A 288,358-nucleotide genomic window follows, 5' to 3' on the forward strand; every position below is an offset into this window, starting at 1 on the left:
TTTTTCTTGCCGTAAATCAACTTCTTCATAGGTCCCTCCCATTCTTTCTGGTTTTATCACAGAAAATGTCTGTGGCCTGTGGAAGTATTAAGCCAACTTTGCATTATGTTTTCAAATACATGTTTAAAGATAGATTTATTTGCTTATTTATCTTATTTGTTCGTGGTGGCTAATATTTTCATGGCTCTTTGGATGTGGGCTTGTATTAATTTGAATGGGATGAATCTCTATGTGCTTAGCTTGATTTTTATATTGTTATCATTATTGTCATTACTATTATTGCTTGGTGTATTTCATTCCAGAACATTTTCATATGTATTTGTTGTATATTATTGTAATCAATATTCATACATTTTGTATCTTACTTTGTTCAGTTAATATTTTATCTGCGTTTTGAAAAGTGTTTAAAACCAATTTTTCCAGCTTTATTGAGATATAATTGACATATAACATTGTGTGAACATAAGGTGTACAAGGTGTTGTTTTGATACATTTATATATTGCAAAATGATGGCCACCATAGCATTAGCTAACACCTCCATTCTGTCACATAATTACCATTTCTTTTCTGTGGTGAAAACATTTAAGATCTACTCTCAGTAACTTTCAAGTACCTAATATAGATATTATAGCTAATATTGTTAGCTATAATCACCATGCTGTACATGAGATCCCCAGAAATTTTTCATCTTATAACTGTAAGTTTGTACCATTTTTACCAGTATCTCCCCATTTCTCCCACTCCTCAGCCCCTGGCAACCACCACCCCACTCTCTGTTTCTCTAAGTTTGGCTTTTTTAGATTCCACATATAAGTGATATCATAATAATGTTTGTCATTCTGTGTCTGACTTATTTCACTTAGTGTTCAAGTTGTTGCATTCATTCAAGTTGTCACAAATGACAGGATTTCCTTCTTTCTCATGGCTGACTAATATTCTATTGTTTATGTATACAACATCTTTATCCATTCATCCACTGATGGATGTTTCCATATCTTGGCTATTGTGAATAATGCTGCAATAACATGGATGTGCAGATATCTTTTTGAGATCCTGTAAAACCAAAGTTTTAAATGATTGCATAATATTTCATTGAATTGATATGAGTGTTTACTTCACCATTTCCCAGGGCTGAATAATTACGTTGCTTATTTCCATTTTATTTTCATCAGTATAAGTAATTCTGTGATTAACTTCTATTTGGATTTGTTTTTTTCCATATTTTAAACTCCTAGAGATATAATTACTGTCAAGGAAATCGTTTTTAAACAAGTTCTTGCTTTCCAAAGTTTCCCAAAGGCCTGAAATAGTATCCTATTTCAAGGATCCTACCACTTGTATAGAAGAATTACTGTTCTGTTGATCACTAGCTAGTAATGTGTAAAATCACTAAAGACACATATAATATGAAAGATGTTATCTTACTGTTGCTATAAGGAGTTAATTACTATATTGCTATAATTGGAGTCATATTACTAAATTTTTATATTTGGTTATTAGTTTCTTTTTCTTTTTTATGTGTTGTTTAATTTGTGTTCTATGCTTATTTAATCTATTACAATCTTAGTTGTTTCTTACTTTATAAGGCTTTTGCTTATAATAAAGTTATTTCCCTGAATATTTCCTGCAAATATTTCCTACAATTTTATTTTCCTTTTAATCTTTTTCAAATTTGCCATTGACATTAAAGAAATTTTAAATCTTCATGTCATCAAATCTGTAGGTCTTTCCTCCTGTGCTAGAAGTTAGAAAACTGGCGTGGATATCTCGACCTCCAGCTTTCTGATTTTGTGATTCTTTGTGTTTATGATTTTATCACAGAGAACCAGCTTATGCATTTTTTTTTCTTTCTGTTCTAAGATGGGGTGTCTTAGTGGACACTATCTTTTAGTCTGTATTTCAGAGCACCAGTTTCTTAGAAAATAAAATTTAAATTTTGTATTAAATTAAAATGCTAAGAAGTGTAATAAAACCCCCTAAACATTGGCAAAGATTCAATGTATAATTTAAAAGAATTTTATATCAAAGTAATTGAAAAGGTAGCTGTGGTTTGTAAGCTGCGTGGACATGTATTTTATTACTGTTCTTTACAACAGCTGAGGAAAAACAGCCAGGTTGTCTATCTGGTTCCAAAGCCTGCAAGCTTCCTCTGGACCTTTTGGCTTTAGTGATTAGAGAACTCTGTTTTAATATCATTGTTACAGTAACATGGATTCAATAACAATTAAAATTTATTTAAAGTCTGTGATGTGCTATGCATTCTTCTAAGTGCTAGTGGGACTGATAAATCCTCTTCTGGAGTTTATATTAGGAAGAATTGCATTATATAACAGGGAAGGATGTGGTAACTCATCTGAAATCCTTCCCCCGCCGCTTTATTTTTGGTGAGGAAGATCAGCCCTGAGCTAACATCTATTGCCAATGCTCCTCTTGTTGCTGAGGAAGACTGGCCCTGGACTAACATCCGTGCCCATCTTCCTCTACTTTATATGTGGGATGCCTCCCACAGCATGGCTTGACCAGCATGGCTTGACGATTGGTGTGCGTATGTCCACACCTGGGATCCCAACCTGCGAATTCCAGGCTGTGAAGCAGAGCACGTGAACTTAACCACTATGCCACCGGGCCAGGCCCCTCCCCCCACCCTTTTTTTAAACAAGGAAGCCCATAGAAAATATTGTAGCAGCGAGAAATTAAATTGGAATAAATATGACTGAAAAGAAATCCTTCAATATAGTAGTTAGAAAATCTTGATGCTGAGGGAAGAAACCCAAGAGATGAAAAATCCCTAAAAGATATGTCTTTGAACAGACAGAGAAAAATCCATGGACTCTTGAAATTCGTTCCTTCTTTGGGGGCCAGGAGATGGGTTGGCTGCGGCTTTCACTCTCCTTCTTGGAGGGATAAAGATCACAGCTAATATATTTTCTAATCCACCCTCCACATTCCAGTAAACTGAATTAAGTGCTAATGTAGCTTCTCACCTTCTTCTAACCTTCTATTAGTTGTTAATAAAAACTTGAATCCACAGGTCAGCTTCTAACTCATGTTCTACTTAAGATTTCTACATATCAGCAGGGGCTATGGTGGCTGGATCTGCTACACAACTTGGATTAACATTTTGCATATCAGTGCTGGGAAGAGTGAGGTAATGCTCTAGGGACGCAAAAGGAACTGTTTTGGGCCAACCAAAGTCACGGAGGAGCCTGTGTTCACTGGCTCCCTGCTTTCCAGTTTCTGCCTCTCTTTGTATACCTGTCCAGTTCCCATGCTTGTTTCTTTCCCCCCCAGCTTTACTGAGGTATAATTGACAAATAAAATTGTAATGTATTTCAAGTGTACAAGGTGATGATTTGGTATACACATACATTGTAAAAGGATGCCCCCATCAAGTTTCTGCACAGCAAGGTTCACATGAATTGAAATAAAGTTTCTAAACACACGTGTGCCTATGTACAGCAGTATAAATTCCACCCTCCCGAAGTCTTTTGACGGCAAATAGTAGCTGTATTAGGTAATCTTACATTGTGTTTTCTACATGCCAGCCCCTCTTCTAAGTGCTTTAGAAATTTTAGCTCTTTAAACCTCATAGACCTATGCTGGAGGTCCTATTATCTCCAAGTTAGAGTTGAGAGGTTATGTAACTTGTCCAAGGTCACACAGCTAGAAATATTACAGAATTGAGATTTGAACTCCAGCAGTCTGGCTCCAGAGTCTATAGTCTTAACCATCACTCTTTACTGCCTCTCGAATGCTGCTAAAGGAGGTAGTTTGACATTGCCGGGTGTATCTTGTTCCGTGGCTATACACTGAAGGGCAGGCTCTTCCCTCAGGTGCCAGTCCTGCATGCCTCGCTGTGGAACTTCACAAGACTGACATTTAACATCAATGCAAATCAACCTGTCACACGGTGACATTGTGTTTGAGGTGGGAGATAAAAAAATTGATTGTATGGCTTTGCTGATGATCAATCATCCTTTTATTTGCAACAAATTGTTGACTTAGGATTATTCAATATATATTCATAAAATATTGGTAAAGTAAATTAATAATAATAAATTACCGGCTGGGGACCATTTGCATTTCACTTAGCATGGAGGGTGAGGAGTAGTTTAGGATAAGTCCCTTATAATGTATCTTTTTGCTTTTCCTATGTAATTTCTATGTCATCCCGAATAAGTATGACTTCAGTCTAGAACTGAGGCTATATCAATGCCCAAGAGGCATCAAATCTACTGAATATTGTTATTTCTGAGTACATGCATGTATCTACCAACTCCAAAGAAATTTAGGAGGCAGTGTGACAGAGTCTAAAGTAGATGGACTTTAGATCCAGGCAGATATATATTTATTTATTTTTTTGGTAGGGAAGATTAGCCTTAAGCTAACATCTGTTGCCAATCCTCCTCTTTTTGCTGAGGAAGATTGGCCCTGGGCTAATATCCGTGCCCATCTTCTTCTACTTTATATGTGGGACGCCTGCCACAGCATGGCTTGATAAGCTGTGCGTAGGTCCACACCTGGGATCCGAAGCTGCGAACCCTGGGCTGCTGAAGTGGAGCTCGCAAACTTAATCACTACGCCATCAGGCTGGCTCCTTTCTCCTCTTATTTTTGATCACTAGAAAATTTGCTTAGAGCATCAAGGTTAAATATAGATCTTCTCTTTCTCCCATCTACTTTGATCCACATGTCCACACATATCTATGATTTTGGATTTATTCCATAGTAGGTGGGCCTGAGCCCAGCTGAGTCAGAATAATGTCAGAGCAGGAATGGGGAAAGCCTATTTAACATGAGACATAGGCCAATCTTTTTGAGGACATATCACAGAAATGGCCTGACACTGAGTCCGTACCATATATATTCTGCCTTCCTTATTTTTACCCGTGAAGAAGAGATTCAACATCTAGATCAACAGATCCTACACTTGTCCACCAGATTCCATCCTCTTTTGCTTGTTTGAGGTATAGAAAGCTCCATTCTCAAATAAAAATACCTATTACAATATAGACAAACTAAGTTTTATTGACTTACTGCAGCAAGGGAGAACACCATATACACAATTCTTTTTTTTTTTCTGGTGAGGGAGATTGGCCCTGAGCTAACACCTGTTGCCAATATTCCTCTTTTTGCTTGAGGAAGAATGGCCCTGAGCTAACATCTGTGCCCATCTTCCTCTATTTTGTACGTGGGTCACCGCCACAGCGTGGTTTGATGAGTGGTGCAGGTCCACGCTTGGGATCCGAACCCATGAACCCAGGCTGCTGTAGTAACCACTATGCCACCAGGCTGGCCCCACAATTTTCAATAACATCTTGTTAAGGGAAATGAATGCATGGTTTTTATTCCTTATAGGCTGGGATTGAAAATTCTTAGGCCGGGATATCAGAAGTGGGGGGCAAGTCTTTGGATTTGTTGAATTTTAAGGTAGAGTCAATCTAAGTGACATGAAGTTCTGAGTAAAGTATAGTTGAATAATTGATGGGGGTAGTTTTTCGGGATCTCAGTATCACATGACTGACGGGGTTTATTGTATAGGTTCTAGGACCTCTATCTTTTGGCCATCCTCTAGCTAGGCCAGAGGTTTCCCCACAAAATCAGTCTTATTCCAGATCTACACCACTGTCCTGGTCTCTAGCTGACATCTTTATCTCAGTCATAGCAATGCAGAGTCAAACCAGGGTCTGGCATTCTTGCTCCTTGTGGCAAATGAGTGGTAAGGTCATCTTACATGAGAGGGGCTGTGCAGCAGCCTATGAGACTCAGGAGAAGCCACACTTGACAACTGTAATACACATAAAGAATAAGAGCCTGATACTTTGAAGCTACGATCCCAAAATACCAATATCCACAAAGAAAAACAGGTCCCAGACTCCGCTTTGGTCTACCTTGAAGAAACAGGTGGCCATCACCTTCAGTTTAGAGATGAATTTTTCTGCCTGATCAATTGTATTTATCCAAATTCAACACGAAGTATTGGAAATGACACAGACGCCACCACGGTTAGCTAATAGAAAATGAAAGCTATTTAATTATTTATTTCTACTTGGGCTAAAGAGTGGGCCTGCCTTCTAAGGCTTGAGTACTGGGAGAGTATCATTTACGCCTTTCGGTAAGTTTAATGATAAATTTCTGACCACCTTTTCTAACTCCATAACCTTTATTGTAGAAATCATTGCCCAGATGGTGCATATAAAAAGTAAATCAGTGATTATTCTGAGTAGTTCTCCCAAGTAGCCTATAGTAGCTTCATTTTAAAATTTCTGAGAATGCACTTAAATGAGACCTGAAGCACAGAGGTATAGTGATCATGAACACTTGAAAGTCTCGACCAATTACCCAACATATACAAGTAAAATTTGTTTATAGTAAACAAGTGAGGGCTTGATGATCACATGAAAGACAGTACCCTATTGGAGCACAAATTTCGTTGTGGGAGTAATGTTTAACATAATAGGAGTATGCCAGTCATCTCCTTCTTTGGGAGGACAGGTTCTCTAGATGGATTGAATAACTCCTGTAAGGACGTTGCAGAATCTCTGAGGAGAACAGGTAGCCTACTACGAAAATATAGCCTCAATACTTGTTCCCATCCTTGCTGTGTTTCTGGCTTCTATCAAAAGCACCATAATCATTTTTATAGAACTTTTTTTGCTGTTATATAGTCAAGTCCAATTTTTACATGACTGAATGTTACAGTGGATACTGTGGTTATATTTTAGGTACTGGAAGGGTTCAGTGGAGTGACTCTGAATGTTTAGATGAATAGAGATTAGATTTTTCTCTGAAGTACTGGGTGGTATATGGCAAACCCAAGTCAGTAAGGTTTACGACTATAGTCAAAGTCTGTAAGAATCTTATGCTAGAGTTGTATAATTCTATCCAGAACAGAATGGTGTATGAATATGGTTAGAGGAAGTCTCTTCAACATGCCTATGGTGCAGAAGCTCTTTTATCAGCAATTTGTGACTGAAAATCAGCAAAGTGGTAGGAAATAGACATATATTAAAGTAAGAGTGCTAGACAAAGGGTAGTATGTTACTCTGTGCCTCTGGTTGGTCTAGTTCCAAAGATCATGGGTGGAAACTGTCTACATTATGCTGTTATTGGCTTGATCTAGATATCTTGGGTTAGTACTCTCCCGAAGACCATATGCTTCTGGAGAATTCTTAAGAATTCTTATCTTGAGGTCTCCAGTTGGGATGGTCTGTGTTTTGAGGAAAATTCGACTTTTTAATTGTGAGACGTGGATCCAAGGATCCACCCCTTGGAGTTTTACTGCTTTGCTAATTGTTAGCAGAACTTGATAATGTCCTTTCCACTGGGGTTGAAACGATGTCTTTCTGTAATATCTCTTTCGGAAGACCAATTTTTCAGGTTTTAGGTCATGCAAGGATTGCTGGATGGACTTTGAGGAGGGCTGACCATATCTGTTGATAAAACTGAGTGTATTGCATGAGTCCCTTGAAGTATTTTGGCCATATTTACTTTATAAGTACAGAGTCTAAGATTATAAGTTATATTTATAGATGCATGGTTGCCTTGTTATTAAATCACAAGAAAGGAGACTGATTACTTTCCAAAGGAATTGATGCTATTGTCTTTAGACTAAGGGCAGGACCTTGGCTAGCAAAATTCAAGTGTTTTTAAAGATTTGACTAATTTTATTTGTCCTTTTCTGTTGTTGTTGTTGTTGAGGAAGATTCGCCCTAAGCTGACATCCATTGCCAGTCCTCTCCTTTTTTTGCTTGAGGAAGATTAGCCCTGAGCTAATATCTGTGCCAATCTTCCTCTATTTTTTTTGTATTTGGGACACTGCCACAGCGTGGCTGGTGAGTGGAGTAGGTCTGCACCTGGGATCCGAACCTGCAAACCCAGGCCTCTGAAGTGGAGTGCATGGAACTTCAACCACTTGGCCACAGGGCGAGGCCCACATTTATCCTTTTTATTTTATCTGAAAAGTAAGGATGTCTCAAGTAAGTATAATGCCTTGCAGAGCTCTTTGATGACTATCCCAGTATGAGTATAGTTATTACTAGAAAGGTAGTTGAGATTCCCCAGGTAAGAAACAAAAAAATGAAATAGCTTTCTGATGCTGTCAACATGTTTCTCTTTGACAAGGAAAAGCTTTAAGGACCCTGAAAACAAGCATGCAACAACCAGAATAAAAGAGTAAGATTCTATCTTGAGAGTCATATAGACCCTAGTGTTTTGCACCATTCATGCCCCACCCTTACAGTTTTGCCAGGATTACGTTTTGGCAGGTAAAACATGCAATAGAGACATCCTCAGTGATTTTTCCAGAATTCCCCCAATGGTATTCATGCATAATGGTGACCAGGTTGCCCTTGCTGTGATGTGGATTTCTCAAAGGATCTCAGCAAGTTTCCACTTGAGGTCATCTGGTGCTTCCAGTCAAGTACCCTGGGAACGCCAGAGATTATCTCCATATAGCTTACATCAACATAGTTTCTGGTATTTGTTCTTTGATGTTGGGGCTGCAATTTGGCATTCTATAATGGCTTACTTGAACCCTTCCAAAATGTAAGTTTTTGGGGGGCATCAGAGGGGCAAGTACCTTTATAAGGACTAATTGTTTGATATAATGATGAGCAAGAATCTGTTAGTTTCTAAATCATCTGTTTTTTTTGTTTTTTTGCTGGGAAAGATTCACCCTGAGCTAACATCTGTTGCCAATCTTCCTCTATTTTTTTTCACCCCCAAAGCCCCAGTACATACTTGTATATTCTAGTTGTAGGTCCTTCTAGTTCTACGTGAGCCGCCACCACAGCATGGCTACTGACAGATGAGTGGTATGGTTCCACGCCCGGGAACCTAACCCGGGCCACCGAAGCAGAGCACGCTGAACTTTAACCACTAGGCCGTCAGCGCTGGCTCTAAATCACCTATTTTTAAGAGAATTTTTGCCTTTAGATTAGCTACTTCCTTTGTCAGCACTAGGGCATCTAGAAGTTCCTTGACTACTTAATTATTTTTGATAGGGAATCATCTTGTGTTTAGAAGGAATTACTCTTTTCAAAGCATCTCAAATCATAGATAATCCTAAAGATCTATCATGCTGTCTGTGTATGAACATTTTTGTTGTAGGAATCCAAGATGGCATGGGCCATTCAATTGTTTTATTTTGCAAACAAGTTAGCTTGTTTTTGGGCCTTACTCTGTTTTTGTCCTAAGACCCTCTCAATATGTTTGGGCAAATGCTAAAGGTCTGTTAGTAGAGCTATTTTCCATTCTGGTGTTTGTTTATATACCGAGTCCTGCATTTCCAGCTTAAGGCCATTCATAAAAAATGAGAATAGTGCAGCAGAAGCATCTGTCTGTGGATCTACTCCCGAATGTTGACTGAAATTATTGAAAAGATGATTTCTAAAACCTCCGATGGATTTTCCCCTTTCTTTGCTTGTAAGACTGCATTAATATCTTTGCTGGAAATATAACAAGTATAATCCTCTAAGGGTTGCCCTACATTTTGTGCTTTTTAAAATCCCTGTTCTGTTTGGTGGACCTCAAGAATAACTTCACCTTTTTTGAGTATTCTCAATAAGATTTTTGGTTGTGTGTTTTTCTTTTTGTTTGTGCCAGGCTTCAGCGCTGAATATCAAATGGACCTACTAACATAAGTATTAGTTATTATAAGTCAGGGAGATTGGGATACTAAGTTCCCAGTACTATTGAAGGTCTTCACCAAGTTTCTGCCTTTTCTTTCTGAGTTTGGGGAAATATGTGATAATTGTCTGTAAGTCAGACCAAGGCCAGATCTTAAAATCTATCTGCCGGATATATATTCTTGTTTTGTTGACCCTATTTTTAAAGGAAATTGTGACTTTTAGGATGAAATCAGAGGGAGGAAGGTGGTTCAACATGAGGAGAATTGGGGGAAAAGGAAAGAAGATCTAGGAGAAAAAGATAAAAGGGAACAATTAGGGGACTATCAGAAGAAAAAAAAAGTGTTGTGGGACAGGGACAATGAATAGAGGAACAAGATTTTGATAGATCCAAAAGTGAAATGTTTCTAAAATTTTCACATATTTCATTAACTTTGGGCAAAGAAGCATTTAATGAGTATATATATTCACTTAATATATATTTCAAAATAGTTTCATATACATATAAAATGTAATTTTGGATAATAATGAAGCTTTAATGAAGAATTTTTTTAAAACCAGACTCATAGAAAAAGAGATTAGATTTGTGGTACCAGAGGTGGAGGCAGGGAAGGGGGAATTTGAGGAAGGTTGGTCAAAAGGCACAAACTTCTAGTTATAAGATAAATAAGTACTAAGGATGTAATGTACAGCATGATGACTATAGTTAACACTGCTGTGTGGCATATTTGAAAGTTGTTAAGAGATTAGATCCTAAGCATTCTCATCACAAGGAAAAAAATACATGTATACTTGTATCTTTGTGAGATGATGGATGTTAACTAAACTTACTGTGGTAATGACTTCATAATACATGTAAGTCAAATCGTTACGCTGTAAACCTAAACTTATACAGTGGTGTATGTCAATTATATTTCATTAAAACTGGGAAAAAAGGAGTTTTTTTTAATTCCAACAGAAGAAGGAAGACCATTGATTATCAGGAATTTTGCTGCCCATTTGCTCTAAGATGGGGAATTTTGATTATATCCAAAGTTCCCCAAAGTGGGACTGTAATTCCAAATTATTTTTGTTGAGGTTGTGCTATTTCGTAAGACAGTCACAAGTGGATATCCAGACTGAAGGAAATACAAATTCGGAGATGATGGACTCAACATGCTCTAGGCACACGGGCATTTTTCTTATTTCTTGACTATCTTGCTTATTTTTATCTCAGGCCCATTGTATTTACCATTTCCTCTGCTGCAATTATGTCTTCATTTTACTCAGTTTCCTATTCACAGGATAACTTCACAGAGTTGTCTTCCCTGGTCATCTTATTTAAAATAGTCTTTGATCCTTTTCTCTATCTTTTGTAGCACTTATCAGGCCTGATATATACGCCCGTGTTTCTTGGCCTATTGTTAGCTCCATTAAGGTAGGGTTTTGTTTGGCTTATATGCAGCTCTATCTCTGCCATCTAGAATCGTTCCTGGCACATTTTATGTGATTAATAAACATTTATAGAACGAATTAAAATACAATCTTGCGTAGGCTGGAATCTGTCTAACTAAGGTAATATGGCCACTTAATAAATTATTTTTTCTCTTTTTTAACAACTTTAGTGAGATAGAATACACGTACCATACAATTCACCCATTTAAAGTGTGCAATTCAATGGTTATTAGTATATTCACAGATATGTGTAACCATCACCACAGTCAATTTTAGAATATTTTTATCACCCCAGGAAGAAATTCCATAACTTTTTTTCCCCAGTTTTATTGAGATATAATTGACATGCAGCAATATATACGTTTAAGGTATACAGCATAGTTAATGGCTTGACTTATGTATATTGTGAAATGATTACTACAATAAGTTTAGTTAACATCCGTTACATCACAAAGATACAAAAAAAAGAAAAAAAAATGTTTTTTCCCTTGTGATGAGAACTCTTAGGATCTACTCTCTTAACAACTTTCAAGTATACCATACCGTAGTGTTAGCTATAGTTATCATGTTGTATTACATCCTCAGTACTTATTTATGTTATAACTGAAAGTTTTTGCCTTTTGACCACCTTCCTCCTATTCCCCCACTCCCCACCCCCTGCTTATGGTAACTACAAGTCTGATCTCTTTTTCTATGAGTTGGACTTTTTTTTTTTTTTTTTTAGATTACGCTTATAAGTGAGATCATACAGTATTTGTCTTTCTCTATCTGACCTATTTCACTTAGCCTAATGCCCAACGAGGTCCTCGTAGTGTTGTCATGTCATTGCAAATGGCAAAATTTCTATTTTTTTATGGCTGAAAAATATTGCATTGTACATATGTATATATACCACAACTTCTTCGTCCATTCATCTGCCGATGGACACTTCAGTTGTTTTCATGACTTGGCTGTTGAAGATAATCCTGCTGTGAACACGGGGGTGCAGATATCTCTTTGACATAGTAGAAACTTTGAATCTTTTACCATCACCCCTTCATACCCTAGTTCCCCCCGACTCCATTTTTTTCCTTTCTTGACAAATGATCTGAAGGCTGAGTCACCACTGTTACACATTATATGTAACATCGGAAGAATCTTACATGGTACCTGATGCACAGTTGGTGGGCAGCATGTGTATACCACCCCTCTTTTATCTTTTCATACTCTTCTTTTTGGTGAGGAAGAGTGGCCCTGAGCTAACATCTGTGCCCATCTTCCTCTATTTTGTACGTGGATCACCGCCATAGCATGGCTTGATGAGTAGTGTGTAGGTCAGTGCCCGGGATCCGAACCCATGAACCCCAGACTGCTGAAGCGCAGCATGTGAATTTAACCACTATGCCACCAGGACAGCCCTGTCTTTTAATACTCTTAATAGCCACACAGCTGGAGATTTTATTACTAATTTTTTAGGTATGGAAATTGAAACCTAGGGAGTTAAGAAACTTGTTTGTCATAACATAGCTGGTCTCCAAAGCTCTTCTTCAAAGCTCTTCTCCTTTGGTGAGGATAACAGGGAGTGCACGTGAAAGTCATGACTAGCATTTCCTGTTGGTGGTCATGCAGCACTCAGAGTTTTGATGCCGACCAGTGGTGATCAAGAAGGAGGGTCTGATTTTATGCTAACGAAGGAATATGTGCTTACGCTTTTCATTTTTTTGCTGTTGATAATGACAGTTTGGACTTGAGTTATAGCAAGAACTGTTTAGAGACACATTTTTCCCCCTCAAAACAACCATACATCTCTTTCAAATTGAAATGATGATCACTTTCCCTTTTTTCATTCATTTATATATTCACCTATTCAGCAAATGTATTTTTGAAATCCTGTAATACTCTAGGTATCTACAGCCTTCCAGTTTGGGGATTCTTTTTCCCAAAGAAATTACCTGACATACAGAAAAAGCTTTATGCACAATGATGTTAATTATATTATTGTTTAACATAAAGAAAAATAGGAAACTACCAAAATATCCAATAATAGAAAATGGTTAATGGATGCGTTTCTATGTCTAAATATTATGTAAGCAGGTAAAACATATAACATTTAATTACTCAGGAAATGCTCAGCATATAGTGTTAGATGAACAAAGTAACATTGCAAATTCAGAAGTAGTATGACTCAACTATGTGTAAATAAGTGCATTGATAGCTAACTTGAGGAAGTGTTCTGTGATCCAACAGACAGGATTTGGTACCTCTGTTATAAACATCCAAACAGCTTGGCACTTTTCCTTTATTATACACATCACATTTGTAATTACTTAGGCGGTGTCTACCATTTCCACTAGAATACAGAATTTGTGATGGCAGAGACTGCACTTCCCTCTGTACCTCCAGCACCTGGTATAGTGCCTGGTACAAATGTGTAATAAAATATTACTGAAATGAGTTAATTAATTAAGAAAAGAGGGAAAATATGCAACTAGGTGAAGTGGTGGTGGCCTTGTGGTAGGTGATTACATGTGAGGGCTTTGGAGTCAGACATCTTAAGTGTGTCGTCGGCGCTACCCCTCGCTGGTATCTTTAGTTCTCTTTAAGCCTCTTTTCCTTTACTGTAAAATGAAGATGATTATAATACTTACCTCTTAGAGTTGTGAGGAAGATTATACGAAGTAATGTATGTAAAGCACAATAGTGGGCACGGAGAAAGTGTTCAGTAAATGACAGCAATTATGATTATTATTTTTTTGTCTTTTCCCCAAATTTCCACAAGTGAATCTATTCATTTTTGTTAAGAAAAATCAAATTAAAGAATAAAAAATAAACAAAATTGGTATATTGCTTGAGTCTTCCTCTTTACTTGTTCCAGCTAAGAATTTAAAATACATCAACTGGCTGTTCACTGAAATGTCTTCTACTCTTTGAAAATATTGTGAGACTCTTTTCTCCTCCGTGAATCCCCACTTTTTAATGTTTGGAAGCCAGCAAAAAGCCCGTGTTTACAAAAGCTGGAGACAATAAGTTTGTTCTCAAGTCCGAGGTTTTATGACATAGAAAAAAAGTTTCTTGAGTGTTCCTCACACATACTTATACAAAGATTTGTTGAAAATCCTTTAGTCAATATGTGTAAAATATAAAAAATGAGAATTCGGCACTTAGCACTCCTGAGGAATCTATATTGGGAGAACTTTTCTTTAAATTCAAGCACCTGGGAAAGTAATCTAAGGGATTCCAGTTAGGAAAATGGCAGAACACTCATCTCTAGGAAAGTTGTCACCCTAGTGGCTCGTTAACCGTGTGTGCACGGCAAGAGGCTCGTATTGGTTAGCATGCATAGTAAAAACAAATTCCATATTCTACTCTGTCATTGGCTTTAATGATAACATTTTGGCAAACTCCAACTCCTTCCTCAAGACTCAAGTTAAAAGTTATTTTCACTGAGAAGCTTTTCATGATCCACATGCCGAGTTAAGGTTACTTTGTTTTTAGGTTTACTATGTCTATTGTATTTATTTGTTTTCATTAAAAATGCCTCTAAGGAAAAGTACTTATCTTCCTGTTTTTTTTTACCATCTGTGCTTGGCAAAGTGCCTGATGCGGGACGTGGTCAGCAAATATTTATGAATGAATTAATGAGTGAATTAAAGAACCTTACAGAGACATCTTTTTAATCAAGCAGAATTCACAATCATAAAAAAAGAAACAGAGAAAACACATAAGTTTGTTTAAACTGCTATGACTCAGCACAGAAATTGCTTCTGATCACACTTTTATGCCTGAAGAGTGTTGATCAACACTAATGATTTTGTTTCTTACTTAGTTTATTAGACTCACCTTGCCAATTCCTTTAGGATAGGAATCATGTGTCAGTCGTCTTCGGCTCTCCGGTGTCTGGCACTGTGCTTAGATTATGAAAGGTTTTCGGTTCTGTAGGTGCAGTCTGTGAAAGTCCCCGTAGAAGATATTTTCCTGATAAAATGGCTCTTGGTGTTTAATTCTCAAACTTCGTCTCTCATTACAATGTAAACACCTCTCATTACAATGTTTACCTGTGATATTAATTTGAGAAAAACTATATTTACATCCTGCAAACTAAATACATTTTAAGCAAATTGACGTGAAGTAAGTCTTGAGTTACATTCCAGATACAGTTGGTAGATTGTCGGAATCACATGAAGTAGGCTTGCGCTGGGTGCCAGAGTCTCTTCCTTGGAAAATTTCTTAGTCTACTGGGAAAGACAGACAGATAAGACGGTGGTTGCAATGACCTGAGCCTCAAAGGATGCATCGGGAGTTGTGGGAAGCCCAAGGAGGACAGTGTATCTAGCTCAATCTAGGTGGGTGATGATTAGCTGAGCCTTTCTGAGGAAGGTGAACAGTTGAGCTGAAATTTTCTTATGGTGGGCAGAATCTAGCCAGGCAGAGAAGAAGGAGGAGTTTCTAAGAAGGGAAGAAATATATATGAAAACACAGAGGACTGAGTCGTTCCATGTGAAAGGACTATAGCCTGTGTTTGTGGGAATGGTAGAAATTAGGGCTTAGAGGCAGGTAGACACAGAGCATTTGGCCTTGTACAGCATAACACGGTGTTAAGACTTTTTGCTGAAGACTGTGAGGTATCATGGAAAGGTATTAGGGTGGCACTAGTTGGTGGAAGAAAATTTATACATTTGCAGTGGAGAAAAAGAGGAGTAGCCACTGTTAGAATAAGTATGATAGCAGTGGGATCTGTGACAGTGACAACTGAATAGCAGAGACTAGTCTAGGATTCAAGTTTTTGGCTTGAAAGATTGGATGATTGGTGATGCCACTCATTCATTCATTTTTTTTATATTCCATAAATATTGATATAGCACCTGCCTTTGACAAAGCACTGTTTCAAGCATTTGAATGAAAAGATGAATAGCTTATGGGCTTTCTAGAAGCTCACAGCCTAGCAGGGAAGACAGAAAACTAGACCAATAGTGGCAATACCGTGTCTTAACTGCAGTAATATTTTTTTAGTTATAAGTTAGGCTGGGGACTTAGAACAGGGTGTGACTGATTTTTCTTGGGGGTCATAAGGAAAGTGTGAGAGATGTGATGATTCTTGGGCCAGATCTTGTAATAGGAGTAGAATGCTCCAAGTGAACAGGGGAAACATTTATTCCAGGGAAGAGAACGTCATGAGCAAATGTGCAATGCTTCTAAGAAACCACAAATAGCTCAGTCTTACTTAGGCACAAGAATTGAGGGAGTTTGGAGATGCAGCTGGTATGTGCTGCTAAGCAGGAGCTAGTCATCATGACTCTACTGACTGTGCTAAGGACTTTGGACTTTACCAGGCGAATCAGTGGTTCTCCACTGGGGGCACAAATCTGACTCATCTGAAGACTTCAAATACATTTCTGATATCTGGGGTCACCCTAGGTCTCCTGAATTAGAAAGTCCAAAGGTGAGCCTCTAGTGTATGTCATTTTCAAATTCCATGGACCAATGTGACGCAAAGCCACTTTAGGGAATGGTGGAATCATTGAAAGTTTAAGCCTTTTTCATTGCCACAAAGTGTTCTCTCACATTTTTATTGTTGTGGTGAGACCTACACCTGTCTCGTAGAAAGCAAATGGGATCATAATGCTTACTTCCCAGCCTTATAATAATCAGTTGCCATTTTCCAATCAAATGCACAGAATGAAGGAAATCTGATGGCTATGGAATCAGCCTCCTTTGTGGATGTATCCTCGCCAGAAACTGCATAATGTGAAAATGACCATGAATGATTTTTTTCAAAACCACTTTAGTTATAAAAATCTTCCCAAAGTATATAATTGAATAATTCAATAGATTTTTATGACAGAGTTAGGTACTGAAGATTGGTACTTGTCTTTTTTTCTAAGACATGGAAGTCAATATTTATTTAGAGTGAGAAAAAGATTAACAGCAAATTGCAATTTTGAAAAAGCTGAGAAAAACTTCATCACAAAATCTAGACATAGGTAAATTTTTTTCTAATTACATAACATACGTAAATAAGAAGGAAATCTTGCCATATGAGACAAGATAGATGAAGCTGTTGTACGTTATACTAAGTGAAATAAGCCAGTCACAGAAGGATAAATACTGCATGATTTGACCTATATGAGTCAAACTCACAGATGCAGAAAGAGGAATGATGGTTGCCAGGGGCTGGAGGGAGGGAGAAATGGGGAGTTGCTGTTCAAAAGGTATAAACTCTCAGTTATGAAAGATGAATAATTTCTAGAGATCTGCTGTACAGCATTGTGCCCATAGTTAACAACACTGTATTGTCCACTTAAAAATTTGTTCAGCAGGTAGATCTCATGTTAAGTGTTCTTACCACAATAAAAAAATAAATAAAAAGAATATTCCTATATTTCAAGTTGCCTTCTTCCTTTCAATTTGCTCAGTAATTAGTGGGGGAAATGCCTCCTAATGTTTGGTAGATACAGCACAAAAAGGGATATCTGTATCTTTTGTTATCAAAATAGATAAACCATCCAGCCTGAAGACAAGAAATGAAATGATGATTTCAAGCAGAAAAATAGGTAATCTCCCTTCCCTGATGGAATGGTAATGAAAGCGTATGAACTACTTGGGAAATGGGCAGTTCATGCCATATTACAGCTTGAGGTTTCAGCATCAGTTGTAAAGAACTCGGTAGGAAAGGATTTCACTCCTCAATTTTGAGTGGCCTCAAAGCTGATGCAAATCAGCCTATTGAACAAGAGAGTAAAGAGATTGGGAAAGAGAAAAATCAGGTAGCTGAAGCAACAAGTTCTTTCTGTTTTAATTGCTTTAGGAACTGCTGGCATTATTCTGAGTAAGGGAAATAAAGAGTTACAGAATTACGTGGTTAGAGGAACTAAAAAATCATTCAGTTCAGTTTTCTACTTCACACTTAAATCTGCTTTCTTGAAACCATCTTGCTTTTCATTTAATCCTTAACTTATAAAATAATATGACTTCTACATAGTAGGCAATAAATAAATATGGGTTGAATGAAGAAGTACGTGGATCTTTTGGGTGAGATACTAGTCCAGTGATTACTTAGCCCTTTCTTTTACACCTCTAGTGATAGAGAGCCTACTGTATTTGAAAAGTTCTGTTTCAAAGCTTTTGTTCCTATTAAGCATATACCATTATGGTGGAAAATAGGCACCCTGGATTTCAGCAATCCTAGGTTAGTATTCACTGCCCATCAGTCACAAATTATTTAACTTCTCTAAGCCTCCGTTTCCTTACTCAACAGAATGAAACTACCCCTTGCAGTGTCAGGATTCAATGAGATGATTGACATCAAGTGCTTGTGCAGTGCCTGCTAGCTAATCACTGTTAGCTTGCTATTGTTGTTAATAGCGTCGTTGTCTTCCTAAACAGTCTGCTACTAGGCTTAGATCTTTTCTAGGGAGCCATGCAGAGCAAACCTAATTCATCTTTCACCACAAAGACTTTCCAATAGTTGAAGATGATTATCATGTTATCTAAGTAAGTGTAGGTAAAGAGGATATAGTAATTCAGTAAAAGAAAAGAACGTTATGCCATGGGATTTGATATTCTAACACCATATTTCCTTCTCTTGATATTCATTACAGTCACTGTAGTGTGCATACATTTACTGAAGTACCCTGAATATATGTTAATTTCTTTCTCTTTTGCATCGTGAAACAGTGATCTGATTCTCAAATAAGAGTAAAAATTGATAGTAAAATGTTCTAAGTGGATCGATTTGCCTGAAATTTGAATTAATCTTTTTCCAGTATTGTTAGGCCAATTCTTAATAATAGCAGTGGTCCATATTCATACTTCCCATCTGTGCTAGGTAATCCTTGTCCTTTGGACTGGAGAAACTCAGCCTTTTTTATAGTAAAATACAGCATTTTTCACTCTTATACAGGCTTTATAATCAGACAGGCTTATGGATCTGTTAGTACTGTATAACATACAACCTTGGGCAAGTTACTTACCTCTTTGGAGCTTCACTTTTCCCATTGAAAAAATGGAGAGAAGACCTGTCACATTGGGTTTGTGAGATATTATGAGATAATAATAACCATGACTAGCATTTATTAACCATCTATTATGTGCTAGTTATTATGCTACATACATTATATTGATCATCCTGAATTCTAATAGCTATTTTGCAAGGTAGAAACTATATTTTCCAAATATGTAATGAGTATAGTAGGCAAAAGTGTTATTTTCCATTGTCTTTCCTTGTTGCAAAGTTTCGCAAGAGGTTTTCAATTTCTGATGTAAAAACAGGCAGTATGATAGAGTGGTTATGGAGAGAAGCTCTGTTCCAGACAGTTTGGGTATACAGTCTAGCCCTACCATATCCTAGCTGTATGATCTTGGCCAAATTATTTAACCTTTGTAAGCCTCAACTTGCTTATTTGTAAGGTGAGGATGATAACATTGATACCTCATAGGATTTTGTGAGATTAAATGAGATAAGATATTATAGTGATTGGCACATCATAAGTTCCATGTAATAATAAAAGCTAACACTTTAATTACACTTACTATGTATCAGGTAGTATTTGAATCATTCTACATATATTAACTAATTTATTCTTTAAAACAACGTTATTAGGTAGTATCTTAGTCACAGTTCTCCAGAGAAACAGAATCAATAGAATATCTATATATATATATATATATAGATATATAGAAAGCTTTATTATGAGGGATTGGCTCACATAATTATGGAGGCTGAGAATTCCCATCATCTGTCATCCATAAACCTGGACTCCCAGGGAAGTCAGTGTATAATTCCAGTCCAAATCTGAAGGTCTGAGAACCAGGAGTACTGATGAGCGAGGGCAGGAGAAGATGGATGTGTTAGCTCAAGCAGTGAGCAAATTTGCCCTTCCTCTGCCTTTTTGTTCTATTCAGGCCCTCCATGGGTTGGATGATGCCCACCAATATTGGTGAGGGTGATCTTCTTTACTTAGTCTACTAATTCAAATGCTAATCTCTTCCAGAAACACCCTCACAGACACATCCAGAAATAATGTTTACTAACTTTCTGGGCATCTCTTAGCCTGGTCAAACTGATACATAAAATTAATCATCACAGGCAAGTATCATATTTTATAGATATGAAAAACTTATTTTATAGAATGAAAAACTAAGGTACAGATAGATTAAATTACTTACTCCAGACATAGGGAATAGACAACAAAAGGGTTGTATCAAGAATATGTGGTTTTATGTGTGTGTGTAGGCAGTCTTCTACAAATCAATAAGGAAAGCACAAAGAACTCAACAGAAAAAGTTGAATCAGGAAAATCACAATACCACGTATAAGAGAGGATGTGGACCCACAAGCTCTCTTAGCTGTTGCCTTTGGAAATGTAAATTGGGTCAACCACTTAGGAAAGCAGTTTGTTTTTATCTACTTGATTTGAATATTCACATACTTTATGATCCATCAAATCCACACTGACATGTAAATACTCAAGGGAAACTTTTGCATGTGTTCAACAGTAGCTCTGCAAGAATGTTCACAGCAGCTTTTTTTATAATAGGAAAAACAAAATGGCTCAAGTGATCAACAGGAAAGTAGAAGGATCTATGGTGGTATATTCACAGAATGGGCTATTATATGGCAGTCAAAGTGAATGCACTATGGTGACATGCAATAATATGGGTGAATATTAGCAAATATAATAAGTAAAAAAGAGTAAATCCCAAAATATTAATTATCACTTGATTATCTTCTTTAAAGTTGAAAACAATTACCTAGAATATTTTTAGGAATACATATAGGTGAAATAAACTATAAAAAAAAGAAAATCAAAAGAATATTGAGACACAATTCATTATGATAGTTATCTTGGGTGGGGGCAGGCAGGGAACGGGAATGGTGGTCATACAGTTAGATGTAGGTTATTGTCAAGATCCTAACTTTTGTTTTGCGTGGTGAGTTTATCTGTTTCTATTATATTATTAGTAAATAAGTGAATAAACAAGTAAGCTAAACATGGAGCAATGATAAGAAGTGTGTCATGAATGTAGGATTATGATTAACCCATTTTTGTTCATTCGAGGTCCAAAAAGAGAGAAAAAAATATCCCAGGCCATTTGGCTCCAGAGTCTATAATCTCAACAGAAGTGCTATGTTATTACTGTTATTATTGCTATTGTTGTTAGTATATTTTAAATTAAATAGGTTGCTATGGGTTGTTTAAATATAAGCTATGTACCAAATAGTGTTCTGAGTTCTGGGGATACAGAAGTGAACGAAACAACATTCATTTCCTCATTGAGGTTACATTTCTCAAATTGCATGTGACCCAATCCTGGCCACGTTGACAAAAGAGGAAGCCTAATGAGGGGTTTCTGGGAAAGATTATCTTCCTTTTAAAAAGAACACACAAGAGGGATGTTGTGTTTATTTGGGAAGCTGGAAAATTCAGCAAAACCTTTCATTCATAAAGGGAGCTTCCTTGATGATAAAGCTGACACGGTGAGGATGGAAAGAACCTGGGTTCTTAATAAAGTTGAGTAACTGAACTAACCAACTCTGGAGCCACCTTATTTAGGATTTACATTAATGGTTCCATGAGAAGATAAATTTTCCTTATTGCTTGTCATTTTGAGTTGGATTTTCTATTGGTTTCAAACCAAAGAACCCTAATCGTAAAAGATTTTGGTACTAGGAATGGGATATTGCAAGGAACAGACTAAAATTTGGAATTGTTAGAGATAGCTAGAGAATCATGACATTCTCAATATCTGTAAATATCTTCTTAAATGGATTGTGTAATTCTTCCTGAACAGTCGTATAAACTCTAAGTGTAAAAAGATGTGGTGTACATAAAATTAAGCTTATTGGATGCATAAAGGCCCTATTTTGCATGAATAATGTAACTGGCAACCAGAGACACCTGTTAGAAAAGCTGTGGTGAGATAAGCTCTAACTGCTCCTACCTTGTGCGGCCTCCCTTTAGTATCCTTTGCTAAATAAGGGCGTGTGTGTGTGTGTGTGTGTGTGTGAGTGTGTGTGTTCCTGTGTTCATTTTTTACCAATCACTAGCCCACCTTGTACTTAGTGCCATGAAAAATACAAAAATGAAAAGAGACATAGGGGACAGACATGACAAGGATCCACAAGTGAGTAATAAAAAGCTGTAATAGATTGAGTGTCCCATAACTGGTGCTCTCAAAATGCAACGGTGATTCCGAAGCATGAGAAATCCCATCTGGCTGGCAGGAAAGAAGAGGCTTAAGATTCCATAGCATTTTCTTCTCCTAACTAAACCTCTTGGACATGCTCCTCACACCTATTCAGTTCTTTCTTCAGAGACAATCCCTGGGAATGAAAAGATCATGAGTTTATAAGTCAAGATGGCTCAATTCTTAGTCATGCTTGATATTCATCATGATAGTTAAATGACCTTGGAAAATTCACTTTGCCTCTCTAAGCCCCAGTGTTCTCATGCAAAATGGGAATATTAAGTATATCTCAAGGGATGGATATAAAAATTAAATGCTTGGTACATAGTAGGTTAGGCCACACTCCCCCATCTTTACAATTTATTTTTCCTCCTTCCTTCTCTAGTTATACTTAGTTTCTTACACTTGCCTCGTCTTTTTTTGTCTGGCCTCTGAGGCATTCAAGGCTACACTTTTCATATTGCTACTAATTTTGCAATCAATTTGTCCTAACCTCCAATGTCTCCCACTTGGCTTTTTGTTATCTAATTGTAAGCACTTCTGATGCATCCATTCACATTCAACTTCTCCCTCTGGTGTTGACATTTCCCTGTTGACTGAGAACATCTTTGACGATGTTCCAACTCCACCAGTTATCTCCTCAAGTTTAATATGTAGACCGGGTTATCACCTCATTCACTGAATACTTTCTGCTTCTTATGGCTCCTTCCGTCTGTCTGTGTTGAGCTGGATTTAATGCAGGCTTTTGTTTGTTTTCTTTTCTTTCTTTCTTTTTTTTTTGCATGTTAACCAAAAATTCTGTTTGCTGGAAATAGATACTAGATCATTTGCTATTGTTACATACATATACACACATCATGTTTCTAACTCAGTATTATATGCATTAGAGAAATGGGTGGTATAATACCTATATTGAGCATTATGGGATGGTAGTTAAGGCAATGAATTCAATTCTGCCTCTAACACCTACTCACTGTGTGACCTTATACAAGCTATTTAGCTTCTCTGTAGAATGAGAATAATAATAGCATCTTCTTTTAAGGGGTTATTGAGATTTAACAAGTTAATTGAACAACCTGGCAGAGTAAGTGCTTAAAGAGTGTTAGCTATTATTATTCATCTCTGATGCACGGAGAATTCTACTAATGTTCAATTTTTAAAATTTATTATAAAAAGAGAAGTTACCGTTTATTCGATAACCACTGTGTGAAGATCCTAAATAATAACAGTAATAGCCACCATTGCTGATTTCCTACAATGTACCAGGGTCTGTGCTAGCTGCTTTACCTAAATGAACTCATGTGAACTGTTTAAAACTCTGCGCTAAGGTCACAGTTAGCTGGGTACAAATAGCTCAAGGTCTAAGGTCCTTTTAGATTTGGGGTTCACCATTTCCATTGTAGCTAACATTTCATTGCCTCCCACTTCATCCATACTTAGTGCATATTTGGTGTATTCAGCAAAAAGTCATCATCTGTCCACTCCTATGCTGTCTTTCCCCAACCCCAACTCACAGAGCTCGCCTCCCTCCCAAACTCCATATTCTCCCCATTAGGAACTCTTCTACCACTTTAACCATCCACAGAATGTTTCCTCCATCATTTGTTTTGAGTTAAACCTGATGTTCCCCCATAAAAATACTTTCCTTAGAATTTTCCTAGTGGATCTGCCCAGGGACTGACACCCCAAGGGATCTGGAGCTGATGCCAGCATCACCCAGCTTCACAGAGTTGTATCTGACTGTTATTCCTCTGCTCTTGCAAAAACTTGTCTCTGTTCTCGTGAGGTAGAGGTATAGAGAGAGTTGAGAGGAACAGAAGAAAGGGGTGATGTAGAGGGCGATAATCTTTGCTTGTGAAGTCAGATTTGGAAGGAAATCCTAGTCATATCTTCTACTAGCTCTGTGACCTCGGGCAAATTAATCTTTCTAAGCTTCAGATAAATCATCTGTAAAATTGGGTTAAAATTAATACCTACATCATAGGGTCATTGTAGGAGCAAATCGAGATAACCTACTTGCAATGCTAAGGGCTGCAATGGCATATAAGAAAATTTCTGTCAGTCGCCATTATTATTTTTATTACTGTTTTTACTACCAATACTATTATTTATTGAGCATCTGGCATAGATTAGACTTGGTGAAAGGTGCTTTACCTATGTTGGTTCATGTCTTCTCATTTATATGGGACAGATATCATTTTTAACTTTTTCGAGAAGTTTTGCTATGTAGGAAAATAGAATGGTAGTGAGAGAAGGATTTGGGAGCTAGAGAGGATTTTTTAAAATATGGGTCTATTATAACAGATTTAATGATGATGTAAAAATCTATTAGAGAAGGAAAGACAAAGATGAAAGGGAGGAAAGGATAACTGGGAAGGTGAGAGAGAATGAAATCTAAAGCATATATAAGGAGTAGAGGGACCTTGCAAGCAGAAGAAATGTTTCATGGCAGGGAGAAATGGATGCAGATTAGGTATCTTTGTAGATTTGAAGGTAAGGAGGTATGAGAGCTCCTGTCAGGTGGCTTCTTTTTTTTTCTTAATAAAATAAGATCAACTAGTATAAATATGGTTAAAGTATGGGATCTTTGAGGAAACTGAAGAATTTTGTGTAGAGTAGGAGACTGAGCTTGTTAAAAGAACGCAGTAACATTGCCAGGCAGTGTTGGGTTTGGGGTTGGTGATCATGAATATACGGTGAAAGCAATTTTTCCAGTTATGTGATATTCTTCAGTGAATTCAGCTGCACGAATAAAGCAATGAGAAGGCAGAAGGTTAGGTTCATTCAGGGTTGGGATGAGCACAATTGAGGGAGATAGAGACAGGGAGTTAGGGATACAAATACAAGCTTGATAATAACCATGGGGTATGGATCTGAGCTGAGATCTACGTGATAGAAGGCTGGTGGTTAGATGGAAAGTGGAGGGGTCAGCGGATTGGTGATCTTGAGGCTGAATAATAATGATATGGGGCTCCTAGAGCAAATGAGCTAGAAGAGTGGTAGGAGTTTGTGGTTGGTAGGAGGCTGAATTTATACTTTATAATTTTAGAGATGATATATTTTCTGGCAACGCCATGTAAGTGAGTGAGATATAAACCTTTGTTGTTGTGAAGCTCAGAGAGTTAGAGTTGTTTGTCACTGCAACAAAAGCTGTTTAATACAGGGGGTTATGCGAAGGACTTGGACTTCCCCTCTGAAGAAGCCCCCGGGGCTTCAAAGATCACTGTTTGACAACCACCGATCCAGGCAAAACTCCTCACTGTTTAAGGAAGTCTCAGTTTCAGGTATTTTCAGTTCTATCAGATATTGAAATTAAAATGCAAATAATGTCATCCAGGGAAGTCAGACCTTCTGTTTTGTTAACCTGTTCTCTTCCTTCTATGTCAACTCCCAGCACTTACAGAGGCAGACAGTGTGGCATGAGTTTTAAGTCACATAGACTTGAAATCAAATCCTACCACTTTTACTTACCAGCCGTGCAACACTGGGCCCTCTCCAAGCCTCAGCTTTTAATTCGTAATACAGGCTGTCATGAAGGCTAAACAACACAATTTATCCAAAGCACTGTGCACAACACATACAACAGAATGATTGTTTTAGGAGGCAGTCTATCATAGTTCTTAAGAGCAAAGTTTGCAGAGTCTTCTGCCTGAGTTCAATGTCAGTTTCACCTCTTCTCAGTAAGTAGGTGAGAAACAAGCTCTCTGAGTCTCAGTTTCTTCCTCTGTAAAATACAGCAATAATAGGGCTTGCCTCACTGGGCTGTAGTGAGGACTAAGTGAATTAATGTTTGTGAGGCAGTTACAGTCATAATCAGAACACAGTAAGTGCTATGTAAGCAGTGGGTCTTATTGTCAATTCCTTTCTCTGCTTCCTACCTGCAACCTTCAACTTTAGGGTACAGAAAGTTATACAAAGTGTTAGTAAAAAGTCTAACAACCTAGATCACTCTGTCACTGCAAAGCATTAACATGGATCAAATTGCTTTTCAGTGAAGAGCTCTCTGGGCCACTGGCGCCTCAGAGGAGGAGGGTGTTGTTTGCTGGGCTGAGCAGCTCCCCACGAGAAGGAAGCTACAGCCTGAATACGGTGCAGCGGGAATGAGAGGTGTCTTGTTTACTTCTTTGACCAGAAAACCTAGACCAAGATAGCAGCACAGATGAGAAATGGCTGGTGCTTTTGGTGGGGGATTACTGTCCCTTAAGAGGCTGGGGACAAGCCTCAGTGGAACCACAGAGTACTTTTCTTTTCCATTATGCTCACTCATCTCCTGCAGTTTTTGGACTAAGAGAAATAACTGAGTGTTTCTACCTTCCCCCTTCCCCTCTGAGCTCTTTCACTTCTTGATGCCTTTGCCCACGCTGTTCACCTTGCCTGGAATGCCCTTCCCTGTCTGAAACCTCTTATTTATCCTTCTGGATGTAGCTCCCATATCACCTCCTCTGTGGAGCCTTTCTTTCCAGGGCAACTATCTTGTGCATAGACAATATTTCTTCTTGTGCTCCCACTGCTTTCTGTAAACCCTTTTGACACCATTTACTGTCTTTAATTAATTAAAAGTCCATCTCTTCCAACAGACCCTGGTGTCCATTGAAGGCAGGGTCATATTTATTGACACTAGTATTGTCAACCCCTACCTCAGTGCCTGCATATGCTGGTTCTTAGCTTACTTTGACCCCAAAGATAATTTTCCCAAAGTAGCTGGAGGTTAGTGTCATGATGACTGACTTACACTAACCACATTCATATAAGATTGATGTATAAATCAGAATGCCCATTTGTTAATTTATAAGAAATATAGCTGATCAGCACCTTTTCCCACACAGGAAATGGTTTAGATGGGAAATGAAAATAGTATTCAGAAGACTGATTGATTTTTAACACAAAAAGTTATCAAGAGAACTGAGGGTAGAATTCAGCTACCCTGATCCCATTCCTTGTTGTATTAACTATTAAACTATTTATTCAACCTATTCTTTTCTCAAATGTTTGTTGAATGCTGGGTATGTTCAAATTGGAATTCAAAGATGAATAAGAATATTCATAAGAATAAGAATAAGTCTCTCTTTCCTTAAGAAACATATAGTCAAATGAAGAAAAGTAAAGAGAATTCTGAAAAGACAGATTGATATGGGATAGGTTTTATAATTTAACAATGTACAAAGAACAGTGGGTGCCCGAAGATGAGTGATAAACTTCTGCAGTAGTCATGGGAAGTTTCATGAAAGAACTACACTTAATCTGGGTTTTGAAGAATGATTAGGAATTTACTAGTTGGAGATTTGTGTGTATGTGTGTGTGTGTTGCAGTATGTGGAAAACCCATAGTTGTGCTGCAGAATGGGAAGTGGCAGCCTTTTGATACAGTTGGAGCTTAGGGTTTAAGAATGGAGGTAGAGAGAGTAGCAAAGGATAAGGAAGAAGTCAGAGGCCAGAACGTGAAGAGCCTTATGCACTCTGCTTAAGATTTGGATGTGATCAAGTGGGTGAGAGGTTTTAATCAGATAAGTGATATGTTCATATTTACATTTTGGAGACATCTTTGAAATCAGTGTAGAGTATGGATTGGAAGAGGGAAAGACAGGAAGCGGAGAAACCAGTTAGAAAGCTGTCAAGTATGAGAAATGTTGAGGCCCTTAGTTCAACATGGATGGACATTGAGGGTATAATGCAAAGTGAAATAAGTCAGAGGGAGAAGGTCAAATACCATATGATTTCCTTCATTAAGTAGTAGATAATAACAACAATAAACAAACACATAGGGACAGAGATTGGATTGGTGGTTACCAGAGGGGAAGGGGGGAGGGAGGAGGGTGAAAGGGATAATTCGGGACATGTGTGTGGTGATGGGTTGTAATTAGTATTTTGGTGATGAACATGATGTAATCTATGCAGAAATAGAAGTACAATGATGTACACCTGAAACTTTTACAATGTTATAAACCAATGTTACTGCAATAAACAAAAAATTTAAAAGAAAAAAAAAAAAGACAGTGTCAGTGGTCTGGAAATGAGAGCACAGCTAAGAGCAAGAACAGAACCGAACAGAGCGGCCTTTCTGCCACTGGAGCCCTTTCCAAAATGCTAGTGAATATCAGTCCTGTGGTGCCATGGGGCAGAGCTTTGGTGGGTCTGCAAAATTGTGATGAGACACAGATGGGTAGGGAATGAGAAATCCTATCTGCTTAGCAGTGAGGGAACACCAGTGTCAAAAAATGTCATGTAGGCTGTGAGCCTGAGTAGGGGATGTGAAATGAGAGACTCCTTGCTCATTCAGAGAGTTCACCCAATCCACTGAAAACTGCCTTAGTAGAGTAGAAAGAACAAGAACTTTGGAGTCCGAGAGACACGGATTAAATGTACTCAGTACTCAGTACTACGGCTGGTTTTCTGTGTGGCCTTGGGTTGATTAATAAATCCTGTTCAGCCTCAGTTTTCCTCACATAGGAAATAGGTACAAAAAATTCTTCCTGACATTATGCTAAGTGAAATGAGTCAGAGAGAAACACAAATACTATATGATCTCACTTATACATGGAATCTAAAAAAAAAAAAAAACCAAACTCATAGAAATAGAGAACAGATTGATGGTTGTCCAAGGTAGGGGGTAGGGAGTGAGGAAATGGGTGAAGGTGGTCAAAAGGTACGAACTTCCAGTTATAGGATAAATAAATTCTGTGATGTAACGTACACCATGGTGACTATAGCTAACAATACCGTATTATATATTTGAAAGTTGCTAAGAGAGTAGATTTTAAAAGTTCTCATCACAAGACAAAAAAATTTGTAACCATGTATGGTGATGGATGTTAACTTACTGTGGTGATCATTTCACAATATATACATATATCAAATCCTTATGTTGTACACCTAAAACTAATACAATGTTATGTGTCAACTAAAAAAAGTCTTCCTCACAGACTTATTGAGAGGATTAAATAATATTATGGTGTATATAAATTGCCTATCAGAGTGGTGGGCCTGTAGTGAGTTGTCTCAAAAACATTCATTTATTTCTTTCATTCTGTGATTCCCAGCAGTCAGGAAGGGAAAGAGTAGGGAAGGAAGTCAGGTGAGCATCTGAGAGACTTCCTGATTCCATCAGGCCATGGAATGCAGTGGGAAAAGCCCTGGACTGGAAGGGAGAAAGCCTGAGTGCCAGTCTTGCATGATCCCTAACTTCGCCTCCTCGCTTTCTGTTAATACATGGCGGCCACACTGATCTCGAATGTCTGAATGACAAGAGAGTCAGAATCTGGTCATTTTTCTGGCAAAGTTTAGGTAGCAGTGGCGGCGTTTCATTTTGTCCCTGGGGCCACTGGGCACCCCAAGGACACTTTGCTAGTCACAGAGAGCAGAGAGAGTACAGAAAGAAGGGGAGGGTTTTCCATGGGAAATTCAGCTCGATAGAGTACAGCTTAACTGAGCAACCGCGTGTGCGGTGCTGGGAACTTCACTAGGACAGCAACACATAGTCCTTGTCCGAGAGAGAAGTTTACAGTTCAGAGGAAGGTTCTTAGGCCTCAATACCTCAGGCCATTGATTCCACTTACCTCTTGCTTTTGTGTGAAAATGGGCTGCAGAGTTAGAGCACTGTGGCTGAAGGTGTTAAAGTCTCAGGCTATTGATCACATGTTATTATGACAAATGCAGAGAGAAAAGGAATTTTCTAGTACTGAATTTCTTAGACTGACACTGGATTTTCAATACACGTATCCTCCGACAATAGATGATGTGACTCTTGCTCATTCTGAGGGCCCTTTCCTGGACACTGGCGAGTCTCAGTTTAGGGCATCCCGCTCTTTTTTTTTCTTTCCGCTGTGAGCTTTACTTACTTATCTGATGATAAAAATGCCAGGACGGATACATTTCAAGGAAATGAACAGTTTAAAATGTTGCCTGTTTAAAAATTAAAATTAATTTGCCCTGTGAGTCCTGAGTCTCATTTTAATAGCGCCCTGAATAATTCAGGAGCTGTGGAGTGTGTTTGGAGTTTGTGCTGCGGCTTTTGGCTGTCTTGCTTGGGAAGCAGCCCATGCAGAAACGCTCAGCTTGTTCGGAATGAATTCTCCTGGGGTCTGCATAGCACAGAATCTTAGGGATATGGTTATGGAAGGTGCAGCTTAGAAGATTTTCAAGAACAGACTGGAAAGGGCATGCAGACTGATCCCAAATTGTAGGTTTATCTGAGAGAGACAAGCTGATCCAAGACGTGGATGAAGGAGGAGTCACTTATGAATCACCTGTCTCTGCTTAAACCTTCCAATTGTCCTTTGAGATCCACGGGATAATGTCTAAACTCCTTAGCACGAGACACAAGGCCCCTAGTTTTCTGGCTCCTTCCTATGTTTCGATCTTGAACTTACGTCCTGCTCTTTTGCAATGTGGACCCTGGGCTCTTCCCACGCTGAGCAACTTGCCGTCTAGAGGCATCCTGCTATTTTGAACTTGAAGCCTTTCACTTCCTGCTTCTTCTGTCTGGAAGACATTTCCATTCACCTTCTCCCTCCTATAAGACCTTCTTCCTTTGTCCTCCTTGCTTCAGCTTAATCGTCACGGCCTTTGGGAAGCCTTTCCTGAAACTCTAGGTTGTTTTAGGCGTTCTCTGTATTCCCCCCACGCCTTGTGCTTTCCTCTCCCAGCACTTCTTCTTCTGTATAGTCATTGTCTATTTTCAAGTCTAGTTCTGCTGCTGAAACAAAGGCTCCTTGAATCAGCAGCTCTTTTCTTCATCTGACCCATAGTAGACCCTCTTCACATGGCTGTTGAATTGATTGGGATCAGATAGACCTATAACCTCAGCCTGAAATCTCTCTATATCCCCAAAGGGCAGCACAGAATCTGAAATTCCATTATTAGAGAGTTGCTGCTTTTTGGTTAAGCATTGCCCTTGCATTTCAAATGCCCCTGGTAGGTGTGGAGCATACCACGGAATCTCAGATGTGAAAGGGCCCCTGAAGACTCTTCAGATTCTCTTTTTATTTTACAAGTGAGGATATTAAGGTTCAGAGACAAGAAATGACTCACTCAGAATCACACAGCTTATTAGTGATAAGTCCAGGATTAGAGCCTGGGATTGTGAGCAAATTTAAGATCTGCTCCTCACACGAAGGTCAAATTCTCCCTTGCCAGCAATTAAGAACTCTGGGAGTCTGTGGTAAGATGATGGTTGAGAAGAGGAAAATATTACAGAAAAGGAAAAGCAGAGAGATCTGAAGACAAACTGCACAGGTTTTTCATGGAAAGAGCCTTTGGGGCCAGACACACCTGCTGGCAAATATGCTGTATTATCATTTGTCAGTTTATATCACTCTCAAATTCGAGCTACAAGAGGTCAGGACGCTTGTCTTATTTTTCTTTGTATTCCCCATACTTAGCTATTTCCTGGCCATGAGTAGGTGCTCAATAAGTGTTTAATTCTTGAAAATTGGATCTGAGGAAAAAGGAGCAAAGGATTAGTCTAGTAAAAAAATATTTCTTATATTTATTTTAATTCTGAATATAAAGAGAAAAACTACTCTTTTGGTTCTAAGTCTTTTTTCTTAACTTAATAACCATATTCTTCCCCTGTTTATTCATACCCCTGCCTACCATTAAGGATTTGAAATTAATTCTCGTACACGATTTAGATGATTCCTTTGGCCTTGTCTTTACAGATCATGAGGCTAACATTCTGTGCAATACCAGTTCATAGTGTGTTTCTGCAGAAACCCCAGCTGGGGACAAAGAGCACCTCTTCCCTCTGTTACTAAGGAGATATCCTGAGAAGGAGCCACAGTCCATGTGGGTTAGATCTTTCTCATATATCAAAGCCTTTTAACAAACCTTGACAAAAATCTCAGAAAGCCTCAGTTCAGAAATATTAAACTAGCAATGCAGATCCATGGAGTGATTTATTCACTTATTTTTCTTTAAAAAATTGTGATCTCAATATAAGCATTTCTTCCTTGGGAAATATTTGCATTTTAATCAGCTTTCTTTCCCAGAAAACTTGCCCCTAAAAGTTGCATCCAATTTGTGATGCAGACAAAATGGGAACAAATGGGGAAGAAAAGAGCCACCCCACTGAGGATGGATTTCTTTTTCAGGTGGTTGCCGAGTTCCTCTTGAATCACTGTAGAGGAAACGTTTTAGCTGTCATCCCTATTTAGGAAACAGTGCTTTGATTCTGAAACTCTTTAACCCTACTCACAATCTGAAATATGAAGTCTTCTTTTGGGTTATCTCTTAAAGACTTTGGAAAATACCAGGATTGCATTTTTTGGTCCATTAAAAACATGTGTTTCTTAAATAAAACTTGCGTTAAGTGTCAGTAAATGGTGCATGGCTGCTAAAAACAAAACAAAATACCTATATCATCTTAGGCCACATTAATTTTCATTGTGTTCAAAGTAAAGGAGATGATGATGATTTTCAACTCATTTTAAACTGACTACAACTTGGATCATTGCATCCATCTCTGGGAGCTATGATTTTAAGAAGGATATAGCATTTTCTTGAAGGAGCGTGTTCAGAGGTAGATCAGGATAGTGGGAGTGCTCAGAAGGTAACCATCTGGAAACATTTGAAGAAACTAAACTTATATATTAAAAAAAATCTTATTCTCTTTTCTGCCTTTGAAAGAGGCTTTACGGAAGCATCAATTCACCAACATTCCACACTTGGAACTTGGAGATGAATGGGTTCCATTCATATCCATCCCAATCCCTTGTAACTCCCTACCTTCCTTATCTCAAAGACCTCCAAATTCTGCTGAATTCACCAACCCCTCTAGCGAGACAGCTTCTCTGTTGTCCTTTTACATCCAGCTTGCTCTTTCAACTTTGCTCAGATCAGCAAATGTTCATGGAACATTTTCTACAAGATTCTTTGTATAGATATCTCCAGATAGGCTGGGAGGTGGTGCAAGAGATGCGAGGCACAGGGTACAAAGAGGTTTGGATTCTAGTTCTGCTATTTGTTAGCTGTGTGAAATAATTTAATGGAGAAAATTTAATCTCTCTGAGTCCGTTTCCTTATCTGTAAAATAGACAAAATAATACATCCTCATTTATGTGGTAAAATAATACAACATATACAACATGTAAGAATGTGGTTGGTTTGACAAATGTCTTGTTTCCTTCTTTAAGTTGGGTTGTCTGCTATCTAACAACATTTATTGGATGAATGAAGAAAACTTTTCAATTTCTACCCACCTCTTTCTCTTAAAAATACTTCCTTTTTTTTAAAAAAAAACTCTCAGAAAAAAAAAAACAAAAAACATCATGACTCTGCTTCTCCATAATATAACTTTTTTTTTTTTTTGTGAGGAGATCAGCCCTGTGCTAACATCCGCCAATCCTCCTCCTTTTTTTTGCTGAGGAAGACGGCCCTGGGCTAACATTTGTGCCCATCTTCCTCCACTTTATATGGGACGCCGTCACAGCATGGCTTGCCAAGCAGTGCGTCGGTGCTCGCCCGGGATCTGAACCAGCGAACCCCAGGCCGCCGCATCGGAGTGCAGGCACTTAACCGCTTGCGCCACCGGGCCGGCCCTGCCATAATATAACTTTTTGATTACAGGGCCATGTGCTATAGTTGTTTGTAAACTAGTCTTATCTACCAACGCTAATAGCTACCATTTATTGGGATTTACCTACTTTGCTACTAATTCTCATAGCAACCGTGCAAGTTAGGTATAGTATGTTACTCTGACTGCTTTAAAAGGGAAGAAATGGGGGCTTGGAGAGTTTGAGTGATTTGCCTCAGGACCTTTACACCACTGCAAGGCAGAGCCAGGATTCAGAGCTAGGTCAGTGTGGCTGGAAAAGCCATGTCCTTTCTGCAGCAAGGTAGATTTCTGAGTCCTATGGGACAGAAACTCTATCTCAAGCCTTCTTCTAATCCCATTACCTAAGAGAGTGCCCTGCATGAAGTAGGTGTTCAATAACAGTTTATTTAATTGGATTGAAATAAACCAAATGATTAATTTATCACTATCTTTTGCTTTCCTGTTTATAATTTTAGTTGTTTATGTCTTGACTTCATTAATAACTACAAAGGTTCATTTCCTAGGACTTATCTGAAATCAGGTTATCTGTTAAATATCTGTTAAATCTGTTTAAAAAAATATCTGTTAAAAATATTTTTCTAACTTTCCAAAGTATTTTTGGAAGAATTTTATTAAAACTTTCAACTAAATTCATGAGTGTGTTAAATAGGACTTTCATGTTTTAAAGTTTAAAAGTAATTGAAGCAATATCAACAGTCATGCTGAGAAAATATTAATCAAGACATCTATCATAATAATGATGATGCTCTTTTCAAGTACCAAGAGGTTTGGAAATGGTTTCTTGGAGTTTATGGAATCCTATTTATTTTCAAGGAGATTGATATTTAGGGAAGATATATATCGAAAACCAATTTTAATATTTTCTTTCTATACTGACACATCTCCCATCACTCAATAGATGGTACCACCATACTTGCATTCCTTCTGTCTCCAAATTCGTAGGTCATCTTTGTGAGGCAGATTGGCCCAGAGGAAAATTCACTGACTTTTACATCAAATAGGACTGAATTTTAATTTTGACTCTACTTTTTGTGAACCTCTTAGTTGGACTTCATGCATCCGTCTCTACTTGTGTAATCCTTCCATACATTACCATGAAAGCGATGCTTTTGAACCTCAAATATAACAATCTCCCTCTCTGCTGCAAACTTTTTATTTCTCTCCATTTCTATAAAGTGAAGCTCAGAGTCCATAGACTGGTATCCAATATCTTCCACAATTGGAATTTAACCTTCAGTTTGGTATAGTGGTTAAAAAGGTGGCTTTGGCATCAGTCATTTATGAGTTTAGGCTGTTGACATTGGGCAACTTACTTAACCTCATTAAGCCTCAGCTTACTCATCTGTAAAATAGGGGTAGTAATAGTGTCCATCTCACAGACTTGTTGTAAAGAACAGACGAGATATCGCATGTGTTCTGGGGTCATGATTTTATTCTCACTATTACTCAGAGAATACGTGATTTTATTTTTTTTATAACCGATTTATTCATCCTCAAAACCCCCATGCTATTGGAAAGCTAAAAAGAAGGTCTGCAGCGGGGGGGACTCAAAATTTCCAATTACTGAAATTTCAGTCGTCTCCAGTTTAAATAACGACGTTTGGAAGATTCAGCCCCTTTGGATAACGCTCCTCTTTTAAATGCAGCCTCCTCTCTGTTCTTCTCCAAGATGGTCTCTAAGTGTGTGGGATTGGGGCTGATGCCACCCGTTGCAGCAGGTGGAGGGGGCTGAGCTCCCCACATACAGACTCTTTTACTGCGCTCTGGCTCTTCTCATCTCCATGGCGCATGGCAATGGTTTTGGTTTTTATTGTTTTGTTTTATTAGTTTTTCTTTTTTTGCTTGGCCGTTGGCCTAGAGGCCCAAGTTTATGACTGGTGAACTCATGGTCTATTCTCTGGCCTCCAACATGGTCTGGTGGTTCTCTTGCCCCTTTGCTAGCTCCACCTCTTTTCCCTGGTGCTGAGGATGCTCCTGGTTAACTCTGTTGAAGCAGCCTTTTCTGTCGCCTTCATCTGTAAGGTTGCTTTGCTCTGGCCACAGCATAGCCCATGGTCCAAGGGGGAAACTTCTGGATTCCTTACAACATTGGAGTTGAAAGAGCTTTGGAAATGCTGATTCAGGCTCTCCTCCACCTAAAATGATTATATGACTATTTTTACCCCGTGTTGCTAAGGGATTATCTTGTGTGTGGCCTCTCACTTCTGTCTTCAAGTTCCAAATGGAGAACAGAGCACAATCCATATCTCCTGCCCCTGAGATGTTGGCTTTTTGACACGTCATCTGTCTGCTTCCTCTTTTTAAATAGAAATTCCCCACTCCCCTCCTCTACTAGAAGGAGCAGGCTTTTCTTTCTGCTTTGGGCTTGAGGAAACAACTCTGAGGTTCTGGCTTCCTCTTTCCCCAGTTATTATAAGTGGAAGGAGTATTTTCTCTACATTATGGGAAAAAACTCTGCGATTTGAGTTGATTCAGCTTGGTTCTTGATATAGGGGATATGGGGCAACTAAGAACCAGGAATTACCTGTGTTTGGTGTACAATTCAAGGCATCATAAGTACTCAGAAAACTGGTTACTGTTAGCTTTTCATCACTCTTACCTTTCAATGAACTTCCCTCTCCTTCATTGCGCACTAAATAGAGTATCTTCTACATGAATCTGTATTCAATTTCATTTTATACTTTCAATAAAGATGGTTTATTAAATAGACCACAGAAAGAATTTAATCTTTATCGTCTTCTACATGTATGAAACAAATTTAAAACCAGGAAAAAGCAATTTTTCTAGACACTGATAATATTAAAAATATCTAACCTTTTCTTTTTTTTTAAAAGACTTTACATGTTCCAGAAGCTTTATATTTATTGTCCAATTTAAACTTTGCAGTGGCCCTCTGAGGCAGGAACTACTATCATTTCAATTTTGGATATAATTTAGAGATGTTAATTTACGTTCTCAGGGTCGCAAGAGTAGGAAATGGTAGAGCCAGAATTGGAACCCAGATATTCTGATGGCAAAGTTCATGCTCTTGACTATTATGCATCATCAGTTCCCGTGTGTCCTGACTTCGTTCGGAATACATGCTCACCCTGTAATCTATGTACTGTCTTGACTTTCTCCCACCTGTGGCTCTAGGCATAGATCACTACTACCTGTCCTTGAAAGCTCCTGATAGTCCTTCATCAATGTGGTTTTGTATAATTTGTAACTCTACTTGCAATGCCATCCTCCCTGTCCTCATCACTTCCCTACATCTAGCTCAATGCCACTTTCCTTTAGATTCCCACTTCCTCCCAAATTGCAATGAATATTTGCACTCATACCCTATGTGATGTTTGTACCTCTGTCAGGGCATATAACCTAGTCTGCCTTCTATAAAGGGTTATCTAAGTATGTGTCTGTCCCTCTAAATTGAATGAGAGTTTCTGGGTGCAAGGGTAGCTTCTTTCTTCATTGTTGAAATGAATAGAATCAAAGATAAGCCTTTTCTTGATGTGAATCACGTTAATACCTGGGAGAAAAGAGATATTAAGCCCCTGATGACTGTCTGTAGGGACATCTGCTCAAGCCAGCCATTTGGTCCAGTCACTGTGTGTGTGGAATCAGTTTAAAAAAAATAGCAAAGTGATGGCAAAAAGTCTCACTAAGTCTTGGTAAAGCCCAAACTCCTCAACTTGGTTTACAAGCCTTCTAAATCTCATCCCTGCCACCCTTTTCAGTCTCATCTATGCTGTTCTCCCTCTCATACTTTGTGCTCCATCTATGTTGGACTGTTTCTCACTTCTTTGAGACGTCTATGCTATGCTGTCTTCTGTAGACTTGGGTTTTTACATGCTATTCTATCTATCTGGAATGCTCTTCCCATTCCAAGCTTCACTTGCTGATTCCACCCATCCTTCAGGTTTCGACTTAAACATGACCACTTCTGCTTAATCTAGGAGGTTTTCTCTGACTCACTGGAAGAGGTCAGGTCCACCTGCTGAATACTCCAAGGTACCCTATAAACCCCCTGTGAAAACACTTCACACCTTTTAATGTTAATTGTTTGTTAGTGTTTGTCTTCCCATTATGTTTTAAGACACAAGACAAGCATGTCTGCCTCTGATTTGTGCCCAGGGACTGAGCACAACTCTTGAAAATAGAAAGTACTCAATTCATACATTGAACAAACAAACAAATAAATGAGTGAACTTCTCATTAAGCCAGTCCTATCAGGCACTCTCCCACGTGCCAGGATCAGACTTCCTTCCTGACTTAGGTTCAAATGTTAGTTCCCAAACACGGGACATGGAATACTATCCCAATAGGATGTGGAGACAGACTCAGGAAAGTCAAGTGATGTCTTCAAGGTTATGTGACTGGTAAAGACACACTGGGAAGCATAATCTGGGTAGGGAGGAGCTCTGAGAGCAAACTGCCTTCCACATTTGTGCATTCCATAAAGTGTTCTCCTCCTCCAACAGCAGGTGTGGTTCCCATTCCCCAGAACCTAGGACTGTTCTTTCCACCTGCAGGAGCTGCTCAAGAGGCCCTGGGGGTCAGAATACAGCTGCAGGAGGGCTACAACCTGTACTGCAGGGCAACTTCAGGAAAAGACTTCTGAAATGTTCTCTAATTTCTGACCCCATGTCTTTGCTCATGCTGTTCTTTCTCCCTGAAATATCTTGCCTCTCTTCTCACACTCTGCTTTTTTTTGTCCCCAGAGCATCCTGTCCTTACCCCCTCATCACACTGTCCTTGCCATGTGATATTGTATTTGTCAGTTTCAGGTTTTGCCCTCGCTGACAAAGCGGTTGACTAAAGGAAGGCACATCTTGACCTTAAGGATTCACAGTCAGCTCAAGCCTCTTTCAAAGTGAAACAGACATGCTAATAATCAGTTAAAGCACAATGTAATAAATGCTGCAGTGGAATTATAGCAATAGTGCAGTGGGGTATAATGGGTTTATGCACATGAGTTCTAGCGTCTGACTGCCTGGATTCCAATCCTGGTTTTACCACTAAGTGCCACTGTGATTTTAGGTAATTAAATAATGTTCCCAAGTTTTACTTTCCTCATCTATAGAATGAAAATAAAAATAATATATACTTCATAGTGATGTTGAGAAGATTAAATGAGATTAGCTTATGTAAGATGCTTATCACTGTAGCTGGAGCATGGTAAGCATTCTACAAATGTTAGCTATGGTGATAATAATGTAGAGAGTTGGCTCTAGAAGCCTGGAGTGGAGAAATGGTATGTTCAGGAAAAGCTTCACAAGGAAGCTGGTGCTTGAGTTAATTCTCTGAATGATTTGAAATTTTCCAAGCAAAGAAGGTATGTATGAAAGGGTGTAAGGAGTTCCAGGCAGAAGAAACAGGAAGTGCAAGGGCATAGAAATATGATAGAGCTTGGCAGTTTGGGAAGTTTTAAGGGATATTTTGATATGGCTGGAACAGAAGGTGCATATGGGGTAGAAGCAAGAGAAAAGGCTGAAGAGATAAAGGTGGGGGCAAACTCAAGGAGAGTCTTCAGTTTATGTACTAAGAGATTAATACTTGATTTGGTAAATAATAGAGAGTTATTAAAGAGTTTTTAGCTGGGGATTATCATGGTCAGATATTTGTTTTAGAAACAAATCATTCTGGTGTTGGGGCCATGAAGTGATGAAGGACTGAATTCAGGAATTGGCAATGCTGATGTGGAAGGACGGATGAAGCGAGATTGTCAAGGCTGCCGGACTGATGAGATACGGGGTCAAGGGAGAGAGGATGACACCCGGATTACTGATCTCAGTAACCTGGATTTCAAAGAGACAGCGTCTAACAGACCTCATGCATTTTGCAGAATCTTGGACATGGCTGTCAAGAGCATTTGCATTTGAGGATGAAATAGTATGTATAGAACTGAGTTTTGTATTGAACAATCCAGACAGCTTCAACTCAGAGTCTGTCAAAGTCCATTATTGTTTTTCTGCTGTGATTCTTGGTGGGGGAAATCACCCAGGAAGCACCACTGCAAACCAACCCACACCTCCAAGTACTTACCCCATCAAAGCTAAAGACTGACAAGAGAGAGCAGTCGCTGAAATGCTGTTTCATTCTGTATTTACACCCACACAACACTCATCTATGTAAACACACACATACATACACACACTTTAGCAAAGGCTCAGTACCTCAGCAGGGTCTATAGCTTCAGGAATGAATCCCTCATATCTATACAGTATTTTTTAGTTCTTATGGCACCTTTGCATCTTTTCCGTAATAATTCTCACATCTAGTGTGTATGAGAGAGACAGGCAGGTGTCCTATTTTGCAAATGAGGAGATCGACTCTGAGTGGTTAAATGATTTGTCCAATGTGGCAGAGCTGGTAAGTGATTGAGCTGGCTCTTGCACAAAGTTCTCTGTCCGTCTATGGAGCTGAAGCTGGAATCACGTCTTTGGAGGCCATGTCTAGCAATTTTAACTATAGCATAGTGTCAGCAGTTTCTCCGAGTCTGTTATTCACCATGTAGTTCAAACAAATGGTTCTTTTGTGTGTGTGTGTGTGTGAGGAAGATCGGCCCTGAGCTAACGCCTGTTGTCAATCTTCCCCTTTTTGCTTGAGGAAGATTGTCCCTGAGCTAACCTCTGTGCCAGTCTTCCTCTCTTTTTTGCATGTGGGTCACCACCACAGCACGGCTTGATGAGCAGTGTAGGTCTCTGCCCAGGATCCGAACCCACAAACCCCGGGCCGCCAAAGTGGAGCACAGTAGCTTAACCACTATGCCACCAGGCTGGCCCCAAACACATGGTTCTTTTTAAACATTTCTTTACATTGATTGGAATCTACTACTATACTGATATTATATGCATAGTTAAATGTATGGATATATCTATATATTCCTGAAAGTTATATAGTATAATATTTGTAAGAACTCTTTTGGTTTGAAGTGACAGGAACTGAATTTAAATTTGTTTAAAAAACAAGAGAATGCTGTGTTTCATGAAACTAGGAAGTATAAGTTGGTTAGTGCTCCCTTCAGTCTTGGCTAGATACAGGGGATTCTAATAATTCTCTTTCTCTCTCTTTCTCCCTTCCCTCCCTCTTGTCATCCTTTCATCCTTTCCTTCTTCCATCTCTCACTCCTTTATCTCTGTGCTCTTCTATGTTGTCTTCATTTCCAGGCAAACTCACTCTCTGTGATTGTAAAGATAGTTTTGGAAGCTTGAAATTTATATGGCTTAGTGCTTACAATCTCAGCAATAAAGAAACTGTCTCTCCTAGCAACCATATCAATATTCTCTAAAACACTGAGTGGTCTTTCTTGGTCATGTGCCCTCCTGTGAACAAATCTAGTCTGAATAGGGTACTCTAATTTGGCAGCTGGGTTTAGGAGCCCAAGGCTGTGGTGATCAATGTGCTTCCTCCACTGATTTCCCCATCTCACCAAAACTGTCTGGGATGGGAGAGTATTGTTCCTCAAAGAGAAATTAGGTGTTGTTATCGAGATATAGGAGACGAATAAAGAATTCTGCACAGGAAAAACCCAGAGATATTATGCTGTACCCAGGACTTTCCTAGATATGACAGTCTTCAAGAAGGATAAGACAATGGAGGGCTTCCCCTCCTACCTCTTCTACTCTGTATTGCGTGGCTTGGAGAAGTCACCTTTGTTAGACTCAGTTTTCTCAACTGTAAGATGAAGATAAAGCTCCTTGCCCAACTAACTGTATATGGCTACTATGGGGATCTAAGGGAGCCCCCAAGTGCTCTAACCACATACCATGTCCCCTCAGAGACTTTAGTTCCTCCAGCACAAGTATCATCTCTCTCTGCATCTTCCTGGGCACAACATATATATTTAGGCAATGTCTGCAGTGCAGCAGTGGCATTTCAATGGAGGCTCTCTGGAGAGGCAGTACTTATCCAAGACAGTATACTCCTAATTGTGGATTTATAAGCACCCCAGGGGGAAATATTTGGTGTCAAGGATGCCTTCAAGTACCCCTCATATGACACCACCTAGCCATTCCTCTGTGTTTCTCCAGAAAGCAGCCCCATGTGGAGATCAGAGAAGGGGATTTGGAGTCAGAGAATCAGGGTGTGTGTGCTGCACGGCCACTTACCAGCTACATGACCTTGGACTGGTTACTTAATCTGAGCATCAGTTCTTCTGTCTGTTAAATAATGACAGGAATACATGCTGTCCTGTCTTTTCCCAAAAGTGGCTGTCAAGAACAAACGGAATTGTGGTGAAAGGGCTTAGGAAGAAGACAGAGCTGGGTTTGACCCTCCTTTGTCTACTTATGTAGTGTATCCTGTTGGTGCCCTGCCCAGGCCCCCCCTTGGAGGAATCTTTTCCACCATTTCCATGCCCCTCTCCAGGCTTTGGTCTGCTTTTGCTGCTGAAGATCTGTACCTGTGACTCTTCTTCAGCACACTGTCAATTTGCCAAGTGCTGGAAGTTTACAACCCTCTGGAAGCCCTTTACCAATGACTGGTATGTCAGCCCTGGGTGGTATGACTCTGAGGTGAAATTGGCCCTGCAGAGCTCCCCTGCTGGATCAGGACTTTGCCTGAAATCCCACCCTTGCTTGTCCCCTTCCTCTTCCCACTCCTGTTTCCCCCACTCAATTACTGGTTTCTCTTGGGAGCTTCTCCTTCATAAGTTATTTGCACATAAATTCTCATCTCAGGATGAAGGGAGTTAGTTATCTAGGGTAACTTACTAATGTCTAACCTTAGGTAAAATGACTTACAAGGAACTTCATTTTCCTCATCTGGAAAAGGAAGATGGTAACATCTACTGCACAAGGTTATTGGATCATAGTAGTTACTCAATAAATGGTAACAGTTATTTCTAAGCAAATTGTGAGGCCTTCTGCAAGTGACAGGTACAGAGGTAACTTTTTATTTCATTTGAGGGTAGCCAAGATTGATCAGTTCAACCTGGTGGTTGGAGTCTAGCTTTCTATAAGGCTGAATATTTCCCTACTTTTAAATTCCAGCATCCGTCTCTTCTCATCTTTTATATGGTTCCTCGGCCTGCCCTTGCTCTGCCCCTGGGTTGTGCCTCTGGACTTTCTCTTGCAGGTCCTCTGCTTGAGTAAGATCCTCTATGAGCCATTTGTGGAAATAGCCTTTGCTTCAGTGAGCAGGGATCTCCCTTCCCTCATTCTCAGATTAAATGCCTGCTGCAGCTTCCCAAGTGAGCGCTGACCAGACACATTTATTGCTGTAGATAAACTGTGGCCGGCTGGCTGGGGATTGCCAGGCAGCCAAGGCTCCCAGGTGTACAAAGTGCTCAGACCCTTTGGCTCCAATTTGCTGCAGGCTCGTGGGGAAATTGTAACAAGCATCTGAATGACCCATTGAACACAGAGGGAGTTCCAGATTGAAGGGCTGAAGAAAGCTTTGTCAGATCAAACACTGTGTTGTTTTGTTGAAGGTGGGAAGGTTAGAGAATTTGCCCTGTTCGCTCAGCTCCACACCTTGGCTGCCAAACACTCATGCTTGCTTGGGGCTATGACAAGCCCTTTCTGTAGCTCTGTGTAGGAAGTGACAGCTGCCGAAAAATATCAGGTGAAAAGAAAAGAGCGGAGAATTTCTTTCAAGGAAGTGAGCAGGGTTTGAAAGCTGGGCACTTGGTATGATTCAAAAAGAAAGAAAACAAAAGAATAGAGAGCAGTAAGGCAGAAAGGAGTCTAAGAGATCACGCAATGTGATGCTGCACTTTACAGACAAGGAAACTGTTGCCCAGAGAGAGGAAAAGATTTTGCATCCAAGTCACACAGCTAGTTAGTGTCAGAGAAGAGTTTAGAACCAAATCTAGACAAATGGGCAAATAATGTTTCCATCATACCCTTCTACTTGGCTGCTTCTTTCATGTTAGTTCTCTTTCTGTGCAGTTATTTAAGAATAAGTCAAAGGGAGAAAGTCAAATACCATATGATCTCACTCACAAGTAGAAGATAACAACAGACAATCGCATAGAGACAGAGATTGGATTGGTGGTTACCAGAGAGGAAGGGGGGAGGGAGGAGGGCAAAAGGGACAATTAGGCACATGTGTGTGGTGATGGATTGTAATTAGTCTTTGGGTAGTGAAATGATGTAATCTATACAGAAATCGAAATATAATGATGTACACCTAGAATTTATATAATGTTATAAACCAATTACCACAAAAAAAAGAAATACTTTACTATTCAGTATATATCATTTGAGCCCCCACTATGTGCCAGCCTCACTTAGACATCTTCTGTAATTCTTATGACAATCTTATGAGTGGACACTGTTACCCTTGATGATATTGTGAGAGGTGACATAACTTGCCCAGGGTCACACAGCTAGTAAGTGGCCCAACCTCTGTCTCTCTGATTAGAGAATCCCTCACACTTTCCAAGATATGGTGCTACTTTTGTGGATTGGCTTCTGGGGACTACCAGGATTATGGATAAAAATTTGGGAGAAAGGAGAGGCACTAGATGGAGCTAAACAGAAGAAAGCTAGAATAAAGTTGAGAAAGTGTTGGCTGTAAGTGGCCCTTGGATCCTCTGTCAGCCAGAGCAACTATGTCAATGGGATTCTTTAGAATGACGACACGAACGTATGATCCATGGGCAACATCCTTTGTTTCAGGTTTAAAGTAAATTTATAAAACTTAAAAAAAATCTTTCCTATAGTTTCTTCAAGAGAAAAGACAAGCTGAGCGACACATGGGAAAACATATAATACATTGGCTTGTATTCTTATAGAGTGTGAGGCCATGGGAGTTTTGAGCTTTGGAATGAGAAAAGGAAATCAGTTTAATCTCTTCTAACTAAAAAGCTTGTTGTTTCATCTAAAGGAAAGTTGGCAAATCTTATATTTAGTACGTAATTTTATTTCCAAAATGGATTAAGTATGACAGCAGATAAAATGGTCACATGGTTCCTCCATGTGACCACTATTAAAAGCCCAGAATGCATAAACTGCCTGTACCTCCTGCAGTCCCCTGATGAGGTATGAAACAGGTGATGTGCAGAATGAAATGTTTGCAATTCTTGGGAAACATGGATCCTTGATACACCAAATTGCCCTGAGGATGAGGAGTAAAATGAATACAAGTAGTCAGAAGAAACATGAAAGTGGCTTCAACACATTTTTTATAGTCGTGATGAAAAGCCTGTTATTTACATTAGATTATATTTTTCATTTTGAAATATTAGAACCAAAACTTCGAAAAGAAGAGAAAACACCTCTAATGGGTGCACATTTTCACATCACTTTTAGCATTTTGGTTTGTGTGTTTCTAATCTTTTCTTCCATGTTTGTCCTCTTATATCATTGTAATCTTATGTGTAATATCATTCACTGAGTTTTCCAATGAAAATATCTTAAGCATTATCTAGGTTATTACCTTGTTTTCAGTAAGGTGTTATTAATGGTTCCCTATACTCATTGAGTGGATAGACTATAATTTATAACCTTTTTCCTACCTTCGAACATTTAGGTTGTTGCTGTGAATGGTACTAAATTTTACTAAAACTTCAGCATCTCTTGCACTGGCATATCTCTTTTAATCAGGTAATATAATTAATATAATTAATGAATTTCCCAATTTTAAACCATCCTTGCATTTCTGATGTAGATTCTACTTTCTTATGATGTATTCTGAATTCCATTTGCTACAATTTTATTTGGGATTTTTATATCCATATTCATAAATATGTTTGACTTAAGCAGACACACCACGGCAATCTGTTCTCCTTGAAAGCTCATGGCTCCCTTGTCAGATAGGTCTGAGTTGGATCAATCATTTCCTAATTTTATGAACTTGAACAAGTTACTTACCCTTTCTTTTTACTCTGTCCTTTTATTTTATTTTTTATTTTTATTTGGTTATCTATTTTGAAAATAGCACTCAAAGAGTATGACGCTTACCTGTGATTAAGCACTCAATTCTGCAAGGTAATTTGAATGTTATGGCATTATATAGGTCAAAGTTATTGTAAATTCAAATAGACCCACACCATATTTAAGATTGTGACAACATTTTTCTTTATTGCCCTATGTTTTAAATAACCAGTCTTTCAAAGTTGGCAGAATGAGACTTGTGTGGATTACTGCAAATGTGTCAGAAGGTATAGGCAAACTCTCACCAGTATGGTACAGTCTGGTAGATCCTAAAACCTGATCTGCTGACTGTTTGCTGGTTAATTAGGAAAGATTACCAGACCTACCCACCTGGACAAAACCCACACTCACAGGTGATTCTCATATGCATCTGAGATTAGGGAAGCACAATTGTAGTGGAAAGAGAATTATAGACTTTTTGGTCACACTGGATTTCAAAGCCCTGTTATTTGTTGATCTCAGGGAAATTCTCTAAACTTGCTCGACCTCAGTTTTATCATCTGTAATAAAGGTTTAATACTTCTATTACAGAGTTACAAAGTGTCTTTCATGCAGTTCAGTGCTCAATAAATGGCAGCGATTATTATTATGGTATTCCCTTGACAATGAAATACTTCCCCCTACACGTTAATGTTTCTATGATGGAGATGCATCTCACAATTAAGATAAATGATTGTCAGTTGCCAAACAGAAGAGTTAGTTACTGAACTGTTACATTGTCTGAGATATATGAACTTGTTCCTACATGGAGGTTGTTTAATTACTTGATTGTTAACTCAGTTGAATTATTTGTATCAATATAACTACAGGAGGCATTGCATTTTAGCTTAAATTTGGATTTCTGATTACTGATTTAAATGCCTTAAAAAATGCTGCATTATGATGCAGTGTTAAAATGAAAAAAATTTATTATGTTTCCAGAAGAATGACTGATACATGCCAGGCAATGCAATGAAAGAAAATAAAAACTGCCAAATTTCTCAGAATAGATCATAAAAATCTTAAAGTTGGAAGTTGAGGTGACCAATTTATGTGTTTAAAGTACTGTCATTTAGGTGCCAAACAGCTCTTTCTCTTAAAATCTGTTGGCTGACTTTCAAGAGAAGCTGGCTAACTTTCAGGAAACTTCCTTCAGTTAAGAAAGAGAATAAAGCTATGAGGGCTATGCAAATGAAATACCAATATTATTCTGTATGTCTGAAAATAACACTATTAGTCCTAAGGGTATGAAAAGATCACTGTCATGAGCATAGTTTATGCAAAATCCAAAATTTAGGCCCCAAACTTGATTAAGATGCTGAAAAAAAGAGTATGGATAAATATAGATTATTGTTAAATCTAAAAAAGTAAATATTTACATGGTTCGTCCCCTCACTCCAAAGCTGTAATAAAATGTTGTGGCTTACAATGGACAACATATTAGAACTTAGTATGGTGTGATAGTATTTGATATTGTGATTTATAATGAGAAATATATATTTGGTCTGCCTTCCAATTCTGGCACAGAGCCAAAAACCCTTGGACTTTCTTAAGTGATGAGAGTGATAAAGGTGTCTTTTGTTATGTTAATGAAGTGGCCTTTGAAATGCCCCTAGATCACCTAAGGATGGGGGCTGGTCACCAGAGGAACAAATCCTGTGATAAGAGGGATGGAACTTTCAGTCCCATCCCCCTGACCTCTGTGGAATCAATCGCCACTGGCCAATGATTTAATCAATCATGTCTATGTAATGAAGCCTCCATAAAAACACCAAAGGATGATTTGGAGAGCTTCTGGGTTGGTGAATATGTGGAGAGTTGGGGAGAGTGGAACTCTGAGAGAGTATGGAAGCTCTGTGCCCTTTCCCCATACCTTGCCCTATGCATCTCTTCCATCTGGCTGTTCCTGAGTTATATCCTTTTATAATAAACCAGTGACCTAGTGAGTAAACAAGTTTCCTGAGTTCTGTGAGCCACTCTACCAAATTAGTTGAACCCAAGGAGGGGGTTGTGGAACCTTTGATATATAGCCAGTTGGTCAGAAGTACAGGTAAAAACCTGAGCTTGTGATTGGCATCCTGAGTTGGAGGGGGTTGTTGGAATCTCCATTTTGCAGCCAGTAGGTCAGAAGCGCAAGTAACAACACAGAGCTTGTGACTGTGTCTGATGGGGGACACATCTTGTGGAACTCAGCCTTCAAGCTGTGGAATCTGATGCCATCTTGTTACTGAACCAGGTTCGTTTTTGCCCACCACCCAGAAAGCCAAACACCGAGATGATGAGATTGCAGCAGAGACAGGGTTTAATCACAAGGCAGCCAAGTGAGGAAAAAGAGAGAACGAGTCTCAAATCTGCTGCCCCGAAAATAGGGACTCAGGGATATTTATAGGGTAGGAGGCAAGGTGGTCTGAAATGTGGAGATAGATGATTGGAGGTGAGGAGAGGTGAGGTAATTGATGATCCGCACAAGTGCAGTCAGGCTTTATGCCTCTTCATAGGACGCATGTTCACAAAATGGCGGCATTGGCATGACCCGAGGGTGGAGTTTTTAGCCTCTTGATGTCAAAAGGTCACTTATCATACATCTGTGTGGGCCCAGTTGATGGGTTGGTAGTCTCAATTGGCCTGAAGTGGACAAGGGTCTCTAATTCCCGAAAAACAGCTCAAACATCCATTACCATGGTGACCATGGTGACCCATTACTAGGCTTTAAGGAGATATTATCTATAGGAACCTAGTGGGAGCCAGATAGCATATTTCCTAAACAGCACAGTTAACAATGGGTAGGGGAACAACTAAAAGCTACAATCAGTAATTGCAAAAAGGAAAAAAACTTTAGTTCCTAGCTACTTAATCATCAATGGCTAACTGTTTGCCAGTTTCAATCTCTGGGTAGATAGTGTCAGAATTGAGTTGAATTATAATAGGGCAACCAGCTGGTGTCCTGAGCGTTGCTTGTTGGTATGGGGATCCACCCCCCCATCCCTCTCCACTGTAATTGGTGATCAGAACACCTATTGACAGTGTAATTAGCTGATTATCTTAGCATCTGTGCCTGGACTCCTGTGACAGGCTAGACCAATTCTGCTGAGTAGCAATCTGCTCCTTAGTGCTTCATTTTAAGTCTGGGTTTTGTCCACATAGGAAGGCTTTGTATTTTTTTTTTACTGCTTTAAAGAGCTAACACTACAAATTCAAAATGAGCTTTTTTTTTTTCCTTGGTGAGGAAGATCAGCCCTGAGCTAACATCTGGTGCCAACCTTCCTCTTTTGCTTGAGGAAGATTGTCCCTGAGCTAACATCTGTGCCAGTCTTCCTCTATTTTGTATGTGTGATGCTGCCACAGCATGGCTTGATGAGTGGTGTGTAGGTCTGTGCCCGGGATCTGAACCTGCAAACATCGGGCTGCCAAAGCAGTGTGCGTGAACTTGACCACTACATCACTGGGCCAGCCCCCTCAAGTGAGCTTTTTGATCCTTTTGAGTTTTTGTAGAGTTGCAAAGATGTAAGTGATGTTAACATAAGGCTTAAATAGTAATAAATATTTGCATTGTTTAACGCCTTGCTTCTTCTGAAATGCTAGTCACACACACAATGCCTAGCAGAATCCTATTCAGAAACTGCAGGCATCTTAAAGAACTCTGGTTGTCAGTTCGAACTTCAAAAACCCCTGAGGAGGGTTTCTACCCGAACTTTAAGAAGTCTGAGGAATCTGGCATGAACAGCCACTCCTTATTGTATTCCACAGCACCTGTGGTCAGGGAAACATTAGACATTAAGAGTAAGAGCTGAGGGGCTGGCCCTGTGGTATAGCAGTTAAGTGCTCCCGCTCTGCTGGTGGCGGCCCCGGGTTCAGATCCTGGGTGCGTACCAATGCAACGCTTGTCAAGCCATGCTGTGGCGGTGTCCCATATAAAGTAGAGGAAGATGGGTATGGATGTTAGCCCAGGGCCAGTCTTCCTCAGCAAAAAGAGGAGGATTGGCATGGATGTTAGCTCAGAGCTGATCTTCCTCACACACACACACACACACACACACACACACACACACAAATAAATGAATAAATAAAATGGTTTAAAAAAAAGAGTAAGAGCTGATTTTGTTTGTTTGTTTGCTTATTTGTTTTAATCTTCTGATCTGGTCAATGCTCCAACCAGAGAGGGACTAGGTATAGATTTGGGTCCATTTCACTGAGGGATGTCTTCTTAATGACCTCTGTTGGAATCCTTTATTTTGGGACTTGCCACAAATAGCATAAGTATTTGCTAAGAAGAAGTTAACATATGCCGAAATGAATTGTACTCAGTATGTTTATAGCTTAAATAAGCATAATTGTATGTTCACAGTTCTCTATAAAACCGGAAATAACACAAAGGAATGTTCTTTTTCACTCTTCATTATGGTGTTTGGAAGGCCTTTAGGGCTGGGCTAATATTTTTTCCCTGGTATGCCACCTCTACCTTCATTATGTTGGTGCTACACTTTTAACTTATACATGTTGACTATGCATTTGCCCATACCAGGCCACTGTGGTCTGCTCAAACCTTATGCAGTGATACCAATAGAAGATGCTGTATCTCATTGAGAATCATGGAGTTTGGAGCAAAGAGTATCAGAGTTGTAGTCAGACAGACCTATATTTTAATCTCTCCTCTGTTATGTATCACCTGTGGGATACTAGACAAATTACTTAACCTTCAAGAGCCTTAGTTTCCTTACCTGTGAAATGGGATTTATAAAACCTGCTTTATGGATTTGCTGTGACTATTAAAATGAGTAATTTATTTAAAAGCATAGTGCCTGGCACATAGTGGGCCCCAAATCAACACCAACTCCCCTCCCATTACATCATTTCTTTCTTCTCAGCCTATAAGAGATCAAAGTTCATTCTCCAGAGCAAGAGTTCTCCAGGTGTGGTCCTGGACCGGCGGCATCAGCATCACCTGGGAGCTTGTTAAAAGTGCAAACTCTTGGCCCCATCACAGAGTCCTGTATCAGAAATTCTGAGAGTGGAATCAAGTAATCTGTGAACTTCTCCAGATGATTCTAGTACATGCCCTAAAGTATAGGTTTCTTGTTTAAACTAGATTCCAACAATTTGGTTTCTACTGTTCTTGTTATCTCTGAACAAATCTGAATATTGCACAGGTTACAGGGGTCCAGCTTTCCAGTATAATGCCCAAGAATGCCCTCTGTTCTTGCTACTGTCCTGGAGAGAGGCGCGATTGAGAGGGCAAGGAGCAATAACGCTTGTTGATTCCAAGATGGAAACCAGCACTGAATGAAAAGTCTCTCTGTTCTATTTCTTCAGCAACAGTTGGACCACCCTGGCTTTCTTGGCCTTGTCAGACTCTACAATTTCTGCCAGTCTGATGGATGTGAGATTGCATTTTTTCTGGGTTTAATTTACATTTTCCCGATTCTAATGTTTATTTCCTGTTCAGTTGTTGATTGGCCAGTTGTTTGTACTTCTATGAAATGCTGGCTATATCCGTTAGTCATTTTTCTATAAGGCCGCTTAGCTTTTTCTTTTTCTTTTTTTTCCAGCATTATTGAGATATAATTGACATATAACATTGTATAAGTTTAAGGTGCATGACGTGTTGATTTTATATACTTATATATTGTAAAGTGATTACCACCGTAGCATTAGCTAACACCTCCATCACATCACTTAATGACCATTTTGTTTTTGCGGTGAGAACATTTAAGATTTACTCTCTGAGCAACTTTCAAGTATATAATACAGGATTATTAAATATAATCATCATGCTGTAAATTAGATCCCCAGAACTTTTTCATCTTATAATGGGAAGTTTGCACCATCAACCAACATCTCCCCATTTCCAGCACCCGCCAACTCCTGGTAACCACTGGTCAACTCTCTGTTTCTATGAGTTTGGCCTTTTAAGATTCCACATATAAGTGATAACATACACTATTTGGCTTTCTCTGTTTGACTTATCTCACTTAGCATAATGGACTCAAGGCCCATCCATGTGGTCACAAATGGCAGGATTTCCTTTTTTTCTTATGGCTGAATAATATTCCATTATATATAGGTATCTCGCACACATACCTGAGTTGTCTTTCTGTGTTTTCTTGTAGCTCATTGAGTTTCCTCAAAACAGCTAATTTGAATTCTTTTTCAGGTAAATTGTAGGTCTTCTTGTCTTTGGGTTCGGTTACTGGAAGATTACTGTGATCCTTTGGTGGTGTCATGTTTCCTTGATTTTTCATGTTCCTTTTTTTTTGTTTTTTTAAGTTTTTCCCTTTTTTTCAGTTTTGCATTGCTGTATTCACAACTGAAGTTCCAGGCACCTCTTCCACTTTTTACTGACTTCCAGGGAGAAATACCCTCCATCAGCCCTGCTAGAGATTCTGAGGCTTTCTTAGACCTTCTGTGACTACACCTGCTCCAGGCTTCTTGCTCCCTCTTGTGACTGATTTTTTTAAGCCTGTATGCCTTTCGATCCTGCAACGCCCTAGGCAGAGTGCTGACAGCCCCTCTTTTGTTTTCCCAAAGGTGGCGCTACGGTTCAAGTTTGTGATCTCTCCCTGGCGCGAAGATTCGGCCCGCTTCCTGCGTGTGCTCGCTGGCCGTCTTCCAAAGCTCGCCCTCGCTGCCACTTTCGGGAGAGCGCACAGGCAGCCTGTGCAGGGTGGGTGTGTGGTTGAGGCACGCGGGGCGCTGGCAGTGTCCGTGGGTCAGTTGGGGGATCCGTAGGTGGGGCTCTCCCAGCAGTCGTGGGCGGGCTTCTTGATGGAGTCCAGCACACAGTAACATCTGCGTCCCTTTACTGTCTTCTGAGAGTCCTATGTGCTGTCCCAGACTTTCCCCGCCCCCCATTCATGGAGCTCCTGATTTAATATTCTTGATGGACGAAGAAAGATATGAGCCTGTTTGGCAGTGTCCGCACAGCTGGGGAAGCTGGGTGCTCACTCACAGGCTCTTCCTGTCCCCCTCAAGAGAAATCACGGGCGAGGAAGCTCGCTCTTGGCCCTAAGCAATGCTGCCTTGGCAGTGGGGTGACGCGGATAAAGTCAAACTATTCCTCTTACCCACTCCAGTGCATCCAAACGTATTTTTTTTTTTCTCCAGCTGAGTGCTAGTTCTTCTCCTCCGGAAACCTAGACTTCCACAGAGGCTCTCTCTGTGGGTGATTGTCTTAGTCAGTGTTCTCCACGGGTTCGTGGACCCCGATGGAGAGGGGCTAGAGCTGGTTCACAGGTCCCTGCAGTGGAACCAGCACTGTCTGCCTATTACCCGTGCACAGGTGGGTGAGGCTCCTCCGGGGTCCCTTGGCAATAGTGCTAGATCCCACACTTCCCACAAAGGCAATTCTGTTCATAGGTGGATGCTGAATATTTGTTGTTAGGAGCAGGGACAAAAATGAGGGATGCCTTATGCCACCATGATGCTCATGTCACTCTCTGCTTAGCTTTTTCTTAATAATTCATAGGAATTCTTTATATTAGAGTCAACCAAATGAATTGTCAAAGTTTGACCATTTTTTCACCTCTAAAAATGACAGTTTTTTATGGCTCAACCTAATACATTCTGGATAAATAATTCTTTTTTTTTAAATAAATATTTTGTTCCAGTTTATGGTTTATCTTTTCATTTTCTTCATGGCTTCTTTTGATACAAAGATGTTTTAAATTATAATGTAATCAAATTTATTAATACTGTTCTGTAAGATTTTGTAGCTCATGTGTCTTGTTTAAGAAATTCTTACCTAAGCTTTCCCCACTGATCTGTAATGTTAACTCTATTACATATGTTTTCATATAGTATACGTGGATAATTATTCTTAGCCTTTGTTCTTCCAAATATATTTTTAAAATTAACTTGTCAAGTTACATGAAAAGTTTGTTGAATTTGTTGACATTTTAATTTTGGAGAAAATTGACTTTACAATGTTGTGTCTCATTAAAAGAGTTTAGCCAAGTTTCATTTTTTTCTAGAATTAGTAGAATGTTTATTCTGCTAATCTCTCTGAAGATTCTTTTGGGTTTTCTAAGTAGATACTTAGATCAACTACACGGTATGGTAGTTTTGTTTCTTTCCTTTCAACGCAATGCTTACACATTTATTTTTTTCTTGTGTTATTATGCTGGATAATACCTCAAGTGCAATAATAAAGAGAAACAGTGATAAGGGGCATTTTTGTTATAGCCTTAATTTTAAAGGGAGATGCATTTAACATTTTACCTTTGAGATGTTTGTTGCAAGGTTTTTATTTGTTTGTTTTAGTTTTGGTAGATATCCTTTATAAGTTTAAGGAAATTTTCTTCAATTCTTAGTTTGCTGAGAGTTTTAATCAAAAAAGAATATTGAATTAATTAAATTCAATATTTAATTAACATTATGTTCTGCATCTATTTAAATGATCATATGATTTTTCTCATGGAATATTTTAATTGGTTAATTATATTAAGAGACTTTTGCATTCCTAGAACAAGGGAAACTTAGTCATGCTGTTTTTTTTAGACCTCTTTATAAATTGATGCATTCGGTTTGCGAATTTTGTTTGTTTTTTTATTTGCTATTCCGTGCTAATATTCTCTATCTTTTTATGAAAAAAATATTTTTTTATAATTGACATATAACATTATATTAGTTTCAGTTGTAAAACGTAATGATTCAATATTTTTGTGTATTATAAAATGATCACCACAATAAGTCTAGTTAATGTTCATCACCATAAATAGTTACAAATTATTTTTCTTGAGGGAACTTTTAAGATTTACTCTCTGAGCAACTTTCAAACATGCAGTATAGTATCATTAACTATAGTCATCCTGCTGTACATTGCATCTCCATGACTTATTTATTTTATAACTGGAAATTTGTACCTTTTGACCATCTTCAGCCGTTTTACCCACCTCTCAACCCCTGCCTCTGGCAACCACCAGTCTGTTCTTTGTATCTATGAGCTTGGTTTTTTTTTTTTTTTTTTTTTAAGATTCAAAATACAAGTGAGATCATATGATATTTGTTTTTCTTTGTCTGACTTATTTCACTTAGCATAATGCCCTCAAGTTCCATCCGTAGTGTTGCAAATGGCAAGATTTCATTCTTTTTTATAGTTGAATAATATTCCAGTGTGTGTGTTTGTGTGTGTGTGTATACACCACATTTTCTTTACCCATTCATCCATTTTTGGGCACTTAGGTTGTTTCCATGTTTTGGCTATTGTAAATATTGCTGCAATGAACATGCGGGTGCAAATATCTTTTCGAATTAGTGTTTTTGTTTTCTTTGGATATATACCCAGAAGTGGAATTGCTGGTCATATGAGACTTCTATTTTTAATGTTTTGAGGATCCTCCATACTGTTTTCCGTAATGGCTGCACCAATTTATATTCCTACCAACAGTGCACAAGGGCTCCCTTTTCTCCTCACCAATATCCTCACCAACACTTGTTATTTCTTGTCTTTTTGACAATAGCCATTCTAACAGGTGTGAGGTGATATCTCATTGTGGTTTTGATTTGCAACTAACATTCTCTTTTATTTAGTTTTACTTTCAATACATCGTTTTACATTTTGTACACAATAAATATGATTCTTTAGATATTTCTATGACAATTCCAATATCTAGAGTTGATTCTGAGATTTCTGTTGGACTCAGGTCTGCCTGACAGCCCAGTCCCAGCTCATAATTCTAGTGGTGGTTGTCACTTGGTGGTCTTCTATAGTCCACCGTCAATCAAAATCCTAGTCATTCATGCAAATCCATTTTGGTTTTTTCTCCTTTGTAAGGCCTTCCCAGATCCTTGTGATTAGAAGTAATTACTTTTTTTTTTTTGCTTCTACTACATTTTATAGGTATTTCTATTTGGCCCTTAATTATTTCTTCTTTGTTTACCTATTGTTTCCCACGTAGTTTGTGAGGCCATTGATAGTAGGGATGACATCTGACTCACTTTTGTACTCCCAGCACCAATCTGGTTCCTGTTATATATAGAAAGACAGAATTGAGTAATGAGGGAAAAAAACTATGGTCAGCCAGTGTTTGAAATTAGCTTTTATTGACTGCGTGACCTTGGCCTAAAGAATGAATTAATGTCCTTGAACTTAGGCTTCATCATCTCTAAAATAAGTATTATAATTGACCCATTTCTCATGAGCATTAAGACAAGATTAAATGAAGTAGTGTGTATAAAATGGCTGGCATGCAGTAGATATTCACTACATGTTTGATGCATACACATGAGTTGACCTAGTAGAGGGGTCTGCTTTTTAGCGATAATTCCAGTATATCATTTAGAAATTATATTAAAAGTTACACAAAGTTTTCTTTTAAAGCCACAAATAAAGAAAGCTGGTCCCAGCCTGCACTTGTCAAAGGAACATCAGCTTCAGGCTATTTGGAAAGGATTCTTTCTTTGGAAAGCACTATCTGAGGTGCTGTTGGAGTTAATAATTCTGTTGCTTCTCTCTGGATTACGATCTTCATCATATTAGTTTTACTGAGAGAGACAGAGGATGCCTGGTTGGTGATTCCGTATGCAGCTCATTTGTGCTGGGACATGGGGAACTTGTCATAAAGTGCCAGTTATGTCTAACCACATTCCCAGGGTCTCAGAGAAGGTCAAGGAGTTAGCACTTGTTCTATCCAGGAATCTGATTTTGACCAGGAATCCTAATATCATTGACTATTTGGCATGGAAACAGCATGCCAAACATTTATATAAGGCATGATTAATTAGACCAACACTTATGTTGTGAACAAGTGATTTAAAATTTGGAAGTATGGTTTGGGAGAAACAATACCAACACTTCCTTTCTTAGAACTTTTCAGTATCTCCCAATGGCCACCAAATAAAGTTGAAATTCTGATGACTCGTTTAAATTGCTACATGACTCATCACACCCTGCCTTACCAAACTCTTCTCTCACTATTTCTTCTCATATAATCTATGCTCCTACTTCTCCACATATTTTGCTGTCCCCCATAAATGCCCATCATTTTGCTGTGTCTGAGTCTTTACTCAAACAGAATTCCCTGCCTGGAATGTTCCAGTTCAAACCATTCTTCTATACCTAGCTCAAATGTTACCTTTTCCAGGTAGCCTTCCTTGATCCTACAACCAAAAATTAATATTTCATTTAGTTATTGATTAAATAAAATATTTTTAAGGTGCTACTATGTACCAGGCATTGAGCTGGGATCCAAATCTGATTACTTTCAATAAGCTCAGTCCTGTAGGAAGATAAGAAAGGTGGCGATAATAGTATGCTATCAACTTTTATAGTAGTTAGATAAAGTGCTATGAGAGTGTGAAGAACAGAAAACCAGTCTAGCTGATCTGTTGACCAGAACACCTACCTGTGACTTCTTCAATATGATCTTTCCCCATGGGCTAGTTTGGGATTATTCACAGCATAGTGTCTGAGTCCTAAAAGCAGTTGTCCTAAGCAAGCAAGGAGAAAGGTGATGGCATTTCTTTTGGGAAGAAGTCACATAGCATCATTTCCACCCTTCTCTGTTGTCAGACAGTCACAAAGATCTACTCAGGTTCAAGGAAGTGGACTCAGATCTTGTCACTAAGTGAAAAGAGTGCCCAAGTCACGTTTTAACATGAACATGTGGGCTGGGAGGTATTGCTGTGGCTGTCTTGGAAAATTAAAACTGCCGCTTTGCCCCATGTTATCTTCTGTTTACTTACTCATTGTACTCCATAAGGACATCCTTAAAACAGGGTGTGCGAATTTGTGTCAACATTTATAAGAATTGGGGTTGCTAGGGAGATTGTGTTCTATTTTGGAGATGGGCTTAGGGGAGAAGACTCCTGAGAGATGGGATGTGTGGTAGCAGCCTATGGGAAAGGAAGAAAGTGGTACTGAGGTCTGGGGCAGAGAGAAGGAAGGAGAACCCAGATCCAGCCCAGACCTGACTGGGGTTTTCTATCAAGGGTTAATATATTAAGCCTTGTTTATCTTAATTTAAATGTGAATAATTAATTGCATGGTGAAGAAATAATGAATTTTTGCTAAAGTTCTATTTGTTAAGCTTAAATAATCAATTTGAATAAATAAATAATTAAAACTTACACCTTATTGATTAAGCTTTATTTACACTTGAGTGTGAATGGGCTTCAGTCAGATTGCTTGTGATGGGATTTTAATAGTTTCTAGGGAGGACATAGTACTACAAAGGGGTGAAGGAAGCATCCAGGCTGGGGAGCTTCTTGGGGTTGGAGCTAGAGGCAAAGGATAATGCTTTGACTTCTGAGCCCGTTAGTCAATCTTTTAGTATTTCTATTGCTTAGTGATGCAGTATATAATACCGCTGAAGAGTCCACAATTTGTTCATGGAAACCTGAGTTTTAATTCTCTCTTCAATACTTAATAGCTGAGTGAATTCAGAAAAGTTATTGGCTTTGAAACCTCAGTTACCTTACCAACAAAATAGGAATAATAATAGGATCTCTCTCAAAGAGTTGTTATTGAGGATTAAATATGATCATATCATAAAGTTCCCACTTTGCACAATTTCTTGAGCATTTATTCTGCATTCAGCCTGGTGCGGTGTATCTCCTTTACAATTTTGTGGAAGGTGGTCCAGATTCTCTATCATCCTCCAGGTGGAACTCTTACCCTGGGAAATAGTTTTCATGCAGATTTAACAAAAGAAAAAAAAAAAGATATGTGAGCAGAAGCTTCTGTGAGAGGAATTGCTTTGGTCAATGAGTGGTTAGAAGAATCCTACTTCTAATTACCCAAATGCATACAAGGACCCTCCAGTGTTCTCAAGTGCTCCTTGGCGCCTCGCATAATTTGGAGTGCCAGACGGTTATGCTGCTTGCATTGTGTTGAGAATAGAGACAGTGGGTGTACTTGATAGTCTCTTTCTTTAGGTTTCTGCTCTCAGTTATCACTAGATGGAACTTTAAACCTCTAGACTTTCCTGTGGGCTCAGCACTTAATGCAAAGCAGTTCCAACTGGCACAAGTTTACCAGGGACAAGGAGCAAGGTGGGGTCTGGAAGGTGCAGGGACTTTTCCTTTTACCAGCTGTGGGGTCCTGAGCAAATGGCTTGACTTCTGTGAGTTTGTGTTCTCCTCTGTAAAATGAGCATAACAATGCCTTTCTCACAGGATTGCTGTAGGATTAAATAAGGAAAGGACTAGCACAGGGTTTGGGGCATGGTAGGGTTAAATCAATGTTACTTTTCCTTCATTTCCTAGTCTCTCTTGTAGGACGGTCATCCCAACAATTATGCATAAAATAGAAACTTCCTAACTATAGACACATCTGGAGCTGGAAGTTTTTCCGAATTACCTCCTCCTGCGAGTTTTAGACTGTCTTCTCACCTTCTGCTGGCTGTGGAGATGTATAAAATCTAACTCTTCCTGCATACTCAATGGACTAATTTGCAAAAGTTTGGAGGAAGAGCATAAATATTAAATGCAGGAGTAGCAGTAGTCTGAGAGAATCTTATCAAGTTTCTTGGGAGTTTGGTTTAGATAATGAATCTACTGCTAGTAGGAAAAGCAAAGCTTTGACTTGAAACCTTTTTTGGGGAGAGGGGAGAGGGCAAACGAAGCTCTTATTCCCACCTTGTGATGCTCTTTTAAAGTGTTGCATCTTTTTGACCTACCACTTTGGCAGCCTAGGAACCAAATTTTCCCTTAAATTACTCAAAGCCACTCATTGAATCCTCTCCTCTCTCCCTCTCTCCCTCCCTCTCTTCCTTCCTTCTTTTCTCCCATCCTTCCCTCCTTCCAGCTTTTACTAAGAGTCTGCTATGTTTGTTGGGGAAGAAGGAGAATCCTCCTCTGCCCTTTCCCTTAAGGTTCTTATGGCTGGCCAAATAATTAAAAGACAGGTTAGCAGGAGAAAATAATACCAAGTTTAATAACATGTATACATGGGAGAAACCAGGGAAACTGAGTTTCTCAACACAATAGTGGCTATTCTCATCTTAAATACCATCTTCAGCTAAAGACAAAGGAGGATTTTGGGAGTGGGGGGAGTCACTTATGGGAGATTAACAGAAAAGCACAGTAAACAAGAGTAAGGTTATTATGCAGATTTAAGGCCTCCCCTTCCACATTGATAAGTTTCTAGAGATGAGGTCATCCCCCCTCTTCCCAGTACAGAGAGGGAGATATCATTACAAATGGAGATTTCCCTTGTAAATGTAAATGTTTGTCTGGCAACTCTTTCCGGGGCCACCTAGAGAATGTGGCCTGGGAGAGAGAGAATTTTTGATAAGATGGGCTTGTTGGTGCCTTTCCTTTTTTTTTTTTTTTTTTTAATTTTTTGTTTATTGCAGTAACATTGGTTTATAACATTGTAAAAATTTCAGGTGTACATCATTGTACTTCTATTTCTGCATAGATTACATCATGTTCACCACCAAAATACTAATTACAACCCATCACCACACACATGTACCGAATTATCCCTTTCACCCTCCTCCCTCCCCCCTTCCCCCCTGGTAACCACCAATCCAATCTCTGTCCCTATGTGTTTGTTTATTGTTGTTATTATCTACTACTTAATGAAGGAAATCATATGGTATTTGACCTTCTCCCTCTGACTTATTTCACTTTGCATTATACCCTCAATGTCCATCCATGATGTCACAAATGGCTGGATTTCATCGTTTCTTATGGCTGAGTAGTATTCCATTGTGTATATATACCGCATCTTCTTTATCCATTCGTCCCTTGATGGGCACTTAGGTTGCTTCCAAGTCTTGGCTATTGTGAATAACGCTGCAATGAACACATGCGTGCATGTACCTTTACAAATTGGTGTTTTCAAGTTCTTTGGATAAATACCCAGCAGTGGGATAGCTGGATCATATGGTAGTTCTATCCTTGATTTTTTGAGGAATCTCCATACTGTTTTCCATAGTGACTGCACCAGTGTGCACTCCCACCAGCAGTGTATGAGAGTTCCCTTCTCTCCACATCCTCTCCAACACTTGTTGTTTCCTGTCTTGTTAATTATAGCCATTCTGACGGGCATCAGGTGATATCTCATTGTAGTTTTGATTTGCATTTCCTTGATAGTTAGTGATTTTGAACATCTTTTCATGTGTCTGTTGGCCATCTGTATATCTTCTTTGGAGAAATGTCTGTTCAGGTTTTTTGCCCATTTTTTAATTGGGTTGGTAGTTTTTTTGTTGGTAAGATGCATGAGTTCTTTATATATTTTGGAGATTAAGCCCTTATCAGATGTATGGTTTGCAAATATCTTCTCCCAATTGTTAGGTTGTCCTTTCGTTTTGTTGATGGTTTCCTTTGCTGTGCAGAAGCTTTTTAGTTTGATGTAGTCCCATTTGTTTATTTTTTCTATTGTTTCTCTTGCCCGGTCAGATGTGGTGTTTGAAAAGATGTTGCTAAGACTGATGTCGAAGAGCATACTGCCTATGTTTTCTTCTAGAAGTTTCACAGTTTCAGGTCTTACATTCAAGTCTTTAATCCATTTGGAGTTAATTTTTGCGTATGGTGTAAGGTAAGGGTCTACTTTCATTTTTTTGCATATGGCTATCCAGTTTTCCCAACAGCATTTGCTGAAGAGACTTTCTTTTCCCCATTGTATGTTCTTGGCTCCTTTGTCAAAGATTAGCTGTCCATAGATGTGTGGGTTTATTTCTGGGCTTTCGATTCTATTCCATTGATCTGTGTGTCTGTTTTTGTGCCAGTACCAGGCTGTTTTGGTTACTATAGCTTTGTAGTATATTTTGAAATCAGGGAGTGTGATACCTCCAGCTTTGTTCTTTTTTCTCAGGATTCTTTTAGCTATTCGGGGTCTTTTGTTGTTCCATATAAATTTTAGGATTCTTTGTTCTATTTCTGTGAAAAATGTTGTTGGAACTTTGATAGGGATTGCATTGAATCTATAGATGGCTTTAGGAAGTATGGACATCTTAACTATGTTAATTCTTCCAATCCAAGAGCACGGAATATCTTTCCATTTCTTTGTGTCTTCTTCAATTTCTTTCAGAAATGTTTTACAGTTTTCGGTGTACAGATCTTTCACCTCTTTGGTTAAGTTTATTCCTAGGTATTTTATTCTTTTTGTTGCAATTGTAAATGGGATTGTATTCTTAATTTCTCTTTCTGCTACTTCGTTGTTAGTGTACAGAAATGCAACTGATTTTTGTATGTTGATTTTGTATTCTGCAACATTACCATATTCGTTTATTACTTCTAAAAGTTTTCTGGTGGATTCTTTAGGGTTTTCTATATATAAAATCATGTCATCTGCAAATAGTGACAGTTTCACTTCTTCCTTTCCAATTTGGATCCCTTTTATTTCTTTCTCTTGCCTGATTGCTCTGGCTAGGACTTCCAGTACTATGTTAAATAGGAGTGGTGACAGTGGGCATCCTTGTCTGGTTCCTGTTCTTAGAGGGATGGCTTTCAGTTTTTCACCATTGAGGATGATATTAGCTCTGAGTTTGTCATATATGGTCTTTATTATGTTGAGGTACTTTCCTTCTATACCCATTTTATTCAGAGTTTTTATCATAAATGGATGCTGTATCTTGTCAAATGCTTTCTCTGCATCTGTTTAGATGATCATGTGATTTTTATTCTTCATTTTATTAATGTGGTGTATTACGTTGATTGCTTTGCGAATGTTAAACCATCCTTGCATCCCTGGAATAAATCCCACTCGATCATGGTGTATAATCTTTTTAACGTATTGTTGTATGCGATTTGCTAGTATTTTGTTGAGGATTTTTGCATCGAAGTTCATCAGTGATATTGGCCTGTAGTTTTCTTTTTTTTGTGTTGTCCTTGTCTGGTTTTGGTATCAGGGTAATATCAGCTTCATAGAATGAGTTAGGGAGCTTCTCCCCCTCCTCAATTTTTTGGAAGAGTTTGAGAAGGATAGGTATTAAGTCTTCTTTGAATGTTTGGTAGAATTCACCAGGGAAGCCGTCTGGTCCTGGACTTTTATTTTTGGGGAGGTTTGTGATTACTGTTTCGATCTCCTTACTGGTGATTGGTCTATTCAAATTCTCTACTTCTTCTTGATCCAGTTTTGGAAGGTTGTATGATTCTAAGAATTTATCCATTTCTTCCAGATTGTCGAATTGGTTGGCATATAGCTTTTCATAGTATTCTCTTATAATCTTTTGTATTTCTGAAGTGTCTGTTGTAACCTCTCCTCTTTCATTTCTGATTTTACTTATTTGTGCCTTCTCTCTTTTTTTCTTGGTGAGTCTAGCTAAAGGTTTGTCAATTTTGTTGATCTTTTCAAAGAACCAGCGCTTGGTTTTATTAATTTTTTCTATTGTTTTTTTGGTCTCTATTTCATTTATTTCTGCTCTGATTTTTATTATTTCCCTTCTTCTACTGATTTTGGGCTTTGTTTGTTCTTCTTTTTCCAGTTCCTTCAGGTACATTGTTAGATTGTTTATTTGAGATTTTTCTTGTTTGTTGAGATAGGCCTGTATCGCTATAAACTTCCCTCTTAGAACTGCTTTTGCTGTATCCCATAAATTCTGGCATGTCGTATTTTCATTTTCATTTGTCTCCAGGTATTTTTTGATTTCTTCTTTGATTTCTTCCTTGACCCAGTCGTTGTTCAGTAGCATTTTGTTTAATCTCCATGTATTTGTGGCTTTTCTGATTTTCTTCCTATAGTTGATTTCTAGTTTCATACCGTTGTGGTCAGAAAAGATGCTTGGTATTATTTCAATCTTCTTAAATTTATGGAGACTTGTTTTGTGGCCTAATATGTGATCAATCCTGGAGAATGTTCCATGTGCCTTTGAAAAGAACGTGTATTCTTCAGTTTTTGGATGGAATGCTCTGTATATATCTACTAGGTCCATCTGTTGTAGTGTGTCGTTTAAGGCCAAAGTTTCCTTATTGATCTTCTGTTTGGATGATCTATCTGTTGGTGTAAGTGGAGTGTTAAAGTCCCCTACTACTATTGTGTTACTGTCTATTTCTGTTTTTATGTCTGTTAATAATTGCTTTATATATTTAGGTGCACCTACATTGGGTGTGTAGATATTTACAAGTGTTATATCGCCTTGTTGGATTGTTCCCTTGATCATTATGTAATGCCCTTCTTTGTCTCTTTTTACAGTTTTTGTTGTAAAGTCTATTTGGTCTGATATGAGTACTGCTACCCCAGCTTTCTTTTCATTGCCATTTTCGTGGAGTATCTTTTTCCATCCCTTCACTTTCAGTTTGTGAGTGTCTTTAGGTCTGAAGTATGTCTCTTGTATGCAGCATATATATGGGTCTTGTTTTTTTATCCAATCAGCCACCCTATGCCTTTTAATTGGAGCATTTAGTCCATTGACGTTTAAAGTAGCTATTGATAAGTATGTACTTACTGCCATTTTTTAACTTTTTTTTTTCCTCAGTGTTTTAGTAGTCCTTCTCTGTTCCTTTCTTATTCTATACAGAATTGATGGTCACTTTAGTTTGACCTCTGTCTGAAAGCTGTACTCTTAACTCCCCTCCTCCCTCCTTTTATGTTTTTGATATCATATCTAACCTCTTTTTTGTGCATTTGTATCCATTTCCCTCTTATCATGGAAATAGATAATTTTTCCTATTTGTGGTCTTCTCTTTTCCCCTTAAATCAGTCCCTTTAACATTTCTTGTAGCACTGGTTTCTTGGTGACAAACTCCTTTAATTTTTGCTTATCTGGGAAAATTTTGATCTCTCCTTCCATTTTGAATGATAACCTTGCTGGGTAGAGTATTCTTGGCTGTAAGTTTTTTCCTTTTAGCACTTTAAATATATCGTACCATTCTCTTCTAGCCTGTAAGGTTTCTGCTGAGAAGTCAGCTGATAGCCTTATGGGGTTTCCTTTGTACGTAACTTGACATTCTCTTGCGGCTTTTAGGATTCTCTCTTTATCTTTAATTCTGGACATTTTGATCATGATGTGTCTTGGTGTGGGCCTCTTTGAGTTTATCTTGTTTGGGGCTCTCTGTGATTCCTGTACCTGGATGTCTGTTTCCTTCCTTAGGTTAGGGAAGTTTTCATCTATTATTTCTTGAAATAGATTCTCTGCCCCCTTGTCTCGCTCTTCTCCTTCCGGGACACCTATAACACGGATGTTAGTGCGCTTGATGTTGTCCCAGAGGTCCCTTAGACTGTCCTCAGTCTTTTTAATTCTTTTCTCTTTTACCTGTTCACCTTGGGTAATTTCTTCTAGTCTTTCGTCCAGCTCACAGATCCGTTCTTCTGTATCCTCTACTCTGCTTTTGAGTCCCTCTAATGAATTTTTCATTTCCAGTATTGTATTCTTCATTTCTGATTGGTTCTTTTTTATATCTTCCATTTCTTTGTTGACATTCTCACTGAGTTCATCTATTCTTCTCCCCAGATCAGTGAGCATTCTTAACACTCTTAGTTTGAACTCTCTGTCGGGTAGGTTGTTCATTTCTGTTTCACTTAGTTCCTTTTCTGGGGTTTTGTCCTGTTCCCTCACTTGGAGTGTATTCTTTTGCCTCTTCATTTTGCCTCTTTCCCTGTGCTTGTGTCTACGTATTAGGTAGGTCAGCTACATCTCCTGCTCTTGGATAGCTGACCTTATGTAAGTGATGCCTTAGGAGGCTTCCAGTGTGCTTCCCTCAGTTCTCAATGTTCCAGGGGTGACCCCTATGTGGGCTATGTGTATCCTTCTGCTGTGGCCTGTTTGCTCTCTCTGTAGGTGCCCAGGGAGGCTGAGTTATGCGCCTGGCCAGCTGTTGTAATGCTCAGCTGCTTGTAGTTGTTGTGGGCCCTTCAGTCTCTTTATCAGGTGTGGGGAGCCCCAGCACAGTTGGCTGCAAGTTCTAATATCACATTTGTGTTGCAGTATTTCTTTTAAGTGAGTAGGCCCCTAGCGTGGCAGGTTGTTAGGCTCAGGGCCTTACAATTGCTGTAAGTCTCTAGCCTATTAGGTCTCTTGTCAGCTCTCTGAGGATTGCAGCTGGGTGGGGCTGGCCTCAGGCACAGGAGCACCCAATTGTCTCAGGTTTTGGCAGGTGGAGCAAACCTCCTATGTGGGTCTTTGAGAAGCACAAGTCTTCTGTGGCTGAGAAGCCCTGCCGGCCACAGGTCCACACACACAGTCAACACAGTCCTGCCCCGTGTGAGCGCCCCGACCTCCCCAAGCGGACCCAGTCTCTCCACGGCGGGAGCCCCACACACTCTGCCACCGCCCCACACTCTCCACCCGTTCCTTGTGCACACCCTGCCCGGCTCAAGTCGGCTCAGTTGCCAGGCTGCAGAGAATCCAGTCACCAATCTATGCAGGCCCACAAGTTGCCTGAGGGCTTGTTGTTGGGTGGGGCCAGTCTCTAGGGTGGGCTGCCTGCCCTGGCTGAGCTGGATTAAATCGGTGCTCTAGCGGGTGGAGCAGACCCTGGGCTAGCAGGCCTCAGGGAGAACTCCAATGGTGTCTGTGTCAGCATGCCCACACCAGGCCACAACAATGGCCGCCGCCAATGTCCCAGTCCCCGGAGAGGTCTCACCCCTCACCGAGATGCACTCAGGGCCTATTAGGTGAGTCTCTTGTCACCAAAGCACTGTACACCTTTCTTTCTGGTGATTTTAGGATGCTTTCTGAAATGGGTGAGTTTGCGCGCGGGCCCTTTAAGAGCCAGTTTTAGTTTCTTTGTGAACCAGGTTTTCTGGGGGTACTCCCCAATGCTTTAGTAGCAGGCAAAGTCAGATATTATGCCACTGGTCTCGATTGTGCTGGGTCCACAAAATGCCCACAGCGGGGGCGCTCCCGGCTCAGGGCCCCGCGCCTCCAGGGAGGCTGCGTACCTGTGCGCTGCTCCCAGCGGCCGTGAAGCTGGAGGCTTGTGAAGGCGACGTTTTCTCTCCAGAAGGGAGTCTCTGCCTCTTCCACCTCAGTTAGGATTGTCCGTTGTTGCAGGAGTTCCTCTCATCCAGTTTTCAGTTCTGTCTCAGGGGTAATTTTTCCACAAGTAGTTGTAAATTGGCTGTGTCCACAGGAGGAGGTGAGTTCAGAGTCTGCTTATGCCGCCATCTTGACTCCCTAAACCGCCGTGCCTTTCCCATTGTAGCATGTATTTACATTATATTACAGCCATCATATGATAGTAACTCCTTCCTGGAACAGGTCTTCTATGTTAAATTTTTTAGGCAGTGTTGGGGAGGTCAAATGTCCATCAGAGAAAATAATCAAGGTAAAGAGACATATTTCAGGGTGGCCAATTTTGATCTCCCACAGTTTCAATCACTATGTTAGACTTGGGATACATTGTATAACCAAGGCAATGTGAGACCATGTAATTCATATTAGTTATTGTTTGGTTAATTGAAAAAATTGCATAAAGTACCATTAAAATGATATATACATACCTTAAACATTTACCTTGTAACAGTCAAGGACATATTTAATCATCAATCTGTTAATGCAGGGTCATGTTTTTTCTTTGATTGTAAGTCTGCTGATAGGAGGTCCTGGTCATTTTACTTGCATAAGTTCCACCCACGTTGCATTGCTTACAATTTCCAGATTTTATTTCTTTAAAGTGGAACTAAAACTTAGGTACTTGCCAAGCAAACCAAACACAAAATCTTTTAAAATTTTTATAGTTTTTCTTCCTAATTTTTTGAAACTTTTTCTCTCATTGTTAATTTAATAGCATTTAAAAAATGACTCACCTTCTTTGAGTCTTTTCAAAACATTCTACTTAGTTTTATTGGTATGACAGCTTTCTTTTTGCACCCATATTTAATAGGTATATGTCACAGTTAATTAAATGACATGATTACAATATTAACTACAATAAGCAAAAAATGATTTGAGAACGAACACCACTGGCTGATGGCACATTCACAAGCTAGCTGTTGGGAGTGAAAAATGTGTGACCACATTTCGAGCAGCCTACCAGTCCTAAGCAGTTAGCTTCAGTGGTCCTCAGTCAGCAGGCTGTAAAGGTGAGTGCTTAATCTAGAGAGTTGATTAAGTAGAGATTGGTTATAAGAGTGGGTGTTACATAAAGAGAGTGTCAGACAAGTAAATAGGCAGTTTCAATGCAATGTGTGTGATAAGCTTGTTCACATATATGCTGGTTTCTGTGGGACACAAGAAGGTCAACTGACCCAATCTGGGGTATCAGGGAAGGCTCCAGCACAGCGTTTTATGCTGAGAATGGGCACTCGTTTAATATCTGCCAAAGGAAATACTTGAAGATAAAGGCCTTGGGATTTGCGGTTTAGGCTGATTCAAAGAGAGGATCTCACTCACTCTCCCTAAGATTCACATAGAGTCCAAGACCTTTTCTTCTCATCTGTAAGTTAGGGGATAATATGACAATTAATAATCCCATTTGTTAAGATTGGGAAAGTGTAGCCCATACCATGTTGTGTTTGAAGTAGTTTCATGATTAGGAATGGGAGCTGCGTATAATAATATTAGAGAAGAAATGTCAGGTGATCTCTGCCTGGGAGAGGCTCTGTTTTTAGTTCACATGCTAATGAAAAAGTAGCTTCATTGCTCACTTCACCCTATCAGAACAAGAGCAGAAAGGAATTCAGTGCCATGGTACATAACTCAGAATGTTCAGAGAAGAAGATAATGTGAAAAAGTGGTAATAAAAATAACTACCACTTTTGAAGGGTTTATTATATGCCAAAAACTGTATTATATACTTTATATACATTATCTAATTTAATCTGTACTATACCCCTACTAGATAGCCACTACTATTATGCTTATTTTAGAGAAGAAGTAATTGAGACTTAAAGAAGTGACTAGGGACCCACTGGACACAAGTCCTTGACTGTATGTCTTCCAAGGCCCTATTCTTTCCAACCCATTACACAGCCTCCCAAAGCAGAGAAACTGGCAAAGACACAGCCCAGGGCATCTCTTCTTGAGGTAACAAGTTGGGATGAAAAACATAATTTTGCAGAGAGAACTGGGATGAGGGTGGGACAATTTTTCTTAGCAATGCTGAGGATGGAAATTTTAAGCAAACCTGGGGCAATTTTGGTATAGACCAGTCTTTAATAAGAGGAAGATCAGCAATGAATGAGCAGAGAGACAGTTTGGGCTGACCCACAAATAGACTCTTAATCATTTTGGTGATGCCAGAACCCACTACATAGTCTTTCTGATATATGCATGTATATATATATACGCACACATATATATGCTTACACATATATGATATATATGTATATACATGATAAATAACATATGTGTATATATACATGAATGAAAAGAAACTATACACTCTCATACCTTAGCTAATCCTCCCCTTTTCTTTCAAAATGTCATCAGCAACCCTTCATAAGAGATGTCTGAGCTGGGTAAACCCCACCCCATTTAATTCAACACGCTTTCATTCACTCTCTACTCTCTGCTAGGTACTGAGGCAATAGAGATGAAGGGCCCTCTCCTTCTAACTGAAGAGACAACACATTGAGTAGATCATTTCAATGTATTCTTCTAAGCAAAAGGATTTTGTTGCCTGGGGGATTATGAAGGTACCTACTAAGCTTCTTCACTCCTTTCATTCAACGAATTCGACATTACAAAAGCACCACACTGGGGGTGCTCAGATGTGGTCTGTCCAGCCGGTGTGAGACATGAAATTGTTGGACTGATTCTTGTGCAGGAATGACATCTGGGTAACTGCCCTCAGCAGCATTTCACAGGTGAGATTGTTCCTCCTCCTCTATACCACCCTTGAGTCCTCTGACCTCATGATCATGCATAAAACAATGTTACTTTGCTTTTCATGATTTAATAAGTCATGCAAATTGTCTTAAACTGCCATAAAGTGCAGTATCATGCTCCCAAACATTAAAAAAAGAAGCTCTTGCTTTGGCCAGAATCCACCCCCACCTCCCCCAACACACACACCTTTTTCTTGACAGAATAAAACAGAAATCCATCCAGATTATAAGCAAAGAAAGGTGGCTTTGTCAAATTGTTAGTCTTTAATTCTGCAAGGGAATGAGTTAAGGATGTGTAGCCAAGAAATAAAACAGTGGAATATCACGATGAGAGGTGTGAAATTCAGGCGTGAAATGTAATTGTTTTACCCATTTTCACAGGGCTTACCACCTGGCATTCACCAAAGCTATTTTGAGACTGTCCCTCATCATCCATAGATATTAAAACCAACAACAAGCAGTGGCTTTTTGTTAGTTTATGATCCATAAGTACCTATTAAATGGAGGAGCCACCAAATACAAGATCAAGAATCAGAGTAAGTCAGATATCACACTCTGCTTCTATTTCAGGGAGTATCTAGAAGATTTCCCAGTTATCCTGGGAATATTATGAGCATTCTATCCAAACTCTGAAAATGGATTTTATATTAACCCGATTGTATTTGCAAATAAATACAAAGTCTTCTATGATTCAAAAGCTCCCTGTTTCAAAGGACACGGTTTAGGTATGTTGTTTTGTTATTCTGATTACTCTGAAATTTCTGAAATGAGCAATCCTGTATAATAAGTACCATCTCTGGTGCAGTAATCAATTCTCTGTTTCATGTAACAAGCCTTTTCTGGAATGAAAATGCCCGAGGAGAGAGATGTTTTGGAGAGGAATCTGTTGTGCTGACTGCCTGCCAAGCCCACAGCCTGCTGCTTGGAAGCAGCCCTATGGGGTTCTCGTGCACAGGTAGAATTTTGATTCTGAGGTCCTGGCCATAATTGACTGGACAAGGGGTAGGTATCTGAAGTGAGGCTGGTAGGTATCTGAATTCTGGTTGCCTAGTATAAGAGCTATTCCCCACCTGGTGGATGGTGATTATCTTTGACAGTGATGAGCTGAACTATAAAGTTCTTCTCCACTGGGGAGTTTGAAATATGAGACGTGGAGTCAGCAGTTGTGAGTAGAGGTAGAGAACACAAAGAGGACATCATGAGACATGTAAATGGGCTTCCTGAAATGGAAGTCATGAGCATTAGGAGCCGTGAATAAGTAGAAGCTATGTGTAAGCAGAAACCTTGAGAAAGCCAGGAAGGGGACATAGTGTCAATTATAACAGCAGGAGCAGAGGAAGTGGATAAGGAGAGTGATGAGTCACTAAAGGCAGATTCCTGGAGTCAATGGAACTGGCTGCCAAGAGAGTGACAGGAAAACTGGTTGTTAGGGCTCAGTTGAATCTTGAATGATTTTCTAGGCTTTCAGCAATGTTCTCATCTAGGTGAGGTTTGGTTCTATTGTTGAAATTCTCATTTTCTTTCTTTTCATTTATATATAAGGTAATTGCAATGAATTAAAGGGACGTAGCTAACATGGCAGAAAGGCTGCTTGAATAATAGCTGAGTGATGATTCTTAGTTTTATTTTATTCCACCAAGTCGACATTACTCTTTTATTCTAATCCTGCTTATCTCATCCTGGAAAAATCTTCTATACTTCCAAATAATCTACTAAACTGATTAAAAATAACAGCCACAACAGTAATAATACCGATGTAATTTTTTAGTGAAGGTTGACACAAATGACTTTTTGTGTCCTGCTACTGTCTACTCTTTATGGGTGGCTAATAGCAAGCCAGGTGCTTTACATACCTTATTTCTAATCCCACGAGAACCTTCAAAGGTAGTTATTGCAAAACTTATATTCCCTGTTGAGGAAGCTGGGGCTTAGAGAGGACAAGTGAATTGCCTAAACACATCCCACTATTAGGAATCAGAGTGGGGATCTTTCTCCAAGGAGAAAGTGCCCTGCCTGGCCCCAAAGTGGATGCTCTTCTCACTGTGCTTCATTGCCTGACTGAGGACAGCCTCTCTGCAAAGTCTAGCATCTCCACAACATTCATACTCCAAAGGAAACACACGTACAGGACAGAGAGAAAAATAGACACTCCGAGGGCCATTGAAGTCAGCTCCGCGTTGGGAGCAGGCAGGCAGCAGGGCCTGCCATTTGTGATAGATGACTGCCACTCCATCTTGTGCAGACATGGTTATCCTGAACAGGCTGCATTTATTAAGTTGCACGACTCAGTCAGATATTTTATTACCGGTATCAATTTAATTTATATGTAAAAACACAATCAGTTTCCTTTGCCTTGTGAGCAATCTGACAGGAAAAAAGTGACAGATGGCAAGTAGAATGTTCCCCAATCGTGGTGTGGATCATGGAAAATTGGACAGTTGGTCTATATTGATATTTCTGGCAGAAATCATGGGAAAGCGGGAGCTATACACTGAAGCCTCATTCATCCTTTCTTCAGAATAGGCTCTCTCAGGCGGAGGGAGGCTGTTGGAGACTGACTGACGATGAAATATGTCAGCTCGTTAATCAGGGATTGACAAACTCAGGACGACAGAGGATGCACTTGGGTGGGTCTCTCGAATTGGTTGATGCTGCTAAGTTCCAGTTAGAGGTCATAAGCCTTTCTTTCTCCTGGTCAGAGGGTGCTGGAATTTGGTAATTTGGGGCTAGTCCTAATGAGGAGAAGATAATATTGAGCAGAGGAGGAGAACAAACATGTGTGGAGGACATCTCATGAGCAGGCTCTGTTCCAGGTGCTGGGGACAAACTGTTGCTGCTCTTAGGACGGACAGTTGGGACACTGAATGAAAGGGAAAGAACACTGTTAATGTGATCTTCACTCTCCAGGGGAAACCAGCCTTAACAAAATTCAATGGCCCGGATTTCAATTAAAAATGTGTATTCTCAAGCCCTTACCACTGCCCACCGCAGTTGGGCATAGAGACTTGACACTTATCATGGGCACCATGGCAGAAAGAAGAATGCAGTCTTTGCCCTGAAGGAATGCACAGTCTAGTTGGGTGACAGACAAGTGAGTATAATAGAGCATGATGAGTGTTAATGGAACTACTAAAGAGGTTTCCCTTGGGGCGTCCCTAACAGGCTACAATTGCTGTTGGTACCTTTGCTGTCCTCTCACCACCCCATCCTCTTTGTCCTACTCCAGGCTGGATAGCTACCTTGTCAGACCTGCACAGAAGCTTCTCTTTGCCCTGTCTCCTGTCCCAGATAATTGCATTAATAAGCCTATGTTATCTCTAGTATTCCTACCATGGGACTAGGTCCCACTGAAGTGACACTTAAAGTTTACTTTCTCTTTCAAAAATGAAGCTAAGGCAGGGCCGGCCCAGTGGCGCAAGCAGTTAAGCGAGCGCACTCCGCTGCAGCTGCCCGGGGTTCGCCGGTTCGGATCCCAGGCGCGCACTGACGCACTGCTTCACAAGCCATGCTGTGGTGGCGTCCCACATAAAGTGGAGGAAGATGGGCACAGATGTTAGCCCAGGGCCGGTCTTCCTCAGCAAAAAAAGAGGGGGAGTGGCAGATGTTAGCACAGGGCTGATCTTCCTCACAAAAAAAAAAAAAATGAAGCCAAAGCATTAATTGCCTCTGATATTGAAAGGATGGGGCCTGAAATCTCTCCTCTTGACCTTTTTGTTCCATGGATTTGGGAGGATACAAAATCAGCAGATTGTTTATGATATTTTTGTGAAAGCCTTTCTCTTTGAGTTAGGTTTGGACAGTGACTTTGACTAGCTCCTCTGGAGTCTGTGTGGGTGTGTGTGTTATAATTAATAAAATTAATAAAATCTTCTATAGTCTGCTTGCCTTATAGTAGGTTGTTGCAGGACCCCCACGTGCAGGGGCAGGATGGGTTCTGTTTGTGGTAACAGTTTCTTTAAGCATTGGAGATCCACTAAGTTTACAACCAAGGAGTGAGATGATTATACTTGTCTTTAAAACGGTCACTCAAGTAGTAGCATGGATGAAGATCTGAGATGGAAAAGACTGATTTGGAACTGAGAGAACGGGGCCATCAAAACAACTTCCCCTACTTCCAATTTGCCTGCACAAGTCCAGCTCAGATGTGCACTGGGAAAAAGGAAGAAAGAACAGAGAAAGTGGGTGAATCTTCGAGTTTCCCCTGAGATATGAATGGCTGCGTGCTATTTCTTAAATGCCATGGATTGAGCACTCTAGCTGAGACCAGAAAATACAACTTGCAGCCTATTTCCTTAAGAAAAAATAGGGGAAAAACAGAAAGAAAGCTTTTTAGCTGTTTAGTCTGTAAAATGCACTAATCCCCACAGGCCTTCCTGTCAGCGTTGACTGCCAGAACAGAGCTGTAGTACAGAAAAGACAGTAAGGACGAGGAAAAATATTAGAATTATCCCAACTGGTTCATTTCTCTCCTTCAGTTTTTAAAATAGAAATACCATATGGTTCCATATGATAGGACATCTTTAGCGTAGTGTTATATATAGTCTCTTTTTTTGATACAACTGAATTTTTTATTTGTTTGCACTTTCATCACCAAATATTTGATGATGTATAAATGTGAGGCCAGAGTGCTAATGCCAGCAGACAGAGGATTTAAGAAGAAGAGGCTGAAAGCACAAGTTTAAGTAATGGCAGCTTATTAGCATTTATTCCTCGATATTAAAATATATGTATACTTTCCTTTAAGGACAGGCCCAGCTACATAATTTGTGGGTCTCAAAGCAAAATAAAAATGTGAGGCCCTAGCAGGGCAGAGTAGTCAACCTCCTCTTTCCATGGGTCCCCTGCCCTAATTCTCCAAGGCAGAGAGCAACTCCCAAAGGTTTGCCACCTCCATGCAGACACATGTACCTGGTGTTGGGATTGGGGGTAGATGAGAGGCCTCCTGTTGTGCTGTTAGCCCGGGGCAGGGATGGGCTCTGACTTGCCCCACCCCCAGATCATCCCCTACTTCTACCCTCCCCTCCACTGCTCCCTGGCCCTCAGAAGGAGGTGGAGGGGAGGGGACAGAAAAACTGGACTTGAGACCTGGTGGCTGTCCCCTGGGTAGAGGTCTGCTCAGCCAGCCAGCTGGGGTGAGGAAGGAGGAAGCATGGCTAGGGAGTGGGGTGGGAGTGAGGGGACTGGGGAAGGAGGCCCAGAGCCTGTCGGGGAGGTGGGGAGGTGGCAAGAGGCAGGACCATGTATGAGGTGAAGCTCCAAGCCCTTCCCTTCCCCCAAGCTCCATCGTTCCCTCAGACATCACTTATAAAACACAAATTCAAAGACAAAATGACTAAGAATTTTAAGATGATGATTGCAGAGCATTAAACCCCAAGTGCAGGGGCCCTTGTGAACGTGGAGCCCTGCACAGGTTGTAAGCCCATGAATCTGGCCTTTTTTAAGGAGCTATCCTTCAGTGCTGAGGAAGGACCAGGCAGGGTAGTGTTCTTAGTGAAGAAGATGGAACCCAGTGAAACAGTTGCTGGGCTTGGGGAGGCACACGCAGTGTAGTTGGAGCTCTGGCTCCAGCAGCCCCTGGTAGCTAACCTCTGGCAAGTCATTTCCCTTCTCCCTGGAGCAGTTTATCTGCATCTCTAAAATGGGGACACCGAGAGGCAGAGAATTTAAATGTGTCTGTGTGCATGTTCAAGGTCATGCAGCTAAACAGTGGCAGAGGAGATTCACATTTAGCCTGTGTGAATCCCTGCTCTTTGCCTACATGATTATGGTTCTGAGGTAACAGTGTCGGTGGTTCTTAACCCTTTAGTGTATCGGAACTTTGATAATCTAGTGAAATCTATAAACCTGCCAATGAGAAATAAAAAATGCACATGAAAACTGTTTTGCATAAAATTTCAGGGAGTTCACAGAGCTTTCCCTCAGGGTTTGCTGAGTGTTTGTTGGCTGCGTTGCATAGCACTGCTTTCTCCTTCTTCCCTTACTGATTTCATAGGCTGTCTCTGCCAAAGCATTCTTTTCTGGCTTGTGTTTTTTTCTGCCCATATTTTTGTGGTAAAAACACGTCTTCACTGTACTTGTCCTCTGTGGGGAGATCTCCCCGCCTTATGGCCGCTCTGTTAGGAACAAGCCATCCTTTCTGAGGAAAACAAGAGCAGTCTTTTGAAGTGAATCTCTTTAAAGGACATCTGGTGTGACATTAAGCTTCATTCTCTTCAGGTCCAGAGAGCCGCATTCACACCAGGCCAGGCGTGTGCTGGGCCACTCACTGCGCATTGTTCCCCACTCCAGGCGCTGCTGCAGCCACTACAGGGCCCATAGATGGCGTCAGTAGCCCAGAGATGACGTTCCGAGGCAAAGGTCTGTGTGTTTTAGGCTTGGCCATGTATTATGTATGAGGGGAAAATAACTTTGAAATCTTCTTAGCTTGCCCCCAGCAATATACGCAGTAAACATGATTTTCTCAGTACAAGGTAACAAACAGTCTTTCTAACAAATTAGATGAATTCTGATGTCTGCTATCTGCTATTTTGGAGTTATGTGTGTTTGACTTCTTTTTATTATTATTAATACTCAAAATACCTCTGCTTTACAGACAAAGATGTTCAAGTGGTTCTGTGAGGTCTTGGGGGAAAAATAAAAAGTACAAATTCTGATGAAATGCAAAAGACTCTTAGTTTGGAAATCTTGTATTGTTGCTTAAAAGGTAATTCTCCACTGACTCCATGGTACGTTGTTGTGTTGGACTCAGATGTGTGTGACGGAAAAACCATTCTACTTTGGAGTCAGGCAGATCTGAATCTGAATTCTTTGCCATTTGGAAGTTGTGTGATTCTGGGTGAGTTAAATTTCCTGAACCTTATTTCTTCATCTGTAAAATAGGTTTATGATACCTATTTTATAGAGTTGTTTATACTACATGGGCCACGTAAAGTAGTTGATGCAAGGTGAATGTTCAATAAATTCTAGTCCCATTCCTCCTTTTAACATGTTGCTGAACTGAAGATATGGAAAATGACCTGCGTTTATCGTGTCTGTAAGAGAGTTTTCAAGTGAGAATTTGTCTGAAACAAATGTTTCAATATTACTCGAGAAAACAAGGATGAATAGAGAAGTAACTGTTTTTATAAAGCAATGAAAGTTTTATAAAATGGCAGGTGAGCATGGGAGATGAGTAACATATGAGTCATCCCGGCTCTGGACAATGCATCCAGTGGACATAATGTCCCAAATAAAACCAACAACTGGGAATGACTTCTGTTAGAATAACAGCTAAAGTTGCACCATGGTGGAGCAGTCACCTAGGATGGGGTCAGATCTCAGTTGCAATACTTTCTGACTCTGTGACCAGGCTGCAGATTGCATATAACCTCACTGAACCTCAGTTTCCTCGTGGGTAAAATGTAGACGATATCATTTACATACTCCATGAAAATAGGATTGTCTTGGGGGTTAAATGAGCTGGGACATGATAGTAGCTTAGGTCAGTGTTTAGCACATAGTAAGCAGTTTTTACGGCTTTTGATGTTGTTGCAGTTGTTGGGCCAGAAGACCTGGAGCTAGAGAATCTAGGATCAGATTCTTGTTCCATCACTTAATGACGATGTGAATTTATGTAAATCACTGACTTAGTTTTCTCCTTGATCACATGCTGATCAGCATGGTAATAATCCCTGCACCAGCCACCTTGGAGGATTTTTCTGCATATTGGATATAGTCTAACATGGCTGTAATTCAGAGACGTGGATGGAGAGGCGGAAAACCTTATTAGGTAAAACTATGCCAAAGGATGCCTGAGGTGAGTGGCTAGAGGAGAGGAGCAGCTGCAAAGGAAGAAGATGGTTACGAGCTAAGAACAACGGGATGACACCAGAAGGGAAAAAGACTGGAATTACTCCCTGTTTCTTTCACAAGGAGAATATGAAGGGAAAGCAGCAGATTCCAAAATGATCCAAGGAACTATGTGCGCAGCTGAGGCCATGTCACAGGCAGTAAGCAAGGGGATCTGTGGGAGGAGGAATTAGATGGTGCCTAAAACTGAGGCTCTGGGAAAATGACCCAAGAGGCTGCCTCTCTCCTCAGCCCTCCGAGTGAAGCGAAGGACAGCTACAGATAGTTGTTTAGGAAGCATGGGGAATTTTGGGGTCTGTGTGACACCACCAACTTGATTATTGTTATTTATGATTTCTGAATTTTAATTATATTTGTCTTGAGGTAAATTTGTAGTTAGAAGAGATTTCCGACATGTCAGATATTTCCAGGAGGGGCAGACATGGTAACATTGACAACAAAGGTCATATGCCATGCAATTAATGTAACTAAGCATTGGCCTAGCTGTGAGATATCAGTGCTTTGTATCTGTAATGCGGTGTATAAATGCTCATTGTAAGCATAGCTGTCATTGCTACGTCTTGAGTGGCAACATGGGAAAGTGGACGGAACATAATTTTGAAATCAGATGTCTTTGGGTCTGAATCTTACCTCAGCCACTTACTGGAGGTGGGTGTAAGTTGGGAGGAAATCAACTCTAGGGGAGGGAGCAGAGCTTAAGCAAGAAGGAAAAGAAGGTAATTGGAGAGAAGGTCCCAACTTCAGGATCAGGCAAGTGTCAACAGCGGGGAGACCAAACGGGAAGTAATGAAGGTTCTTCAAGAAAGGGATGTCACAAGCAATGGGGATCTAGGGACAGGCAATGCTCAGAGACATGCACAGAGAGGTACGCAGTCAAACTCCAGGAGGTCTGTTAGGTAGCAACTCTCAGCTGCCTTCTGAGGTTTGGGGACAGGGATCCAGCCTTTGGAGTAACTATGAAGAGCAAAGGAGGGTCTCAATTCTATTCATTTATTCAGGAAATGTTTATTGAGCGCATCTATGTGCCAAGTACTGTTTTAGGTGTTGGAGATACAGAAGCATAATGAGCAAAGAGCCCTGCTTCTGTACAGAGGGGAGAGATAAAAAAATAAAAGAAAAAAGAAAAGCAACAACAGGTACATAACTAAGATAGGTCAGATTCCTGGGAAAGAGACTCTGGATGGAGATTTGCCTGCAGGACCACCCACAGGTAACAGAGAGAAGAAGCGGGACTGAGTAGAGAGGGAGAAGTTGTGCTGAGACCGGTTATAATAGGGGCCTTGGTCAATCCTACCTGATGCCGTAGAGTGGGAGCGGTCCTTCAGAGATGTCTCACGTTGTGGCTTTTGTATTCTGCATCGTTCAGTCATTGATGTGGGCAGGTGGGTAACGGGGGGTCGGGGGATAACCTTGGATGAGGCTGCTCATTTAGTGGAGGGCAGTTCCTGAGGAGAGACTCAATAGTGAGCCCTTAGCAGCCAACACTCCCAGCAGCTGGGAAAATGAACGCCTTGGACTTACAGGGGTATCTGGGGGGCCCACTGGGGCATCCACTGCAGTTCACTGCTGAGTCCCTTCAGAACCCACTTGCTTTGTATAAGTTAACTGGTATTAGAACAGCTGGTGATCTCTTTCCTGCAGATGCTGGTCGAAGATGCAGGTAGTCTCTTTCCTGCAGAAAATATATTATATCCTATACTTAACAGTGAGCTGCCCTTACCATCCTGTGCTTTCAATCACTGGCTTGCTTGTGTGTTTTCCTTTTCAGATTCTGGACAATTTGAAGGGCTGCTTTTTGTTGTTGTTGTTTTTTGTTTCTGAATCTTTTGTGTGTAGCAGAGAATAGCATGTGTCTGATGTGTCCAGCACACACTTGGCACTAAACAAAGTGTTTTCCGTGATTGAAAGAAATGCCTATAGGAAATGAATGAGTCATTTTTGCAGATATCTTGCTTATACACCTCAACATTCAACCAGAATTATTGATAGCAATATGACAGGAGATATAGGATATATAAGAAATCTGCAACAATCAGTTGCGTTCCTACTTATAATTTATTAATATAGAGCTTGGAAATTACTGAAAAAAAATTCTTTTCATGAAACTGGCCAATGCCCCTATCCGCCACATTGGTTATTACTTCTATATTTATACTTTATATTTTTTCCAAAAACACAATAGATTTTTTTTTTCATAGAAGCAAATTATGTAGCCTCAATGGGAAAAGCAAAAGAAGATATGAATAAAAGGAGAGCTATGCCCTGTTCCTGGCAGGTAATACTAATTATGTATTGTAAAGATGGTAATATTCCCTTACTTCATATTTATACCTAGTGCAATATTAGAACCTTTGCAGAATATCCCATAGACCTTGAAAAATGTGAAATATAAATCCTTATGTAAGAGTGGAGTACCAGAAGCTTTTTTTTTTTTAAGGCAATAACAATATCATTGCTATATAAGACTTTAAAACATTTTTAAAAAGGACAATTATCAAAACTACATGATATGGAGTTGAAAATTTGATAAATTCAGTAATAAATTTAAATTACTATAGTAAATGTTTAAAAAAATTCATTAAAAAGAGACAATACATCTAGGGCCTCAAGATTTAACAGAAGTAGTGTAATAGTGAGAAAATAAATGATTATTGAACGTACTATTGGGCAGTTGAATACTAGCAAAAAATATATTAACTTGAATTCATACCTTATTCTATACATTAAGATAATTTCTAGAGGGATCAAAGAGTTAAATATTTCTTTTAAAACCTGCAAAAATCTAGAAAGAAGTGGAATAGTATATTTATGCCAGCTTTAGATGGAAGATATAATTTTACAAGCCTAAATGTGATAGAAGAAATATTTAAAAGAAACTAAAAGATAAAAAACTGGAAATATGGCAATTGTAACTGATAAAAATGTACTAGTTGAATATATAGCAGCAGCTAACTTTTACGTACCAGCTTACAAAGTGTTTATGTACTTCCTTATATCTTCTAGAACCTTCCTAACTCAAAAAGTGGTCCTCAGACCAGAAGTGTTGACATCACTTGGAGCTTATTAGAAATACAGAATCTCTGGCCTGACCTCAGACCTACTGAGTCAGAATCTGAATTATAACAAGATCCCCAGGTAATTCATATACACATTTAAGTTTGGAAAACTCTGTTCTAAACAACCTGTTGAGGAAACTGAAGCTTAAAAAGGTTTAGGAATTTGCCAAAGATCACAGAGCCGCAGAAAATAGTGGAATTTGATTTCCAGCTCTTTCAACTACAGATGCCTTTTCATTCATTTATTCATTTATCCATTTGACACCTATTGATTGATGCCTATGCACAGGCACTGACAAGGGCTGGGGATAACTTAGTGCCCCGTGTGCCTGATCTTCACAGCCCTTTCCTTAAATATCTTTCTATAGTCCTCCCTCAGCACTAAGACATCTCAGTTTAAAAAGTAGAAAATACCATCACGTTGAAAAATCCATTCTCTTACCATCAATACATAAATGTGAGTTAAAATATCATTAAAGTATGTGTTTTAATTTAACAAAATAAATATCAATGTTGATTAAGATTTAGAGAAATAAGTACACTCTTGCTAATGGCAAAAAATACTTTCTACCTGCCTGGAGTACAAGATGATTATATGTGAGAAGAGCTATAAAACCATTTAAACCTTCTGACTACCTTTGGAAAAATACTCCAAGGAAATAATTTCAATGGAAAAAAATAAAGGGCTTTTAAGGTATCATCATAACTCTGTTTTTTCTCACAATGATATCAAAAGCGAAACTCAGACATCCAATCAGGGAAATGCAAATCAAAACTACAATGAGATATCACCTCACGCTCATCAGAATGGCTATAATTAACAAGACAGGAAACAACAAGTGTTGGAGAGGATGTGGAGAGAAGGGAGCTCTCATACACTGCTGGTGGGAGTGCAAACTGGTGCAGTCACTATGGAAAACAGTATGGAGATTCCTCAAAAAATTAAGGATAGAACTACCATACGATCCAGCTATTCCACTGCTGGGTATTTATCCAAAGAACTTGAAAACACCAATGCATAAAGATACATGCACCCCTGTGTTCATTGCAGCGTTATTCACAATAGCCAAGACTTGGAAGCAACCTAAGTGCCCACCAAGGGACGAATGGATAAAGAAGATGTGGTATATATACACAATGGAATACTACTCAGCCATAAGAAACGATGAAATCCAGCCATTTGTGACAACATGGATGGACATTGAGGGTATTATGCAAAGTGAAAAAAGTCAGAGGGAGAAGTTCAAATACTGTATGATCTCACTCATTAAGTAGTGGATAATAACAACAACAAACAAACACATAGAGACAGAGATTGGATTGGCGGTTACCAGAAGGGAAGGGGGGAGGGAGGAGAGTGAAAGGGATAATTAGGCATATGTGTGTGGTGATGGATTGTAATTAATATTTGGGTGGTGAACATGAGAACATGATGTAATCCATGCAGAAATAGAAGTATAATGATGAACAACTGAAATTTATGCAATGTTGTAAACCAATGTTACTGCAATAAACAACAAATAAATTAAAAAAAAAAAAAGGTGGATTCAGGCATCAGGAAAAAAAAAAAACGAAATTCAGATGTCCAATGTCATTAACAAATCCTGCATATGGTATCATGAAGCTACAGGGGCAATAAGAAAGCTGAAAACCCTTGCAATAGCTTTCCTGCCATTGTTTCCAGAAGAAGGTCTGTGCCCTGCAACCTGGCATCCCGCCTGATTGAGTCTCCACCTTCCTTCTAGATATGACTCCCTTGTAAGGGCACGTTGCTTCCACCAGGCTGGGTTCTACTCCTTGTCCTAAGGGCCCTTGGCCTTTTTGATTCTGTACTTTTGCCTTCTGGTTCTTTCTTCCTTTCGCTCCAAAATATGGCATAAAAATCTTTCATGATCTAGTCTACCTACCTCTCTAGCCTTACCCTTTGGGACTCTTCTTCTTGTAAGTTTGGTTCCAGGTGTTCTGAACTCCTTGTAGCACCCTGAATGCACAGGGCCACATCGACCTCCTGGCTGGAGGCTTCATCTTCTGCCTGAGATTCTCATTATCACGTCTCTGGTGGGCTCCTCATCCTTGCAGACTCGCTTAAAAAGTCTCTTTTATCAAGCATCATCTGCCATGACCCTCTTTTTTTGTGTTTCCATGATATACTATGTTTCTCTTTACTTTAGCTTTTACCTTATTCTACTTTAATTTTCTCTGTTTTTCTTCCTACATCAAATTTGAGGTTATTGGGGATAAGACTGCTTTTTAAAAATCTTTGCTCTTTACCAGGATCTAACCAGTGTCTGACACATAGAAAAACATTAATAAATGTTCATTTGAAGAAAGAAAGCATGACTGAATTTGTGCCTACCGAGCTCTTTCTTATCCTTCAATGTCAAGCTTGAATGCTACCTTTTCAAGTCTTCTTCCCAGTGGCCAGAAGTGACGTTTCCCATCTCTGAATCCCCTTGACACTTGTCACATTTTGTTCTTGCTTCATAGTTATTTACTCATTCTTGTTCTCTGTATGTTCCAGAGGCTAGCACTATGTGCTCATCATTCTTGGAGTTAGCGAATGAATGAATCTTGTTAAATATCTTGTGGCAATCCACTGCCCTGACAGTTTCAACCAACTGCCAAAGCTTCAGTTCTCCCCAAGTGATGTTTAGTTTAAAAAGCAACAGAGGTTGGGAAAGTAGATGCTGTCTTATATCCAGCTTGAGAAATTTAGTGGAAGTAATTTTCCTGCCAATAGAAAGAAAATTTGGCATTACCAAGCAGTTGTCTATGGCTTTGCTTCATCGCAAGTATTGTTGCAGCATGAAAATGTTTCTGAACTCTTAATTAATTTATTACATATTCATTGAGTACTTTTCACATGCCAGGAAGTTTTCTTGGTCCTGGGAATAGTAAACAGATGTGATCGCCATTCTAGTGGGGGGAGACAGAAAATATAGAAGTAAATGAATAAACCAGATAATTTCAGATACTGCTGAGTGCCATGAAGACAAAGACAAATTCCCAGAGAGTGACTTGAAGATGAGGAGGGGCTGTTTTAGGTATTGAGGAGTCAGTGAGAAGGTGACATTTGAACTGAGACATCAATTACAAAATGAGAATCAGACTGATGGAGATCTGGATTTGAACTGTGCCCTGGAGATCCTGGATACGAGCTTACAAGGGTCTCTTCCCAGATTCTGACATCCTTTTCTTGATTTATATGCAATTCTCAGGTGGTGGATAGCACTGGCCCCTAGTGGGTCACAATCTTGGAAGCCTTGGCTGATCACAACTTGTTGCTTTGATCCTTGGTTCCAGGGCTTCCTCCATGTCCATCCTTGGATACTGCTTCTCTCCGTGACTGCCAGGGTCTCAGTGCTCTGGTCCTCTTCATTTGTATTATATTTCCATGGTCTGACTTCAAACCCACTCTATGCCTCAAAGGACAGGTTCTCCTCTGAGCTGCCCAATCAGTGACTCTTCCTCATCAGTCTTTATCCATTGCCCTCCTGGAAATGGCTCTCTCTTCTGAGAAACATCTGGTGCTCACTCTTCTAGACACCACAACATATACACGTATTCTATACACCAGCAGTTGGTAAGCACCACTTAACTCTTCCAGCTGCTCTTCATTATATTCTAACTTCTGGATGGTACACAAACCCTCTCATGATTTGCTCTCTCTCTATCTGTCTAGTCTGCCCTCTTGCTCCTCCCCTTCATGCCCCGTGCTCAAGTCATACTGAAGTACAATATTGTTGTCTATCTAAAGTACCACTCCTTCTTTATAGATGGAGTACCCTATGCCTGATACTCGTCTGCTCAAGTTCTGTGTATGTCCCAGAAGCTAGCACTATGTGCTCATCCTTTTGGGCCCAGTTGACTTCCTCTGGGAAGACTCTCTTGGCCTTCCCAGGGAGTGTGAAATGTTTCTTTCTTTATAATCCTATAGCATCTTACAGATCATTCTGTGTAGGATTTACCACATTGTTATGTTTATTTACATCTTTTCTTCACCATTCCCGCCTCCTACCTCCCACCATCCATAAATTGTGAATACCAACTGAGGAACTTTGCTCCTTTATGTCTTTATCTTTGTATTCTTGAGCCTTGCCACAGAGCCTGTTAAAAACTGAGTACTTAATGTATGTTTGCTGAAATAGTGAGTGAATAAAATGTTATAAAAACCTACAAAGTTCAAAGACCCCAGTGACTACAAAGTCAGAGCGTGAACCCCAGGTATGCAATGCAGTCTTAACATTTTAGCAAATTTGCCAGATACATACTTACTGATGTGATTTTTTCCCCACTATGTTTATTCTTGTAGATATATTATTCAATATGTATTTGTTGGGCACATACTATGAGCAGGCAGGCTATGGGAGGCCTAGCTCTAGGTAAAACTGATAAGCAGGAAGACTCTCTGCCAGAAGGAGGGTGGGCCCTTTGACCAGGTCGTCAGCAGGGGCTTTACAAAGCATGTGATGGAGCTGGTTCTTGAAGGAGAGAGGCTTAAGAAAGCATTGGAAATGAAAATGGTACTGCTTTTTAAAACCATTCAGATTGTACCTAAAGACATTTTCAGAATTGTATAATTCCGTCTATACCTATTAGCCTGGTAAATCAGGTCCACTCTTGAGCCAACATCACATTCCCTTGACCATATTTCTGTGACCTATAGGGATGCTTATTCCAATGGTGCATGACCTGTAAAAGCGGCAGAAAATGCCCGGAGAAACAGCAAAAATGGGAAAGGTCTTTGTGGAAATGCTCTTCATTCACTTCTGGGGAGGAGGAGAATTGGACTCTAGCTGGAAGACAAGGAGATGGAAACCTATAAAAAGGGAACAGGAGGCCAATTATGCTGTTTCTGTCACTGAGCCCTGCTGCTCTGATTTGGCTCATAAATAGACTCTCTAGAACCAGTGTAGATGTAAATATTTGCGCTAAATGCTGTTTTTATATTTTAGCTCAAGGGTGTTAAAAACGTGCTTTATTAAAACTTAAAAGATAATCTCAGCTTTTTTTGTTTATGATCATTAAAAACAAACCCGCTGCATTAGAAAGGCTTTGTCAGGGGACAGTGGCATTGCTTTTATTGAAAATGATCTGAGCCTTTTGGTTTGCTTCAGCCTCACTGGTGTGAGTCTTGTACAGATAAGCAGCCAGGGAAGGACTCGAGTCTGTAGACCGAAGATCTGGGTTTGAATCTCAGCTTTCCGATGGTGTGACCTTTGGTACGTTATAACTTCTCTGAGTCTCAGATTCCTCATGCCTGTGACAGGAGGATCATAATGTTCAACTGCCAGTCTTGTAGCGTGAAAGGATTATGTTGGTACTTGGTAATTCAAGATGTCAGTTGCCTAAGGTCCCAGATCCCATGCACAGGGCTACGGGGTGCCATGTGGAGGACAAGGTCAAGTGCATGGTTGGTGGTGGGAGTGTTTTCAATAATTACCTGGAGTTTGGTTCTAATTCCCAGTACATACGTTTCTCCTGGTGAGCTGAGGTAAACCACAGAGAACCATGAGGATCCTTTCATTTCAGCTGAGGCAGATCAAAGGTTTTTCTAGGAGCAGGCAAAGCGACCTTCTAGTCATCTTTCCCCTCAACCCATGGCCTGACCTTCTTGGCTATTTAGATTTTGTATAAGTTTAAGAAATACTGCACCAAGGAAAAGAAGGAGAAATGAGGGTCTCCTGGAAGATCTGGAGCAAAGCCATTATAGTAATAAACTAATAGTTGTGAGCTCCCACTTTGTGTCAGGTTTTGTATGAAGCATAATCTCACTTAGTCTTTACAGTGATCCTGTAAGGTGGTTAATACCAGGTCCACTTTATAACAATGAGACTTGGAGAGGAGAGATGATGAGACACTAGCTGTCTGCCCAAGGTCTTACAGCTCGCAGGTGACAGAGCCCATGTTCGAACTCAGTCACTGAAGCCCTGAGCCCAAGTGCATGACCTGTCTATCCACTACCTGAGACTGTACAGAAAGGTCCCCTTGTGTCATCACTTTTGTGTTTCTGTATGTTTGCTCTGGAAAGAACACCTCCAACATTTTTAAAATCAAAGGAAGATATAAAAAATGCCCAGCACTATCCTTCAGGACTCTTAAAGCTTATAAAGCTCAATTATTAAAATGACAGGGAACCTTTTTATCCAGTAGATGAAAACAGCACCGTGAGAGCATTGGAGCAGAGGAAGCCTAATCCCTCTTGTCGCCAACATGGTGACAGGTATTATATTCCAGGTGCATGGGAGATAACATGGTTGCCTCACCATGTAATTATCATTGATTCTGTTGGTGTTATCACAAGCAGTAATTACCACTAACTAACATATGGCATTTGGTAGTGACTTAGAAAACAGCCTGTCACTTTGGCTTTATAATTTGGGGTGGATGTTTATGCTATTATGTCATGAATCCTGCACTCCCAATTGTTCCTTTTCCTGAGAGGCTCCCAAGAGTGCTGTGCATACAGGGGCACAATTGGGAAGCAAAGTACCACTTTATCATTAGATGTACAAGTACCTAATTCCCTAATATAAACCTGTGGTAAAGGTTAGGTAGAGAGTGTTGGCTCAAGCGTGAACCATGAGCAAGGCTCTTATCACCCCTCTGGCTGGCTGCATAGACTTTGGCTAAACTTACCCAATCTACTGAATGTGTGGAGAAGGTGAAAGAGAGAACCAGAACTTTCTGAGAGGCCAGACCCTGCCTGTGTTGTTTTACCAAATAGATGTAGAAAGCAGTCCATGCCAGGTTGCTACTCTGTTAACATACAATGGCCCTTGATAGTTTCTGGTGTTTGAACAATTATATTAGCTACTCCACCCATGGAGAAGAAGGTACAGGAATACGGCTGGGGAGGGGAGGATGCCTCTACAGTTTGTAGAAGGGGAGCTGCCAGTATACCAATTTAACTTGTTTCATCGTTTGTTATGGGAAAATACAGCAAAATGTGTATAGTTCTGCTTCCTAACAGTGCCTCAGCCTTGGATAAGTTACTCTATGTCTCTGAATTTTGGAGGGCCAGCTATAATTGTTCCTGCCGTAGATGTGAACACTACTAGATGCAACATTGTAGATTTTTTAAGCTACTCAAAACTTCCATTTTCTGGTAAACTATTACTGACTTAGATATTTTCAACTCCTTTTTAATTTTGTCAACAACATAAGCAGTTGTCTTTTTTGAGAGTCCATTTTTGTTTCTCCACAAAGAAGCAAAAATTGGCATCACTTCACACAACTTACTCATCAACCATGATGAGTGAGGATGGTCATCCTCTCCTTGAGATGGGGACACTGGGCGAGACCAGGCTCACTCATGAGCACAGCAATGTAGTCTCAACTACAAGACTCTCAGCATGTGATTAAATTCTTGCTTCAGCAACATTTAACGTCACCACATCAGTGGGCTTGCTTGTGGAAAGTTGAAACTAAATTTTCAATCTATAAATGTTAAAACATGCTGCATTATTCTAAATTAAATGAATGGTGGTTAAGATCTTGTGTTTTGGAGTTAGTCAGACCTAAGTTTGAATTGCTGGCCTTGCCATTTAGCAATTGTGTTAATTGCATCAACCTTGGTCAAGTTTCTTAAACTCTCCTAATCTTAGATTTCTCATTTGTGAAATGGGAACAGTAACAGGATCTACTACTTAGTGTTGTTATAAAAATTAATTAAATAATGTATTAGATATGTTTATAAAAATATAAAACACTTCGAGCTTCTGGCACCTAGTTAGCATTTAGTAAAGCTTAGCTATTATTACCATCTCATTACACCCATTCCATTTTCTGGGTGCCGGCAGTGGCTATCAAAGAGGGTTGATGTGAGCAGACTACCCCTGGTGCAGGCAATAAAGATTTGCATTGTAAGAATACACAAACAATAATAAAACTGACTAAGAATTGTCTGCTTTTTATTATCACCATGGGCCAGCAATTTTAATCAGTGTCAGTGATAACATACTCCTTTCCTTCAGGGCCACTTTCATCCCTATTTCTTCCTTGGTGCCTACTGGGAATGGATGCCTTCATGGTCAGGTTAATCTCCAGGTTCTCCTGCTTCAGGCAGAAGGCAATCTTTCTCTTCTTTGCCACTGATCTGGAGAGATGGGTACCTCACTGTGATGCAGATCTGCCGTTTTGTATTTCTTCTCTTGTTTTCCAAACAGGCAGTTATAGAACTTCCATCAAAAACAGGAGCTACTTCTTCAGTTTCTCAATGACCAAAAATTTTTCTTTTGGCTTTTAGTTCTATGACTAAAAGATAGGCATAGACTCTTTTTATCCTGACTCTTCGCTTTTATAGCAAGATCTGTTTGTTCTATTGTATGAAATATACCCCAAATCTGTTCCCTTTTCATCATTTCCACTGATACTAAACTCCTACTTCTGGAATATTGTGTTAACCTCCTAACTGGTCTCCCTCATTACACTCTTACCTCCCTGTAGTCCACTTTCCAAGTAGAAGTGAGAATTTAAATTTAAAATGTAAGTTGATTTACATCACTCTTTTGCTCAACATCTCTCCAGCAGATTTTCATCTCAGCTAGAATAAAGTGCAAACTCTTTACCATTGCTTACAAGGCCCTGTATGATCTGGCTTTTGGCAGATTATCTCTGCCCTCTACCTCTTAGCATTCTCTCCTTGCTCATTTTACTCCAAACACCCAAACTTTTTTGAAAACACCAAGCTTGTTTCTGCCTCAGGGTCTTTTAATTTGTTTTCTCTATGCTTGGAATGCTCTATACCTAGATCGTTGCATGGCATACTTCTTTACTTTATTTGCATCTCAACACATTTCTACTGCTCATAAAGGACTCTATTGACTGTCTTATCTTCAGTGGCAACCCATCTATAGAAAATGCTGTTGGACCCCACCCACATCTTTTCAGCCTATCTCTGAAGTCTTCTGCAGCTTTGGTGGCCAGTTTCCTGTACACGCAGATAGCTTGCTACCTCAAACATTTGTGTTTCTCTGCAGGAAGGCTTTCTCAGGCCACAAAAGTTTGTTGGGTGTGGGTGGGATGAGCTGGAAGTACTAGAGTTACTTCCCTAAGAAGCAATTCTTAACCAATTGGGAGCAGGATACAAACCCCAACTTTCTCCCCTCTTGGTGGAACAATTCCAAAGTATGTGCCACACTGTTGCTCCAAAGGTCTATGGTGGGATTTATCCCCATTTGCCCACATTGTAACTCACTCATCAAGGCATTTTTTTTCAGAAGGAGAGGTTTGAATGCCCCCCCCATGTTTTATTGAAATGTAATTAACAAATAAAATTGTATATATTTAAGATGTACAATGTGATGATTTGAAATATGGATACATTGTGAAATGATTACCATAAACAAGCAAAGTAACACATTCATCACTTCACATAGTTACCTTTTTGTGTGTGTGTGTGTGTGTGTGTGTGTGTGTGTGGTGAGTACACTTAAGATCTACTCTCAGCAAATTTTAAGTATGCAATACAGTATTATTCAAGACATTCTTTTTTTTGCCAGGAAGATTAGCCCTGAGATAACATCTGCTGCCAATCCTCCTCTTTTTGCTGGGAAGGATGTCCCTGGGCTAACATCTGTGCCCATCTTCCTCTACTTTATATGTGGGATGCCTGCCACAGCGTGGCTTGATAGGTGGTGTGTAGGTCCGCACCTGGGATCCGAACCCACGAACTCCAGGCTGCTGAAGTGGAGCACGTGAACTTAAACACTATGCCACTGGGCCGGCCCCCTAGGCATTCTTTATTGGCTTTCCTCATTCCCTACACCCTCACTTTGTGTCCTGGGACCACATGCCAAATAAATTACTTGTACCCAAATCCTTATCTCAGGGTCTCTTTTTGGTGGAAGCCCAACTAGGTACCCTCACTCATCATTTTATATTCCTTATTTTTTTCTACTTATGCACTTATGAGCTTCATGAGGACAAAGTCTTAGAACTCACTGCTATATCTTCTGTGACTTTCATAGTGCCTGGCTCATAGGAGGCTCTTATTAAATCACTATTGAATGAATGATTAAACAATAGGGACAAATCCCTCAATTAGTCACTCCCTCCTTTTGAATGATTTGCTTCAAACTTAAGAAAAAGTAATAAAAACTGGCAGCATAGTCTGACATCAATGTTTCCAATTTAGTGAATGTCTTTTCTAGTATGTTAGTTTTTCATTGGCATTATTTTACTTCAAAATTTCTTGAAGGTATACTATGAATGTGTACTAAATATTGTATTAGGTTATTTACAAAACTTATCTCCTTTAATAATTGCGACTTCTCTGTAAGGTAGATTTTATTATCTATAGTCTAAAATGTGGAAATTAAGGCTTATCCAAGGTCATGAAGTTTATATGTGGAGGAGTTGGGCTTAAACCCCCACGTGTCTGACTTGAAAGCCAACACTTTTCCTTGTATATCCTACCTCCTAGGTAAGTAATACACTTATAAGTTGTAATTTTGTTTTAGTTTTGTGTTAAGCCGATTCTAATGTTTAAATTGCCCAAAAGGAAGAGAGATGGTATATGTCAGGTCCCAGAAGCTTTGTCCCAGAAGCACAAGAAAATAACTGTTACAAGAAAGACAATTCTATGAACTAGTGTTTCAAAGATGCAGGTAAAACAGAAGGAATTTTTATGCCTGGGTTAATGCTCTATTGCTTTGATAGGAAGGTGAAAAGAAAGGAGAATAACTGCTAAGCTGGGAATGTTGCAACGGATTCTAGCGTATTAATAGTCCTAGTTATAGTCCTATATCATGACAGTGTCAAATGTGTCTAGTTAATACCTTTGTGATGGCAGAATAATTGGGAAAATTTTACATTACTTGGAGAATCAAGGCAGAGTGCTACAGATTTCACTTCTAAAGTGAAATTTACTTCAGATTATTTTAAACCACAGGAATGAGAGGGAATTGCTCTCATTTTTCTCTTTCTAGTTAAATTAGTGTATTTACTTAAATCTGGACTTATGGAATAAAAATGATACATCTGAACGAACAATACTCCTTCTTTATATATTGAATAATCCTCAAAGAGAATGCTAAACAAATTTAAATGAGGTTTCTGGTTTCTCTACTAACCGTCTAATTTTAAGTTAATAGAAGACAAAATTATCTCAGGAATCCTGAGAAAACAAGTGTTTCAGTAAAGAAACAGAAGAAATTCAGTGTCATTCTTGTCCTTGTCTGGGAGATCAGTGTAGAATGGTTGAAAGGGACATTGGACCAGAAGTCAGAGACCCATGGTTGGCTCTGACTTGACATTAATAAGTGTAATCTTGAACAAGTCTCCTAACATCTTTTTGGTCTAGATTTCTTGCTCTAAGATTGAACTAGATGCTTTCTATGGGCTCTTCCATTTTTGACATTCTGTGACTTTATGACTGTGTTATAGAAATGCATTAGATTGACTGTTGATTTCAGTGGTGTTAATAGAGAAAGTTAGCACTCTGAAAATCCTATTAATTGATGTGAGAGGCAGCTATGATCTAATAGAACAATCCATGAAACTAGAATTTGGAGAGAGAATTTTAATTTGAACTCTGCCACTCTAATTTCTTGTGTAAAAAGAACATGGGCCTTGGAGTTGGAAGGACCAGATTCAAATCCCAGCTCTGACACTGACCAGCTGTCTGACCTTGATGAATTCATTTCTGATCCTCAGTTCCTCATTTCTAGAATGGAAATGATAGTGTATGTTCTACCTCATACTGAGGGAGGATTATGTGAATATTGTAAAATGAATTTTTTGAAAGCATTTTATAGAAGTGAAAATTACTATACTAATGTAAGGTATCAATATAAATTAAAAGGAGCAGAGCAGGAGGAATAACAATGCCTTTCAGTATGTTTCTGAGAGATGGTTTAAGTCCCCAAAGCAATATGAACCTTGACAACATTGTCATTTCTCTCATATTGGGGAAAAGACTACTCAGAAATGCAAGTTTCTCTTAATCATAAAAAGATTGACTTGGTGTTCTACGGGGTTCAAATGAAAAATAAAAATCTCCAAAATATTTGAAAAAATATACAGTTAGAAAACTATGTAGTCTTATAAAAAATACTGTATTGAGCAACTATAATGTGTTATGCACTGTTCCAGACTCTTTCCAGATGTTGTCTCATTTTATTTCCACAATGACCCCATGAAGTCAATATTATTATCCCCATGTTATGGATGAAACAGTAAGGCTTAGAAAAGTTGAATAACTTGACCAGGGTCATATGACTGGTGAAGGGCAGAGCCCTGATTTTAACTCATGTTTTTTAGAGATCAAAACTCATACTCTACCTTCTGCTCTATGTGCCTCTATGTCAAGAGAAAAAGAAATTACTTTTATAATACTAGTCAGCTCCATCTATGTGATAGGCATTGAATTAGGCAGTCACACAATCCATCCCTTTGAATCTTCACAAAACCTCTTTAGATGCAAGTTTTATTCGCATTTTAAAGAAAGTTTTTTTTCAAGCCTTTACTTTTTAGAATGAAAGTGACACATCAGTAAATTGGTTTAAAAATCCAACAAACAAAGGAAATTGAAAACAAGCAACAAAATGAGTTTAGGGTAATAGAGGGAAAATTAATTTCCTACCATGATATGCACACATATTTTAATATATACATATGGATTATGTTATATAGCTAGCATTTATATGCTAATTTTGGGAATGAATGATGCAATTGTCAGCCAGAGAGAACTAAAGATTTAAAATTAATATAGAGAGAGATAAGGATTAATTGGGGATGGTTAAAAGACAACTGAGTGGGCAATGATTTCTGGAATATCAGGCTCAGAAAAACCATTTCAAGTCATTGGCCATCTGTGGGATTAGGGTGAAGTATAGAGAGAGGAGAGTTATATAAAAGTACATGTTCTGTGTTAATTAGATTCAGGAATCGGCAACTTGTTCAGCATCATGTTAAGAATTTTTATACATATTATCTCATCTAATCCTCAAAACAGGCCTGCAATCTACATTTTATAATTTCCGTTTTACCAATAAGGAAACTGAGCCTCTGAATCTGTCGTAGCTGCTGCCACCCCCTCTCCACTAGTGTGAAAGTAACCCTCGATAAGTGTGATGTCTGTTTTCCAAGGAGGGGAGATAAACTGCAATCTCTTGAACTTCAGGTCCTTAAGGACTTTTTGCACCTGGTCATAATCTTCATCTCTATTCCAATTCCTGCTGTCATTCTGGATAATTTCACACCTAAGATGGTGAATGTCTTCCAGTGTGTTAACAATTATATTTTATGACCAGTCACTTGCTGCTGTCACTTGCTACTCCAGCCTCCTTGCTTCCTACCTCGTTGCTCAACGATGGTAGCGTGTACATGAACAACTATCTTTAAAAAAGAAAGGACGACTAAAGCTGCAGAAAACAGGTAAAGCTAGGATTCCTGAATCTATCAGAGCAATTACATCATTCTACCATGTGAGTAGGTATTTGCTTCTGAGACTGTCTTTCCTCCTTCCCTGTAGGCTCCTTAGAGGCAGGGACCAGAGAATGTGTACTCTGTCATCACAGACTCGTTTTAGGAGTACCTGAACAGCGACTCAGCAAATAATTCATGTAAGGTGAAGACAACAACCTCATCAGGCCTCTGATGACCCGTGCCCGTTCCTAAGCTTAACCCCAATAATTTCTAAGGCGACTCTCATCCTATCATTGCAGACATGTGAGTAAAAGGCAAAAGCCTCCGTCTTCAGCTTACTTAAAACATTGCCATCCTCGGTCTGCACAGTGCTTACTCTCTTCTGGTTCTACCTCCTCATTCTTTCCATGGGATCTTTACCCTCAGATTCTTATCAGAACTCTGGCCCTTCTGCATGGATACCATTTTCTTCTCCAACCCCCTTAGGCAGAGGCTGTTCTCTTCCATCATGTGCCTCCAAGGTCCTGGAGGTTCTGTCAACATTATTCTCTTTTCCATTGTCACATACAAACCACTGTTCTATCTTCCTGCCTTTTATAAAACACTTCCACATATGAGACTCGTGGTATTTGGTTGTATCATATACATGTGCATAGCTCTGGATGGCTCCTATTGCCTAAACTCCTGCTTACTCTCGCGTGTTCATCAAGGATTTTTGCTCCTGGCCGTTATTTTCACTTCTAACTCCCGTTGTTGCTCCAGATAATTTCTATACCCAACTGGATGATCTGCATTAGCCTCAAATCTTCCTGACCTCATGGATTCCAATATTTTCTCCTTGATTCCAGCTATTTCACTCCCAAAGTCACATGGTAGTCGGTTATTGCAGGTACCACTTCAACTCTTGAAATGTTAAACTACAATAATTCTCTCTTATCCCTCCAGCTCTTCATTCCCTCTTAGAGGTTGAGTTTCTTTCCTTTCTTTGCCTTTTCTCTTAGTATTTTCCCCTTCATGACTTCAATTCTTTTTTTTTTTTTTTTTTTTGTGAGGAAGATCAGCCCTGAGCTACCATCCGTGCTAATCCTCCTCTTTTTGCTGAGGAAGACCGGCTCTGAGCAAACATCTATTGCCAATCCTCCTCCTTTTGTTTCCCCCAAAGCCCCAGTAGATAATTGTATGTCATAGTTGCACATCCTTCTAGTTGCTGTATGTGGGACGCGGCCTCAGCATGGCCAGAGAAGCGGTGCGTCGGTGCGCGCCCGGGATCCGAACCCAGGCCGCCAGTAGCGGAGCGCGCTCACTTAACCGCTAAACCACGGGGCCGGCCCTTCAATTCTTTTTTTATTCACCTTAGACCAATGGTTCATCTCTCCAGCCACTCACTCTCTTTTCAACAGGATTTATGCCTTTTCCTCTTTTTTATTTCTATGGAATCTACCCTGGATGTACCACAGGCACTTAAAACACAAAACCTCCAAAACTGAACTCATGTTTTTTGTCACCAGACTCACTTCTTCTACGTTTCTTATTTTGGTGAGTTGTGTCACACAAGCTAGAAACTTTGGTGAGGTGATCTTTGACTCCTTCCTTTTCATAACCTTTCTATCTAGTACGTATTCAAGACATGTCATGAATTCCTAATGTCTCTTCATTCCTTGCATTGTCATCATCCCTTCATTTTTATCTTAATGCAGATTCTCATCATCTTTTGTCTGTCTATTAAAGCCTTCTGAGAAGGCTTGCTTCCTCTCTAGCTCTTTTCTTCCTTGAGCTCACTGTGGGGTGTGGAGCTGCTGACTACTCCCTCCTTATTCTTTAAACTCTTTTTTCCCTTGGCTTTTAAGAAATCACTTTCTCTTGGTTTCCTTTTACCTATATGACCTTTCCTCTTCGTCTTCTTCTGGGGTTTCTTTTCCTCTTTCTTACCATTGTGCCATATCTTAAATGTTGGTACTTAGCTTTCTGTCCTCAGCCTTTTTTCTCTTCTCACTTTATCTACCTTCTCTGCACAGAGCCATTCATTCATGTTTTTTTATCAACCACTCAAATATGATTGATCCTTACTCTGTATTTCCAGGCTGGACCTTTCCTCTCAGATCCCATGTCATTTATCTGGCTGCCTACTTACTGCTCTTCTCCATATAGATGTTACATAGACTCTCAAGCCCGTTCTCAAAGAGAGAACTTGATGTCTTTTCCCATAAATATGTTCCTCTTTTATTCTCTCTCAATTATTTACATGCTCCAGCCACCAAAGCAGCAAACTTTCTCTCTTTTACCCTTCATGTATAGACAGACCCCAAACCCTGCATCCTTGACATCTGTGAGATATCATCTGCGGTCTTCACTGCTACTACCACAGTTACTACAAGTCTTAAAATGACTTCATACCAATTCTTACCATATCTGCTTCTCTCGTCCCCTAAACTTCAGTTCCAGGGCACTATTTGAAATTCCCAGGACAAAAGAGACTATAATGCCCTTTGACCCAGACACAGCCACCTATAGTCCCTTGTCTCCCTGGTAATACTAATTCCTTCCCAAGATTCATCTTGAGTGTCACTTATTTTCTGAAGTCTATTTGTATCTTTGCATAAAACTGGCTGTTCTGTGCACTATGTACCTCTTTCTAGCATGATAATATAGAATATAATTTATTATATTCATTTGTTTATAGGTCAGTTTCCCCTATCGGACCAGAAACTCCTTGAAGATGTAGCCATGTCTTATTCATCTCTGTATCCCACTCCTTAGGACCATAGGCAGCTCCATAAATGCTTGATAAACTTTTCAAACAAATGGTATATGGGAATTTTTGAATATTAGATTTTCCAATTCACTTAATACAACACGGATCACTAAAACTGCATTTAGCACATGTTTACATTTTCATCCAAATCTCTGTAGTTTTTAATAAAGGCCCATCTTCTGAACAAATAAAGCTCCATTTTAAAATATTACCACTTCATGATCTGTGAACAGAATCCTGCAGTCCCAGGTGTGCTCTTTGGTAAATGCATGGTTTTGCATATTAGTTAATTTCTTCTAATACTAGGAGGGAGTTGGGAAGAAATTCATATATAATGTGTTATAATCTTTTTCTCACATAAGTATAGCTTGTATAACTACTCCACCAGGAGGAAGTTTTATGTAAATTTATAACACTAGGTTTGAGAAGAAGCAGTTCTCTCCTAATTATTTCTACACTCTTCAGTCTGGCCAGATGGCAGTTATTCCACTGTAGGAAAGCACAGGCAAATGAGTCAGAAGATAGGAGTTTGTTTTCTTGGGCTGCTGTTTACTGGTTTTGTGAGCTTGCACAAGCAAATTAAATGTCTTGAGTCTCAGCTCCTTTATTTCGTTATTTCATAGGGAATTGGGCCAGGTCAAAGGGCATCATGTGTATGAAAGTGCTTTGTGTCCCACAAACTGCAGGACAAAACTCAGTGAGAAAGCAGCATGAGTGGAAAGCACATGAGTTTGGGAGCCAACAGACCAGTTTCAAATCTTGGTTTTGCCACTTTTGTATGACTTTGGGCACAATACTTAACTTCCTGGAACATTACTTTCCTCACCTGTGACATGCGGATAATAACATTTACCTTCTACAATTGTGGAGAAGATTAAGAGCAGCAATACATTTAGGGCATCTGGCATATGTTATTGTTCTGTAACTGATGGCTAGTACAGGTGAGAGCAGCATTCAGGTTTTGAAATCCTCCATCCTCTATACATATCTTATATCCTGCAGATTGATCACCAACCAATCAAGATGAGTCTCTAATATGAGTGAAGCCTGAACTAGTATCCTCTGCAGAAGCAGGTTCATTTAGAATTTAGTGTGCCTGGAGCTGTCCACACTCCTTAAAAACAAACATATGCAAAGTATTTACTGTACCTGAAACTCTCACTTGATAGTAATAATTATTATTATTTTCATTTATTACTCAGAGCTGGTCACTATCATAGACACTTTGTATATACTTTATCTTGTTTAAACTTCATATCAATTCTGTAAGGTGGGGGTGATTATTATCTCCATTTAAAGATGATAAAACTTAGTCACAGAAATTATAATCTTCATTTACAGGCTAGTAAGTGGCAGGATCAGGAATGAACTGAGGGTTTTTGACAATAAGTCCAGTGATTTTTCCGCTATGCAGTGGCGACAAGGGGGCCAAGCTCCCTCCAGCACTTTGGCTACTCCTTCACAATCAACAGCACTGCTGAGTTCATAAATTTAGCCTGACAAACACCAGCTGTAATGTTCTTCCAAGTCACCAACCTTAGCAGGAGTCCTTACCCTGGATGAAGGCCCAGGCCTGACTCAGGCATGAACCTGGACCTGGGTCAGGGTATGAACATCTGGGGCTTTATACATTTAGCTTGTTTTCCATCCTTCAATTTTGGAGTACCGTCTCACACAATCACTGATTTGTTACTTTGCTCAACATTTATGACATGCTATGCGCTACGTGCCTTGAAATTATAATAGGTGCTAAGGATAATAGGATGAAAATCTCAGTCTTTGCTCTCAAGGAACTCTGAGTCGAATAGAGTAAAATAGAGATAATTACAATTTATTGCTTTGTGAAGTGAGCAGGTGTAATAATGGTGCCCTGTGAGCCCAGGGAAGGGCCATAGAAGATTTCCAACCAAGGATGAGCATTTCCTTGAATACTTGAAGAATGAACTAATTTTGAAGTAATTTTGAGAGGGAGAAAAGAGGGAAGGGGAAAGAGAATGCATGTGCAAAGGCATGGAGGTGTTCAACATTAGGGGCTGTTCAGAATTGTGAAAAGTTTGGTGGGAGTGGTGGCGAGTAGAACATAGAGAGGCAAGGGAAGAGTCTGGGGGATTGATCAAGATCCAGGTCACAAGGGACATTATCAGCCCTATTAAAGCAATGGGAATTAATATTGGGAGCAAGAAGGCATCACCGGTATGTTTTAAACATGAAAATGAAAGGATCAGTGTAGCAGTTCAGATAGATCATCTGACAGATTTGGGGGAGGGACTGGAGGGATAGGCCTGGAGGAGGGATACCACATAGGAGTAATCTAGGTTGGAGATGCCGAAGGCCTGTCCCAGGTGGTGGCAAATGGTTGGAGACAAGTGGAGGATGCAATCTAGGAGGCTAAATTGGCATAACTTAGTGATTTGGTGGGATGTGAAGTGAGGGACAAGGAGGAATCCAGGAGGCGTCCTGGATTTCTGTCCTGTGTGACTGAGAGGATGATGGCTTCAGTTTTTGAGACAGAGAGCATTCAATAGGAGCAGGTTTCATGAGAAGATGAGGACCACACAGGACGTTATCACAAGCCCCACGCCTGGCCTTTGTACCGTTAGCCTCTCCCTACTTCCACTGCCAACGTTCTAGTTATCATCCTCAACACCTCCTGCCTAGACTACTGCAGCAGCCTCCTGGCTGGTCTCTAAACTCTTTGATCTCCCTAAACACAGCCCTGACATACCACTCTTCTGCTTAAAACCTTTTAATATCTCCAAAGGCCTGGAATTCAAGGCCTTCCTCGATCTCACCCCAGCTGACCTCTCCAGGCTTGCTCTCCAAATTTTCCTCCAAGAAGCAGCCTAATTTGCTGTAGTTGGAGGACCAGACACACACCAGAGAAAGAAAAGAAATGTACCTATTTGAGATGCTATGAAAGGAATCATGGATAAGACAGGATCTACATTGGACTTGGAGGTATAAATGGGAAAAAGGTGACAAGGAAGAGGGAAGTCATAACTGGCAGGGAGAACAGTGTAAGTACAAGCATGGAGACTGGGGTGTGGAAGAGAGGAGGCAGAAAGGAGAAGAAACTGGCCTGACAAGGGTAGAGGATGAGCCAGAGTAAACGGGAGCAGTCTTTACTTTGTGATCCAGTAGCATAATTTTTTTTTTAATTAATTAATTTATTTATTTTCCCCCCAAAGCCGCAGTAGATAGTTGTATGTCATAGCTGCACATCCTTCTAGTTGGTGTATGTGGGACACGGCCTCAGCAGCGGTGTGTCCGTGCGCGCCCAGGATCCGAACCCGGGCCGCCAGTAGCGGAGCGTGCGCACTTAACCGCTGAGCCACGGGGCGGGCCCATAGTAGCATAATTTTAAATGTGAATGTTTACCGATAATTCTTTGTATATAACATTGTGTCTGGAAAATCAGCATGAAATAATATCAAAACATTTTGAGTTATTAAAATATCTTTAGGATAAAACCTCACGTCTGCATAGTGCTTTACAGATTACTACACTCTTCCACCGAGGTCCAGAGAGGAACAATGCTTTGCCAAGGCCAGACTCAACCATAGGTCTTTTGACCCCAATTCCAGGTGTTTTCCCACTACAATATTGCTGCCTCTTATAACGTGTTTTAATGTCTAAACAATCGTATACTCTTATTGAGTAAATCAGACCACAAGGGTGGCTTAGAAGAATTGTGATTAATTTCTTGAGGATTTTGTTAAGCATCTCCTTATTGATTTCCTCCAGCTGAGAAGAAGCCAATAAAGAGAAAACAACAAGAAATGCCCCAAACTGCAGCTCTAAAGGTTCACAAATAAGAGCACACAGCAGACCTCGACTAGAGAGGCAACACGAGACTTCACTATGGTTTTCCTCACAAATTGGAGTGGAATGAAATGACTTAGGGCATCTTGATGCTGGTGTTTGAAAACTGCTTCAAATCTCATAAGTGTAGCATTTGTTCTGGAAGAACTCTATTCCTGAATTCTCTGGTCTCTCAATCCTCTTTGAAGTGAAAGGTTCTGTTTCACGATGATTGTATTGAGAACAACTATTTTCAACACTTTAACAAGAAGTCAATGCTATGTTTTGAAACAGAGTGCCGGGAGGAAATAGCTCGTGCCAAATCTTTGGGATTTGACTTGTACAATTGAGCTTGTTTTTTACGTAATTTTGAAAGGGAATTATCTTCCAAAAACATATTTTTCTCAAATAATGGGGATTTTCACAGAAAAACCTAAGACTTTGTGGAATGCCAGGAGTTATGTATCAGCCATAGAAAAGACTGGGCCTGAGAGTCTTTTCTGGACACACAGAGAGCCACATGAGATCTCCGGCAGTGGCAAAGATGTCCAGGTGTCTGTGTATGGAGGTTGCCAAGACCTTAAGAGAGAAAAAAAACAGAGTCAGAATTGTGGGTATGAGGGACAACATTCTCTCTGCATTTGTTGAGTAACTACTGTGGTAACCACCATGGTAACTACTTCAGTGACTATTATTGGGTGAGGCATAGCACTCTGTATAGTGCCTCTCAGAACATCTATTTCATTCTCTTTATTACCACTTGTTCAATCTATTTTTTATGAGATTGTAAGCTGTAAAAGTGGGGGCCATGTCTTGCTTGTTCTCTTATATCCCTAGCACCTAGCATGGTATCTGACAAGTAGTGGGCATTCAGTAAATATTTATTGAATGAATGAAAGAAGTGCTTGGGATCTAAAGATCAGAACAATAGTAGATGGATACTCAAGGAGGCAAAGGTAGAGTATACATAAGTGAGTTTTAAAAAAAATATATTTATTGAGATATAATTCACATACCATAAAATCACTCATTTAAAGTACACAATTTAATGATTTTTAGTATAGTCACAGGATCATGTAACTATTACCACAGTCTAAGCTTAGAACAATTTCATCACCCTTCAAAAACTCCACACCTATTAGCAGTCTCTCTTTATACCCCCTCCCTGCCAGTTCTCCTGCCATAGGAAACCACTAAAATAACTTAGTTTTGGCAGGTACTATGCAACATGATATATATGTATGCGTGTATATATATACATATATATATATATTTTTTTGAACAAAGAGTTGCATCCTTCTGGAAATGTGGGTTATCTTAAAGAAATCTCTCAGTATCTGACGTGAGGGATAAGAAGAGCCAGAACTAGGCCTTTTATCTAGGGCAGAGTCTGTCAAGGTGCTGCTGTTGGTCAGATGGTGGGGGAGAAGTGTCCCTGAAGCAGGAGTACAAAGGTTCAGAAGGAAGGGGGTCAGTGAGCTAAGGGAAGTTAGTTGCTGCTGAGAAGAATATGAACGTACCTTAGGCTTATTCAAAGGCTAAGTCCCCAGTCTGAGAACCCAGACAGAATAAATGAGAGTGAAAGTTGAGAATAGGAGACATTAAAAATGAGCTCTGATTTTAGGATTAAGACCTGTTACTCTGCTCTCTGGAGATCTGCTCTACGTGGCCTCTGACCCTTAGGAGTTGGCCCCAGGCAGGCAGTCAGAGGCCTTGTGGAAAGAATCTTGATACTTTAACAGGAGTTGATAGTACATCTTGAATGTTTTAGGAACATTTGAATTGATGGAAAATCCAAGAGAAAAAGTAAACAAGAATGTTAATTTCATTTGTTTAGCAAACATTTATTTGTCGCCTACTATGAGCAGGTATTATCCTAGGCACTGGGGACACAGTACTGAATAAAACAGAAAAAAAAATTATCTACTCTCAAAAATCTACATTCTAGAGGGAAATATAGAAAAAAAGCAAAATAAATGATGAAAACATACATAGTATGTTAATGACAATTAAGGTTAATGGAGGAAATTAAAACAGAAAAAGGGAAAAAAGTGTTTTGGGGAGCAGGAGAGGGAGGAGGTAATTTTACAGGGTGACCAGGAGAGACCTCACTGAGCAGGTGACAGCTGAGTGAAGGCCTGAGTACGTGAGAAAGTGAGCTCTCTGGATGTTGGGGGAAGAAAATACTAGATGAAGTGAAAAGGTCCTGAGCGAGGAGGTGTCTAAAGTGTTCAAGAACTAGCAGAAGAAGAAGGCTGGCAGGACAGGAATGGACGAGGGGAGAGCTGTGGAGATAATATCAGGGAGGTAAAAGGCAATGGCTGGCACAGGATCTTCTAGAAACTTGTAGACAATTTCAGAATTTTGGATTTCACTCTAAATGGGATGGGAAGCCACTGAAGTTTTTAATTTATTTTTTTTAAATCAGCTTTATTGAGAAATACTTTACATTTAATACAATTCAATCATTTTAAATGTACATTTGATAAATGTAATTTCCTCTCCTACCTGAGTTTCTTGACCTCTAAGTCCCCTTGAATATGAAGATTCAAATTCCCAGTTCTACTGTCTTTCAAACAATGCCTTCCTCCTTTTGCTCTGTTTCTACGTATTTAAGCTTTCAGTGACTGGAAGGTGACAAAGAGGGAGTGGTCAAACCTTTGGTCTTTCAAGCTGATAAATAGCTGAAAAAATAACAAATAACTGGGCTAATGAGAGTTATTCCTATTCTTTAAAACGGGACTGGGGTTAGATCTATTTCTCCACAGAACCCTTTCCTTTATTTGTTTTTGGATGACTTGCTATCACCTCCCAGTCATTCCATCACTTTTCTATTTGCAAGGGTAGAGCTCATTATCCTCCCCCCTTGGTGATGGATTATCGCCCCTCCCCCAACCCCACACATATCTATTCGTCATTAAATTAGGCAATCTGCTATTTGATTTATCTCAACCTTCTATTTTCTGGCTAAGATCCATCCACTTCTTAGACTTCTTCATTTCTATCATCACTGCTGCCTAATTAGCTTTCTTTTAAAGGCCAATTTATGTGAAGAAGCAGTTTTTATTACTTCAAGGAAGTTCCTGTGTATATGAGGATGTGTGAAAACACAAAGACTCCCACTGAAAAAAAATGGGCAAAGTGAAGATAATTCAACTAACAGAAGATATTGAAATAGTTACTATATACACTGCTAGTGGAGAGAAAATTTGGTGCAACTTTTCTGAAAGGTAATTGGTCTATGTATCCATCTCTATTTATATCATCTATTACTATCTCTAGCTGTATTCATAGATTTATCTGTATCTGTGCCTACATCTATATCTAGATTGATATCTAGTCTTAAAATTTCATTTCTTTTGACCTAGATGCTGTAGGGGTCTCTTTCTCCTATGTTATTCTGTGTGGCACTGTTTAATCAGGTACCATGTGACCAGTGTGTTTTGTGGCTCTCACTGCCCCCCATTTCCCTCCAGCAAGTACCTCATCTAATGGCAACTAAGTAATCTGGCCCCATAACCTTCCAAGGGTGTGTTAACCTCTCTGAGCCTCAGTGTTTCATCTGTAGAATAAGGTTGTTTTGAGGTAAATAAAAGAATAGATATAAATCATTTAGCATAATGCATGGCTCATTTTAATCACATATATTTGTAATTATTCTTCTTACCAATGTTGCTATTATTTTGGAAGATTTAGAATAATAAAAGTTGGGAAACGGTATAAATTTGCAACAAAGAGGCATTAGTTAAATAAACTATGGGTTATTGATATGAGAATATATTTGAGATAAAATATTAGGTGACAAAAAGTAGTTTATGACTTCAGTTCCCAGTAATAGTAGAATGGGTAATTTGGACTAACCTTACACTTGAGGACACCTAGAAGATCTAGATAAAATGCAAAAGTAAATATGCTTAAAGATATTGGAGAACTAACAAGACAATGCAAAATTAACCAGAAACTGCAGAGGAGTGAAGCCCATCCAGCTGAGCCCATCACTTGAAATCACTTTTCCCTAGCAGAGTTTGCTTTTTCCAAGAAGCAGTTAAGACCTAGAGAAGCCGAACACATTTTTTTTTTTGAAAACATTATTTTTTTAGAGTAGTTTTAGATTTACAACAAGATTGAGAGGAAGGTACAGAGATTTCCCATGTAGCCCTTGCCCCAATGTATGCATGTCTCCTCCATTAACAATATCACTCACTAGAATGGTACATTTTTTACCAAGGGTGGACCTAAATTGACACATCATAATCACCCAAAGTCCTTAAGTTACCTTAGGGTTCACTCTTGGTTTTGCACATTCTATGGGTTTGGAAAAATGTATGACATAACCATCATTATAATATCACACAGATTTTTTGCTGCCCTAAAAATCCCCTGTGCTCTGCCTATATATCTCACCCCCAATGGAGCAGCAACCACTGATCTTTTTATTGTCTCCACAGTTTTGCCTTTTCCAGAATGCCGTACAGGTTGAGTCATACATGTATCCTTTTCAGAGTGGCTTCTTTCACTTAGTGATATGTGTTTAAGATTCCTCCATATCTTTTCATGGCTTAATAACTCATTTCTTTTTAGAGCTGAATAGTATTCCATTGTCTGGATGTAACAGTTTATTTATTCATACACCTACTGAAGGACATCTTGGTTGCTTCCAAGTTTTGGTATTATGAATAAAGCTACATAACCATCTGTGTGCAGCTTTAGTATGGACATAAGTTTTCAACTTCTTTGGGTAAATACCGGGGAGTATGACAGCTGTATCATATGGTAAGAGTATGTTTAGTTTTGTAAAAAAGCACGGAACTGTCTTCCAAAGTAGCTGTGTCATTTTGCATTCCCACCAGCAGTGGATGAGATCTCCTGTTGTTCCACATCCTTGGCAGCATTTGGTGTTGTCAGTGTCCTGGATGAAGTGGACACTCATTGTTGTTTTAGGTATGAAGTGGAATCTCATTGTTGTTTTCATTTGCATTTTGCCGATGACATATGTCATTGACATATGCTTATTTGCCATCCGGATATCTTCTTCCATGAGGTATCTGTTAAAGTCTTTGCCCATTTTTTCATTGAGTTTTTTGTTTTCTTATTGCTAGTTTTAAGTATTCTTTGTATATTTTGGATAACAGTCCTATATCAGCTGTGCCTTTTGCAAATATTTTCTCCTGGTCTGTGGCTTGTCTTCTAGTTCTCATAGTATTTATTGTTTTTTGCAGAGCAGATTTTTAAAATTTTAGTGAAGCCCAGCTTATTATTTCTTTCATGGATCGTGTTTTTGATATTGTACCTAAAAAGGTGTCACCATGCCCGAGGTCACCTAGGTTTTCTACTACATTATCTCCTAGATGTCTTTTAGTTTTGCATTTTACATTTAGGCCTATGATCCATTCTGAGTTAATTTTTGTGATGGATGTAAGATCTGTGTCTAGATTCATTTTTTTGCTTATGGATGATCAGTTGTTTCAGTACCATTTGTTTAACAAGCTGTCTTTGCTCCATTGTAATGCCTTTGCTCCTTTGTCAAAGGTCAGTTGACTATATTTACGGGGCCTATTTCTGGGCTTTCTATTCTGTTCCATTGATCTATTTGTCTATTATTTCCCCAATATCACACTGTCTTGATTACTATAGCTTTATAGTAAGTCTTGAAGTCAGGTAGCATCTGTCCTCCAACTTTTTTCATCTCCTTCACTAAACACTTTTTAGGGCCTTACAGGTCTCGTTCTCCTATTTCTGGGCAGTAACTATAGAGCAGTGGAAGGAAAACCAAGCTTGGCCCTGACTAAAATCCCCACTCTCTTATACACAATTACCTCTTTTTGTTTTAATTTCCTCATCTTTCAAATCAGAATAACAGGATATATAATGCAGAATATTGGGATCTTTTAAATGATTTAATATTTGTGAAAATTTCTGGTCTAGTGCCTAATACCTTAAAGTAATTCATTTTTTTCCTTTTTCAATTAAATTATTACAAAACAACATAGGAAAAATATGAATCAATCAATTCAAAACTATAACTGAAGATTGAGTAAAGGTTATCAGAATGATCTACCATGTTGACTTTTCCAGTTTAAAGATAATACATTAATTAGTATTATGTTTAAATTGAGGATGCATGTTACAATTAGTATAACCACTAAAATAATTCAAAATTGCAAACCCATGAGGGGGAAATGAAATAATGAAATTACTAATCCAATAGAATAAGAAAAAGAGATAAATGGGAACATGGAATCAGCAGAACAGATATAAATCACTTAGCAATATTGTAGACTTAGACCCACATATGTCAGTAATTACTCTCAATATAAATGGTCTAATCGTCCCAATTAAAAGACAGGAATTTTTAGACTAAATTTAAAACACAGACTTAACGTATTCAATTTTAGCAGTCCTATAAGAAACACAAGGAGGCAAAAATTTTAGAAGTAAAATGATGATAAAGTGTGTACCATGCAAACACTAATGAAAGAATGTTTTTGTAGCTATGTTAACATCAAAGAAGACCTTAAAGCAAAAATTATAAGAAATAAAGATGTTCTATAATGAGAAAATGTTCAGTTAGTCACAATGATATAACAATTCTAAATTTGTATGCACCCAGTGAAATAACCTCAGAATACTTAAAGAATAATCCAACAAAACTAAAAGAAAAATAAACAAATCCATATTCATATGGGAAGTTATTCAAATTCTTCTTCCATAGTTGATAGAAGAGACAGACAAAAGCAATTCATCAAGATACAGAAGATTTGAACCACACTTGAATAAATGTCATTTAGTTGACATATACATAGCACACTGAGGAATATATATATTTTTCAAGTACCCATAGAACTTTACCAAAATTGACCTTTTGTTGGACTGAAAGATTGAAATTATATAGAATATGTTTTCTCTCTACAGTAGAGACAGCTGGACATTAGTAACAAAAAAAAATCTAGAAAATACCTATATGTTGTGTAAATCAAGGAATATTTTTTGAAAAACCCGTGGTCAAAAAAGAAGTCACAATGGGAAGAAGAAAATATTTCGAACTAAATGATAATAAAAATGTGACATATCAAAGCTTGTGACTACAACTAAAGTCATGAGTTGAGGGGAATTAATGGCTTTAAATGTACATAATAGAAAAGAAACTTGAGAATTAATGATCTTAGTGTGCATTTACAGAAGATAGAAAAAGAAATACCATTCTTACACATATGCCCAACAAAAATTTGTGCACATGGTCATCAAAAGACCTGACCGGGAAAGTTCATAACAATTTTTGTAATAACCAAAAACTGGAAATAACTCCTGTCATCAATAGTAAAATGACTAGATAAATTGTGGTATATTTTCTAAATGATATACTATACAACAATGAGAATAAACGAACTTGCTGTACTCCACAAAATGCATGAATTTCATATACTTAATGTGGAGTAAAGGAAGCTGGACACAAAAGAGTTCATACTATATGATTCATTTATATGAATTCCAATACACAAAAGTAATCTTTGATTTTAGAAGTCCACTGAGAGGAGTGCCTATGTGACTGAGTGCGCTCTGGTAAAAGCACAGAACTAAACGTGTATGTTTGTGCACTTCTCCATATATATTTCATAGTTCAATACAAACCTTATTAAAAATAATTATGGGGTGCAAATAGTGCCATGATTAGAGGGAAATTATAGCTTTATAAACATAAAAAAACCACAAAGATTTAAAAATCAGTGAAATAGGTAATCATTCCAAAAAGTAGAGAAATGATAAGTTAAACCCAAAAATTGGAGTGTGATAAATTACAAAGATATGAGGAAAAATTTAAAAAAAGGAAGAAAACAAATATACAATAGAGAAGATTAATAAATCCAAAATTGATCTTTTAAATAGATCTATAAAATTGATAAACTACTGGTGATACGGATAATAATGAAAGAAGACACACACCAACAATATCAGAAATGAAAGAGGAATATCATTATCATTCCTACAGACTGCCAATAAATTTGAAATTTTTATGCCAATAAATTTATATAAAATGGAGAAATTCCTAGAAAAATATAATTTATAAAAACCGACAAAAGAAGAAATAGAAAATATGACTAGTTCTAGGATTAATGAAGACATTGAATCTATCATTAAGCAACCTTCCCAGAGAGAAGATACCATACCCAGATGACTTTACCCATGAAGAACGTAAAATATTTGAGGAATGAATAATACTAGTCTTTGAATATTTTTTCTAAGACAGAAAAAGAGAGAAGACTTCATAGCTCACTGCATAAAGCCAACATAACCTTGACACGAAAGCCTGTAGGACTATTATGAAAAAGAAAGCATATGTCCCCAAAACCTGAAAAAGTATTAATGAACTGAATCAAGCAATATATGAAAAGATAATACGTCAAAATTAAGTTGAGCTTATTCTAGAAATGTAAGCTTGTTTTAACATTAAAAAATCTACGTACTGTATTCAGGAGTCACCAAAATGGTGGAGTAGGAGATCTCCGCCTCAGTTCCCTAAAATATCAATAATTAGACATCTATCCATGAAGGAAAATAGTTCTGGAAGAGGTTGAGAGTCCACTTAAGAAGCTTCAGCAATGTAGTGGAACAAAAACCTGAGAATAACTGCACAAAAAGGGTAGGAAAAACAGGTACATCTCATCCCCACGGCCAGCACTGCTCATCACCAAGAGGAAACTTCCCAGCCCAAATGAGTTCCCCTTCCTGGAAAAGGGAGTGCAAGGTGAGCAACCAGCTTCCTCAGCCTTTCAGGACACTGCATCAAGGACCCACTTCAGTTTCACCCCACCCAGAGATCAGCAAAACTGAGGTGTCTAGAGACTGCTGGGAACAAGAAAAAATATCGATACTGATATTAGCTATGCAGTGGGACTGACCGGGGTTCCCAGTGGCCTGCTCTGCAGAGGACCCCAGCAGCCTTCGTTGCTGAGGATCTCAGCAACTCGGGAGTGTGCAGACTTCCCCAAGCTTTCATCACTGAGGACCTCTTCACAGGCTCCAGCAAACTGCTCTGGCAGAGGACTCTAACAGCTTTCACCATGGAAGAAATCAATGGCCAGTAGAGCTGCTACAGACCCCTTGCAGATTTTGCCACTCAGGTTTTCTTCCCACAAGTTTTCACATTTGCAGATGCCAGCTGCCTGAGTTCCTCCCTGCTCTTTGACCACTCCCCTACTCCAGAGCCCATGGTATGTGCTGGCAGCTCAGCCCTGGTCTCTGCAGTTACATTTGCAAGACATCAGCCTAGACCCCACAGCTGAACTCCACTGCTGTGCATGTGCTCATGACCAGTGCCTGTAACTGTGCATCTGCACACTACTGGCCCCACTCTCATCACCATCCTCCACTGCTATGCTTGTGCCCAGGGTGAGCCCCTGCAACTGCATGAGTACACATGGATAGCCAAGGCCTCCACAGCTGCTTATGGACCAGAATCTGGCTCTGACTTTTGTCACTGGCCTGCACTGCTGGGCTTACCTGCAACTAACCTCTGTAGCTGTGCACCTGTACCCTGCCAGCCCAACTCCCATTACCAACCTCCACTGCCATGCACATACTGGTGGTGTGACCCTGCAGCTGCAGGAGTGCATGCTGACAACCAGGGCCCATGCCAGTTGCTAGTGTGCCTGCAGTTGGCCCTGGCCCCCGCTGCTGACTCCAGCCCTCACCACTATGAGTGTGTCTGCAGCCATCCCCTGCCACTACACAGGCACCTGTTGCTGGCCCCACAGCTGAGCATGTGCACACCCCTGGCTTTGTGCAGCACTGCTGCCTGCCCTGGTCTCCAGCTGCTGCACCTAGAAGTGCCACTGAGGACCCCAACAGCCCTTGCACCCACCCTGGACCCCAATATCTCTTGTCATGTGTCATGAAGTTGTCAATGTTGTGGACTCCAGTGGCTTGAACTGGAGAGATATCACAGTACCAGACCTGGAACCAGCAAAAGCCCCCATACTTGGAGCCCTTTACCACTAGGTCCAGGGTCACAGCATATGCCAGTGTGACTCCACCCACAAGTAAAGCTCTTTCCTTATAAGGCAGTCCATAAAGTCTGGGAGAGGTGACTGTTTTTTCAAATGCACAGACACTTACACAAGGCTACAAGGATCACAAAGAATCAGAGAAACATGACACCACCAAAGGAACACAGTAAACTTCCAGTAACTGACCCCAAAGAAATGGAGGTACGTGAATTGCCTGACAAAGCATTCAAAATAATTGTTTTAAAGATGTTCAGAGAGCTACAGAGGAACACAGATAAACAAATTAATGAAATAAGGAAAGCAGTACAAGAAAAAATGAGAAGTTTAAAAAAGATAGAAAACATAAAAAAGAACCAAACATAAATTTTGGAGCTGAAGAATACAACTGAATCGAAGAATTCAATAGAGATCTTCAACAACAGACTGGACCAAGAAGAAGAAAGAATCAGTGAGCTCTAAGACAGATTATTTGAAATTATCCAGTTAAAGGAGCAAAAATAACCAAGAATGAAAAAGAGTGGTGAAAACGTATGGGACTCATGGGACACTATTAAGAGAAGCAATATATGCACCATTGAAGTCCCAGAAGGAGAGGAGAGGGAGAAAGGGGTAGAAAACTCAATTAAAGAAATAATGGCTGAGAACTTCCCAAATCTGGGGAGAGATTTGGACATCCAAGTTCATGAAGCTCATAGGTTCCCAAAAAATTTCAATTCAAGAGATCTAATCCAAGACATAATATAGTGAAACAGTCAAAAGCAAAGACAAAGAGAGAGTCTTAATAGCAGCAAGAGAAAAGAAGCTTATTATCTACAAGAGAACCTCCATAAGGCTATCAGTATATTTCTCAGCAGAAATCTTACAGGATAGCATAAAGTGAGATGATATATTCAAAGTGCTGAAAGAATAAAACTACCAATGAACAATACTTTATGTGGCAAAGTTGTCCTTCAGAAATGAAGGAGAGAGAAAGATTTTTCAAAGCAGACAAAAGCTGAAGGAGTTCATCACCATTAGACCTGCCTTACAGGAATATTGAAAGGATTTCTTTAAGCCAAAATGAAAGGAGACTCATTAGTAACATGAAAACATATGAAAATATAAAGCACCCTCATAAAGGTAAGTATATGGTCAAATTCAGAATACTCCAATACATTTTAGATGATGTTGTGTTAATCACCACTAGTATAAAGGTTAAATGACAGAGTATTAAAAATAACTATAGCTATAATAATTTGTTTATGGATATACAATATAAAATGATGTAAATTACATCAAAAACATAAAACATGGGAGGAAGGAGCAAAAGGGTAGAGTTTTTGTATGCAATCAAAGCTAAGTTGTTATCATCTTAAAATAGACTGTTATATCTACAAGATGTTTTATGTAAGCCTCTGGTAACCACAAAACAAAACCTATAGAAGATACATGAAAGATTAAGAGAAGGGAATCAAAGCATACTACTACAGAAAATCATCAAACCACAAAGAAAGAGAGCAAAAGAGGAAGCAAGGAACAAAGGAACACAAAATAGCCAGAAAACAAGTAATAAGATGTCATTATTAAGTCTTTACCTATCAATAATTACTTTAAATGTAAATGGATTAAGCAGCAGAACACGCATTCTTCTCAAGCATGCATTGAACATTCTCCAGGATAGATCATATGACAGGTCACAAAACAAGTCTTAGCAAATTTAAAAAGATTGTAATATACCACGTGTCTTTTCTAACCATAATGATGTGAAACTAGAAATCAATAACAGGAGGAAAACTGGAAAATTCACAGATATGTGGGAATTAAACAGTACACTCTTGAAAAACCAATGGCTCAAAGAAGAAATCAAAAGGGAAATAAGATAAAATCTTGAAACAAACAAAAATGGAAACACAACATACCAAAACTTAAGGGATGTAGCAAAAGCAGTTCTAAGAGGGATGTTTATAGTGATAAACACATACATTAAGAAAAAAAGAAAAATCTCATATTAGCAACCTAACTTTATACCTCAAGGAACTAGAAAAAGAGGACCAAACAGTTCAATGTTAACAGAAGGAAAGAGATAACAATAATCAAAGCAGAAATAAATGAAATAGGGACCAAAAAAAAAAAAAAAAAGAAAAAATCAATGAAACTGAGTTGTTGTTTTTTAAAGAGATAAAGAACATTGACAACCTTTAGCTAGACTTAGCAAGAAAAAAAGAGAGGACTCAAGTAAAATTATAAATTAAAGAGGAGACATTACAACTGATACCACAGAAATACAAAGGATAATAAGAGACTACTAATAACAATTGTACATCAAGAAACTGAACAACCTCGAAGAAATGGATAATTCTTAGAAACAGACATACTACCAAGATTGAATAATGAAGAAATAGAAAATCTGAACAGATTAATAATGAGCAAGAAATTGAATCAGTAATCAAAAAAGCCCAAGATCAGGTGGCTTCATAGGTAAATTTTACCAAACATTTACAGAAGAATTAACGCCAATCCTTCTCAAACTCTTCCAAAAAACTGAAGAGGAGGGAATATCCCAAACTCCTTTTACAAGGCCATCTTTTTTTGTTGGATCAACTGAATATTTATATTTAAGAAAAAATTTTGAAACCTAACACTGTGAACAAAATTCCAAGTAGATTGTAGATCTAAATATGAAAGGCAAAACAATAAAATTTTTAAAAGATAATAGTAGAAAATATCTTTATGAGCTTAGATTGGAGAAAAACTTCTTAAAAATATGCAAAAATCACTACTCACAAAAAAGAAGGTTGATAATTTGGACTATATTAAAATTAAGAACTACTGTCTATTAAAAAACAGCATCAAGAGAATCAAAAGATAATGGACAGAGTGGGATATTTGCAATACATATTACAACAAAGTGTTCATATTCAGAATATATAAAAAATTCTGCATATCAATAAGAAAAAGTAAGAAAATCCAGTAGAAAACTTGGCAAGAGCCTAGTATAGGCACTTCACCAAAGAGGATATCCAAATGGCCAATAACCAGTGAAACGCATATTAAAAGCACAATTAAGCATATTAAAAGCTGCTGTACACCCATCAAAATTAATACAATTAAAAAGATTCGTAATGTCAAGTGTTTTTTAGGATGTAGTACAACCGAGACTCACATATACTTCTGGTGAGAGTGTAGATTGATACAGCCAGTATCAATCAAGTATCAGTATACTTGTAACCCAGCAATTCTACTCTCAGTTATATCGTAAACAGAAATGTGTGCATTTGTGCCCTGAAAGACATATATGTGAATATTTATTGGAGTACTCATAACAAGCACAAACTGGAAACAACCCAAATGTCCATCAATAGTAGCATGAAAAAATAATTATGACATATTGACATTATGTAATGCTTTATGACATTGAAAGTTAGTGAGCAAGACTGATAACAATGTGAATATATTTCACAAAGATGATGTATGAAAGAAACTGGAAAGAAAATGTGTAGTATCATTCCATTTCTATAATGTTTAGAAAAGAAGCAATGTATCATTTAAAAAATTTATTTTTAAGGAATTTTAGGTTTTTAGAAGAATTTCAAAGGTATCTTTCACCCAGTTTCCCTTAATATTAATATCTTATATAACTGTGGTGAATTCATCAAAACCAAGAAATTAACATTGGTCCAATACTATTAACTGAATTACAGACTTGATTCAGATTTCACCTGTTTGTTTTTTTTTTTTAATTATTAAGAAATGAAAATCATTTTATTTTTCCTAACATATATCATTTGCATCCCTATTTTCTTTTTTTTTTTTAAATTTTTTGTTTATTGCAGTAATATTGGTTTATAGCATTGTAAAATAAAGTTCTCTTTCTATTCCAGAGTGTGTTTGGTCCTCATGTCTCCTCAGTCTTTCTTTGTTCTTCATGAAATTAGTTTTGAAGAGAACTAGCCAGGTATATTGTAGAGGGTGCCTCAGTTTGGGTTTGTCTGCTGTTTTTCCATGATTAGACTGGTGTGATGGAATTTGGAGAAGAATACCAAGAGATGTAAAGTGCCCTTCTCATTGTAGCATAGCTAGGAGTGAGGAGGGGGGAGTTCATGAATTAACATGACTTGTTGCTCATGGTGTTATCCTTGATCACTTGGTTAAGGCGGTGACTGCCAGGTTTCTGAACTGTAAACTTACTATTTTTCCTTTTCCATAATCTATTCCTTAGAAGCAAATCACTAAATATAGCCCATATTCAAAGAAAAGGGAATTGAGCTTCACCTCCTAGAAGGAATTTGGGGATGTATGTTAAAACTACCACAGTAACTCAAATATTTTAGAAGAGTTATTTTGAGACTGTGGAAATATCCTGTTTCTCCTTAAATGTTTCAGTCACTAATTTTAGCATTCATCAGTGGATCTTGTGTGCAACAATTATTGTTGTGGTGTTCTGCTGGTGATTTTTTATTTTCCTCAACCCTTCTATATTTATTATTTGTAATTCTTCTGTAAGGAAGATTTGTCTCTCCTCCTCCATTTATTTATTTATTTAATAATTTATTTATATCAGTGTAGACTTACAGATAGTATTTTATTTTTTGGCTTATAATCCAGTACTATTGTTATTTCTTTTGTTGCCCACATTCTTCTAGATTTGGTCATTGGGAATTGTTCCAGGTTGGCTACTGTGTCCTTTGGACAAGCCTTCATTTTTTACTTTTTTTTTTGAGTACTTCCTTGCTTTCTGACACTACGAAATGCTCCAGGCTCATCTTTTATTTTCCCTGCCCTAGCCCTCAAATCAGTCATTTCTCCAAGAATCTCTGGGTACTTTCAGGGGAGAATAGTATTTAGATACGAAGACTTAGGAGCTAAGTATATTTATCGCAACTGGGGTGTTACTGCTTCTCAGCCCTTTCTGTAGACAGAAAATATATGCATATATACTAACTCATGTATACACACTTCTATCCTCCTCTCTCTCTCTTTCCTCTATCGATTTATCTATCTACCTACCTATCTATCTATCAATCATCCACCTACCATGTATGTACGTATGTGTGTATGTATGTATGTATGTATCTATCTTATCTATCTATCTATCTATCTATCTATCATCTGCCATCTATCCATCTAGTTTAAATGAACATGAGCTCATGCTGATATCTCTGACAGAATATCCAGCATAACAGAGTTCTTTCTAGTCTTCCCTACTTGCTTATTTCTAACTTCCTTCTCTGACAGTGAAAAACTTTGGTTTCATCATCTACAATTTATTTACTTATTTGTTCAATCCTGGTACCACGTAAAACAGTTTCAGAATAGCTAACCCAGATCCCAATTAGAAAGAAATCTGTCAGCTAAAGTAAGGTGTCTATGTACAGTTTTAGCTTTATAGTTTCCAGTCAAAACACTGTTTTCTAAAGCTACTTAGTTCCTCTCTCCCTCTCCCTCCACTTACTTCAGTGAGGTATGGCATACATTTTTAGTACAGTTAAATTCATTTTTCAGTCTGCATTCCATCCTGGGATCTTCTGACCTCTTGGTTGATTAATTTATAAGTTTTAAGGATGTGTATTTATTAGGAAAAAGTAACTATGAAGAAAAGTGAGAAACTGATTACAGTAAAAATGATTAGTTATTGCCTTTGGGGAGGTGAGAGAACACAGTAAGGGATGTTTATGGAGTGCGGGCAAGGTTTTTGTTGTTGTTACCATTTAGGGTAGTGGTCTCATGTTTTGTTTTGTTTTTTTTCATTCTAATAAATCATTGAGATTTAGTTTTTAAATGCACTTTTATTTATATGAGTCGTATTTGACAGTAAAATGTTTTAAAGGAGCATACTGTGGAATATTGTACAGCACAATCCTTAGTTTTCCTATCTATAAAATGTGAATAATAATCATTGTTCTGATTACCTGATAAGATTGTTAGGAGAATAAAATTGGAATTAACCTCAGATTGCTTGTAAAATTAAAAATCAATACTAATTGTAGCAAAGAATGCTAGGTGACTACCAACAACAATTTTCTTTTCTCTCCTAATCATAAAACTTTAACTTTTTTCATGGTAGCAATGGATACACTAGACAACTACATTTTCCAGCCTTCCATACTAAGAGGTCGGTAGAAATTTTTGTGAGGATATTTTAGAAAATACTTTAAATAAAGTTGAGTTTGCTGAGAGAAATGTCCTCCCTTTTTTCCTTTGCCTAGAATTTTTCTTCTTGCCTGGAATGCCGACATGATTACTGTACCTTTAGCAGCCATATTGTGACCTTGAGGATGGAATTCTTTTGCAAAAGATGGCAGAGCAGAAAGAAAAAAGAAGCTGGTTTCCTGATAACTCTATAGACTTAAGAGTGGAATTTTTATGCCTTGGTGGATTAATGGCTCGGCACATTTTTGAGTGGGCTAAAATTTAACCAGTATCAAGTAATCTCTTAAACAGCTATGGTGTTTCCTAGTTTATAAAATGCTGCCATGTGTAATATTCAGATCAAGTAGCTTTGACAATAACTCTGTGTGGTAGACATAATTTTTCTCATTTTTCAGATGAGGAAAAAGAATGATGCTACTGAATTTGTCTGAGAATAAACAGCAGAGCTAGAACTTTAATCCTAGGTTTCTGACTTCATGTCCACTATTATGTCTAGTATACTAACCTACAGGAACCCAAGAATTCTGGGAAGAGTCGGGGCCCATTTCCAATGTCAGTATGGTATTTGCCATTGCCATCCACGCAGAGAAGGATGGGCCTTTTCTGGACCAGTCTTTGACCATGTTTTTTGGTCTCTGAGTTGTGACCTAGTCACATCTAAGCCAGTAGTACTGGAGTAAGGGCTAGACCCAGAACCAGGGTAAATTCAAGGGAGTCTGGATAATATTTTTTCATCATGGTTTTGATGCCAACCCTGTTCCAATTATGCAGAAGTCAAAGGAAGATTGTAGTGTGGACAAAAGACATTGAGATTTATCCACACTGAAATGCTTTGAGTGGGTAAGATTGCTCACAAATGGATGTGGCTTCCAATTGCATTGGGATTGAATTATATTCACTCTACATTTCCTGAGTAGTTATAATTTTATTTAAAACTTACTTGTTATTTATCACCATGTTCTGAAAACATTTAATTCTCAGTTTTCTTATGTATAAAACGGAGATAATAATAGTACCTATCCCATGAGGATATTGTGAATATTAAATGGGTGGGTAGTTATAAAGCTCTTAATTAAGTACTGGAGCATAGTAGGGCCTCAAAAATGCTTGTTATTGCCATTATTGCCATTGTTATCTGTAAATATAGTGCCTACCTCATAGGATTGTTTTCAAGTTTCAAATGAAGCAGCTTATATGATGCAACTAGCAGAGGTTCTTTTCCCTTCTAATTGAGTTGGGATAGGGGGAGGACTTTTCAAGCAAGTCTTCTGAAGGAGGTAGCAGTGAAGCTGGGGCATGACAGATTGAGAGGGTTTCAGTAATCAGAGGGAATGCATGATTTATAACTAGAGGAACTGTTTATTCATTCATTCTATGTGTTTATTGAGCACGTACTAAGTTCCATGATAGTGTAGTGGTTAAGCAAATGGGGCTGGAACTACGACTTCTGTGTTTGAATTTTGATCCTTGTTCTACCACCTATAATCTGTGTGAACTTGGGCAGGTTACTTAATTTCTCATGGCCTCTCATTAATTAACTTTTGTTTCATAAGTTAAGGATGCTTGTTATAATTTCTAGGGTAATAACTAAAGAATCGAAACTTGCGAAGTAGTCATTTTCTCATTGGTAAAAGAGGAGATAATGGATCTTTGTCCTAAAGTTGCTGTGAGGATTAAATAGGTTCATGCATGAAAGTATTTAGACCAGAGCCTGGTCTAAGTGTCCAATAAATGTTAGTTGTGGTTATTATTTTGATTACTGTTCTGGGTCTCAGAGAAAAAGTGACAAAAAAGATATGTGTGGGGAGATAGAGACATGGATGTGTGATATAAAAATACATTAATATATTCTTAAATCTGAGTACCGAGTTCAGGTCAGTGAGGACACGATAGCGGGGACTGATGGTAAAAAAAATCTGGTAGAAGTGTTGATAATGTGTGAGTTGTTGCAGCTGGACCACTGGAAGTGGAGAGCTGGAAAATTAAGGGGTGGTCATCAGAGGTGGGACACTTGGAGTCAAGAGTTCAGAGTAGCTGCTGTTTTTGGTGAGAAGTTAAATGAATGACCATGGGAAAGGGTAGCTGAGGTGCACAGGAGGAAGGGACCTTTGAAGTGAAAGTCGAGGAACTGAGAGCCCAAGGAATTGTATGGATTGTGCTCATGGATGTCAAAGATATATTTAATAGAAAAGAAGTGTTTATTGAATGTATAAATAAAAAAGCAAGCAAAAGCAAAAAGTTGGGAAAGTGTTTGGGGATTATGGTGTTAGGTTATGAGTAACCTAGTTTGTGTTTTCTTAGAAGTCTGACGAGAAATCAGTTTGAAGTATTAAGTTGAGCTCCCCGTAGAATGTAAGCTCCATGAGGGGAGGGGTATCTGTCAGGTTTTGTTCACTGGTATGTCCCACGTGTCCAGAACAGAGCTGGCATGTGGTAGGTGTTCAGTAAATATTTATTGAATGAATCGAATGAATGAATAGGTATCATGAAGGGCCGTGACCTCAAAAAAAGGAGTAGGAACAGGATTCTGTGGGCAGTGGTCAGCCTAGAGGAAGTTCTGGGCAAGGGACTTGAATAACCTGAGTGGTGCTTCAGGAGGATTGATTCTACAATGACAGGAGAGAGACACAAGTTAGGAAGAGGAAGATAAGAATTGACAGGGGGGCAGCAGCGGAAGGGAATGGAGAAGAGGGAAATGTCAGAGAGGCAGGTGAAAAGCAGGCGTGGAGACATTACATTGTGGCTAATATGCATAGCCAATTGGAAGAGATTACCTAAAATGTGAATATTTCTTTTGACATTTGACATACACAAAGTCCTTTTCTTATAGCCTGCTTCTTCCATCTATACCGTCCACAGTTGAGTCAATATGGGACAGAAAACAGAATGCATCAGCTTGACATTTTTCTGAATCGAGGCTCTTGTCATAGGATGAATGTTGCCATTTGTTATTAAAACACTCCTGCCTACACCTCCTATGGGTGAAATAACTCCCCCCACCAGCCCATTGGGGGTTTACTTTGTCCTTCCTAACACAATCTGCAAATTAGCAGTGATCTCATAATTTATCTCTGTGATGCTCTTGCTCATTTTATTTATAATCCAGAGGCAATTAAAATTGTCTTTATACAACATTGTCCTGATGACAGATGTGTGGCTGCCACTCTGACCGTGATGGCTGACATAAATCATTTGATGATCAAAGTGTCTGTTGACTTGCTAGTCTCCAGTTACAGCAGATGCCACCCCAAACAGAGTGACAGGGACATTCGTCATGGGAGCCTCATTTTAGCTAACTACTTTACTCTGCTCCCGCTCTGGAATCTTGACAGCTCGGCTAGCTCGTGACAGCTTGGAAATTCTTCATGTAGCTTTCACAAGCCAGTAAGGGTCAATCTATCCCTTATTCCCACCTCTGTAGGTTTCCTGTGGCTTTCTAGTAGGATATATGAGGGTTTTCACAATCTGGACCCAATCTATCACTCTGGCCTTAATACTAGTTGTGCATCTCCTATCCCTCCACCTGTCTTCCCCAATCCACCAAATCTTACAATCTGTACCCACCAGACCACTTGCTGTTCCCTGAACATGACGATGTCTTTCTCTACTGTGTCCTTAAGGATGAGGTTTCATAACCTTGGAATGATTTCCTCTCTGCATTCTTTACCTAGCATAATCCTACTTCTCCTTGAAGACTCAGTTTAGTTGTCTTTGCCTCTGTAGTATTTACCACCCACTTCCCATACAACTAGTTTCTCCTTACTCGGTCCTTACAAAACAATGTAATTTATTTTGTATCAGGTTGACAGAGTTGACTAAGTCATATTCATTTGTTCATGGGGTTATGCAAGAGCCCTGTCCTTTTGTTTCACTTTATTATTCTACACTCTATCGCAGCTTGTTACTCCTAAGCTCTACCAAACATGGATGGTTAGTTATTCTGGTACATTCATGCCCTTAGTTAGGCACAAATTCGTGAAGATTATATAGTGTCATTTTGTTTATATATATATATGTTTACATTTACACATGTCATAGCATACTAAAATATATTTTTCCTACATTTTGTACTGTACAATTAGGTTTTAATATTCATCCATATTTTTGTATATACATTAATTCATTGCTTTAGAAAGAAATATGGAGAAAGAGAAAACATAAGCATTTTTCTGATTACTAGTCTGTTTTGGTGTCTCTTCATAAACTTATAGCCATTTAGGTTTTTCCTTCTGTAAATATTAACTATTTAGATCCTTCATCATTTTCTCATTGAGTTCTCTACCTTACTCTTGCTAGGCTGAAATTCCTTATATACTCAAGACATTAATCTAGGTTAGTTTTAGATGCTACAAATATATTTTTGGGTTGTTTGTTTTTGGCCTAGCTACTCTATCAGATTCTAAGTGAGTGTGTGTTAAAATCTCCAACTACAATTTTATTTTATCTTTTCTCTATCTATTTCTGTCAGTAGTTTCTTTTTTTTTCCCTCCCCCCCTTTTTTTTTTGTGTGTGTGAGGAAGATCAGCCCTGAGCTAACATCCATGCCAATCCTCCTCTTTTTGCTGAGGAAGACTGGCCCTGGGCTAACATCTGTGCCCATCTTCCTCCACTTTATATGGGATGCAGCCACAGCATGGCCTGACAAATGGTGCCTCGGTGCACAGCCGGGATCCGAACCCCGGGCTGCCAACAGCAGAACGTGCGCACCCCCAGTAGTTTCTTCATATAGATTGAAACAATAGTATTGTTTGTATAAAAAGTATGAATGCTAACACTTAATTTATTGCTCATTTTACCAGTATGTGACATCTTTTTTTTTGACTTATGTTTTCCATTTTAAAGTATATTTTGACTGATATAAAATTGCTGCCATGACTTTTTGTTTAGATGATCTATATTGTGTATATTTTTCTATCTTTTCCTATTTAAACTTTGTATATTATTTTGTTTTAAAATTATCTTGTACAGTTAATATATTTCTGGATCTTGCTTTCTTAGCCAATCTGAGAGTCTCTGCCTTTTGATGTAAGTTTAACTCATTTATACCACTGTAATTAATATGAAATTTTAAACTATTTTTTGTTATTCTGTGAAATTCTCAGTTATAATTAAAAAAAGATTTTTCCTTTCATTATTTTTTTTTTCCTTTCCTTCTGGGACTAATAAAAAAATCAATCTACCTCTGTTATTCCTGATGCCCTTTGGGAGAGTTCTGCATCCTGATATTCAAGCTCACTAATTCATTCTTTGTCTGTATCCATTCTCTTATTCAACCAAGCTGTTGAACTCTTTCTTTCAATTATTAGTTTTCCTAATGCCCATTCGTCTTGTTCCTGCTCATTTTCCCCAATACCTTCCTTTATGTACTTCAGGATATTTGTTATGTTCATTTTGACTTATTATTTTGATTGGTTTATTAGTGCTGTTCAGATAATGTAAGTTGTTCAGTTTGTTGTTTTTCTTTTATAATGTTTGTGTTCTGTAAATGTTTCATGATGTATTTTTGTGAGTGAATATTTCCCTGAAGATATCAGCTGCTTTGGTAGGTAACGTCTATCTGCAAAGAGGAATGAAATTTTATGGCATACAACTTGCTTTTGCTCTAGGCTATCATATCTCTCATCCTCCCCTCCCCCAAACACAAACACACACACACACACACACACACACACACACACATACACGTGCACACACACACACCATAGCAACCCAGCCACACTCTATACCCAGGAAGTTTTCATAGATTTTGGGTTAGTGTCTGGGGTCCATCAACTTCCCTATCACTTCTGTGATTTCTCTAATTCAGGATTCAGGAAAGTGAGTCAGCAACTCATGCTGTTTCATCTCAACTTATGAACTAATCAGAAATAGAATGCCTCCAAATACACAGCTGTCTTTTTCATTAAGTATCCTGCAGGCCAGTGGCTATATCTCATTCCTATTGAGCACCCAACTATAAACACACTGTAACCATTCAATATAGGCTTGACCAAAAAGGAATAAAAGTAACACCTTGAAAAAAAAGTCCAATCTTTAAGGAACACAAGTACAAACTTGACATTCGTTACAAGTCAACACAATCTTGATTAATTGTAATATGTCACAAAGGGGGATTTGATGAATGCCTGCTATCTTTTCAAACCTGGTTGTTCAAAATCCTTCTAAAATAAATTAATTATTTTGATTTCATTGGTTTGGTGAAATAGGCGTGACTGACTCTTAGATAATGAAAGATTTTCAAGGGTTCAGGAACAGGTTTATGAAGACATTTCTGGTTATCTGTCACTGTCTCATAAACGAAAGCTCAGATAACAATTTGATTTAGACTCTGCAGGCCTATTTGCTTTGATTGTCTGTGGTTGTGTCTTCATGGCTTCCCTTGTCTCTCTCTCTCTACTCTCTTCCCTTTGTCTATAGCAGTGTTTCTTAACTGGGGGCAATTTTGTATCCCTCTCCCTAGGCAAGAATTGGCAATATCTAGAGACTGGGTAGAGGCCAGGGATGCCATTTAATATCTCACAATGCACAGGGCAGCCTCCCACAACAAATAATTATCTTGTCCAAAATGTCAATAGTACCAAGGTTGAGAAACCCTTGACTACAGGGATCCTCATCTACTAGCTTATTCTAAGCTCTGAGATCTCTATGTGGAGTTGACTGTGGCACTGGACACAAGAAAATTATAGTGTCTGCTGTTATCCAAATCTATTTGCTTTCTGAGTTTGACCAGTGGAAGTTCAGAATTCTAGAGGTATCTGCAATCTACCCTAACACACACACACACACACACACAGAGATGACAGTGATGCTAGGATACCATCTTGGGTTGGTTGGACACTAGAGTCAAGTCACTCTCTACTACACTAATTCACTAGCTTTGATCTTCAGCCCTTCCTAGGATGTGGTTTATTTTATCCATCTAGCTTTTCTTGCTCCTGAACACTGGATAACTCTCCTGAGATACTCCCCTGTTTGGGCACCACTTTCTCAATGTCTCTGCTGAAATATTTCTGTATAAATACCAAATATCACCTTTTCAGAAGATTTTTCTTGACTATGTAAGTTAAAGTAACACCACCTTCCTGCCACTTTCATCCCCTTACCTTCTTTTATTTTTCTTCATAGCAGTTATCGTCATCTGGCATATATATTTGCTTATTTTATATTTTTCTTTATTCCCCACCTCCATGAAATTAAGCAAGGATATGTTTTGTTTAGTATTATATTCCAGGGCCTAGAGTACATAATGGTGCTCACAATATCAGGTATTAGGCCCTGGAGTGTATGCAAAGGTTAATAAGTCATGGTCTCTGCTTGCCATTTGGAGGGGGAGATGGACAATTATAAGGTGACGGGATAATACCACACGGATGAGTGTTCAGCACTGTCCTACCTAGGAGAACTGGAGAGGAATTCTCAGAGGAGGCAACACCTGAGCTAGGTATTGAGGGATACATGGCATTCACCAAAGAGGAGGAAGGGAAAGAGCATCTTAGGTCCAGGAATAGCATGCAAAAGGTGCTATATTTTTGAGAGGGTATAGAATGTTTTAAGAATAAAGGAGCTAGCCTTGCAAATGTAAGTCTGGTTCACATTGTGAAGGATGATACACGACATACAAGGAAGGTTGGACTTGATCTTGTCAGAAACTGGGAATTCTAAAATATTTTGAGCAGCTCTGTGTTGGAAAATGATAATGCTAGTGGCAATGTGGAGGTTGGATTGGATGATCAGAAGATAGTGATGATAGGTCATCATGGAGGAATTTAAAAATTAATTCAGAGACTACTCTGTCACTTCCTACTGAGCCCATCTATTCTCTGTGACCCTTCTTTTTCCTCCCTACGTGATATAGTTTACAGCCCAACTTCTTGTAAAAACTGCTTTCCAATTTCTAAAAATTATAGTCAGCAACCCTGTGATCAAGCATCTGATCAATCATTTGGCACATTTTCTATCCATCTCATGCATTGTCATTGGGATAGATCTAGCTTTGACTTACTTCAGGGAAATTCTCGCAGAGTTTGCACCAGAAAGCCATAACTTACAGTCAGTGTCATTTAGGGCTCAGTTTTAACCATCTATCAAGAGCTTCTCAATTAATTTTGCTGAGGCTAAAAGTCATTTATAATTACAGTCTTGTTATCTGAATATGCCTTTCTTATCTTTTACTACCCCATGCTTCATTCTTGGCTCTATTACTGTGGGTACCATTATTTTATTGGTAAGCCTTGGTCCTGTAGCTCCTAGCTCAGATTGATTTACTACTGCTCTTCTCCCAGAGATAAAGGACATTACTAGCTTTTAGATTTCTCAGATAGAGCTTCTACACTTACATTTATTTGCTGTAATGTCTCAGGAACAGCTCCTCCAGTGCAGTTTGGAATGATCAGACTTTCTGTGTCACAAAATCTGATAAATGATAGTTCTCTTTTCTGGCTAATCAACAGGTTTAGGCATGCTCACAGAATTGAGAATGGTCTTTATCAATCTCAGTGGTTATTTGCAGGTCAGAGTGATAAGAAGGAGAAATGTATAGCTGTTATATTTCTGTAATACATATTCTTAATAATGAGCACAGGTTTTAAACTTAGCTCATCCAGAAGATTATGGAATGACCTGTGGGTGGTTTTAAGCCCCAGTTTTTTCAATTTTAAAAAGGTAAAAATAATGTCTATTTCACTGCATTGTTTTGAGGATTAAATGAGATAATGTATGAGAAGCACATAGTATATTTTCTAATCCACAATGTTATTAATAAATTCTCAATTCCATTCAGTTCAACTAACGTGTATCCTAGACATTTTTATGTGTCAATATCTGGACTAATTGTTGGTAATATAAATATAAGTCATATATAGACCCCTATTTCAAGGAGATTATAGCTTTGTGGGGGAGACAAGCATCTAAACAGATAAGTGCCATTTTCCGTGACAGGTACAAAAATAGAGATGGAGCACCACATACAATGAGGACTTAGCAGAATTGGTGGTTAGTTCTACCTGGGGAAGAAGTCTTTCTATAGTGGGTGATAGGGGATCTGAGCCTTACCTGGTATGTAGGAAATCATCAGATGGGCCGGGGGCATGGATGGGGTTGGTGGGTTGGAGAGAAGGAAAATCCAGGCTAAGAGAATGGTGTTTGTGAAATGCATTCCTGTTTTTCCTTCTGTTTTTTCCTCCTACTTCATAATAAAACTCTGTTACTAAAATCTAAAGCTCAGTCATGCCCCTTTTCAACTGTTGAAAAGAACCAATAAATTTGAAGATTAAAGATTTTGATCAATTGTATCCAAAGTAGAAAGAATTCATTAATTCAAAGCATTAATCATAGTTACTGACATAGTGTTAAAGAGTTTTCAAAGCACTCTTTCACTTACGTTATTTCCTTTAATCATGCCAAAATTATTATGGGGTGGAGTTATTAAGCTCATTTTAATACAAATGTGGAAAATGAAATTTTGTGGCCTTCCTAATGTCTTACAGGAGGTAAACTACAGGGCCAGGACTTTTCAAGTCTTTTAGAGTCTAAATCCAGTGCTCTGTCTTCTACCACCAAGTCTTCCTCTGTCAACAAAATGATTAAAAACTAGCCTGTATTTGAAAAAAATACTTGTAGGATAATTGTAATCAAGCTTTCTTTGTATGCTTGGAAGACCAAGTAAGAGAGCCTGCTTAGATTAAAGCTGGAGAAACTGGCTGAGAAGCAAAGAGTAAGAATAGTATAAATTGTGTTACCATACAATTTATCATCCAAACAAGAGCTCTTTTGAGACTAAAAAGAGCTGAGACTACAAGAGTATAGACTATTCACTAACTTATTTATTTATTCAACAAACAATTATTGACTGCCTGCTCTGTGCAGGACTCTGGACCAGTGTAGAGACAGAGATAACTTTGAGTAGCTTAAGGGACAACAGTGGAGAGATATACAGGCGAACAAAGGCTAATAGCTACCAATTATTGAATATGTGTATGTTCTCAGTACTCTGTTAGAAGTTGGGCAGACACTACCTAACTTTATGCTAAATAATTCTATGAAATATTACTAGTATTGTTCCCATTTTGCAATTGATGAAACTAAGGTTAAATCGCCTACCCAATTATGTTATACAGGGGAGCTGGCCTTCAAAATCATATCATACCCTTGCTTAAAATTTGAGGATAATTTGGTCTCTTGAAGCCACAATTCTTGAATTACATAGCCACATACTCTTGGGTTTCCTTCCTCCAGCATAAATCTCTAGAATGCTGATGTTTAGTTGGGCAGTAGATGTTGAGTCATTGTGTCAGGTAGGATTCATTTGCCTGTGACAGAAAAATCTTTACTAAAGTGACATATGCAATAAATAAATTTATTGGCTTGCATACTATAAAATTCCAGAAGAAGAGTTTGGGTATGTCTGTGTTCAACATATAAAGTTGCCACTATGGCTTGTTTTATTTATTATTTATTTTTTTGGTGAGGAAGATCAGCCCTGAGCTAACATCCATTGCCAATCTTCCTCTTTTTGCTAAGGAAGATTGGCCCTGGGCTCACATCCGTGCCCATCTTCCTCTACTTTATATGGGAGGCCGCCAAAACATGGCTTGACAAGTGGTGTGTTGGTCCGGGATGGGGATCTGAACCTGTGTATCCTGGGCTGCCAAAGCAGAGCGCGTGAACCTAACCACTATACCACCGGGCCGGCCCCTGGCTTGTTTTATTTTTTTCCCCCTTGTTTTTCTTTACATCCTTTGACTTTATCTTCTTCTATGTTGGCCTTATTTTCAGAGAGTCTCCCCTTAATTTTTTTTTCTTCTTTCTTTTTTTTTTTCCCTTAAGTTTTTAAGATAGCTCCAACCTACATCTTTCCAAGTCCAAATCTAAAAGAAAAGAATGAATGCCTTTTCTCTGTCACTCAAGCAGAGTCCCCAGGATCAGCTCTGATTGGTCCTGATTCATTTGGCTCAAGTCACATGCCTATCCCTAAGATAATGACTGGGGACAGGGTAGTAGACTAGGCCTTATGATCTGATCCTGGATTCTGGAGTTGGAGGTTCTGTCTGGAGCACAAGGTCTAATAATGGAGAATGGAATCCTAAAATATAGTCAGGTGCATGAATTCTTGGTGGCCCAAAAGCAAACAATATCTGCTATATTCTTTGAGTATGAAGAGCTTTGAATGAAATGAACCATGATAACTTTCAAGCCTCTAGAGTATAGAGTATAGAGATTGATGGTAAAAGACTGAAAATTTTTTCTTTCCATAAGACCATGACCAAAGAAAGCATGGGGCAAGTGCCAATTTTCTGCAAAGTTCCATTCACCTTTTTTTTTTTTTCTCTTGTGCCTCCTTGAGATGCTCAGTCATTCTAAAAACATCTTTTATGGCTTGAAGACAACTTCCCATTTGTTGCAAGATTGATCTTTTCAGTTTCCAGTGTTGGTGAGGGTATATCAAGCTTTAAAACAGGATTGAAGCTACTCATTTCTTTTTATGGATAATTAATTCACTCTTACAAAATAGGATTTATGCAAAGTAAGGAATCTAATTCTGGGTGTAGAATCATTTTCTTCAATGGACCAAGATCAAATTTCTTCTCTCTCAACTTATGGTTTTGAAAATAGTCCAATGAAGTATTAAACTCTGTAGTATGTGATGACAAAGAATAAACAAAAATTAAATGGCATACAAGTTTGTATGACATTTACTCTGTTTCTGAGGATATTTCATTGAGGCATTATCAACTGTATTATTAACGGCCTCAGGAAATGTCTGAGCCTAAATTTTTCTAGAACCATGGAGAATGGTCAAGCTTATTAAACTTATTTGTCTCAAAAGACATGTTAAGTCATTCAAATGACGGAATATCAAATTTAGAAGGGACTTCATATTCCTGCTCTGTATGCTTTTTCTAAGTATCATACATAATGTGGAGGCCAAATTCATCAGTTGTTCAGGGTGAGTCTAATGTGAACTAAATGAGCTAGACAGGTACCATTAAGTTTCTAGAGACCATCTAGTTTAGAATTAGGGTTGGGGTTGTAGGATCCAGAGTTAGAAATTTGTGTTTGACTATCAATTCAGCCATTTAGAATATTTATGACTTGAGCAAGTTATTCAACCTCCAGTTTTCTCATCTTTAAGATAGATTAATAATGATATTTAAAATTATATTATTGTCACAGTATATATGAACATTGAATGTTAGAAATTTCAAAATTATATTCTCACTTTTTTTAGTGTTAAAACCATTGTTTGGTTTATCTTTCAAATTTTAGTAAAATTCAGTAGAAGCAAAGCTGTTCATCTCACTTCCTCATTTATCACATCTTTGGTACAAGCCCACCAGCATCCTCAATGACTTCACTGTATATGCAGGTGACCTATCCTCACCTTCTCATCTTCAGTGACCTACTATTTTGCTCCACTTTAGACATTCACTCCCATGGTGACAAGGTGATAATTTGGGCCTTGCTATCACCTGTAATTGCTTACCTGAAAGTATCATTAATTCAAATTTCCCACTTTTTCACTACAAGCTTACCTTCTTCCAGCCTCACCTTCTCACCTGACGACCATTCTTCAACTTCAGAAAGACCTCCATTCTGTTGACCCTTCTGCCTTCACCCAACCATAAAACCTTTCCTTTATTCATTTTTGTCCTCATTCAGTCTTGATTCCATGATGTCATTATTTAAATAACACTTTTGATAATGACCTTAATTTCCCTGCTCTGCTGTATTTTATCACAACCCTCTGGCAGAACACCAACCCTGGGTGAACTCAATAAACCCAATCATTTGTTTTCTCCGTGCCTACATCAGAGCAGCTGATGCTCCTGAGCAGCTAATGTGGAGGCAATACTCCACAGACACAGATTTATTTCTCTATAAATTTAAGTTCGCAGTCTCTCCAAAGAGGCCCTTGATATTCCAGAGCAATCATATTATGTTTTTCTGGTCAACTTGCCCTTCTAGTCCCCATAATAACTATTTTAAATTCCTCTCCCCACACTCTCAGCAGAGCTCCCGTTTATAATACAAAAAAATATTCAAGTTATCAGGGTGGAGTTGTCTTATTTGCCAATACAAGGTATAGACCTTCGTATATCTGCACGTATCCCATCCTTCTTCCTTTCTTTTAGAACAGAGAGACTAACAGTACTCCTAGTTTAGGCTAATTCCTCCATTTATGCTTTACATTCCACCCCTTCCACCTCTCAAAAACCTTAAGTTTTTTTTCCTTCTCTTCCATTTATAATCAACATCACCCTCTGAAGTAGCTTCTTACAGTTAGAAATAACAATAACTAACACTTATATGGCTCTTACTGTGTGACAGACTCTGTCTTAGGTCATTTGCACAATTAACTCATTGCATCCTTACAACCAGCCTCTGGAATAAATATTATTATTATTATTATTACCATTTTATGGATAAAGAAACTGAGGTACAGAGAGGTTGATGGTTTTGCCTGAGATCACATAATTGGTAAATGGTAGAGCTTGGATTTGATGCCTGCCATTCTGGCTCGAGTCTTTAATTACCATGTTATGCTGCATTTTAGATATTCTCAAATATCCCAATGTCCCTTCTCCAATCCTCATCTTACTTAAATTCTCAGCAGTCTCAACACTATTGGCTGCCTCTTCCTCCTGAAATGTTCTCTTTTGACTTTTTATTTTAGCATGGAAGACTCTTTATTTTCTTCTTTCCTCTTGCCTACAACTTACTCTCTCTCTGCATTCTAATCCTCTCTTTCCAGCATGCTGGGGTGTCTCGAGTCTCAGCCCTAGACTTGTTGCTCTCCTTACTCTATACTTTTTCAAGTTATATTTATTTATTTATTTATTTATTTATTTATTTATTTATTTATTTATTTAGTGAGGAAGATTGGCCTGAGCTAACATCTGTGCCAATCTTCCTCCATTTTGCAGGTGGGACACCGCCACAGCATGGCTTGATGAGTGGTGTGTAGGTCCACACCTGGGATCCGAACCCTCAAACCCTGGGGCACTGAAGCGGAGCGTGCAAACTCAAACTCTATGCCACTGGGTCATCCCCAACTTTTTCAAGTGTTTTATACAAGTTATTTCATTCACAGGCACAGTTTCAATGGCTATCTGCTTTCAGATGATAGATAAATTTATGTATACAGCCAAGACCATCCATCTGAATTCTAGATCTTTGTAATTCATTGTCCTTTTGCTTTCGTCTCCTATATATCCCAAAAGTATCTCAAAGTCAACATTTCCAAAACCAAACTCATGATTCTCCTCCAAACTTGGTCCTATCCTATTATTTTCTATCACAGTTAATGGCAGTGCTAACCTTTTAGTTGCAGAAGCTAGAAAGCCGGGATCATCCTTGACACCTCCATATGCCTCAGCCTCCATCTGCAATCCATTATGCAATCTTACTGGATTGTCCTCCTAAGAATCCTTCAATTGTATACACATCTCTCCATCTCCACCACCATCAACCTATTCTAATCTCAAATAATCATTCACCTGGACTACTGTAATAATTTTTTTACTGCTCTGATGCATATACTTCTCCTCCATCCTTTCTGTTCTCTGCACTCAGAAGGATGTTTGGAAGCACGAATCTAATCATGTTATGCTCCTGCTTCCACCTTCAGTGCCTTCATAATTTCCTGAGTAATGACAAAAATCTTTCCATATCTACAAAGGCTTGTAAGCTCTTACCGTTACCTAATTCTTCAGCCTCAGTTTGTACTACCCTTACCCTTGCCCTCAGCACTCCAACCACGTTGGCCTTCTTTCAGTGCCTCATATTCAATATCTTCTCTCTTGTTACAAAGTCTTTACTCATTGTGCCCTTTCCACTTGGGATGCTCATTTCTCACCTATTTGCCTAATTAACTCATCTTTGAGTTCTGTGCACATGTAACTTCCTCAGAGAGGGCATCCTGATGAAGTCTGATTTTTCAGTTATGGGTGCATAGATAGCATTGTGTACCTCTTCCTCATAGACATTGTCATGCTTACAAATTTATAATTAATTTTGAGATTATATGATTATTATCTCTCTCCTACTAGACTATAAGCTTTTTGAGGACACAGAATCGTGCCTATTTTTGCTCTCTATTTTATTTCTAGCATCTAGCTTACTACCTGAACATATAAGTAATAAATAATAAAGTTGTATGTAAAGCTTTGGGGATATGAAAATGAACAAGACATGGTTCTTATATTTAAGGAGATCCTAACCTAGAGTATGGAAGCTACCATATGGATAAAGTGACACGAGTCCTATAATATCCACAAAATTCTTTGCAAATATCAAGGTTGTGCATTTCTTATTGTATCTGGGAAGGTATATATGCCTGAGGCAAGGCTGGTTATAAAAAGTGTTCAAAGAAAGTGTAATATATGACTTATCTTGAAGGAAGAATGGGATTCAAAAGTGAGTACTCGTACTAGGACCAGCTCTGCTATGTTAAAGGTTAAGTAGAGAGAGAGAAAATGATCAACCAGAATTAGAAACCAGAGCCAAACTAAAGAAGGAGGGATATTGCTGAAACTTCATGCCAAGTGGGACATGAGAAGAATCAAGATAGCTACAATATTGGGCCTTGCTATCACCTGTAATTGCTTACCTAAAAGTATCATTAATTCAAATTTCCCACTTTTTCACTAAAAGCTTACCTTGTTCGTTAATGGTTTTCAAGGTACATAATAAATAATGATAGGTACAAGTCAGAAACGAGGTGGAATAAAACAAAATACAGAATTCCTCGCATAACTTTTTGCCATAAGGGCTCTTTAAATAAAATGTACCATTTTTCGCTTAACTCCTTTTTTCAGTGTAAAAGCTTTTTCATGTTCCAGCCCACTCCAACCATAAGCATAGCATCATTTATTAATGTGAAATGCTGTTATGCACGTGGGTCCCTTCTCCAATCCAGAATTATACTTTTTACAATTCTCTGGGTTCATCAGTTGCTATTCCTGATAAGGACCACTCACAGCCTTCCAGCATGAACTTATTAGTCCCCTACCCGATCAGTAACAAGGCAAGGAGGAGCGACGAAAGGTTTTCTATTTCATAAATACACTCCTGAATATGATAACAATATGGAGAAAAACATTATCTTAAAATGCCATCACATCTGCTTTGGGACTCTTCTTCCCCAGATACGCCACAGGCTTCCACATCGGGAGATTCTTCTAGTAAAAGAAAATCGTCATCAAGCTTCTTGAATATTGCTACTGAACGCTGGTCTGAAATACCCGACTATTCCCCACCTTCCAGAGTGACTTCCTTGCCAGTACTCCACCAACCATTATGCATTCTCAAAGCTTCTCTCTTTCTATTGGCGAGTACATTAAACCTTTCATTACATTACCTTTTACCTTCAGAGTACTTATGTGATTGTTTATAATGTATAAAGTTATTTTTATTGTTCAATAGTTGTATTTCTTCTACCTGTAAAAATTTTTCAGTATTTTTGGTTGAGATGAAACATAAAAATTTTCACATTAAAATTAATGGGATTTTTTTCTTCTTTTATTTAACGGCTTTTCACTTAGCAGCAGAGGTTTTAGGAATGAATTAAAGTGAATAAGCCAGGAATGTTTGTACAGGTATCTGAGTTCTGGAATTGGACTCCTAGACAGAGTTACCTAGGTGATCTATTAGCCAATTGAACATATTTTTGGAAACTAAGTCCTATTTCGTTTTTGACCTCACTGTGTTCATCTTAAAGAAGCCTCACCCACAGGCTTCTTAATCTTTATGGTCTGAGCTATTATTAAGAATATTAAATACTGTTGAAAAATAAATCTCATGAGAAGTATAATTCATCCTGCAGTTCTACTGCAGGACTGTATAGGACTGTAGTCTTATTTGATTAATCCACCATTACTTATTTAATCGGTAGTCTCCACAAATGACGCGGATGATGCTGGACATGGTTAACAGATAGGCAGGGTTTCCTGAGTTCTCCAGGTAGACAATGATATTGGGAAGAAGCACTAGTGAGGAAATAAGTAAATTTGACAAAATTATTCTAAAAATACTTTTCTGATTATATTAGAGAGACTTGAACTGTTGCCATGATTTCTTGGTCAACTAAGTATGTTCTTAGTTGCTTGCAAATTGATAAAAATAAAGTCCTTTTTTCAATTCTGATGGACAAGTGACTTTCATTTTTTATGTATGATTAAAGACTAAGTATCGGTATCCTTTAATTGGCAAGCTTTTAGACTTTAATTGGCAGATTTTAGATTGTACTGACAACCCTAAAGCGGTGGCCTGCTAAGAATTCTGGCTGCCATGTTAGGCTGGGTAATTTGTCACTCATGACTGGTCTTCCACACTCAGAGAGACAGTTGGAATTTCCAAAACTTTGGGGAAGAAAACTTTATTAGAGCGTGATCATTTAAAATGTTATGTCATTCTAATTTTTACTTTGTTTTCCTTCAATTATTTCTTAATGCTAAGTTCTTTTCCAATTATAAAATAGGGATAAGTAGACTAAAAATTTAAAATATTTAAAAATTTTAAAATAGTTTGAGAATTGTTGGTTTAAACTTGTATTCTCAATTCATACATATTTTACCTTTGTCACCAAAGCAAAGACAATGATGTTATTTTTCTCACTTTTCACACATCCTTCTACATACTTTTTGGGGGACTTTTTTTACTCAGTCAGTTTTCTTTTATATTATTTGGGAAGTGGAGAGAAATAGGAAAGAAAAGTACATATGATAAAAAGAAAAAGACTCTAGACTTTTCTACAAAAACTTTCCATTTTTATTTTTAGTTAGGTTTCCAAATATTTGACAATTTGGCAAAACTTCTTGAATGCTGAGGACCAGGTTAGGGCAAATGACATGATTCTGAATGCTGTTTCCTTCTAAATTTATCAAGACAAAAAGAAGAAACCAATTGACTTTGTTATTTACTTATTTATATTTCTTTCTTTAGACAACTAGTGTATCCCAAATCATCTCTTGAAATCTTTCTCCATGTTCTAAAAAAGAAAGTTGTTATTCAAGAGCTTAATTCTTATTACTTAGAGCTGGCAAATAATTGTCATTTATGGTATAGTTAAATGCTATACCTGCTCTCTTAAGTGGGGGATTGGTTTCGACTAGAGGATCTTAAACTTTTTCACCAGAGTTCCCCCAGTGGCGGAGTAAAATGCAGCTCTTCCCTATTTCTTGACTCCAATCCTCTCTATCCTTTCTTTGGAGGATGTGATTCAGTGTGATCCCATGAAAGCTTGACTTTGTTTGAAGTCTCCTGTTTATCTTCAAAACATATGCAAACTTTGAATTCTACTCAAGTGATACACCTATTTTGAAATTAACTTGAATTTCTAGGTGCAGGGAGTATCACCCTATTTATCTTGTGTTTCTTTCATTCCTCGTGCATATTCGTGTAGATTTTTATAGGTAACCATATCCCAGTTTGAAAGCTGGTGTAGGAGAGGGAGCCCAAAAAGAATCAACCAGAGAGCTTCCCTCTCTACTCAGCTCTGGTAATTCAGGTTAATGTTTGCCAAATTTTTTTGTGTTGCATGCTTTCTTCACAGTCTATTGAGGCCACTTGTTTAATCAATATGTATAGAGGTTTAAGGACATTTTGTAGAGCCTGGAACGTGATTCTACTATTGTAAATGATTCTGATGGTTTATAATCATACGCTTTTATGACATATTGCAGGATGATTAATTTATGTTAAATCCTAAAAAATGATATGACATGTGACTCCTGTCCTTGAGAAGCTCACAGTAATAGGAGAAATAGAAATATAAATAGACAATTTTAAAGTAATAAGAAATGTCTTCTTGGGGAGAAATGCAAAGGGAACCTTGCGAGCTTAGTGGAATGGTGCCCGGCATAGTCTGGTATTGTCAAGACGGCACTTATGAATTAAACTCTGAAGGATTTCTCCAGAATACACTGAGTATTCATTTGTCAGACCAGAGGCAGTTCTTTATCCAGTGGTTTATCACCTTTTTATTTGGAAGTACTTATTCCATCTCCTACACTAGAACACAAGCTCCATGAAGTCTAATGCCTCGCGTATAATAAGAATTCAATAAAATTTGTTGAATACATCTCAAAGAACTTTTGCTTCACAAATTATATTTATTGAATAATAACTATTTTTATTGAGGACCTATATAGAAAAGCATGAATTAAAATCGCTCTAATTTACCCCCTAGCCAGACAAAGCTTCTGGTCAGTATGAAAGAATCAATATCACTGCACAGAATCAATATTCTTGGGTTAAAGTTGCTCAGTGCCTCTGTTGTCATGGGGAGTTCATGTATCTAAGGGATCCATGAGGCCAGGCCAGAGGATGAGTGTATCTTACCCATAATCGAAAGTGAGGAAGACAAGAGGTGAATAACACAATATATTTAGGAGGGATCATTGAAGGGCAAAGCTGCAGGAGTAGCATGTCTAAAGGGTTCACCTGAGCAAGGAGAGCCTGAGCTGAGGAGGTCTTAAAACCAGAAATGCCCTTTCTTACGACTCTTTGATTCTCTTTTTTGAAAGAAAACTAACTGATACGTCTCATTCTTATTTCTGTTTTTGTATTAGAAGGCATCACAGAAGAAACGTCAGAAGCTACATCTTGAATCATGTGCATAAGTTTGGTAAATAGCCAAGGAAAGGCAAGTGTAAGAGAGAGCACCAATCAGCATGGCATATTCAGAGGCGACCAGAGGTGTAAGGTGCATGGGCTGTGTAGGTTGCAGAGGAGACACGTAGAGGCAGGAGTGACTTAGACCAGTGAATAAGTCTGACCTTTCTTCAAGTGGTGTTGCTTACTGAAACTTGCAATTGTTTCTGGACAGCTTTCGAGGTAGTAAGTGTTGGCCATATTATTTCTCTACCAGGAAACTAAAGATTACATTTTTACCTTTTTAATCACCAGACTGCTGTTACTTTTGAGGAATTAGAGAAAAATTAGCTCTAACTTTACAAAACTTAAGGACTTTAACTGTACGTAGTTCATTGTGAAATATTAATATTTACCTATAATATCATCACCTTGAACTAATGACTATCACTTTTTTCTGATCATAAGTGTGATATGCATTTGTTGAAAAATTGTCTTCCTGATAAATTCATTCTTTAAAACTCCTTGAATGTATTTCTTCTATGAAATCTTTGAATACCCAAGGGATAATTAATCTACCTCTCTATTATAGTATACCTATGTCATATATTCAGATTGATTATGCATTTATCATTCTGTACTCTAGCAATTTTTTTTCTCTGTCTCTCCCAATAAATTGTGCTTTTCCAAGGCAAAGGCCTTGACATATTTGTGTTTCCTGCATGTAGACACAGTGCCTGGTATGTGTTAGTCTCTCAATAACTGCTCCCAAATGAATGAATGAATGAATGGTCATCAGTTTATAAATTACAGTATGTTGTCTCATGGACATCAGGGAAATGGGCTTGCACAGTTTTTCATTTCATATTTTGCATATTCATTCAAAAAGTTTTTGTGATTATTAATAATATTGGAATCAAATGGAATTAATTTATTTTTCCTGAGGAACATTCGCCCTGAGCAAACATCTGTACCAATCCTCCTCTATTTTGTATGTAGGAGGCTGCCACAGCATGGCTGATGAGTGGTGTAGGTCCACACCCAGGATCCGAACCCACGAACCTGGGCCGCGGAAGTGGAGTGTGGCAAATTTAACCACTATGCCACGGGGCCAGCCCCTGAAATGGAATTAATTTTTATTGTCTGGAATAAACTTTAAAAACTTGAAATTAAGATAATTTTATGCTTATAGGAATATGGGAAATTGATATAGAAGATATTTTCAAATGTTGAATTTTACAAATACAAGAGGCCAGGTTACCATAGATTTTAAATACCTAATCTCTTCAGGCCTTGGATCATGCATTTCCGCTTTTAAAATTTTTTAATTGCTGTTTTCACTGTCGTATGTTTCCTCATTTTGACTCTTCTTATTACCCTACAAGGAGATTGTGGATATAGCTGGTGCTTAATAAATGTTAAATCGCTTACTGTTTTTAAGAAAGGAAAAAAAACCTTTCATCTTTTTGAATAAATAATTATGACTCTTTTATTTAGATGTGGTAAAGCCCATAAAAATAAATTTTGGACCTTATTGGAACATTTATTAATAGAACTGGAAAAAGCACAGCAATTGTTTAGTATACCTTGCTTACTTTAAATGATGAGGAAAATAAAACTCAGAAGCACTGAGTAACTTGCCCAAGGTCACACTAATTTTTAATGTTAGAGCTAGGTCTAGGACATAAAATCAGAAATCTACCTAACTTATAGATGCCGTAGCTAGGTGTCCCAGCTGAGGGGTGGCCAAGTGATAAGGTTGGAGTCTGTGGGCCTAGATATCTGCTGTCTCTCTGGCCACCTATGTGCCCATCTTTAGCTATCCTGTCCTGTCCTGTCCTGTCCTCTCCTGTCTCATCCTATCCCATCTAATCCTCTCCTAATTTATCATATCTGCTCGTCTCTCTGTCTACTTATATATTGTCTATCTATTTAAATAACATGATTGAGCTGCTATGAAGTGACAGGTGTTTTATATATATTATCTCATTGAAACGTCAGATATCCTTTGAGAACAGTACTGTTGCCTCTATTTTACAGTTGAGAGCATTGAGGCTCAGAGAAGATAAGTAATATGTTGATTCTCTTTAAACTAGCAAGTGGTAGAGCCACTTGACTCTGACTTTCATGCTTTCCATGACTCTTCTGTCTGGCAGGTTATTCTTACCTGAGGCAGCTCAATTAGCAACCTTCATTTCATTTAGGTCTCTGCCAAAATATTACTTCCAAGGTGAAGCCTTCTTTGGGGACCCTGTTTGCAGTTGAGTTATCCTCCCCCATCAACTTTCCTGCTTTAGTTTTTCTCTTTAACATCCATTACTTTCTATAACTTAGTTATTCATTTGGTTTATTATCTCTTGCGCCCCATAGACTGTAAGCTCCATGAATAAATGTATATATATTTTCATGCTCTTTGTCATTCTTTGCACCAGAATACTGGCACATATAAGTATTCAATAACTTTTTTGTTAAATGAATTGGATGAGTCAAACTTACACAGTCCTTAGATGAACTTGAGCTTCCATTGGGAGTGACCAGACAGCAACATACGGTTCACATTCTGGGAGCCACAGCTAAATCTTGAGGTCTGATGGTAGCCGAGTGGGAAAAGGGTGAGAATGAGAGCAGCAGCTCAGGAATGAATACAGAGAGGGAGAGGGCCTGGGTTTATTGTTATTGGCAGAGCAGATATTTTTGACTTGCCTTTATTGGTTCTTAGAAGCATGATGGCTAGGTGGATAAAATTCTCTTAAAAGACTAGGGCAACATGGCAGGATGCCAAAGCTTAGTTGCTGGCCAAGGTGTTGGCTTTAGAATATCTAAACATTGCCCGATGAGGGCCCCAGGAGGGGTATTAGGATCCCATGGGACTATATTCTTCCACTTGAGAGAGGCAATATGAATCTCATTGTTCTAAAGAATATTGTCTGTCCACGGGCAGAGCACTTCAAGGTTGGTGAACTATTCCTGCCTTCCGTATGCTCAGTGGTTTGAGCAGCAGAATTGCAGAAATGAGACATGAGCAAACTAGAGCCAATCTTGCAGATTCCGGTGGCTGGTTTGTGGCTTATGAGGTAAGAGCCCTGGAATGGATTCTTTTTTTTGATGTGAAAGCCAGTAGGCCACATGATGAGGGTCTGAGCAGTAGGGCTGCAAGTTGTGCGACAGATTACACATTTGATATTCCAGAGACAAGTTCATTAAAGACGTTATTCCGGTTGACAGAACAGCACTTGCATAGAGCTGCCAGATTTGATGCTGTAAAGGAAACACACCACTTTGGATTTAAATTACACTTTATATTAACTCAATGATATGTTAATCTTTTCCACCGTTGAAGCGGAAGAGAGAATGAGCAGTGAACATTAACACAGCCTTATATGGACACCAGTTTGCAGTTCCCACTTCTTTGATGTTCATGGGCATAGAATTCAGAAACTGTCTTGAAAGAAAGTTTAACTTGCTGCAGTGTTTACAACAGCCTTTCTTTTGTGATCTATTTAGTTACAGGAACTTGAGAAGCTTGCAAATTCAAGATTCTTTGGGTCACTGAGTGTCCCAGCTTTCCAGTTTTTAACAGTGTCTCCAGAAAAAGTTATCCTTGGCTCTGGTTTCTTTCTGAAGAATTTGAGAATAATACGATACCTGCAGTTGAAGAACAGTCACAGCTTGTACCAAGGAGGGAGACTGGAACTAATACAGGATTCCAGGTCAAACGGACCTGAGCTCTTACACTTAGCAGCTGCACGACGTGGGGCAGGTTGCAGAATATCTCTGAGCTTAATTTCCAACATCTGGAAAATGAAAACAATAATTCCATTTTACAGAAATAACATTAGAAGAAATGAGATATCATATATAAAAATATTTAGCATCGTGCAGACGATAAGTTGATTTTATTTTTCTTCTTCCCTCTTTTGGGAAAAGAGAGAAGGAAAGTCCCAAGACTAATCACACTGTTTCTGGGTCCCTTCTCAAGAAGAATTGGAACTGGTGGAATTATTTTCAAAAAAACAAAAGTGTCATGAAGAAGAAATAAAGCTGATGGGTTCTGTCTTTGGCCCCTTTATCCAGCTTATTTTCAGGCTCCCAGAATGAAAGCAACTCATAAACATCATTATTATATTATTAACTTTCCTGTGGATAGGGTTTAAAAACAGCTCTATAAGGCTGGTGTTTTAATTTGGAAGCTGAAGGTGGATGGTCTTGTGCTCACTCCACTCTCAACACTATTCTCCCACTCCACACTCCAATTTACTTCTTTGTATTATTTGGGTGCACGTGCGCCTCTGCTACCAGAGGCACCTTTATGACGGAGCACCTCTGTATCATATCCCCAACACCCAGCTCAGAGCCTGGCACTTAGTAGGAGCTTAATAAATGGTGGTTAAGGAAATAAACAGGAAGGAAACATCAGATGTAGGGGGCAGGGATCCTTCCCACTTTTCATTCAGGATGACGGAAGTGTGGGAGGAATGGTGTTAATGGGCATGCAGCAATATCACCAGCTGCATTTATTAAGCACCTACTTATTGTGTGCTGGGCACTGTGCCAGACATTTTCAATTATTATCTTATTTTATGCTCTTGATGGTCCTATACAATGAACATTCTTATTCCCAGGCCCTAGGTGAAGAGGATCAGAGGATCAGAGAAATTTTGGAGCTAGTGAGTGGCAGAGCTAGGGCTTCAAAGTCCTCTAGTGTATCTGGCTTCAAAGTCCATGTTCTTGACTACTGCACGAGGACTTGTGACCTGCAGGGTGTACTTGGCACACTGTCTAAGTCCCTCAGAAACTATTAGGGAAGGATGCTGATCATGAATGGCTGGGTTTATAAACTTGTTGAGCACAGGAGGGAGTTGATAGAGTCTCAGTGGTGTCTCCAAAGAGGGAGGTTACAGAAAGGCGCTTAGAGGGTTTTTAAAAAAATTTTTTATTGTGGCAAAGAACACATAGCATAAAATTTACCATTTTAACCATTTTTAAGAGTACAGTTCAGTAGTGTTAAGTATATTCACATTGTTGTATAACACATCTCCAGAACTTTTTCATCTTGCAAAACTGAAACTCTATACCCATTCAAGAACAACTCCCTATTCTCTCTCTCCTTCCAGGCCTTGATAACCACCCTTCTACCTTCTGTTTCTATGAACTTGACTACTCTAGATACCTCATATAAGTGAAATCATGCAGTATGTGTCTTTTTATGACTGGCTTATTTCACTTAACATAATATCCTCAAAGTTTATCTGTGCTGTAGCATGTGACATGGTTTCCTTCCTTTTTAAGGCTGAATAACATTCCATTGTATGTATGTACCACATTGTGTTTATTCATTCATCTGTAGATGGGCATTTGGGTTGCTTCCAGCTCTTGGCTATTGTGAATAGTGCTGCTGTGAACATGTGTGTGCAAATATCTCTTCAAAATCCTGATTTCAAGTCTTTTGGATATATATCTGGAACTGATTTCTGGATCACATGGTAGTTCTATTTTTAATTTTTTTAGGGACTACTGTACTGTTTTCCATTGTAGTTGCACCATTTTACATTCCCACTAATAGTGCACAGCGATTTCAATTTCTCCACATCCTCTCCAACACTTGTTATTTCCTAGTTTTTGATAGTAGCCATCCTAATAGGTGTGACGTTATATCTCATCATGATTTTGATTTGAATTTCTCTAATGATAAGTGAAAGGGCTTAGAGGATCTTAGAGCCCGAAGCTAGTCATAGAGTGGTTTCAGGGTGGAAATTAATAAGTATGTTCTGGGTGTGGTTAGAATTTGTAAACTAGGTGAGTTGCTGGAAGAATTAGAGATCTTGCCTTGGGAATGCATCAGTCTGTGGGGATTTACTGTCAAAACAGTTTACAGTCTTTTCCTGAGATATTTGGGTCTGCATGGGTTGGTGTTAAAATAATTTGAGTTTAGGTAATTTGTGTTGCACATGATGGCTTGGTTTGCAAGCCATGTTTGTCTTGCAAATTGTGGTTTCTGTTTGATTCTTCTCTTGACCAGGGTCACTTTCTCATGCCTTACTCGATGCTCTCTACAGTAACCAGCAGCTGGATGCCTATCTTTCAGGGTCACTGAAATAATTAATTAAGGTAAAAATATAGTTCTTGATACAGTGCTTGGTTCACAGTAAGTGTTGATTAAACAGCAGCAGTTAACTAATAGTGGTAGTAATAGTAATGAATGTGTAAAGTAGTAATCATGGAGATAATTATGGTTGTAACATCTCTTTTTTCTGAAGTCTATGCTTCCAACCAGTCCCATTACTACGGATCTAGTGTAGGAACTCATCATCTCTCACTTAGATCATTAGTTCCCTCCTCCCCTCCCCTATCCAACCACAATGCCACTGATAGAATGACCTGCATAAAACCCAAGTTTGAGCCAATCAGTCTCCTCGTGGCTCTCCTTTGACCTCGGGAGAAAGTCTAGGCTCCTTTACATTCTGCATTTAGGCTTTCTTATGCCCCTGCCCAGCTCTCCAGCTTCATCTTCTACAACTCTCTGACACAGTATTTGTTCTTCAGAGCTTTCAAATGCTTTAGTATCTTGTAAACCTCTTGCTGTACTATTTCCCTTAAAATTTTGATTGGTGCACACTTATACAAAAACTTATTGAAAAGAATGAAAGTTATATCATTCATGCTTTCTATTTTTAGTTCAATTCTTTTTTTTCATTTCTTTTGATCCCTCTTCCCTTTTCCCACATTCCCTTCCCTCTACTCCACTTCCATCTACTGCTGTAGTAACATCACATTAACAACTTAGGTAGTATCTTTCTGAATTATTTCCATGCTCATATAATGTTATGTAAACTCACATGTATATCTAGCTATCTAGCTATCTGTTTGCATACATGTACTTGTCTATACGTGTTACTGGATGTCTCCAACCTCCAATGTCTATACCTGCTAAACTCAAGACCTCCTAAACATCTCTGAGCCTTTATTTTAGAGGAGAAATTTGGCTAAAATGTCATTGTTTCCCCAAGTCATGTCCTTTCCCTGACTCAGTTACTGAACTGAAGGGCCCAGGATCTGTAAGAGCTTGATGTTTTTAATTTGAAAGTCCCATTGTCATTTCTCTCCTCTTAGATGGGAGTGTTAAGAAGAGGTCACCGGCAAATTACTGACTCTAGATGAACAATTTGCTCTTAATTAAAAAGCCTGATGAAACTCTGTCTGGAAAATGAACTCATTCAAATGGGAGGTAATTTAAGCTTGTCCACTCAGGACATTTTCTCTCTATTTCTCCTTCACCCAGTACATAAAATTTTTATTTAGTCTTGTGACATAAATTGAATTTGACAGGAGCAAAAAATTTTTTTTCATTCCAACCATAAAATTATTATGTGGTCTGAGTTAACATTGTGTTTTCCCTTCAGAAAAATAATTAGGACCACTTTCCCTAGAGTGACTGTCTGGCAGCAATGGAGGATGACTCCTTGCTGGGGTTTCAGAATGGAAAGGAAACACTGTATCATTAAATACAGGGGAGACTCTAAATTGGCCAGAGTTCAAGCCCAGTTCCGTCACATAACAGCTGGGTGACCTTGGACAAATATCTGAAACTTGGTTTCCTCATCTGTAAAAAGAATAATAATCCCTGCTCTATATCAGCTCTTCTAAGGACCAAATGAAGTAACAGGTGTGAGAAGGTTGAATAACTGCAAAGTGCAATGGGAACATAGAGGGTTGTCAATATTAATGCCTCCTGCTGCTGATGCACTCTGAGAAATGATTTCTTACCTTACAGTCTGCTAGACAATAGATCCACTAACCAATGGCGATGGTCACTAGGGAGAATGTTATTAGAACAGAAAGTTAAGCCCAATTTCTCCCTTCTTTACTCTACTGTCTGTAATATAATGTGAAGAAACTGAAGCCCAGAGAGGTGAAGTGCATTGACCAAAGCCACACAGCTAGGTAGTGGCAGAACCAGGACTGGATATTCCACCTGCTGTCCAGCATTCCTTCCAAAACACCCTGGTTCTAACCTTATTAAATAAATAATAGTACTCTAGCTTAACAAGAGCAGTTAGAAACGGAGAAATGGGAAGAGATTGAAAGTTTGTTCAACCTGCCTCATTGTACAGAGATGTTTTTCCCCTTGAAACATCTACTATTGTCTCCTGACTGGTTCTTTCTCGTGCACCTAAGAGGAAAGGAATGTCGTTAGATGCCGGTGACTGTTTCCATGAAGGGGCCCTTCACAATGCTGTCCCTGCCACACACCCCCACTTGGTGCAGCCCCTGTAGAGCAGACGTGTGCTGTTAAGGTTTGCTGGGCCTTATAGAGTGTTCTTAGTCAGGACAAGGGGAAGAGTTCAATGCCAAGGTGAACTTAATGACCATTGACCAGGTGCAAATGCAGACATCTCTGCAGATGCCAGAGTAAGCAGATGACAACAGCCAAAATCCAGATTAGATTATCTATATCTCTGAACATTCATGTGGACAGAATATACCCAGGTCCAGACACTATTTGCCCCCAAAGCCTTGATATTTGAAAGTCCCTCACCCATTTCTCTTACAACTAAGATGCAACTCAGAGCGAAAAAGGTGGAGGAAATCTCGAATTGCCATTCAAATGCCAAATTCATTGCTGGGGGTAAGAGTGACAAGAGCTGGACAAAAGGTCATTCTTCACCTTCAGTCAAATGGGGACTTGAGATAAAAATCAAGTTCAGAAGTGAAAAAGTAAAATTTAATTTTTGTATCCCTGAGTTGGTGGACTGTGAAAATATTGTACCTATTACAAATTTCACATTAGGGTCTTTGACTACCACTATATCCACTCCCATAGTTCTAGAAAATTGGTCATTTAATTAATTAATACATTAAAAATATTTTTGAACATCTATGTTGAACATTATTCTATTTATATAAAAAGAATAATGCGTGATCCTTGTTTTCAAGCTGTTCCTAGACCAGTAACACACAAAAAACATTTTGTAACAGATGTTCAGTTGGAGATAGAAGTTGACTGTACTCTATCAATTAGTGAGGAAGAGAGAGGGAATCATTTTTGTAGTAGGAACGAAGGGCATTAAATTTATCTCGTAGAAATAAAATGAATTAAGAAAAATGAACTGGGTGACAAGACCTAGTAGAAAGACAGAGAAGAACAAAGCTGGCAGGATGTCTTGTATTCTTTAAACTGTATGAAGGGAACAAGATCACAGAGTTTCACTAACTAGAGTTAAGAATTCCATAATCCCTGAATTGCCGTACACTATTTCTGATTGCCCTGGCCCTGGGCCCTCGAACTTATAATAATAATAATATTATAATGAGATAAATTAGGTGCAAATGAAAAATACAAGAGAGGGGAGTCTCATGTGTTAAAGGTAGCACTCCTTTGGGGAAAGTCTGAGGAAGATTTAGGAGAGACTTGCCATGAACTATTGACAGAGAAAAATTTGAATTATATGTTAAAAGATTAAATTTTGTTTGACCATTGGAGGGCTTCTGTGAATGGTACTTAATTGTTATTTCTCTTGCTGGTTTGGTTACATAGAGAGTTAATAAGTTAGGTAAAATGTATATTTATGTGCTCTTGCCTATTCTCCCCATTGAAGTTGGTACCTGGAGTGGATTTAGGAATACAAAAGAACTAAACAGTTCTGGAATGTTACTCCTGGATAATTTGTTTTGGAAATCATTTGTTTTAGCAGCCTGTTATTTATATTGATCCCTTTGTCCCTTACTTTGGTCCTGGAAGGCTGAACTCATCTGAATAGGTATGTATGGTTAGAACCTGGAATAAATGACTTGGTATTTGAGTAGGGTGTGAGCTGATCGCTGAGCCTGTTATCCCAGCTCAACTAACCTGAGCTGCAGCAGATGCAGTTGAGTTGAATGCAGATACTTCGGGAATGAATCCATCTGGAATTCTCACAGGAATACTCTCTCTCAAGCCATGTATGTTTGATTTAATGCAGATTTGGTTTTGGAAATGCATGTGACTTTTCATGTCTATACAGAAATTGTCAAGGATGAATTTAGTGGATAGATTTGGAATTATCTTTGAGAGAGTAGAAAGAGTCTCCAATACATGGATGGTGGTAGGGATGGCTGGCAGTAAGGTAGTGGGATCTGTCTGCAAGGTTTGGACAAGATGATAACTAGAATGAGTCAAAAATTACTGTAGGATGAGAAAGCCAGGGATTACTACAGCTGGCAGCATCTTTGTAAGCCTAGTAGCCACCTAATCAGTTTCAAGAGGATCTTGAGCTGAATCTAAGAGAAAGCCTAGGAGAACCAACTGAGAAAGGAATGTCTCCTTTGGGGGAGAGTGACTACAATTTTTATGGAGGCTCTGATGGTCCGGACCTCCTCTGAAGGATGTAGTCATCAACCCAGAGTGAACAACTAGCTGGAGTAGTGTCTCCGCCAGTGTCCATGAGAACAGGAATGTAATTTACAAACCATAAAGTAGATGTTCTGGCAGATTCCTTGAGCTCCGCCTCCCAGACTCAGGACTACTGGTCCTCATGGAGGAGGTCAGAGTGGAGGAAGAGACGAAGAAACTCAAGGGCAGACAGTGATAACCTCACAGCTAAACTTTAAAATGATCCAAAAGATTATTTTTCCCCTTCTGAAACCAAAGTTTTGAGAAAGACTCTGATCATTATTGTTCTGGGTATATTTTCTTCTTGTCCACTGACTCCTACTCTCTATTAGCTTTAATTCAGCAAATTTGTCATTCACAATACAAATGTGTGTTTGAAACATAAAATATTGTGATATCAAATAGAGCTTAATATATGAAAATATTCTCCTTGAATTGTACTAAGATCATCTCAATTAAGTATTTTAGGGAATTACGAGTCTTCTTGAAAGTGATAAATCTCTTAATTTTTAAATTTTCACACATGCAACCACAATTATCACACACATTTCATAAATAAAGTTCAGTTAGATGATGTTTCACAATTTATCAGTGAAAATGCTATATCCCCACTTAAGTCAATGATGAAACCACTAAACAATAATTTTTAATCCAACTACTTCCCAGTGTTTGTGCATATGAGAAATGCAAGGCTCCTTGTTGCCTGCAAGAAGAAAGAATCAACAGACACATTTTAGAATAAAATATTAACAGTTAAAAATCTTGACTTGAAACCAACTTTTAAAAAAAATATCTTTTGGGAAACAATCAATGAAGTCAGAGCCTTCCTTAACCTACCACCACCTCTAAACTGTCAGCATTTTTCAAATTCCTCTTGTTTTGTACTCTCAGTTTTCCTGACAATTCATACTCTCCACTAAGAAAATTATAATTTTGCAACATTGTGGGTATTAGACATTTTGGTTCTTAAAGCCTTTAAAATGTTGGGAATCAATGTGAAATGACTGTAACAAAGGAGTGGACAATTACGTTGTATTTAATAAAATATATAACATAATAAAATATAGTAAGCTAATGTATTTCAAATAAAAAAGAGCTAGACAAGAAAGTTAGATTAATCTCAAAATACGATGTTTATCCTTACTCATTTTTTTTTTTTTTGCTGAGGAAAAAAAGAGATTTTGCAGGGCTAAAATCTTTGCCCATCTTCCTCTACTTTATGTGTGGGACGCCTGCCACAGGATGGTTTGATGAGAGGTGCGTGGGTCCACGTCCAGGATCAGAACCTGTGAACCCCGGGCCACCGAAGTGGAGCGTGTGAACCTAACCACTACACCACCGGGCCAGCCCCTATTGTTATTCTTTACTAAGTGCATGGCAACATAATTTGAGATGCTAAATGATCTGTGTGTTTATATCACCTAGTGTTTCTCTGGGGGAGGGTGGTATTGGAGTTATAATTTTCTCTGTTTTCAGGTAGTTGGTGCTGTGCTCAGGGAAAGCTGGATCTATCCACTCTGGAGATAGGCTGCAAGTCAAGAAGGAAGAAGCAAAAGAAAAGGAAGACTTTTTAACCCCATAATTTTGTTTGATGATCTTCTATAGCTGTGTTGTCCAGTACAGTAGCCACTACCCAGAAGTGGTTAATTAAGTTGGAATTAGTTAAAATTACATAAAATAAAAAATTCACTTCCTCATTTCATTTGCAGTAGCCACATTTCACGTGCTCAACAACCACATGTGGTGAGTGGCTGCTGTCTTGGATGATATTGTTCTATACTGTAGAACCTTTCTGTCAACCCAGAGATTTTTTTTTTAATTTCTTTAAAAATTTTATTGAGGTGTGATTCACATGTAAAAAGCTATACATATTTGATATATTCAACTCGATGAGTTTGGGGATATGTATACATCCATGAAACCATCACCACTGCTCTATAGGATGGAACACCTATATTAATAGACAAACCTGCAGGCTTCTAAAAGGATGAAATGGATTTTACACACTCTTATGTTGAAACAAAGTAAAAATAAATAGAAATTTATTTGAAACATCAACTTAAACTTATGAACTCACTTTATCCTTATAAGGAATCTCTCCTCTGTCACTAAGAGGTTTCACTAGGCTCCCCTCTGTTACTCCAGCTGCCTGCCAGTAATGGTAGAATGGTGGAACAATGTCGTGTGCACTTCTGGTTGGTCCATGGATTTTGGCCAGTAATACCATTTCTACTAAAAAGAACTACATCTCATGTGTTAATTTCACATCTTCAAGCAGAATATCAAGATGACTGTGAGTCCATCTTGTTTTTGAGGGGAAAAAAATCATCCTGAAAAGAGGACTCCTAGTGGCCAAATAATAATAACTTGAGTATTGTGATTCTGAAGCAATGATTACAGTCAATAGAATTTAATTGAATCTTTTGAATGATCCATGAATTCATGATAAAACAAAAATAGGAAAGGTAACATAAGATGGGCTAAAGATGAGTTTTCCAATATTATGCATACAAATGCTATATGTGGACCAACCTAAATGCTGTGAGTATTATGCTGGAGTTTAGACCAACAATTAGGTTATCAATCACAAATGATGGGCAAATGAGAAATGGGAAGAATTCTGATCAGAACATATGGATATGGAAAGTAATAAGGTAAGATTTTTGTTAAAGAAAGGTGAAAAATTTTGAAATACATATATAAAGCTAGAAGAATGTTGAGTGTGCAGTTTGATCAAAGGAAGACTTCAGTGGGGAAATCTATTTTATGGGGGGGAGGGAACTGTCAATATTAGTTAGCAGAAATAAAATGAATTGTTAGTAAATATGAAAAAAAAAAAAAAGAAATGTAGATGTTAGTCAAATTTTGTGGAGAAAGAAACCAAACAATGATACCTACTCGTAGAACAGTAGACCACATGAATGAAGGGATCAAGAACATACATGGCTGGACTGACTAGTGTTATCCTTCATTAAGTGCGTTTTTCTATACCACTAGAAATGTACATGTTTCACTCCTACATGTGGTAACCTTCTTCTTAGACTTCTCTCTCTGCCCCTTCCTATTGGCCAGTAGTGCTCAGACAACCCACAGCAGTAAGTGGAGGAGAAGAAGAAGTCAACAATGTGTGTGGTATACAGTGGGACACAAAGGAGGGAATATTGAACTCCAGTTCAGAGAAGCCTCATGGAGTTGGTGACATTTCGTGTTTGGGGTCTCAAGAATGAGTAGGCATCCTCTATTCCACTAATCGGGTGTTAAGAGAGACAAAAGAAAAATTTCAAGGAGGAAGCACAGTACTTGCAAAGATATGGAAACAAGAAATGCAGGGTTCATTTCAGGAACTACAACTATTTGGAAAGTCTAGGGTATAGGATACCAAGCAGAGTGAGATGAGGTAGATTTCAGATCATGGTGTTACCAAATACAAACACAAGTTCATTTACCCACTGCACAGGAGGGCAATAACTGGAACTTGGGGCTTTTGGCAAGGAAAGAGGTTTATTATTGAGAGACAGCCAGACGAGTAGATGGGAGTTAAAACTCAGGTCCACCTCCTCATAGGGAAAAAGGTAGGGGTTTTTATCTGGGGTTTGAGGTAGGAGAGGGGGAGCATGTGGCCTTGGGAGCTGAAGTTCTAAGAGTCCTCTGCACACACATGACTGTTTTTCATATTTCTTCATGCATCACATGTGCAAATTTGGGGCAGTTCTATGTGTTGCGTGTGGTGGAGTTTTAGTCTGTGACGTCTAAAGTTTACAATAGGTCATTTTAGCTTCTCAATGCTCCTGCAAGATACTTAGTCAGGTGAGGGGCCTGTCAGCAAGCTACTCTTTTATGAGTGGTCCTCCTGCTGTTCTGCAAAGCAAGCTCAGAAACTTTTGTTACTTTGTTTTCCACGTTAACCTTGTGGGTACAAGGCAGGGTTTCACCCTAATCCAGGGAAATTTTAACTCCTCTTTCTCGGTTTCAATGGTGGGCCTTGAACATTGGTGCAAAGCAGCTGTTACTTACAAGACAAGCATTCCCTTGAGGAAAAGTGAATAGATTTAACTGGCTTTTAATATTTGCACATGCAAACCATATTTTAACCTCAAGCCATAAAATCCCAAATTCATTGTCTGTACCTTTCATTGCAAACAGATAAAAGAACAATAGTCATCTCAGGTTTTAAAAACCTGGAGGGTACACAGGAGGTGCATTTAAATTTTAAAGGTATTCAATATGAGCTCTTCGATTGATGTAGACAATTCGAATTAAACTCCAGCTAAAACAAATGAAATCAATTATATATCACTGGCTAACTTTACAGAGCATCCTCTCTTGTCTTTAGGTAATGCAGGACCTATCAGGGTGTCCCACTCAGTACTTAACTGCCAGTTGGGAATATTCTTTCTGTTCTGAGACATCTGCATGATCAAGCCAGAGTTCATGATCTCTTAAGTCCCCAAATGGGTATCCCCAATCACCATTGCTTTGCTTGCTTGTTGGATTTTATGTTTCATTGTCTTAGAACCATGTTCTAAAATGAGATGTGTATTAGTTTTCTGTTGCCACTGTAACAAATACTTATGGCTTAAAATAACACAAATTTATTCTCTTGCAGTTCTGGAGGTCAGAAGTCTGAATCAGTTTCACTGGACTAAAAGTCAAGGTTTAGGCAGGACTGAAGGCTCTGGAGGGGAGAAAGTATTTCCTTGCCTTTTTAAGCTTCTAGTCTTTGTTTTTTGACTTGTGATTCCTTCCTCCATTTTCAAAGCACATCACTCCCATCTGTGCTTTTATCATCACATTGCCATCTCCTCTTGTGTTGTCGAACCTTCGTTTTATAAAACCGGTTAAGATTACATTTAGGGTCCACCTAGATAATCCAGATTAATTTCCTCATCTCAAAATCCTCAATTTAATCACTTCTACGGAGTTCCTCTTGCCATATACCATAACATTCACATGTCCGGGGGATTAGAACCTGGATATACATGGGATTATTATTCAGGTATTATTATAGGAAGTGACTCAAATCACCCAAACTCTGGAATTAGAAATTCTTAATGCTTAATTTTGCTGTCATTAATGCTATTGTTAATGAATGCTTAAATTGTTATCTCTGTGTTGGAAGATCATATTGTAGGCCACTAACCAGATGAACATTTCTTTATCTGTACCCTGTTCTTCTGACCTTATGACCTCAGGAACTCGGCCTAATCACCTATTTTTTTGAAAACTGTCTTCTCTTGACTGCACCCTTGGGGATAATCATTCAGCTCTCTCCTTGTTCACCTATCTGGAAAAAAAAAAATCCCTGAAGGTCCTCTGATTTTAATTTATACAGGAAAAAATAATGAATATTGAATATAACTCAACCATGTTATTTCTTCTTTAATGTTCATGGAGCTCTAATGGAACAGGTCTTATTATCATCAGCTTGCAAATAAGGAAACGAAGGCTCAGAGAAGTGTACCCAAGGTCACGCAGGAAGGTACAGGTCTGTCAAACTTGAAAGCACATTATCTTTTCACTGTGCTGTGCTGCTAAACACTGTGGGGAGACAGTGTTATACCTTTTGTATTTGTCCTACAGTTCTTGGATAATCTGTTCTTTTTTTTTCAGTCTTTTTTGCCTTTGCTTTTCTGTTTTGGAAGTTTCTATTGACATATTCTCAAGGTAGATATTTTTTCCTTTGCCGTTTCCTACTGAGCCCATCAAAGTCATTCTTCATTTCTGTTACAGTGTTTTTGATCACCAGCATTCCTTTTTGATTCATCTTAGAATTGCCATTTCTCTGCTTACATTGCCCATCTGTTATTGCACTTTGTCTACTTTATCCATTAGAGCCATTAGTAAATTAATCATAGTTGTTTTAAATTCTCGGTCTGATAATTCCAGCATCCATGCCATGTCTGTGTCTGGTTCTGACGTTTGCTCTTTCTCTTCGAACTGGGTCTTTTTACCTTTTAGTATGCCTTGTAATTTGTTGTCAAAAGCTGAGCCTAATGTACTGGGTGAAAGAAATTGTCGTAAATTGTGCTTTAGTAGTGCTGTGGTAAGGTGTGGGTGGAGGGGAAGCAGTCTACAGTCCTACCATTAAGTCTCAGTCTTTTAAAGAGCCTACACTCTTTGTAAATTTCACAAATGCTTCTCAGTTTTTCCCTCACTTAGTTGGATCAGGATGGCTTGAGTTGGCTGGAGTTGGGTATTTCCCTTTCCCCACATGGATGGCTAGAGTGGACTGGAGTTGGGTATTTCTCTTTCCTCAGGTCAGGTATGCTCTGATAAAACCCCAACAGTTTAAAGTCTGGTCAAATAGCTTTTCCTCAGCGCAGGCCTTGTTAAGAAGAATTGAATGCTCTGGCATGTTTCAAAATGGTTACTTTTCCCCTCCCCCTGCTTCAAGCAGGAGGGAATTTTTCTCTGATCTTCATTATGAGAACCTGGTAGATTTCCTGGAGATAAAATTCATAAAAGTTTACCCCTCCCCAAGACTCAGCCCCGCTATGGTCTGAATGTTTGTGTCTCCCCAAATTCACATGTTGGAATCCTAATGCCCAATGTGATGATGTTAGAAGATGGGGTTTTAGGGTGGTAATTAAGTCATGAGGGTGGAGCCCTCATGAATGAGATTATGCTCCTCTACTAAAGATCCCAGTCTGCTCCTTAGTCCACCATGTGAGGACATAGCAAGAATTCAGTGGCCTGCAACCCAGAAGAGGGTTCTCACCAGAACTCAATCATGCTGCCACCCTGATCTTGGATTTCCAGCCTTCAGAACTGTGAGAAATAAATTTCTATTGTTCATAATCTACCCAGTCTATAGCATTTTGTTATAGCGGCCGGAATGGACTAAGGTACCCGCCCTGGAGTTTTTATCTCTCAGGCTTGTGCACTCTGAGCCTCCACCATTTAATTGATTACAATTCAGGTTTTCCTACCCATTACTGGTTCCAGTGAAGGTTTCTGCTGGAGAGTTTCTACTCTGCTAAGTTGTGATACTCTGTATCCACTTTACTGTCTCTCCAATTAAGGGGGCAGTGGTTTTCCCTTTGACTTCATTTTTCTGATTCATTTAAGGAAAGTTGATGATTTTTCAGTTTGTTCAGTTTTTTATTTGTTGTTAGGACGGAGTGATGACTTCTGAGCTTCTTATATGCTAGGCTGGAAACTGGAAGTCTTAGCTTCATTTTTTTAGACAAGAAAATTGAGGCTCATTGAGGCTAATATCACATGGCTAGTAAGGGACAGAGCCAGAATTCAAAAGTCCATTGTCTGCTTCATGCATTAACCATTCTGCCTTTCAATTCATTTGACATGTACCATCATCTTGTAAGAACACACGATGAAAATAGAATTGGGGCATGCGGTCAGTGTCTTGAGTAAAGAATCGGCCCTTGATTCATCCTTGACATTTCTAGAACCAGAAAAATGCTGGCTGGTGTGTAATATAGTGGAAAGAGCCTTAGTTTTGGAAGCAGACAAATCTGGATTAAAATCCAGGTACTACATTTGCTTGCTGTGTGACCTTGAGTAAATTGATTAATAACCTCTGTAAGCTTCAGATCCCTCATCTATGAAAGGGGAATAACAAAACCAGATGTACATTGTGTTGTAAGAATTAAGAAAAAATGAACACAGAGGCAAAAATCCTAAACTGAATAATAAATTGAGATTAGTAATACATAAAAAAGATAATACATCATGGTGATATGGGATTTATTTCAGGAATGTAAAGTTGGCTTAATATCTCAAAAATCAGTTAATGTAATTGACCATGTTTATATAAATAACAAAAGCCTTGTGATCACCTCAATATATGTAGAGAAAAACATGTGATACAATTCAATCCCTGTATATAATACAAATATTTATCCCACATTTCTAGTAATCCCTAATTCCTGCTTTCACATAGCCGCTCACCGACTCATCGTATCAATAGTATTCATTGGTTTACTGCAAAGATAGAACACAATCAAGAGTGCGGTGAGCCATTGCTTGGACTTGAGTTTAAAAATCCTTAACGAGAAAATGCAATGAAGACAAAATTAAAATAAAAATTATTTTCACTTGCCTGTTTTATTTTTCTTCTAAACAAACAAACAAAATCATAGATTAAGAGAAGGAAAGATTTGACACAAGCAAGTTCCTGTCACACAGGAAGTAGAAAATTTTTCTGGTGTGTGGAGGAGGCTGGAGCCCGGGGTGGAGTGGGGAGAGGGAGGTAGACTTTAGGGAATTCAGTTCAAAACCTGGGCAAGGGATCGGGGAAGGTAGTGAAAATTCTCTGATAGGTTTGCAGCGAATCTAAAACACAGGGGCTGGTATTCTTTTTTGGATATAATCCTGGGCAGACTGAAGGCCTCTCAGGGAAGTTTTGGGTCCGATATGATCTAGGAGGGTTTGAAGAACGATAGCTGAGGGAAATGTATCTATGCGTGAACCTGAGAACAGGCTAGCAAAAATCCCACACCTGTGAAGTGTGAGGAAAGCTACCGAGACTTCCTTTGCTTCCAGAGTAGTAAGCTTCCTTACCCCATTCTCAGACCTGTTCTAACATCCCAGCTTCTCAGTAGAATATATGGACCTCCTGCCTGCCTGCAGAAAGGGTTATTCTGGACTGCTCTCCACAAGGGGGTTAGCTTACTAGGGCAGGCCCCGCCCAGGTGAGGGAAACCTGCGGTTGTGGAGCTGTGCGGATGCCTCCCTTGAAATGTGTCGCTTTCTCTCACTAATGTCAGTGGATGCAAGGTCCCTGTGAAGTTTTCCTTTCAAAGTTGCTCACTGTAAAATACTTTCTCCTCAAATTTACTGTTACATGAGAATGTGAGATGTCCGAATTTCCCTTCATACCTGCTTTAGTCTTAGGTCTGCTCTCTGCCACTGGGTGACCTGGCTTCCACGTTGCGGTATTTCTAACAGGTGAAGACAGCTTTAATATTTTTCTTAGGCATTCTTCAGTTATTTGTCCTTCGACCTTGTCTCTAGGTGTTGTTTTCAATGTGCCTCACTTAATCTTCTGTTCACAAGTGGAAATAATACTTCACGTGTGATCAGCACCAAGCACAGGGGAGACTGTCATTTCTTCTTTTTGGATCTTACACTTCCAGTACTGCAGCCTAAGATTAAATTAGGTGTTTTGATGTCACAATATTGACTCATATTGAGCTTTCTGTCAGCTTTTGTCCAGGCCTTTTATATGTAAATGAAAATTACTTAATATCTTAATCATCATGTACTTGTGTATTTGACTTTTAGAGTCTCAGCGGATTGTTTACATTTATCGTCATTAAATTTTATCATGGTGATTTGGCCCGTCTTACAAGGCTGCTGAGTTGTTTGATTCTGTTGTCCTCAGAAGCATCCTCCTAATTTGATTTGATAATCTTGTCTTCTGGATTTTTTCCCAGTGGTTGATTTAAAAAAATTGATCAGCCAAGAATCAAACAGGCATATTTGTAATCCACTTGGATATAAAGGTGTTAATTAACAATCTAAATGTGGTCATTTATTTATTCATCCTCCCATATTATGGTAGCGTGTTAACAATATAGCATGAGAGACGTAATAGACATCTTGGTGGAATATTATTAAGGATGTTCTCTCTCCGAATCGTATGCAATTTTTAAAATAAGGATTGTTTTAAATAGAATTTTTTATGGTAAACACAGGAACTACCACTTTTTAATACTTTTTAAAAGTACAAGTAACTACTAAGTTCTTATCTTGTCTTTTTCTTTTTTTACACAGTCTATGTTTGTGCCCAAAGACACTTTATGCCCTATTAGTTCTTCTCTGTTTTGGAATATTAGACTATCTAATGTGTACATGTCAAGTAAAAAAGTAAAACTCTAATATATATATATATCTTTTCAGGAATGCAAGGCCTTGAAGAAGAGGGCTTAGATTAAAGGACAGAAGTATTTAGAATTCTGGTTTTCAACAGTTGTTTCTTCACTTGTTTTTTGTCCATAGGTGCATTCACTCTCACATCCATGTCTCATCACAAGATTGCCCCTTCTGCATTGATAGTTCATCTTTATCAAAGCTCATTCAGAGGAGCCAGTTGTCGTCACAGTGGAAGAGTTGGAAGCTTCAGTGGTAGTGTCAATGGCTGCATGGTCCATGTGAAGGTGTTCCTTTCAAGGTTCCTCTCTGTAAAATACTTTACTCCTCAAATTCACTATGGCATGAAATGTGAGATTTCTAAATTTCACTTTATATCTTCTTTGCTCAGTTGTTTTTCGTTTTTCTCCCAGGTAAGGTTTAGTGAAATGAAAGACATATAACTTTTGATTCTGATACACTTGGGTTTAAATCCCAGCTTTGAATCTACTAACTGATTGACCTTGGGCAAATTATTTAACTTTGCTGAGCTCTTTTATTCATTTCTGATAATAATACTGATTTTAGGATTTTTGTGAGGATAAAGTGAAATAATGTATGCAAAGTATCTAGCAGAGTTGGGGGTACATGCTGGGGACTAAATAATTGTTAGTTTCCTTTTTCTTCCCTCTTCATGGCAAATTTATAGCTTCAGGCTTTCTTTTCTACTTAGACCATCAGCATTAGTTCAACTATAGATTTACTCATATTAATCATAGTTCATAATTGCCATTGTGCTTTACTAATGGTAATAATAAAATTCCTCATATAAATTGATATCAAAATCAGTGTTCCAATTACCCACATAAATCTACCACTACCTAGTCAATGTTAATGGCTCAGTGCTGGAAAGCTCACACAGATCAATGATTATCAGTCAAGTTCAAAGGAAAGGTTGTACTGTCTTTTCAGTTGTCACAATCAGGCCCAGAGCGCTTAGTCAATCTTATTGTTCCTGTGGAGGTGTGCGAGCTTTGGCTATGCAGTTTGGTTAAGATTCTTTTTTTCCCCCATTCTGCCTATCCTCTGGCAATCTTTTCTATTTCATATCTTCTCATATAAGTTTTCTCTTTTCTTATTGATTTAATAACATATAATTATTTTCTAACTCACTGTTAAAACAGCTATCATTATTATAATTTTTATGTGCCCATAAAATTCCCATAATTATAACTTTCATAATGAGTATAAAAACTGGCACTTAAATTGGTGCTTAATATAATATTTGATGAATTGAAATTCAAATTTTGCAAATATCATAACTTATATTAATATTTATTAATTGCTTTTTTTGTGGGTGTGAGGAAGATTGGCCCTGAGCTAACAACCGTTGCCAATCCTTCTCTTTTTTGCTTGAGGAAGATTGTCACTGAGCTAATATCTGTGTCAATCTTCCTGTACCTTATATACGGGATGCCTCGCAGCGTGGCTTGATGAGCAGTGTATAGGTCCGAGCCCGGGATCCAAACCTGCGCACCCTGGGCTGCTGAAGTGGAGCATGTGAACTTAACCCCACGGGCTGGCCCCTAATTGCTTTTTACAGAACAACATTCATTCCATAATAGTAGGAATAAGGTTACAGAGGCAGATCATAAATGAATGGTGAAGGGCTCTGAATACCAAGCTAAGAGATGATATTTTATTTTTCATTTGATGAAGAATAATCAAAAGCTTTGGAGGAAGCTTTGTGGCATGCATAAAGATAATTTGGGAAGATTTAATCCTTCACTAGAATCTAGGTAGAGAATAGAAGATAATTAAGCCTAAGTGGTAGAAATGGGATGGAAAGAAACTGATAAATGTGAATGGGGTGTTACAAAAGGGAATTTCATTCCTGCACTTATTAATTCAGGTTTTGGAAAAACAGTTATTGAGTTCCTAGTGTGTTCCTGGTGCTATGATTGGCATTGAGGCTACCCCAATGGTTAAAACATGTTCCTTGCCTTGCTTTAGAGTTGTGTGAAGTGGAGGTAATGTAAGTGTTTTAACAGAGGTTAAGACAAGGTGTTATTATGGGAGCAGGTAAGGGGACCATAAGACTGCAGTAGTGCTTATAAGTGCATCTACATATTTCTTTTGTTAAAATTTTGTTTGAACCTGAAGTTTTAAACTATTTTTCATTTCCAGAATTATGAGAGCATTTTAGTAAAATTTTATGCAGTCTATGCCTTTGCATCAGCAGATTTGAAATGAAAACAATAGTATCTAGCAGATACCATTTTGAAAGTACCCTCCCAGTGTGCAGTACGTAACCACCTCTCACGACATTAACATTGTTCTGAATGTGTGTGTGTGGGTGTTGTTTCATTTGTATCTCAATATCTCCAGTGTCTAGCAGAATGCCTGGCACATAGTAAGATGCTCAAAGAATGCCTATTGAAATGTCATCATTGAGTCAGTGCAACAATTGCCTGTTGTCATTCTTTGCTTTTCTTCTCTCCACATATTGAATAATGATATGTTTAAAAGAAACTTTTATGATTTAAAAATCCATTAGCAGCTCTACTGCCTCATTTAATTCTGCCCACCTTGGCCAAGGCTCAGGCCTTGAAAAACAAACCAGACCTTTTTCTATTTCCTTATATTTTGTTCATGTATCTCAGTTGCAAAATATTGGTCTCTGGCCAGCATTCATATGACAGCTTCCCATATGAATGTTAAACAGGCAAGATGATGCTCTATAATTACAGTGCTTGAAATGATTGGAAATAAATTGGCACTCCAATTATAGATGCATGAAAGAGGCACCAGTATATCACAGTCAGTCTATTAATTTCTAAAGTGGTTCAAGCCATCTAACTATTTCAGTGACATTCCTTATTCACAGCTGCAATGAATCACTCTGAATTGTGGTGCCTCCAAATTAATAAGCTGAAGGACAATTTTTTTTTTTTTACCTAAAATATCCCAGGTTATTGTCTCCTAAGGGAGGAGAAAAAGACAGGCAAGGAGCCAGGGACATGCTATTAAATTCTGTAATTCCGTATATAGGATTTGGAATAAGTGGAACAATAGGATTTTGAAAGGCTTTATTTTTATTCTTTCTTTTAGAAAGAATGTGAACATTTTTCCCCTCAATATACTTGAACTAAAACCATAAACTTTTCCAAAGCTGTCAAAATTAAATTATAAAAGTGGCATTCTTTAGTGTTTAATTTTTGGCCTCTGTATGGATGTCTATTTGAGTTGGTCGGACCTAAAACACCACCTTTCACATAAAAGCAATCTAAGAAATATCCTAAATGTTTCTAAAAATATCTCTTTAAAGGCCATTAAACTATATCTTACTTTTAGGTTGAAATTACCATCTACATGCTTTCAGAAGTTTCTCTAGATAACTGATTGACTGACTGCTGTCCATGAGTTTCACTAAAAGATGACAGTCATTTGATTCTGAGAACTAACCTCTGTTAGTGTTGTCTTTTCAGGTTAGAGGGGTAAGAATCTAGGGGCATGCTCAATCCAGCCATTAAAATAAGCAAATCTATAATTGACCAATAGACACTAAGCTCTTCCATTGTGTGATGGATTCCTTATGGGTAAGAGCTACACTATTCATACATGGTGCAGGTACCTGACATGTAGGAAGCATTGAATAGATATTTATTGAGGGAACATTATTGACTATGGCCAAAATATAGTTTAATTATCTATGAATTTAAAATATATGTAAAGAAAGTAGAGGAATATTTTGGAGAAAAGGTGATATGACAGTTAACTTCAGATAGCATATTTTATTTTCTAAAATTAAATGTTTATCATGTAAAAAATACATCAAAGTGTTGTTATAAAAATAAAATATTACAGATAAGAATAAGTTCTTCTGGTATCATTTATATGAGAGAGAGTTTCTCATGGTGAAAAATTATTGTAGAAATTCTTATTTTACTACAGAACTTACTGTAGAACTTTTTCTATCAAAAGTCTTCTAAAGACATTTATTCTTTTTTGTTAACATTTGTTACATAAAATTTCAAACTTATTCATAAGTAAAGAAAATATATTTTGAGCCTCCATGTGTCCATCAACCATTTCAACAGTCATCGATACATAATCAGTATAGTTTCGTGTATTCCACCACCCCCTTTTTGCCCTCCCCCATTGTATTATTTTGAAGTACTTCCCAGCATTATATTATTTCATCTATAGATACTTCAGCATGAATCTCTATGACAAGGACTTTAAAACATAACCACAGTACTATTATCATAAATAAAAATTAACAATTCCTTAAAATCATTTTGTATAGTCAGTGTTCATATTTCTCAGATACTCGTATTTATTTTCTTTTCTTCTTTTTCAAGTTGATTTGTTTGAACCAGGATTCAAAGAAAGTCAACATTTCTGATACATCTGTTCTGATTGGTGCTTATTCTTGGTATCTTCCCTCTCTATTTCCTTCTCTCCTTCCATCCCTCCCTCTCTTCCTAGCTAACCTATTTTCCTTCCCTTCATCATTTACTATGGGGCAGATGACAGATATGAGAGGTTTCAGGTACCCAAAGATAAATAGATCTATTACATTAAGGTCTGGGGTCTGGGTTCCTGTAAGGGTATCATCTCCTCCCACTAGTTCATCCACTAGTCCCAAATACTTTCAAGATCATGAGCTTATATTCTATTCCTCTTGCCCAGAAGTTTTTACCAACATGGACTTGTCTATTCTTTTCAACCTTTGAGGCCTGTTTCAGACGTCACTTGCTTTAGGAAGACTTCCTTGATTAACTAAATAAAATTCATTTTTTTTCCTTTTGTGTAGCTATTTGCATACGCCATAATTTAGCACTTGTGTAAGTTTGTCTTGTTTTGCTGTTATTTGTGTCATCTCCATCATTAGATGGAAAAATTCTTGAGTGCAAAGTGTGAATCCCATATTATTTAAACCTGTGTTGGGGTTTACAATCTGTTAATCAGATCAATAAAAATACTTTCAGTCTGTCTTTGTACCAAATAATGTGCAGCCTCAAAGAAGAAGTGTAGCACCTAGCACAAGGCCTTGCACTTAGTGAGGGTTCAAGTGTTTGTAGAATTGAAGTAAATCAGATGACATATTTCAGAAGTTGTACGTGGTTTTCAAACTAAAACTATAATATAGTACAGTAGTCTCTTTTAGAATGTAACATTTTTATTTAGGGCTTGCTAAGGATAACTTCAAATAAGAAAGAACACTGTCTTAATGATAACATAGCTAATTTGGTCAAAATGGCCAAAAAAGGTGAAATAAGCAACCAAAACCTTCTCTGCTTTTTCACGACATCACCCTCCAACCCCCACATAACTGTGACTCTTCCAGATGAGTGGCTATACCTGAACCATTAGCTAGCACAATGCCTAGCATAGAGTAGGTGTTAAATAAATGTTTCATAAACTGCCAAACTGTGAAAAATAAGAAGGATAAAAATGTTGAAAAGGTCAGAGAAGTCTAAGGAATTTACTGCTATTGTACAGACCCTGATTTTTTATTTGAGGCAAAACATGTGAAGCCATTTAATACAAAGAAAGATTTAAACCAACAGGTTTTTCTTCTAACAATTACATTTTAAAGAGACCAAGATGGAAGAGGGAAAGCTCATGAAGGAGGTTTATGTTCATTAAAGATTCATTCCATTTCAGAGTTTGATGGACTATGGACTGTATGTGCCATATTTTACAGCACAAGACCACGTTTCTGACTGGGCCATTTCCTTGGGAAATTTTAATGAGTCTTTTAAACTGTAGCTGAAGCAATCCTGCAAAGGAAAAACAACAAGGACCAATGTCATTTTTTCTGGCCATATATCTTGTTTTTTAAAATAGACCACACATTTCTAAAGGTAATGTAGATATCATATGGGGAGATTTGAGACAAAGTCCCAGTTAAATGCCTAACTAGTTTCCCGATCTTGAATATTCCCGATAGTTAACACTCTTGAGCTCTGCACTGGTACTTTATTTCTTATTTAATCTTCATTAAAATCCTATGAGATAGGTACTATTATTATCCTAACTTTGCAGATGAGGAAACTGAAACTTAGTTAAGGCATTTGCCTAGGATCACAGTTATAAGTAATGAACCAAGGGCTCTAACACAGTTAATCTCATTCTGAAGTCCATGTTCTCACTCTGAGATGTCGAGAGAGGGCCTGTGTTGGAATCACTGATCTCTAAGGGCTGTCTACCTACTTGCTAGTGTCTCTGATTATTTTTAAATCTTTCCTTGATGCCCAGGTGTCTTGACGCATATGATAGGTGTTATGGAATCTCTAGAATCCAGGACCTCAGTCCACATAATATTAGAAAGAGACCCTTTCTCCTTGAGGTTTGATTAGAATGTAGTTGTCAAAGGTTGACTGTGTCTTTGATTTGAGAAAATAGATAGGAGACAGGTTTTGCGAAGTGAGTGTGGGTATCTCATTTTGAATGAAGGAAGTTTACAAGGAACTAAGAGAAGACTTCGGAAATGCTTGAAAAGAAAGAAAAAAGAATAAATCCAAGATCAAAGAAGAAATCAAATGCATTTTAGGGTGAGGTGAGAGGAGTGGGTGCTGTCTATCTATGTCAGGGGAGGATGGTTTGGAGCGGGATGTAGGAGATATAAACCATCAACTTGTCCATATTTGTATTTTGGACTTGCCAAGGTATATATCTCCAGGGATATAATAATAACCTTCAGCTGTCATGAAGAAAAGAGACTTTACCTTTTTGTGTTTCTCTGGACTCAATTAAAGGAAGTGCTTTTTGAACATTTATGCTCTCTGAAATTGAGATGAGCTCCCTTTGGGAGGGGATGGGTTACCTGTTCCTGGTTGTTTGAAAATAAGCTACAGGGATGCTGCAGAGAGAGTTGAAATTTCAGGAAAGGGGTTAAGGACCAGAGGATATCCTAAACCTAGTAAAATTTTATGATTCTTTGTCAGAGGAGGACCTTTGCTTAATAAATTTCATGCTCTGAAAAAAATGTGTATAATAACTTCTTTCACTTTGGGATTGAATTTTTAAAACATTTTTGCTTGAAATTGGTTCAGTTTAAGACTTCTACTTCTGAATAAGTTTTCTCTTCTCTGACTAAATATTGATTATCTTTTCTTTCTACCTTCTTTGGTTTTTGACCATAGCAATTCTCTCAACAATATTAAAAAGTTTATTATTGAGAACTGACAGTCTTTTTTGCTAGTAGTTGAAAAGATGTAGTGGTGAAAATGACAGTTCATGTAGCATATCGGTTAGCAGAGTACAATTCTAATAGTTCTTTGAAATCCGCTAAATTATCTCAGAATAAGATAATTTAACAGGCATATTCAACCAGGTTTGCAGGGATTCAAGAAGCCTGCAGTGGGGCAGGGAGCTTGTGGTTTCTTTATTTCATCAACTTTCTCTTTTGCTTCCCACCACACCCCCCACATCCCCTCATTGGGCTGGTCTGGCTTCTCCAGGGTTAGAGGGGATTGGGAAGGGGACAGAGGTAAAGGCAGAAAGCTTTATCTGGTTTGTGTAATTATAGAATTGTATCGATGACAGTAGCAGTCTGGGTCTAACTGAGAGATAGAAACTACACAGTAGGTTGAACAGGGAAAATTTAATATAAAGAATTATTAAGTATGATAAAAGAGTAGCTATAAGGTATAAGGAAAGTATATGGCACTCTAGGGCTGAGGGAGAGTACCCAAAGTATGACAGATTGCATTCTTCTTGCAGGAGAAGGAATGGTTCAGCCTACTGGATAGCAGAGAAGTTTCCTGGTTTGGTCAGTCTGGAGCTGATGGGGAGTTGCTGGCAGGTAATAGGCGACCTCCTGGAGTGCAAGCAGGATGGGAGGAGATCAACAACCAGGGGTGTGGGCTTGTAGAGGGAGTCCCAGTGCAGGTGTAGGTGGGAGGCCTTTAGAGCGTGTGGGCTGAGTGGGGCTCTGGTGTACAGCTGGAGAGGGCTGCGGAAAGGTCATGCTGGTGATGCTACACGGTCACTGAGGGACTGCATTGTGGGCTCATGAATGCGGGGGCGGTGCTCTACTAGATGACCTCACACCCATGCCTCCCACCCCTGACCCTTGGTGGGAACTGCAGGACACCCTCTTCCTCCTGCAGTGTCCTTCCAGCACCCTCTACCGAGAAAGCTTAACATTGTTCTCACTTTAAAGGAGAAATGCTTCAAGGAATTTTGTTTTTCATCACGGAGCCTATATTGAAGGGTGCATTCAGGGCTAAGAGACAGGGAAAAAACTGATAACTGACACAGTGACGTATGTTGTAGAAGATGCTAAATAGTGATTCTGTTTTTTCTTATAATGTGTGTTCTTTGGAGAGTCCCACCTGCTGTCTCTTGCCTCTTCATGCTGGTTGTTTATGACTCCCCTTTTGGCCCTCTGCCTTTCAGCATTTTACCTCTCTGCTGTGTCACGTCTCTTCTCAGTGGGGACACCGAAGCCTGGCTCTCATCTAATACCTTTGGTCCTATTTTCTGGGGAAAGTAGATCCTCTGCCCTACTTCCACAGGAATCCCTGATCCTACATTTCAGGAGAAATGTAGATCCCTTTTTTAGCCTCATACGTTCAGACTTTCCAGGCTGAGTCCGATACCAATCCTTAGCTCCTTAAAATTCCAGAATAACTGTCACGTCCTCTGTCATGGAAGTCCCCTCATTTTGGAGAAGCATCCTCCTTTCCATCCTTGTAGTCCCCCACCCACCTTTGCCCCCAACACACACACAACACCGACAACTCTCTCCAAACATTCATTTACTTGCTCTCATTCTCTTCAATCTTCCTGTGATGTAGCTTGGATGGGCATGATAGGTGAATGCTAGCGGAACCAATATCATAATCCCATAGCATGTCCTGCATATGGAGTCTACTATCTCCCCAGGAGGTGTGTGCAGGACCTTGGCCTTGAAATTTTCCCTAGCTTTGAGGTCTTAAGCAATAATGGGATGAAGGAAAAGTCATTTGATGATTTGACGAAAGATATTATTTCCATATGCTCTCATTGTCACTGTTCTCACCTTCATGTCTCTGTGGTTGAAAGCTCCAATTTTTATTTTCTTCTCACAAATCTCACAGATGGGGCCCATTGCTTTATCAACTCTAATACTTGCACATTTCCCTCACATTTTTATGGGTGTTTCTACTTTATTTTTAAATTTATGACCCCACAAGCTCAGGTTTTTTTCCTTAAACTTTCCCTTGAAGAAATCAATCACCACTCATTTTATTGTCCCAGCGGACAATAACCACAGATACATCAGAGAACATGATCAATGACAATACAGAGTAACTTCTGCCGACCAGCCCAGGGAAATTTCCCCCAAATTCCATTGGGGAAAATGCCCAATGTACAGATTACCTTCAAAGTCGCTGGAACAATTCCCTTAACCTTCCCCCATGTATCTTGTAGGTGAGTGACAGGCAAATGCTGGCAGGCTGATTTTATAATGTTTCAGTGTGTCCTATCACCTCACTTTAAGGTAAGGGGTGCTTGGCATTCTTGAGTTTTTTTTCTATTTTCCAAGTGACTGGAACAATTCTCAGTTGTTTTCATAGTGGTAAAATAATGACTACTGATTTGGAAATTTTTAATAACAAAATTTTTATGTTACATTCACAAAGAGCTGGATGACCATATTGCTAAGTGGGCTGCAGGATATTTGAATACCAGAGAAGGACTCTCTGGTCATCACAGAGACTGTTATTTACATTTTATGTTCAGAACATGGCTGGTCAGTGGACGGCACTGGAGCTGTCACGCCATCTGTGGCTTGCCTCAAAAACCTATTTGGAGGCTTATGTTGCAGATCCCATACCACCCACACAGTAGGGGCCTTGCTAATTTGCCAAATTTGTGCCCCGGATTTTATTACAACCTCTACATTGGGGAGTAAGAAATGTTGATCATTGCAAGCAGGAAAAACAAAAGGTTTTATTGAGTTTATGATTAAAACTTCTTGTATCACCTCCCCATTTAATGCACCATTCACCTAAAACAACAAATTCTATTTTCTCTGACAAAAATGTGGTATTTCTCAGTCACCATTTGAAGAAAAATAATGTAAAACTTTTTATTTTCTTCCTTCTTGGGGTCTCTGAGTAGCCAAAAAATAGTATGAAAATCCAGAAATAGGATGAAAATACAAGAACTAAGACAAAGGCCGTTGTACTTCACAGTTTAGGTACAGGCTGATTATAAATGAAAGGTACACACCCAAAATATCTCTTCCTCATAAAAAGCAGAAGCCTCTGGACTTTCAGAAGGGAGGGCATTACCTTGGTTCATTCATCGTTGCCCACAATCTGGCCTGCAGTTTCCCTAATTCCAGTTGTGTGTTCTTGTATACTGTGTTGCCTCTTATTGAACACATTTGGAATTTCTTCCTCTTCTCTTCTCCGTTACACTCTTTTTTAGGTTCTAATAGATGGATTGGAGGGTCTCTGACAGCCCTTCTTCTGTGAAGCCCACCCCTGTCTCCCAGGCAGAGGTTGATGATCTAGCTTCTCCCTCTACTCTGACAAAACTCTTTTTATTCTTTTGTTTTAGAACCTGCTATATTGACCAATTTATCTATCTATCTATCTATCTATCTATCTATCTATCTATCTATCATCTATCTACCTATAATAATCTATCATCTATTTCTTACTTATTGAAATGTAAGCTCATCTAATATAGGACCTGTATTTGATTAATCTTCTTGCCCTACAGTACCTGGTACACAGTAGGTGCTCAAATAACAGAATAATGAAAGGATTTCTGAGCAATGAATTCAGTTCTGAACACTGAATATTTTCAAGGGAAGTTGTAGGTTGTTTGGTTTCTTTTTTCTTTAGCCTTTGTGGTTTCATTAACCAAACAGTTGGTTCTGGCTGCTGTCAAACTCTTTGAAGCAGGGACAGGAAATTTCAAAACAGTGCTGTGTACACAGAGCACAGATGCTCTTCAGTGTTTTTTAGCTCAAGTCCCTTCTTTTCAAGGCCACAGACATTTGCCAAGTTAGGAGGAAGCCAACAAAACAAAACAGGAGGCAAGGCATGTGTCCACTCTGTAGCAGATTCCCTGATTCATGTGGTCAAGCAAAAACAAATGTCTTGGGTATCTACTGTTTACCAGGCACTGGGCAAAGAGTCTACCTGAATGAATCATATGATACCTTGCCATCACTGGGGAAGTAGCTATGGGGGTGGCGTGGGGGAGGCTAAGATAACGATGCTTGTTTGTAGTGGGTTATTGGGATGGAGGTGGATTGATTTGGATATCTCTGTGAGCAGAAACTGAAGTAAAGAAAGTATTCATTCTTCTGCCATTGCCTTAATTCAGATCCTCTTCCTCTCTTCACAGACTTATCTTTCTGTGTCTACGCTCACTTCACTTATACCGTCTTGCACACAGCAGCAAGGATTATATTTCCTTAGCATGACTTATAGAGCTCTCTATTGTTTGGTTTCTTCTTGCCTCTTCAGCCTTATCTCTGCCTTGTATATTGTGATAATTTTTATGTCTATTTGTATTTGTTCTTATCTTGAGTACAGAGACTGTATCTCATTTACCTTTTTCTCCTTAGCTACAAGCATAATGTCTGATATGTAACAGAAGCTCAACAAATGTAAGCACATTGGTTTATTGAGGTCAGGGACCACGCCTTATACATTTCTATCTCTAACTCTTACCACACTTCCTAGTATCTTGTGAGTGTTTAAGCAATTTTGTTTAAATGACCTGAACTGAAATTGGACCTTTCCCAGCAATAAATGTTTGTTAACTAATTAGTTACTTACTTTTTCTGAATGTGACACCTGTCCTCCATTGCTTCCCCCAGTCGTCTTCAGTGTGTGGTAAGTTCACTCCACTAGCTGAGATAGCATCCCTAGGCCTGATCTTCCTTGGCCCCTCTCCAGTAAGGTCAACGTTTGTTTCCTAGATTTACATTGTTTGATATCTAACTATTCTAACCATGAGTTTGAAAGTTCAATTCAGATTAATTAAATTTAACACCCATGTATTCATTAATTAAATACATAATATTAGGTTGAACTATATAAATTTTCTAATTTTTGACTACTCTTGACTTACAAAAATGGTAACTTTATTATGATGGGTAAAGAGAATGTGGTCTTTCTTCACATAATATTAGGTTGAACTATATAAATTTTCTAATTTTTGACTACTCTTGACTTACAAAAATGGTAACTTTATTACAATAGGTAAAGAGAATTTGGTCTTTCTTAAACTTTTCTATCTCTGTTCTACTGGTAATCTGATAAGGGTAGGAAGTCAGCACTATTGCTTGTGATAAAAATGACTGACCACTGCAATTAATATTGAAGGAACTATTTTAGATTCCACATATAAGTGAGATCACGCAGTACATGTCTTTCTGTGTCTGGCCTATTTCACTTAGCGTAATGTTCTTTGGATCCATTCACGTTGTTGCAAATAGCAGGATTTTCTTCTTTTTTAAGGATGGATTATATTCCATTGTATGTATATACCACATTTTCTTTATCCATTCATCCATTGATGGATGTTTAGGTTGTTTCCATAACTTGGCTATTGTGAATAATACTGCAATGAACATGGGAGTACAGATATTTCTTTGAGATTCTGATTTCAATTCTTTTGGATATATTCCTGGAAATGGGATTGCTGGATCAAATGGTAACTCTGTTTTTTATTTTTTTGAGGACTCTCCATATTGATTTCCATAGCCACTGCACTAATTTACATCCCCACCAACAAAGCAAAAGGGTTCCCTCTTCTCCACATCTTTGACAACACTGTTGTCCTTTGTTTTTTTGATAACAGCTATCCCAACAGATGTGAGGTGATATCTCATTGTGGTTTTGGTTTGCTTTTCCTGATGATTAGTGATGTTGAACATCCTTTCGTACACATGTTGGCCACTTGTATGTCACCTTTAGAGAAATGTCTATTCCGGTCCTTTCCTCATTTTTAAAGTCATGTTATTTATTTTTTTACTATTGAGTTATAGGAGTTTTTTATATTTTTGGTTTATTAACCCCTTATTAGATATGTGGTCTGCAAGTATTTTCTCCCATTTTGTGAAAAGGTTGCCTTTTCATTTTGTTAATTGTTTTCTTTGCTGTGCAGAAGCTTTTTAGTTTGATGTAGTCCCACTTGTCTATTTTGCTTTTGTTGCCTGTGCCTTTGGTGACATATCCGAGAAATCATTGTCCAGTACAACGTCTAGAAGATTTTCTCTATGTTTTCCTCTAAAAGTTATATTGTTTCAGGTTTTACATTTAAGTCTTTAATCCATTTTGAGCTGATTTTTGTGTATGGTGTTAGAGAAGAGTCCAATTCATTCTCTTGCATATGGATATCCAGTTTTCCCAACACGACTTCTTGAAGAGACTATCTTTTCCTTATTGTGCCTTCTTGGCACCCGTGTCGAAGATCAGTTGACTGTATACCCATGGGTTTATTTCTGGGGTCTCTATTCTATTCCGTTAGTCTATACGTCTGTTTTATGCCAGTACCATACTGTTTTGATTACTTTGGCCTTGAAATATTTTTTGAAAATCAGGAAGTGTGATAACTCCAGCTTTGTTCTTCTTGCTCAAAGTTGCTTTGGCTATTCAGGGTCTTCTGTGGTTCCAAATAAATTTGGAACATCTATAACAAATGTCATTGAGGTTTTGCTAGGGGTTGCGTTGAGTCTATAGACCTAAAATGGCCAAACGCATAGAAGCAGACTGTACAATGCTGGTTGCCAGGGTCTGAGGGGAGAGTGAATTGGAGAGGTTTTGGTCAAAGGATACAAAGTTTCAGTTATGCAAGATAAATAAGTTCTGGAAATCTACCGTACAATATAGGGCTTATGATAAACAATACTATATTGTCCATTTAAAAATTTGCTAAGAGTGTAGATCTTATGTTATGTGTTTTTACCATGAAAAGAAAAAAAGCACAAAGGAGGCAAGAGAAAAATTTGGAGGCCATAGATAAATTTGTGGCGTTGCTTGTGATGATGGTTTCATGGGTATATACTTATCTCTAATCACATCAAGTTGTATACATTAAATATTTACGGTCTTCTGTATGTCAGTCATACCTCAATAAAGTTGTTTAAAAACAAAGATTTAAGAAACTATGTATGAATTATAGATACCTTATGGGAATGTGATACCTCAGACTTCCCAAGTGTAGTAACTCTTGTAACTGTCACGTCGCTTGCAGGGAGCACGGCAGCTATGCTTATGAATTTGCTACAAGAGCTATCGACTTCTGTGGGAAGGGAGGCTTCTGAGCCACTTTGGTTCCCGCAACGCCTGTGATAGACAGCTTCTAAAACGGATCCCAATGCTGTCTTACTCCTGGTGTTCATGCCCTGTGTAATTCCTTCCCCTTAAACGTGGCCTGGATCCAGTAAATCACCTCTAACAAATAGAATATAGCAAAAGTGATGAAATGTCAATTCCAAGATTAGACTACAAAAAGACCCTGGTTTTCTTCTTGTTCATCCTCTCTTGCTTGCTTACTCTGATGGAAACCTGATGCTATATTGTGAGCTCATCTCCTGTGGAGAGGCCCACATAGCCAGGAACTGAGGGAGACATCTGGCCACTAGCCAGAAAGGAACCGAAGCCTTCAGTGCAAAAGCCTGCGAGGAACTGACCTTGGCTAATCACCAAGTCAATGTGCTTGTAAGAGAATCTTCCCCAAGTCAAGTCTTGAGATGACTGCGTTACAGCCTTGATTACAGCCTCATGAGAAATCCTGAGCCAGAAGACCGAGCTAAGCTGTACCCAGATTCCTGACCTACAGAAACTATGAGATTTAAAAAGGGAGTTTGTTGTTTTAAGCCAGCAAATTTTGGAGGCAATTTGTTATATATCAGTAGATAACTAATAAACCTGTCTGATGTGAGTTTCATCTCATTGCATCTGAACAGTCACCCGAGAAGTAGATATCTCCCAGAGAGCTGTGTGTACTGTTGTGCTAGATCACTCTAGGGATTCTTGCTTAAAAGGAATGCTTGATGTTGTCCTGCTGGCAAGTGGTGGTTTCTGTTCTATATCCTACAGATGCCAAAATATATATAGCCTATGGTAGTCTTGTGAGTCAGAATTTTAGTTGTACTATGGAGATCTCTAATGATAGTTGCAGACATGTAGTTAAACATAATATGTTCCAAATACTGACTAGAAACTGGAAATAGAATTATAGAGACACTCTATGATAACAAGGAAAATAGACATGTAAACAAGTAAAATATGAAATTAGATCTTATAATTTATTAAATGCCTATACTATCTTAGGTTTAGTCCTTGGAACTTGGGAAGATGTCTAGCACATATATTATCCCTAATTATCACTATAGTTACTACAAGGTAGATATTATCACCATTTAACAGGTTGGAAAACTGAACATAAGAGAAATTAGTTGGTTCAATCAGTATCACAAACCTAAAAGGTGGCAGATCTGGGATTGAATCCTAGATCTTCGTAAATTAAAAGTCTGTCCGTTTTAACTACCACACATCAAGCACTGAGACATCATGGAGGATAGAGATATTCAGTGTATATGGTAGGTTGGTAGGTTGGAGTGAGCTCTGAAGGAAGAAGAGTTTGTCAAACAGACAGCACAAGATTTTCCACAGCTGTAGACTAGCACAGTCATAACTGAGACTGTAGTGTTTTTGGAGAGCTATACTTCATTTCTTCACTGGCCAAGCTACCATGTCTTTTTCATCATGTCCGCATGTGTTACTTGAGTGTATTAATTTAAATACTTCTCAACCTTAGCAATATTTACCACATCTTTCTTCTGGGAATGTTTCATTCTGCCTTTGGTTTCTACAACACTATATTTTCTTGACTGTTTTTTCTGGGCCTCTCTTTCTCAGAATTGCTTTTTCGTTGGTAAAATATGTTGCTTTTGTGGTAAAATATGTAGAGCATAACAATTGCCATTTTAACTATTTTAAATGTGCACTTCAGTGGCCATTAATTACGTTAACAATCTTTTGTGACCATCACCACTATTTCCGAAACTCTTTCATCACTCCAAATAGAAATTCTGAACCCATTAAACAATAACTCCTCATTATTCCCTCCTCTCAGCCTCTGCTAACCTCTAATCTGCTTTCTGTCACTATGAATTTGCCTATTCTAGATATTTCATATAAGTGAAGTCATATAATACTTGTCTTTCTGTGTTTGGCTTATTTTACTTAGCATAACGTTTTCAAGGTTCATCTATGTTATAGCATGTATCAGAACTCCATTCCTTTCTATGACTGAATAATATTCCATTGCATGTGTATGCCACGTTTTGTTTATCCATTCATCTGTTGATGGATGCTTGGATTGTTTCTACCTTTTGGATTTTGTGAATAATGCTGCAATGAACAAGGTCATACAACAGTCCTTGTTTTCAATTGTTTTCGGTATGTACCTAGGAGTAGAATTGCTGGGTCATATGGTAATTCTATGTTTAATTTGCTTAGGAACCACCAAACTTTTCCACAGCAGCTTTACCATTTTACGTCTGCACTAGCAATATATGAGGGTTCCAGTTTCTCCACATCCTTGCTAACACTCATTATTCATTTATTATGATGATTATAATCATCCTATGATGATTATAATCTCATTGTAGTTTTGACTTGCATATCTCTCACTAAAACTGTTGAGTATCTTTTCTTGTGCTTCTTTCTGAGGAATTGAGTATTTTATCATTGTGGAGTGGTCATCTTTATTTCTGGTAAGATTTTTTGCTATTTGGCTTATTGCTAAATCATCTTTCTTTGGTTCATACTTACGTGCTATATCTTCCTCTATTCTTTTTTTTTTTAATTTTTTGTTTTAATTTTCAATCTTTTTCTATTCTTGTATTTTAGTTGTGGATATATTTTTTAATTATCTGAAAATATTTGTCTTTTACCTATAGGAAAATAGTTCATTAATATTAATAATAACAGATATAGATGAGTTTATATATACCTTTTTGTGCTTTCTTTTTGTTCCATCATTTCTATAATTTTTTTCTATACTATTTTTCTTCCTTTTGGGTTGGTTGAATGACTTTTGTAATTTCATGTTTTCTATATTTATTACTTCCCTTTGCTGCTATAAGAAATTACTACAAATTTCGCGGCTTAAAAAATAAATTTATTTTTGTACATTTCTGGAAGCCAGAAGTCTGAAATCAGTTTCACTGGGCTAAAGTAAGGATGTCAGCAGGACTAACTTCTTCTGGAAGTTCTGAGGGGCGAATCTATTTTCTTGCCTTTTCTAGGTTTTAGTGATCACCTGTATTCCTTGCATTTGGCCCCTACTCCATCTTCAAAGAACATCATTCTAATTTCTTCTTGTGCAATCACATTACCTTCTCCCTTTCTGTAATCAAATCTCCAATGCCTACTTTTTATTAAGACAGTTATGATGACATTTAGGGCCCATCTGCATAATCCAGGATAATGTCCCCCACTCAAGATCCTAAATTTAACCATATCAGCAAAATGCCTTTTGCCATGTAAGGTAACATTCACATGTTCCAGGGATTAGGATGTATCTTTGGGGGCCAATTATTCAGCACTATACTAGCATATGATTTATACAATCTGTTCCTATTCTCCACTGGTCACTCTAAAAATTACAACATGTGTTCTTCACTTATAAAATCTGAAGTTAATCAAATACTTTACCCTTCTTTTGAACAACATAGGGTCATAGAACACTTTAGCTTCATTTCTTCCTTTCCAATTTGTGTATTATATTTGTGAATTTAATTATTTTATTCCATAAAACATTATACTTATTTTATATAGTTAATCTTCTTTTAGATTTACCTACATTTATTTATGACTTATTTTACTCTACATTCTTTCTTGTAACTCAGACCTTTCGTCTGGGATCACATGCCATAGAACTTCTTTTTTGAGGATCATCTGAGTGCACCCTGAGGATATAAATTGATGATGCTTTCCTTTAGGGGGGTTTATTTTTTTTCTATTGGTAACTGGTGGGCACTGCTGATTTAGTACCACATTAGTCCTCTTTGAGGATATGGGCTTGAAGTGGGGGACTCCCAGGTTCATCTTCATGTGGGCTCAAGACAGCACAGCACTGATGTAGGCATTTATTTTAAGATAACATGGCTTCTATATTCTCTTACAGCTCACCACTCTCAAATCTTGTTTTAGCTCTCTTTTGCTATTGTTGTCCCTCCTTCCTTCCTTTTTTTCTCTCCTTACTTCCTTATATGTTTGCAATTTATCATAAAATTTGTTTCAATACATTCAGGAATTAGTTATATGGTCATGAGAAGGTCCTTCTAAGACGGCCATACTGCAGAAAGTGGCAGAAAAGAGTCTAATCTCTAGGCTGGGAATGTCACCCCACCTCATTTAGTCTCAGTTAGTGTTCCCTATGTGAAATGGAGAAACTAATAAGGCCACCTCAAAAATATGGGGAGGATTGTCAAGGTAGTGTTTGTGAATCACTTTGCAACCATTGGTTACACAGCAGTTAGCATGTAGAAGATGTTCAATCATTCCTTGTCAAATGAACCAATAGATGAACATAAAGGCTTTACCTCCCGTAGACTTAGAGAGAAAATTTGGAGCATGCTTAGCAGTTTTTCTCACTAAAGCTGGAGAAAGTCTTGGCAATGTTGTCCTCCTCCCTGTGAAGACCTGCTGGGAGCAAACTAGAAAGAAAAGAAAAATGTGAAGAGAATGTTGCTTGTGTATATGAGATTCTACTGGGAATGCTTGAGAAGGGTAGATGGAAGAGGATGTGAGAAACGTGTTGACAGGATAAAACACAACAAGATGGCTAGTGAACTTGAGAACAGCTGCGAAAAGGAATGAACATAGAACAATAACAATCAGAAATTGCCAGAAGGAGAAAATACTGAAACAGTTATATGTTGTTTTTCATCTCAAGCCCCTATTGTTTGAGAAACAGCTGTATGTGGTATGCACACTCTACTTACCTTACTCTTTCCTCATTAATAAGTCACCAACCATTGTATTCTTAGATGCTATTTGTATAATTTAATTTTCATTAACTCTTTTTTTAATACTGGCACTACCAGTCTCTCTTACACACATTATTTTAATTAATACTTAAAACAACACGGTGAAATGGACATTTTTTAATCCTCCTTTTTCTAGTTAATAAAATTGAAGTACTTTCTTATAATTCTTTCCTTTGATTTGCAAGACAAGGCTCAGAGTAGTCCCGGTAGCATTATTTCCTTAGGTTGTCTCCCCTTGACCCACAGTTCAGATTTCTCAGCAATAAGTCATGGCATAAAACAGATTTCATTTTTTGTATGCCTGGATTCTATAATGAGTTTTATGTCTTGCATGTGTCAAGAAGGATTGGGCAGGTCTGTAGCATTTGGAGTTTAATTATTGGTCTGGTTGCTTTTATAGTCTTTTATAGTCTTTCTCTTTGGTTGACAGATGTTTTCAAGAATCTGCTTTTTACTTTACTTTCTTTATTCCTTTCGGCAATAATAAATCAATGCCAATACAGGAGACTTTAATCTTAATGAGGAAAAATAAGAGAACTAGGAAGTTGTTTAATATACAGAACACATGCCATGAAACCCAGAGGTTTCAAAGCTTTGCGTTTGGTAGAAGTAACCCGAGAAAGGAAAAAATGATCCTTTATGTGATTTAGTGTCCACAGGGTAAAAACAAACACATTGTTTGCAAGTTGCTTGCATATTACTGAAATTTCTCTTGTTTATCCTCATAGAAAAAATATTGTATAACAGGGTGAACAACTCACTCAAAAGCATCCTTCTAGAAAACACAGCTTGAGTTGATGAGGCTACTTTTTAGAATATCCTTTGGGGGCTTTATGACAAAACATAAAAATATAGCACAATTCAATGGAAGCAATTCTATAAGGGAAAATACGATGCAGCCCAGGTGTGTAGCTCTCACATCTAATTTAGGAATATATATATATTCCCAAATATATGTATACATATATACTATGTGTATGTGTGTCTATAAACATATATTTTTAAATAAACTTTATTGAAGTATAATATACATAAAATTTAAAAGTAGCCATTTAAAGTGTATATTTTGATGAGTTTTGACAAATTTGTATACAAATATATCCATATATTCACCACAAGCATTTCTGCTACCTCTAAAATTTCTGTGTCCCATCCTAGGGCAACCACTCACCCCCTCTAAGCTGCCACTGATATGCTGCCTGTCACTAAAGATTTAGATTTATCTTTGCTGGGTTTCATGTAAATGGAATCATAAATTTGTACTATTTTTTGTCAGGCTTCCTTTGTTCAGTGTAGTGCTTTCGAGATTCATCCATGTTGTTGCATGTATTTCTAGTTTATTCACTTTTTGCTGTCTAGTATTTCATTGTATAACTAGGCCACATTTTAAAGCCCAATAAAAGTCTCTTTACCAGAATGTCAATGACCTGATCTCTTTGGGCCGAACGGTTTTCTACATTGAATATAGTAATTCCTAAAAGGAAATGTTTTTATTATGCAATATATTTATATGCTAATGTAGCAAAGTATTAAAATATAATTTTTCTGTCATTACTGGCTAAAATCTCAAGAAAATAGGAGAAATAGGTGGCAAATACTCCCACATTCCACAATGAGGTGCAAATCTACCTGAATAGAACTTAAAAAGCAGGAAGTCAAAACTGTTTTTTCAGCTTTTAGTTCACCTGCCACCTCTGTTATCCAAAGACATTGGAGAGGCTAAGAGAGTGGTTGGGAATTTGAACTGCACTTTCTAAGAGTGTTGTTAGTGTGTTATGAGTCCTGTGGACTCAGGCGCCAGTGGTGTCGCTAGTTCTCCCTTTTCTTCATGCCAAGTGAGACGGGCTTCAAGGAGGCCACGTGGAGAACTTGATCCTGTGTCCCTGGAGTCTGTCAAGATGCAGAGTCTGGTAGAGACCTGTGCCCGGGAGCTCTAAAAGTGAAAGAGTGTGACCGGAGCTGCCTGGCTGACAGTCGGGTGAAGGGTAGCAGCTGCATTTCAGAAGTACCTGTGCTATGCTCCTACCAATGACGAGTCAAGGTGTGTTTTGGGAGGAGCAAAGGTGTGTGTGTCTGTGTGTGCTGGGGGGCGGGGAGAAAGAGAGAGAGAGAGAGAACCTGAGCCCGTGGTAAAGGGACATTGGGATCATGGAATACCAACAAACAATAAAAGAGATTATATGTGGAAATTGCCATGTAGAACCAGAGGTTGAAGGGGGTGTATTATCCACGTTAGGGAACTGTAGAAGAGACCTCAGCAATTGACTGAAGAGGCTTCTTCAAAGAACCCATGAAAGCAGCCCGTGAGAGAAAGAATCAGCTTAAATATCTCAAGTCCAGAGAGGCCAGACATATGGCAACCAGTCAACTTAGACCTTTTCTGCCTCGAAACTTCTTCTACCTCCCCTGTCTGTAATCCTGGAGATACCAGAAGCAACTTGGTAAATAGAGAAAGAAGAATAAAAGTACAGAAGAAGTGGAAAATAAAGTAAACACATACTTTAAAGCAAGTCTAAACTGGGAGAGGGCAGAGATTTTAACTCTAAATGAGGTCCATATTTTATTTATTTTATTCTTATAGCTGTGTGGACATATAACTATTAAGAAATGACTATTTTGTGCTTTAGAAACAGCATCCAAGGAGCACTTATGAAATACGACTACAGAGGATGTCTGAATGGGCAGTGGGAAAGAAAAGGATAACACTTTTTTCTCTGATTGCATTCCATAAGCCCAGATTGTTTAGAATTCATACAATTTGTATACTTGCATGATTGTGATTTATTTTCTAAAATAGATTTTACTGGTCCAAACACAAAATGAATAACAATAACTGCAATTCATGTGTTATCAGTGATAAATTATTGCTATGATCTGTTATGAAATACACCACTATTTCCATGTAATAGATAACCATTGTGCCATCACCAAAGGGTCATTCACAGGCTGGTGGATCTAACTATTTTCATATACCATACACTATAGCAAATAATGCTTTAATTTTTTAAATGGCCAAATCTATGAAATGGAGGATTGTAAAATTAGGATGTCTTTTAGAAGAATTTGTAGTTTAAATTATTCCGGTAAGTAGCCTCCTAGATATGTAATAATCTATCGTTATCTAGAGTCATTTTCTGCTGCGTGCCTTTTAGGTAATTCTCCAGAAGTATTAGCTCAGCTAATGATGCAATACTGGCTGGCAAAGAGTGTTTAAAATGGCAACAGGTATTTCTAGGCAGGCAGCTGGGATTCCTGGTCTGAGGAGATGGAAGAATTGTGGTTTGGGGTGGTTCGTTTGATTCAGAGGAGAACCCCAGGCAGCAGTTGTCTTCATCTCATAAGAATAAGGTGGCAAGAGGTAGGTGAGCTATCAGATCCCCAATCAAGTGAAGGAACAAGAGTACCTAATCATAGAAGAGTCAGAAGACAACCGGGTCCAGATGGACATGCAGATAATTGCTGTCTACTCTATATGCTCTAAATACCGGAAGTAAGGTGGCAGAATTAATTGCAGAAACCACCTGTTATGTGTGAGGAATTAAGAATTCATCTCTATCGTGTCACTAATATTGCTTTTGTCAAAGTCACTAATAACCTTCAGGTGGAAAAAGCCGGTGGCCTGCTCTCAGTCTTCATCCTAGTCCTCTTATTTTCAAATTTTGATACATTTGATCTTTCCCTCCTTCTTGAAACATTTTGTTCTCTATGCTTCTCAGGTACATACATTCTAGGTCCTCCTTCTACCTCAATAGTCACTCCTTCTCCATCTCCTTTCCTGTAGCACTTTTTATATTGGAATGGCTTAGGTCTCAGTCTGCATATTTATTTTATTATCAATTTGAACACACTCTCTAGGTGGTTTCAATCTTCTCATGTTTTAAGTACCAAATATTTGCTGTTAAACATCCCAATATATATTTCCATCCTTGACCTTTCCCTGAGTTCCAGTATCATATGCAACTGCCTGGTCAACATGCCACCTGGAAGATTTTTTACCTTCAAACCTGCTATTCCCCCTGGTCTCCCTTTTTCAGTAAATGGCAGCTCCAATCTTCTTAGTGCTCAGGATAGAAAAAAATGTAAGGTCATTCTGGCTTCCTCTCTTCCTCTGATATTCTACATCTGTTGTGGACTGAATTGTGTCCCTGCAAAATTCATATGTTGAAGCCCTAACCCTAGTACCTCAGAATGTGACTGTATTTGTATTTAAAGAGGTAATTAAAGTAAAATGAGGGCATGTGGTTGGGGCCTAGTTCAATAGGAATGATGTTTCTATAAGAAGAGGAGATTAGGACACAGATACACACAGAGGAAAGACCATGTGAAGACACAGGGAGAAGATGACCATATACAAGCCAAAGAGAGAGGCCTCGGAAGAAACTAGTCCTGCCAACACCTTTGATCCTGGACTTCCAGCCTCCAGAACTGTGAGAAAATAAATTTCTGATTTTTAAGCCACTTAGTCTGTGGTATTTTGTTTTGGCAGCCCTAGAATACTAATATAACATCTAATCCATCAGTAAATTCTTTTGTTGTTGGTTTAAAACATGTATCCCAAATCTGACTATTTCCCACTACTTCCTATATTCCTATCCTGCTCCAAGTCACTATGACTTTTATCTGACTACTCTAATATCTTCCCAGCTGAAATCCTTACTTTTATTCTTTGTCTTTTCAATTCTTTCTGTCCAGCAGCCAGAGTGGTTCTCCTAGGCTCATAACCTTCCCATGGCTTCCCAGAATAAAATATAAATTTCTTACTCAGGATTATAGTGCCTTACATGATTTGTCTCCACCACTCCCAGGTACCTCTCTCTCATTATCCTTCACCACTCTCTGCCTGGCTTCCTCCTTCCTTCCTCCTGTTTCTTGAGTACTCCAAGCTCACTCCTACCTCAGGAACTGTGTATTGCTATTCCCTCTGCCTGGAGATACACAGAACTTTCTCTCTTACTTCCTGCAAGTCTTTGCTTAAATGTTGACTCATAGAGACAGAGATTGGATTGGTGGTTACCATAGGGGAAGGGGGGAGGGAGGAGGGCGAAAGGGATAATTCGGCACATGTGTGTGGTGATGGGTTGTAATTAGTATTTGGGTGGTGAACATGATGTAATCTATGCAGAAATGGAGGTATAATGATGTACACCTGAAGTTTATACAATGTTGTAAACCATTGTTACTGCAATAAACAAAAAATTTAAAACAAAAAAACAAAAAAACAAAAAAAAAATATTGACTCACCATAGGGAAGTTCCTGATTACATCTTATAAAATGGGATTCCCATCCTACTCTCTCTCAATCCTCATGCATACTTTATTTTTCTTCGTAGCACTTATCAAATTAAATATTTGTTATTTATTGTTAGTCTACTCTACCAGAATGTAAACTCTAACACTGGCAGAAGTTTTATTTTTTAACTGTTTCATTGCCAGCACGTATCACAGTACCTGGCACATGATTGACACTCAATAAATATTTGCTGATGAGTTAACATCTACTGATGTGCTCACTACAAGATTGGCTTAGGAAGGGGCCTAGTTGAAATATTGGGAACATTGGTGCTTGTACTTGAGAAGAACTGCAAAAACCAGGGAATGACATTGAATTGCAGACTCAGTTTTGACAGATTAAATACGTTTTCAAAACTGAACAATTCAAAGTGGTTATCCAAATAACTATTTGCTTGCTCCAACCAATGCCTACATAAGGCCCCTAATAATGCAGTACTCTTGGTTGATTTGCAAAAGGTAGTGGTTTTATAGGGATTGCTCTAGTTTCTGCACCTACATGTTTTTCTCTTTTGTTTATTCTGCTTATTTTCTCTTCTTTACATTTCAGAACAGCGAGATTTGATCTGTGAGACTCTAGAAAAGAGAACAGGGGTCAATGGATGGAGGTATTATGGGGAAAGACTCTGTCCCAACTTTATAAAATGCTTTCTAGAAGTCAGAGCTTTCTAGGGGTAGCTAGCCTGCGTTAGCAGGTGGTATATTCTCTGTCAGTATTAATGTGAAGTTGAAGAAACACTGATGGAAATGTTTCAGAGGGGGTTATAAGAACTGAGTGTTCATTTCAGATGGACTTAGGTTAACTGATCCCCTTACCAACCTTTGTAAGGGTAGGGGGACAGGAAAGATACCAAAAACAATATACCCAATAATATTGCTGGAAGACAAGATAGTCATTTAGCCATTTATTTATATCCATTCTTTTTCTCCCTTAGTAGGTCACAAACCAATCAAGGGCAGTGACTGAATTTGATAGCCCTGAACAATAATGGTGGTTATGGTGCTGATGTTGATGGTATCAATGATGACAAAGGTTTTTTTTTTAAAAGTAATTTTCTTTTGTTTTTTAAAGTTATGAATACATAATTAATGTCTATTCTTGAAAATTAGAAAATATAAATTAAAATTTAAATGAATCACAGATAGCCAGAATTAGTCTTTGGGTGCCCTGGGTCTTTTTCCCATGCAGAAAATAATTCTATTTTTTTTCTTTTTTGTAGTTAAGAGCAAGGACTCTGAAATCTGATGGACGTTGGTTCAAATTGTGGCTCCAACACTTATCATCCATATGAGAAATTTCAAGTTATTTAATTCCTATGAACCTTAGATTCCTTATTTAGGGCCGGCCCCGTGGCTTAGCGGTTAAGTGCGCGCGCTCTGCTACTGGCGGCCCAGGTTCGGATCCTAGGCCCGCACCGACGCACTGCTTCTCCGGCCATGCTGAGGCCGCGTCCCACATACAGCAACTAGCAGGATGTGCAACTACGACATACAACTATCTACTGGGGCTTTGGGGGAAAAAAAGGAGGAAGATTGGCAATAGATGTTAGCTCAGAGCCAGTCTTCCTCAGCAAAAAGAGGAGGATTAGCACGGATGTTAGCTCCGGGCTGATCTTCCCTACCAAAAAAAAAAAAAAAAGATTCCTTATTTATAAAAGGGAGCCAATAATAGTACATTTTCCAACTTATTCTATAGAGTTGTGTTGAGAACTAGTTGTGGCAAAATATGTAAAGCATTTAGCATAGAGCCTAACACATGGCAAATGCTCAATATGACTTTGCATAAGCAATATATATTATAATAAGTGTGATAATGACTTAATAAATATAATAATTATTATTGTATGCTTGCCATCATTGTCCTCCTAGGGAGCAGATATGAAGGGGGTGAATCTATTACATTATGTTGCAGGCCTGTCTACCTGGCCTGTGAGAGTGCACCAGCCTTAGCAGGCTCTGTGTCCGTATCTCAGACCCTACTTTGATTGGCCATGTAAATTACAGCATAGCACAGGGTGAGAACAACTCTGGTATAATAAAATGGGAAATCTGCACAGCCTGCTGGTGTGGCTTTGTATCCTCATTATTTGAGAAGAAAATGTATTCAGCATCATCCAGGCCCTTTTGTGCTCACATTTCCATATTGATTAAACCTCACCCTTCCTGATTTTTCAAATTGCTCTCTCATGCCTCATCTCCTTGTTGCTTTGCCATCTGTTTAATGTGTCTCTTGCTAGCCTGATGATCTAGGCTTCTTTTTTCTTTGCATGTTTTCTCCAATCAATCAAGTAAAAGTAAAAATGATAAATGAGCATCTATTGAGTGCCTACTATATTTCTGATACTTTGCATGACGTTATCTAATTCACAGTAACCCTATTAAATTAGTAGTACAGCTATTTCTACTTGACAAATGAAGAAACATTCCCCTGACCATAAAACTACCCAGAGGAAAAACTGGGATTTGAACTCCATGTCCGCTGCTCTTACCACAAGTCTACTCTTTCCAGTGCTTATAGGTAACACCATGTGTTAGGTGATATGGAAAAAGCTGAACTAAGTAAGCCAAGGCCCTGTCCACAAGGAGCTTACCATTTAGATCAGGATTCAAAAGGCAAAGGCCCATAGCATTCTGTTGGATGAGGGAAATGAACGCAGTTGTCCATGGAAAGATAATAACGAGTGGTGGGAAATAGGATAAATTAGAGAATGCATTTTTCTTTTAAAAAGGATAGTTGCTACTTTGTAGCCATGGGGGAAATTGTGTTCACTGTTGCCTTCTGCATTTTTAAGAGAAACAGAAAATCTGGATTTTTGTGTGCTATCTCCTTATTTTTAGATATTGGAAACAAAAAAATTAGTAATAACAGTAGTAATATGTGGCTCTACGGAATGAGCTGAAGAGTAGAGCTCATTATCATTTCCCAGAGATGTCTGGCAAACTGATTTCTTTTCTGGTTCTGCAGCCCTGAGTTCTGGAACGTTATCAGACCAGTCCTGATTTAGCCTGGAAAGTGTGAGTGAGGTGTATGAGAGTTTGGCTATCTATTGTATAGCCCGTGTTTATACTGTGATTTGTAGAGCTTTGAGATTGATGAGTGCTCTAGGCCAAGATGAGGTGGTCCTTGGCACATATGCAGACTAGCTTGTGTGCCAAAGGTGACTGCTATGCTTCCAAGAGTTCTGATGTAATTCTTGCTTATACAGATGTTTTTATCTGCAACTGCGAGGCTTTGGAAATCTACACGTTTCTATGTGCTGGAGACTCTGGCTAATTTTTCTGCTGGGTACCTTGACTAGGCTGATTTTATTTCATATAATTCAGATAAGTCAATCCTCTTTATTTACTCCCATTTTTCTGTATCAGGTATTTCTGGCAATTCTTACCTATTATTGGAGTTTGTCAATAGAGTGGTTATGCTGGGTGCAAAAAAAGACAACTATAGACTTGCTCCAATCGGCAGGCTGCCGACTAGAGACCTCTGGCCTAGGCCCTAAAATAAAATGTGCCAATTAGATGAGAGAACTGACCATCCAGAAGTGCACACACACCCACACACACACGGGCGCGCGCACACACACACGCAAAACAGAAGAGATAAAAATGGCTTCAGGAATTCTGCAGGAGGAATAATCACTATTAGTCTGAGAGGAGCCACATGGACTGGGCCTCAATGTGTGGAAGAACTGTGATGGGTGGAATGTAGAGGGACATTCCAACTATGGAAGGAACACAGTGAGAGAGAAGGTTTATGGATAGAAACTAATTAACAAAGTATGTTCAAGGGAACCAAAATGAAAGCAGTCTGAATGCATGAAGTTTCCTAGAAAGGATTACAGAATGATGAGGACCAAGAATTTTAGATTATATCCGGTAGGAATGGGAAGGACATTGATTATTTTCTAAGAAATCTTTGATTCTGTGAATGTTTATGATCCTTTGATGTGCACATCAGTAAGTTCCAGGTACTAAGCATATTATGATGAACTAAAACCCACTTCTTGCCCTCATGATCTTTACAGTTTAATGGATGAGATAGCCATAAGTCACACAAGCATGTAAATAAACACATGGTTTTTAATGATGTTAAATATAGTGAGGGCACAAAAATAGGAGGACCTAGGGAAGTCTGTGGAGACAGAGATGAATTCTTGGAGGATGATTCTTAGACACTTGAGATAAGATTTGAAAGACAAATTGAGTTAACCAGGGAGAAGGGGTAGACAAAACAGCGTGTATGAAGGCCCTGAGGAGAAAGAAGCATGACTCTTGAGGATGAGAAAGACCAGTGTGGCTGGAGCATGAGAGACAGAGGAAGATTGGCACAAAATGGGGTATAACATTTTCTTTATCCGTTCATCTATCAATGGACACTTAAATTGTTGCCATATCTTGGCTCTTGTGAGTAATGCTGCAATCAACATGGGAGTGCAGATATCTTTTTGAGATATTGATTTCCTTTCCTTTGGTTATATACCCAGAAGTGGGATTGCTGGATCATATGGTAGTTCTATTTTTAATGTTTTGAGGAACCTCCATACTGTTTTCCGTAATGACTGTGCCAACTTACATTCCCACCAACACTGTACAAGGATTATGAGAAATCTTATGAAGGTTCTTGCAGGAGCCTTATAAAGGTGCTGGGGGGCAGCCACTCTGGTGCATTTCTGTATTGCCTTTTCTTCCTTCCCCTTTTCACTCTCTGTGTCCTGTATTCTTGCTCCTTGGCATTACATTCCCAAATAAACTACAATCATGTATGCTTTGGTCACAGCTCTGCTTTTTAAGAGAACTCCAGCTAAGACTGAAGCTTTGTCACAACTTCTAATTCAGAAATTGGCTAATCTAGCAAACAACTTCTGGGGTTTCTGCCTAGATAAACACCTTCTTTCTTTGTTTTCATAGATGGCCATTGTTTCCTCCTGACATCAACCAGCCAAAAGTGGTCCCTGACTTGAATTTTTGTACTGCTTCAGTATCAGACTTTTCCATTTAAACTATATTTTTTAGCCACAATGAAATTAAGTTAGAAATCAATAACAAGTTAAATAAAAATACGTCCCTGAACAGTTGATTTAAAAACATATTTCTATATTAACATGAAATCAAAGAAGAAATTCTAAAGAAATTAGAAAATACTTAGAACTGAATATTAATAAAAATAGCACATATCAAAACTTGTGGATACAATCAAAATGTTATTTTGAAGAAAATTTTTAACCATAAATGCTTATATTAGCTAGGAAGAAAAATGGAAAATTTTGAGGAAGCATTCAATTTAAGACATTTATGAAAGCATAACAGATTAAACCCAAAGAAAAGTAATAAAGACAAAAGCATAAGAGAATATAATAAAAAAAACAACGATAGACTAAAGAGGATAAGTAAAGCCAAATATTGGTTCTTTGAAAAGATTTGAAAAAATAGACAAGTCTGTAGTAACATTGATCCTGAAAAATACACCGTGTGGGCATGGCGTATGCATATGCTCAGAGTGAGTAGATATTGACCAACGGTTTTCCAGTTTACACTCTCCTCAGTAGTGTGTAGCATTTTATTTGTCAACAACCTCATCTTCTACAACATTTTATCAACAAAATCAATGTGATTTACTAGAATTAACACAGGTTTTGGAGGCAGATAGATCTGAGTTCAAATACTGGCTCACGAACTCTGATTTTTTTGAGTCTTTTTAGCTTTTTGAGCCTCAATTTCCTCATCTGGAGAATGAAATGCTATTTGTCTAACCTGAAGATTACTAAGACAGTTAAAATGAAATATCCGTGTAAGGATTTAATATAGTTTCTCTTACGTTTTCATTAAAGAGGAGCTATTGTTTTATGATGATACCCATGTTTTAGTCCTAATGCTGGATTAACATTCCCCTTCAGCCCAAGGTTTGCATCTTATATTCATCTTTTTAATCCTATAAACATGAAGCCCAATGCCTTACGTAGAAAATGCTTAATAAAAATTTACTGAATGAATGAATGAATGCTGTTTTTAATACACACGTAAAAATTAATGCAATTGGTACTATTTTAATATGCAGATGAATATGATAGGTAGGTTTACCCTTGGGCTTTACCACATTATCCTATGTTAATCCAGTTGCCAGGAACTCTTTGTTTAAACCTTACGAAACCGCCACTTTTGCAGATCACAAGGTTTAAAATCAACAACTTCATATGCCTCATCCTAGTGCCCTGGAGGATTTGTCTACAGCTGTTCTTTCTTGGTTTATATTAATTTTTATTTTCTTGCTCTTTAGGCAACATCTGCTTAGAGGTTTCCTTGAACTTTTGAGAACATTGCAATTCTTATGGCAATTTGCTTCATAAGTCTTCTGCCGTAGATGAAAGAATTTTTACAGTACCACAGTCTGTTAACTAGCATGCTGTTGAAGGATGAACCAAAGATCTAGAATCAGATAGAACTAGATTTTGGCTCTGGCACAGATACTAACTAGCCGTGCAATAACCTTGGGCAAATTAGTTCACCTTCTGAGTTTCATTTTCCTCACCTTGAAATGGAGGGGCTTGAACTGGAAAGATTATCCCGGAATCCTCTTCCAGTTATAAATTTCTTTAAACCTAAACGTGAATCTTTGGTTATTGTACACATTCTTTATTGAGTCTGTTCTTAATCAGACCCTGTGTAAGGAACTGGTGATACAAGGATGAATAAGTCAATAATTTGGTGTGAGGCTAACTGTGTAACAGAACGCTCTAATTAAAGGAGAAATAGATAGAGAGTCAAAAATCTGACTTTGCTCCTTATTGGATTTGCTCCTCAGCCTGCAGAATTCTCCTTAAAAAGGATTATGCCTTTCTGGAATTTAGTTCATTTATACTTTTTAAGATCATCATCTCTCTGATGGGATTAAAGACAATCACTGATTTTTTTAAACATTATTCAGGGTTTTGTTATTATATAATGTAAGAAAAAGTCTCTTGTGAACGTCTACATCCTAACCAAAAATGGAAAACTCTTTGTTGTGTTTTTATTTTTTTAATTTAATTATAGACCTTAAAATTCAATAAAGTCAGGCATTAGTCTTTTGCCTGGTTGTTAGGAATGACTGTTCTAAAACATTAAACAAATTTATAGTACTATTATGATTGTTTATATTTTCCATTTTTAAATTAAGACAATAAATAATTCACCCATAATTTTGAAGAATGTAAGCAAAAGGATTGAAGCAGAAGCATCAACTATTCTGCCTACAATGTTGAATAACTTATCCAAGAGACGCTGTTGACTATAAATAACGAAAATGAGTTACGCAGAGGATTGGGCACATTCAGAAAAATGAAGTATACTTAATCATAATCAACTCATTTCTAAATATCAAAATCCAGATGTAGGTCTCATTGCCATGCAGTACTAACAAGGAAAAACATTGGTATTTATATGTCTCTTTATAGACATTTATAATACGACATAAAAAAGAGATATAAGAAATGTTCCATGGCAGTACTATGGAAGTTTGAGGAAGGGACATTTTAAAGATACAGGATGAAGATTTGTTGCCTGAATTCTATGCTTCCCATTTCTTCCTATTTTGGTTTCCTGTCAAATGAGTATATGCCAGAAAATCTAGAGCCAAGTAAAAACTAAGTTTTACTGTACTAGTGAATGGACAAACACAATCTCAATTCAGGATTCTCTGATGAACTCTACTAGAGAATACATCTAAGCCTGGGAACATCTAAGGCTCTTTCTCATGTTTTGTCATCCCCGATTTATGAGGTTAGATGCCAAGAACAGAACTGACGTGACTTAGTGCCACAGTCTGGTGTCCAAAGCAGAAAGCATAAATATTCAAGGTCCTATGCACTTACTGCCCAAATGTGTGTACTGTATGGTGGCAAGAAACACAGAATGTGCAACTTACATTTAATTTTTCTTCCTTCCTTCCTTCCTTCCTTCCTCTCTCTCTTTCTCTCTTTTTTTTCCTCTCTCTCTCTCCCTCTCCCTACTTCCTTCCTTTCCTTCTTTCTTTCCTTCTTACATCTTCAAGGTTCACAGTATCACTGCAGTGGCCCAGCAAGTGATTACATTCTACTCAATAATATTACCAATATTACCAGTGTCCCTAGAGATATCCCTAGATGTCAATGTAGTACACCTTTGATGAACTTTATTACTTTTTCATGATAGTTATTGTACATCAGAATATTTAGGATAGTTTCTTTCTCAAGGGAAAGAAGACGGATACTGTATGTCCTTGGATGACCAGATCTCAGGGTAGTGTGGAAGGAGGCGGGAAAAACTCCAGTGGTGCAGAATCTTCTGTCTTAAGCTGCTGTGCACTATGACGGATAGCTAAAATAAGATGTCGTGAGAGGCTCAAAAGGATTGAGAAACTAATAAATTTCATCCTTTTTTTAGTTCTTATAACTGGAGTTATTGCTTATGAATTATGTTTTGGAAATCTTTCTAAAATAACAGTTTAATTCATAGGTTCATATAGATTTTTATCCAGTGCTTCACATTATAAGATTTTCATTTCAAGACTGCTTGCTTGTGCTAGGTCCCTTAGTCTCCTGCACATCTGATGTTGCTGGAACAGCTGTATTCTACCTGGGCCCTCATCTCTATGACAGCTGATAGAGAAGAAAGGCAATCCCAAAGCAGGGTTCCATTTAGTTCCCGTTCTTGAGTTTGGGAATGAGTAGTCTCTTCTCTTATTTGTTTTCCTCCAGTAATTTCATCTATCAAAACTCACTACCATAAGGCAAGATAGGAGGGCAAATAATGAGACCTTAGTGGAACTACTTTAGTCTTCAGATGAATCAACTATTAGTGATAATATTAAAAACAATCATGGAGAAATTATATATTTTATGACTAAGTTATCTTATTTGACAATTTATTTGTCCCTGGCCTTTTCCTGATTTATCTTTTAGATTTACATTTAACTATCAAGTTTTTCATTTCTTTGGAGCTTTGCTAGAGGACTAACTTGAGAGTTTGGTAAAAAAGTAACCATTAATTGTTCAACTTATAGTCATCAGTGTCTTATAGATAAATGAAGCAAGGAATAATATAATTTGGTTTGGAACATAGTATGACCTATTTTTTTTCCAAGGGTAAAATTTGAAGTTTTATATTTAGATAGGCTCATGGAAGGATTATACTCTGACTAATTCACTCAATAAATAAGAAAACTAAGGCTCAGAAAGAGGTGAAATGACTTAAGATCACATGGCTACAAGCAGAAAGCCAGTAGAAACCTTGTTTGAGCCTCAGCATGCTGCTATTTGCATCATGCAATACTGCATTGATCTTCCAGACATGCATGCTATCAGGAATGCTGAGGACAGTTTCTAATGAATCATGTATATTAATGGACAACAGAATTACCAAATAGACTTGGAGCCTATACTCACTAAGGCAGGATCATAAATATATTCTCCAGGTAGGATTCCACTTCTCTGCCCATTCTATGGTTTTTATCACACCATGTCACGATTTACAAGCTAATGCTTACATCCACTGTCTAAGCTGAGGAAAAGTGAACAAATACTCTGTTAAACTGAACAGAAACATAACACAGCCAGAATGCCCCCAAAGAAATATTGCCAATATTTACATATAAAACATATTATGGCAAACACACATCTGGGCTGAAATGCAGCTAAATCTACTAAACAACTTTGAAACACCCTGCTACAATAATTAACATACTAACAAATGTGAAAACATATTGATTTCAAGGAAAATGATCTGATTAATTGACTGGTTTTAACTGTGATTTATTCCTTCCACCTGTAAATGCCCTATTTGCTGTTAATTTTTGTTTTTCCAGTTGTAGGAGATACATGATACACAGTGAAAATAAAACTGGTTTTACCTTCTTTTATCCACATGGAGTCTTCACTATTTGAATATGGCAAACTATGATAGTAGCAACAATAATTATGTTAAAAATAATAATTGTGTAGTTTATATTTGGTAACATATAAAAATATTTATAGCTAACATTGATCAAGTGACTACTGTATTCAAGCCATTTTTTTCTTGCATGATTTCATTTTGATCCTACAGTGTAAGCACCATTATCTTTATTTTAGGTGATCATACAAATTCAGGAAGATTAAGTAGTTTGCTCAAGGTCAAAAAACTTTTAGGTAAGGGAGAGAGCTGGGTTTTGAAAACAGGTCTGTGTGACTGACCCTAAAATCAATATTCTTTAATATGCTACTGTATTTTAGCCTCACAATAATCCTGAGTGGTAACTGGATCAAGTATTATTATTTTCGTATTGTATATATGTATTAGTCATGGCCCTCCAGAGAAACAGAACCAATAGGATGTACATCTATCTATCTATCTATCTATCTATCTATCTATCTATCTATCTATCATCTATCTATCTATTCTATCTATCACCTTTCTACCTGTCTATGAGAGAGAGAGAAAAAGAGAGATTTTTAAAAAATTGGCTCACATGATCATGGAGGACGGTAAGTCTGAAATCTGTAGGGTAAACCAACAGGCTGAAGATTCAGGTAAGAGTTGACGTTACAGTCTTGAATCTGAAAACTGGAAATTCAGGCAGGGTTTCTATACTGCAGTCTGGAAGCAGAATTCCTTTTTCCTCAGGAAACGTCAATCTTTACTCTTAAGGCCTTCAACTGATTAGATGAGGCCTACCCACATTACGGAGGGTAATCTGCTTTATTTAAAGTCAACAGATTATAAACATTAATCACACTGAATAAGAACTTTACAGCAACATCTAGAGTAGTGTTTGACCAAACAATTGGTCATTGTATCCTAGTCAAGTTGATACATAAAATTAATCATCACTATACGAGAATCTGAAATCTCTGAGTAGGAAGCTGTGGTAGGCAGCCTCTAAGGTGCTCTCCAACGATTCCTGCCTCTTGCTGTTTACGCCCTTGTGTAATCCTCTCCCTTTGAGTGTGGGCTGGACCTACACTCACTTTTCACAAATAGAATACTGCAAAAGTGATGGAATGCCACCTCAGACAGTAGGTTACAAAAGGACTATGGTTTCTATCTTGGGTGCCTTTTTCTTCTTCCTTACATGTTAACTCTGAGGGAAGCCAGCTTCTATGTTGTGAGCTGCCTAATGGAGAGGCTTTTGTGGCATGGAATTTATGTCTCCATTCAGCAGCCATCGAGGACCTTATACCTACCAACCTGAGTGAGCTTGAGAGTCGGTCCTCCTCTAGTCAGACTTTGATGTGACTGCAGCCATGGCGAACAATTTGATGGTAACCTTATGAGAGACCCTAAGTCAGAGGCACTCATTTAAGCCACATGTGGATGCTTGAATTACAGAAACAATGAGATAATAAATGTTTATTGTTTCAAGCTGATAAATTTTGGGGTAATTTGTCTCACAGCTACAGATAACTAATAGAAGAGCCATCATTATTTTTCTATAAATTAGAGATATATCTGAAAGGGATTTTTCTTTCCTTCCACTGAATTTTTAGTGAGTATTTGTTGCTGGATGTAGAGATGCCATTGAGAGATAGAGGATAAAGAGTATCTTGCCTTGTTGGGTTTTAACCAGGAATTGCTAAGTCTAGAACACTTGATAGGTACTCGAGCACTTCTTACAGAATAGAAATAAGAACAACTAGAAGTAGTAAGAAAGTACCTGAGAAGGCTAGTAAATAACCTTTCTAAATACCTATTCATGCATATTTCTATTCATTTTTCCTGTTCCTGTTAAAGCAATCTGAGTGATCCAAAATACAGTCAGAAATAAAAATCAGCTCCTTATTAAAATTCAGTTTTTCTCCATATACTTAGAAAATTTTCCCATGCATGTCATAGATTTATTGGAGGATATTCAGCTAGATTACTTTTCACAACCAAATGATTTTCTTAAAGGGTAAACATGCCATTTGAGACTCTACCCTTGTCTCAGGTTTATTTTGAACCCATTTATGTGAGCAAAATTTATAAAAAATATATAGATACGTGGTTCTTGGCCCTGATTTTGGCAATCAGCTGGTGTGATTTGAATGCATAAAAACTGTAGCAGCAGATTTCAGCAATGGCCCACAGATGGAGCTACTGGATTTAAAAGATCAAATTGGATTTGGAAGACCCCATTTTAATTTCATTTGTGTGGTAGTATGCACAGTTTTAAAACAATCTGACTTCCAGATTGTCCCTGGGTTCCTTACAATGGGACACACCAGCCTTTAAACTTTCCTATGATAAAATCTGCAAGGAAGGCAGCAGTTCAATCGTAAATGGCCTCGGGATTTTGAGCAAACCCAAAGAGTTCTGTAAAATACCATTTTCTTTCTGTTGGGAAAAGTGGTCCAATGATGGTTAATGATTCCAGAAAGCCCGTGTCTTTTGACATTATCCTAGGTGTGCAGTCACTAAAATTTGGCCTTGTGACACACTGGTGTATTGTGTGAGGTCACTGTGAGTTGTATCACAAATACATTTGTCTTTTATTTTGATTAAATATTAATACTTGCATATGACTTACTTCTCTTAAATTATTCAGAATTGTTTCATATGTATTCCTGTGTTAGTGGTATATTTTGCTATACTTTTTAGAGATGAAGAGAAATTTTCAGAATTAGATCTGCAAATTGCATGGAACTCTTAGCCTATGTTATCTATTTCCATAGTTATACTACTAATAATATTATGCTCATTAATATATAAATCATTTATTTGACAAATATTTATGGAGTATATATAATATATTAGACATTGTTTTCTAGGTGCTGGAGATACAATGGTAAACAAGACAAGCAAGGTCTTTGACTCTCATGGAACTTACTTTCTAGAAGAAACAATCTAATACTGAGGAAGTGAATGAATAAAGTAATTTTAGTTATTGATATGGTATTAGGTTCTTGTTGTTGCTGTAATAAATTACCATAAACCCTTGGCCCATGGTTCTTCTTTGTAGACTTGGTGGTTTTTGCCCTACGGGCTTGTGGCTCTACCTTCTGAGTAATCCTTCCTTTTTCATAAAGAGTAGCAAGTGTTTGCAGTTGAGTAGTTTTATCAACTTGTTTCATGCCTGTAGAATTTTGACTGCCTAACAACTTTCTTTCATTTCATCCTTCTCTGTCCCTTTCAATCCAAGGTGGCAGTATTTCTGCTGGTAAATCATTCTCAAAAGGCTTGTAGGTCTCTCATGTATGTCTCAGGGATTCACTCCATTAGACAAGAGTCTCCTCCGTATTTCCTGCTTAGTCCTATATGTTTTCCTGGCTTCTAATTAAATGGCTGAGGAGATCCATGACTCACATGCCTAGTCTCTTCAAAGAGCCCTCTGTAAGACTGAATAATCTGACCTTTGATCCTTCCAAGGCACTAGCAAACTGTTGTCCAGCCACACTCTTGATTTTCTCCCAGAGCATGTTTCCCTGACAACAAATCTACTAATTTTGATATCTTTTGCAATCTGGATAGGGTGAGAATTTCCCAAATCATCAGGTGCTGATTCCTTTTTGCTCAACACTCCTTCCCTCAATTTATATCTTTTGCTTCGCATTTTACTATAGGTAGCAAGAAGAAACCAGGCTGAAACTCCAGGCTTCACCTTTAATACTTTTCTGAGAAATCTCTTCAGCTAAATATGTAAGTTCATTGCTTACAAGTCTGATTTGCACATAACTTCAGGACACAATTCTTTTAAGATTTCTGCTACTTTATAACAAAGATCCCATTTCACCAGTTTCCAGTAACATGTTTGTAATTTCCTTCTGAATCCTTACCAGTAGCTCCTTTAATGCTCATATTTCTACCAGCAATCTATTTATGATTACTTAGATATTTTCTATATAGATTTTATCTACTATCTTCACTTCCTTCTGAGCCCTCACTGGCAGTCTTTAAAATCTACATTTCTAGTAACAGTCTGTTCAAGGCAACTAGGCTGATTCTATCATGTTCCTCACAATTCTTCCAGCCTCTGCCCATTGATCAATTCCAAAGCCACTTCCAAATTGTTAGGTATTTGTTATAGCAGCACTCTATTTTCAGTTACTAAAATTTGTATAGTTTCCTATTGCTACTTCTGTACAAATTTAGTGGCTTAAAACCATGCAAATTTATTATCTTACAGTTCTGGAGTTCAGAAGTCCTAAAATGAGAGTCAGCAGGGCTACATTTCTTCTTAAGGCTCTACGGGAAATTTTCCTTCCTTGCCTTTTCTAGCTTCTAGAAACCACCTGTATTCTCTGGCTCGTGGCCTCATCTTCCATCTTCATAGTTAGCAGCATAGCATCTTCCAGTCTCTCTCTCTAACTCTTGACATTCTGCCTCTCTCTTATAAAGACCTGTGTGATTATATTGTGCCCACCAAAATTATCCAGGATAATCATCCCATCTCAAGATCCTTAACTTAATAAGATCTTCCAAGTTTTTTTTTGCCTTATAAGGTAGCATATTCATAGGTTTTTGGGATTAGGACATGAATATCTTTGTGGTACCATTATTCAGCCTATCATAGATACTTTATGTGAAGACAATGAAACTGAGTGCAATAATAGGTGGTTACTTTAGATTATGTGGTCAGAGAAAACTTCTCTGAGGAGAAAGTGTTTAAGCTGAGACCTGAATGGTATGAGGAAGTCAGCCATGCTGAAAACTGGGGGTGGATATTTTGGCAAACAGAACAGTAAGTACAATGCTCTAAAGTGGTAGCTGGTCGTGTTTGAGGAGTAGAAAAAGGCTAATGAGACCAGAGCAGAAAGGGAGAGTTGTTTGAAATTAGGTCATATGGGATCTAGTTAGTCAACGGAAGGAGTTCAGGTTTTATTCTGAGTTCAACAAAACAACCTCACCGGAAAGTCTTAAGCAAGCAAGGAAATTTTATTAAGATCATTCTTTTGTGTGGAGAATGAATTGTAAAGGGACAAGAGAACAGGGAGATAGTACAAGAGGCTATGGCAGTAAGGGCAATAGTTTTGCTAAGAAATCATGGTGACATTAAACCTAGTGAAGGAGTAGAGATGTACAGATTTGTGATTCATTTTGGAGGCAACATTAACAGGATTTGCTGACAATGGGTGGAGGGAGTGAGAAAAATATAGGGATTAGGGATGACTTCTGAGTTTGTCTTGAGTAAGTGAATGCTTTTTAATGAAGGAGAGAATAATAAGGGAAGAAGCAGTTTGGAGTGTTGGAAATCGAGAGTTCAGTGTGTTATCCCTATTAGATATTCAAGTGGAAATTTCAACTTTCAAGTTGGTTATTTGATATAGGAGTTAACCTCAATAAAGAGGTTAGAAATAGAATGATTCTTCTAAAATTTAAGTCAGATCAGGACACTTCTTGCTGAGAACTTTCCAAAGGCTTCTATTTCCCTTAGAGTCTTTACCGTGGTTCATAAGGCTCTCACAATCTAATCCTGTATTTCCTCTCTGATTTCATTTCCTGCCATTCTTGCCCTAGCATAGTGGCTTCCCCTCTCAATTCATTTAGGTCTTGGCTCAAATGTTACTTCATCAGAGGGCACTTCTCTGGCCATTTTGCTAAAATAATACCTTCTATCCTTTAATCTTGATTTATTTTTCTTCATTGCATTTATCCTCCTGACAGTGTGTATGCATGCATGTATGTATGTATGTGTGTACACATGTATATGTATACCTGCATTTATTCACCTGTCTAGATTCCAGAGTGTAAAATCTAGATTCCAGAGTGTAAAATCCACTAGTGTAAGATTTGTTTATTTTGTCCACTGCTATAGACTTAATGCCTAGAATAGTGCTTGGCACAAGTATTTAATTATTTATTGGAAGTAATGAATGTTAAAGAGATAGGATTTGGAGGGATAATTGGATACAAAGGATATAGATGAGGAAAAGTTTGGGTTTAGGTGATCTATTGATGTTACCACCAAGATGAATACCAGAAGAGGAAAATATTTTGGGGAAAAATGATAAATTCACTCTTGGACGTGGGCTTAAGATACCTTTAGACATCCAGAAGGAGATACATGAATGATTGTGAAGCTGAGGATAGGACTTCATGGAGAAGATAGATATAAATTAGACTATGTGATTTGGGTAATGGTTGCAATCATGGAAATAGTTGACACAAAATAAGTGATAAAAGTATGTTAATTAAGTTAGTGGTCAAGAAATATCAATTTTCAAGCAGTATAGAGGTTCCTCAAAAACTAAAATAGAACTACCATGTGATCCAAGCAATCCCACTTCTAGGTATATATCCAAAGGAAATGAAATCAACATCTTGAAGAGATAGCCTTACCTCATATACATTGAAGCATTATTCACAATAGCTAAGAAATGGAAACAACCGAAGTGTTCATTGATGGATGAATGAATAAAGAAAATGTGGTATATTTATACATATATATGGAACATTGTTCAGCTATAAAAAAGAGAGTGGATCTTTAATGTTCTCACCACACACACACACACATACGCACACACACACACAAAGGTAACTATGTGACATGATAGAAGTGTTAACTAATCTTAGTGTGGTAATCATTTTGCAATATATACGTGTCAATTCATCACGTTGTACACATTAAACTTACACAACGTTTTACATTGATTATGTCTCAATAAAACTGGAAATAGATAAATAAAATAGCCTCATAAGGCTTTTACATATTTAAAAAAAAAGTATCAACATTTTTTGTTGTTGTTGTTGAGGAGGATTTGCCCTGAGCTAACATCTGTCGCCAATCTTTCTCTATTTTTGTATGTGGAAAACATACATGGGGCCACAGCATGGCCACCAACGAGTGGTGTAGATCCACGCCTGGGAACCAAACCCAGACTGCTGAAGTGGAGCATGCCGAACTTAACCACTAACTCAGTGAGGCTGGCCCAAGAAGTATCAATTTTGTTTCCCCATATCTTTTCTTAGGTTTTAATAAAAATCATAGGAGAAATTCTAGCTAGAATAGTGACTCACAATTATTTCCTACACAAAGAATCTGCCCTGTGCCAAGTCCTATACTTTCATTTCATCTCCTTAACATTGGTATAAGATATTTACCACTATACCTATTTAACATATAAAGAAAACGAAACTCGTGAAGGTATTCTCTCAATTCTACTTTCAATCAAGAAGTGAGGTTTTTGCATGAATTGGAAAATTTTTTTTCAACATGATGTGTTTGTGGACCTTCTCCTTCCTGCTGTCCCAATTTTCCATCTTGACCTTTTATTAGAACTTAGTCAAGTTCGGTAAATATTGAGTATTTGCTTTGTGTTGGGCAATGTAGTAGAAATGTTATGGATATGAAAAAGAACAAGTCTCTACCCTGAATGAGTTCACACTCTAGTGCAAGAAATGTGACGACTATTTTGTTAGCCATATGAAACTATAATCACAACAAAATGTGCTGTGTCCTGTAATAGAAATATGCACAGGATGTTAAATGACGTGCAAAGGTGGGTCACCTAATACATTCTTTAGGGGTAGGGAAAGTTTGGGAAGGTTTCTTAGAATATATTATACCTGAATCTTCAAGGATGAATAGATTTGGTAAAAAGGAAAGAAGGACATTCTAAATAGAAGTGAGCATAAATGAAATAATGGAAGTCTGAAACTAGATGTTATGGGCAAGAATCTCCAAGAAATTCAGTTCCTTCAAAGTTCCTGTGAATTTTGCACAAATTCAACATTCTTTTTCTTGCTTCAGCTGGAGTGTCCCAAGCAAAGACACTAAAATAATTGGTCCATACTGCAATTTAGGGCAGAAAATGAATTGTGGGCAAGAGGAAGGCAAGGCTGAATGTGGTTGAGGAAACAGTGCTGAGTGTAAGAAGTGCAAACAGACTTGAGGCTTGGAGAAGGAGAACAGGATCAAGTTATTGGAACAAATCCAATGAAATGGCTCATAAGTGAAGCTATGATGTGGTGCCTGTCATGAGTGCCTGGCACAGGATGGGGGGGCTGCTTAAGATCCCAAGGATGAGGCAGAAAGGATGCTAGTTTGGTATCTTATCTCGAATCAAATTATCTTCCCAGGAAAATTAGAATTTTACATGAAACTTCATTTTATGAGAAGTAAAATCAGATTGAGGAAGAAAACTTTTTGTTCCTCTTCTTGAACTCTTCCAAAGAAAACAAGGAAACGATTTAGAAATCAGAAGTAGTACAGCAGGCCTGACATCAATTAAGGTGTCCTGCGTCAAGGAATTCTCCTGGTGGATAAACAGTACGACGTTTCAAAGAATAATCTTGGATAATAAGATACAGGTAGTGACAGGAACATACGCCTTCCCAGATGCAAAAGATATTAAGCAGGGATCAAGAGAGAATCAGTAGCATGCTTAACGTCTCTCTCTTTCTCTCTGTAGGAATTATCAGGAGGAAATGCTGCTAAATTTCATATAATTGAACGACTTGAGTTTTGAAGGGAGAAGGAATAAAGCATTCATTCAGTTCCAACTAGATGCTAGTCATATAGATATTTGCATACATTGGATAAAATCTCCTAATCATCCCATTGAACTAGTCATGTCCTAATGAGAAAAGGGCCATCCAGAAAAGTTGAGCACCTAGTCCAAAGTGCAGAGCTGGCATAAAACTGTAAGTTTTATCAAGAACAAGAGGTCATTATACACAACGAATGACCCATTTTCTTTAAAAAATAAATGGCAACGCAAAGATAGGTGGAGTGGAGGCTTTTGAATGATCGAAAGCTAGGGGTGTAAGAAAATATAGGTGCATATGAAGACAGTTGAAATAAAACCTGATAGGGTCCATGATCAACAGGAAAGGAACGTGGTCTGGGAGGAGACCAACTAATAGAAAACAGAAGAATCTATAGACTGGAAGTCTCTATGAATTCTAAGTGTAGAGGATAGTAAAATGAGAGATAGGAGGCTAGGAAGTCGTGCTCAGGATAGAATATTGAAGTAGGTAACCTCTAAGGTGGAACAGATCTGCAGATGATATTATTTATTATATGTCCTTCTGCATTAGGGGCTGAGGTTCAAAAGAGGTGAAGGTGTTGGAGTGAAGGAGGCTTAGGGTTAAGGCTACAGCTTTTATGATCCAGTTACATGAATTTTAAAATCTCCAAGGATGAACGCAGGAGCTGGAGTAGAGAGGAAAACTGTACCACAGAATTTAAAGAAGTCATTGAATAAAGGAGAATTGTTAAGATGTTGTAAGTTGATAGTTTTATGTTGTAAGTTGATGTCATTAGTTTCAAAGGAGGATGAGTTTTGACTGAAAGTGGAATAACAATGATCTGGAGATAGCAGTGGGAAATTAGGAGAGTACCAAACCCCTCCTGAACCCGTGTCTGTTTGGTAAGAAGTGATTGAGTAGTTTCCTCTAGAGAAGATGTATTTTAAGTCCTCAGGTGAACCATGGTCTTTCGTTAAGGATGAGATATATACGATGTCTGTAAAAAAGGATGAACTGAGAACATTTTATTTTTTTTTAGCAGCGGAAAGTGATTTTCAGAGAAATGGGTGGAAAATGTGGAGAAAGAATCTGCCAACAAGAGGCATGGAGAAGTGTAGAAGGTAGGAGATAATTGAGTGAGTGAATTTCAAGATTAAGAAGCATATTTGCTATTGAATCTCCAATATATTTACCTTTCCTCAATGGAGATAGTTATGATTATTACTATCACTACCACTCACCTATTCTATGATTAGGAACGTTGTGGCATTGCAATATGGTTCCTCCATATTTGTTAGTCTAGGCATGGCTTCCCATTTCTTTTCCATTCCTTATAATGCAAAAATAAATGGAAAGAACTCTTCACATTTGCACTGAATATATTCCTAGACTTTTGTAAATTTTTATCTGCTAGTTTAGAATATATTTAACCTTATAAAGAAGCTACTTATTTACATGTGGAGAAAATCAAAGGTGATTTTAGGTGAGGGTAGGGTTAAACACACTTAAACAAGTAACTTGCTCTAACAATTGGGTGAGCATATGTGTGATTCAAATTCATGAGTTGGCAAAATTAAAAATTACTAATGGATTCACAATTGCTTTGGATAAGTTTTAGAATTCTAATGTTAATTCTGAATTACAAGGGTTTAATGACATATTTTGACTGATTCATACTAATATATACTGAGGTATATATGAAAGCAATAAACAATAAATGACCTTAGAATTTGAAATTCTCCGGAGCTCCAGAATTGATAAATTTGTTGGCTGGCTTGAGATTCTTATTAGTTGTTTAATTCTACTTTTCCAGAAAATATTTCAAGCCTTAAGTTTTTCAAGCATCTGTTGGCAATTTAAAATATTCAGAGACTAATAAAATCTCAAATTAGAAATGAACTTTAAAAGTCATATAGCCCGATGACTTCTTACCTCTTAACAATACTGTCCTTATAAAAATAACTTACATACGTTGGAGACTCACGATAAATCTGTAAAGTAGAATGAGGATTAGCTTTACAGATGGAGAAACTGAAGATCAGATGGGTTAAGCAGTTTCCCTAGCTGGGGAATGGACTCAAAATCAGATCTTCTGGCTCCAGATGACTTAATCTTTCCATGACACATTTTCCCTATTAAAGGACTTCATGGATGGAAGAGACAAATAATTTCTTGAGCAATGTGTAGAAGAGCTAAAGGTTAATTGGTTATAAGCCTGTCATTTGGTTTTATACACAAGCAGTGAGTGATGATGGGATGAGCACAGGACTTAGAGTCAGGAGACTTAGGTATAAGTCTCAGACAAGCTTTTTTTTTTTTTTTTTTTTTTTTTTTTTTTTTGTGAGGAGGTCAGCCCTGAGCTAACATCCGCCAATCCTCCTCTTTTTTTGCTGAGGAAGACGGCCCTGGGCTAACATCGGTGCCCATCTTCCTCCACTTTATATGGGACGCCGCCACAGCATGGCTTACCAAGCAGTACTTCGGTGCGCGCCCGGGATCCGAACCAGCGAACCCCGGGCCGCCGCAGCGGAGCGCGCGCACTTAACTGCTTGCGCCACCGGGCCGGCCCCTCAGACAAGCTTTTTTACTCTGAGAATGATATTGAACCTCTCTGATCCTTAGATGCCTCCCATGGTGAGTTGCTGTATGTTAAGGTACTTATGAATGGCAATGGATGATTGGAATGGTTGATGTTGTTGCTGCCATTGTTGTTATAGCAGAAAGCATTGGGTCCAAACAGGGGTCCTCTCAATCTCCCAGTGCTCTTTCCTGTGTGACCAAGGAGTCAGCAGACACATAGCTTCACTCTGGAAGAACTGTCTGGAAGGAATGCGAAATGAGTTCTGGAAAGCCAGTTGGAATTTAATAATGCATGAAAAATACACCAAGGGGAGGAAGGAACCAATTAGGCAGCAATTAAGGAGACTGCAATTACAATGCATCTTAATAAAGTCCAAAAAATATTAGCCTACAAATGGAAGACAAGCTAGTTACTTGTGGAAGAATAGAGAAGTGGAAAGAAGGAAAGTTTCCAAGGCAGATACTACAAAAACAAGGAACAGGGAAGGAAAAAATAAAACTATATTTCACTGTCTTTTCTGCATGTCCAATTCCCAAGCATCCCTCAAGAACCTATTCTTATGATACTCTTCTAAACGCTTCTGTTCAGCACTGTTGTTAAATTATTGGAATCTGTTCACAATTAAAAAGCTAACCCTAATAATTCCCCACATAGAAAGTACAAATGATTAGTGAATTCTTGAAAAATGATTGTCTATCTTAGAAATCAAATAAATGCAAATTAAAACAATTTACTATCCCACTTTGCTTTGAAAATCAGAAAAGACTTTTAAGCATTATTTTCCTGCTCCCTATTCACATTTACATTTGGAGATCCTGCCTAAGACTGAGCAGCTATTTGAGGAGCAGTGCTTTCTTGGTACTTAACTGACAAACAAGTGTACCATAGAGAAAGGAGCTCTGGAAAAGAAGGCAGGAAACTGAGCCAGTGGACCTCAGCTCCATCAATCGGGCTACAAGAATTCAGATTTAGAGTCAACTACTATTTGTTAATTACCAACTGTGTGAGAGGTGAGAACTTTAAACTACATGACATAGTTAATCTTCACAGTACTCTCTGCCCTCTGTTGTTTCTCCATTTGTTCGGAGAAGGGAGGAAGACATAAAACTCAGGGATTAAGTACCTTTCCCAAGTTCAAGGTTTTAGTAAAAAGCATCGAGTTAATATGTGTGAAAGAGTTTTGAAAACTAATTAAGTGTTATTATCATCCGTATAAAAAAGAGCAACTTATTTGAGCAATGTTAGATGCTAATGGTTGCAAAGAAAATAAGCGAATGGTGGGTGCACCTAAAATTTATGAATAGTGAAAAATGATGAGAAATTTTGCATTTTATTTCAAAGGTTTGCATTCCTTTTCTATTTTAAAATGGCGTTATACATCAGAGCCAAAACTGTGGTCATGATATTTAGTCAGCTTTAAACAAGCTAAGTAATTTTTTATTAGATTTGGTCTTCATTGTTTGGACTATTAATATGATTTCCTCAATCACTCATTTAAAACCTTTAGATGTGTCCAGACCCAGAGAGATCTGGTTGGTTGTTGATCTGGCTCCCCAAAGACTTAGAGTCTCTTCTGTAAGTTCTGGGACCTTATTATTTCCACTTCAGTTACATATACATGGTATTTTATTGTTTACCTTCTTTTAATTTTTGCCAATTATAAAAATGATTGTGAAAGTATATTTTTCATGTCTGATCATTTCATAATATGTGAGTCTTTTTCTCACAGTGGGTTTATACATTCCTTGGAGCATAGGCTATATTTTATTCTATGTATGTCTTATTCATTTTTTCTATGTATATTTCCTCAGCACCCCTTGACATTGTGTTGAGTATATTGCAGGCCACTCCCCAAATACATGGGGAATTAGGAATAGCAAAAAAATTGGAATCACAGAATTGGAAGAAACTGTGAGGCAGCATATGACCTGCCTATGCCCTGATATAGCAGTTTGCCTCTCTACACCCCCACGGCCATTTGACCTTTATCTAAACCTCTATCCACAGTTCCAGCAAGGTTCTGGGACAATTCTGGCTTTAGGCAGAAGTTTTGTGAACCCTATTATGATCAAAAGTCAGGTGACTCAGCATTAAGAACCCCTGTGTCTAGACTAGTTCTGACTTTCTGACCTAGTTAAAACTCTCTGGGTTTCTGTCTTTTACTAAATCAAGTTCCCACATTGTAGGATCTTCTCTGGTTTCCCACCTTGATAGCCTTCCATTACTCCATTCTCTCTGTGTAAGGTATCATTTTCTCTCTTGAAGCATAACCATAGATTAGAAAGAACATTGGCTTTGCAATCACGCACACCCAGGTGAATCCTTACTTCATCATTCCTTGCTATGTGATCATAGATAATCCTTTATAAAACTGAGTTATCTAATCTGTAAAATAAAATCGATTGTACCCAACTCAAAGAGCGGTAATGAAGATTAAATGAGATTAAAAGACTTAACTAGTGCCTAGCATTTTTTAGTAAAAAATATATTGGTTCTGGGGCTGGCTCCATGGCCTAGTGGTTAAGTTCGGTGTTCTCCACTTACACTGCCCAGGTTTGGTTCCTGGGCACAGACCTACACCACTTGTCTGTGGCCATGTGGTGGTGGGGACCCACATACAAAATAGAGGAAGATTGGCACAGATGTTAGCTCAGGGCTAATCTTCCTCAAGCAAAAAGAGGAAGGTTGGTGACAGATGTTAGCTCAGGGTGAATCTTGCTCAGCAAAAAAAAAAATATTTGTATATATATATATAGGTTCTTTTCTACTTTCTTTTCCTTTTCTCTTGTCCATCCAACTTAGAAACTAGAGCTTTCTCCTAAACTTCTCCTAAACTTATATCTCAACCTTGCTATTATGCTTACAGATCTTCACATTATCAAGCCTGCCTCCACTGCTAGCCTGCTTTTGTATTCCAATTTATGCGGTCTCCTGCTTTCATATTAAATGTAATCCTGGAAACTTGTATGACAGTAGCAGATACAAAAGACAGTAGAGTAATAGATTAAAATATTATAAGAGCTTCATTCTAAGACATCATATAGGTAGTCCCCAAATTATTATTTAAATATTCTATTTTACTGCTAAGCACAGTACAATGTGTATGTTATTATTTAAAACACAGATTAAAATATTAAATATAAACAAGAAAAATGGTTTTACAGATTTTCTTTTTTCACATTTTTTTTTGCTCAGCTTATTTGAAAAGGCAATGAAAAATACTGATTTTAATGTTGGAAGCAAGGGCATGCTGTTCACCATTTTGCAAGGTATTTTGAAACTTTGGAAAAATTTTGTAAATGTAACATAGACTACTAGCCTTCTTCTTTTTATAAGAAATCTGTTCTACTCAAGGAAGATATGAACTTCTTTTGTGTATAAATTATTGGGATGCTTTTATAATGCCCACTATAAATTACGATTTCAAGTATCATTGGTAATTTTTCTTAGAGAAGCTGCCAGCATTCCTTCCGTCTACATTACTCATTCCTCTGATTGTCCACATCTCTTCCCAACTCCGTTTTCATGATGTCATGTTGGCAGGCCATGATGGGAATATTTGCATCATGAAAATTGATAAATACCACAAATCAGGAATATTTCTGAGTTTTTTTGCGGGGTGGGGAGCTGGTTGTTAAAGTTTTACCAGCACCCTATCACCACAACCCATTATGCTTACACGTTAGGGTGGACACTTAGAGTCATCAGATTACATCTGTTATTATTCATTATACAAAGAATCTCTTGAGTGTTCACCTTTAGAAGGTAAGTTGAGGAGGCACCCATAATACCTGGAGAAAAGAGGGGAACCAGGTCTTTACTTTCATTGAGTTGCTGTACAAAATCTTTAGCATCCCTTGGTGCACAGAGCCGGTCACTGGGTAGAAAGCAGATTTTCTGTATAAGGCTTTGTTGAGAGAGAAGAAATCAAGACCTAGCTATTACTACCCAAATTTTATGAAAGGGAAATTGCTTAGTATGAATTGAGGTGTTTACATTTAAGATCCAGCGATAAGGAAGGTGAATAAGCCTGGTGTAATAAATTATAATGAGTTCAGAGGGAGTCTGGGCAGGTGAAGTGGACTTACTGGAAGAGTCTAAGGGTCTATGGGATAGGCCTGGTGTCTGCAGCTCCTGCTGCTGATATCTGTTGCAGCTGCCATCCTGGCCACTGTTGTGGTTAGAAAGTGGCAAGTGGCTATCTTAGAGAACAAGAGCTAAAAATCGGAATATAAAGGGAGAGTGTGATTTGGGAGCTCATTGTGGACAGGGAGTTGGATTAGCAAGAGTCTGCCAGTTGTAGAGGATTGACCTGAGTCCTCGAATGCTGCCTTGCATGACACAAGAGACAATGTCTAGATAGGACCAACCACACTGTTCTTTCTCTACTTGACCTCTGGAATCAGGCCTGCCTTCCTGAGTTCTTTGGCAGTTTGGAGGAACATGCCCTCAGAAGTGAATCACCGGACTTTCTGACACTAGGCCAGGGAGAAATTAATAATTAATTTGGAAAATAAAAGAGGATCATGTTAATTAATTCATTTATTCAACAATTATTTATTGAAATCACACTACACTGAAGGGACTATTATGGGCACTTGGGATATATCAGGGAATAAAACAGCCAAAGAATCCTGCCCTCCTGGACCATGTTTTCCATGTTTATATCATGAATATATCACACTGAATATTGTTTGACAGCTGTACCTTGGTGCATTATTTAATCTTTTTTTGTTCCATATCATTGACAATGCACTGAATCTAGGAAAAAAGAGAAAGTGGAATCGCATCGTAATTCATATTGGCTTCCTCTGAACATTTGTAGCGCACATGTAATTCTCTAACAGTTTTAAATAAAAATGAGAAACAACAAAACAAAACACACCACTATTGTACCTGTCAGGGTTCTTACCTGTGGATGACAGAGAATGCTAGATCTTATATTAAAGGACATTAAATAGCTTACAGAATCTTAAAATGAGCCAGAGAAATAAGCAACTAGGACCAATGAAGTCAAGCACAACACAGGAAAAGCGTGTGACCACACAGTGGGACTATTCTTCAGAAGACACCACTGCAGCCACTCCAGCCCCTGCACACGTATGACGTGAGAATTAGATTCTAGGACTCAACTCCAGCCACCCCAGATATACCAAATGTTTTTTACGATTTGCTTGTCTAGAGAGGCTTACCATGACTACCAGCAAATACTGATTCTCTCACCTTGCTTATTTTTGCATCCAAATGATGGGGGCGGGGGGTGTCTGATTGGTAGAAACTAAGTCATCTGCTGCACTGTAGATACAACAGAGTCTGAGAAATGTAGTTTTACCTTTCTCATCTCCATAATACAAGAGTGCAAGCTAGAAGGAGGTTGAAATGAGCGCAGAATGAGCCAACTTGACAGAACTTGTTACAACTTTTTATATAGAATTATAGGAGTAGAAACATGACATCTTTTTTCTCAGGGCAAAATTCTTGAAGGTATGATCCATAGCAGTATAATCCTTATACCCCGAAAAGCACTGAATACATTACCTTGCATATAACAGTGGCCAAATGAATATTTGTTGAATTACATTAAATGTGCAAAGCAATTTTAGGGCACTTAAGAGGAAAGGAAACTTATTTATCAAGCAATTACTACGTACTGGCAACTTTATGCGCCAGTTATATTTATTCTCCCCTAAAACCATATGAAGAAGTTATCCCCATGTTGTAAATTAGAGAGCTGGAGGTCAGTAGATAAATAATATGTGTAAGAACCCACAACTAGTAAATGGGAGAACTAGTTTAATTCTTTTCTCTAAAATGCTTTTTCATTGAATTGACCTACCTCCCAACTGGTTGCGTTATAGGATATGTTGTGCTTTTTTTTTTGGTAACACATTTACATATCTGTGTATGTATTTATTGACTTAAGTGGTTCATTTTGTCTCTTGTTTAACTCTCTTAGTCCAGTTTGAATATTCTGATTATTGGGTTGCGAGTACATAGATAGTGGAAATGAGCTGTGAGGAGGCTTATTTCACCTTTTTATTCCTGGATTTCTGGAAGGAGATCTGTTCCTGAAAACAATATCTTCGAGGAAAAACAAGACAAAAACATGCTTCACTGTCAAAAGTCTCCTGGAGGAATTGATAGAACTATTCAAATAAAATCCTTCCTAAGAATTTGGTTTTGGAAATACAAAGAGAAATATCATGAATTACTTGGTAATACCTCACAAATAAGCATTACTTACTTAAGTATTTACACAGAGATTCCTCTTCTTCTCGTGATAACTATTCACAGTGCATTCGCTGGATAAATTTTTGAAAAAGTATGCTCTCTCAGAGCCTATGTAATATTTACTTCTTTTTTTTTTTTTAAGGAGGATCATCATGCAAATTACCTTACCAAAAAGAATTAAAGCTTGACCATATCATCAGTAGAGAAATTCAAGGAATGCAACATATCCCACACCCAAGTTCTTGCAACTCATGAAAGAAGATGATGTTATTTTGATGAGTAATGTGAATAAATGAATAAAAAGACAGTCAGAAACAGGGCTCCATAAAAGGTTTTAAAAGATATGACTAAAGATGAAGCTTTAAATATAGAAGAGATACAGGGACAGGAAGAAGAAGTAAAGGTTTGTTGCCTTAAAACTCGCATGCTGGTTCTTCTACCTTCCTATGCAAATTCTCTTCTCCAACAAGATTGGCTCTCCATGTTGGCTGATGCAATTCTTCTCACAGGTTTCCAAGTTACTCTCTTTTTTCAAGGGACCAATCCAACCCCTTTTCTCTCGGAAGGCTTGCCTAACTCTATCCCTCTTCTTTCCTCTGGACTCCTGTATTACATTACAGAGGGGGGACAAATCAAAGGATTCAAGGGAGCCGTAGGGAAGGTGAAAGGTGGTGAGAGAATGGAGGAGTGGAAGCAATGGAAAGGGAGAGGTCTTAGAGGAGCCAGTTTGGGGAGATAGTAAGTTTCCCAAAGAGGCCATTAGAGTTCCAAATTATCCTCAGCAAAAATATGCTAACAAGGAGAAGGACAGAGTTGGCAGAGCATATAGTCTGCAGGAGTTTGAGAAGGGGAGTTTTAGTTGACTGTGAAGTTCCCATGGAAGAAGCAGGTTCAGATAGAGAGAATAGAGGCCTCACAAGGAGCTAAGAAGCCAGTTGGTTGTATAACAGTGGATTTTCTTGGGACATTTCTTATTATATATCGACATTATAATTTCTAAGACTAACATAACTTTTAAAAAGTTAAATCTTTCATTTTGAAATAACTGTAGGTTCACATGCAGCTGTAAGAAGTAATACAGAGGGATCGCACATGCTCTTTACCCAGTTTCCTGCAGTAGTAACATCTTACAAATCTATAGTGCAATATCACAACCGGGAGATTGGCACTGATACAATGAAGATACAGAGCATTCCTATAACCACAAGGATCCCTCTCGTTGTCCTTTTATAGTCATCCCCACTTCCCTGCCGCTCCCACTCCCCCCTTAACCCCTGACAACATCTAATCTGTTCTCCATTTTTATAATTTTGTCATTTTAAGAATTACATAGAACCATACAGTATGTAACCTTTTGGGTTGGTTTTTTTTCACTCAAGATAATTCTCCGGAGATTCATCCGGGTTGTTGTGTGTATCATTTGTTCATTCCTTTTTATTGCTGAGTAGTATTCCATGGTATGGATATACCACAGTTTGTTTAACTATTTACCTGTTGAAGGATATCTGGGTTGTCTCTAGCTTTTGACTATTACAAATAAAGCTGCTATAAACATCTGTGTGCATGTTCTTGTGTGAACATAAGACTTTGATTCTCTGGGATAAATGCCCAAGAGTGCAATTACTAGGCCAAGCTGTTTTCCAAAGTGGTTGTACCATTTTATCTTCCCACCAGCAATGTTTGAGTAATTTGGTTTCTCCACAGTCTTGCCAGCATTTGGTATTGTCACTATTCTATATGTACACCATGGCCAATCTATGCTATTCCAGCCAGTGAAATAAGGCAAGAAAGGGAAATAAAAGGTATAACTATAGAGACAACAGACAGATCATTGGTAATATGCATGTAAGGTTCCTCCATGTCTTTTCATGGCTTAATGTCTCATTTCTTTTTAGCACTGAATAGTATTCCCTTGTCTGGTTGTACCACAGTTTTTTATCCAGTCACCTACTAAAGGACGTCTTGATTGCTTCCAAGTTTTGGTAATTATGTATAAAGCTGCTATAAACATCTATATGTGGGTTTTTGTGTGGACATAAGTTTTAAACTCCTTTGAGTAATATCAAGGAGCACGATTGCTGGATTGTATGGTAAGTGTATGTTTAGTTTTGTAACAAACTACCAAACTGTTTTTTGCAGTAGCTGTACCATTTTGCATTTCCACCAGCAATGAATGAGAGTTCCTGTTATTCCACATCCTCTCCAGCTTTGGCGTTGTCAGTGTTCTGGATTTTGGCTATTCTAATAGATGTGTAGTGGTATCTCATTGTATTTTTTTTTTTCTGTGAGGAAGATCAGCCCTTTGCTAACATATGCCAATCCTTCTCTAGTCTTTGCTGAGGAAGACTGGCCCTGTGCTAACATCTGTGCCCATCTTCCTCCACTTTATATGGGACTCCGCCACAGCATCGCTTGCCAAGCGGTGCGTTGGTGTGCGCCCGGGATCCACTTGTGCCACTGGGCTGGCCCCTCCTTGTTATTTTAACTTGCATTTTCCAGAGGATGTATGATGTGGAGCATCTTTTCATATGCTTACTTGCCGTTCATATATCTTCTTTGGTGAAGTGTCTGTTAAGGTCTTTGGCCCATTTTCTTAATTGAATTGTTTGTTTTCTTATGTTGAGTTTTAAGAGTTCTTTGTAAATTTTGGATAACAGTGCTTTATCAGATAAGTCTTTTACATAAATATTTTTTATTTAGTGTGGCTTTATTTAGCCAGTGTGTGGCTTGTCTTATTCTCTTGATATTGTCTTTCATAGAGCAGAAATTTTTAATGTTAATTAAGTCCAGTTTACTATCAATTATTTCTTTCAGAGATCGTGCCTTCGGTATAGCATCTGAAAAGGCATCGCCATACCCAAAGCCTTCTAGGTTTTATCTTATGTTTATTTTTTAGTTTTATACTTCTACATTTTACATTTAGGTTTGTGATCCATTTTGGGTTAATTTTTGTGAAGGGTGTAAGGTCTATGTCTAGATTCCTTTTTTGGCACGTGGATATCCAGTTGTTCCGGCACCATTTGTTGAAAAGACTATCTTTGGTCCATTTGTATTGCTTTTGCTCCTTTGTCAAACATCAGTTGGCTATATTTATAGGGGTCTATTTCTGGGCTTTCGTTAATTTGTCTATTTTTTGGCCAGTATAACACTGTCTTGATTACTGTAGTTTTACAGTAAGTCTTGATATTGGGTAGTGTCAGTCCTTCAACTTTGTTCTTCTCCTTCAATATTGTGTTGACTATTCTGGGTTTTTTACCACACCATGTAAACTTTAGGATCAGTTTGTCAGTATTAACAGAATAATCTGTTGAGATTTTGATTGGGATTACGTTGAATCTACAGATCAAGTTGGGAAGCCATGCTATTTTTTTCATGGATCTGACCCATTTTACATTTCATATATATCTGTATCTCTCAGAACTCCTTGCCCAGACAATGAAGGCAGTAGTCTCTTAACGGAAAAGTTGTTTATTTGGTTTAAAAAAGTAGTTCTTTAATTCAGATAGTATGTGATTTTGACTTTTTGGTTGGACAGTACTGAGAGGAAACAAGAAATGTTAACATGGAGCAATAAATGTAACAATAGATACTTACTTATAACCCTCTAATCTGTTTTAAAGCATGCACTTTTTTTGTGTGTGTGAAGAAGATTGGCCCCTGAGCTAACATCCATTGCCAATCCTCCTCTTTTTGCTGAGGAAGATCAGCACTGAGCTATCATCTGTGCCCATCTTCCTCTATTTTGTGCTGAGCTAACATCTGTGCCCATCTTCCTCTATTTTGTATATGGGACACCACCACAGCATGGCTAGATGAGCGGTGTGTAGGTCTGTGCCAGGATCCAAACTTGTGAACCCCGAGCCCTGACTAAGCAGAGCACGCGAATTTAACCACTATGCCACCGGGCCGGTCCCCAAAGCGTGCTTTTTATTATGTCTCTCGTCCATAAATGCAAGTAATTCTTTGTTTTTCTTTTATATTCTATTAACTGCAGTGAAAGAAAGTACCTTGACAGATAATGTTCTTTGCCATTGATTAGTTTGGTATGCTTTGACCTCTTGTATTTAACAAGTCCATTAATTTTCTTGATTAAACTCTATTTCCTTTATTGACGACCTGAAGTATTTTATAGAATTGGATTTTATTCAGTTCAGATTCAACAACCATTTTGAATTCAGTTTTGTAATAAGTATTGAACTTGGCACTTTCATGCATGTTATTTTTTTTAGTCACAAAAACATTGTATTTTTATTTTACTGTGGTAAGGAAATTGAAGTCCAAAGATGTTATGTGGCTTTCAAAAGAATCCCAACTGAAAAGCATTACAACAGCATAGGGACTATATAAGTGTTTATAGCATGGTTATCAAGCAACAAGGGAAGATGCTAAAGCAATGTCTACCAGACTTGCTGGAGCAGTTTTTATTGAGGAACACTCATGCAGACAGAACAGTAGAAAATGTGCCAGTCCCGTGTTTCCCATTACACTGTAGGCAGTCCAGAGCCACCTGGCAGGACCAGATGTCAGATTGCAGGAGAGGGACCCTGATCCTTGCCTATGGCTCTTTGAAGCTACATTATTAGGAAAATCCTTGTCCTTTCCCTAATGTGAGCAAAAGCTGAGATATAATGGGACTATGGTGCTGTGGAACCTTGGCTCTGGACTTATCCTGTCATCTAAGTGTTTGGGAAAGCACTAGGACCTCACCTTGCATGACAAGTGGTGCAATTGCAATCAAGGCTTGTTATTGACCAAGATTGGTTATTTTAAGTACTCGGTCATGTCAGTTGCCATGAGACTTTTCGGGAGACAAACTCCTTTGCTGGGAAGTGGTCCTTCAAATTATAAATCTTGGACAAGTTAACCCTTACCTCTCAGTTGTTTTTCTTGAAGCTTATACATATTTTATAGATATTCTATTCTATCTATACAATGTTAATTTAAAAAGTATTATTTAAAAGAGAGTGTTAGAGCTTGATATGAGACTGGATCTTCTGACTCCACTTTCCTTAGTCATTTCATTTCACCATAGCAGCTGAGGAAAATCCATGGCACAATAAATACTATTCTTTGGAGTTTGGAAATTTTTGTCTGTAGGAAAGGAGGAGCTAAGAGACATTTTTAAAGAGCGGAAAGGTATGATGTTGGTCGTCTTTAAGGATGTACATCAGCGACATTGTGGAGGATGAATTGGGAAAAAGAAGAACTAGATTTGGGAAAGTGTAGTAGATGTAATTGTTTGCTACCCAAGAAGTTTTAAGTAAATTGTTTGGAAGTGAGAGGAAAACAAGGGAGAGCTGCCAGAGGCAGAAGTGAGACTACTTAGTGACTGGTTAGTAGTGGGGAGGGAAGAACACAAAGCATTCTTGCCATTTGACTCTGAAGTTTTCCATCTGTGTTCTTGGAAAATTGGAAGTACCATTGGCAGAAATAGGTGAGTCAAAAGGGAAGAGGATACAATAGGAAATTGAGGATAAGAATGTTAAATGAGCTGAATAAGGCTGTTTGGGGTCATGAGATGGAAACTAAAGTCAGACCGGGACCATAGAATATGTATGGCAAACCATAATTGACTTTCCAAAAAGCAATTTCACGACTGTGTTGGGAGCTGGAGTTGGATTGCAAGAGGTTATGTGGAAAGGTTGATTTAAAAGTAGGGAAAAGCAGTAAATATAGACTGCACTTAATGGAAATTTGGCAAGGAAAAAGAAAGAATAGGAGTATGAAGGGGTAGCAGTCTTGAGAGAAGCTTTTTATTATTTTTGTTTTCAGCATAGGGAAATATAAATTTTTGTGTGGCTCAATCGAGTAAGGATAAAGTAGAGAGGGTGATGCTTAAATTGTAAGAGGGTAATTTATAGAAAGTAGTTCTAGAGGTCCTGGGAAAAAATGACAATTGCTATTACACCTGTAGAACTTAAGCTTAGAAAGAAAAAGGGATGTGTGACTTTTCTTTAATAAATAGAGAACGCAATGGAGAGTAAGGAAAAGATATTTTGAAGTGAAAGAGAAGAGGATTCATATAATTTATACTATCCATTATATCATTCAATACACGTTTATTTGCAGTCAGCTGCCTGAGAATAAAGCCAGAGCAGAGGAAAGCAGAGCGAAGAAAGAGAGATTGTCTGAGTTTAATGACATCTATTGGACAATTCTTGGATATTAGTTGCACTCGTGGGCTTCCCAGTTATGAGACAATGCCACCTATATTTGCTTAAGATAGCTTGGGTTTGTTTGAGAGAGTGAGATGTCCGTCACTTGCCACATGAGCTCATCAACTGCAAAAACCATAGTTTTCTCTTTCTCATCTAATCTGACTTCATCCTCTGCCATAGCTATATATATCACCACCTCCAAAAATACTTTTCAAGCCAAAATTTTAAGGATCTCATTCACTACCATAGCCTGTATTTCAAGCCCAATTCTTCCAATACCCTTACTCTAATATACTTTTATTGCCCAGACACTTCTACCTTGTTGAGTATATCCCATTTTCTTTATGTACCACGCTCTTACTTTTGAACCTCCATTTTGAACATTTTCAGTTTCATAGTCCAATGCAGTGTTTCCTCATGTGTTCTTGATTCCCTTGCTCTTCTCTCCAAGGCACCTAGTAAAATATCAACCATAGCTAAACTTAATTGTCTGTCTGATCCATGTTGTTCACTTGTTTGAGATGGGAATACCAAAAGAAGTGCTTAAAAAGCTCTATTTGAGAGGGTGAGGTTTGGCTACTCTGAGTTGCATAGTAAAGTGACTGTGTACTCTAATTTGTTGGGGAAACTCTGATGTTAATATCTCCAGGTGATGTTCCATGGACTAGTCAGATTCATTCTTACGTACAGAACAAGATCTTGGCTACCAGAATTCCTGGGAATAGAATGAGGGAAGAAGGCTTGGGTGTCAAAATCTAATGTGGGAATTTTCCCTTGTTTATTGAAATCAAGACTCAGTTATGCTTGGTTTTCCCAGTTTGGAGACCTTCCATGTCACATTTTCAAAAAAACTTCAGGAGTTCTGTTGGGATAGGAATAGTTGTCCAGCTGTGGAGAACAAAAGACAAGATCTGGAGTTGAACTTCTTAAACATATTTTTAGACAGTTCTGCTGATTTTAGCCCCATTTCATCTCTAGAGATAACAGGGCCACCAATTTTTGATCCTCCTGTGGGTCCTGAAAAGAAAATTAGGTTGTTTCTAATTTTAACCTACTTTTAATCTCAGGGATGCTGTCAATACTACCTAGTTCATTTGCTTTTCAGACTCCAAAGCTTATTGCTCTTGTGTCCTCAGACATCTTTATCCTCATGGATTGATGTCTTTAAAAACATTCTTTACTCTCATTTTGGTAGAGTTTTAGGAAGGAGCAGAGATTAATGCATGTTTTAAACCTGCAATCTCTATCTAGAAATAACTCCATTCTTAAGTACCAGAAATCTTCATTGTTCCCTGTACTTTTGCTCTTAATTAGTTACTAAGTTATTCTGCCCAAGGCAAGAGAAGACCTCCTTCATGACTGATGGAAACTAATTCCATTAAAATGTATTACTTATCAACTTTAGGACAGGTAATGTGCTTGGAAACTTTACACACTTTCTTTCATTTGTTTCTCAAAAATAACACTATGTATCATTTCATAACATTAACACTGGTGAAGCTCTGAAAGGTTAAGTTATTTTAGCCAAACCACAATGCTAATAAGTAGCTGAGCTAAAATGCATACCTGGTCTCCCTGATTCCAGTTCTTTCCATTCAGCTTCTTTTTGCATTTTATCTAAAGAGCTATTGACAAGAGAGTTACTTCTGCTGCTCCCCAAAGGAATACATTTTCTCTCTCTCTCTACAAAAGGTTTTTTTTTCTTCCAAGTGAAGAGCAATGAAAGAGAGGAAAATTTGTGTTGTTGTTTTGCAAGTATCTGGCACACACTCACCATAAATAATGGTGGTTCTCTCGCTCATAATTTTCTCAATTATGGTGATGTTACACTAATCACTTCATTAAAGTGACGTCTATCAGATTTCTCTATTGTAAAGTTAGCATTATTTTCTTTTTAATTAAAAAGGATTTTTAAGGAGATACTTTGAGACTATATAAATAACCATTTCTCATTAAACTCTTTCCCACTAGTTTTAGCACTCACTGTTGATTTTTGAAAGCCATCATCCTACATATAATATTTTGCCTTCTACAGTAGAGAAGGACTTTCTCTCTCTCTCTCTTTAATTCATCGGTATAAACTCATGAATTTCTACCTTATTCAACTTCTTGGGAAGTTTTCAGTCATTATTTCTTCACATACTTTTTCCAGAACCACACTCTATCTCTTCTCCTTCCGGAACTTCAGTGACACAAATATTAGATCTTTTGTTATTATCTTTCAAGTTCTTGAGTCTCTGTTCATATTTTTAAAATCTTTTTTTCGCTCTTGTTTAGATCATATAATTTCTGTATTATCTAATATCCAAGTCCTAACACCCAGACCCTGCGAATATGTTACCTTCTAGGTCAAAAGAGACTTTGCAGATGTGATTAAGGACCTTGAAATGTGGAGATTAACCTGGATTATCCTGGTGGCCCACTCTATTCACACAGGTCCTTAAAAGAAGAGAACCTTTCTTGGCTTGTTATCAGAGAAAAATATTGGAGGAGAGCAGCTGGGTCAGAGAGATGCAAGATTGCTGACTTTGAAGATAGAAGAAGGGGACCACAAGCCTAGGAATGTGGGTGGCTTCTAGAAAGTAGAAGAGGAAAAGAAATGGATTCTTTCCTAGAGCCTACAGAAAGGAACACAGCTCTGCCAATTCCTTGATTTTAGCCCAATGAGACCCATGTCAGACTTCTCACTTATTCAATTGTAAGACAATAAATTTGTGTTATTTTAAGCTACTAAGTTTATAGTAATTTGTTATGGCAGCAATAGGAAACTAATACACAGGCATAAATCGACGGCGACCTAAACAAGGCGACTAGGATGCAAAAGAGGACAAGTAGACAGATATGAAAGATTTTTTAGGAGGTGGAACTGATAGGACTTGAGGACAAATGGAAATTGTGTGAGAAATGGAGACAAGTCAGTAAGGAGTGGGAAGTTCAAAGATTTTTCTCATAATTCTGGCTTGAGCAATATTTTGGTACTGAAAAGTGGGGTTCTGTTGTAAAAATACCAAAAAATGTGGAAGTAGCTTTGGAGCTGGGTAATGAGTAAAGGCTGGAAGAGTTTTGAGGTGACGTAAGAAAAAGCCTAGATTGCCTTGATGATGGTGTCATTCATTGTTATTGGCCACAAAAGAGGGAGAAAAGAAATTTAGTTTTACATATGCTAAGTTTGAGGTAGCTGAGGTCTTCTTAGTGGAGTAGGCGGTTGAATTGGTTAGATATATAGAATTAGAGCTCAGGAAAGAGACTGTAGGTGTAGACTTATAGTTTGAAGAATAACCAATATATAAACATAACTAAAGTGGACTTCAGTGGGTTGCAGCATCAATGGGCAATTGATAAGGAGAAACAGCCTTCGTAAACAGAACTACTTTAAATAAATGGCCATGAAGGAGGCAAGAGAGACACAGTATTTGGAAAAGTGTTTGGAAAAGGATCTGGGTTGAAGAAGGGTTTGGAGAATATACTGAATATGTTTTAATGTTGATTTAAAGGAACATTATGAGAGAGGATATAGAGACAAGAAAGAGAGAAGAGGAAGAGTATAATGACACCCTTGCAGAGGTAGAATTGGTTGGAATTTGGCACAGGAAGACATGGTAGTCTTGTTTATGAAGAGGCTCTTCTCTTCAACTGTAGAAGGAGAAAAGAAGAAAATGATGGCATGGACTAATTACTAATAGATGGTAGAACTTATTAGTGTAAGAATGGCGCTGGGCCCAGGAGGCTGGGGTTAAAGTTATTGAAATTCATGTAGTAAATGTGGGCTCTCTAGCTGGTTACTAGCTGTTTGATTTTAGGCAAGTTACTTAACCTCTGTGTAATTTAGTTTCCTCATCTACAACGTGCTGATATTAATGTTACCCATTTCTTTGAGTTACTGTGAGAACTAATTGAGTTATTACCCTGTAAAAGACTTGGACCAGTGTCTGCATAGATGAAGTGCAATAAATGTTTTCCACTGTTATTAGGTATTATCATTTGAAGTGCATATTTCCTTTCGTTTTTTTTTTGATGGATTTCCCAATCTAGCCTTTACTGTTTTGGAGGCCATAGCAAGAACACTCTTAAGTTGTACAAAACTGTGAAAATATAAACACAACCATATCCTGGTGGTATCCTCGAGCACTGTGTTTGGAACCAGTTTGACTTGGGTTCACTCTTGGATAACCGATTTGGTATCTGTTTTGAAGATATGAAATATACTTAACTTCTCCAAAACTCATCTTAAAAATTGATGAGATTGGTTTATATGATTTCTCATCTTGTTTTTAAATCTGGCATGCTATGATTTTATTCTATGTTAAAATACATAATTGGTAAAATAGAATATAATATTATATGAACGCATTTCTGCCTTCCTTTCCCAACGTTGTTATCTCATATTCTTTATGTCTGATGCATATGATTGATTATGAAAAGTTCTGAATGACCCTTTCTTTAGGCTTTGATGCATACTCTACTTTGAGATGATTATATTGCTACTTATTATTTATTATGCTCCAGTATGCTACTTCATGCTGAGTGAAAAATAGAGGTGGATAAAATGCCTGCTCAATTACACTGAAATGAGGGCAAACAAAACAAGAAGATATGAATAGATAGCTCAGAAAATTATTTCTATGGTAAAGATCTGTGTTCTTTTTCTTGTTTTACTAGTTCACTCACTTAGTAAATATTTTCAGAAATCTTTATGTTATCTCACCTTGTTAGAAATGAGGGAAGGTGTAATGATTCAAATATTCTAATTACTATTATAATGATTTCAATTATTAAGTGCTGAACAGTTTATACTACTCTTCACATCCATTATTACATTTAACATCTATCACAGTGCAATGAGGTAGAGAAGGGCAGCCTTAGCAGAGTATCTTGGACCCAGTAAACATTCAATAAATGTTTACTATGGGTTAGTCTTTTAAGATTTTTATAGCCCTTTATAACCTGAGACTCAAGGATATTAATGATTCTAGTCTGGGCTTTGTTATTAACTATGGAACATTGAGTAAGTTGGTTAAGTTCTTTGGTCTCAGCTCTCTCTTCTCTAGGTTAGATGCGGGACCAGGAAATTTTAAAGTCTGCTCTATCTGTAACATTATATGATGTGGACACTCTTTACTTAAAAACTACATCCATTAATTCTTTTTTTGATTGAAAATTTTGAGTTGTCCTGAATTTGCAAGTTGACTATTTTATATGGACATATTTTGAAATCTAACTATCCTCATTGCTCTTACTATCCAGTCAATGGTCAGGAAGAGTATTTTGGAAGACTAAATGAGTTGATGATTGGGACAGACCCAGTGTTGCCTCCAGGCTCTTGCCAGTCTCTCTGGGAGTACTTGGGTTGAAATTGGATAGATACACTACCATAACACTTGACACCTGGAAGTGAAAAATGTTGATGGAGTTCAGTCCACATGGGGATTTTAGTTCTCTTAAGAAAGTTTGAACTGCTAAAGGGTTTCATATTTCTCTTTTATGTCTTGGATTGAGAAAGTGGCCAGAGAAGTGGTTTTGGGTTTTGATCACAAAAATTCAATGTAGAAAGTGGACTGGAATGTAGACATGATCTTAATGTCCCTGAGATACGAAGAAGGAGACTTTCAGACATTTGTTGAGTGACTGGCTGTCTTTGGCCCCAGAATAGCAGTGGCTTTCCTGAACTTCAACATAGGATTTTGGATCAATCTATACCTTTCTCTAGACTCCAATGATCTGTCTTGTGTAGACAGTTCTATATATCAGTCATAACTATTGACACGCATCTGTTTAACTGCAACTTTTATTATAATTGCCCATTTACTTGTCTTTCTCCACCACTAAAATTTAAGACCCAAGATGGCAGTGGCCATATCTCTCTGATTTGTTGCTTTATTCCTGACCCCTTCCACAGTACCTGGTGGTAGGAGTCACTCAGTAGGCAAATGTTGGGTAAATATAAAATAAGAATATACAATAATGCTAGTCAGAGGTCAAAGAGATTTCAGCATTGAAATGAGTCTTTATTTAAGGGTGGGGAGGTGGAGGCTCAGAGGGGTGACCGGGCTCACTGAAAAAGAGAGGACTGTCCCTGTCTCTTTCGCTAAAGCAAAGAACACATTTTCTTTGCAAATACCCAAAGCATACAAAATTGGATTATTGGATTTGAATTCCATGTTTTTAGGGATTCATAAAAGGAAAACCAAACAGATACAGGGCTGAACCAGCAAACTATCAGACGATTTAAAATGGCAGTTGAGAAAGTGTGTGAGGAACATTACAGAAAAGGGAAGGGAGGTGGTGATGGTTGAGGATTAGCTGAGGCAGCCAAGGGCACTTACAGCATGATTTTGGCTGACACAGCAGACACAGCATGAAGCAAAGTCAAGGACAGGGGAGAGATGCCGGGGCTTAAAGATATTGCTGTACAAACCTCCAGGCAGATACCGGCAAGAAGATCAAGACATGTTTTTACTGATAAGCAGGGCCAATGCAAAGGGCAGAACTTTGATCATGAGAAATTTTAATTACTCAGATATTGATCAAAACACCTAGCAATCAGCTATTGAAGGGAGAGTTTGAGAACAGGGCTGGATTTCTTAGATTCACGCTGGGGCACCTGACTGCCCTTCCTAGGCTGCGGTCAGTTACTATTCTAAGCACATCCTAGGAAAAAAGCCAACTATGGTAATGGGTTAGACTTTGGGGAATGGCAGTGGTCACAATGTTATTAGACTTTAAATGCTAAGTGGAAGAAACATTCAAGGAAGTTGGTTTTGTAGGAACGTGAGGAAAACCCTAAGGACCTTTGATGGAAATTTTATAACGTAAAGGGGAAGAGGGGAACAATATTTAGAGGTGAATTGAAGTGCTTCTTTAAAATCAATAAACCTCTTTAATGATCTTAGACCAGTAATACAGTCTCAGAGCCAGAGTCTGCCCCAATATATCAGGTGTCTCTCTGACCTTTGAAAAATTGCTTTTTGGGCCTTTACACGTGTCTAGTTGAATGAATGGGCTTTTATTTGGATCTTGCTCTCAGTGGGTAGGACCACATCAACAAAGATAGCCTAATTTAGGTCCTTGAAATCTTTCACATGGACTTTGTAATGTATGCTCTCTTCTCTAAGCCTTGCTTTCTCTACAATATATGTTCTACAAAGACCAGAATGCTGTTTCTAAAAGACATGTTTGATAGTTTCACTCCTCGTTGAGCTCTTGTTATCTTGTATGGGAGAGACAATTCTCTAAAATTTGGTCTTGGCTCCCTTCTTTTATCTCAATGTTTGCTGCCCTGCCCTTATATGAATCCTGTAAATTTAGCCATACCTAAATCCTTTCTACTTTAGAATAATCTTTTTTATTTTTCCCTTTTTACTTTGGAATAATCTTAGATTTACAGAAAATTTGCAAAGATAGAATAGAGTTTACATATACCCCACCCATTTTTTTCTATACCTAGTGTCTTACATTATCATGGATATCTGTCAAAACCAAGAAACAAACATTGGTACATTACTAATAATTAAACTCTATACTTCATGCAGATTTCACCAGTTTCTCCAGTAATGTCTTTTTTCTGTTCCAGGATCCCATCCAAGATACCACATTGCTTTTAATCATCATGTCTCCTTAGTCTCCTCTGATATGTAACGGTTTCTCAGAAATTCCTTTTTTTATGATCTTGAGAATTTTGAATGGTACTGGTCAGCTATTTTAGAATGGCTGTCTATCTGGGTTTGTTTGATGTTTTTCCTCATGATTAGACTGGAGTTATGGGTTTTTGTGAAGAACAGCACAGAGTTGAAATCTCATCACATCATTTCAAGGAGAACATGCTATCAGCGTGACTTATCACTATAACGTTAACTTTGTCTTCTTGGTTAAGGCAGTATTTGCCAGGTTTCTTTACTGTAAAGTTACTAATTTTACCTTTCTATATTCTATTCTTTGGAAGTGAGTCACTAAGTCAGCCTACTCTCAAGGGTGAGGGGAATATTAAACTCTACCTCCTGGAGGGAACATTATCAACATATATTATTTGAAATGCCTCTGTAAGAGTGGTTTATCTCCTTTCCCACATTTATTTATTTATTTAATCATGTATTTATATCAGTATGGTCTTATGAATATTCATTTTATACTTTGTATTATAATCTAAGGCTATATTATTTATTTTGTTGTTCAAAGTGTTCCAGATTTGGCCATTGGGAGTTTGAAAATGGTTGGCCCAAACATTTTAATACCTGGATTAATAAGGACTTTTTAGCTACTCGTGGTGGAACCAGCTTAGGATTGCTTAGCCAAAAAGGTTAAATTTATTATAAAGACTTAGGGGCATCTCCCAGAACCTTTGAGTTAGATTACATCTGGGTCTCAAAAGGACTGGAATGGATCTTTGGAAGGTGGTCAGGACCGCTGCTTCTCTCTTTTACTTTACTCTATCTGTCTAGTTCATTTTTTTCTCCCTATGCAACCTTAGACCACATAGTGGAACATAGCTGCTATCCCAGAGCTACTGACTTCATATGTTTAAGTTATAGCTATATAAGGGGACTGATATGATTTTCTTAAGGTCCCACATCAAAATTATTTGGAAAACAAATTTATTTGCCTAACTTAGTTTAAATGTGCATTACTGGTCTGAGAAGTTATGGCCAGGAGTGTGGTGTGGCTCATAAACTAAAATCTAGGTTCTAGGGGTCCACACCTGTGTAGACATTCACAGATTATGGAGACACATTTACAGAGGAGGATGGATTGTTTTGAGCTTGCCACACATCCTTAAAGGGTCCATTGTAAGCATATGTGGCTTCGAGAATGCTGCTTCCTCTACCTTAAATGCACTTTTACCTTTGATTTGCACAGAAAACTCCAGATCAAACATTATTTCTTCTAGGATAGCATCTCTGCCCAACTACTTCTCTTAGTTATGCTCTCATGTGATCACCTACATAATTTTATTATTAATAAATATATTTATTATTTATCATATAGTATCTCTTCACATATTTTTTTCTCAAGATTCTAAGCCTCTTGAGGAAATTATGTGTAGTTGATCTTTACATCTCTAAGATATAATATAGTTTCTAGCACATTATAAGTTCAATAAATGGTTTTTGAATGAATAAATGAACAAGTATTAGTAGGATATGTATTAAATTATGGTAGGGCTGAAATTAAAGTGCAAAATTAATGAACTTTAGTTAAAAACATGTTAATACTTGCTGATAAAACAGGTAAAGAGATAATTTTCCTCCTGCCACTCTTCACAAAGAAGCCTTAGAAAATAGGGTGCCCTAAAAGAAAAGAAAAGCTCTTCAGTGATGGGGAGAATCGGGAAGATTCAAAGGCAAATAAGCCGAGCAAATTTTTAAGAGATAAGCGAAAGTGAAAGAAAAAACCCACAGAGTATTAATTTGCAGGGCCTAATTCAATCAGCAAGAAAGGATTTCTCAAATGTATTTGTAGGAGACAGGCGGTAAAGAGAAAATTGGTTTGCTGAAAAATGAGAACAGGGAATTAGAGACACAGGCTAAGCAAAGGGAAATTTGTTCAACAGCTGCATTTGGCTTTGATCTTTACAGATCTAAGGGGAGATAAGGAATCACTTAGAATAGAAACCATAGCTCTCCCTTTAAAGTAGACAAGCGACAGCTGAGGATGGAGATGACTAAGATGAAGAGGGCAATTGAAGTAAACACACATTCAAACTTTACCAACTCTATCTAGGCTCATTGAATTCATGAGGGAGGCCCTCATCTCAGGCACTCATACTTGGTCTTGTCTGGTTTCTTGACTTTTCAGTCACCTACCAATAATAATCCAATGCGGTTTTAGGAACCCCCTCAGGAATTTGCAACCTGCTGTATTTTACCCAGGACCAGATGTTGTACTGGAAAGAGTACGGACTGATGAGTCAGAGAGAGGAACTGGAACTCCAGCCTTGAGTTGGAGATATGAATTTGGATTACAATAGCCTGTTATTTTAAGTTCAAATTTTGACAGTAGAGAGGTTAATTAACAAAATCATTTATAGTAAAATAAGCAATAGGCCAAGAGAGAATTAAGGAGAATACCAGCACTCAAGTAATAGGAAGAGGCAGAGAGGATACAAATAAGGAGATTAAAAAAGAATGGATCAGGAGGTAAGAGGAGAATATGCAATGTGGTGTCACAGACAAAGAGGGAAGAAAAGGTTTCATGTCGGAGAAAGTGGTCAATGGAATCAAATGCTACAGAGATTAAGCAAGATTGGATTTTAAACAATCCTTTGTATTGGATATTGCCTTATCCATTTATATGATATTATTTTGCATTATCTTTCCAAGAGGTGCGTGACTTTGCTTTCTTTGTTTTTAATTTTTAAATAAAAAATTTTCTTTCTTTTTATTTTTATTGAACTAGCCTACTTTTTCTAAGACCCAAACAACAATATTTTCGGTATGGAGTTGCCCCAATAACATTATCTTATATTTCTAAATCTTGTAACATATTTTTGCTGCTTTAGTTTTCCTTAGTATCACTACCAACCACTTCTTAATAAGATAAGCTGATCATATTTTATATTATGATTCTACTCCAAATCCCTGCTCCAAAAAACATTTATTGGTGGTGATTTTGTTCTTTAAGATGATGACTTTTGAATTAGGGAGGCAATTTGGATTTTGGGTAGGAGCAAGTCTCGATTTAAATATCAGTTCTGTTATGTCATATCTGCATGTTCTCTGACAAGTCATTTAATCTACCAGAGGCTTATTTTTCTCATCTGTACATCTATAAAATGGATCAATCATGTTTATGCCATAGAATGGCTCTGAAGATATATGTGACAATGAGTGTACAACTGAAAATATTAGTTTCTTTGTTGCAGTATAAGTTAATATTTAATTATGTTTAGTTCAAATGAGATGACTTTTGAACAGATTAATTTTCTCTAGGTTAAAAGTTCAGGTTCCACCTATGGCTCTAGAAAAAGTCAGTGTCTTTCCATACTCTTCCATTAGCCCAGAGCGTTCCCTGTACTGAAGCATTTTTCTTGGGTAAATATCAACTTAAGGTCATCTTCTCATTTTGTGCATGGTCTCTAGAGGAATATCACAGATAAAATTTTGTATTTTCACTTACACTTACATGAATACCTAGGACTCCCCCAAATTAAGCAGTCTCTTGTTCCATAGTTAGTCTGCTGAAAATACTGAACTCCAGAAATTGAAATGTCTTGAACTGTCTTTTCTTCAAGGTTCAGGAGAAACAGTGGGTGGAGGGGGTTGTTTAGGCAAATAAATATGATTTGACTTCCATTGCCTCGGGCTTTGCTTTCCCCATCTGTCGTATCTAGCTCTGACTATCAGAGTAAACTTGTCAATCATCTGCTTTAAGAGAAGGAACATCAAAAGACACCTGCTTCAGGTAGAGCCTTGACTATATTAATATATACCTGGGCCTTGATCGCTGACTTCCTGCCTCCATATTCACACCACGTGCCAGAATGTTGACTGCAGTACATGATGGATTTCTTCATTTATTTTACAATCTCAAATTTGGTGACCCATTAGCTGTAGGATAGTAAGTTCTTTTATACTAGTATTCTCCTACAGAAAAACTTCTTTGACCTAATTGCCCACCTCTGCTCCTCTCCCCTCTGAAAAGCTTGATTAAGTGCCTCTGAGTCTCTTGTGCATACCTCCTCCCAGCAATTATTCATTCCATTGTACTTCATGTTTCCATGACTATCCCCTCCACTAGCTATGTCAGCCTTGAGAGAAGGTGTTACCTTTTTAACTATGTGTCTATATCTCTTATGTTCAAAATACCTGTGATGGAGTAGGCATGTAATACATATCATCTCAATGACTCAGTGAATTGACTGAACCATTATTTGACTTCTGATCATGTGACATTTGATATTTCTATAATTCTACAAATTCTCATTTTTGATCCAGACTTCAATAGGAATACCTCACCCCTCACTCTGTCAGTTCAACAGTAGCTTTTATTTTTTTTCTGTTTTCGGCATACGTTGGAAACACATGCTCGTTTTCATATTATTCTGAAACTATTCTAGGATATCTGTGCACCAGAAACATTAGGGACTTTGCCCAGCTTCTAAAAGAATCCACTTGGGAACATAATATCTGAAGGTTGAAGATCCAGATCAAATACTACCTTCTTCTGTAAAACTTTTCTTGACTTCCAGAGAGTGTCAGACCCCTAGAACTTGATTCATTCTCTCTTATAGACCTCAACTTGTCATAGTATAATTCATCCATTTATAGGGAAGACAGACTGGGAGCTTCTAAAGAACAATATCTTTGTTTCTTATTCATTTTTTGTTTCTTACACCGTTTGTTTCTTATCACCTCCTAAGACTTTGCACATATTGTTCCTTCTGAACAGAACACTCTATTCAAAGCCCTCTACCCTTACTACCTCTTGCCCTATTCCAATACCAATACAAACACACATACTTCACTGGGTAACCCCTAAGTGTCCTTTCAATTTCAGCTTTACCTACTTTCAGAAATGTCCTATGACCGCCTTTACTTCTCACCCCACATGGTTGTATTTATCATATTGTATTTAAATTTTTCACTTTATTTTCCGTACTAGCCCGTGAATTCCTTAAGGTCAAGAACTGTGTCTTGTTCTCCTTTGTGTCTCCTGTGCCTAGTCTAAGCCTGAACATAGTAGATGATGAATAAAAATATTTTTAAAGTAAATATAGCACTCTGCCATTCTTCTGGGCACGTATGTAATCTAGATTATTGGCCAAGGAGTGAATCCTTCCCACCAATTTTGCATACTGGTGCTTTTCTCATATCTATACCTATAACTTCATTAAGTGAGCTCATTGCGACGGAAATTTCTGGAGATACTTTATAGCTATTGTTTGGGGTTAGGGTTCAGTGAGTAAAAATAGGAACATAACACTTACATGTTACATGACTGCTATTGGTTGGATTTCAAGAGAAAGTCCATTGATCCTACTCTTTCCTATGGTGGAAGAGTTACTTTGTAGATTGGTCTTTCTGTGTGGGGATAAATTGGCTCACAGAAATTTAGTTCCAGAGAATATAAATCAAAATATATGATTGTAAAATGCCACACAGACTGTGTCTACTACGTCAATGATTTTTCTGGTGACAGCCTGACTGAAGGCCTCCTGAAAAGTATCAAATGTTACCTGTGTTATGAGCAGAGGCTTTTAAAGAGCAATAATAAGTATTTCTTATTTTCTATTGATCATCTATTTCCTTACAATAAAACTCTCCATCAAACAAGCCAAAGTAAGATGCCATTATATTCAGTTGCCTATTGATTATTATTATTTAGATGAGACCATCAGGAAAAATATTAGGTAGTGATTGCTCAAAATTGAGAACCTAATTAGCAATGTTGATTCAGTATAGTTGTGAGAGATTATACCTTTTAGAGTCACCTCCTCCAAGACACATTTTCTATGCCATCCTACCTTGAGCTCTCCCCTTTCCTTTCTCCCTCCTTTCTTCACTTTATTCCTCCCTTCTACCTAGCTTCGTTGAATTTCTATTATTTGTAGGCCTTTCTCTCAACACTGGAGATAGAAAAAATTAAAACTCAAACCCTATTTTCAAAACATTTTAATAAATATTCATATATGTAAACAAATAATTTTAACACAGTTCAAGAAATTTTGACAGATATGTACAAAATATTATTTGAGAATTAAAAAATAACTCAATGTGAAAAGGAGAGCGATGGACAACATCCCCCCACCAAAAACAACAACAACATACAAGGAAACAAAAACAAGGATTCTTAATGGAGGTGATCTAAGAGTAGTTCACTAGGGTTGACGAAATAGGACATCTCAAGAATGAATCACATTTCTATACCAGGAAGCACTTAGGCTGTCAAGGAAAGTATAGATCTGTGCTCTCCAATGTGGTGGCCAAAAAGCACACATGGCTATTTAAATTTAAATGAATTAACATTAAATAAAATTAAAAATTTACTTTCTCAGTCACACAGGCCACATACCAAATACTCAGTAGCCACATGCTGCTAGTGGCTATCATATTGGGCAACATACATATAGAGCAGTTCTATCATCACAGAAGATTCTATCAGACAGCACTGGTCTAAATTTTACTAATTGCACTAGAGGCAGAGGGCACATTTTGGAGGAGTGGTTCATAATTCAGGTTGCTTGTAAGGAAGAAAATGACAAGATAAAGTATGAAAATTAACTTAATAGCTGTCACTGATTAAATGCCTACTGTGTTTCATATTGCTTATACTTGATACTCACAGATATTAGTATTTCCACTTATGAAAGTGGAGATTGAAGTTCAGAGAAGGTATATACCTTTTCCAAGTTCACTTAACTAGTGAATGGGTTGAAGCAGAAGACTGGAACCAAAGTAAATGGATATTTAAGAAGTTTGCATTCTACATGTTAGACAGTGGGGAACAAATGAATGTTCTAAGAAAGAAAGTGATATGATGGGAGCTGCAGTTGAAGAAAAATATTCTTGTGGTTGTGGATTGGTGGATGGCATATCTTTGGCCAGTGGAATAGTTTTCATTGGATGTTGGAGAATAGACCTCAGAATATTCTTGAATTCATTGAGTTCTATGAAAAACTCAGCCTAGGAGTATCTTCTTTTGTCTATGTTATATAAAAATAAAAGCTAAAGGGTAGGCATATCAAGAAAATACTGTAGATTGTCACATAGGTAGGAGTGTTTTTTAGGGTATAGGCAACTCTTGTCTCTGAAAATGTAATTGTCCAAGACATTTTATGGCTGTAAAATTATTCATATATTTGTATATAATTATAATGATCACATCTACACTTACATACCTACACCCACACCCACACGCATATACCCACCCACCTCCTCATATATATATATGGTCTCATAATAATCACTAATGTTGAAAACACAGATTTTATTTTAACATGTAAATTCAGTAGAGCTTTAGTATTCTCAGTTTTATCTTTTCATTAATTCATTCAACAAATATTAATGAAGGCCTATTATGCTAGGCACTAGAAGTGCAAACACAATTCAGTTTATGATCTAGTAGAGGATACAGAAAAGAAATGCAATTATAATACTCCATAAGCGCTACAATGACGATTTGTTCCCTTGCTGAAGCGCAAACCTGAACACTTGGCTGGGAATTACTAAGATGCTGAGTGATGTTAGTCTATCACATCTCAGTGCAGCTGAGTTGTTCTCTCCCTCTCCTTATATACATATAAATTCTCCTAAGGTTGTAAAAATGTTTTATTTATGAAATATTGCTGACAAGGGAGAGATAAAACTTTAGTAAATGTTGAAAACTGTGGTTAAAATGTGAAGCTATGCCAGGGAACTCATTACTCTCAACATAAATATAATTTGAGGTAAAGAAGAGAGCCTGAAAAATAATCTATTTATAAATTTAGGAGTTCACAAAGGTTCCAGGGTACAAGTATGTGTGACTCTCAAAATAGTGTCAAGAGTCTATTATCAGGAAGGCAAACAAAAAACTACTCTTTCTGGTCTTCTAAAGACAAGTCATACGTGAGATTGCAGCAGAAATACCATAATGATGATGATCGATTTTACTCTTGAAGGAGCCTAGTCACTATTGACCTACATATATTACAACAGAATTTCTTCTCTGGGTCTTGCTGGCTATCTGGGTATTTACCCAAAGAAGTGGGTTCAGATCCCTTCTGATTTTAGTCACTGAGTTTTGGAGGATTTTGTTATAAAGCAATAATAAATTAAAATATATCATTTAGTGCACATAATAGCTCCTGTCTGCTTCTGCTGTTCAAATATTATGGAGGGTTCTGGTAAAGCCAGCACACACTATTAGATCAACTCTTCCACAGATACTAAGCATTAACTCTGGAAAAAATATTTAAAAAAAGAAAATAAGGTGTTAGCCCTGTGGCGTAGTGGTTAAGTTCGGCATGTTCCTCTTTAGCAGCCCGGGTTCATGGGGTCAGATCCTGGGCGTGAACCGACACCTCTTGTCAGCCATGCTGTGGCAGTGACCGGCATATAAAGTGGAGGGAGACTGGCACAGATGTTAGCTCAGGGCTAATCTTCCTCAGCAAGAAAAGAAAAAAAAAAGGAAAATATATGAGGGAACTCAAGAGCGATCAAAAGCAGAAACCAACTAGAAAAGTGCCCACTCTTGGAAGAAGGGGATAGCCTTGGGTAAATTTCACACTTTTGTGGTTTTTATCTTGAAGGTGTACCTCATTCTGTGCCATGTGGGGTAGTTAAAATCTACAGTCTTACTGACTTCAAGGACCAGAGGGCAGAGTTCAGGGCAACCACAGGTACTGGAAAGTTGGGGGGGGGATCCCAGAAAGGAGAGAACCAGAGAGAGACCACAATTTGGTGTATAAACTCTGCTCAAATCTCTGGCTGAATCAGATATGTGTGGAGCAGACTCCAAGAGCCCTATTTAAGGCTAAATGAATAATTGCCTATGAAAAAGGAAAAAGAGTTTTCAGTTTGAGTCCAGCCAAGTTAATTGGCTGCTAAAACACACACACACACACACATACACGCCCAACAACACTCTTCAGAACCAAAAGAACCAACACTAATGGAACCAACAGCTTTACAACATCTTATTCATAATTCCAGGGTACAAATCAAAATCACCTAACATATTAAAAAGTAGTAAAACATGATCTATTCTGCAGAGATAAAAACAACCAATAAACATTCTGAGATGACCCAGATATTGTGATTAGCAGACAAGAATTTCAAACTAGCTGTTATGGGTTGAATTGCATTTCCGCAAAAAGATATATTGAAGTCCTAACCCCTAGAACCTCAAAATGTGACTTTATTTGGAAATAGGTAGGTAATCAAATTAGAGAGGTAATCAACTTTAAATGAGGTCATCAATATGACTGGTATCTTTATAAAAAGGGGAAATTTGGACACAGAAAAACATGCACAGAGGGAGGACATAATGTGAACAAGAAGGCAGAGATTGGGTTGATGCATCCACAAGCCAAGGAATGCCAAAGGTGCCAGCAAACCATGAGAAGCTAGGAGAGAGGCGTGGAACAAATTCTCTCTCACAACCTTCATTAGGGACTAATCCTGCCGACATCTTGAACAGGGAGACAACATATTTTTTTTGTTTAAGTCACCCAGTTTGCAGTACTTTTTTACAGTAGCCCCAGGAGACTAACACACCAGCTATTATAACTATGCTCAAAGATGTAAAAGAAAATGTTTGTTGAATGAAAAGATAAGAAATCATAGCAGAGAAACAAAAACTATGAAAAAAGAATCAAAGAACTGAAAAATATAGCATCTGACACAAAAACAAAAAAAGCACCAGATAGGATTATTAACAAAAGAAGGGATGTGACAAAAGTTCAGTGAATTTGAAGCTATGATAATAAAAAGTGTCCAATATGAAGAGCAGAGCAAATGAAATTGAAAGACTAATGAACAAAGTATTAGGGACAGGTGGGACACGTCGAAGCTCTAACTTACATGTAAATAGGAGTTCTAGAAAGTCCCAGAAAGGGAGAAGAGAGAATGGAACAGAATATCTAAAGAAACAACAAGTAGTAATTTCTTATATTTGATGAAAGACATGCAAGAAGTTCAGTGCATCAGCCATGACAAATACAAAAAAAAACCTAATCACATCATGTATAAATTTTTGAAAATAAAATATAAAGAGAACATTTGTTTTTTACTGAAAGACCAGTGCTTCCAGACAGCGAGTCTCTTTTTTTTTTTTTGAGAAAGATTGGCCCCACGCTAACATCTGTTGCCAATCTTCCTCTTTTTTCTCCCCAAAGCCCCAGTACATAGTTGTATAACACAGTTGTAGAGTTGTAGTTCTATGTGTGAGATGCTACCTCATCATGGCTTGATGAGTGGTGAGTAGGTCCATGCCCGGGATCTGAACCAGCGAACCCCGGGCTACTGAAGTGGAACACATGAACTTAACTGCTGTGCCACTGGGCCGGCCCCTAAAGAGAACATTTTGAAAACAGTCAGAGAAAAAAATTATACATTACATACAGGATAAAAATGAATCAAATGATGACTGACTTCTCATCAGAATCAATGGATGCCATAAGACAATGGGAAATAATCTTTAAATGGCTGAGAGAAAGAAAATAATAAAAGTCAACCTAGAATATATCATTGATAATATTCTTCAATAATGAAAGCAAAAAAATACATTTAAGATAAAAGAAAACTAAGAAAGTTTGTTGTCATTAGTTCACCACTAAAAGAAATGTTAAAGGAATTTCTCCAAGCTGAAGGAAAATTATGCTAGATGGAAACGGCATGTCTTTAGGAAGGGATCAAGAATATTAGAAATGGTAAATATATGTGTACATATGAAAGACTATTTTTTCCTTTTAATTTCTTTAAATTATATATAATTGTATAACAAAATTGACAGCATTATATTGTTGGCTTATAAAATATGTAAATGTAATACATCCAAAAACTATAACATAAAGGATGAAGAGGAGGTAAATAGACCTATGTTTTAGAAGTTGTCTACATTTAACGTAAAATGATACAAAATTAACTCTAAGTGGACTGTGAAAAGTTAAGGATGTATGATATAATCTCTAGAGCAAACATAAAATGATGCAAAGAAGTGTAGCTAGCCAATAGATAAATTAAAATTCTAAGAAATATTTAAATAATCCAAAATAAGGCAGCAAAGTAGTAACAGTGGAAAAACAGCAACAAAAACAACAAAGAAAACAGAGACAATAAGTAGAAAACCATGAATAAATCAAACCATATCAAAATACGTTTGTGGACTAAGCACTCCAATAAAATGGCAGAGATTGTCAGAGTGGATAACTATATGCTATTCACAAGAAATATGTTTTAGACCTAAGGGTATGATAGGTTAAAGTAAATGGAAGGAAAAAGATATATCTTGAAAACAGTAAGTTTAAGGAGACTGAAGTAGCTATACAGATCTTCCTCCACTTACAATAGGGTTACATCCTGGTAAACCCATCATAAGTTGTAAATATCAAAAGTAGAAAATGCATTTAATACAATTATCCTACCAAACATCATAGCTTAGCCTAGCCTACCTTAAACATGCTCAGAACACGTACATTAGCCTACAGTTGGGCAAAATCATCTAACACAAAGCCTATTTTATAATAAAGTGTTGAAAATCTCATGTAATTTATTGAATACTATACTGAAAGTGAAAAACAGAATGGTTGTCTAGGTATGGAATGGGTGTAAGTGTATCGGTTGTTTACCCTCGTGATCACGTGGCTGACTGGGAGCTGCAGCTCACTGCCACCGCCCAGCATCACAAGAGAGTGTTGTACCACATATCACTAGCCCAGGAAAAGATCAAAATTCAAAATCTGAAGTATGGTTTCTACTGAATGTGTATCACTTTCACACCATCGTAAAGTTGAAAAATTGTTAAGTTGAACCATTTTAAGTTGGAGACTATCTGTATTACTATCCCATACAATAGACTCTTGAAACAAAGTGTATTACCGGAGATCAAGGGAGGTATATCATAATGATAAAAGAGAGAATTTGTGTTAGTCAGACATAACAATTGTAAAAGTCTATGTGCCTTGCAAAAGAACTTTGAAATGCATGAAGCAAAAATTGTCAGAATTAAAAGGAAAACTAGAGCCTGCCCCGTTGCTTAGTGGTTAAGTGCGTGCGCTCTGCTACTGGTGGCCGGGGTTCGGATCCCGGGCGCGCACTGACACACCGCTTCTCTGGCCATGCTGAGGCCACGTCCCACATACAGCAACTAGAAGGATGTGCAACTATGACATACAACTATCTACTGGAACTTTGGGGGGAAAAAAAAAAGAAGAGGATTGGCAATAGATGTTAGCTTAGAGCCAGTCTTCCTCAGCAAAAAGAGGAGGATTAGCACAGATATTAGCTCAGGGTTGATCTTCCTCACCAAAAAAAAAGGAAAAATGGACAATTTTACAACCATTGCTGGAGATTTAACACCCTGTCCTTAGCAGTGGATAGAATAATTATACCAAAATAATCAGTGGTCCATACACCAAAACAGACCCTGTGACAGGCCATAAAAAATTCATTACATTTAAAAATATTGAAAACATAGATGCCACAAAATAAATTACCATCAGTAACAATAAGATATTCAGAAAACCCCCAAACATTAGCAAATTAATCAATGCTCTTGTAATTAATTCAGGGATTAAAGAAATCACAAGGAAAGTTAGAAAATAGCTGGAACTGAATGGTAATAAAAATACAATATATCAAGTTCTGTGGTACGTAACTAATCAGGCCTTAGAGGGCATTTTAAATATTAAATGCTTATGTTAGAAATTTGGAGAGAAATCTGTGGTTTTAAATGTTTAGATGACATAAAAAAGATCTATAATAAATGACCTCAAGTTCCACTTTAAGAAGCTAGGGAAAAAAAGGGCGAAGTAAACTCAAAATAGGTAGGAAGAAGGAAATAAGAACAATAAGAGCAGAAACCAATGAAATATAAAACAAACATAAAATTAACAAAGTTGAATCTTCTGCATTTGCCTTCCACTGTTAGAATTTAACCATGCAATCCTGCTGGCACTAGAATCTGGAGAGAGATGCTTTCCAGGCTCCCAGTATGTGGGAATAAGGGAGAGCTTAGAAGGGCAGAAATAGTGCTGAGCAAAGACAGATACATGTATCCAGAGAGCAGCCATTTCAGTCACAAACTCCAGTCTGGTACAAACTCCGGCAGCACAGGGACTCTGTTTTGAAATTTACAATTCTTCAGCCTCTAGTGCATTGTTAGGCACACGGAAATCACTGACTACTTGATGAATAGCTAGATAATAATGACAACTAGGGTTGTTTCCCTCAAATTCTCCTATTGGAAATGTCATCCTGGATGAAAGGAACAAAATAAAAGACATAGCAGTATGTGTGTGTGTGTAACTTGAACTGATTGTGGGTTTTAAACTTTGATCTTCTGTTCTCTCCTAATGTTCTTTGCCTTAACAATGGTTGATACAATTTAACAGGAGATATGACATTTCTATTATTACCAAGAAATGTTAAGTGGAAAGATATTCTGGGAAATAGACTCTCCATTGGTAATCAAAATTACATGAACCCAAAATGTCCAAGTCACTAATTATAAAAAAAGAATATAATTTGATTCAAATATATTACTCTGTAATTGGAAAATACAGACTGTAGTAAGTTTCAGACAGTAAAATCTTTCTACTTTTTAAGATGATGTATCCATGGAACAGTCATTTGTAACAATTTTCATTATGACTTTTTCATTTTCCAGAAAGCCACTCACCACAAAATAATAGGTTTTCATTTTTATCAAGGAAAGATTTCAATTGTAATAGGGCATGTATTGTATAAGTTGGGGACATTGAGAGAAAGCAAAATGACATGTGATTGCAGATTTAAAAAAAATTTATTGGTAAGAACACTTCACATGAGATCTACCTTCCTAACAAATCTCTAAGTGTACAGTACAGTATTGTTAATTTTAGGTACAATGTTGTACAGCAGATCTCTATCATCTTGCATAACTGGGACTCTATGCCCATTGATCTGCAACTTTCTATTTCTCCCCTCCCCCCTTGACATTAGTTTTGGCAATGATTTAATTGGATATGACACTAAAAGCACAAGCAACAAAAGCAAAAATAAATAAGTGGGATTACTTCAAATTAAATAGCTTCTGCACAGCAAAGGAGACAACAGAGGGAAAAGGCAGCTTATGGAATGGGAGAAAATACTTGCAAACTATATATCAGATAAGGGGTTAATTTCCAATTATATAAGAAATTATTACAACTCAATAGCAAAAATACTAATAATCTGTTCAAAAAATGGGCTAAAGACTTGAATATACATTTATTCAAAGAAGACATACAAATGGCCAACAGGTATATGAAAAGATGCTCAAATCACTAATTATCTTGGAAACGCAAATTAAAACCGCAATGAGATATCACCTCATACCTGTTAGGATGACTATTATCAAAAAAAACAAAATACAAGTGTTGATTAGGATTTGGAGAGATTGGAAACATTGTGCACTGTTGGTGGAAAAGCAAAATGCTCCAGTTGCGATGGAAAACAGTAAAAAGGTTTCTCAAAAAATTAAAAATAGAACTACCACATTGTTTAGGCCTTTTTTAAACTAAACTTTTTATTTTGAGATAATTATAGATTCACATGTAGTTGTATGAAATAATACAGAGAGTTCCTATGTTCCTTTACCCCCAGTTTCTCCCAATGGTACAACTTGCAAAACTATATTGTATTATCACAACCAGGATATTGGCACCGACATAGTCAAGAAACAGAATATTTTCATCATCACACAGATTCCTCATGTTGCTTTCTTATTGCAACACTTATTTCTCTCCAGCCCCCACCCCTTTAAACACTGTAACCACTGTTCATCACTTCTATATTTTTGTCATTTCAAGAATTATACAAATAGAGTAATACAGTATGTAACCTTTTGGGATTGTTGTTTTTCACTAGGCATGATTCACTGGAAATTCTTCCAGGTTGTGGATATCAATAGTTCATTTCTTTTTATTGTTGAGTAGTGTTTCATGGTATGGATATACCACTATATGTTTAACTGTTCACCCATTGAAGGATATCTGAGTTGCTTCCAGTTTGGGGTGATTATGAATAAAGCTACAATAAACATTCATGTACAAGTTTTTGTGTGAAGATAATTCTCAATTGCTGTAGAATGAATGCCCAAGAGTGTAATTTCTAGGTTATATAGTAGTTGCACATTCAGGTTTTTAAGAAACTGTCAAACTGTTTTCCAGAGCAGCTGTAATATTTCACTTTCTCATCAGCAATGTCTCAGTAATCCAGTTTCTCTGCATCCTTACTAGCATTTGTTGCTGTCATTATTTTTTGTTTTAGCTATTCTGATATTTACCGGGTGCCATCTCATTGTGGTTTTAATTTGCATTTCTAATGGCTAGTAATGTTGACCATCTTTCGTATGCTTATTTGTCATCTGTATGTTCTCTTTCTTAAAATGTAGTACACTTCTAAGCCATTTTCTAATCTGACTTTTTTTTTTACTGTTGAGTTTTCAGTGTTCTTTATATATTCTAGGGCTTAGTCCTTTTTAAATATATGGTTTGCAAATATTTTCTCTCAGTCTGTAACTTGTCTTTTAAGTTTCTTAACAGGATCTGTCATGGAGCAAAAGTTTTTAGTTTTGATGATGTCCAATTTATCATTTCCTTTTACAGATTGTGGTTTTGGTGTCAAGTATAAGAATTCTTTGCCAAGCACTTAGCACCGAGCCCTAGATCCTGAAGATTTTCTCATTATTTTTTTCTAAATGTTTTTTATTTTTACATTTTCCATTTATGTTCATGATCCATTTTGAGTTAATTTTTGGATAAGGCTTGAGATTTATAAACAAAAGTCTGTTTCATCTTCCCGTAAACAGAAATACAATTTCAGGCTTTTGAGAACATGTGAGGAGAAGGAAGGAAGATGAGAGTGCCTACCCAGGGAGCACACCATCATGCAGAAAACACGGGCCCTAGATTTGGAAGGGAACCATCGCTGTCTGATGACATAACTAAAGTTCTCTGGGTAATGTAAAATTCATATAAAATTCCTTGCTTTGCTTTCTTTTCAGGGTTGATTTTAGGATAAAGTAATATAATTGATGAAAGAGTTTTGTAAGTTGCAAAGTCATGGTGAATTTGAATTATTCTCACGATTGAGTGTAGCAGGGCACGAGAGGGAAAGCTGGAAGGGAGAAGTGTAGGTTCCATAGAGGTTGGAGTTGATGTTGCGTACTTGTCTATAGTTCCATGTTGCAGAAATCTATATCCCTCATCCCACATGATATCTGACTCTGTATATCTGAAAACAAGTTAATAGAATTTTTTTGGAAATTTTTTATTGCTTGATCTGTCAATTTCCTAGATAATCTCCTTTTTATGCATCATCAACGGAAAGCAAATCAATGGCTAAATGTTTGCTTACATTACCCAACACCTAGAAAAAGAGAAAAAGTGTAATTCCTTTTCCTTAGGTGCCTGTCGTGGGCAAAATAATGCCCCTTCCCCAAAGATATCTCTGCTCTAATCATTGAAACCTAGAATATATTATATTATATGGTAAGGGGAGATTAAAGGTCAGCTGACCTTCAAATAAAGTGATTAACCTGGATTATCCAGGTGTGCCCAATGTAATCACAAACCTTCTTGAAAGTAAAAGAGGGAAGTATAAGAGGAGGTTGGAATCAGAGAGAGTTGAAAATGCTATATTGCTGGATGGGCAATAAGTCAAGGAATGCAAGCAGCCTTTAAAAGCTGAAAAAGGCAATGAAATGGATTCTCCGCTTAGGCCTGCAGAAGGAATTCAGCCTTGCCAACACCTTGATTTTTAGCCTAGTGAGACCCAGTTTGGGCTTGTTACCTCCAGAACCGTGAGATAATAAATATGTGTTATTTTAAGTAACTAAGTTTGTGGTAATTTGTTATTAGAATAGGAAAAATAACTCAATGCTGAATTATTAAGTCAAATTTTTTATTTTTTGAGATTTTTTATTTCTGTGAACTCTCAGGGCGTTTTATCTATCCATGTCTCTATCTACCCTTTGTCTCTTTGTTTAATGCTGGATCTCCAGCACCTGGTAGAGTGCATAGCAGGTAGTATGTGCTCAAAAATATGCTGATTGAGTGTGTGAATACATGAACATCTTCCTCTCATTTTGATTTAATTCAACACATATTTCTTGGATATGTATTATGTGTCAACCATTGCAGTTTTCGGGGTGCTGTGGTCAGAGTATTGAATAAGGCACAGAACATTCTAGTAAGGGAGATGGATACAAATAACTCTATAACACAGAGCGGTGAGAAATATGACTAGAACTTGGAAAAAATGTATTGGGTAAATAGAATAGGTGGTGATATTTTTTATGTCCAGAAGACAAGAGTTGTGCAAATCTTCTAAGTAGAAGAGGCATATGAGATGAATTCTGAAGGATAATTATGTGGCTTGCGTCAGTAGCAGGGCCTTCTAGGCAGAAGGAATAGCATTTGCAAAGGCACAAAGATGGGAAACTGCAAGACATCTTCAAGAAAGGGCGGGTTGTTCACTCTGAATGTGTGAGTGTATGTGTGAGGGAGAAAGATGCTAGAAAAGTGGTTTGTAAATAAGCTTGAATGCCATTCTGCATAATTTGGATTTTACTCTGAAGGTAGTAGAGAGAGAGTAATTGCAACATGAAGAGTGACGTGGCCAGGTCATTATTTTAGAAATATAACACTGATCACCATGTGGAGGATGCATTGGAGGGAGGCCAAAAGGCAGTTAGGAGGCTGCTACAATAGTCAGGAATCAATGTGAAGAGGGCTTAACTAGAGCAGTTGCAGGATTGAGATAGTTTTGCAAGTCCTTTTAGCAGTAAGTGGGAGAGTTGAATCGATGGCTGATTGGTTTGGGTGGAGAGTGGTGAGGGAAATGTAGATATCAAATATGTTCTGAATTGGCGTGGCTGGGCAGATATTAGTATTGTGGTCTGTGATATACCTAGGAGAAAGGACAGTTTGAAAGATCAATGAAAATTGATATTGGAGACACTGAGTTTGACAGTAAGACATGAAGGCAAAATATGGAATTGGTAGCTGTATTTTAGGAAAGATATTAAATCTAGGAATATTGATAGGAAAATATCAGATATTATTTTTTATTTATCTATTTTTTATTGAGGTAACATTGGTTTATAACAGTACCTAAATTTCAGGTGTACATCATTATATTTTGATTTCTGTGTAGATTACATCATGTTCACTACCCAAAGACTGATTATCATCCGTCACTATACACATCTGCCCTTTAACCTCTTTTGCCCTCCCCCTCCTCCTTCCCCTCCAGTAGCCACTAATCTAATCTCTATATCTATGTGTTTGTTTGTTATTGTTGTTGTTGTTGTTTTATCTTCCTCACATGAGTGAAATCATACGTTATTGTTATTCATCTGACTTATTTCACTTAGCATAATACCCTCAAAGTCCAAACACGCTATCACAAATGGAAAGATTTCATCTTTTTTATGGCTGAGTAGTATTCCATTGTATATATATACCACATCTCCTTTATCCATTCATCCGTAGATGGGAACTTATGTTGTTTCCAAGTCTTGGCTATTGTGAATAATGCTGCAATGAACATAAGGGTGCAAACATCTTGTCAACTTAGTGTTTTTGTGCTCTTGGAATAAATACCCAGAAGTGGAATAGTTGGATTATATGGTATTTCTATTCTTAATTTTTTGAGGAATCTCAATACTGTTTTCCATAGTCTTTGCACCAGTTTACATTCCCATCAGCAGTGTATGAGGGTTCCCTTTTCTCCACATCCTCTCCAACACTTGTTATTTCTTGTCTTTTTATTTTTTTTATTTTATTTTTTCTTTTTAATTTTTTGTTTATTGCAGTAACATTGGTTTATAACATTGTATAAATTTCAGGTGTACATCATTATACTTCTATTTCTGCATAGATTACCTCATGTTCACCACCCAAATACTAATTACAAACCATCACCACACACATATGCCCAATTATCCCTTTCGCCCTCCTCCCTTCCCCCGTTCCCCTCTGGTAACCAGCAATCCAATCCCTGTCTCTGTGTGTTTGTTTATTGTTGTTATTATCTACTACTTAAGGAAGGAAATCATACGGTATTTGACCTTCTCCCTCTGACTTATTTCACTTTGTATAATACCCTCAATGTCCATCCATGTTGTCGCAAATGGCTGGATTTCATCGTTTCTTATGGCTGAGTAGTATTCCATTGTGTATATATACCACATCTTCTTTATCCATTCGTCCCTTGATGGGCACTTAGGTTGTCCTTTTAATAATAGCCATTCTGATGGGTGTGAGGTGATAGCTCATTGTAGTTTTGATTTGCATTTCCCTAATAATTAGTATTATTAAACATCTTTCATGTGCCTAGTAGCCATCTGTATATCTTCTTCAGAAAAATGTCTGTTCAGATCCTTTGCCCGTTTCTTATTTGGGTTGTTTTTGTTGTTGTTGTTGAGTTCTTTATATATTTTGGTTATTAAACCTTTATCAGTCATATGATTTGCAAATATCTTCTCTCAATTGTTAGGCTGTCTTTTCATTTTGTTGATGATTTTCTTTGCTGTGCAGAAGCTTTTCAGTTTGATGTGGTCTCATTTATTTATTTTTCCTTCGACTTCCCTTGCCTGGAGAGACATGATATTAAAAAAGATACTGCTAAGACTGATGTTGAAGAACATCAGATGTTATATTATTGTCTCCTGATTCCATGGTAGTATATAGAAGGTAAATAGCCTTTGCAATTAGATAGACTTGGACTTAGATCCCAGACCTACTACTTATTGCTAGGATGAACATAGGCAAATCATACCCATTCTCTTATCTGTGCAATAAGTACAATAATACCTAGCTCAAAAAAGTTTGAAAATTAAAGTATATAATGTGCATGAAATACCTAAAGCATATTATAAACTCTGAAATACTTGTTTTTTAATTTTTTTAAATCTCTTCCCCCATCTCTTTTAGTTAATGTTGAAGTTCTTGATAATGGGGTTAACATTTTATTAACCTTTCTATAAAATACATTGCAGGTGCTCAATAAATATAAGTTGAATTTAATTGATTATTTAAAATATTTTTAAGTTAAAAAAACATATTCATAGAAAATATTTAAAATGCCAATTGTAAAAATAAAAAGTTAAAGTTTCATATTCTCTAATTCCACTTTCTATAGGTGAAAATTGTCAACAATTTAGTATAAATCTTTGCGTATTTTCTTCTCTGCATACGTAAATAGGTAATAAATAGATACTTGGATTAGTAAAATGATGTTATATTAACATGTTGTCCATCAATTTACTTTTGTCAGTTAACAATATATGTATAAAAGAGCTCACGCCAGTATATGCCCCATTCTTTTTAATCATTGGATGTATTTCATTATATGAATATACTATCATCTATTTAACCATTCCCCTACTGATGGATACATGCATTGTTTCTGACTTTTTGTTATTACAAACAATGTTGCAATGTGTATTCTTAAACATATTTCTTTATACATTTGTGAAAATATTTTTGTACAGTATATATGTATTTATATTTATGTAAATGTGAAATTGCTTGGTAGTGGGGTATACATACCATTTATTTTAATAGACACTGACACATTTCAGAGTGGTGATATAAATGCTCATTTCTCTCAACTGTGTAAAATAATGCCTACTTTTCCTTTTTCTTGCCAACACTTTTATTTAAAACTTGGTCAAAATGGTAAGCAGAAAATTGTTCAAATGTAATTTTAGTTTGGATATTTAACTAAGGACATTGGATATTTAATCAGTAAGATTGGGCCTTTTTCTGGTTACTGGCAATTTGTATGTTTTTAAATCCATGAACTGGTAGTTCTAATTCTTTGTCTATAATTCAATGATTTCTTGTTTATTGCTTTCCAAATGTAATTATAAGGGGAAGAGAGAATGTCCGTGTGTTTCTTTAAAAGAATAGGCTAGAACTGAGTTATGTATAAAAGTACCACTTCAGGGCTGGCCCGGTGGCACAAGCGGTTAAGTGCGTGTGCTCTGCTGCGGTGGCCCGGGGTTCGTCGGTTCGGATCCTGGGCGCGCGCCGATGCACTGCTTGGCAAGCCACACTGTGGCGGCATCCCATATAAAGTGGAGGAAGATGGGCATGGATGTTAGCCCAGGGCCAGTCTTCCCCAGCAAAAAAAAAAACAAAAAAAAACGAGGCGGATTGGCAGATGTTAACACAGAGCTGACCTTCCTCACACAAAAAAAAGTACTTACTTCATGATGTGTCATTTCAAAGCCCTGAAAATTGCCATTAATAGTGACATGTGTTGTGGTCATTTGTCACTGCACAGAAAATAAACTTGTTGAGTTAATGATATGCACTTGAATTTGGTGCCTTCCTCTTAGCAAGATATTAAGACAAAAGGAAGAAAAACAAATGTTATTGAGTAATTACTAAGTGTCATACTTATTACACACTTTATCTCATTAAATCTTCTCAGTATTCTCATTATTTACTGCAATTTACAGATGCATCGTGAGAGGTACAAAGAGGTTAATTAAGTTTCTCAAATTTACACAGTTATAAGGGTAGCTTTGAGCTTAGGTTCTCGGTAATGCCAGAGTCCATATTCTTTTCACCATGACATAGTACCTCCTGCTTTTTAAATAAACGAATTCTCACAATTCTAAGCAGCAGTCTCCGTGTAGTATGGTGGAACCTGCTTAATGGACAGTTTGATTCTTGGTAAAAATGAAGCAAATATTGTCCAATGCAGCAAATGACCACGAATGTGCATATAAGCAATATTGTAGCTTAAAAGAGGAAGAGAAAGATTTCAGCAATGGTAGGTCTCTAGCTGGGCCTTGGAGAAAGGCCAAGATTTGGATACATGAAAGGGGAGGCAGGGCCGTCTGAGTGGGAGTATCAATTTAGGGAAATATGAGGTGGATCTTAGATTATTGTGGTTCCAGCTACGGACCATGATGCTTTGCAGCTAGTCTGGACTAAAGGAAGTCATGGATGGAAAGATCATTGTTTTCTGATTTTTCCTCAGGCATATGAAAAAAGTTGTGTGCTTAACCATATAGTGTTAACATTTCTCCAGTTCTCAAAAGGATTTTCCAGATGATAATATTAAATATTACAAGTAGAGAGGGCATTACAAGTGCAAAAATAACATTTCATGCAGTATCCAAAAGGATGAAGAAATGCAAAGATTTGCCCTACTGTTTTTGAAAATCATATACCTACATGGAAGACAAAATTAAGTTTTTAGCAGAAAAGCTGACAGAAAAAAAAGAAATTACTCAAAAGCAAACTAAGGACAATAGAACCAAGGTTGCTTCCTGTAGTCATTAGAGATGTGTATAGAGAAAAGACTATTTCACAGAGATAAGGAAATGGCATTAGTGTTTTCTGATATAGTGTCATCAAAATCTATTTAGTTTTTATGGCCAGATAAAGTTTCTGACCTTACAAGAGACTACAAAGACAGATAAGTGGAATGATAAAACATCCCAAATGGAATTTAATTAAAGCTATAATGAACATTGGTTTTGTGTTATCTAGATGAATTTCCAATCTCTTGCAATTTGTGTAACATTGGTAGATTTCACTATAGTTTGTGCATTTCGCTGTGAGATATTTGCTGAAGGTGTATCCAAGGAACAAAGGAAACATTTGGGTCTGTTTAGAATTGAAGGCCTTTACGTTCTTTGAAACTATAGTCGTGGAAAATGAACTAGAGACAAGGTTTATAGAGTTATAAAGGATAAAAATCATAAGATAGCAGTATTTTCATAATAGCTATAATTTATTGAGTATTTATTATGTGCTGCCAGGGATATTATATTCATTAACTCATTTAGCCTTCATAATAATCCTATAAGGTAGGTAGAGATTATTATTAACTCCATATTATAAATGGAGAAACTGAGGTCTAGAATATAATAAGATTATCTAATCTTATTGGCAGAGCTGAGATTCTAATCCAAGTTTGGGTAACTTGGTGATATAAGATCTTAACTACTCTACTATACTGGTCTTAAACTCTATGTTAGACATCATCTCATTCCACGTGGTTGGTAGCAGTGGAGTAGAGGATAGAGCACTGGACATAGAGTCATAAGACCTGATTTAAATTCTAGTTGTGCTACTTACTAGTTGTGTAACCATCAACTGGACTGGACTGCATGTCCAAGATGGCTCAAACATATGCCTGGTGGTTGATGCTGACTCCTAGCTGGGAGTTCAACTGGGGCTTGTTTATATGCCTTTGACTTCAAAGACTGTGATTTGTTCCCGAAATGTCAATTTCCTCTGTTCTGCTTGTCAAATTTATATTTATTCTTTAAAACCTATGTCCTAAGCCATCAGGTTAGCTTGATCTCACCATTCTTGCACTCCTTGAATAAGTTGCTCATCTCTGTTAGTGCTCTCATTCTCTGATACTGTAGGTATTGAATTAGAGGTCAATCTACCGCAATAGATTGTCATCTCAACTGTTGAAATTAAAATTTTGTGTTTTTTTTCCATCAGACACTGGACATTGTCTCCGTAGTAGATGTCTAACAAATGCTGATGAATGAATGCTGTTAGGTCAACCTTCCACTATAGTGTTTTAAATAGTCAGGAGCTTATTTTTACAGCAAGTACCCTATTTATCCAAGAAAAATCACTGAGTGAAGTCAGAAGGTGAGTCACAACACCATAAAATTGCCTTATTAAAGCAGGATGGTACTTTATAAGTCTCTTTATATATATATGTATGTATATACTTTTTCCATTAAGGGACATATTGACAATAATGCCATTTATTTGCTTGCATAAATCTATAAAGGCTTAAGAATTATTCCCAATGCACATTATTTTCTTTATCAGAGAGATGCAGCTGTATGAATAAGGCAGCTCAGTCGAATTTGCTGTATGCAATATCGACTAGGAGTTGTAAGAATTATTATGTCCAACTAAGTATTTTAGAGGCAATAGTATTTTTTTTACACTGGAAATATTTACTTAAATACATACATAATGATTGATTCACCATTCATTCATTCACTACAAAATCATTTATTGGGCACATATGTATTCACTAAATTCTGAGGATAGAGATTAAAATTAAAGAACAACAGTTATTTTTGAAAGCACACTTTGATAGTGATTAGTGACTAAATTTGTGGAAAAAAAAGTGCAAAAATAGGAGACAAATGAAATAAGGGAAGTAGCTAGTATTAATGAAATAAATGACACAAATGAGACATGATTCTGTTTGAGTGTTTAAGGGGATGCTTCAGAGAGGGTGAAATAATTGATCTGTGTCTTGAAAAATGAGTAGCACACTACCAGAAAGAATGGGGTTGGAGAGGGAAAAGAGCATCCCAAGCAGAGTGGACAAGGAGAGACATGGAGCCACAGACGACCTGCTCATGGCACCACATTTTTAGCTTGGGAAGCTGTAGAAAGTGTGGGAGAAGGAGAGTGCCATGATCAGAAGGTGATTTACAAAGGCAAATATAGGTATATTATGGAAAAATTATTACAGGGAGGAGAAACTAGAGGAATAGAGACCAATTAGGAGGTTATTGAAATATTTTAGGCCAATAGGAATGGGAGATATGAATCCAGGCAGGGACTGTGGGAATAGTGAAGTAAGCTTAGGTAGCAGAGATATGGCCAAATGGCATCTATGAGATATGATATCAGATTGTGGAATGACACAAGAGGGAGTGGGAGAAAAAGTGCATACTCTGTATTAAGCTATGAATATTGGTGACTGGGGAGATAGTAGAGGTGTTAGCATAGATTCAACAGGAAGAATGGAGAAAGTAAAGTTCCCTTTTAGAAAACACATTTGGCATACACACTGGTAGCCATGATGCTGCTGCTGCCAGAGATTTTCCACAGCTTCACTGAGAGGCCAAGACTTCCTACCGCCTACATCCAATCAGGCGGCACCTTTGGAAACTGGTCCATGAATTTTAGGTAACCCCAGATGTTATGCCAGGAGGAGCATATTGCAATAAGAATTCACATTTTATCTTTAATTGACAGACAATGGCAGCAAAAAACATAATTTGCATTCTGGTAGAGAAGCCAAGCCAGTACTGATTTGGAGACAATAATTTGGGATCTCTATCTGGACACACAGTCTTTGCACATACAAATGAGCACAAACGCAGCAGGCAATCTTTCGTGACTAATAATGCTTCCTTTCAGATTTTGAGTCGAGTTTGTTTGCTTACTCATTATTTGTTTCTTTTCTGATTTTGGCATGTTATGAGGCATCGCAACCCCTCTTCCAGCTGCAGAAGAATCAAAGCACCAGTTATCAAGTAGAAATTTACATACAAACTCACAAAATAAATCCAAACAGGCAAACAAACACACAAAAACAATGCTATAGGTACCAGGATTTGAAGAAAATGTTTCTCTCCTGGGAATGAACTGTCATTGTCCTCTCTTAGATCACTCTATTAAAAAACAACAATAGCAACAACAATAGCCCAAAAAACAAAAACAAAAGAACCACAATGCTCCAATGCTATTTTCTAGTGTTATAATAATTTAATGAATATGTCATTTCTTGAGACTGATAATGGCCATTATAATTTAAGTATGTATAAAACTATTCTATGCCACATTAGGAAAAGGCGCCTGTCTTTCCCAGTTGTCCCCAGCTGGAATCATCAGTAATTCTCCCCGCAGATCTAGCTTGTCTTACTCTTGAGCTGGTCCTGATCAGCGTGGAAGGAGACTTCAGTTGCTCAGCATCCTCAGGTCCTTCTTACGGTAGAATATGCGATCATAATATTGCCCACATTTTTGATAACGTGAGTTTCAAGGGACAAGATCAGAGGGACAAGGAAAGTTGGTTTTCCTAAACCACAGATGAGGCCCCCTCCTGCCACACCCTGCCCTGTACAAATTACTTTCTGCCTTAGCTTCTCTGCCCAGCACTCCTCAGGGGTATTTCTTGTCTTCCGCACATATGCATGTCTATGCCTATGGAAACTAGAGCTGAGCCCCTGAAGCTGCCTATGCTTCACCTACAGAGTCAACTCTGGCTTTCTCCCCACCATTTACTTTGAACCTCCTCTCATGTGGCTTTGTGTCCTTACTGCCACTGTTTACCTGCCCTATTTGGAATGATGACTCAATTTCAGTCACCCTTAGAAGTGATGATTGTCTCTTGAATCTACATTGCTGCTGAGGACAGCGCCCTGACCTAGACGCCACCTGACCAGGACTGCTGAGCCTCACTCCCTAATTCTCAAAAAAGAGGAGCAGCCACATAGGGTCCCTTGCCCTGAGCCCCAGAGTCTAAAATGCCTGCCTTCCTCTTGAGATCTCCCTCTTTCAGGACCCTGGACCCTGCTCTCAAATCACTTCCCCTCTCTCCCCACTTCATGTTATGAATGTCCAATATCCTGTAAACTAGACAATCTTATCCATTTGCCTTCCATCATCAGTTCTGATCTTCTTTCTATAATCACTTAATTAGATGTTATGCAAAGAGCGTGGACTTTGGAGTCAGAAACACCTGGGTTAAAATCCTAGCATTCTATTACGTATTCTATTACGTATATCCTTGGAAAAATTTTTTTGTCTTATCTGAGTAGCGAATTCCTTATCTGTTAAATGGAAAAATAGTATTTCTAGACTAGACCAGCAGGCAGATCACTTTCCCTGAACGACCATGTCTTTTGCTCAGTAAAATAGTTGAGTTCATAGGTTGTTTGGTACTTTATAGGTCCAGCCTTAGTTCCCAATTGTTTAAGTATCTCTTCTTCAAACTAAAGTAACAATCCTAGAACCTTGGAATTGGCAAGACCCTTAAACGACATTGCAACTCAAAACCAACTCAATGTATGAATCCTAACTACAGCACCTCTATCAGGTGTCCATCAGCCACCGTGTAACCATACCCATCATTAGGAAACTCATTACTTACAATTTGGAAAGTGTTTTTCATATTGAGTCAAAATCTGCCTCCCTGATTATAAAATTTTTCTTATTTTTACTGTCTATTAGTTTATTTTAAAAACTCCTTTCCATCCAGTTTTCCACTTCGTTTTGTTCATTATATGTGCATTATGCAAACCTAGATTGGAAATAGAGTTCACTCTTGATTGCTTGTTGAATTTGCTATTTGTATTTATTACTTTTTTTTTTTTTTTTTTAATTAATTTATTTTTTTTATTGATGTCTTAATAGTTTATAACATTGTGAAATTTTGGTTGTACATTATTGTTTGTCAATCACCGTATACATGTCTCCCTTCACCCCTTGTGCCCACCCCCCACCCCCATTGCCCCTGGTAACCACAATACAATTTTCTCTGTCCATGTGTTGGTTTATATTCCACATATGAGTGATATCATATGGTGTATGTCTTTCTCTTTCTGGCTTATTTCGCTTAACATAGTACACTCCAGGTCCATCCATGTTGTTGCAAATGGGACGATTTTGTCTTTTTTTATGGCTGAGTAGTATTCCATTGTATATATATACCACATCTTCTTGATCCAATCGTCAGTCGAGGGACACCTGGGTTGCTTCCACCTCTTGGCTATGGTGAATAATGCTGCAATGAACATAGGGGTGCATAAGCCTCTTTGGATTGCTGATTTCACATTCATTGGATAGATTCCCAGTAGTGGGATAGCTGGATCACAGAGTATTTCTATTTTTAATTTTTTGAGAAATCTCCATACCGTTTCCCATAGAGCCTGCACCAGTTTGCATTCCCACCAGCTGTGTATGAGGGTTACCATTTCTCCACATCCTCTCCAACATTTGTTATTTTTTGTCTTGGTGATTATAGCCATTCTAATGGGCGTGAGGTGATATCTTAGTGTTGTTTTGATTTGCTTTTCCTTGATGATTAGTGATGTTGAGCATCTTTTCATGTGCCTATTGGCCATCTGTATATCTTCTTTGGAGAAGTGTCTGTTCATTTTCTCTGCCCATTTTTTTTTTTTTTTTTTTTTTTTTTTTTTTACATTTTTATTGATATTTTAATGGTTTCTAACATTGTGAGATTTTGGGTTGTACATTTTTGTTTGTCCTTCACCCCATATATGACTCCCTTCACCCCTTGTGCCCACCCCCCACCCCCACTTCCCGGGTAACCACAGTCCAGTTTTCTCTGTCCCTGTGTTGGTTTATATTCCACATATGAGTGAGATCATACAGTGTTTGTCTTTCTCTTTCTGGCTTATTTCACTTAACATAATACGCTCCAGGCCCATCCATGTTGTTGCAAATGGGACGATTTTGTCTTTTTTTATGGCTGAGTAGTATTCCATTGTATATATATACCACATTTTCTTAATCCAATCGTCAGTCGAGGGACACTTAGGTTGCTTCCACTTCTTGGCTATGGTGAATAATGCTGCAATGAACATAGGGGTGCATAAGCCTCTTTGGATTGTTGATTTCAGGTGCGTTGGATAGATTCCCAGTAGTGGGATGGCTGGATCATAGGGCATCTCTATTTTTAATTCTTTGAGGAATCTCCATACCGTTTTCCATAGAGGCTGCACCAATTTGCATTCCCACCAGCTGTGTATGAGGGTTCCTGTTTCTCCACATCCTCTCCAACATTTGTTGTTTTTTGTCTTGGTGATTATAGCCATTCTAACGGGCGTGAGGTGGTATCTTAGTGTTGTTTTGATTTGCATTTCCCTGATGATTAGTGATGTTGAGCATCTTTTCATGTGCCTATTGGCCATCTGTATATCTTCCTTGGAGAAGTGTCTGTTCATTTCCTCTGCCCATTTTTTGATCGGGTTGTTTGTTTTTTTGTTGTTCAATTGTGTGAGTTCTTTATATATTATGGAGATCAACCCCTTGTCAGATGTATGTTTTGCAAATATTCTCTCCCAGCTGGTTGGTTGTTTGTTCATCTTGATTCTGATTTCATTTGTCTTATAAAAGCTCTTTAGTCTGATAAAGTCCCACTTGTTTATTTTTTCTTTAGTTTCCCTAGTCTGGGTAGGCATGTCATCCGAAAAGATTCCTTTAAACCCAATGTCAAATAGTGTGTTGCCTATATTTTCTTCTATGAGTTTTATAGTTTCAGGTCTCACCTTCAGGTCTTTGATCCATTTTGAGTTAATTTTTGTGTATGGCGATAGCACATGGTCCACTTTCATTCTTTTGCATGTGGATGTCCAGTTTTCCCAACACCATTTATTGAAGAGACTTTCCTTTCTCCATTGCATGTCCTTAGCACCTTTGTCGAAAATTAGCTGTCCGTATATGTGTGGTTTTATTTCTGGGCTTTCAATTCTGTTCCATTGATCTGTGTGTCTGTTTTTGTACCAGTACCATGCTGTTTTGATTACTATTGCTTTGTAGTATGTTTTGAAGTCAGGAATTGTGATGCCTCCTGCTTTGTTCTTTTTCTTTAGGATTTCTTTAGCTATTCGGGGTCTTTTGTTGCCCCATATAAATTTTAGTATTCTTTTTTCTATTTCTGTGAAGAATGTCATTGGGATTCTGATTGGGATTGCATTGAATCTGTAGATTGCTTTAGGTAATATAGACATTTTAACTATGTTTATTCTTCCAATCCACGTGCATGGGATATCTTTCCATTTCTTTATGTCATCGTGGATTTCCCTCAATAGTGTCTTGTAGTTCTCATTGTATAGGTCCTTCACCTCCTTGGTAAGATTTATTCCTAGGTATTTTATTCTTTTTGATGCAATTGTAAATGGTATTATCTTTTTGAGCTCTCTTTCTGTTAGTTCATTATTAGCATATAGAAATGCAACTGATTTTTGTAGATTGATTTTGTACCCTGCAACTTTGCTGTAGTTGTTGATTGTTTCTAACAGTTTTCCAACAGATTCTTTAGGGTTTTCTATATATACAATCGTGTCATCTGCAAATAGTGAGAGTTTCACTTCTTCGTTACCTATTTGGATTCCTTTTATTCCTTTTTCTTGCCTAATTGCTCTGGCCAAAACCTCCAGTACTATGTTGAACAGGAGTGGTGAGAGTGGGCAGCCCTGCCTCGTTCCTGTTCTCAGAGGAATGGCTTTCAGTCTTTCCCCGTTGAGTATGATGTTAGCTGTGGGTTTGTCATATATGGCCTTTATTATGTTGAGGTACTTTCCTTCTATTCCCATTTTATTGAGAGTTTTTATCATAAATGGATGTTGTATCTTGTCAAATGCCTTCTCTGCGTCTATTGAGACGATCATGTGGTTTTTATTCTTTGTTTTGTTGATGTGATGTATCACGTTGATTGATTTGCGGATGTTGAACCATCCCTGCGTCTCTGGTATAAATCCCACTTGATCATGGTGTATGATCTTTTTAATATATTGTTGTATTCGGTTTGCCAATATTTTGTTGAGGATTTTTGCATCAATGTTCATCAGCGATATTGGCCTGTAATTTTCTTTCTTTGTATTGTCTTTGTCTGGTTTCGGTATCAGGGTGATGTTGGCCTCGTAGAATGATTCAGGAAGTGTTCCATCTTCCTCTATTTTTTGGAATAGTTTGAGGAGGATGGGTATTAAATCTTCTTTGAATGTTTGGTAAAATTCACTGGAGAAGCCATCTGGTCCTGGACTTTTATTTTTTGGGAGGTTTTTGATTACTATTTCAATCTCTTTACTTGTGATTGGTCTATTCAGATTCTCCATTTCTTCTTGGTTCAATTTTGGGAGGTTGTATAAGTCTAAGAATTTATCCATTTCTTCTAGATTGTCCAATTTGTTGGCATATAATTTCTCATAGTATTCTCTTATAATCCTCTGTATTTCCATGGTATCCGTTGTAATTTCTCCTCTTTCATTTCTAATTTTATTTACTTGAGCCTTTTCTCTTTTTTTCTTAGTTAGCCTGGCTAAGGGTTTGTCTATTTTGTTTATCTTCTCGAAGAACCAACTCTTTGTTTCATTAATCCTTTCTACTGTTTTTTTGGTCTCAATATCATTTATTTCTGCTCTGATTTTTATTATTTCTCTCCTTCTGCTGGCTTTGGGCTTTGTTTGTTCTTCTTTTTCTAGTTCTGTTAGGTGTAATTTAAGGTTGCCTATTAGGGCTTTTTCTTGTTTGTTAAGGTGGGCTTGTATCGCTATGAGTTTCCCTCTCAGGACCGCTTTTGCTGCGTCCCATATGGTTTGATATGGCATGTTATCATTTTCGTTTGTTTCCAGATAGTTTTTGATTTCTCCTTTAATTTCATCAATGATCCATTGGTTGTTCAGTAGCATGTTGTTTAATCTCCACATTTTTGTCACTTTCCCAGTTTTTTTTTCCTGGTTCATTTCCAGTTTCATAGCCTTATGGTCTGAAAAGATGCTTGTTATGATTTCAATCCTCTTAAATTTATTGAGGCTTGCTTTGTTTCCCAACATATGGTCTATCCTAGAGAATGTTCCATGCGCGCTTGAGAAGAATGTGTAGTCAGCTGTTTTTGGGTGGAGTGCTCTGTATATGTCTACTAGGTCCATCTCGTCCAGTTTTTCATTTAAGTCTAATATTTCTTTATTAACTTTTTGTCTGGATGATCTATCCATTGCTGTAAGTGGGGTGTTAAGATCCCCTACTATTATTGTGTTGTTGTTGATTTCTCCTTTTAGGTTTGTTAATAGTTGTTTTATGTACATTGGTGCTCCTATGTTGGGTGCATATATATTTATAAGTGATATGTCTTCTTGATGGAGTGTCCCTTTTATCATTATATATTTCCCTTCTTTGTCTTTCTTAACCTGTTTTATCTTGAAGTCTACTTTGTCTGATATGAGTATGGCAACACCTGCTTTCTTTTGTTTGCCATTAGCTTGGAGTATTGTCTTCCATCCTTTCACTCTGAGCCTGTGCTTGTCTTTAGTGCTAAGATGTGTTTCCTGAAGGCAGCATATTGTTGGGTCTTGCTTTTTAATCCATCCTGCCACTCTGTATCTTTTGATTGGAGAGTTCAATCCATTTACATTTAGGGTAATTATTGAAATATGAGGGTTGAATGTTGCTGATTTGTCACTTATTTTCTGGTTCTTTTGCATTTCCTTTGTTTCTTGTCCCATTTGTTTTGGACTGCCAATTCAGTTTGGTTGTTCTGTCTTATGATTCTTCTAGTTTTCTCTTTGTTTATCATATGTGGTTTTAATTTGATTATTTGTTTAGTGGTTACCTTGAGGTTTGGGCAAAAAATCTTCTGTATGAGATAGTCCATTATCTGATAGCCTCCTATTTCCTTATACTAAGTCAATTCAGTCACTTTCCTCTTCCCCTTCTAAGTTGCTCTTGTTATACCTTATTCTATCTTGTGTTGTGGCTGTGTGTTTACAGTGATGAGGTTAAATTTATTTTTGGTGAATTTCTTCCTTTGATCTTTGAGTTTAGTATTTAAGTGGTTGCTAACCTATTCCGGTAAAGATCTACTATTTCTCTGATTTTGTCTGCCTACTTTTCTCCTTACTCCAAGCTTTGTGTTCCCTTTCTCTTCTTGTTTTCAGGCCTGAGGGCCTTCTTGAGTATTTCTTGTAGTGGCGGTCTCGTGGCCATGAACTCCCTTAGCTTTTGTTTATCTGGGAGAGTTACTATTTCTCCATCATATTTGAAGGATATTTTTGCTGGATAGAGTATTCTTGGCTGAAAGTTTTTGTCTTTTAGTATTTTGAATATATCATTCCAGTCTCTTCTAGCCTGAAAAGTTTCTGTTGAGAAATCCGCTGAGAGCCTGATGGGAGTTCCTTTGTACGTTATTTTTTGTTTTTGTCTAGCTGCCCTTAATATTGTTTCTTTGTCGTTGACCCTGGCTAGCCTTACCACTAGGTGTCGTGGTGAAGGCCTTTGTCTGTTAATATATATAGGGGTCCTGTTGGCTTCGCTTACTGGTATTTCCTGCTCCTTCCCCAGATTTGGGAAATTTTCAGCTATTATTTCCTTGAATAGGCTCTCTGTTCCTCTTTCCCTCTCCTCTCCCTCAGGAATACCTATAATTCTTATGTTACATTTTCTAATAGAGTCCGATATTTCTCGGAGTCTTTCTTCATTTCTTTTTAGTCTTAGTTCTCTCTCTTCTTCCATCTGGAGTATATCTGTATTCCTATCCTCTAGAGTACTAATTCTTTCCTCCATATTGTCAGCTCTGTTCTTTAAAGATTCCAGATTCTCCTTTATCTCCTCCATTGTGTTCTTCATCTCCATCAGCCCTGATAGGTTTTTCTTTATGATTTCAATCTCTTTTGTGAAGAAACTCCTAATCTCATTGAATTGTTTGTCTGTGTTGTCTCGTATTTCGTTGAGTGTTTTTATGATAGCTATTTTGAAATCTCTGTCATTTAGTTTATGGATTTCTGTGTCTTCGGGGTTGATTTCTGGTTGCTTGTCATTTTGTTTCTGGTCTGGTGATTTCATATATTTTTGCATTGTGGTTCCTGTGTTGGTTTTGGTTTTCCTCATCCTGGAAGTCTCTGGTTGCACTTTCCACCTGCCGCCACTGTGTGGTGGTGAAGGGCTGTGTAGTCTAAGCCCCCTGCGCTCTGCCCCAGTTTTTCTGCTGCGATCCGCAGTTTTGTTTTGTTTCTTTTCCCCACTGCGATCCACGGGTCCAGTCCAATTTATTCAGGTCTGCCTCGGACCGCTAGATCTGGTCGAGCTGCAGACTCCGGGTTGTGGGGAGGGGGGAGCTCTCTCTTTTGCCCTCTGGGTCCCTGACGTGGGAGGCTTCTCGTTTGCCCCTCTTTATCCGCTCTCTGGGTTGCTCAGATGTTGATGGTAGCCCTGTGGCTCCTCTGAGCCCTCTGTGCGGGAGTTTCCCACTGGCTGAGAGCGCCCGAAGAGCTGCAGTTTCCCGCCGAGGGCCGCCCCTCCCCCCTCTCTGGGAGCCGCGCGGACCGGATCGCTGATCTGATGGGGAGGGAGCGGAGTTCTCCTTACCTCTCCCCACTTCCTCCGGGGGCCCAGCACGTTCCGCTCTCAGATGTGCGGCAGTGTGGATCCCTCCGCTCCAGCTTTTGACTGTCTGGGATTCCGTTGTTTGTCTGTGGCTGTTACTTTTGTTGTATTTTGTGGGGGAAGAATTCACGGGAAAGCTCACTCCGCCATGATGCTGACGTCACTCCTGTATTTATTACTTTAATAACTATGTGAACCATTCTCAGGGGAGTGGAAAAAAATCGCCAAAAACTATGTTTTAAACATTCAATATACAAAGCCATCTGCTATACCCAGAAGAGATAGGATTGATGGACAGAGCATGGGAAATTATGCTTTCACAAATGAATCCCAGAAGAGTAGACTTCCAATGAGCAAATCACCTTCTCTGCTGATTCCTGACAGGACCTGGTGAGTTTGTTTTGCAACAACTATGAGAGCAAAGGGATTTATTAGGTGGTCATTAAACTTGCCAGTCAAAATCTAATACACATGGATGACCTTATAGAGAAGTAAAAAGAAAGAGGATAACATTAATAGAATATTAAAATTCTAGAATATTATATTAAGTATCAATTATTTAGGTCCAAGTTTGATTAATGTATATGTAAGCTTTAAAGACAAATCTTGGTCTCTGCTCTTGAATACTTTTCCTGACAGGGAGCTCAATCTCACATATGTAGGCAGATTTACTGACGAATTATACTAAAGTTTTTCTTCATTAGAATGTCATGTGGCTCTCTCCACTTTCTATTTTTTATATATATTTCTTTATACTAAGTCATTCATCCACTCATTCATTCATGTGTTATGTATTTTTTTCTTTGAAAAAAGTATTTGTTGAGTGCCTATTCTGTGCAAAGCCCCATCCCATCCCCTAAGGATGCAATAATAAAAGAAAAATATTGGTTTATGCTGTGATAGGACTTAGAATATATAGAGTAAAATCAACAGTAATTGGAAAATCACATAATAGGTATAAAGTTTCAAGTTGTAATAAGTGCTGTGGAGTAAAACTACAGGGTCCTTATGAGATCATGAAATATGACAAATTGACCAATTCTATGGCAGTAGTAGTCATAGAGGTGGTGGGGGTGGACAAGATACTTCCTGAGGAAGTGATATTTAAATTGATGTCTGAAGAATGAGTTGTTGTTACCTAAGCAGGAGTTGAAAGTAAGAATAATGAAGAACCCTTCTGGACAGGGAATGATCAGTGAGAGGAGTTTGAATTGGGCAAGACTAGGGCAAGATTAGGGACTAGGATAATCACCTTTCCCCATGACAGTGCACCACTACTCTCTCTTGAATCTTCTTAGTCTACACATCTTTGTGTCCTTCAGCCGCTTCTCACAATACATGAGCTCCAGAATTCTCACCTCTCTTTCTGTTCCCCTTTGGCCATGCTTCAGCTTATCTTTGTCTCCTTTACAAGTGTTCATAACAACATGGCAGCATAGAAGTCATGAAGGTGTGTGAGGAGAAAAACCAATGCCTCTAGTTACAAATTGGGGATGGCAGAAGTTATAACTGAAGTTCTACAAAAGTATCAGGTTGCCCAAGATTTGCTTGAGTCACCCCAGAAACCCTGGTAGGCTGGAGAGGTAGGTGCTATCCCCTAAGCTTTTCTATTTCCCCTCCTCATATCAATAATATTTTAAAGATGAAAAAGAAGCAAAGCTGATGGATTTGGAATCAGTCTTCAAATGACTTTGGCCGACATAAATAGCATTTTGATGTAGGACAAGAAAGATGGAACAAAAGAGCTCTCTTATCTATTTCTATAAGCTCTACATTATAACAATATCTTTTTTGTATTTCATCTCTTCTCTCAACCTGTAGTTCCTTAGGGCCTCTTTCTCTTCATAAATAGTTCTCACCCTACGCTGGAAAATGTCACTATCGGTGATGGTTTACCCCAGGTGGATGACGTGCCAAGTGGCTCCCAAAGAGCCCCAGAGACTTCAGACTAAAGAGTATAAGGCAATATCTGAAGGGGAGAGACTGATCCTGTAAATAAATTTGACTGGCATCAAGTATTTAAGGTGGTAGTTTGCTCCATGAAGGCAGTACATTAAATGGATAATGGCATAGTATCCATTCTGGCTTCACTGTAAGTCTGACAAGTCCCAACCGGGCTTCATGGCATTAAATTGTAAGTGACAAGTTCTGATAGACCTGTCAGCTTGAGAAGGTTTACTTTAAAGCAAACAGAAAAGGCTGCAGATTCTTTTATTAATAAGGTAATGTTCAGTTGAAGAAAGGAAGAAAGGCAGTATGATACAGTCAAAGGCATATGGCTTCAGAATCGAACAGATCTGGGTTTGAATTACTTGCCCTGTTACTTATTGCTGTGTAATCCTTGAGCAAATTACTTCACCTCTCTGAGTCTTAGTTTGTTATTGAGCAAAATGTCAATAACCTATATTTCAGGCTTACCTTTGGTCAGGTTCTCCAGGGAACAAACTCTGAGATGGAGATTTTCATTCAGGTCATTTATTGGGGAGTATTCTTGGGAACAGTAACTACAGTAGAGTGAGGGAAGTAGGATTGAACAGAAAGAGAAGTTAGATATTCTTTTTCCCCTCCTTTAACCATTTGCAGTGATAGCCATTTCACATTTATAGTTCAGTGCTTTTATTCATCTGAAAAGCAATTATTAAACATTGCCATAGGCTAGGTTTCCTGGAAACAGAATCTAAGGTTGAACTTGGGTGCAAGTGGCTTATTGGGGAGTGGTCTCAGCTATACCACCTGTAAAGGAGTAAGGGAAGCAGGATTGAGCAGAGCAAGAGGTTGATCTGCAGTGTAGTCACAACAGACGCCTCAGCTGATCCCATGGAATGCTGTGACACAGGGCAATATTTCAAAGGTGTCTCATATTGAAGCAGGGGAGCTAGGTCTTTGTTCAACTGCCATCAATAGGTCATCGGGTACGGGTTGCCTTTGAGGGTACGACTTTGGGCAAGGCAACAACTTTGGGAAAGTACAATTTACAGGGAGGGACTCAGCTGTGAGCTGTAAGCAGACAACATGCTTGGCAGCTAGAGGATGAATGCTTTGGTTCTGAATTGTCCACCTCTTCCGCCTCTTGGATCCACTTGCTTCCTATAATAAGTTCACATAACCCAGAAACAGCGTTTCTTAGATTCATTTTGGTTGCTTCCTGGGATGCCTAAAGTCTGTACTAGAGGAAGGTTAGTGGGATGAAATATAGCTCCTCATGCTGCAGATAAACTTCAGGCTACAACCGATATTCATCACTTTTCTCCATTGCTATCATTCTAGATTTCCCTATCCCTAAGTTAGCATCTCTACTGGTGGTGTTTCCCAGAACTTCACCCCCGAGCTCCTGCTTAACATGTCTTATCTAAATCACAGACTCTTCACTTGTTGATCTACTATCAAAACTGGGCAGAAGAGTACCAAGAGGAACTCCACTTGATCACTTGGATGTCAAATATAATATTTTCTCCCACATTGTTTAACAGGCCTTAACTCTTTCTGAATATCAGTGTTAATTACCCCCGCCAGGATGGTAATTTTCATTCCCTGACCCCTGGTCTCTTGGGACAAGAAGTCCAAAGTGACTTGGTGGTAGCTGTAGATAAAGTTTAATGAGAGCATTCCCTTCCTTGAACCGGGAACTACAGGGCCATAAAAACTAGAAATGCAGGAACAATTAGTATATATTCACCAATAGGTTATTGGAAATGATAGTAAACAGGACCACTTCTGATTCCACCTTTTGGCTCATAGACCTACGTATTCTAACTACTAGGGATATAGCTCTGTATAATAAGTATTAGTCTAGGGTGAATTCCGCATCCTAAAGGGTGGAGTTCCATTATTTCAAAGCTGTAACCTGAAATGTGCCTTCAAAAGGCTATTATCTTGCTTAGTCAGGCTGGCAGCCTCAGGGTATATGGCATATGATAGAACCAATAGATCTCACTGCCATGCCTCTTTTGATGTAAAGTGAATCCCTTAGTAGGATATGATGCTATGCAGAATTCTGTTGGTGGTGTATCAATTACATACGATCCCTCAGATAGAAGTGCTGGATAAGACACTGTAGGCAAGAAAGGCAAATTCATACCTCTAATATGTTTTGATTCCAGTTATAATGAATTTCTCCCTAGTCAAGTTTGGAAGGAGTCCAATATAACCAATTTGTGACTAAGTGGCTGGTTAGTTTCTTTGAGGATTGTAGCCATATTGAGGACTCAGCATTAGCGTCAGTGGATGGCAGTTTGGATATTTGGCAAGATTAGTAGCAAAATCAGCCTTGAGAGTGAGAGCCATATTCTTGGATCTATGCATTGCTTTCATTCCTGACACTATGTCTACCCCAATCCTAACTCCATTAGTCCATAGATACTGGCTGATGTCAACTGGCCATGGTCACTCTGCCACTTTGAATAAGGCATAAAGAAAGGTCAGTGAATCTGATGATAGATCAATAGAAAGTATTCATTCTAAAGAATAAAGAAAAAAGATTGAAAAAATTATCAGACTCAATACCAAGTAGTCTGTTGTACATACAATTCAAGTTGTGGAAGAAGAGGAAGAGAGTGAGACAGGAAAGTATTTGAAGAAATAATAATTTAAAAACTACCAAATATGGTGGAAAGCATACAAAACCAAGAAGCTCAGCAAAATGCAAGCAGGATAAATCAAAACATATCCCACCTAGACACATCATAGTCAAACTGCTAAAAACCAACCATAAAGAGAAAATCTTCAAAGCAGGCAGAGAACAATGCCAATATCATGTTAGGTACAGGAATCAGTGATTGAAATGATCCTGACTTTGGTGGTTCAGAGGGGAAGGGGGCAGGAGGAGGACGAAAGGGATGATTAAGAGCATGTGTGTGGTGATGGATTGTAATTAGTCTTTGGGTGGTGAACATGATGTAACCTATGCAGAAATAGAAGTATAATGATGTACACCTGAAATTTATGTAATGTTATAAACTAATATTACTGCAATTAAAGAAAAAAGAAACAATGGGAGCCAGAAGACTATAGATGGCATTTTTCTAAGTGCTGAAAGAAAACAAATTATAAACCAATAATTTTATATTCAGTGAAAACACCCTTCACAAATGAGAGTGACATGAAGACATTTTCAGATGAAAACAATTGAGGGACTCTGTTGCCAGCAGATTTTCACTGCAAGAAATGCTAAAGAAAGTTTCAGGGTGAAAGGTAGTGATACCATATGGAATCTTCTCTTAACTAGAAGTAACAAAGAACTATGTGGGTAAATATTAAAAAGTGTATATCTTTCTTAATTATTTAAAAGGCATATCACCATTTAAAGCAAAAATTGTGAGTTTTGTAAGGTATGTAGATGTATTATGTGTGTGTGTGTGTGTGTGTATTCACAGCAGCACATAAGATGGGATAAATGGAACCAAAGTTCTTACATTCTATGTGAAATGAAGCTACGTTAAGTAAATCATGACAAGTTAATTATGCACGAGGCTAAAAAGCCAATAGAGAAATTAAAATAAAAAATGAAAATATTGTATTAACATAAAAGAAAGCCAAAAATGAGAAACAGATAAACAAACAGGACAAAAAGAAAACAAATAAATTACATCATAGCAATAATTATCTTAAATGTAAATGGACTAAATCAGGGGCTTGGCCCAGGGGCTGCCTATTCTTGTATGGCCCATGAGCTAAGAATGAATTTACAAATTTTAAATGGTCAAAAAAATCAAAAAAGAATAGTATTTTGTGACAAAAGAAAATTATACAAAATTTCAACTTTAAAATTTCAGTGTTCATAACTAAAATTTGATTGGAACACAGCTATATTCATTAATCTACATATTGTCTATGACTGCTTTCATGTTAAAATGGCCAGATTGAGTAATTATGATAGAAAGATTACATGGCATGTGGAACATAAAATATTTACTATCTAGCTGTTTACAGAAAAAGTTGGCTAGCCCCTGGACCAAACAGTCAAAGGGGAGAGATTATCAAAGTGATCAAGAATGAAAGGGAGGCGTTACAAAATTGCCAATAACAGGAATGAGAGAGGGAGTTAAATTAGAGATCCTACCAACTTTAAAAGATAAATCAAGTTTGATGAAATGTTCACATTTCTTGAAAAAAGGCAACTTCCTAGAGGGTATACAAGATAGAAACTGTGAATTGACCTATGCCTATTAAAGAAATTATTTATCAAAAACCCATGACTAAGTTCTGAGAGAGACCAATTTTAACCATGATTTGTGTACAAAAAGAAAGTTCTTTGCTCTACCTTCAATGAATGTCAAAGAAAAAAGACAAGGAGACAATCTTACCTCCATGATAAAATAGACATGTAATAAAATTATTTGTCCAGACAGTTTAGGGGCCATAGAGAATGCTGGGCCTTACAAAAAGCTTCATTATTTCCAATTACACAGGAGAAGCTGAGGATATATCAGTTTTCTAGAAAGTCTGTAAAAAAGCATCTTTAGTTTCTTTCTTAATAAAGCTTCATGACAAAAGCAGCTATTCTTAAGAATGTTATGCATTTACTTTAGATACCGTTGCTATAGGATACATTTAGTTCTGGCAAATTCACCACTGGAATAAAAACGAACAAATATAAAGCATGACAGAAAGAAAACTCCAGGTGCAAATGTTTTCACTAGATGATTCTATCCAACATACGAGGAAGAAAAAACACTGATGCTATAATTATTTTTTCAGAAATATAGTAGGAAAGAAAATTTCTCACCTTGTTTTATAAAGCCATCATAACCCTGATACCAAAACCTGAAATATACGTTAAAAGAAAAGGTATTTTTATAGAAAAAAATGCCTCTTATGAACATAGATGCAAAAATCCATAATAGAATACTAACTTGCATTCAATAACCTATAATGGCCAAGGGGAACTTGTCTTGAGAATGCTATTCTGATATATCATTTGGAAATCAGTGTAACGTATCGTATTAACCAACAAAAGGGAGAAAAAAATGTGATCATCTCAATAGATGTAGGAAGAATATTTAACAAAATTCAATGCCCATTATGATGAAAACTGTAAGTAATCTAGGAATACCAGAAAACTTTCTCAATCTAGTAAGGAATATTTACAAACAAAACAAAACAAAACAAAACAAAACAAAACAAAAACCATTTATTATACTTAGTGAAATATTGAACACTGTATCCCAGAGATCTCTTCAAGATAAAGATGACTACTTTCACCATTCATATTCAACATTGTACTGGAAGTCCTAGCTATTATAATAAGACAAAATTAAAAGGCCTAAATATTGAAAAGGAAAAAGGAAAATTATCTCTATTCACAAGTGATATAATATTTTTTGAGGAAGATTGGCCCTGAGCTAATGTCTGTTGCCAATCTCCCTCTTTTTGCTGAGGAAAATTGGCCCTGAGCTAACATCTATGCCCATCCTCCTCTATTTTTTGTATATGGGATGCTGCCATAGCATGACTTGATAAGCAGTGCGTAGGTCCAATCCTGGGATTTTTTTTTTTGGTGGGGGGAGGAAGATCAGCCCTGAACTAACATCCATGCTAATCCTCCTCTTTTTGCTGAGGAAGACCGGCTCTGAGCTAACTTCTATTGCCAATCCTCCTCCTTTTTTCCCCCCAAAGCCCCAGTAGATAGTTGTATGTCATAGTTGCACATCCTTCTAGTTGCTGTGTGTGGGACGTGGCCTCAGCATGGCCAGACAAGCAGTGCGTTGGTGCGTGCCCGGGGTCCGAACCTAGGCCGCCAGTAGCAGAGCACGCACACTTAACCGCTAAGCCACGGGCCGGCCCTCACTCCTGGGATTTCACCTGCAAACCCCAGGCCACCAAAGCGGAGCACATGAATTTAACCACTACACCACTGTGCCAGCCCCTACAAGTGATATAATTTTTATGTAGAAAAGCCTAAGGGAATACAAAACAACTACCAGTACTAAAAAGTAAATTTAGCAAGTTTTTAAGATACAAGGTTAATATAAAAAATATATTTCTGTCTACCTATAACAATCACTTGGAAAATAAAATTTTAAAAAATCCACTTAACATAGCATCAAAAATGAAAAAAATAGACCTACACTTACATGGTTAATTGATTTTAAATGAAGGATTCAAAGCAATTCAATGGGAAAAAAATATCAATTGGTACAGGAACAACAGATAGCCGTGTGGGAAAGGATGTGAACTTCAAACTGTACCTCACATGAAATAAAAATTCATTCAAGACCAAAAAATAAAAGCTAAAACTATAAAAATTTCAAAAGAAAACATATGTGCATATTTTGAGACCTATGATTACAGAAATAATAATCATTAAAATGATGAATTAGATTTTATCAAATATAAAAGCTTCTGTTTATCCAACATACTATTAAGAAAATGAATAGAAAAGCTATATTGGGGTAGGATAATTACAAAACATAAATCTCACAGAATACTTTGATTGAAATGATATAACAAACTCCTATAACTCAATACTAAAAACACAATCAATCCAATCACAGAAAAAAAAGGGCTAAAGACTTCACATTTCATAAAAGATGAAGGATCTACAAACACCAATAATCTCATTTAAAAAATGCTCAATATCTTTAGTCATCCAGGAAATGCAAGTTAAACCAAAAAGAAATACCTCTACATACCCACTAAAATGTCTAAAATTAAAAAGACTTGCAATACCAAATGTTGTTGAAGAGCAATGAAAGCTCTCCTCCCTGTTGCTAGGAGTATCAAATTGTATAACCACTTGAGATAAATGTTTGGCAGTTTTTAAATATAAAGTTAAACATACACCTACTCTTTGACCAAGCAATCCTTTTCCTAGGTGTTAACCAAGAGAAAGAAAAAAACAAACATATGTCCAAAAGTTTTTTACAGTTACATTCATAGCAACTTTATTAATAATAACCCCAAACTGGAAACATGTCTATCAACAGGAAAATTGAAAAACACATTGTAGTATATTCACATCAAGGAATAGTACTTAACAATTAAAATGAAAAAACAAAAGCAACAAAATCTCACAGACATTATGCTGAGGGATTTACATCACACGTGAAAGAGAACATACTCTACGATTTCATTTAAGTAGAACAAGTAGAACTAAGATTCCGTGAAAAAAATTAGAAAAGCCATGTGTATGCAGTAATAATGAGCTCTTTTTTCTTGCTGCATTGCTTGTATTTGTACAGAATTGAGAAGAAGAAGGCTGTAGAGGGTAAGGCACTGCCAGTGTGCTGAGGCCATGGTAAATTGGAACCTGTCTTACCTGATGCCTGTGTGGTATTTCTATTTACAGTAGTTGATAGCAAAATTTTCTCTCTTTCTTATTTCATCAAGAAATAACGGCTGAAAAATCTCCCAAATTGTGGGAGGGATATGGATATCTAGGTTCTTGAAGCTTAAAGGTGCCCAAACAGATTCAACCTAAAGATTATACCAACACACATTGTAACCATATTCTCAAAAGTCAAAGACAAAGAGAGAATTCTGAAAATAGTGAGAGGAAAGCAATTTGTCACATACAAGGGAATGTTCAATAGATCAATAGATTTCTATATTCAGCAATAGACTGATCAATAGATTTCTCAGCAGAAATCTTGTAGTCCAGGAGAGAATGGGATGATATATTCAAAGTGCCGAAGGATAAACAAACAACTGCTGACCAAGAATACTATACACGGCAAAGTTGTCCTTCAAAAATGAAGGAGAGATAAAGACTTTCTCAGAAAAACAAAAGTTGAAGGAATATCACCACTAGACTGTCCTTATGAGAAATACTAGGGGCTGGTCCAGTGGCATAGTGGTTTAGTTCACATGTTCTGCTTTGGTGACACAGGGTTCATGGGTTTGGATCCCGGGCATGGACCTACACACTGCTCATCAAGCCATGCTGTGGCAGCATCCCACATACAAAATGGAGGAAGATAGGCACAGATATTCCCTCAGGGACAATCTTCCTCAAGCAAAACTAGGAAGATTGGCCAACAGATGTTAGCTTAGGGCCAATCTTCCTCACCCCCTACCCCCCAAAAAAAGAAATGCTAAAGAGTTCTTCAAGTTGAAACAAAAGGATGCATATTAAGTAACACATGAAAATGTAAAACTCATTGGTAAAGGAAATAATATATCAATATTCTGAATACTATAATACTGTAATGGTGATGTATAAATCACTTTTAATGTTGAAAATAACTATTGCTACCATAACTTGTTGATGGATACAAAACATAAAAAGATGCAGATTTTGACATTAATAACATAATTGTGGTGGGAGGTAAAAATGTAGTTTTCAAATGAGAAAAAGTGGGAGCATAGAGTTTCTGCATGCAATTGAAGTTAAGTAATTTGCTTAAAATAGACTTTTATAACTATAAAATATTTTATGTAAGCCTCATGGTAACTACAAAGAACAAACCTCTAGTAACTACACAAAAGATAAAGTGAAAGGAATTAAAGTATACCAATTCAAAAAAATCATCAAATCACAAAGGAAGACAATAGAAAGGAAAAAAGTGATAAAGAAATTACAAAACAGTCAGAAAACAAATAAAATGGCAAGAGCAAGACCTTACCTATCAATAATTACTTTAAATTTAAATGGATTAAATTCTCCAATCAAAGATATAGAGTGACTGGATAAAAAAAGAAGATCCAACAATATGCTGCCTACATGAGACTCATTTTAACTTTAAGAACATATAGTCTGAAAGCGAAGCAATGGAAAAAGATATTCCATGCAAATGGTAATCAAAAGAGAGCAGAAGAGGCTATATTTATATCAGAAAAAAGTAAACTTTAAGTCAAAACCTCTCAAGAGACAAGGAAGTTCATTATATAATCAAAAAGGGGTCAATTCATCAAGAGGATATAACAATTGTAAAATATATGCACCCAACATCATAGTACCTAGATATATAAAACTCATATTGACAGAACTGAAGGGAGAAATAGACAGCAACACAATAATAGTTGGATACTTTAATACCTCACTTTCTATAATGGATAGATCATCCAGACAGAAAATCAGTAAGGAAACAGTGGACTTGGATAAACGACATACACAGAACATTCCATTCAGCAACAGCAGAGTATCCGTTTTTCTCAAGTGCTCACGGAATGTTCTCCAGTATAAATCATATGTTGACCACAAAACAAGTCTTGATAAATTAAGAAGATTGAAATTGTATCAAGTATCTTTTCTGATCACATGGTGTGAAACTAGAAATCAATAACAGAAAAAAAATGGAAAATTCACAAATACATGGAAATTAAGTAATACTTTCCTGAACAATCAATTATTCCAAGAAAAAGTCAGAATGGAATCAAAAAATATGTCGAAACAAATGAAAATGGAAATACAACATACCAAATCTTTTTTTTTTAACTTTTGTTTAGTTTTTTTTTATTGTTATTGCAGTAACATTGGTTTATAACATTATAAAAATTTCAAGTGTACCTCATTATATTTCGATTTCTGTGTAGATTACATTTGGTTCACTACCCAGAGACTAATTACAAGCCATCACCACGCACATGTGCCTAATCACCCCTTTTGCCGTCCTCCTTCCTGCCTTCCCCTCTGGTAACCACTAATCCAATCTCTGTCTCTATGTGTTTGGTTGTTGTTGTTTTTATCTTCTACTTATAAGTGAGATCATATGGCAACATACCAAATCATAAGGGATACAGCAAAAGCAGTTCTAAGAGGGAAGTTTATAGTAATAAATGCCTACATTAAGAAAAAAGAAAGATCTCAAATAAACAACTTATTGCTACACCACAAGTAATTAGAAAAAGGAGAACAAACTAAACTCCAAGTTAGCAGAAGGAAAGAAATCATTAAGATTAGAGCAGAAATAAATGAAATGGAAACTAAGAAAACAAGAGAAAAGATCAATGAAATTAAGAGCTGGTATTTTGAAGAGATAAACAAAATTGACAAACCTTTAACTAGACTAAGAAAAAAGAGAGAAGACTCAAATAAATAGAATTGTAAATGAAAGAGGAGACATTACAACTGATACCACAGAAATACAAAGGATCATAAGTGACTATTATGAACAATTATATGTCAATGAATTGGATAACCTAGAAGAAATAGACAAATTCCTAGAAAGATACAACCTACCAAGACTGAATATTGAAGAAACAGAAACTCTGAATGGATCAATAACAAATAAGGAGATTGAAGGTCAGTCAATGTGATAGATCACATTAACAGAATGATGGATTAAAGTTATACAATTATCACAGTAGACACTGCAAAAGCATCTGACAAAATACAAAATCCTTTCGTAATAAAAATTCTAAATAAGTTAGCTATAGAAAGAATGTACATCAGCACATTAAAGGCCATATGACAAGTCCACAGCTAACATCATACTCAATGGTGAAAAGTAAAAGCTCTTTCTCTAAGATCAGGAACAAGCAAGGATGCCTGCTCTCACCATTTCTATTCAACATAGTACTGGAAGTCCTAGCCAGAGCAATTAGGCAAGAAAAAGAAATAAAAGGCATCCACATCTGAAAAGAAGTAAAACTATTTCTGTTTGCAGATGTCATGAAATTATATATTCAAAACACTATAGACTCCACTGTAAAACTATCAGAACTAATAAATTCAGTAAAGTTGAAGGATACAAAATCAACATAAAAAATCAGTTATGTTTCTGTACACTAACAATGAACTATCTGAAAAAGAAATTAAGAAAATAATTCCTTTTACAATAGTATCAAAACCAATGCAATACTTAGGAATAAATTTAACCAAAAAGTTGAAAGATCTGTACACTGAAAACTATAAAAAATATTGAAGAAAGAAATAGAAAAATACAAAGATAAATTGAAAGATATGTCTTATTCATGGGTTGAAACAGTTAATATTCTTAAAATGTCCATACTACTGAAAGTGATCAACAAAATCAATGCAATCCATATCAAAATTCCAATGGCATTTTTCACAAAAACAGAAAAAACAATGGAATTGCAAAAGATCACGCATAGCCAAAGTAATTTTGAGCAACAAGAACAAAGCTAGAAACATCACACTGCCTGATTTCAAAATATGCTACAAACTGACTCTAATGAAAACAGTATGGTACTGGCATAAAAACAGACGTATAGACCAATGAAAGATAATAGTGAGCCCAGAAATAAATTCACACATGTACAGTCAACTAATCATTGACAAACTTTCCAAGAACACACAATAGGAAAGAATATCCTCGTCAGTAAATGGTTCTGAGAAAACTGGATATCCAAATACAGGAGAATGAAATTGGAACCTTATCTCATACTGTATACAAAAATCAACTCAAAATGGATTCATGACAAACATAGGAACTGAAGTTGTAAAACTAGTAGAAATAAACGTAGAGGAAAACCTTGACATTGATCTTGGCAATTATTTTTTGGATAAGACCCCAAGAGAACAGGCACCAACATTAAAAATCAAGAAATGAGATTGCATCAAATTAAAAAGCTTCTGCATGGCAAAAGAAACAATCAACAGAGTGAAGAGATAACCTATGGAGTGGGAGAAAATATTTGCAAATCATATATCTGATAAAAGATTAATATCCAAAATATATAAGGGACTTAAGAGCAAAAAGGCAAATAATTTGATTAAAAATTGGGCAAAGGACCTGAATAGACATTTCTCCAAAGAAGACACACAAATGGCCAACAAGTATATGAAAATGTCCTTGACATCAATAATCATCAGGGAAATGCAAAACCACAATAAGATATTGGCTCACATCTGTTAGAATGGCTCTTACCAAAAAGACAAAGGATAACAAGTATTGGTGACAATATGGAGAAAAGAGAACTCTTGTACCCTCTTGGTGGGAACATAAATTGGTACAGACATTGTGGAAAACAGTCTGGAGGTTCCTCAAAAAATTAAAAGTAGCATTACCATGTGATCCAGAAATCCCACACCTAGGTATATGTACAAAGCTAATGAAGTCAATAACTTGAAGAGATGTCTGCACTCCAATGTTCATCACAGCATTGTTCACAAGAGCCAAGATATGGAAACAAACTAAGTATCTGTTGATGGATGAATGGATTAGAAAAGGTGATGTGTGTGTATATATATATTCAATGGGATATTATTCAGACATAAAAAAGAAGGAAATCCTGCCATTTGTGATAACATGAATGAACTTGGAGGACATTATGCCAAGTGAAATATGCAAGACAAAGAAAGACAAATGCTTCATGATGTCACATCCATGTGCAATCTAAAACAGTTGAACTCATGGAAGTCAAGAATAGAATTTGGTTACAAGGAGCTTTGGAGTGAGGAAAATGAGTAAATGTTGATCAAAGGCTACAACGTTTCAGTTGTGCAGGATGAATAAGTTCTGGAGACCTAATGTATAGAACAGTGACTATAGTTAATAACACCATATAGTATACTTGAAATTTGCTAAGAGAGTAGATCTTAGTTGTTCTTAGCAAAAAAAAAAAAGTAACTATGTGAGGTGATGGATCTGTTAATTAGCTTGATCATGGCAATCATTTCATAATGTATATGTATATAAAAACATCATAATTGTATACCTTAAATGTATGCAATTTTTATTTCTCAATTATACCTCAATAAATCTGGGGGGAAAAATGAAAGCCTAAAAGCCAAGACTATCAGAATTTTAGGGGAAAATGTAGGAAAATAACTTTGCAATTTGGGAAGTAAATATTTCTTAAAAATTAGAGAAGTTCTAATAACCATAAAAGGAAAAATTTACAAAGTGGACTTCATCAAAATTAAACATTTATGTTCATTAAATGCACTATTAAAAATGAATAGACCAGCCACAAACTAGAAGAACATATTTATAAATAACATACCTGGCAAAGGTTTGTATCCAGAATATATAAAGAATTCCTATAATTCAGTAATAAAAAATCCAAATAATCCAATTGAAAAATGAGCATATAACTTGATAACTTGAACAGACACCTTATAAACTACAACAGAAGATATATGAATGACCCATAATCCTTTAAAAACTTTCATCATTAGTCATTAGGGCAATGCAAATTCAAGTCACAGTGTAATACCACTTCACTCACTGAAAGAAAACATTAAGAAAAGAATCCAAAACAAAACAAAACACCTGTCAGTACTAAATGTAGTTGAGGCTATAGAGCAATTGGAACTTTCAAAAATTGCTCATGGTACTGTAAAATGGTACAACCACTTTGGAAAAAGTTTTGGCTTGTTTTTTTAGGAAGCCAAACATACAGAATGTTCCCAAGATTCCTAGTACAAAGTGTACATGGGCTGAGAATTTCCTTCCCCATGAGTGTGGTTAGGATCTGTGAATATGGTAAAATAGTCACTCTTTGATTATATTACATTATATATGACTCTGACTTGGTAGACTAGAGTGAGATTCTTCTGCTGGCTTTGAAGATTTTAGCTGCCATGTTGTGAGTTGGTCACACGGCTAGGACCTGTGGGCATTCTCTAGGAGTTGAGAGTAATCCCTGGCCAACAGCCAGCAAGAAAATGGGGACTTTCGTCTTACAATGGCATGGAACTGAATTCTACCAACAATCTGAATGAGCTTGAAAAAGACTCCCAAGCGTCAGAGGTGAATGCAACCTCAGCTTGATTTCAGTTTTGTAAGACCCTAAGCGGAGAATTCAGTTGTGCTGTGCAGATTTCAGACTTACAGAAACTGTAAGATAATAAATGAGTATCGCTTTAAACTGCAATATTTGTAGTAATCTGTTATGCAACAATAGAAAACTACTGCATACTTGTTATTTATCGTCCTCTTTTGCTGCACTTTATTCAATAGTTTTCACTTGCAGATCCTTTGAACTCCCTTTGTTTCATCTTTATCTCTCTAACAATGTGATATTCAGGTTGTAAAACCCTGTTTGGTATGTCTGTAGAGAAGTGAAGTGACCCATCATGTTGTGATCAATCTCTGTCTCCACAGAGTTGAAATACCAGGTTTACAAATCAGAGGGTCCTTGTCCCGAGACACTGTGTGCCTTATACACACGTCTAATTTGATTCACATCCCAAGCAAGACTTTGTAATTAATTCCTCTGGTTTCTCACGTTCACCAAAGATATGTTGTTTTAGATTACGTTTTCCTGTCTCTATTGTCTCATATTGTTTCCCAACGTTGAAGCTCATTTACTTATTACTAGCACAGACATCTAGTCCCTCAGATCTCTCTCTTCTATTTCTCTGTTCTCAATGGTGCATTAAAAAAAATCTAGGGCAAATTTAGAAACGTTTCAAAGACTTACATTTATTAAAATGACCTAGCATTTTATTCATGAAAAATGAAATAGAGAGAAACTGATTTTAAGTAAGGATTCAAAATGCATTCCTCAAATATACAGATTAAATTCATGTACTTTTAACTTTCTTCTCTGAGTTATTCAGCTTCCACTTCTCTATCCAGGGCTCAGTGGATAACTGAATACCAATTTCCAGCAAGAACAAAAGGTCATCAACGACAACCTTTTAGAAAAGGGCTACTATTGCTCCTTCCCCACCTTCAATCAGGACTTTTGCTCAGCCTCATCCTTAAACAATACTTCCTGTTAAGCCAGATTAATGTGATTCTGTTCATATGCCATCCAATTTGGAGCAGGGTTTGACCACGGTTTTTTTGAGGTGCTGCATAATTCAACCGTGGCTCCATGGAAAGTGTATTAGAATGGAAGCCAAGAGTTTGGACTCTTGTTTTGACTCTCTCATTTTTCCATACATATTTTTTTTTCTTTTGGTAGTATTGATCACAATTATATTTGATTGTTGTTGTTGATTTGTTTAATATCTAACAAAACAGAGTTCCATGAGGTCACAGATGTGATTGTCTTACTTCCAAGTGTATTTCTAACAGATAGCATATTACTAGTCAAAGAACGGTCATATTTTAATATTTGCTGAAATGAATTAAATAGCTCTTGACTTCAAGCAATTCAAGCACCAAATTAAGTGTTCTTTCATTATCTCATTTATTTTTCACAATACCCTATAGAATAGGGAATAAATATCCCATTTATAGATTTAAAAGAATTTTTCCATGATCATGTTGTTTGTAAGCCCAAGAACCAACATTCAAAACCAGAACTGTGGAGCCAGCTTGCCAACTCAAGGCTGGGAAGATGAGCATGAAATCTGTTAGAGAATTAAGCAGTGGGCCTAAGTGAAGTTCTTCCCTCTTTTCAACAAGGTCAGATAAGAGTATGGAAGGTAAAATTTGAAGATTGTCCCATAAGGTTTCTTGCTCTTCATGTGCACATACCTTCTCCCAGTTATTCAAGTAAACACCAATGTAGGTAATTCTGTGATGGGATTTTGCAGAAGTAATTAAGTTCCCAAATCAATTGACTTTAAAATAGGGAGATTATTCAAGTGGGCCTGACCTAATCTCATGAGGTCTTTAAAAGTAGAGAGTTTACTCTGTCTTCTTGCAGAAGTCTAAGAGATGTACACCAGCTGGCCTGGAGAAACCAAACGTTCATATTGCAAACCGCCTATGGGGGCCTCATGACAGGAACTGTGGGCAGCCTCTAGGAGATGAGAGTGGTCCAGCTGCCTGCTAGAATGAAAATGGGTACCTCAGTTCTACAGCTGCAAGGAAATGAGTTCTGCCAGCAACAAGTGAGCCTGAGAAGACGACTCCATGCTCGTATGAAAACTGCACTACTGGCCACTATCTTGATCTCAACCTCGTAGGACCATGAACAGAGATCCATTCATTCCATGCCTAGACTTCTGATATACAGAAAAGTGAAATAATAGATGGGTATAATTTTAAGCCATGACATTTGAGGTAATTTGTCATGCAACAATAGAAGAGTAATAAAAAGAGAATGCCTTAAACTTACTGGAAATTGTCCTGGGAGTTGTGAGCACTGATCTGGTTTCATGCCACATTAGAGAAACAGGCAACAAAACAATGACAAAATATTATCAAATAATGACATTAAATACAAGATTGGGGTCCTGTTCTATAAAGGAAAAGGTGTTCTAATTTGTGGGGTCCTTCAGAAAGACTTGAACTTCTTATAACCTTCCTGGGGGGTTATTTTAAAAGTGCATGCCTCCCTCTTTGTAAATCCCCAACCGTTGTCAGTTATTCTCTTTGTCATTTGAATGAGTGTAATCCCTTCTCATAGGATTGTTTCAAGGCTCAGCTGAATAAATGCCTTCACAATTAATTATTACAAAGCTCAAGATTTGAAAGGTTGTTGGATGGCCCTTGTGCTTTCTAATACATTTTGTGTTTGAGGGCACTCTTATAGAAGTACCTTAAAACACATGGTTCTCTGTACTTTCTTCTTAATTTTGTGGTGAACCTAAACTTGCACCCCAAAATAAAGTGTCTGAAAAAAAACAAAAAAATAGAAGTTTATTAAACTAAAATTATCAAAAGAAAAAAAGGAATATGGTCTAAGCCTGTAAAAGAGTGATCTCTTTGAGATCCTGATTTCTTTGGGATAAATACCCAGAAGTGTCCATTAACAGGTGAATGGATAAAGAAAATGTGGTATATATATATATATACAATGGAACATTATTCATCCTTAAAAAAGAAGGAAATTCTGCAATATGTGGCAAAATGGATAAACTTTGAGGACATTATGCTAATGAAATAAACCAGTCACAGAAAGACAAATACTGCGCTATTCTCCTTATATTCTCCTTATGATATATCTAAAATAGTCAAATTCATGAAATCAAAGGCCAGAATGGTGATGGCTAGGGGCTAAGGGAAGGGGGAAATGGGGAATTACTAATCGATGGGCATAAAGTTTCAGTTAAGCAAGGTGAAAAATCTCTAGAGATCTGCTATACAACATTGTACTTATAGTCAACAATAATGTATTGTACACCTAACAATTTGTTAAGAAGGTGCATCTCACATTAAGTGTTCTCACCACAATAAAATAAAATAAATGAAAAAAAAAGAAGTATTGCTAGGTTGTGAGCGGATCTTCTCTTAACATTCTCTAAGAGATGGGAGTAATATGTGAACAGATGTGACACTGCTTTGGCTTCTGATTTCACTTTGAATGAAACATCAGGCTGAAAGCATTCCCGAACCAAAATGGGTTCGCTTCCTGGCAGATTAAAATCAGACTCTCCACCAGAAGTAGTTGTCATACAAAGTAGAGTTTATTTGCAGCAAATAGGAGACCATACAGAATCATTTCCAAAGTCATGGTTGTCCCCAGCACCAGGCAGCAGGAGCCTTTTATTTCGGATGGGGAATGAATATTCAAAAGGGAGAGGTGGGGATTTGCCTGCGCAGGCTCGGTTGGCATGTCTCGGCTCATCTGTGCAGGGCACTGCTCTTGCGGTGGGGCTCAGTCTAGTTCAGGGTGGTTGGTGATTGTTTCTCTTAACATAACAACAAAAAACAATTTGGAAAAACAGGTAAATGCTTCCGAAACCTCCCTGAGTTCCTGGGTTACGTAATTAGTCAGTGACAAAAATAAGCTAAAGAAAGTCTTAGATTATACTGGTTTTATAGTGGTTTTATCAAGAGCCATTTTGTGGAAAAATGAGTGATATTCTGTTTGTGAAGTCATGGAAGGTGTCCCAAGAGACATGGTATCTGATTAGGGTAAACAGGAGTTTTATAGAGGGTTTAAAAACAGGAAGGTTAGGCATAGAAGGTGAAGGAAACAGGAAGTGGAAAGGGTCAGAAATGTGATTAAGCACATAGTGCTCACTAACCACAACTAGTTTTATAAGGCCGGAGCATGAAATTCAAGATAATGGAGAGGCGTTGATGTGTGTCTGTGTGTGTGTGTACATGTGTGTGTGCACTCGTGCATGGGAGGAGGGGTGAGTAGTTTTATTTCTTGCTAAAGATTGATATATTTCCAATCTTTTGGTATTATAAACAATGCTGCAATATATAACCTCATACATATATTTTGTTTATGAGCAGGCATTTCTTTAGAATAAATTTCAAGAAGTGTAATTGCTAGTCAAAGGGTAAATGCAAATGTTACTTTGAAAGATATTGTCAGTTTGCCCTACATAGAATTTGTTCCATTTTTATATTCCCCAAAGCAAGTAAAACCTTGACTGCTTTGTCCCACAGCCTTGCTAACAATGTGTTGACACATTTGAATTTTGTTAATTTGATGGTGAAAAATAGTATCTCTGTTTCATGTCCATTATTCTGAGTGAAGTTGAATACCTTTTCATAAATTTAATGGTCATTAGTATTTATTTTTTTATGAACTATCTCTTTATGTTTATTGAACTCTATTTCATTGGGTTGTTTGTTCTTTTCTTCTATATTTCTGAAAGCTGTTTATGTATTTCGATAGCTTTTTTTCTATGATATGAATTTCAAGTATTTTTCCCAGTTCGTGAATTGTCTTTTGACTTTGGTGATGGTGATTTTGTTCATGAAATTAAAAAGAAAATCTGGTAGTTTAATCATCAGTCTTTTTTTATAGTTTCTTCACTCAGAGCTTTCTCTAGAAAGGACTCCTCCATTGTAAGGATATACAAGAATTTGCCCAGGTTTTCTTCTAATACTTGGATAGTTCTATTTTTTTTACTGGTTAAACTGATACATTTCAAGTAAATCCTGCTGTATGTTTTGATATATATATTGGACATTTCCTCATGTGTCTTTGTAATCTCTTCTTTCCTTCCTTCCTGCCCCACCTGCATCTCCAGGCAATCACTCATCTCCTTTTTTTTTATTGTGGTAAAAACATATAACATAAAATGTACCATCCTAACCATTTTTAAGTGTACAGCACAATAGTGTTAATTATGCACACACTGTTGTGCAAGAGATCTCTAAAACTTTTTCATCTTGCAAAACTAAAACTCTATATCCATTAAACTACTCTCTTTTTTCCCTTCCCCATAGCCCCTAGTAACCACTATACCACTTTCTGATTCTAAGAGTTTTATTGCTTTAGATACCTCATCTAGGTGGAATCATGCAGTATTTGTATTTTTGTGACTGACTTATTTCACTTAGAATAATGTCTTCAAGGTTCATTCATGTTGCATATGACAGGATTTATTTCATTTTAAAGGCTAAATAATATTCCATTGTATGTATATACCATGTTTTCTTTATTCATTCATCCATTAATGGACATTTAGTTTGTTTCCACCTCTTGATATTGTAAATAATGCTGCAGTGAACATGGGTGTGCAAATATGTCTTTGAAATCTTGTTTCCAATACTTTTGGATTCATACCCAGAAGTGAGATTGGTGGATCATATGGTATTTCTATTTTTAATTTTTTGAGACACTCCATACTGTTTTCCATAGTGACTATACACTTTTACATTCCTATTAACAGTACATAGGGTTTCAAATTTTTTCACATGCTTGCCAACACTTGTTACCGTTTTTTTTTTGATAGTGGACACGATAAAGGCTGTGAGGTGATATCTGATTGTGGTTTTGATTTGAGTTTCCCTGATAATTAATAATGTTGAGTAGCTTTTCATATGTTTGCCAGCCATTTGTATATCTTTTTTGAGAAATGTCTCTTGAAGTTCTCTGCCCATTTTTAAAATTGGGTTATTTGTTTTCCTGTTGTTGAGTTGTAGGAGTTCTTAATATATTCTAGTCATTAACTTATAAGATATGTGATGTGCAAATATTTTCTCCCTTTCTGTAGGCTGCCTTTTCACTCTGTTGATTGTTTCCTTTGCTACCCAGAAGTTTTTAAGCTTAATGTAGTCCCATTTGTCTATTTTTACTTTTGTTGCTTTTGCTTTTGTGTCATATCCTAGAAATCATTGCCAAATCCAATGTCATAAAGATTTTCCCCTACATTTTCTTCTCAGAATTTTATAGTTTCAGGTCTTACATTTAAATCTTTAATCCATTTAAAATTATTTTTTGTAGGTGGTGTAAGGTAAGAGTCCAACTTCATTCTTTTGCATGTAGATATCCAGTTTTCTCAACACCATTTGTTGAAGAGACTATCCTTTCCCCATTGTGTAGTCTTGGCACATTTGTAAAAGACCATTTGACCATATACGTGAAGGTTTATTACTGTGTTCTATTCTCTTCTATTGGTCTATTTGTCTCTCTGTATGCCAGTACCATACAGTTTTGATTACTGTAGCTTTGTAATACGTTTTGAAGTCAGAAAGTGTGAGGCCTTCACCTTTCTTTTTCTTTCTCAAGATAATTTTTGCTATTTGAGGTCTTTTTCAGTTTCATGTGAAATTTAGGATTTTCTTTTCTATTTCTGAAAAAAAAAGTACCATTAGGATTTTGATAGAGACTGTGTTGAATCTGTAGATTGCTTTGGGTAGCATGGGCTATTTTTTGCAATATGAAGCCTTCCAATCCATGAACATGGGTGTCTTTCCATTTGTTTGCATCTTCTTTAATTTCTTTTGTCAATGTTTTGTAGTTTTCAGTTTATGAGTTTTTCACTTCCTTAGTTAAGTTTATGTCTAAGTATTTTCTCTTTTTGATGCTATTGTAAATGGGATTGTTTTTCTAATTTCTTTTTCAGATAGTTTGTTGTCAGTGTGTAGAGACACAACTGATTTTTGTATGTTGATTTGTATCCTACCTTTTGCTGAATTCACTTATTAGTTCTAGTAGTTTTTTAGCTGAGTCTTTAGGGTTTTCTACATACAAGATTATGGTGTCTACAAACAGAGATAATTTTACTTCTTCCTTTCTGATTTGGATGTCTTTATTTCTTTTTCTTGCCTAATTGCTGTGTTGAATAGAAGTAATGAGAGTGGGTATACTTTCCTTGTTCCTGAACTTAGAGGAAAAGTTTTCAGTCATTCCTTATTGAGTATATTAGCTGTGGGCTTTTACATATGGTTTTATTATGTTAAGGTAGTTTCCTTCTATTCTGAGTTTGTTGAGTGTTTTTTATCATGAAATGGGTTTCAGTTTTGTCTAATGCTTTTTCTACATCAGTTGAGATGTTCATGTGTTTTTTTTTTTTTTCCCCATCCTTTTAACGTGGTACATTACATTGATCAGTTTTTGTATGTTAAATCATCCTTGCTTTCCAGGAATAAATACCCCTTGGTCATGGGTCCTTTTAATATGCAACTGAATTTGGTTTGCTAGAATTTTGTTAAGGATTTTTATATCAATATTCATAAAGTATATTGCTTTGTAGTTTTCTTTTCTTATGGTTACTTTGTCTGGCCTTGGTATCAGAGTAATGCTGGCCTCGAATAATAAGTAAGAAAATGCTCCTTCTACTTTAATCTTTTGGAAAAGTTTGAGAAGAATGGTGTTAGTTTCTCTTTAAATGTTTGATAGAATTCCTCAGTGAAGTCATCAGCTTCAGGAGTTTTTCTTTGTTGGGAGATTTTTGATTACTGATTCAATCATCTTACTAGTTATAGGTCGATTCAAATTTTCTATTTCTTTGTGATTTAGTCTTGGTAGGTTTTGTGGTTCTAGCAATTTGTCCATTTCATCTAGGTTATCCAACTTATTGGCGTGCAATTGTTCATAGTACTTTCTTATAATCCCTTTTATTGTTTTTATTTGAAGTAATAAAGGTTATTAATTTTACTAAACTAAAAATAACATTAAAACACACATTTAAAAATTACTATGGGACCAACCTGGTGGCATAATGGCTAAATTCGTGTGCTCCACTTCAGTGGCCTGGGGTTCACAGGTGTAGATCCAGGGTATGGACCTACACAACGCTCATCAAGCCATGCTGTGGTGGCATCCCATATACAAAGTAGAGGAAGACTGGCACAGATGTTACCTCAGGGACCATCTTCATAAAGCAAAAAGAGGAAGATTGGCAACAGACGTTAGCTCATGGCCAATCTTCCTCACCACAAAGAAAAAGCAAATATATTACTATGAACTTAAATCAAGATGAACACAAAGAAGATCATATGTAATGAGTTTTGAAAAAACAAAAACAAAGAGAAAACATTTAAAACAACTATAAATAATATTTCAAAAGATTAATAATAAAGTGGAGAGTTGAATTCCTAATAAGGACAATGAATACCAGTAAGCAATGAAATGATTTATCTAATGTAATAAAGAAAATGATTGCCAGTCTAGAAATCTATACTCAACAATTACGTTGCTCATAAATGAATGCAAAATTATGGGTATTTCAGCCGAATAAAATATGGCAGAAGTGATCATATGGAAATTGCACTAAAGGAATTATTAAAAGCTATTTTTCACATAAAGATATAATGATTCTATATGCATGTTCAGAGATGTAGTAGAAAACCATAATTGTCAGAAAGGGTGAATATGTGGATGAAGCTAAATAAAAATGAGATGTAGAGTATATATGGAATTAAACTACACCTCAAGAAAGCATATACATTTGGAAGAAGAAAATTGGCATTACAATGCTTTAAGATGCTTGTCTAAATTAGATTATATTTTAATATATCAAAAATGTGTGTTCCAAACTCAAGGGTAAAAACTAAAAGAACAAGGGCTGGCCTGGTGGCACAAGCAGTTAAGTGCGCGTGCTCTGCTGCAGCAGCATGGGGTTCACCGGTTCGGATCCCAGGCGTGCACTGACACACTGCTTGGCAAGCCATGCTGTGGTGGCGTCCCATATAAAGTGGAGGAAGACGGGCATGGATGTTAGCCCAGGGCCAGTCTTCCTCAGCAAAAAAAAACAAGAGGAGGAGTGGCAGATGTTAGCACAGGGCTGATCTCCTCACACACATACAAAAAAAACTAAAAGAACAGAAAAGATGATATATCTAATATATTATAATAGAAGATAAATGAAATAATAGTCAATCAAAATGAGCAAGAAAGCAGAAAGAAAAACATAAAACAAGAATAATGAATAGAAGGAAAATAGTTTGGTGGCATAAAGACAAATACATCTGTAATTTTCTCATACAAAAATGATCTATTAATGGCTATTAAAAGCAAAGATTGCAGGAGTGGCATCCCACAGTACGGTGGAGTGAACTGTTCTCTTTGCCTCTTACCCTCTGAATTACAACTAAACGGACATTCATTGACCAATGGAGGATACCCACACAACACAACAGGATGCCTGAGTGACCCACGCAGCTATACACCTGAAGGTGGATGGACTGAATCTCCAGGAAGTAGTGGAGATGAGTGAATGCTACCCTACCCCTCCCCAGCATCAGTGAGCCAGGTCATGGGTCCTCACACAGCAGCTGGCGCTACCCTAAGAGGAGGTGGGGACAGTCCAGACTGCATATGAATGCTATCCTGGCCTATGGGAGTGCACACCATGCCACAATGGCCATGCCAATGGGAACTCAACCCAGTGCAACTGTAAGAGGAGGCAGCAGCAGTCTTGCACACATGCACAAATGCTTTCCCAACCTGTGGGAGCACCCACCATGCCGCCACTGCCCTGCCAGTGGGAACATGCCATGGTATGACTGCAAGATGAAGTGGCAGCAGCATGGGTGAACATTAGTGTGGCCTGCACACCCACCATGCTGCCATACCCCCAAGTGGTCCTGGCTTGGACCCTGCAAAGAAGCCCTGCCCACTAAGCACAGCAGCCAGTATGACTGTAAGCACAGGTGGAGGCAGCCCAGTGCACATGCAAATGCTATCCTGCCATGCAGGAGTGCCCACCATACCTGTACAACTTCCAGAAGACAGGATGTGATCAGAAACACAGATCTTGCTTCCCTCCAGCAGCAGCAGGTCGAATTTGTGACCTGATACCACCACAAATGCACCAGTAAAGGATCAGTTTATCATACACCATGAAAAACCACAATGCCACTTCAGAGCAGAAGGAAAAAGACAAGTCTCTAGAAACCAAACTTGAAGTCACAGAAATTTAAAATCAAAATGGCAGAGAATTCAAAATAGCTGTCATAAAGAAGTTCAACAAGTTACCAGAAAACTCAGAAAGACAGTTCAATTAGCTCACAAGTAAAATTAATGAGCAGAAGGAATACTTCACCAAAGAGACTGAAATTATTAAAAAAAAAAAAAAAAACCAAACAGAAATTTTGGGTATGGAGAACATAATTAATGAGATAAAAAATAATCTAGAATCCTTAAAAAATAAAGCTGATGTCATGGAGAACAGAATTAGTGATTTAGAGAATAGAAATAAAGAAACACTTCACGTGGAAGAGGAGACAGACTAAGATTTTTAAAAAATGAAAGAATTCTACAAGAAATATCTAACTCAGGAAAAGCAAGATAAGGATTATATATATTCCAGAGGGAGAAGAGAGGGAGAAAGGAGCAGAGAGCTTGTTCAAAGAAATAATAGCTGAGAACTTCCCAAAGCTGGGGAAGGGACTGAACTTACAAGTACCTGAAGCCAATAGAACTGTTAATTACATCAATGTAAAAGACCTTCTCCAAGACATATAATAGTAAAACTGGCAAAAGTCAATGACAAAGAAAAAATACAAATACGAAGGGCAGCAAGGCAGAAGAAAATAACCTACAAGGAACCCCTATCAGGCTATCAGTGGATTTCTTGGCAGAAACCTTACAGGCTAGGAGAGAATGGAATGATACATTCAAAATACTGAAAGACAAAAACTTTCAGCCAAGAATACTCTATCCAGCAAAACTATCCTTCAGATATGATGGAGAAATAAAAGTTTTCTCAGATAAACAGAAGCTGAGGGAGTTCATTGCCACTAGACCTCCCTTACAAGAAATGATGAAGGAAGCTCTCATCATTTCAGGAAAGCTGAAACAAAAAGGCAAAGGTCTATAAAGCTTTGATCAAGGAGATAAACAGACAGACAAAATCAGATATTGCAGCTATCAGAACAGGTTAGCAAACACTTAATTATAACATAAAAGATACAAGGAAGGAAAGCACCAAAAATAACTGTAAATGCTTCAATTTAGTCACAAACTCACAGCACAAAACAGAATAATGTTTTTTTTTTAATTTTTTATTTATTTATTTTTTCCCCCAAAGCCCCAGTAGATAGTTGTACATCGTATTGCACATCCTTCTAGTTGCTGTATGTGGGACGCGGCCTCAGCATGGCCGGAGAAATGGTGCATCGGTGCATGCCTGGGGTTCAAACCTGGGCTGCCAGCAGCAGAGCGCATGCACTTAACCGCTAAGCCACGGGGCTGGCCCAAAACAGAATAATTTTTGATGACAATAACTCAGAAGGGGAAGAGGAAAGGGATAGAACCTGCATAGGCTAATGGAGATAAGAGGCTATCAGAAAATGGACTATCTCATCTACAAGATCTTTTACACAAAACTCATGGTAACTGCTAAACAAAAAATCAGAGCAGAGCCACAATTCATAAATAAGCAGAAAACAGAGAAAACCACCAAACTGAAATGCCAGTCAGAAATTCAAGGGAAGAGAAACAATGTAAATATAGACCAAACAGAAAACAAGAGAAAAAAGATGGTGGTATTAAGCCCTCATATATCAGTAATCACTCTAAATGTAAATATTGAATTCTCCAATCAAAATATACAGAGTAGCTGGATGGATTAAAAAACAAGACCCCACAATATGCTGCCTCCAGGAAACACATCTCAACTCTAAAGATAAATACAGGCTCCAAGTGAAGGGATGGAAGACAACACTCCAAGCAAATGACAAACAAAATAAATCAGGTGTTGCCATACTTATATCAGACAAAGCATATTTTAAGATAAAAAAGACAACGAGAGACAAAGGGGGCAGTATATAATGATACAAGGGACATTCCACCAAGAGGACATTAATATTTACGACTATATGCACCTAACACAGGAGCACTAAAGTATATAAAGCAACTATTGACAGACCTAAAGGGAGAAATTAACAACAGCACAATAATAGTAGGGGATCTCAACACCCCACTTACATCAATGGATAGATTATCCAGAGACAAAGTCAACAAAGAAATGGTGGATTTAAATGAAACACTAGATCAGATGGAATTAATAGATATATATAGAACATTCCATCGAAAAACAGCAGAATACACATTCTTCTCAAGTGCACATGGAATATTTTCAAAGATAGACCATATGTTGGGAAACAAGGCAAGCCTCAATAAATTTAAGAAGATTGAAATCATATCAAGCATCTTTTCTGACCACAATACTATGAAACTAGAAATCAACTGCAAGAAAAAAGCTGGGAAAGTCACATATATGTGGAGACTAAATGACATGCTACTGAACAACCACTGGATTAATGAAGAAATCAAAAGAGAAATAAAAAAAATACCTGGATATAAATGAAAATGAAAATATAACCTACCAACTCTTATAGGATGCAGAAAAAGCGATTCTAAGAGGGAAACTCATAGCAATACAGGCCCACCTCAACAAATAAGAAAAATCTCAAATAAGTAATCTTAAACTGTACCTAATAGAACTAGAAAAAGATGAACAGAGCCCAAAGTCAGCAGGAGGAGGCAAATAATAAAAATTAGAGCAGAAATAAAGGAAATAGTGACTAAAAAAACAGTAGAAATGATCACTGAAACTAAGATCTGGTTCTTTGAGAAGATAAACAAAAGTGACAAACTCTTAGCCAGACTCACTAAGAGAAAGAGAGACAAGATGCAAATAAATAAAATTAGAAATGAAAGAGGAGAAATTACAACAGATACCACAGAAATACAAAGAATTATAAGAGAATACTATGAAAAACTATATGCTAACAAATTGGATAACCTAGAAAAAATGGATAAATTCTTAGGCTCATACAAACTCCCAAAACTGAATAAAGAAGAAAAAGAAAATCTGAATAGACAAATCACAAGTAAAGAGATTGAAACAGTAATCAAAAACCTCCCCAAAAACAAAAGTCCAGGACCAGATGGCTTCTCTGGAGAATTCTACCAACATTCAAAGAAGATTTAATACCCATCCTTCTCAAACTATTCCAAAAAATTGAAGAAGATGGAACACTCCCTAACTCATCCTATGAAGCCAACATGACCCTCATACCATTACCAGGCAAAGACAACACAAAGAATGAAAATTACAGGACAATATCACTGATGAACGTAGATGCAAAAATCCTCGACAAAATATTGGCAAACCGAATACAGCAATACATTAAAAGGCTCATACACCACGATCAAATGGGATTTATACCAGGGACACAGGGATGGTTTAACATCTGCAAATCAATCAATATGATACACCACATTAAAAAAATGAGGAATAAAAATCACATGATCATCTCAATAGATGCAGAGACAGCATTTGACAAGATCCAATATCCATTTATGATAAGACCTCTCAATAAAATGAGTGTAGAAAGAAAGTATCTCAATGTAATAAAGACCATATGTGACAAACCCACAGCCAACATTATACTTAAAGGTAAAAAACTGAAAGCCATCCCTCTGAGAATAGAAACAAGACAAGGGTGTCCAGTCTTGCCACTCCTATTCAACATAGTACTGGAGATTTTGACCAGAGCAACTAGGCAAGAAAAAGAAATAAAAGTTATCCAAGTTGAAAAGGAAGAAGTGAAACTCTTGCTGTTTGCAGACAAGATTTTCCTATATATGGAAAGCCCTAAAGAATCCACCAGAAAACTATTAGAAATAATCAACAACTATAGCAAAGTTGCAGGGTACAAGATCAACTTACAAAAATCAGATGCATTTCTACACACTAATGATGAACTAGCAGCAAGAGAAGTCAAGAATACAACCCCATTTACAATCACAACAAAAAGAATAAAATATCTAGGAATAAATTTAACCAAAGAGGTGAGAGACCTATACACTGAAAACTATAAGACATTATTGACAGAAATCGAAGACGACATAAAGAAATGGAAAGATTCCATGCTCATGGATCAGAAGAACAAGCACAGTTAAAATGTCTGTACTACCTAAAGCAATCTACAGATTCAATGCAATCCCAATCAGAATCCCAATGACATTCTTCAAGGAAATAGAACCAACTCCTAAAATTTATGTGGAACAATAAAAGACTCCAAATAGCCAAAGCAATCCTGAGAAAAAATAACAAAGCTGGAGGCATCACTATCCCTGACTTCAAAATATACTACAAAGCTATAGTAATCAAAACATCATCGTACTGGCACAACAGACACACAGATCAACGGAACAGAATTGAAAGGCCAGAAATAAAACCACACATCTATGGACAGCTAATCTTCAACAGAGGAGCCAAGAAAACACAATAGAGAAAGGAAAGTCTCTTTGATAAACGGTGTTGGGAAAACTGCACAGCCACATACAAAAGAATGAAAGTAGACCATTATCTCACACCACACACAAAAATTAACTCAAAATATATTAAAGACTTGAAGATAAAACCTAAAACTATAAAACTCCTAGAAGAAAATATAGGCAATACACTCTTTGACATTGGTCTTAGCAGCATATTTTTGAATACCCTGTCTACTCAGGCAAGGGAAACAAAAGAAAAAATAAACAAATGGGACTACATCAGGCTAAAAAGCTTCGGCAAGGCAAAGGAAACCATGAACAAAATGAAAAGACAACCCAACAACTGGGAGAAAATATTTGCAAATCCTATATCCAATAAAGGGTTAGTTTCCAAAATATATAAAGAACTCATACAACTCGACAAGAAAAAAATGATCAACTGGATCAAAAAATGGTCAGCGGATGTGTACCAATGTTTTTCCAAAGAAGATATACAGAGGGCCAACAGGCACATGAAAAGATGTTAAACATCACTAATTATTAGGGAAATGCAAGTAAAAACTACAATGAGATATTACCTTACACCTGTCAGAATGGGTATAATTACCAAGACAAAAATTAACAAATGTTGGAGAGGATGTGGAGAAAAGGGAACCCACATACACTGCTGGTGGGAATGCCAATTGGTGTAGCCACTATGGAAAGCAGTGTGGAGATTTCTCAAAAAATTAAAAATGGAAATACCATATAATCCAGCTTTCCCACTACTGGGTATTTATCCAAAGAACTTTAAATCAACTATTCAAAGAGAGTTATGCACCCCTATGTTCATTGCAGCATTATTTACAATAGCTAAGATGTAGAAGCAAGCCAAGTGCCCTTCAACTGATGAATGGATAAAGAGGATGTGATATATATGTATACAATGGAATACTACTCAGCCATAAAAAAGCAAAATAGTCCCATTTGCAACAACATGGATCAGCTTTGAGGGTATGATGTTAAGTGAAATAAACCATACAGAGAAAGACAAACATTGAATGATTTCACTCATATGTGGAAGGTAAACAAACACATGAATAAAGAGAACAGATTAGTTGTTACCAGCAGGAAAGGGGGTTGGGAGGTGAGCGAAAGGGGTAAAGGGGCACATATGTATGGTGACGGATAAAAATTAGACTATTGGTGGTGAGCAGGAGGCAGTCTACACATAAATGAAATTATACAATGTTACAAACCCTTATGACCTCAATAAAATAATTGGAAAACAAAAAGAATAAAAAAGAAAGATAAAAATCAAATGCAATGTAAAAAAAAAACAAAAACCCAGAGACTGCTTGGCTGAATTAAAAAAACAAAACAAAAACAAAAACAGACTACTGGTTTCTTACTAAAAACATGCCTTATATAAAATTACAGGAAGGATGAAAGTAAAAGAATATAGAAAGTTATACTATGTGAACTTTAATCAAAAGAAACCTGATTTTACTATAACAGCAAGTATTTAAGACATAAAGCAAACCCTAGAGGTTCAAAAGAATAATTTGTAATTATAAAGAATCAATATACATCCTCAAGTAGATAACACAATTACAGATTTGTATGAGTGTAATACCACAGGTTCAAATTTAAAATGAGAAATTTATGAGAATATAAATAAAAATATATTCAGAATGGCATGGTAGAATTGAACACACATTTTTTTCGTAACTGATAAAACAAGCAAAAAAAAAACCAGTTAGAATATAGAACATGTAAATAACATGATTTAAAATTGGAGCTAATTAATATATATGGAATGCTTCATCACAAATCTGCAATTCTGCTATATATATGTAAATTTTTTTCAGGTGAACATGGAACATTTATCAAAATCTACTATATGGCGGGCTCCAAATCAAGACTCAAAAAACTTTACATATTGAAATCATATAGAGTATTCATTCATCACAATGCAAATAAGTTAGAAATCAAAAGGAAGAGGATAAGTTAAAAAGTCCAATACATTTGTAAATTGTTTCTAAATAACTTATAGGCAAAAGAGTACATTTAAAGTAGAAATAAGAGAATAGTTTGAACTGACTGATGGTTAAAATACTCATATCAAAACTTATAAGGTGAAAATAAAAAAGGGCTTAGAGAGAAATTTTGTAAATGCATATATAACGAAACAAAAAAAGCTGAGAATCAATTATCTAAGTACCCACTGTAAGAAATTATCAAAAAGATAATAAAATAAATCCCAAAAAAGTAAAAAAATAGTAAATTAAAAACAGAAAAGCATGAAGTGAAACTGAAAACAAACCTTTACTATAGAAGATTAGCTAAATCTAAAGTTAATTCTTTGATAAGACCAAAATAAATACATAAATAAAAACCTCTAGCAAAGAAGAATTAATAAATAAAGAAAAGAAGACATAATAACAGGAATGAAAAGTGGACATCACTACAGAATGTATAGGCATTAAGATAATAATTCAATATTATGAAAAAATTATTATATTCTCATAAAATTCATATAAAATGGATAAATTTTGAGGCAAGTACAATTCTTCAAACTGACATAAGGTTAAAAAAAACAAGTCTAGATAGTCCTACAAATATTAAATAAATTATTCCAATAATTAGAAAAATTTTTAATGAGAAAATTCCAAACCAATACGAATTCACAAACCTATGGTGTTAAAAGTCAGTATGGTGGTAGTTTGGGAGAAAAAAATGAGGTAGAAATTGAAAGGGAGAACTGAGGGGCCATCTTCACTGCTGGTAATGTTTTATTTCCTGAGTTGAATAGTAATTACATAGCTGTGTTACTTTGCGATAATTTATTCTTAATTTGCTGATAATTCAATCATAATTTGATACTTTCCTTATGTATAAGGAAATAATAAAAGTTTACAGAAGGAACATAAGTACGCACATATCAACAATATATAGTGTAGATAGATACATTAATGTCTAAAACATACAGTCAACATTTTAGAGTGAGTATCCATTGGCGAGAGAGGAACTGCATATGGAAACCTGGGATTAGAAAGAAGAAAAAAACAATTT

General features: G+C 37.6%; 1 long non-coding RNA gene across 1 annotated transcript; it reads left to right on the forward strand.

Annotated features, from left to right (window-relative positions):
* The first annotated feature begins 65,945 nt into the window (after positions 1-65,945).
* LOC131408591 (uncharacterized) lies at positions 65,946-209,064 on the forward strand. Its single transcript, XR_009220790.1, has 3 exons — positions 65,946-66,119; positions 156,159-156,330; positions 207,657-209,064. It is a non-coding gene; the product is annotated as an uncharacterized LOC131408591 (long non-coding RNA).
* Positions 209,065-288,358: the final 79,294 nt, after the last annotated feature.

This window comes from Diceros bicornis, chromosome 7 (assembly GCF_020826845.1).
Source record: "Diceros bicornis minor isolate mBicDic1 chromosome 7, mDicBic1.mat.cur, whole genome shotgun sequence".
NCBI classification, from domain to species: domain Eukaryota; kingdom Metazoa; phylum Chordata; class Mammalia; order Perissodactyla; family Rhinocerotidae; genus Diceros; species Diceros bicornis.